We start from the raw sequence: 288,358 nt of genomic DNA, 5'->3' as shown, positions 1-288,358 counted from the left end.
GGGAGAGTCTCCCAGGGCCCCACTTCTACATGAAGAGGTATAACCAATCAACGGCTGCTGACAGAGGGAGATTGAATTTTCTCCAGGGTTCTCCAGTCCCAAGTGGTCAGTCCTAAACCTATGTGCACATGCTAGCAATACTAAGGAGATTCAGCAGATCGTATTTATATATACAAATGTGTGTGTGTGTGTGTGTATATATATATATATATATGATAATTAGAGAGGAAGAGGTCATGAACTTGAGAGGGAGTAGAGGGGGAAACAGCAAGAGTTGGAGGTGGGAGAGAGAGAGGGGTGGAGTGGTGTAAATATAATATTCACATATGAAGTCTCAAAAAAATGAAAAATTTAAACAAAAAAATGATCCAAGCTCAACCTATTTTGGAGGGTCTTAACTTCAGACTAAGACAATTGTATTATCTCCCTTGGGTAACAGGTACCAAGGAGCTGACAAAGAGGTTTTAATGTGGGAAGCATGCCAGCTTTATGTTTTAGAACTAAAACCAAGACTACATTAGATGGCAGGATACTGGCTGCCGAGCAGCAATTAGAATGTTAGTCTGTTATCTAAGAAAAAACAATGAGAACAGATTTGGGACTCTCTCCATGGGAATGGGGCCAGGTAGAGAAACATGAAAGGTATTTTGGAGACACGAACAAGACTCGGTGATGTGAGCAGTGAGCAACACAGAAGTGGAGATGATTCCAATCCGGTGACTTGGGGGAATATTTACACCACTCTCAAAGATGCAGAAGCCAGTGGGCGGGCTTTAAAGAAAAGACGTGAATCTGAGCCACGTGTGAGCGGCAGTCAAGCTGATAGTTACTAACATGGAATTCATACAGGAAACAAGTGCTGGTGTTAGTGACTAGACATCCTTCCATCTAAAACTTTACATGTCAAACCATGGGAATCAGTGAAGCTACTCAGAAAAGATAGCGAAGAAGATGACTAAACCACCCAAGAAAATCCCCACAGAATGGAGGATTTAGAATATACCTTCAGTGAGAATATGCCAAATCAAGGAGAAAAAAAATAAAAGAAATCAAAAGTACAAAGAAGACACTGCTTGGAGTCTGCCCAAATTCAGGGAGGAGAAAGCATTGAAGTCACCAATAGGAGGCTGTGGGACTGAGTCATTTTGTTGATGTGCTAGAAGCAGATAACACTACACAGAAGTTCGTGAATGCCCCAAGTCCAAAGTAGAGAAAGAAGGCATATAAACAGGAAGAAGCATTCCAGTCAAAAAGGCTAGAGATCACTCAATATTATGATCATTATAACCATTTATTATTTACTAATTTAATAACCACCTTTCTTACTTCCTTGTATATTCTAGGCACTTGGCTAAAGCATTCCTGCAGGGACCGGTGACGTAAATGTCTTGCTTTTGAGGTAGTCATCACTGGGATGCAGGCAATCAGGGAGTACATAATGGTTCCAGTGTGGCAAAGGGGAAGAAGATTTTGTTCTACCGGGTAGAGAAGTGGCAGAAACTTCTGACAAGGCACCGTTCATCTGGGATTTAAAAGATTAGAAGATGCTTGCCGGGAGGAAGCAGGTAGGAATCATTTCACACAGACTAAAAAGGACATAGTAAAATGAAGCTGCCAGGAAGGATGTATTCAGGGCCAATTGGCATCTGTGGGTCATGGAGCATGTAGTGAGTATCAACTAGTAGGGCAAAAAGACAGAGATGAGAACATCAATGGCTTCAGACACCACGTTTAGGCTGAGAACTTGGCCTTGGTCTCATAGGCTAGAGGAGAGGCTAGCAAGGAAAACATGGGGCTTTAAATGTATTTTTGATTTCAACCGTCCTATTTGTTGATTTCTTCACCCACTTGGTTTATGTCACTGTTATTTTTCTAGGTTAAGATGAGCATTGAGTTCTTTTATTTTTCATTATCTTTCTTTAATAATTAAATACGGCCTTTCTAGTGATATTGTATTTGTATGAGTTGTTATATTTTTTTCCATTGGCGTCTAGGTAATAAATGATCTCTTTTTAGTTTCCTCTGAAATCAGTCAAATGGAAATTTAAAAAAAATAGAAGGCATAAACAAGTCCAAAATTTTATTCTTTGAGAAAGAATAATAAAATGTATACACCCTTTGCAGGCCTAATTAATGTAAAACAGAGCATAAAATATACTAGATTAAAAATGGAAAAGGAGTCATATCGTATTTACATGCTTGAATTAGATAATAGAAGAATGTGAAACCTGAGAAGAAATGAATGAATTCCACTTAAGGAAACATTCACTAAAATCTATTTAAGAAGAAATAAGGAAATGAATACCCCAACTTGATCAATTATTAGAGAAATTGATACTCATTCGTGGGCTACTATCGGGAAAATCACCAGTCTTCGAAGCTGAGTTTTAGAAAACTCAACAGTAGCAATTCCAATGCAATCTAATCATCCTAGACAATAAGAGGAAATAGAAGCCTTCTGAGTAATTTTAGTAACAAACTCAACAAGAACTGCAAAGGAGAATTACATGTGCCAATGTCACTTATGGATGCGGGTGCTACTGCTGTTTCAATGGAAACATCCTCCATAGACTCAGGTCTTTGAACACTGGGTCCCTAGCTGCTGTCACTGCTTGGGAAGTTTGTAGGGGTTTTAGCAGCTTCGCTAGAGGAAGTGGGTCACCTCCTGGCCACCCTCTCCTTCCTGAGTGTGGGTGCAATGTGACCAAGCCTGCCTCCTGGTCCTGCCACCCCGTTTCCCTACCTGCTGCATGGCCTCCCTACCATGATGGATTGTATCCTCTGGAACCATAGGCCAAAATTAACCCTTTCCCTCACCCACTGCTCTTGTCGTGGTGTTTTATCAAAGCAATGAGAAAGTAATGAGGGTAGGTACAAAATTAAATATTGGCAAATAAAACATGACAATGATCTAAAGAATAGTTTATTAGGGGCAATCTGCTTTTAACTAAATGATATGTATTATTGCACGTCTGCATACATGTGTGTATGCACAGGGAGGCCAGAGGACAACTTAGTGATGTTGGTTCTCTCCTTCTCCTTGTAAGTGGGCTCCAGGGTTTGAACTCAAGTCCCCAGGCTTGTTTAGCAAGGGCCTTTATGCACTGAGCCATCTCACCAGCCTGCTTAAGCAGATTTGATGCTAGGTGCTGCTCAATAAAGAAAAATGTATCCAAATAGTCATTGTGCCATAAATACTATTATATCAACATGCACCAAGTAGATCAATAAATGGGATATGAATATGCATGTGTGTATATACATATTTTAGATGTATTATATCTATAGATTGCATATTGATACATGATTGTCTATAACATTATATTAATGTGAATAATATATCTATATAAATCGAGGGGACAATGGGTCTAAGGCTGGGAAGGATTTACTAATGAAAAATTATCTAGAATGACAACAAAATGCATGTGTATTTAACTATATATAAATCAGAATAAACTTTAATATAAAAATACAAATTCAATGTTTTCTCTTAAAGAAAAGAATACAAGAAAAATGTCAGAGAAAAAGGCATAGTAAAAATAAATTTTTAATGATTTATTTATTTTTATGTTATGTGCATTGGTGTTTTGCCTGCATGGATGTCTGTGTGATGGTGTCAGCTCCCCTGGAACCGGAGTTATAGACAGTGCTGAGCTGCCATGTGGGTGCTGGGAATTGAACCTGGGTCCTCTGGAAGAGCTGCAGCCAGTGCTTTTAACCACTGAGCCATTTCTCTAGCCCTGCCATCTCTCCAGTCCCAGGATAAACTTTTGTAAGAACTCTCAGACTTAACCAAATCTTTATAAAAACCCAGAGCGCACTTATCCAAAAAAGTGGGTAAGGTTGTATAAGAACCAGGACATTCCAACATTTCTACTCTCCCAACTCTGCGGCAGACACAAAAATAAACATTCCTCATTCACTCTGAAAACCAGCAATCTTGCAGCCAGGAGGACAACTGTTTGGAAATCACTAAGAATAGAAATAAAGAGTACCAAGGGAATTAAGACAGTATACCAGAAAATAGTCATTTAGCCCAAAGTGGGACAGTGACAGAGGAGTACAGGAGCAGAAAAGACATCCGCTATATACAGAGCAGAGAGCATAATGGGGGCCATAAATCACACCTCATTAGTTATACTAAATGCAAACACATGAAACATTAACAGTAAATTATTAAACTCTGAACAAAAGGAGGAGATTGACAGGATAGATTTTTTAAAATAGTCTTCTCATATGTGGCCTATAAGAAATATATTTTAAATTCAGAAGACAAGTAGGTTGAAAAATCAAGGACAAAGAAGCCGTGTTATACAAACAGAGTTCGAGTGGATTACAAACTCTGAGTATCAGAAAAAGTGGACTTTAAAGATAAAAATTATTACTGGGCCTTAGAAGGAAATCAAGATAAATACACATATACTGTAGACAAATTTTTGAGTGGTCTTATTAAATAAAAAATCACGGAGCCAGAAATAGGGGTGAAAATCTGACAGAGATCAGAGGAGTCAGAACAGCCACCAGCTAACCTTACCTCACCACACCACAGCTTCCGAAGTGCTACTTTCTTATTTCTTCTTAAATAGATTGTAGTGGATGTTTCCTTAAGTAGAATTCACTCATTTCCTCTCAGGTTTTACATTCTTCTATTATCTAACTCAAGCATGTAAATATATTACTCTTTTTCCATTTTTAATCTTGTATATTTTATGCTCTCTTTAACATTAATTAGGCTTGCAAAGGGTGTATACATTTTATTATTCTTTCTCAAAGAATAAAATATTGGATTTGTTTATGTCTTCTATTTTTTAAATTTCCATTGGACTGATTTCAGAGGAAATTAAAAAGATATTTTATTACCTAGATGCCAATGAAAAAAAATAACAACTCATACAAATACAATATCACTAGAAAGGTCATATTTAATTATTAAAGAAAGATAATGAAAAATAAAAGAACTCAATGTTCATCTTAAGCTAGAAAAATTGCCTTGCTGTTCTGCCCTCTCATTAGCTCTTAGCCCAGTTACCTCACTTCCTTGTCACTGCCTGTCTGTACAGACCTCCAGGTCTCTATGGTCAATACTGGGATTAAAAACATGTGTCACCACGCTTGGCTCTGTTTCCTAATATGGCCTTGAACACACAGAAACCCTGCCTACCAAATGATCGGATTAAGGGTGCGTGCTACAACTGCCTGACTTTTGTGTTTACTTAAAATGGTTTGCTATTTCCTCTAATCTCCAGGCAAACTTTATTTATTAACATACAAATAAAATATCACATTTCAGCACAAATAAAATATCACCGCAATATACTTTACAACCAAATCCCCAAATAGATGAAGTAAAATACATAATGACCACTTATAATATAACTTGGGAGTCTCTGCCCTACTTTGAGCCACGGATAACAAAACTAGGAAATAAAACCAGCTAGACATACCTAACAGATAACCACAGAACATTTTGCCCAATACACCCAGAATACACTTTCTTCTCAAGTATACATGGAGCATTCCTCAGGGTCGACAATAGGTAAGACCATAAGACAAGCCTCAATTAACTTCACTTAAAAGGTTGACACCATGTAAATTATGTTCTCTATCTACAATGGAAGGAAATTAAAAACTATCGGGGGGAGGGGAAATATGGGAAATTCACAAACTGTAGAAATTTTAAAATCATTCATATTCTTAATTAGCCATTTAGATCAAAGAAGTCACAAAAGGAAAATGTAAATTTTAAAACTTACAGAATATAGCAAAAATAATAGACAAAATGTGTATGTACTATAAGAAGATGTTAAAACAATAACCTTAACCTCTACTTTGGGAAATAGGAAAACAAAATGTAAACACAACAAAAAATTAGACAAAAAATGGGGTGGACATATTAGATATAGACAATAGGAAAACAATGAAAAAAATCAATAAAATTACAAGTGGTGTTTTAAAAAAAGAATCAAAATTTGTTAACCTTTAGTTAGTTAGACTGATCAATGGGAAAAAATCCTTTTCAGTAATGAACATTACAAGTTAAAAATGGATATCTGGGCTTACAGGGAAAAAGCACTTGCTGCCAAGCACGGTGATCTGAGATTGCACCCTGGAACCCACATTATAGAAGGAGAGAACCTCCCACAAGTTGTCCTCTGATCTCTATGGACAAGTCCTGGTATGGGCACACACATTTTCACACACACACACACACACACACACACACACACACACACACACACAGCCACACACTGCACACAGACAGACAGACACATGTAAACACACACACACAGGAACATACACACAATAAAATATAAAATGTAATTTTTAAAAATACGGGGCATTACTAGTGACCTTAGTTAGGTAATAAGGAGGGTTGTAATATCAATCAATATCAAGAAAAATTGTGGATCAACAAACAAAATAACTAAATGAAAGCACATCTTTAAATGAAAGGACATATTTCTAGAATGATGCATACTGTGAACGAACTGATTCGGGGGGTGCAAAAGTTAATTTTGACTACCAACTTGATTGGATAAAGAAACACCAAGAACACATTTTTGAGTGTGTCTGTGAGAGAACTTCAGAGAGGTTCAGTTGAAGAGAAGAGACTCTTTTTGAATGTGGGATGTACCATCTCACGACCTGGAATCGTGGACGGAATAGAAGTGGGGAACTGTAGAAGGCCCCCACACTCCCCTTTCCTTGCTTCATGATGCACTTAGATCTGAGCAAGGCACCTCCTCCTGCCACATCTTCCCGCCAGGATGGAATTGATCTCTCGAACTGTGAGCCAGAATTCAGCCTTCACTTAACTACTTTGCTTCTTAGGAGGTGTTTGGTCACAGAAATGGGAATATCAATATGGGAAGAAACAGAATCTGAATGGAAAGTTAGAAGATTAAATGAGTCATCAAAAAGCCTCGCTCACAGAAAAACCCAAGTTTAAATGGCTTTGCTAGTGAATTCTATAAAACTTTTAAGGAAGGACTGGCACTCATCCTTCATAACATCTTCCCCCAAATAGAAGGCAGAACACTTACCAAACCATTCTGAAGCCTGCATTACCTGATGTAGTGTGTTATCAGAGATATGCCATGGTTTTATATAAATGATAGTCATAGGGTCCCCTATAGGTCTCACAGAACCAACATCTTATACCATTTAACACTATGGTTTAAGCTTTCAGGGATTTCCAACTCAACGAGAGTTCAGGGAACAAGAGCATTCAGTATAAACGCAACTCTCAGGAACCTGGAAACCAAACCTGGTTTTTTAAGAATAGCTCAATACTTATTATGAAAGAAATAATTGGCCACTGGTACAAATTGCATATAGTATAAGAAAGAGGATAAATCTCCCAAATGCTGAGAATGGTCTCTGTATGTAGAAACTACCAGTCAGTCCATCTGAGCTCTGACTATATGTGGTTCACGCTAACAGTCAGCTTCCACCTTCCTTCTTGTAAGAGTGCTCCTGGGAGAAACTGAAACTCATCCTTGATGCTAATTAGACCATAGCAGAGAAGTTGACTAATGAAAATCACCTGATTGCTTCAAACATGACCTTTAGTGGTAAGGAAGGGCTTTGAACCTACAAGTTCCAATTTCAAAATGAGATAAAGTATCACAAGGAAACTGCAGCCCAATATCCCTGATGACTATAGATATATAAAAAAAAAATCCCAGCAAAATACCAGCAAACTGAGTCAGGTACCTCAGAAAAAGGATGAAATGACCTGACCAAGTTGTATTTGTCCTAAGAATATAAGGTTACTTTAGCATATAAAAATCAGCATGGTGATATTTCATATTAACAGAATAAGAAGGAAAAGCCCTTCTCTGGAGATGTAGAAAAAAAAAACTTGAAAAACTTCCAACACCATCTTGTGATTGAAAATGCAGAGCAACTTGATAAAGGAAGGAGACTTTCTAAGGAACAGCATCTACCAGGAACCCACCTACAATCTTTCTGTGGGATCAGCAGCAAGATAAACATGCTGTCCAGACACAGAACAGAGAGTCCAGAAACAAATCATAGGTCACCTGTTTTCCAACAAGGGCACCAAGATGACAGGATATGGAAAGAACTGTCTTTTTAACACATGATATTGGGAAAGTTGGATATTCACATGCAGATGAATGAAGTAATAGCCCTGTCTCACTTCATACACATGAGAATTAAATCACAAAGGCCTATATTTAAAAGCTAAAATTATAAATGACATAAAAGAAAATACAGGTATTCAGATCCTGGATTAAAAATAGCTTTTTAAAAATATCTATGACATCATAAATACAAGCAATCAAAGAAAGATAGATATATTAGACTTTACCAAAATTATAAACCTTGGTTCCTATTATATAGAGAACATATAATAGAGAACGAGAAAATATTTTCAGTAATATATTGTATCTAATAGTATCTATAATATATAAAGAACTAATTTATAGTCCACTAATAAAGGCAATCCAATTTAAAAATGGGTTATGGATTGGGCTGTGGCTCTGTTGGTAGAGCACATGCTTACTTCAATCCAAGCACTAAGATAAAATGTCAACATGGGAAAAGACTTGAGCGGCTCCTTCTCCATTAAAGACACACAAATCGCCAATAATTATACTTAGTGCCATTAGGCAAGAAAATAAAATGCAAATCAAAACCACAATGAGATACTGTTTCACATCCAATAGGAAAGGCAGCTCTCATTTTCATAAAAAGGAAATTATAATAACAAAGACCGTAAGTGGAAACTGGAACCTTCCTACCCTGTTGGAGGAATGTGAAATGGTGTAACTACCCTGGAAAACAGTTCCTCTACAGCTAAGCAGAGGGTCATTATGCAATCTCTTGGTGTATGACCAAGGGAATTAAAAGCCTCATCTAAAATGCTCAGAGCGGCCCTATTCCACCCAGGCCAAAGATGGAAACAGTCAAACATCCATCGAGTAAGACGTGAAGATGCAAAATCAATGCGATATCATTAGTCCAGAAATAAAGATGGAGTTTCAGTTCACGTTCCAACGGGTGAACTTTGAGAACATGCTAAATGAATCAAGCAGAAAAGGCCGTATATTGCAGGATTTGTTTCTATGAGATAGCAAGACTAGGTAAGTCCACAGAGACAGAGAGCATATTTGTGGTTTCCAGGGAAGACAGAAGTTTGTTCAGCTGATTAATATATTCCAGAATTAAACAGTGGTGAAGGCTGCAAAGCCTGGTGTGACTTGTGTACTCAAAACGGTACCTTCTACTGTGTATAATATGCTAACACACCTGAAATAAAAAAAGAACCTTAGGTTATGCATCTTGGAAGAGATATAACAGAGATAACAATATACCTATGAAAATGTAATTCAAACAGTATTTAAATTATTAATTTCTCCACTGTGCAGGGAAATTAGAAATTGACAAATAGACCAAATCACAATCAATAGAGCAAATTATACCGAAATACGATTCATAGAAGGGCATATGCAAATGGATCAAAATATGTTCACTTCACTGACAGTCATAGAAATCCAAATTAAAATAACAATGAGGGATCTTTTTGCACTCACCAGACTGGCAAACATCAAAAAGAACTATCATATCTGCTGTGAGCAGAGACTCTCAGAAAGAAATGGGGCCTCACACACTGCTGCTGGGAAAGGGCTGGGGCAACAGCATTCTGGTAGTAAACAAGCAATGCCTATAAATATCCAAAGTACACAGAAACTGTAATCTAGCAATCCTATTTCTGTGAATCTATCCCAGGGAAGTTAGATAGCAGCTTCTAATGATAGAGTGGGAAACACACATGCATATTGTTGCTGAGTTTGTTATTGGTGTTTATAGTGCCACCAACCTGAATATACTGTTGTATATTTACATACATTACATGTATGTGTGCATACAAACAAGGATGCATTAGGAAACTACCAGAAGATCTGAAGAGAATGTCATGGCTTTTATTGGACCAGAACAGAAATGCATACACACACACACACACACACACACACACACACACACACACAGTATTCTTTTAATAACATAAGAGTAATGTATGTGTTTATTTATATATTAACATACTACAGATCTACATGGAAGTCTGTCTATGATTATGCTTTCAATATACCCATAAGAACAGAAAGGGAATGATTTTGGCACTTTGGCGTTAGACACTGTTGGGAACTCTATAGCTGATGAGGAAAATGTTCTAACAATTTCCTCTGTTTTGAAACATTCCCTTCAGGAAAGAGGCAGAAGGCTCATGAGACCCAGGAAGTAAACAAACCTCACATGTCTGAGAAAGATGAAACTTACAAGCTGCACACCCCCAAGGTTATACAAGCAATAATCAACTGCCGGGGGTGGGGGAGGACAGACAAGCTGAACAGTCAAGCTGCCCAGAAGAGACTGTTCAGTGGCCAGTAAGTCATGCAAACAGTTCAGGGGTACAACTTTCCTGAGTTGTCATCTGTACTGGGGTAAGCTTTTCAACAAAGCAGCTGTTTTTGAGTCATCCCTGCTCATGTGGGTAACTCCTTATCCATTATCCTATAAGTAACCCCAGTAAATGCCTTGGGTCACCAAGTTGGACTCTAGTGTAATCATTACTTTTGTTTGTCATTGGTTCCCTGTCTGGGCTGAGTAGGTGTGTGTGTGTGTGTGTGTGTGTGTGTGTGTGTGTGTGTGTGTGTGTGTGATGTTTCTCTCAGAAAAGTCTCACACCAGGGAAAGTCATGATGAGAACTAGGCTAACTCTATGCTGGAGTTGTCTCCATGAAGTCCTTCTACAGGGCTTTCTTCTCTGTCTGAGAGCTAAGTCGATTATTTTCCTGTAAGAATGGGTGACAGGTCCATCAGTGTTCTGTTCTGTTGCCACCGCTCATTCCTCCATCTTGGACTCTTCCTACAAGGTTGTGTGCAGAACAAAAGCATCTATGCAATTTCCCCACCTGTTCCCTGCCATCATGGTGCATGCTCTTGCATCTAACTGATGCTGCTCACAAACTGGAGTGTGGAACCCAAAAGAAACATGGCCAACAAGTAGCTCATCATATCTTTTCTTAGAGTTTATCCCTGGTCTTTGTGGATAATAAAGAGGTCCAACCTATGTCTTCCTTGCCTTCTGCCTAGTTTTTGCAGGCCTGAATTACCTGCAAACACAGCTTCTAATACATGCAAAACTCTGTTCTAGGCACCTGGAGTTGGGGGTGAGGAGACTGGTGAAGAAATGTGGAAAACGCCAAATGTCAAACAGGGCATCTGCTCCAGATGAGTTCATAGCAAGAAGGGGTGGGAGATCAGTTAAGAGAGGCAGTTAAAACAACGGGATGGGGCCTTTCCAGGCAGTAGGTGCTTAAGACCTACTGCTTAGCGTAAATGCCTCTACTCCCCTCAACCCAGCTATCCCAACTACCTTTGTCAAGATGTCTTACAGAAAAGAAGAGGGGCTCCTAGCTGAGGAAAGAGAAAATTCCAAAGAGATGGAGTGGGACTAGGTACCAAAAACTCGAAATGCTCCAGGCAGGGCCCAGGGGAACTCACTTCTGCTTGTGAAGCCACGAGCAAGTGGGCACAAGAAGCAATTGCTCCAGATGGCCGCAGGGTCGTGAGTGTGGATGTCAGGGAAGGAAACCGGGAGGAAGGCTACGAGATCAAAAACCCTGTTTTTGATCATTTTTATTACAACTTCGTCAGGTTTTCTTACCTGGCTGGATCTCGTGAAGCATTTGGAGAGTGTTAGTGCAATAACCCACAGAGAGATGGTGGGAGATGCTGACATCTGACACAGCCCGGATCTCCGATCTCTTCAAAGCAGAGCAGAACCCAGAACGGGAGGAGGCATCCCAGGGTGGGAGACTGTGAGGGAGGCTGCAGAGGCAAGTGCTGTGAAGCTCCTGCCTTTAGGCCCTTGGGACTTCTGAGACTTCCCTCCCTCTGTGCTTTCAACCTATAAAAGCTGCCTCTTTGATCTAAAAGAGAAAAATGGATTCAGCCTCCAGGTTAATGCTATTTGCTGAGTGTTTCAGAGAGGCTGCACGATGCAAGGACGGACATCACAGGCACACAAGATGCAGCTGTAGGGATAAAGGCACCCCTCCCCCCCTTAACCTGTGCGGAACGCTGTGTGCTTCTCTATACAGCCAGGGAAATAGCCCCTGCACCACATTCTGAAGGGGCCCATCTCATCAGGCGCCTGTTGTCACACTGTGCTCCGCAGAACCACCGTGGCCTGTGAGAGTACGTAGTGAATCAGTCCGTGCATCCGGGTCCCGCTGGTGTGACTGGTGCAGGTACTTTAAATGAACTCTTGGCTTGTCCATGCACCAGCTCAGCAACAGGTCATCTGAACAGTTCTGCTGACGTGCCCAAAGGTGAGATCTCTATTGCTGATAGAGGGTGACCTGAGTCCCGTGGGCACATTCCTCAGATTCCGTGGACTCTGTTCTGTGAGTGTCGATGGATGGCACAGGACAAGGATGAATGTAGACACCCTAAATCCCTTGGCAAACCTCTGCATCCACCATGTCTCTTAACAACCCAGTGGCCGACACAAAGCATGTCAAAGAGGAATGGCGTGGCAAGGTGACGGTGCCATAATGCAGGGCGATGGGAAATGACAAAGAAGCAGGCCATTCTTGCAACCCACCACAGCCTCTACACACTATAAGCTATGCAAATAAATGTAAGGTAACACTACTATCCAAAGGCAATTTAATCAATGCATACTTGTCGAATTGATTTACACGGGCATTGGCCTGTCTCCGACCTGATTGCTTTCACAAGTGGTTTTCCAATCACCCCGTGGTTTTTCCACAGCAAAAATAAAAGTCCATTTCAAAACGACCCATAAATTTTTCTTGGACAGCTGACGCGGTCTGCCTTCCCTCCATCTGAGATTCTAATGTGTGTGTGTGTGTGTGTGTGTGTGTGTGTGTGTGTGTGTGTGTGTGCATATGTGGATATGTGTGTGTGGGGATGTGGATGTATGTGTGGATGTGTGTGTGATGTGATGTGTGTGTGTGTGTGGATGTGTGTGTGTGTGTGTAGATGTGTGTGTGTGTGTGGATATGGATGTGTGTGTGTGGATGTGTGGATGTGTGTGTGTGGATATGTGGATGTGTGTGTGTAGATGTGTGGATGTGTGGATGTGTGTGTGTGATGTGAGTGTGTGTGTGTGTGTGTGTGTGGATGTGGATGTGTGGATGTATGTGTAGATGTGTGTGTGTGGTGATGTGAGTGTGGATGTGGATGTGTGTGTGTGGGTGTGTGTGTGTGTGTGTGTGTGTGTGTATGTGGGGGTGTCTGTGGTGATTTTCTGTTTCCATTTAGCTCAAGTCATCAGCGATAACTTTCACTCGGCAATTCCATCAGGGCTCTTTCTAAATGTGCTGACATTTCAATTAAATGTCAGTGGCATCATTCTGTTTACCAGCTGGAAGATTTGTAATGGGGAATATTGGTAGTGCCAGAGACTAGAGATTTCCATTTGGTAAAGTGCCAGCCAATGTCTTTTGTCCCCTACATTCCCGTGGGTTGTCTACACGTGGGTTTTGACAGCTTGACTGGTACTTCAAGACATCGCTGGTACTCTAGGTTAGGGATATTCAAACTGCTTCCTGAATCCCAGGAGGATGCCTCTAGAGTTAGGTTATTTTTTAATGTTTTTTTTAAAATGTAGAACTAGGAATATATTTTTCCACTTTCTTAACTTAATTAAATAGCCCTATCTTGTCAAGTAAGCATTCCCAAAATTATCATTTGCAAATATATATATTCACATGCATATGTACATGTACTTATGTATATACGTAATACATACATATATACACATATACCTACATACCTACATACACACACACATAGGCTTTAATCAGGAATAGAAAAAGAAAGCACCTTCTCCAGTCACAGACTAAAGAGTTGCACTGGCCATCTCTCCCACTTGATAGCTTGCTGTGTGACTCTGAGCCACTTACCTGGGTCTCTGGGCTTCTAGCTCCTCACCTAGGAATAGAGAATCAGAGTTCTGAGGCTTAGATGGATTCTCATGTTCAGAGCACTCGGATCAGTGATGAAATATTACTGTCAATATTAACACAGTGCAGCGAAATGAAGTGCAAATATATCAGATACTGATACTGGTACATGAAAATAACTCGACAATCCACGATTCCTGACTTAGCCACTTTATTAATATTCTCAGGGTTGCACAGGGTGATCGTGATATTTCAAAACATGTGAAGAGTAATCGATCACATCATGCAATTAGTGTGTCCCTCTCCTTTGCATGTCTCTATGTTGGAGCCTTTGAGCTCCTCTCCTCCAGTTCATCATCAACTATGAAGGAAGTCGCTGTGAACTGCAGCCCCCCTGCTGCAGAGGACCACGTGAGTTGGTCTTACCTAATGCGGTTTTGGTGAGGATTATCCAGTCTTCCTCCATCCCCTCCCACACACTTCCCAACTTCATCTCATTTATTAAAATTTAATTATTGTCGCTGATTGAATTTTTCTATTCATTAAAATTGATTTTTTAAAGTTTCACAAGAAGCAACTACCATCAAGCTGTTAAATATGCACTGGTTTCCAGGTATGATTTCACTTGAGAAAACATGTTCTGTTGCTTAAAACCTATGAAAGGTTGTTCTTAGCCATTCCACACAATTCTGAATTAGGGGCTTAGGAGGCAACTCAAATATATAGACTAAATCCCATCCGATATGGCCCTGGAGGACAAATATGGAGATGAAGTTATTCCACAGTGATCTGCAGTAGTGCAAACAGCTAATACATTTGGTGACAATAGTCTACTTTGTAAATAGTAACTGCCTTGTCCATTGACCAGGCCTTGAAATGGCCCCCTGAATGGTTGGTAATTGTCAGAAGTCCCTGCTCCTCACCCCAGGCTTCTGGGGCTGAGTGTAACATTGATACAGTCTAGTATCAACAGAAGCCACACATTTAGGAGGGCTCTAGAGGAAGCCCACAGCAGCCCTGCCTCTCCACCTGCCACTGTGTGTGGATGGACCGCTGCAAACTGAGCTGAGGTAGGTTCAGGACTGTTCTGATAGATCAGCAAGCCTAAACAGAGCATCACTCCATCTCCTCTTCAGCTGGGATGCCACAGAAAGCTGCTCTTACGCTCTGTGCTTGTAAGAGAGCCTCATATCTGTTGCTCTGGTATCCATGGAGTACCAGAGAGGCAAAACAGAGGAATGCATCCATCAGCTTAACATGGTACCCCACGACAGGCAGAATCTTCCCACTTTACAGATAGGAATACTGAAGTCCCAGGGATCCAGACAAACTTTTATCAACTGGCCTCTGACCTCAAATTCACTGTGAATTTATCCTACCATTATTTTTTGGGAATGTTTTAAAGGGGGAGCAGGCAAGTGCTACACACTTTATTTTGTAAATTAGTGCAACACTTGCTTTTGCTTAAGAGCTCTAGGGGAAACAGACTCTATTACTTCTTCATCTATTCCCATCACGGGGCACCAATGGTCCTACAACAGGGCCCCTACTTCTGTTTTACTGACTTTATACTAATTTGTAGGATGAAAGTGCTTATTCTTAACATTTTTGTTTTGGGTGATCATGTAAGTTGTTTGCACAATTCACTATAAGGTTTATTGCTGTAGTAAACATCTTTGCATTTAATGCCAAGGTATCTTTGTTGATATATATGAATATAATTTACATTTTATATATTGCTGATATATATATATATATGTACATATATATTATTTTTACAAAGGGGGTATTCCATTCTGAAAATGTAAGAGGAATATCAACACTAGACTTGCACATATTCAGGTGCTTTGTTTGAGTTGAGAAGTTCAGGGAAGGTCAGAATTAAATTACAGAAGAATGACCGTCAAAAGATAAATTAAGATGTTTTCATTTTTCCTGAGAAATGGGGCGTTGCTCTTTTCCTGAGAAGTGGGGTAATGTTGATAAGAAGTGATATCTGCAAGCTAGGTGTGGGGCTATAAATGTGAGGTCAAGGAGCAGCTCTGAATGGGGCAGACACAGAGGAACAGAGTGGCCAAGATCTAGCTCTCTGGTTATTGCTCTCTCTGGGTCTCTGTTCTTGTCTGTGACATGACTTGAAAACTTCAGGTGTGGAGAAAAAGTCCCATCAGCAGACCTGGAGAGACGCAGGTACAAATTCCAGTCCAGCCACTTATCTATCTGTTGTAGCATAGGTTTATCCTCTGGGTATAGTGTATTTAATCCACTGCCATAGCTGTGGCCATTAATCAGCAAAACAGTGCAGATGTAGCTGAGTCTATGGCAATGGTAACAAAGCTACCGATATTACCTAGAGGAAGGGGTAGGATAAGGTCCCCAAAACCCACCTTCCCACCCTCTGCCAAGCTGCCAGTGACTGATGGGGAGATGTTAGAAGATACAAGGTGTTCACTGAAAGGGAGACTCCACGGTAGGCCCTCTATGAGGGCATCACCTATAATGGAGTGGAACTTTGTGGTGATGCAGCCACCTTGGGGTCACCCACTTCCCGTAAGTAACCTTCACACATGGTTCTGTAAGCATGCCTGTGTGCCCAAGAAATTCATTGGCTCACCAAGCGGGATTTTTATGGAATTTTATTTGGTCTGTCTTTGGTACCCTATCTGGAGTTTACAGATGTGATTGCCATCTGTAAAATGGGGGAGAATTCGAATGCTATGTTAATGGCGATGGCTATACTTACTGACCAAGGAATCACACAAGTGCACAGCTTGAATAAGTAGTAGCTATTTCATCCTCGTCAATTTTGCCTAGAGATAACTTGAACTTTCTTTTTTTTTTTTTTTTTTTGATATATATTTTTTATTTTACAATACCATTCAGTTCTACATATCAGCCATGGGTTCCCCTATTCTCCCCCCTCCCACGCCCTCCCCTTATCCCCAGACCACCCTCCATTCCCACCTCCTCCAGGACAAGTCCTCCCCCGAGGACTGTGATCAACTTGGTAGACTCAGTCCAGGAGGTCCAGTCCTTCCTCCCAGACTAAGCAAGTGTCCTGCATAAGTTCCTGGTTTCAAACAGTCAACTCATGCAATGAGCACAGGACTTGGTCCCACTGCCTAGATGCCTCCCAAACTGATCAAGCCAATCAACTGTCTCACCTATTCAGAGGGCCTGATCCAGCTGGGAGCCCCTCAGCCTTTGGTTCATAGTTCATGTGTTTCCATTCATTTGGCTATTTTTTTCAATAATTGAGTAAAACTGAAATTTATTATTTGCCACAGTCGTCCTAGGGACCTCCATGCTATATATATATATAGCCTCTGTGGTTCTATGGATAACTTGAACTTTCTTCCAGCCCTTATATACTCCGCTTCTGTTGTGTGATGAGGAAAGTTTGGAAGAATGGAGGCCTAGAAATTAAATCGCTGTTTAATGGATTAATGATTCAATCTACTTTTTAAAAATCTTCTCTTGGCAAGAACTCAGAAGGAAATCGTAGTTATTAAAGATCCAAACATTTCACTGGGGGAAAAATGATCTTGTCTAGAAAGGTTCCCTTTAAAGTGCATTTATAGTTCCCTTTACTCTATGCCATCCAGGCCTTGCAGGTTAGTTTCTCCCAGTTCCCAGGGGAAGAATGGAATGACATGAGGAATACACCTTGAAATTCTTAGATGATAAAAAAAGGATTAAGAATCAATAGTCTTTCTGCTTCAACTCTTTCAAATTTCCTTTCATCCTCACAGAGTGCAGGTACTGGGGAGTGAGTGGCACATTTGGTGATCTGATGTGTTTTGCCAGGTGTTAGAGGAAAGTGTCTGTGGGTATCATCGCTGGCTGCAAAGTGGCCCTCCATTTATGCTGGGCGGAGGTTGTAGTGCCGAGCCTCAGGGAGGAATATATCAGACTTGTCCTGTGGAATGTGGCAAAAAATCCAGCTCGTTGGTTGCACCAGCCCCACCCCAAGATTCCCGTTGCCCATTCCACTAATGGCTACCATACTGGCCAGTGGCAGGGTTGGAGGTTCCATCACCACAGAGTGCTCTACTGAATACCTTGGCATAAAGTCTCATTTGCTGAGATGCCAGCCGGTGGTGGCGCATGCCTTTAATCCCAGCACTTGGGAGGCAGAGCCAGGCGGATCTTTGTGAGTTCGAGGCCAGCCTGGTCTGCAGAGCGAGATAAAGGAAAGGTGTAAAGCTACACAGAGAAACCCTGTCTCGAAAAAAACAAAAACAAACAAAAAAAGAATTCAAATCTGAGCACAGAGATGAGAGAGGTTGCCTCATTCTGCCTCCTGGAATGTAGATCGGTGTGAGGGTTCATCTTCCTGGTTGGCTTCCCTGGATTGAGGGATGACTGAGAGATGAGCAAAGTACAGGCCCGCATGTGTCTGTGAGGGCATTTCTTGAGACAACCAGACTACAAGGCTCCGCTCTGCCCAACCATTTCAACTGGTGGATCAAATGTATACAGGGTCATGGTTAATCCTCACTATCAACATGACCAGATTTAGAATTGTGTGGGCAGTATACCTCTAGACAGATATGGGGCTATTTCCAGAGAGCTTCAACTGAGGGAGAGAGGGAGAACTCACCCTGAACTGGGCGGTACTGTCCATGGGCTGGGGTTTCAAACTGGATAAAAAACAAAAAGGAAGCTGGATGACAGCTGAGTACCAAATCTCTCTCTCTCTCTCTCTCTCTCTCTCTCTCTCTCTCTCTCTCTCTCTCTCTCTCTCTCTCTCTCTCTGTGTGTGTGTGTGTCTGTCTCTTTCTTTCTCTATGTCTCTCTCTGTCTTTCTACCTCTCTATCCGTCTCTCTCTCTCTCCACCTCCCTCTGTCCCTCCTTCTCTTCCTCTCTCCCTCCACCCTATCCCCAATCATGGAAGCAATGTGACCAGCTGCCTCACATTCCTGCCACCTCCCCTCGCACTGTGAAACAAAGTAAACTCTTGTTTAAATTGCTTTTGTCAGGTAATTTGTCTCAGCCACAAGACAATTGCGTCTGTGAATAGATTACTGGGAAGGGGTGAGAATGTGGAAAGTGGGGTGTGGACAGAGGAAATAGGTCCCTGAGGGCCTGTCCTTGCATCGATAACCTGTCCTGGTTCCTTGACTATGTCTTGCTTTGCTTCCTAGTTGCCAGGAATTGAATGGCTCCGTTCCAGATGCTTCTATCACCATGAGATGTCCTGCTTTATCCCGGGTCGAGAAATAATGGAGGCAAGAACATATGGAGTCAACATCTGAAACATCTGAAACCAGGAGCCAAGATACATAAACCCTTACTATAAGCAGTCCTTTGGGTGTTTTAGTCACAGCAGCAAATATCTCACTAAAACAAACTACATTCCAACCTCAGCTGTGCCACATGCATTTGGCTCTTGCAAGTCCTTGACAGTTGGCTACCTCATCTGCAGGAATGGGCGGAACCATTCACTCAGTTTGCCCGCTGTGTTTAATATTCACCGACTTCGGGCTGAAATACACATTGCAAACAACAGGCAGGCTGTGACAGATTGGTAGCAGCACCTCTCAGTGCTGATGGAACACTCTGGCTCGTCACAATGCTTCCAGCAAGAAGTGCCCAGATAACATGCACGGAGAGCCTTCCATTGGGCCTGGCATGCAGAACATGCTTCATATGTTAACTGGTTGTCAGAAGCCAGTGGGGATAACAGACTCCTTCCTTAGTACTGCTTTCCAGTTTTCCTTTTCCATTTTGCTAGTCTTTTCTGTATCATTGCAAGCTAAATATGACTTAGAGAACAGCCACTGTAAAGACAAAGGAGCTGTGTGTCTAGACAGGGTCTAGAAAGCACGCCAGTAGATGCAGTCTGAACTCCAGGCTAACACCTGCCTTCCTACCCATTCCAAGGAACAAATAGAATACAGCATCCTTAGGGCTTCCCATCAGGCTCACAAGAAACTTGAGTGTCTGTTGAGAAGGAAGATACTTGAGGAAAAAGCTCCAGTCTTTATCGTGGCCCTCTAGTATCTTAGCCATGTGAGCATCTCTATTTGGAGAATGTTGGCAAGGACATGGGTGGAGGTCACAATACCCAGGAAAGACAGGAGAGTCACTGAAGTCTGAGTGCCCATCACCCAAGCCTCCCTCAGGAGTCAACACAGCCCAGAGGATCTTCCTTCTGATGCTGGGGCATGTCTGGCTCAGCTCTTCTCCAATGTGCATGTGCCCAGGTGAGGACACCTCAGCCTCTTGGCCCTCTGATTTCAAAGCAGGACTCCAGAATGCTTCGACTTGATCAGAAGTTCTGATGTCATGTCAGATATGATATCACATTCTAAGTTCTCATGTCAACCCGGCCGTCAGCCTAGCTGTGTGCTGTTGATGGAGACAACCGGCCTATCAGGTTCATGTATCAGTAAAATGACCATGGCTCCTCTCTTTTGTGTGTACTGTTTAATGAGAATGAAAATGCATATGCAAGCCAGATGTAGTAGCACATGCCTTTAGTCCCAGCATGGAGGAGGCAGAGGCGGGTGGGTCTCCATGAGTTCAAGGGTAGTCTGGTTTATATAGCAAGTTCTGGGCCAGTCAGAGCTACATATCAAGACCCTTTTTTACTTGTTGTTTTGTTTGGGTTTTGGGTCTGTTTGTTTGTTTTTTTAAGTGAAGGTTAACAGAGAGTGTTTGCATACATTAAGGCAAATGTGAAGGTACTGACAATATTCTGGAGAACAGCAGGTATCTGGACTGAGGACCCATGCAGAGAATCTTTGGTTTTCAGGACCACGGACAGAAAAATCAAGGCACTGATAGTTCCTCCATTGCTAACATCTTTCCTCACTCTTCTAATAGTGATGGGAAGCCAGTTATTGTTCTTAATGTCACATGAAGGGCAGAGAATCGTGCCAGAGAAACCACTTCAGGATAAAGCCCACAGTGTCGCTAACAGTGTGGCTAGAATGGAGGAACCTGAGCCATGGAATATAAGAGTGACAATAGGCAAGAACTCTACCACTGAGTCACCGATGTTTGCCCAACTACCTCGGCTCCTCCAGCCTCACAAACCAGTAAATTCCCTTGCTGTTCAAGCCAAGATGAACAGGATTTCTGTTGTCTGCATTAATGGGTACATGCCCCTTGGGTAGTGTGGATGCACCATGCCCAATTCATCTTGGGAAGCCCAGAGACAGCCACGTCTCTTCACCCCAGGGTCAGATTCTTTGTTTCCGTCAATTATTCCTCATATGAAATGGTGGGAGTATTTGGACATTTGAAGACTCTTCTGACTGTGGTCACACTTGTTTTAAGTAACTTGGTATCAACAAACTGTCACAGGTTCGGATTTCCACCAGGTGGGCGTTTGGGGAGGCCAGTTGAACAACAGGAAGCTGACACTGGAGTCCTCTGGCCCCTGCTCCCTTCCTTTTGCCTCTGTTCCAGGGACCCTGGGACTGAGGGTGGTCACATAGGGATGTCTCTTCCCTTAGAAGCAGCCTGGCTGCCTCTCTTCCCAGCTTCTGGATAAATAACTCATGTTCTCGTCACTGCGCGTCACAGATAGAGGGTTTTCAGTGGGGTTCAATGTAATTGCTACCATCTATCACTTTAATAGCTGAATGAAGGTGAGATGTAATTAGAAAGGGTGTCAGTGGAATATGGAGTTTGTTTTACAATTATCTATACAGCCTGGGGGACCATCAGCACAGAACATTGCCTTTTAAAAGCCTAAGAAACATGTGGCACAAATTGCATCATGGAATGATTTAAAGGGCCCCCGATCAGATTCCATCACGTTCTTTCAGTTCCTTTGAATATGGGTATAGGCTTTTGTGCCTCGGGCACTCAGTGGGCTCTGGACAAAGTTTTATAAATCCTTTGTTTTTTAGAAATCAAATCCTAAACTTGACCTGATGGGCTTCTTGGGAGGTGGAATCAAGAAGATCACAAGTTCAAGACTTGTCTAAGCTACAAAGTGAGTTCAAGGCTAGTCTGATTACTTTGTAAGGCCTGGTGTCAACATAAAAAGTAAAAAGGGAATTGTGGACATGGCTCAGTGGTAGAGTCTTGCTTAGTGTGGGTAATGACTTAGACTCAGTCTCCAGCACTGGAAGTTGAAATGGAATCCATATCTTGTTGGCATACTTTAGCACCAAAGACTGTTTCTTATGTGACCACTCTTGAGCCGCCCAGATGCCACTGCCTTGACAAGCAGTTAATGACTTCCGAAGAAACAGTAATCTTCAGGGTCGACAGTGAGGGCAGCCTTTAGTCTGCATGCTATCCTTCTTCTCCAGTAAAGAATCACCCATCCATTATTTTTTATTGCAACAAAATAAACACAATGTGAGACTTACCATTTTAAATATACAACTCAATGGTATTAAGTACATTCACAAAGTCATGTAACAGATACCACTGTCCACTCCCAGAACATTTCTTCATTTGCGACAGCAATGTGTATTAAATAATAGTCACCCCCTCCCCCGAGTGTCTTCTAAATCCACTCTACTTTCTGTTCCCTTATGTAACTACATAGGAGTGTTCACACAACTCTACTCAAATTGGGTTTCATAGCACTTACCACCTGGTTTCTTATTTATTTCATATAGCATGTCATCAGCATTTAACCATGAAACAAACTAAGTCAGAATTACCTTCCATTTCCAACGCTGAATAATATTCCACTATATTGTACATTCATTCATTAACTGAAATTTGTAGAATCTGTAGAAAGAAGTAGAATAGAAACTACTTCTATCTTTGGGCTACAGTTGCTATGATTATTAAATGAATACACAAATATCATGTGGTTGCCCACTTTTAACTCTTTGGTTATATATCCAGAGGTGGAATTATTAGATCATGTGGTAACTCCATGTTTAACCTTTACAGAATCCTAAACTATTTACTACAGAGGTTGTGCTAATAATAATTTCTATACTTCCTTCATCAACTTCGCTCTCGTTCTTGCTCTCTGTGTGTGTGCGCACATGTATGTGATATTGGGGACTGCAGTGAGGATACCCCTAGTATAGTGTCTCCATCTTCTCCAAAACATTTAAATCAACACCGTGGAAAAATGCCGTCCCCTAACAGCTCCATCCCGACCACCGCTCCCACTACCATTTTAGGTTAAATGTACTTTATCATGCTACAGGAAGAAATCAGCAGCTGACAGAGGGCTGATGGCTGACCCTTATTTAGAAGATACTGTCAGTGGGAAGAACATTGCTCCCAGATAACGATCACTTGCTGCTAAATAAATGCCAGGGCTTGTCTCCTGACGGATGCTATGCAAAAAAAATATCAATTACTCACCATGGCCTTGCTGGTTTACTGTGGTGTTCACCCCATCAAGGGGCCAGGACCCTTTGGAGAACAGAGCCCGGGAAGGCTGAAGAGTATCCTCACCCTAATGCCTGATGTCTGGGCAAAAGTGAGAGAAACAGGAGGCTCTGTATCCAACTTGCTGTGTGACTGGGGTGGGTGTGGCTTTCCTGGTTTGACAGTGCCTCAGTTTCTCCACCCTGTACTACAATGGCTGTTAGCTGCAATCCAGACTGCTTGTAAAAGCCTGGAAAGTACCCTAGATCAGTGGTCCTCAACCTTCCTAATTCTCCAACCCTTTAATACAGTTCCCACCAACCATAAAATTATTTTTGTTGCTACTTCATAACTAATTTTGCTACTGTTATAAATTGTAATGTAAATAGCTGGTATGCAGGATAGCTGATGTGGGACCCCTCTGAAAGGGTCGCTTGATCTCCAAAGGGGTTGAGAGGCCCACAGGTTGAAAACCTCTGCTCTAGACCAACACTGGGATTTCCAATGGTGCTTTCAACACTGCTGTACTACTCATTCCATCCTTTAGGCTGGCAGCGCTGGAAAGGAAAGGTGGAAAGACAGCGTATATCGTCTATCACAGGCATGGCACAGGACTTGGAGGATAGAGCTCCCCAGTGTGAGGTCCCTGGCAATAAGGAAGCCCACACTTGAACTCCGAGCCCCATTTTCTTTTGTTTGCAGAGGACTGCTGCATGTGGAGGCAGATGGTCCTAGATTCAAATGCCAGTTCAACCACGGATGAGTGTGATGAGACACACAATCCCGGTGAGGGTCAATTTCGTGATTTAAAAAGGGGCCACAACTCTGTGTGCCTGAACTGTTGCATATCCTCCTACCTTTGGCCCTGCTCCTCTGGCACGTCTTCAGAGTGACTCTTGAGGATATAGGTCAAACCATGCTGCTCCTACATCCCATTCCCAGCAGCTTCTTCAGGAAAGGAGAAGCCAAGGCCTGTAATGGCCAAGAAGACCCACAGGACCAAGGCTCTGTTCCTTCACCAAACTCATCCTCATCTACTTCCCTCAGCCTCCCTGCCTTGCTCTGAAGTCAGGGTCCTAGTATGCACCATTAGACTTCTGGGAAGACTGCCCACAAAACTGATCCTTCATTCATATCCTCCAAGTGTTTATTCAAACGTTTGCATCTTTATCAAGCCAACCTTTGCAGTCCTATTAAAAACTGCAAGACTGGGGCTGGGGAGATAACTCATTGGGGTAGTGTTTGCCACACAAGCACGTGGACCTGGGTTCCAGCTCCAGGTTCTGTATAAAAGCTGGGTGCAGTAGTGTGCACTTTTAATCCCAGCACAGGGGGAACAGGCAAGCAGAATACTTGCTGGCTAGTGTGGCCTAACAGGCAACCCTCTGGTCCCAGTGAAAGATTCTGTCTCAATTAAAACATTAAAGCAACAAGCTTTAATCCCTGCACTCAAGAGGCAGAGGCAGGTGGATCTCTGTGAGTTTGAGGCCAACCTGGTCTACAGAGAGAGTTCCAGGCCTGCCAGAGCTACCTAGTGAGATGTTGTCTCAACAAACAAATAAACAAAAAAATCAATAACTAAACAACAACAATAACAAACCATGGTGGAAGGTAACTGAAGAATGATACTTCAGGTTCATCTCTGGCTTCCACATACATGAGTATGCATGCGCGCGCACACACACACAAACCCTGCACATAAACCCCATCACCCTTTCACAGAGGTCACCTAAGACCATTGGAAAACACGATATCTACAGCGTGATTCATACAACAGTAGCAAAGTTGTGTTATGAAGTACACCGAAAACAGTTTTATGGTCAGGGGTCACCACAACACGAGGGGCTGTATTAAAGGGTCACAGCATTAGGAAAGTTGAGAACCAGTGCCCCATACCCTCCTTTTCTCCCCCTGAGCATCTGTCCATCAAGCTATATACTCACTGTTCACAACTTAGAATGCTGGGTTTCGCTGTATTTGCTCTCTTCACAAGAACGTTAGAGCCCACGAAACTGGGGAATGGTGTCAGTCTTACTGAATTCTGTATTCCCAGAACGTAGAATGTTGCTTGGTACATCACTGGTGCACAAACCGGGGGCCTGCCTTCAAAATACGATAATGTGTCTTTCAGAAAAGTTAGAAAGTAAGAGAGCAAAAAAAAAAAAAACCAAAGTCACCTGTAACACTCTTATGCAAAGTTTGGCATGGTCAGAATTGTGAAATGCATTTTTTGGACTATATACGTAATATTATATATAGGTACATTTGCATACATATACGTTTATTTAATATTCACCGATTTACCAGCTTTGGTGCTGCTTACCCATTTCTGTAAAGTCCAGTTTCCATCTCTAAGCACTGTCTTATCAAGGTTTTATCAGATATCTTTGTGTCAGGTTTATAGTGACCTCAATAGCTAACAGGACATACATCTGACTTCAAAATTTTACATTTCAAGAATTGCTTTATGATATGAAGGAGTGCATTTTTTTCTTCCTATTTATTTAGTCTGCCTGAGACTCAGTAAAGCTTTCTGGACCTATAAACTTACTTTATTGAAATTTGGAGAATATATAACCATTTTTTTTTTTACAACTTTGTTTTCTGCTTCATTCTTTTTTTCTGTTACATTCACACATTTCATGCTATGTGTGCCTTGTTCTATGTTACTCTCCAGACTTCTGAGATCCCATGGGACATTTAACCTTTTCCTCCCCTTTGCTTTACCATGAATAAATTCTATTATTCTGATGTAAGTTTACTAGCACATTTTGATATCTCCAATTTCTATTCATCCCAATCAATACGTTTTAAAATGTAAATTGTTACTTTTTTTTCATTCTGTATATTACACTTGATTCTTTCAAAATGGTAATCTATTCTCTGAGAGCCCATATTTTTTCATTCATTGTCTGTGTGTTTTCCTTCCACTGTTTTCACAGTTTCTAATAACTGTTTTAAGTACTTTAAAAAAAAAACTATTCCAACAACAGGGTCAGTTTGTATTACTGGTGCTTTCTACTGACATATTGTATATGACAACCCCTGTTTTGTGGTCCTATACCTTTCAACTGTTTAACAGATCAGTGACATGCAGTAGAAACTCTGACTTGTTTCCTTGTTTTCAAGTGCATTGGATTAATATTGCATCAGGTAATTAACTTGACTAAATTTAAATCCTAAGCTATATTTCTTTAAATGGATTTTAGCTCCATTCTTTTACATGTCCAATTAGGATACTTGAAGTCCTCTCCATGTACAAACTTGAATCAATTCAGAATTGGAAATGTGTGTGTGTGTGTGTGTGTGTGTGTGTGTGTGTGTGTGTGTGTAAACATAGTTAAAGTATATTATGTGACTATATGAACCTGCTACACCAAATCCCTTGTGCAGTAAAAACCAAATATAATTGGTGGAGAACTTATGACAGTATTTTGAATGTTTGTATTTTGTCACTTCCTCTGTGACAGCATCTTTCTCCTCAATTTCCATGGGCTTTTGAGAATTGAAACACATTCCTGACCCTGAAGACTTATAAGAATCTGTGGTTTTGTCTCTCTCATAGTGTATCCTAGAGAAATGCAAGCAGGTGAATGTGGTGGTATTGTGTTCCCCAAAATATTGTGTACTCTAATAAATTTATCTGGGGTCAGAGAACAGACAGCCACTAGATACAAAGGCTAGAAAATGGTGGCACTCACACCTTTAATCCTAGCATTCCAGAGATAGAAATCCCTCTGGATCTCTGTGAGTTCAAGGCCACATTGGAAATAGCCAAGCATGGTGACATCCTTTAATCCCAGAAAGCCAGCCTTTAATCCCAGGGAGTGGTGGTAGAAAGCAAAATGATATATAAGGCGTGAGGACCAGAAACTAGAAGCATTTTGGCTGGTTAAGCATTCAGGCTTTTAAGCAGTAATTCAGCTGAGACCCATTCCGGATGAGGACTCAGAGGCCTCCAGTCTGAGGAAACAGAACCAGCTGAGGAACTGGTGAGGTGAGATAGCTGTGGCTTGTTCTGTCTGTCTGATCTACCAGCATGGACCCCAATAACTCGCCTCAGGTTTGATTTTATTAATAAGAACTCTTAAAATTCCTGCTACAGGTGAATACCTGTGAATATCTTATCAGCACAGATAACTTTTCTCCAGTTTCTTCTTGCTTTTACTCTTTTTGGTACCTTCAAACAGTGTGTGTGTGTGTGTGTGTGTGTGTGTGTGTGTGTGTGTGTGTGTGTGTATATGTGTTTTCTCAAGTTTATTCTATATATATTATAATTCTATATATAGAAGTTAGTTTAAAGCAAGCTACCCTGACATTATTAGAGGCAAACACCAGTTACAATTTTTCTTTTGTCCATTTGATATCCTCTGTCCTTTTGCTATCTACCTTTATCATTCATGTTTTCCATCTATCTTTATCATTCCTGTTTTCCTGATCATTTATATACTGAACTCATTGAGTTCATTTCTATATCAGTTCTGATCATGACACATCAGAACTGGCTTGTAAAATAACTTGTATTTCCTACTTGAAACAGAACATAGAACCTAGCCTATGAGAATATCTGTAAGGGTACCACATTCAAACACAGAGTTAAAGGTCTCTGCAAGTTCTATCTACACATACACTGCTGTGTTAGCCTCTGCATTTGGAACATGTAGTGCCCACACTGCTGGGTCCATATCATCTAACCATCTTTGCCCAGCACTGATGGGCTAAGGTTTCTTTTCCATTACAGCATTCTAACTACTGTTTTAGTCCAAACAATAGTTTGTTCACCATAGTACATAGGGAATCAAGATCATTGAAGATTACTGATTGGGAAGTCAGGAGGTCTGAGATTCTAACCTGGATTCTTCTACCTTCTAACCTATAGTAAGACTCAGCTTCTCCTTTTTACCCCCTCTTCTAGTGTTAAGGATAATGTCAAGATTGCCTCACACTCCAGGCAGCTGCAATATTGTTGAACTACGTCTCCAGTTTCTGCTCAAGCCTTAAAATAGCCTCAATAACTGAGCATCAAGCTGTAGGTAGGATGTGGAAATGCCAAACACATTGTGTGGCACACAAGAAAACCTCAACAAAAGTTGAAGCTAAATTTTTTCTTGACCAGACAGCAAAATCAATGGGGGCATCTAACGATAAGGGGAGACTTGAACACGGGGGGGGGGGGGAACGGACCTCAATGCCTTTCAAGATAGTAAATAAGATGAGAGGGAACAGGGGGCTTGGGACTGGATTCCTTAGGCACTAGAGTGTATTTTCCCTCTGAGGTAAGAATAACCAGCTACTTCTTAATCAAAATTTACTGCTAAATTTCCAATGGTATATTGCACAAAAATACTATAGAAATTGAAAAGAAATGAAGGTGATTTTCTTAATAAAAAATTGCTAGCAAGATGTGTAGTAGGATGTGCCTTGGATTCTGTTCCCGAGCTGTCTTGGCTATCTTCCCCACAGTGCCAAAAATTCTCACACAGACAAATATACCCACAAAGACCGTAGCTTACAAGAGGATCTCAGCAAACTAATGTTTGGATCTGAATCTTTCTTTGCAAATGTCTTCCAATGAGTTACACCCACAAGGCCACCAGGCTTCTCAGCACCTAGACTGAGTGGCCCTGACAGGGGAGGCAGGGGCTGGTCCCTACAGCTTGCTGGCTAACCAACCTAGCCAAATGGGCAGGTTCCAGGCCAAGAGAAAGAGCATCTCAAAATCAAGGTGGGCAGGCATCTAAGGAACAATATAAGAAGTTGACTTCTTGCCTCCACATGTTCATAAATACATGTGCACCTCCATAAATGAATACTCTCCCCCTACACACACACACACAGATAGCAATAATGAAATAAAGTCCTACATAGAGGACAGAGAGTCTAGACATACCTTTGGGGTCCCTCTGAATTGTCCTCAACTAATCAGTCTTTGCCTTCTACCTTATGCCTTTTCAAATGGATTCATTTTTTTTTTCTTGAATACTTTTTGGAAATAAGAATCTATTTTGGAAAAAAGAATCTTTCTCATACAATATACCCTGATTACAGCCCCCCCTCCTGGTTCCTTCCCACCTTCCCTCCCATCCAGATCTACTCCCTTTCTGTCTCTCACTAGAAAAGAACAGATCTCTAAGAGATAACAACCAAGCATGACAAAATAAAATATAGTAAGGTAAAACAAAACTGAAGTTGAACAAGGCAAATCACCGGAAGGAAGAGTCCCAAGAGAAGGCACAAGAATCAGAAACCTGCCCACTGTGTGAACTCAGGAGCCGCATAAAAATACTAAACTCGAAACTATGATATAGATGAAGAGGACCTGGTGCAGACTTGTGTAGACCCCGTGCTTGCTAATTCAGTCTCCGTGGGTTCATGTGAGTGTGTTCTATTGGTGTCCTCCATCCCCTCTGACTCACACACTCCTTCCACCTCCTCTTCTATTGAGTTCCCTGAGCTCTGAGGGGAGAGATTTGATGGAGACATCCCATTTACAGCTGTGTGCTCCAAGATGTTTCTCTCTATATAATGTCTGGCTGTGAGAGGAAGCTTCTCTGATGATGGCTAAGTAAGGCACTGATCTACGAGTATAGCAGAATATCATTTGGAGTCATTTTATCACTGATTTTTTTTAGACCAGTATTTGATTTTACACTAGGTCTCTGTGCTACCTAATCTCTAGTTCTTGGTCACCCAAGTAGTGTCATGTATGGGTACCACCTCATGGAATGGGCCTTAGGTTAAATCAGACATCGATTGGTTACTCCTACAAGCTTTGTGCCACCATTACCCTGGCATAATTTTCAGGCAGGACAGCACTGTAGGTCAAAGGGATTGTGGTTGGATTGGTATTTACATTTCTCTTTTGATAGCCTGCAGAGTACCTTCCCATACTGAAGACACTAGAACATAGGGATGAAGGTTCTATGTAGGCACCAGCTCGACCTCTCCACGATCAACAAGTTGTATGGGTGTTGTCTTCAACAAAAAGGGCCTTGCTGTCAGTTTGTGGAAAGCACCTATTGTCTTGGCAACAGTCTGAGTTGTTTGGGGATTTCCATGGGACCACTTTGGCCAACAACCCAATTGGGTGGAACCCAGTCCCAGTAACGGAAGCTTCATTTGGTGACAAGAGATGGCTGGTTGGGACTTTGTCTCTCTCATTATTTGGAGACTGCGTTACTATCGCCTTCATATATTTTAGGAAGTTTTCACCGCACTGGGAGGATCAGGTAGAGATGTGGGAAGAGAGATAGGGTTGAGGGAGGGAATGCAGGAAGAGACAGCAGGAATGGGGTGTGGGGGGCACTCGAGAGGTGGTATGGATTCATTCTTATTAATAAATGCCTCCGCCACCTGAGGCTGAGTTGGAAAGTGTCTCATTGCTCTTGAACACCCTTGAGAAATGCTTCAAGTACACTTCACACACTAGAGGGGAAGTCATTTCTAGAAGAAGATAGGTTTCATGGATAACAGATCTAAGCTAGGAAATGGCTTTTATTTTGTAGAAAATGAAGGCTCCAGCATTACATGATTTTGAGAACCAAAGGAGATGCATTTACATGGTCTTCAAACTCTTGCTGCATCACTGGGTAAATACGCTTCCCAGGGTTCTCTGCAGCTTCCTTGGCTACTTTTCTGGTTCTACTTTCCTCACACGAGTTGCCTCTTTGATTCTCTGCCTCCACCTACATTTCCTCCTCTTGTCCAGTGAATTCTGAGTGTTCCTGCTTGCTTGATTCCTCATCTCCAGTCTTCCATGATGACCTCACTCTCCTTGCGTCTTGCTCTGACACTTGTACACCTGTGACTTCTGCCTCTTCCTCTCTCACTGTCACCTCTCTCTGAAGCACCCTGAATAGTCCCAGTTGGGTGCGTGTTCTTTTCTTGACAGGATACTTGTCTCAGAACCACTCACTTTTCCTCTTTGCTGCCCTTGATTCTTCAATTCTGGGATCTGCTGCTGCTGACTCAAGCAATCTCACACCATCTCTGAGCTACTTCCCTCTCCCTCTCCGCTCCCCCCACACACACAGATATTCAGTAAGAAGGAAACTGTCTGATTTGTCTTCAGAAAAATTTGTCTTCTGTTGTCCATTGGTCCTACACTGATTAAAACTTTTAGTGTTTTTTATTTGGAAAAAAAAAATCACTGAGACCTCTATTTGCAAGTCTGCCTCCTCACAGCCTCATTCAACTCCAAAATGTCCTGGCCCTGAGTCTATATTTGTTGATATTTTACTGGCTAGAGCCTGCTTCTACCATTGCTGCCCTTTCTCTGGACAAACAAGCAGACCCAAGGAGCTCTAGAACCATCAGATGGCTAGAACAACCTGCCCTCACCCCTCTTTACCTCATACTGCACTCCTCTGACCATGCCTGGGCAGGTGGGGTGAGATTATAGCCTTCATCTACACTGGCCCAGGTATGACAGGAGGTGACAAGAAAGTCCCACCCAGTTGGAATAAAAAAAAAAAAACCTAAGATTTTAGATCCAGATTTATTACTAGAATGCTTTTTTTAGTTAAGGAAAATTTCAAACACAAATGGGAAAAAATTATGTATATTAAACCTCAAATAACCCATGACCCAGCTTCAACAACTGTTTGATTCATGCCCAATTTTGTTTTCTCAATACCCCCACGCAATTCCCCTTTCCTACCTTGAGATATTTGGAAGCAAATTTAGAATGAAGATATCAGGATTTAATTGAGCTGAAGCACCCTGGCCACAGCCTGCTTTGAGTCCCAGCTTTAGCTCCCCTGTGTACCTTCTCAGCACATCCCCACCTGGTGGCTCTTGGATGCAGGGCTCTGTAAGAGACCCTGGGACTCAGCCTGTGCCTGATCAAGGCTCATGACCCTCTTCTCCATTGCCATCTCATCACTAGTGATACCAACTTGTTCTCTGTCCACTTTCCCGACTGAGACTGCCCCCCCCACCCCTACCCCCGCATTCTAGCTTGAAGCTGCCCTCTGCTGGAGGCACACAGGACAGTTGGCAAAGTACTGCCTATCATGTCCCCAAGGGCAGTTTCACCATCAAACTTTTCTCTGTACATATAAGGGTTATCCTTGAGCTTATGAGGGGCCTTGAGGAGAGGATTGCAAAGCTCAGCTCTTAAAGACTTAAAGTGGACTACAATCCAGATATCCAGGAGCCTATTTGAGGGACTTGGCAGCATAGTCTCGGGTAGAAAGAAGGGTGAGAGTCACAAGTGTCACAGCAAGGAGACATGATGTGCATGGACTGTTGGGAGAGCATGGTGTCAGACCAGAAACCGCAGGGAGTGGTTCACTTATGTAGGGCCTCAATGTAGCCTTTATAGTAATCAGAAACATTTTCAGGGCTCTGGGCTCAAGATACAAATTTGCATATTACTTTACATAAGTCAGCATATGGAGTTCACTCACCCTTAACACCAAGAAAGGGAAATTAAATTCAATTAGATTAATTAGTGCAACTGATTGCAAATTGTTTTCAGACCTAATATTAAGGGTGCTGTATGCAGGAAATACTGAAGAGATGTTTTAATTGGGAGAATGGGGGCGGGGGCAGGAGGGAGGCAGCTTGAGCAGCTGAACCTAGTTTGCTATAGAGGAGTAGGGGCGGGGCAGGGGGCGGGACTAGGAAGGGTAGGCGGGGCTTACATACATCTCTGGGATGTTTCTGTCGTTGTCCAGATCCCTTCCTTCAGCCACCCCCTCCCCCTGCAGCTGACTTAACCTGGAAGGTAACAAAGCCCGGTTGAGTGCTACTCATCTTTTCTAGTGTTCAATATTCAATTCAGTTCTCTTGTTCTGTTTAAGTGAGCCGGAGCTTTTAGTGCTCAGAGCCTCGCTCAGCACACTGCTCTCTCTTATCATGCCTCCTCTTCTTTCCCTCTCCCTTCCCTTCTCTGTTTCCATTTTATCCTCCACCTTATTTCTTGGAGGACATGGCCTGGGGGCCAGGGCTCAAGGAAAGAGGGTCTTCTGGGAAGAGGCTGGAGCACTCCCCTTCCCCAGCCCCGCAGAGCTGTAGATCATCAGCCCCTGCGCATAGAACTGGCTCTGTCTGGGCAGATCCTGCCTGGGCAGTAACTGGGCACACACTGCAGCCTGGAGCTTAGAGCCAGGGCCAGCAGCCTCCTTTCTTGGGTATCTGTCTTGGTAGAGAGTGGGTCTTATGCTGGGGACTCATTATGGGGCCTCCCCTCCCTGATTCAAAAGGTCCAGCTCACAAGGCCGGGTCCTGAACATTTTACAATGTCTCCTGTCCCCACTCCTGGGTTCTGAAATCTTGCTTGGTGTCCTCCTGACCATGGGGTGAACTGTGTGGCTGCCAGGCTCTGAACCCCAACCCCTCGATCCTGGCCTTCTTTCTTTCCCCAGTAGTATCCCAGAGAAAGGTTCATCCACTGCCTCTGTTTTTCTTTTCAGGCCTCTCCTCTGTGATGCCACAGCACAAGGGCTAGGGTACTTGACAGGAAGGTAAGGCCTGGCCAGTCTTCTTACCTCTCTTCCTTCTCATACACTCTCTGGACAAGACTCCACAACCAGTTCTCTCAGGAGGCGGTACAATGGGTGGCACAGGAATCTCCGAGGGCTCAGCAGTAGGTTGGAGACTTTAACCTTTCTCAGGTCAGTAGTATCCACGTACCCTCGCAGAAAACCTTGCAGGCGCAGAAAACCGCACAGGCACGCACGCAAGCTCGCAGGCAAGCTTGCACGCACGCGCCCGCACTTCACGCACGCACGCACTCATGCACGCAGTCTGACGTGCGCTAGATCCTGTATGGCGTGAGACAATTCAAAGGTGGACACAGAGTCTAGCAAGGGCAGGTAAGGAGCAGAAAACAAACAAACCCAATCCAAACCAAACCAAAAACCAACTAGAAGGAAATATTCAGAAGGAGGAGAAGAGGAAGATCTCCCAAGAGAAGCACGGTCGGGCTGAGGCTGTCTGGAGGAAGGGGGACTGAGGGTGGGTCTGGATGGGTAATCCAAAAAGCCATCGAGAAGCCCACCCAACCTGACCATGCCAGAGTAAGACGAAAATAGGCATAGGTGTGAAGGGGAGGAAGAGTGTCACAGCAAGAGGTTGGCAGGCCCATACTAAAATGACCACAGTGGTAGATGACGTCTACTCAGGGGCATGTGTGAGCAAAAAGCAAAATAAAGGAAACAGGAAGAAGCAGTGGCCTGGGGGCGTGAGGGGGGGGGAGTAGAGGAAGAGCAGAGATATAAGAGGAGACATCAAAAGCTCCTTGTTTTCATTTTTTATTTTTTATAAAATTCCTCTCCTTTTCTGCTTCTTCCAACTGATGTAAAGATGGAAGTTGAAAGATCCTGCCTCATCGAATCGGCGAAGTTTGCGGGCCTGAGGTCTCTATGTATGTTTCCCTGTGGGTCCTGGAGCAGCAGAGCACACACCCCTTCCCAGATATCCAGGCGGAGGAGGTGGTTCTCCCGGGGCAGTGGTCTGCTTTGCATGATGATAAGCAAGCTCCTGACAGTGCTAAATGGGCGTCGACTTCCAATAAACCCCATGCTGGTGGGTGCAGCGTGAGAGGTAATAATCGTTCTTCCTGGCTTGCTCAAGCCGCAGTCAGGATTATAGAGACACATGAATCAGAGATGGCAGCCTGTAACAAAAGCTTTACCTCCAGCTGTTTTGTTCATTTTCTAAACAACAACAGAACATTCCCTCCTCCCCCCACCCCACCCCTCCCTCTCATTTTTTTTTCCTTTGTGTTTAAGATTCATTATCAGCCAAATGCATTGGTCTGAGCCTCTAGGCTTATACAACAAGCAAAGGGAGGGAGAGAGGAAGGGAGGGAGGGAGGAAGGGAGGGAGAGAGGAAAGGGAGGAAGGAAAGGAAGAATGGAGACCAGAAATGCCAAAATCACAGGAAATCTGAGCCCGTGTCCCCTGGCCACTTGCATTTGCCAATCTTGAATGAGCACGTGGAATGGAACCCCAGGTTCCTGTTTGCCTAGCTAGACACCAGACACTATCCACCTTGCAGGCTCGCTGGGATCTTGATCCTCATTTGGGCTGAACTTGCTTTAGGAACCCTGGCTTTCTGTGCTGAGGTCAGCGCCAGGTCACCCTTTCAGCAGATAACAGGGCTACTGCCGTGCATCAGATACTTGATCTCCACATCTTTCCACCTGACCATTGAAAATGAGTAGTAGATCAGTGGCCTCGAGTATACTTGTGTTACACAACTACCACCCCTTCCCTGTGTTAGTCATCTTTCTATTACTATAGCAATTCCTTGAGATAAGTAAACTTAAAAAGAATAAAAGGATATTTTGGATGATAGCTTTGGAGGCTTCCAGCCCACCCACCAGTGAGTGGCCTCATGACTTTGAGCCAGTGGAGGCATATTCCATCATGATGATGGCAGTCTGGGGTGGAGAAAGCCTGATCACTTCACTTTCACTAGATAAATGAGTAAAGGAAGAGGGAAGACAGAGGCACCAATACCACCTTCCAGGGCACAGGACCAATGACCTAACTTCCTCCCATTAAGCCCCGCCTCTTAAAGGTGCTACTGCCTCCCAGGTTGGCAACCAAGTGTTTAACGTGTGGGTCTTTGAAAGATATTTACAATGCAACAGTAGCAGGCTTGCTCTATAACATTTTCATTCCCCAAAATGGAAATGTTTTTAGCTATTTATTAAGCAGTTCATTTTCATTTTCCCCCTCTCCCAGGCCTTGGCAACCAGTAATCTTGTTTCCAGTTCTATAGATTTACCAATTCTAAACATTTCATATAAATAGAATTGCATAAAAGGAGACTCATGGGACCAGCCTCTTTCACTTAGCGTATTTTCAAGGTTAATCCACATTACAGTCTGTATTGGCTCTTCATTTCCTTTTTATATCTAGCTAATATTTCACTGTCTATAAAACCACATATTTTTTTTTTATTCATCCATCTGTTTATAGCTGTTTGGAGTGTTTCCACTTAAGGCTGTGAATCGTGTGTGTGTGTGTGTGTGTGTGTGTGTGTGTGTGTGTGTGTGTGTGTGTGTATTTATGCAGCTCTTATCGATTCTTTTGGCTTTATACACAGGAGTTGAAACTGGTGGGTCAAATGATACCTTTCATCTTTGAGAATACCCCTCCTGAATTATTTTCAACAGAAGCTAAACCACACTGCACGCCTACCAGCATGATATGAGGGCTTGAGTTTCTCCACACCTTTATTATCACTTCCTGAGTTTGGGGTTTTGTTCATTTTAAAATGTTTTTTATTATAGCAGTCCCAGTCAGTAGCATCCCCTGGTTGTCTTTTGGAAATTTTTTTTGTTTATTTGTTTGTTATTTTGGTTTTGTTTGCTTTCGAAATAACAGCTCCAGTAAGTTGGGATAGCTTCTAGCTTGCTATGTAGCCAAGGGTGACCTTGAACATTTGAGTCTTCTGCCTCTACCTCTTAAATACTAGGCTTACAGACACTCACCACCAGACCTAGTTTATACAGCACCAGGAATTAAACCCATGTATGTGTGCATGTAGGCAAGCATTCTGCCTACTCAGCTACATCCCAAGCCCTCCTGGTCCTTTTGAGTGGCAGTCTTCTGATAAGAAATGATCATCAAAGCATTGAGTGTGTTTGTTAATGCTCTCTGAAAAGTGTTGATTAATTTTCAATTTTGTTTATTTTTTTTGTGTATAGATGTTTCGCGTGCATGTGTATCTGTGCACTATGTATATGCCTGCTGCCTATGCGTATCAGACCCCATGGAACTAGAGTAATTGATAGGTGTGAACTGTGGTGCTAGAAACCAAACCTGGGTCCCATGGAAGAGCAGCCAGTGCTCTTAACCACTGAGCCATTTCTATAACCTCTAACATTTTTCTTTCTTTCTTTCTTTCTTTTTTTTTTTTTTTTTTTCTTTCTTTCTTTCTTTCTTTCTTTCTTTCTTTCTTTCTTTCTTTTTTTCTTTTGAGTTTTCGAGACAGGATTTCTCTGTGTAGTTTTGGTGCCTGTCCTAGATCTCACTCTGTAGACCAGGCTGGCCTCGAACTCACAGAGATCCGCCTGTCTCTGCCTCCCGAGTGCTGGGATGAAAGGCGTGTGCCACCACTGCCTGGCACTAACTTATTTTTAAATTGGAGTGTTTGTCATTTTTGTTGGTGAGTCTTAGAAGCTCTTTATATATTCTGGATTCTAAACTGTTATCAGATACATGATTTACAAATACTTTTCATCTTTGTACCTTTACTTTTTTTGTTTATATCATTTTATGGATAAAATCTTTAATTTTGAGAAAATCCAATTTGTCTAGTGTTTTCTTTGGCCATCCAGGCATTTGGTGTTATATTTAAAAAAAAAAAAAAATCATTGACAAAGCCAAGACCATGAATGTTTATTCCTGCTTCCTTCTAAGAGTTGCCAGCTTTGGCTTTTTTTTTTTTTTTTTTAACCTCATTGAACCATTTGAAGCTTATTTTGTGTGTGTGTGTGTGTGTGTGTGTGTGTGTGTGTGTGTGTGTGTGTCTGTGTGAGATAGAGAACTTGGCTCCTGCTACAATGCCTGCCTCAGCCTGGGGTCTAGCCCTGGACCTACTGCCTGCTATTAGTCGTCTCCAAGGCCAGTGTTCCTTGACCTGCATAATCTATTTGTCTGTGACCTTGGTCTGTACTCTATTAGCCTCCAGGTTTCTGGTCTGGATGACTACTTCTTCCCCTATGGTGAAATTTACTTGACAGGCTTTCTTTTATGCCAACCAGCTAAATTTGTTCTTACAGCTCTCCCTTTATTCCCATCATAGGTCTAACCCGAGTCCCTTCCCTCCGGGGCTGGAGGTTTGCTGCTACTGTACCCAGCCACTCTTGTCATATCTTGTGACAAATCAGGTTCCATCAACAGAGTGCAATTGCTAAGGGTGTGGGCTCTAAAACCGGGAGCCAAATCTCAGCTCTGCCGCTTACTACGTGGGTGACAGCAGTGGATTCTTTCTCCTTTGTGTATCTCAGTTTCCTCCTCTATAAAATGGAAGTCATTATTTATATTCACCTTGTGGGGTTGCTGTGGCAATTAAGTGAGTTCATATACAAAAAAGGGGGGGCGGGGGCTTGGAAGAGTGGCTAGCACATGGTAATATTCTCTAAGTATTCGCTTGTAGTAACCATGTCCTAAGAATACCAGTAGTCTTTGGAAAGATTATAGCCAGGAGGACAGTTTAGCATAGCTCATTATTCTCCTACATCAAGAACAGGGAGGGAGGCTGCCTCCCTGACCAAGGAGAGCAATAAACTTGTTCCTGCCAATGGCCCCAAGCAAGCAGCTTGGCAGAAGAGGGGCGGGGAGGAAGGTGCACCGGCCTGAAGCAGTCTCGCCGATTGCAAAATTCTGTGGGTGCCTCCCAGGTTACATAAATCTACGGCAAATTCAGTGGCGTGCTATCTGTGATCTAATAAAAGAGGCAGGCAGCAGGAGCCCTCCTGCTCTGCTGAACGGTCCTGAGCTCACCTCCAGTCCGCCCCCACCCCCTAGCCCCGCACACCTAATTTGCCTGATGTTGCAATGCTGAGGGAATCTTGTTATCGCTTGATGTAATTACCTGCAGGCTTGTATCCTGGGTCTAGAGTCGCGTGTAAAGAAACCCAGGGGGAAGAACCCCCCCTCCCCCACCGCTGCCACCCCAGTGGCTCTGTCCTGTTCTGAGTTGCAGATGACTCACTCCCAGGAGGGAGGTTAGCCACCCGGATTTATTGTCTGTCTGAATAGGCTCTGTGCAGTGCGACCAAAATAAAGGGTGGAAAAAATAGAGCTGTCTCAGCAAAATCTGCTGAATCAGAATTAACAAGAAAATCTTGTAACTAATGATTAGAAATTAAAATGTACTCAGGAGCTTCGGTGTTTAACTGAATCTCAGGGCTGCAGGGCGATACCGTGCAGAATAATGGGACTTGGAACCGCTCATATTCCAGTTGCTGCGGGAATGAAGGCTGGATAGACTCTTTACAACTTGACAAGGTGGGAGGCTGGTCTCCCCGCAACAACCTGGGGGTGCCACTCCTGGGAGGGCCTGCTGCTGCTCTCATCCTCACTCTCCATTCGTTGAGGAAGGTGTATTGCCTGCCTATGGATCTGCACAGCTTGCATTCTGCCCCTCATTGGAGTCTCAAGACAGCCCATAGAGGGCAGGTGAAATATCTGATTTTTTTCCCAGAGGTGGACAGAGAGGCAGAGAGGGTCATTTAGCACATGACTGGGCTTGGTCTAAATTTGGGTTTCTAGATTCTAGGAGTGTGCCTACAGAGGACATCCTTATCAATGAATACGTAATCTCCTGCAGTTTAACTTTTCTATGAACCTATATTTTCATTTGCGGTGTGGTTAAGGAGCTGTGTGCTGTAGTGTGCTGGCAAATACTGAAGCTGCAGATGTAGAAGGATGGTTGTTTTATATATTTTAAGTGTTAAAAATAGTTTTCATTAGAACGAAAGTCAAGTATTTTCTTGCTTGCCTAACTCTAAAAGCACTTAACAAGTTTTACAAAATAATTCGGATCCGGAGCTGCACAGAGCTCTGGGTATTTTTAGTCTCTGAGCAAATGTATCAGAAAGCCATGGGGAATGATAAAGAGGGGCATGGAAGGAAATAAGCTTGCAGCCTAGTAATGGCCATTGTGCCTTCCAGTCACCTCTGCTGGCCACCAGCCCTCAATGTCAGGCTTTACCCGGAGGGAGGAGTCTACAGGTCTCTGAGCTCCATGCTGAGGTGGGAGACACAGTGTGATTTGATTTGAATTCCATTTGCAGATACATTTCTTCAAGGACACTGCTCCTCCCAGAGGAGCAGCGTTAAGCTCAGAACTTGGGTGGGTGGTAGATGAGGAATCAGGACACGAGCCTCAGCAAAGGCAGCAAGAGGTTCATAAAACTCACCTGAGATTGAGAGGCCCGAGTGAAGACAGAGAAAAGTTAGGGTAAGAAACCATAGCGTAGGAATGATGGAGAATGCAAGGTCTGGGGCTCGGGCTCTGTCTAGTAAGGGCAGTGGGTGGTAGAAGTCCCAAAGGGCAGGCAGATGATACTGTGGACATATAGCTTAGTATAGCAGAGTCCCAGGGTCAGACATTAGGCATGGGAGGCCTAACAGGTCATCAGAACTACTTAAAGAAATTTCTCAAAATACATCTTCTCAGGCCCCAGCTACAAGATTCTGATGGTGAAGTCTGAAGAGATTCTTGGCTTTCCTGTACCTCACTAACTGAACAAGGCCTCACAAGTGGAGTGGTCATGAAACACAGACACACAATGAAGGCTTACCACACAGGAGCGTCATTGAGACATGTGCACCTGAAAATAAAAATGAACACTCTGTGAAGGAAAATTAAAAAGATGGGCACACCTCCCTCACATTGGGGCCCAACAAACCATGGTGATTTCTTTAAAGCCCCTTTAGGAAGATTGTCATGTACAGATGGAGCCACAAAGGTCCCAATTCTTTCCCCAGGTGTCCTGCAGCCTTCAAGCAGACCCACCAGAGAAGGACCATGCTCGAGCAACTCAGTGAGGACTAGAATTGCAGGTCTTGGTGACTTCACTGTTTCCAACGATACAGCAGGAGTCTGGGGCTCTAAGCTAAGCTGAGAGACTGCAGACTAGGGAGGGCCACCTTGAGGGCACCAGGGTCAAGAGCATGGGTTGATCAAGTGCATTTGTTTCTTCTGTTTCAGAAGAGACCTGCTCGCTGCCACATGGCAGCCTTAGCTGTCTTCTCCAGCCTACTGTCAAGAAAGACAGGCCCAGCATAGGTAAATCTCCAGGATGGAATGATTGACTGTTATCTAGAGAAACTATAGCGTTGATTCTCAACCTTCCTAATGCTGTGACACTCTAATAGTTAGTTCCTTGTGTTGTAGTGACGCCAACCATAAAATTATTTTCATTGCTACTTCACGACTGCAATTTTGCTAGTTGTAAATTGTAATGTAAATATCTGATATGCAAGATATCTGATATGCGACCCCTGTGAAAGGGGTCATGACCTACAGGTTGAGGACCACCAAACTAAAATGAACAAGAACAAATAGCTACCCTTACAAGGATCATCCCAAAGGAAAGGATTAGCTCACCAGACAGCATGCCTGCCCAACCACACCAAATTTCTGTTACTTTTGTGTCTCATTCTGAGATATATACAGATGGTCAGAGGCAGCAAGAAATTTGAGGATGTCTTCCAACTGGAAAGACAGAAAAGCAAACAAGCATATCCTAGGAAAGCTAGAGAACGCCATAAGGGTTCATGAGAAAAGACACTATCCAATAATCAACAAACTGGTTTAGAAAAACTGCCAGAGGTGTAGGCTGTGAGAATTTTCAAACTGACATTCAGAGACCAGAGAGGAGAATGTAAGTAATGTCATGGGAGCCTTTTAATAGAAAGCCCCTGAGTAGGGTCTCTTACAGGAAAGAAGAAAGGAAATGTTGGTTATCTCACACTATGAAGAATATTATGACATTTTGAAGAATTTGGAGGAAAATGTCTCGGATACCAGAGAAAAAAAGAAAAAAGAAAAAAAAAAAACCCGAGGCAATTATTAAGTTCAGGAAAAACAAAAGATTGTACAGAAAAAAAAGTTTGATCATAATTTGCTGTTTGGTTCAGCATGCAAAAGCTGATTATTGATTTTGCTAAAAAATTATTTTATAAACATGTCACAGGGATAAAAGGAGAGAAATGTGGGCAGTGGTGTGAAAAAAGCTAAGTCCGTGTTTACCATGGCAGGAAGCCAATAGAAAATGTCTAAAACAGATATTTTAAAAAATAGCAGCATAATTTTAAAATTATAGATGTAAATGCCGGAGGAAAGACCTAGAAGTTTGAAAGATGGTTGTCTCTGGGGAGAGAGAATGTGGGTGGAATAAAAGATTTCTATATGTAAGTATTACTTCAATGATTGCCTAAATAAAATTAAAAATCTGAACTTCCCAGAGATAAGAATAGCTGATACAGCTTTTTAGTGGGCTAAATATGCATTTTTTTTTCAATCAAACTGGCCCAATCATTATCATCTTAGAACTTCAGCTTTTCCTCTTATGAATGGAAAAGAGATTTTAAAAAGTGTGTTACAAGTTAAGTTTCTTGGTTATATGTACTGTTTTCATGTTTATCTATTTATTAAGTTTATTACATGTATGTTATATGCACATACATGTGTGTATGTGTGTGCGTGTAGAGGTCAGGGGTCAACATTAGGTGTGTTCTTCTACCACTCTCCATTATGTGTTTCGGGGGTAGGGTCTTTCATTGAGCCCTGAGCTCATCAATTGTCTAGACTCACTGGCCAATGAGTTCCAAGGATCTGCTTGTCTCTACCCATCCCCCACTCCCCTCCCAGTCCCAATCAGAACTCTGAGGTAGCAGATGTATACCACTAGACTCACCTTTTACATGGGTGCTGGCGATTTGAACTTGGGTCCTTGACACTTGCACAGCAAACACTTTCCCACTGAGCCTACCCACTCTTGTTTTCCTTGGTTAATTTTCTAAGTTAAATCTGGTTGAAGAAAATGAGCGGGAGCCGAGAGTATAGAGCTGAGTAGATTCCAGCCCTGCCTGCTACTCCCTCATCTTGTGTCCTCCAACAAGTTCCTGGACTGTCCTGAGCATCATTCCCTGGCCCTGTAAATCAGGATACGTCTACTGTCCTCCTAGGGTGGGAACAGGCCAAGCCTGGGGATTTCTTCCCACTGTAGCCTCAATGAACCTGGCTTCTTGCATGTGGGGTAGACATCCATTAGGTACTGATTTCATCTTAGCAAGCAAAGAATGATTCCTAAAAAATGTTTTAAAATGGGATCAGGTAGCAGCTATAATTTGGGCACTAGGCCTTCTCTGAATCTGGGTTGGACTTAATGAAACTCTGAAGAGTCCTAGCCATAATCACTATTTTAGACTTTTCTTTCATCACAGATATATACACAGAAACTTAAGATAATACATGAAGTTGGGCAGTTGAAAGTAGACGGAATCTCGGGGTGGGGGGACAGGGAGAGCCAGGCCTGCTTTCACAGGGATGGCTAACTTCATACTGGAACATCTTCAGTAGGTGCAGGGACTTCTTCTACTCATGTCCCCTACATTGTAGCTTCTTGTCCTGGCATTGGAAGCGCTCCCATGGCTGTGGTTAGAACAAGTGTCTTCTCTCTGTGTTCACCTTGCTCACCTGTCACTGTGGGGCCAAGTTGGTCTGGATGTCCCAAAGCCAGCTGTGGGAAGGATGGTCAGTGATCATCTCTCTGGACTCCTGGCCTGCTATCCATTACTCTGGTGTGGTCAGTTCTACTCAGAGCGGGTGGGGACCCACATAGAGCAGGAGTTTCCTTCTGACCCTGCTCCATCCAGGCAGCTTCCTGATGCTCACCCGCCTTGTTGAGTTTGTATCACCTGTTTCAGGGGCCGTACAGAATCATGAGTATACATTTACAGAGCCTAAGGCTATTTGGCAGCCTCTGAGGATAACTATGAGCTCTTTGTGCTACGTTCAGGAGTCTGTTGGAGATAGAGAAGTGATCCTGGCCTGTCTGATTACATGTGGGAGCAGATTTAAGAGCACCTTCATCTGAACAAGCTGTCTTAATCCACTTAGGGTATCACAAGCACCCCATGTGGCATGCCACGAGAGCCAACACCTGCAAGGTACAGTGTGGACCCCAACTTCCAGGGGGAGACAGACACACAGGTAGGTAATAAAGGGTTAAGACAGGCCATGTGTAGGATGCTTGAGTGCTGCTTCAGGACACAGTGTGCCATGCAGACACAACAGAGGTTCCCAGCTTCCTGTACCTCTCCTGCTGGGAGCCAGCAAGTAGATCCTGGAGCAGAGCTCAGTCTGCTTGGTATCGTGTTCTTCCATGACCTCAAGAGTCCTTAGTTCCTAAAGAGGGTGTCTCAGGGATTTAGTCGGGACTAAAGCAGAGGGCCAGAATAGCCTGGAGAACCACACATGGGCTCCTCCATGTAGAGTAGTGCTCTTTCTTCCTGATTTCCCATCATCCTCGTGGTACAGCCACTCCATTCTCGGCCCAGCTGTCCTCTTCCCTCCTCCGTATTCCCTGTTCCCAAGCAAGCTCTGGTGGAGCTGAGATACTACCAAGTGTCCCCCACACCCACACCCACCCCTGCTTTCAAATGAAACTTGTTTCTCTCCTGTGCTTAACTGTCCTTGAAGGCAAGGACTGGTGGCCAAGTCCTGGCATAATGCTGTCAGATAACGGGGACCTAGTAAATATTTATTGCTGACTGATCTGCATATATATTTGTGGGGTGTGTGTGTGTGTGTGCTAAGCTGCCATGCACTTTGGAGGCCTGGTCACTGAGACAAGGTGCCTGCTGTGCTATTTATCACTTGGGCAACCCCATCAGTTATTTTACTTCTCCGAGAGACTCAAGTTCCTCGTCTGTAAAATTGTGATGCTAATGTTTATCCCCTAGGGATGCTGTTTGCATGAAATGAAATGGTGAACACCGGAGCACACCAGCCTAGTCTGGGCACATCTTAACAACTCTCTAAACCCTGCATCCTCCCTAGCAAGTGGACGGCGAGGGAATAACTCTGAGGGTCAGTGGGGCCAACTAGGTGTCCAAGATGCCAAACGATTCAATTTCAAAAGTCAGCCTGCTAAGGGACCTCAATTGCGTTTGTAGAGTCGTCCTTCCGGTGAGAATGTAGGTATTCATAATTTTAGTCCTCACCGGAGCAGCAGAGCCTCATGGCTGTGGATCTAGAACTGGGCAGAAGGCTTCTTGGGTTCGGATCCCATTTCTACTTCACGTTCCTTGGACTTCGGGTCGCTTGCCCTAGCCTTCCCGGCTCTCTGGTCTCTCCAGGATGGAACTGAGAAGAAGAGCTCTTGCCACACGGCCACTGATTCTTTGTTGTCCTTAAGAGAACACTGGGCACAGAGGCGCTGTGTTTGTGGCTGCAGCGCACTGCCTGCCACATCTTCGTTTGTGTGATGAAAGGATCCAGTCTGGTTTCACAGTGGAACAGATCAATGTGGACACCATGAAGGCACGTGCCCAATCTGTTCTGCCAGAGCTTTGTGATGTGAAAACCATTCTCCCACTTCACTTGGTCTCCCCTCCTCTCCTCTCCAGCCAAATTCACCACCCCAGTTCTCAGAACTATTATGTCTTTTCTACTCGAACACTGACGCAATTCTGGCCTCATGTGTCGTTCGAATCTTAGATGGTCTTTTCATAAAAAAAAAAAAAAAACCTAGAGCCAGATATTGGGGTGAAAGCTGAAAGTCAAGAGATGCAGAACAGGCCTTAGCCACCACCTATGAAATCCTCTGAGTCCTCACCCGAGAGGGTCTCAGCTGAATTGCCTCAGTTCCTGTTTCCTCACACCTTGTATACCTTTCTCCACCCTGATGTCACTTCCTGGGATTAAAGGCCTGTGTGCTTCCTTGTGCTGGGATTAAAGGTGTGTGCCACCACTGCATGGCTCTGTTTCCAGTGTGGCCTTGAACTCACAGAGATCCAGATGGATCCCTGCCTCCCAAGTGATAGGATTAAGGGTGTGTGCCACCACTGTCTGGCCTCTGTGTCTAATCTAGTGGCTGGCACTGTCCTCCGATCCTCAGGCAAGCTTTATTAGGGTACACAATATATCACCCAATATCTGGCTCCAGGTTTTTTTTATTATAAGACCATTCTAAGATTTGAACAACACTCACGAAGTTTCCAAAACTTTGACCAGATCCTGGTTCCACAGACTCTCACTTCAAGCCATGCTACTTCTGCCAAGCCAATGCTCTCACGCTCTAGTCAATAATACTCCCTTGCTTGGGAAACTTCAAGAGCTCCCAGCTTCTTACCAGGCTGAGTTCTGGTATTCAAAGTGGCCTGTCTGACTGTACCTGGTGCCCTTTCTTCCCCATGTCTCACTGCTTCACTTTCTCTGAGCCTGTACTTACACTGTTCCTGCCACGTGGATCGAGACCCACTCTCTGTCTTCGTGACATCACAGATACGCTTTGAGGTCCTCTGGTGACTTCTTTTCTTGCTTTGTGCCTTAGAGCTCTTTGAATCTCTTCTGTATCAGCATTCTGCATGAGCTGCTCTGATTCTTCCCTGGCTCAGGACTGGACTTTCTGTAGAATACCAGTGGGTTCAGGGCTTGTTCTCTGTCTGGTAAGACCTGCCCCCATGCACGTGACCCTTTCTGGAAGCTGGTGGTGGTTTAGGACATTGGGAGCTGCTTAGGACACTCCTCAAGCTGGACACTATATTATGGCAACTTTTAACCTGTTGGAGTGTCTGGTTTGGGTACTGTAATATGACGTTATTACAAAGTTCACTCTGGTGTGGACCGCGTGGCGACCATCGCTGCTTAACAAAGTTCCAGCATTTCAACATTGCATCCCACACTTCTCCAGCACCTTTTTACTTTCATGTTTAATGATTCTCAATATTAATGCCTTTCCCTTTGGGAAATTTTGTGTGGGCTTTGGTAAGAGTTAAAAATATGTACAATGGTAGCCTCTCTAAACAAAATAATTCTTTGGGAAAAAAAATCCCTGCCACTGTGAAACCAGGAAATCCATTATGCCCTCCTAAATACACCAAGAACAGGAAAGTTAGAGATTTACTAGACACACCCGATCCCCAGGATGAAATGCCTGCAATTCAAATCTAAGAGCCTGAGGCCATTAAGGGCAAGAGTTCAGTTACTAAATACAAAGAAATCAAAATGGTACAGAATGATGGGAAAAGAGTAAGACATCAGGACCTTCCCTTTTGTGAGCATTATGAGGGGAACAGGCCCGTATAGTAAGATTAAGAAACTGTAGTATAGTGTCTGCTCCCCAGAAGAAGTCCTTTCCCCAGGCATTTGGATAAGGGTCTCCCTTCCCTGGGGGTTTAAGGAAAGTTCCTGCTTGATAATGCAGTTCTTATCTCAAGGAGAGGAACTTTTGGCCCTTCCATTACATATTACTGGTGCCTATTGTCAAGGTCAATGCAGATTCCTCAAGCCATACCCCAGCTCACATGCCACCTCTCTCCCATTGAATCCTATGTCCAGCTATAGAGTATAAAAGGTGTAGTATTTTTTCAATTAAACCCTACTAGCAGGCATCCCAGATTCACTCTCAGATCATGTCTCCTCCTTCTCTACCCCCAGCTGACTCCACACCTCCTCTTTAGGACCTGAACTCCTCTGCCAAAGCAGGTGTCCGACATCACTCAACTTTGAGATCCACACAACCAGGTTATTAGCACCACCACTCCCAATCTTATAACATTTTAACTAACTTTGCGGTTTTATCTTGGGCTACCCTGACCAGGATCCTGGGCCACAGGCAGTCCTTGGGCTGTGGTTTGAACATACCTGGTGGGGGCCACTCCAGACTGACAGTTATGCAGGTGCAATCCTCTTCAGGCAGGAGAGGAGCAGAGAGAGGCAGAATTAAGGCATGGGAGTTGGATTCACAAGGTAGACCAGAAGTTTCTTTAGGATGGGAATGACTCTGCAGTGCAGACTGGCCTTGAACTCATGACATGGGTTCTGTGTCCATTTTCATCCTCTTCTCCTGTAACACCCATCGATACCATGTACCACCTCATATCACCTCCTCTCAGGGCTCAGCATAGACAAGACAGAGTCCTGATTCATGTGTACAGGCAGGGAAGGGACAAGAAGGATAAAGACTTACCAGACAGAGACCCCGTGCAACAAAAAAAAACCCGAGTGGAGACATGTTTTCCTCACAGGACTTCATTGTTCTTTTCTGTTTTCTGCCTTACTAGGTTAAAACCTTCTTCTTGACCCTATGCCTTGTGAAATCCTACAGGGGATTCTCTGGCCATAGCCTGATATTTAAGAGGCCACTGAGGATGGAGGGATAGAAAGTTCTCAATGTGTATGTATACTCCAAACTCAGGTGATGAAATCCCAACTCCCAGTATGAGGATATTGGGATGGGGCCTTTGGGACGTGACTGGGTCATGAGTGCAGAGCCTTCATGAGTGGAGTTAGTACCCATTATAACAGGGACTCCAGAGAGCTCTTTACTAAGGAAGACTACACATAGCTATTGTCCATAAACCAGAGAATGGACCTCACCTGACTCCACATTTGCTGGTACCTTGGCTGTGGATTCCTCAGCTTCCAGCACTGTGGGAATTAAATGTACGTGGTTGTAACCATTCACTTTTTTGACACGGCATGCCAAGAAGACTAAAGAGATCAGTCCTCAAAACCTGCAGACCCTGCCCTCTGCTCTAGTGAACTGCCATGATGACCTAATGAAGTGCAGGACCTACTGTGTACCTAGCTCTGTGCTGAGAACTTTATATGAATCACTGTATCTAATGCCAAAATGGAATTAGGAGGCAGCTATGACCTTGACCCTTGTGCAGAGGAGATAGCTGAGATCAGAGAAACTGAAGTCATGTGTTCTCAGTCCACATGAGGACTGAGAGGGTGCTGGCCTTTGACCCCTGTGCTTTAGAGATGCACATTGACCTACATGAAAGTGGAGATGCTAGTGTGAGAGTCGAGATGGGAGACATTGGGATGCCACTCAGATGGGAGGAGCTAACAACCAGAGAGACTTCCTGCAAGATGAGGAGGGGAGGAGGGAGTCAGTGGCAGCCTTGAAGGGGACTCCTGGGTAAAAGAAAGTCATTCCAGATGGTTCCACCCCCCAATCCCCACTCTTGAAGTATGATTTTATTTTCAGTAAGTGGCGGCGGCGGTGGCGGCGGCGGCGGCGGCGGCGGTGGTTGGAGGAGGGATCTGGGGTCTGACTGCAATGGAGAAGTCTAGTCTCCAAGCTGGGGGACAGCCCAGGAGCATCTCCTTGGCTGAAGGGCAGGCACTCAGAGGAGAATAAAAGGCCTGGCAGAGCTCAGTGGCCTCCCTGCATCTGTACACCTCAGTGCAATTAATGAGAACAGCTTTTGGAAAGTGCTTCGTCCCTCTGCTGACTGCCATTTAGCCTCGGGCTGTCAGATCACCTGTGGTCACAAAGAAAGCATCCTGCAGGATGGATGAGGGCAGGGACCTACTTCTTCCATCTAGGACAGGTAAAGCATCACTGGCCAAATAGCTTGGTCTTCTGGGAGGTGGTGGTGCCGTGCATACCCATACCCCATGAATTCACCCTGCCCTACCAGTGGCAACCCTTTACCTGGGTGTCTTGACTAGCCCCGGGGTGAGCTTTGCTCTTGCAAGCTGGGATTTCTCAGGAGGGGTACCTATAAGGAGTGCTCAGGGCTTCTCGGTGTTCCTGGACAGTGAGTTATTATAGCTTCTTATCTCCAGCAGCAGGTGCAGGCATCCCGGGATATTCTTCCCTGCAGCGTGAAACCAGGTGATATTTACTGGCCCGAGTGAATGAGCGAAGCGCCCCATGGCGGAATAGAGGGCACTCCTCTCACTCATGGATTTTTCTCTCCTTCTTTCTTTCTTCATTATGTTTGTAATTTTGTTTTATTATTTCCCATTGGAAAGCTGTGAAATGAAAATGATGCAATCTACTGCTGTGAAATAATGTCGTGCTCGAGTCCTTTTCCAATAAGCCCCGAGGTTTGCACTGTGACGGCTTCATTAAATTAGTCGACTCCACGGCAAATGGAAAAGCGCTCAGAGCTTCAGAGTTGGCTAATCCGCGGTGGGCTGCCAGAGACGGTAGCCCATGAGGGAGCTCAGACGATTGGCTCTGCATGGCAGGGGCCAGCGGGCTTCCACCTGCCACGTGGGGGACATCTGCACAGCTGCTGGAACTCCCTTAGTCCTCCCACCCGCAAAGCCTGCATGCCAGACGCTGTCCCAGGTGCTGAAAAGATGGAGCGGTTGGTTGGGGCAGGAACGCTCAGTGGGTGGCACGGGAGAAGCAGGGCATTCTTCTGTGGGTCATTTAAAAGGACACACAGACATAGGGTTAGCTTCTCTCCAGAGGCCAGGGCTCATCTTGTCAGATGCCAGTAGACACGCCTGAGATGCTTGCTGATGAAATACAAGGGCTCCTGCCCAGCCTTCCAACACCATCCCCCTGAGTTTCTGAGAACAAATTCACTCTGGCCGGGCTCCACTGCAGCATTAAAGATGTTCATCCCTGATAGTTCTTTCCAGTTAGCATGCTCAGTATTAAACTCTGTCATTATGAAGCTAAATATGCACAATTCCCCAAATCTATGTGTATTATAACAAGATTTTATTGTTATAAATTTGTCTTCTCTGTCTTCAATTTCTGCCTTGGCTGTCTTTTAGAAACTCAAACGTCTGATAACTAGCCAGGAGGTAATTAGGAAGTGGTACTAAAGAATCACAGACGCATTCTCTCACTCATTCATAGAAATTTATTGAGTGTCTGCAATAAGATAAGGTTCCCCCAGCCAGTGGGGAAGACAGTGTGACAGCTAATTACAGCACTAAGGAATTCTGGTCTGAGCCAACACAGGAAGCCCCTGACCACATACATACATAAATATTGGATAAGACAATTTGAAACCACAGCTGTGCATCCAAGTTCCAAAAATGCATGGGAATTTAGAGCAAGCGTGTGTGGTGAATGAGGTGGGGAGAGGGATCAAACACATTTGTATCACTAGTGCTGGGCTTTATGTGCAGGCAGAGACAGACAGGAGACCTACAGCCTCATGGGTAGCAGGGGCTAAACATGGGCTATCCATGTGGCTGGGTGAACGGCAACGCCCAGGAGACATGACCAAAGCAACTTCTAGAAAAGCAATCTATAAATGATCAAAATCTCAGATTGCACCAAGCAAGAGAGCTGGGCTCCAGATTCCCTTCTCACAGTGTGAAAACCATTCACAGAAAAAAAATCAATTCATAAATTGGCTTGAAATCAAAGCAACCCAATGGGATCCTAGCAGAGGCAAGCTTAAACCTCCCCCGAGGCATGCCTCTATAACCAGAGTATCTAGGATGCCCAGAGGAAAAACTCTCACTGAAGATGAGCTCACAGGGGGAAGTTATAAAGCACAAAGAGAAACAAACTGCCAGGAAAGGAAGTCTCAGATTCAATGCAGCACCAGGCTCCACCATCCATGCAGAGCCCAACCCTAAAACCTCCCATTTTCCAATTCATTCAATACTATTCTGCCCCCAACTCTAAATGAGACACCAGAGTGTCTGAAACCCCTGCTTCTCCTTTTTCTAACTTCATGAGACTGCATAGTGGTCCCTTAATAGGAAGTGGGTCCCAGCAATACCTCTTCCCTGTGGACACCTACTGTGTGGATGCTAAAGTTAACCGTATAAAATGGGACTGTGCTTATATTTATTTGTGTGTGTCTGTGTGTGTGCTCGTGCGCGTGCGCGCGTGTGCACGTGTATAATACATGTGCACATGTATGTGAAGGTTTTTTACACCCATTCATGTGCAGAGGCCAGAGGAGGGCACTGGGTGTACTGCCCTATCACTCTGCCTTATTACCTTGAAAAAAGGTCTCACACTGAACCTAAACTGTGCTGGTAGCCAGAAGGCTCCAGAAAGACTCCTGTCTTTACCACAGACCCACAGTGCTAGGGTTACAGTTGCAGATGACCATTTTTTTTTTTTTTTTTTTTTTTTTTTTTTTTTTTTTTTTTTTTATGTGATTCTGGTGATTTTAACTCAGGTCCTCATGCTTTCAGAACAAACATGCTTATGATGCACTCTTTCCCTACTCCACATTTGCATCTAACTTATGCACATTCTCTTGCATACGTTAAACCAGTTTTTTTTGTTAGTTAAGTCATCTATTATAATGTAAAGGGTATGAAAGTGGTTTTTATACTATGTGGTTTAGGGAATGATGAAAAAAAAAAAAAAAACCCACACACAGCTCATTACAGATGCATTTCTTCCCATGTAGCTTTAGTCCGTGTTTGGTTGGATTCACAGATGCAGAGCTTGTAGCTATGGAGGGCCAGTGGTATAAATACCCAGTCACATATAAGGTATCTTTATATATTTTTGTTTAATATGCATAGCCTGTTAATAAATTCTGAAAGTAGCCCATATTCTTCCATTCACCAGATGTGGCCATGAGGGATGGGACCTCTGCTGCCTCCTCACCTGAAAGTGTAGTCAGGCTGCTCCAGGGAAGGTATTTTCCAAGCACTGTTTGGAGTCTTAATCTTGTGAGACCTCAAGATCCTCAGAGATCCTCCCTGTTCTCATAGGATGACATCATGTGACACATTTTCAGTCATAGCTCCAGATTGCCCGCTAAGTGAGCTACTTCAGGCTACTGGAGTTTGTCATTCAAACCCAGGAATAACATCCATACAGCTGCCTGGCCATATTCACTCTGCTGTGTTATGTGTAGGCCATGGCCATCTCTGAGATGTCAGCCTTGTTTTGAATTTATGGACACTCACCATGGCTGCCCTGCTTACTTTTAAATGGCAACTCTCTGTCTGCAGCAGCCCGAGAACAATGGAGAGCACCTCCGCTACCCCACACACAGGTGGAGTGATTCCTATCTGCATCATCAATGGTTAGCCTCCATTTCCCACTAATGGGGCCTTAAGGTACATACCCTGCATGCAGTTCACAGCAGAGCTGCCTGTATTCCATTAGCAGGTTACTTTCCATACCCTTCAACCTGACTCTTTACTGCCATTTCCAAGTTGTTTTGCTGTTAAGAGGGATGCCAGGAGAAAGCTAAGTGCTCGTTTTTTCTGCCATGAGAAAAAGAAGATGAGCAAGCGGTCCTAGAGCATAAGTAAGTAATTGCCACCAGGGCTTCTCTCCCCAAGGCCTCTGGCTAGCAGAGAGATGCGAGCCCACCAACACTCTGTAATTGTATGGCAGTAGTCATCCATACTTAAACTCACTTTATCATGAACAAGGAATGGTTCCTCAACCTTCTACTTACAAACATGCCTACTGAGTACTTGGTGTGCCTGTCCCAGCACTGTGGTTAAAGAAGAGAAAGAGACACTTTGTTGCCACCAGAGAACCCAAAGACAGTCACAAATATAGGGGTGACAAGTAGGCAAAGGACAACCCCAGGCTCTAGTTTAGTTAGCCTAGTACAGTGACTGCCTCACCTACTTAGGGGTCTGGTCTGGTTTCGGGTAACATTCCTTCTGTCTTTCCTCTTTGCAAAGCTACTTTAAGCCATATGGGCACATAGCTTAAGGAGCCTCAGCACATCTTCTATAAATGGAACAGCTTCAATTCTCTACTCCCTCTTCTTTGGCCCAGAATAGAGCCTAGTCCTAACTAGAGCAGGTGCTACGATTGCATACACAAATTCAACCTCCAGAAGAGACATCTAGTCTGGGCATGCCAACTCTCAAGTTTCCAAGGCTACAGCAGTCTGCAGTAGCAGACTATATAAGGAGCTTGATAACATCCCATCATCAAAGGGTTTTCTTGACGAGGGAGAATGGATACTACCTCCTTAGGCTCCAACAATCACTGGGGTAGGTGGATTTGAGTGGATCTGATCACCTCTTGTCCTTCACTCTCCTGATTGGCCTCCCCTTGAGTAGGGGCTGTACCTGGTGACTGCTTCTGTCAAGTGCAATGGGGAAGAAATGATGGGGGGAGGCTTGAGTGATTTGGTTGCAAAGGGACAGGATTCCCATCTTGCTCGTATCCCACCTCCCCACTCTACTTCCAGTTTGCTGCAGAGTGAGCTGCTATATTGGAGGGAGAGGCAGGGCCAAAACCCACCACTGAGAGCTATGTGAGCCCATGCAACTGACGGCATGATGACTGAGCCTATGGAAACTCCAGCTAACACCTCCACCATAGCCTAATAAGACTCCAGACAGAGAGGGCTGGGCCCAGACAAACTGTGAGACAGTAAATGTGTTACCATAAGCTGTCAAGTTTGGGGGTCATTTGTTACGCAGCAACAGCTAACTGACAGTTACTAGCAGCATGTGTGTGGGGGTGTCTCTTAGAAACGTCAACTTAATATGGCTTGTTTCTTCAGACCTAGTTGATAAGAATGGATAGTGTGGTAGTTTGAATGTAGCTGGCCCCCTAAAGCTCATAGGGAGTGGCACTACTCTGAGGTGTGGCTTTGTTGGAGTAGGTGTGGCCTTGTTGGAGAAAGTGTGTCACTGTGGGCATGGGCTATGAGGTTTCATATATGCTCAAGCCATGCTGAGTGTGCCAGACCACTTTCTGTTGCCCGCATGATCAAGATGTTGCTCCTTCTCCACTCTCAGCTCCTTCTCTAGCATCATGTCTCCCAGTACACCACCATGTCCCACCATGATGATAATGGACTAAACCTCTGAAACTGTAAGCCAGCCCAATTAAGAGTTGCCATGGTCATGGTGTCTCTTTACAGCAATAGAAACCCTGACTATGACAGCTACTCTAACCAATCCCAGAAGACACTAAAACATGGTTTTATTATAGTAGGAAGTTCCTATACTAAGGGCTACAGGCTATGAGTTTCTTCATGGCCAGACATTCTATGACAGTGCTTTAAGCAAGCAGAGGCCTCAGAATTAGCCAAGGAGATTGAACTCCATATGAGATCTACCAAATCAGGATCTCCATAGGAATCTAGAGCCTTCTGGAATCACCACCACTCATCTGGTCCCATCATGGTAATGGAATAGAAAGCGGTAGGCCAAAAGAGTGAAGTGGTGTGTGTGTGTGTGTGTGTGTGTGTGTGTGTGTGTGTGTGTGTTACATGTTTGTGAATGCAGGTTAGCATATGCATGTGTGTACACATATAAGTGGAAATTAAAAGTCAATCTTGGATGTTTCTCCTCAAGTCCTATCCATCATGTTTTTTTTTTCTTTTTTGAGACAGGGTCTCTCACTGGCCAGGAACTTGCCAAGTAGATTAGACTGCCTGGCTGGCTAACAAGAAATTTACCCAATTCTGCCCCTCTAGTTCCAGGATTACAAGTGTGTGCCATACTCATCTTTTTTTTTTTTTTTAACATAGGTTTTGAGGTTGAAACTCATGTTTTCAAGGCAAGCACTTTACAAAATAAGCCCATCTCCCAGCTCTGAAATGTCTTAAAAATGATAGCATTTACTTGTTTTGTGTGTGGTACTATGAGTGTGGACCTGCATGCCCCTCCCCCCCCTGTATGTGTGTGTGTGTGTGTGTGTGTGTGTAAGTCAAAAGATAATTTGTAAGAGTCAGTTCTCTCCTTCCACCACGTGGGCCCAAGAGACCAAACTCAGGTCACCAGGCTTGATGGCAAGTCCCTTTCCTCACTGAGCCATCTTGCCGGCCCCCTAAAGTGTCCTTTTAAGATGAGATAGCTGGTTGGCGGTAACCTAGGGTAAGGGCACAAGGTTCCCATCTTCTTCATCCATTCTGACACAGAGATGCCCCGCCCTGATTCAGTGGGGAGCTCGGCTTAGGTGCTAGCTATAGCTGAAGCAGCAGCTGGTGTTATCAAAGGAAAACTTCCAATGTTAACTTTATTTGCTCTGAAAAACCATCATCTCCATTCTTCATCTCTCCATGCAGTCCTGGCGCAGCGACAAGGAAAGCCTTTCTCTCCGGCCTCCACAAAGTGCCTTGTTTTGTAAGAAAGGGCACAAGAGACGCTTCCCGTCAGCTCTCCATCTCCAGGTCCCATTCGGAAGACCTGGCCAGGATGGACCTTTCCAATATTGCACACGTGTCGGGGTGTTGTTGGGCCCCTGCTGGTTCGCCACCTTTTCCTCCACCTTCCCTGAGGCAGTTGCTCCTGTCCTGGGGGCCTTTGCGCTACCTCCAGTCGAGGGCATCTGGTGCAGATGTGGGCTGTTCACAGCCTGGGCTCCAGTTCACTTTGGTCCAGGGAAGCACCACCCCTGATCCACAGCTGGATCCGCCCGGGGTTCCTCACGAGCTCACAATGTCCCAGTGCTGGCTCATGAGTGAGGACTCGCAAGGGTTGACCACGACCTCTTTGCCGTCCTCGGCGCTATCACCGAACATGTCTGTGTCCAGGCAGAGGTGGGATGCTATGTGCTCAATGCGAGCGCCTGTCTTCGTCCATTGCTGAGGAGATAGAGGGGAGAGAACATGAACTCATTTTTTTTTCTGACCAAGGCCATGGGTTCTATGGATAATATAAGTCACCCAGGCATTATCAGAAGGGATCACACCCCATGTGGTCAGCCAGAGATGTGATTTCATGGTCTCATGAAGGAAGAAATTATTCTGACAGACAGTAGGGTTTTATTTTTTCTATTACATTTAAATTTGTATTTATTTACTTGTATGTGTGTGTGTGTGTGTGTGTGTGTGTGTGCGTGTGTGCGCGTGCGCGCGCGCACCAGAATACAACTTATCAGAGTTGCTTTTCTCTTTGCATGTATCTCCAGGGATTAAACTCAGATGGACAGGCCTGGTACTGTTGCAAGTACCTTTACCCATGAGCCATCTCTCCAGTTCTAGTCTTTTAAAAATGAGTTCTAAAAAAAAAAAAATGTTAAAAGTTAAATCAGTGTTTGCTAGGAAAACTCACCAGGAGGCAATAACTTTCCAGGCGACAGGGTAGGAAATGTGAACTGAGTTGGACACGGGGGCAGACAGAAAAAGAAAAAACAAAACAAAAAGCCATGTTTCCATGTCTTCCTTGAGGAAGAAGTTAGACAAAGAGAAGATGGGGCCCCGTGAAGGTGACAGCAACAGACGTCTTCTAGCTCTGTACCAGGAGCCCACAGAGAGGTGGGTCTCAGGCGGTTTCCCTTGACCCCCTCATACGTGGCAAGGATAGAGGGATGGACACATACGCTGACTAGACACTGAGCGCAGTACTTCGTAGAGACCACTACCGTGCTTGTTCCCCACACTTCCTTTGGGTTCTATCAGCCCCCGTTTGGAGAAGAGGAAGAGGAGATCTCAGATAGATACAGTGATCCACTGTGTGCGGAACTCATACTTGGAACGGGCTCTTGAGCCGCAGTCCCTCATACCCGGGCAGGAAACTGAGCACATTCCAAGTCCACGCTGCTAGAGGGACAGTGTGCATCTAAGATACAACTCGCAAAGCACTGAGGGCAAAGCGTTGAGTTTGAACCTATGGTGCTGGCTCTTGTCTTAGAGTCCAGGTAGGTGACGGAGCAGGGACAGAAACATACAGGGTGGGCGGGCCTGGTAAGATTAATGTCTGCAGGCTTTCAGATATTCACTGCTCAGTGGGACCAACGTAGCCTTTACTGCTGACCCCATTGAGGGAGTCCTATGCCTGACTCTGACTGGAAGTTTTTCGTGCTCATTCACCCTTCCCCTTTCAACATGCCCTATCTCCTCCTGACTGGAGAAGACGTACACCCACGCCAGTCACAGTATGGAGGTGACCACTCCCAACCCTACCCTACCCCAGGGCCTGCGGATCACTCACCTGCCTTTCATCCCCATTCTTGCACAGAACAAGAACCACCGGGGCACCAGGGAACAGGGTGACAACAGATAGGCACAGCTCTTCCTGGATGATCTGCTGGGTGTATGTGAAAGCCCACACCTGAGGAGACCAAGGAGATTTACTCAGAAGTGGGGCAGCCACCATCTATGGGGGGGGGGGGAGGTAACCACCATGCCTATGTGTGATGACCCATATGGCTGGATAAGAGGTTCCATGGATCCCAGGAAGTAATGATCATCAAGAAGGTCTCCTGGTAGAATGCGACTCAAAGGACAAAGGCTAGGAGTCTACACGGCCATGAACTCTCTGTCCCCACACCCCATGTTGGGTCCTGAGCCATGAACACGCAGGTATATGCTGGAAGTTGCAAAATAATTCTGACTCTGGGCAGCTGCCTCAACACCCTAGCTGATCCACATGATCCTCCAGCGTCTGCTTGAAGATAATGTCTCCATGAGAGTTTGTTGCTGACATTTAACACTTCAAACAGCTACCCGACAGGCTTCCCTCTGCCCCAGATGTCTTTAGGATGTCCCCTCTTCTTTGGCAGGATTCCAAGTCAGTGCCTTGAGAACATGAAAAGCTGTGGTAAGAAGCAGATGGAAGGGTAAAGGGGAAGGAAACACTCAAGGGAGGCGATGGAGCCGAGTCAGGCGGGAAAGAAGAGAGTTGTGTAAAGTAACATTACTTAAAAGTGTGCACAGTCTAACACACCAGTATAGCAAAGGGTTTGGCCCTTCCACCCCTGCGGGGGGCGAGGGAGGGGAGTAGAGAGACCAGATCAGCAAGAGATCTGGAGATCTGATGGAATAGGGAACAGGGGCGCTCTGTGCGGTCATTGCAAGACACCAAAGTGGCGGAGTGCTTAACCAGCACTTAACCATTGCTTAAGGCCCTGGTATAACTGCTGCCGAAAGGACAAAGAGGTTTTTCTCTCGGGTTGTGAAAGAGGCAACAACTGCCCTTTTCCTCCATTACGCAGTGAAGACGATTCACGATTAGTCTCCAAGGAGGGTTTCAGAGGGGACTCCACCAAGGGCTGTATCTTCTCTCCATTACATCCCTGTGTGTGAAGTGGCCTTCCATCTTTGGACCAGGCCACTCATGAGCTCCTTCTTGGCCGCAGTCAATGGAGAGCAGACAGCTCGCAGCTGTAGGGACAAGTGTCCCTGAAGTGTTTCATCTGTATTCATACTCTTCCAATTCCCATATTAGGGGTGACATCACTTTCTGGTCTGTCTTCTTCAGGCCCTGACCTCCTCATGAGGGGCCATTCCTAACATCTTATGATGATGAGACAAGAGTATAAATACAGGGCCATGCCTCATGAATGCCATACTAGGCCCTGAGACACATGTAGTGTTGGCTTCTAGTCTGCCTGCTCCCTTCTCTTCCCACCTCTAGCCTGTATATTTGGGCATAGGAATTCCCTAAATGGTCCCCTTTGGGTCTAGACACGTGTATTGGTGACTTAATCCACTTGAGAGGCCAAGGCCAGGTATGAAGTCCACATGATTCTTGAGACTGGTCTGGGGTATTGGGCAGATGACTCTGGTGCCTTAGGCATCTGGAGTGTGATCTAGAATGATAATCTGCATTTGGGACTAAGAATATTTCTCCTTGGGGCAAGGATAAAGGCCCAAAGGCAGTGTCCAAGGGCAGAGCTACAGGGAGCCATTATTTGTGGACCCATAGGACCACTGGCCTGAAATCTATTAGATTTTTACCCTCCCCTGAAAATAAGGCTTAAATCCGTGATGGAAAAATGAGTTAGTCTCTTCTGTTATTTCTCTGTAGCCCACTGGGAAGCACAAATTAACATTTCAAAAATAAATCCTATCATTATCATAAGATCACCACAATATACATGGAGTTACATTGTTTCTGTTAAAAGCATTAAGGGATTAAACACAGGAACTTAAAAACACACCACAGTTTCTAAAAACACACCTTGCCAGTCTTTCCTTTTTAACACCCAGAAGTGGCATCTGAGACTTCACATTCAGAAATGCCTCTTGAGAAGGGGCACACCAGAGCACACCTGGGCTGGGGTCTAAGAAAGTCACTTTTAAGGGTCTGCAAGAGGGACCTGCGAACAGGAAGCCATCATAAAAGTCCTTATACAAGGAGGCTAGAGAACTGGCCCTGTGGTTAAGAGTAGTGCTTGCTGCTCATACACACACACACACACACACACACACACATACACATACACTCCTTACACAAGTATACTTTCTGGGGTATTCCTGACATTTAGTCTCGCAGAGGAGGGCTGATCTCTGGCCCCATATGCAAGAAGAAAGAAGAGAAATGGGAAGCAGAGGTCAGGAGCAGATGGGTAGGAGGAACTAAAAGCAAAGGGTCCATGTCCCATTCTGTGTCCCTCACACTTCCCAGAGGAACAGGCAATGAACGGGTTTATTAAATGAACCCTGAATCAGAAATGTACCCTAAGAAGGCAGTCATTGAGGGGAGGGCTGGGGTTTAGCTGACTGGTAGCGTGTTTGCCTAGCAAGCAAGGGCCTGAGTTCAGTCCCCAGCTCCAGAAAACAAATAAATGAAAAAGTAGCAGCAAGAATACTCAGCCAGATCTGTCCTCCATTAAGGATTGTAGGGCCCTCTATGGATGGCTCCATTCAGAGCCTGGCGGAAGTGCTGTTCATGATGGATGTCCCTCTCCACCCCCAGGGAAGGTAAGCCAAGGACCCATCTAGGGGCTGATGTGAATGGCTTTGGCTCTCTATGGGGATGGGCTGAGGAGAGAGGTTCTCCCGTGGTCCTTGGATTCCTTTGCCAGTCTGTTAGAGCAGGGAAACTGTACTCAGAGGACATGCTCCCTGCCGTGGCTGGAACACAGTGTCTGACTGCAAGAACAGTAGCCTTCTCTCTCAGGCACATGTCCCGGGGCTGTAGCTGGGAAACCTGGGATGCAAAGGGACCACGGTGGTACCTGGCCGGGGACTTTTTGTTTTGAGCTGGATGGAAAATTAGGGAGGAAAGATTTTCTTAAGATGCTACAAGAACATAGAGAAGGAAGGGAGGGTGATGCTGGCCAAGGTGCGGATCTTGAAATGACCCAGGGCCCCATCCTCTGACAGACAGGAAAACATCAGCCTAGAGCAAAGAGACTTTGCTCTATACCTCATTGAAGAAATATCTGGCAAGTATCTGGAGACATTTCTGGATTATTAAGACCATCCCAGATGCATGAACTGGCTTTCTGGAGCCCATTCCATGTGGTGGGGTACCTTGTTCAGCTCTGATGCAGCGGGGAGGGCTAGGCCCTGCCTCAACTTGGTAGGCCAGACTTTGTTGACTACCCAAGGGAGGCCTTACCCCCTCTGAGGAGTGGATGGGTGGTGAGATGGGGGGGGGGTACGAGGGGGATAGAAGAAGGAGATGAAGGGGGAACTGGAGATGGTATGTAAGATGAACAAGAAATTTTTTAAAATAAAATAAAAAGTAGTGAAAAGAAGACTAGGTTCTACAGGCATTTAGTGAGGTGGGCAGGGCCAATGCTAAATATCCTACAAGACACAGGACAGTCCCCACAACAAATTCAGTACAAGATCTCTAAGGGATCAGTCGTGGAGGGCAGCATTGGGTGTTACAAAGGCACAAAAGGCTGGCAGGCCTTGTTGGGCTCACTCTCTTCCTTGGCTGCACAGGCGAAGACTTCACCTCCACCTTAGAGATGGCTCCCAGCCCGCAGGCAGCAGGGTGAGCCGGCAGATTCCTAGATGTACATTTCTCTTGACTGGGATCTTCACTCGGACTCATGCTTGAGGCCTGTTCCTTTGTTCCCATCCTGTCTTCTCCTACATTGCTGAAAACACTTGTATGTGGGATTAAAGCCCCATAACCACTTTGTTTGGTTGTATCACAGAGTTGGGCTCCGGGGTAACTGCCCACTGGCTTAATAACTTTGTAAACTCTTGGCGAATTGCTTCTGCAGCCTCGTGTACAATATGAAGAGACAACTAGTCCCTCTGGTAAGAGGGCCACTATATAGAATATATGGCTAATACGTGCATATTCAGAATAGTGATCTCCACTTAGCAAAGGTTTAGTTACTGTTTCCGATAGTGACACCAGTGACTCAGAGTGAGACAAGAGAGATATGCTCCTTTGGAAACCGTCCCAGAGAACTGGCTGTCACGGTGCTTTTGAGGGGCCATTCCCAGGCTGTGGTGAGGAACTCTGAGGAAGAGGGGCCTGAGGCAATGGGCTGGCAGCTTGTTCCACTGCAGACTTGAGATCTCTACCCTGGAGGTGTCCATGTGCCTGCTGATCTGCAGAGCACTTTCAATCACATCCACCCTTGGGGTTCCCAGCTGCTGCCTTCTGCTCCACAAATTGGGAGCTTCAACCACTGGCTGGGCAGGGGGAGAATACAGTGCAAACTGTCTTATGTTTCCTTCACTTTAATTTGGAATACAAACTAGCATCTGTCTTCTTCCTACCTTTCATGGATATTTTTTTTTTCCAGAGATTTCAGTGAAGCTAAGATGAAAAGTATTAGCCTAGAGACTTCCGGGGTTTCACAGGTTTTTCGAATGCATGATGTATGCCTCTTGCATTACCCCAGGACACGAGTTTGCCAGTATCTTTGAAACATTTGAATTCAGCATTTTTCTTCAAAGGATGACGCCAAGCCAGCAAGCAGAAAGGTGAGGCAGGGTGTGGGATGGATGGGCTGGTATGGATAGAGAACAATGATTAGAACTACCGGGCCGGGCGGTGGTGGTGCACGCCTTTAATCCCAGCACTTGGGAGGCAGAGGCAGGTGGATTTCTGTGAGCTTGAGGCCAGCCTGGTCTACAGAGCGAGATCCAGGATGGGCACCAAAACTACACAGAGAAACCCTGTCTCGAAAAACCAAAAACCAAAAAACAACAACAACAACAAAAAAAAACAAAAAAAAAGAACTACTGGATTAAATAGTTAAATAGCCTTCATGCTGGGCATGTAGCATGGTTAGAGAACCGTAAGACTCTGGGGTTTGATCTCCAGCCCTGCCAACAAAAACAAACCAAACTAAATCAAGGGAGTATTGTTGCAGGCATGAGGACATCCCAGTACCTGGGTTTTACCTGCCTGGCAAATGAATGTCAGCTAGAGACAGAACTTGGACCTCCTTGTCCTATTCTCCGTAATTCAGGGTCCTAGAACACCCACCCAGTGGCTCCAACCTGATCTCAGGGTCTGTCTTGATCCAATGCCTGGGTTTGTCCTCTCAGGGTAGGATGTGTCTCTGGTTATATATATATATATATATATATATATATATATATATATATATATATATATGTGTGTGTGTGTGTGTGTGTGTGTGTGTGTGTGTGTGTGTGTATACACACACATATACATATACACATACCTAGGCTTTCAATATAATACTTGAATATGAAAGCTTAGAGTTCATCATGTAGGACAGAGCCAGAAGTGGGAAGAAACTGGAGCCAGGCAAATGCAGTAAGCCAGAATAACATGTGTCTCTGGGGTATGGTGTGGTGTTTGTGGAACATAGACCCCCAGTCACGCTCTTGCCCAAACTCTCATAAATGTTAGGGAGGATACTGTTCTCTACTGACTCCAGACCTTCTTACGGAGGAATGACTTTTGCTTCTGAATTTGTCACTTGAAATTGTCTATAACAAAGACCCTCTTGCCAGCTTTCTCCTGTCAAGATGGAGCTGGTTAACCGTTTTAATATTTATAACCTTGAAGAGGAAGGTCACACACAGGTGTCTTCTCCCATGACTACACATCTAATAAAGCTCTGGAGCCATGACTTGGCTGTAAAAAGCACCAGAGAGAACTGCTGGATAGGGTTAGTGTGTGTGTGGGGGGGAGGTCACCACTAGTGTGTAACCCCAGTTAACCTCTGGGAGCCGTGGTGGTATCAGCTGTGAAGTAGGGGTAGGGAGTAAAACCTACTTCATCTGGTTCTTGTATCACCCCCTTGCTATGGATGCACAGTGACTGAAGAGGTGGGTGCAGGAAGAGATGCTGAAGGAATCCAAGGGTAGAGATCCACCCTCTTGACAGGCCAAGTCCAGAAAGAAGAAGAAGATAAGAAGGGACAGAACTGTGCTGGGGGGAAAGGAACCCCACTGGTGCCTGAGGTTTGCAGACAGAGATGAAGGATGGTAACGATGGAGATGTGTGAGGGAGGAAGAGGATCCCAGTAAGAAGAGAAAAGATCACAAGTCGGTCCTGCAAAGATACATAACGGGTGCACACATGTGTTCATTTCACGGAGATGCTGTTAGCTGAAATAGCTATGTGGATTTCCTTCTGAGTACCTGAAAGTGAAGCCCGATCCTGCTGCTAGGCTGTGCACCCTTGGAGAAGGGGGCTGTGTCTAATTCTGAATGAGCCCACTTTGTCTCCCCCGCAGGTAATATGGTACTCCAGTTCGAGGAGGTTAACAGTAATCGAGCATCTGAAAGTCACGCAAACCAGCCATTATCGCAAAGCAAAGCAGAGTGACAGCCTACCCCTGCTTCAAGGAGAGAGCACTGTGTACCTACATGGCCTTTCCTCCATGGCCCCAAGTGCCTGCTATTGTGTGCCTTCCCCCTAGCCTCGAAGGCAAGCTGGATGGCATCCTCCATGTAAAGATGACCCTGCTGCCGGGCGTTGGTGGCGCACGCCTTTATCCAGCACTCGGAAGCAGAGCAGGCAGATCTCTGGAGTTCGAGCAGCCTGGCTACCAAGTGAGCTCCAGGAAAGGCGCAAAGCTACACAGAGAAACCCTGTCTCGAAAAACCAAAAAAAAAAAAAAAAAAAAAAAAAAAAGATGACCCTGCTACCTCTCCTAGGACTGGGTATTAAAGGACCCTCTCTGAGGCCCAGAGAGTTGGTGGTGTCTTTCCCTCCTACCTCCTTATGCAACCAAAGTTGGCAAGTCCCAGAAAGGCTCTGCTCAGCTGGAGACAGACCAAGCAAATCTTGTCCCAGGGAAGGGGCCAGACAACATTCTGACTGCTGGAATTCCCATGAGTAACACCCACACTCAGACTCACAGAGAGATGTGTCACCTACGCGCGATGCTTTACAAAGTGCCACTTGAGCCAATTATGTCACCGTCCTCCGGGCTGCCACACCTAAAGTAAAATCGACACCCCCATTTCCTGTCCTTTCTAGTCTAATCGAACTCCCACACCACCTCCTCTACCCTGTTTGGAGCAGAGGCTGCTGCTGGCAAAGTCATTTCAAGCCAGAGGCAGGTCTGAGAGTGTAGATGGTTGTGAACAAGAGAGAAGCCACCGAAGACTGTGCTGAGGTTGGGATGCTGGTTTAGAGAGCACACACCAAGTGGGGATGAGGGATGGGACAGGAGGACCAACTAGATAGAGGCTGTGGCCATAATCTAACACAGAGAGTCTCAATGGGGATATTTTAAAAGAATTACCTAGTTCCCAAAGTCAATGGAGCTGGTCTTGGGGAAATGGAGAGCTAGCAGGAATACGTGAGGGTGGGGTATGAGAAGAGTTTTCCCCCCTGCCCTGGGGAGAACACAGTGGGCTGCAGACACAGGACTATGGGAGGGAGAGGGGGTCAAAACACTAGTGAGAATTGGAACCATGGCACCAGGGCAAAGGGCGACACATGCAGAGAACTGTGCATTGCCAGGCAACCGGGGAGCTAAGGGCCATCCGTAGAGTTTAAACCACAGAGGAGTTTGACTCCCTCAGTCACACAGTGTTTGAGCCACTGTCCAGGTGGGAGTCCTTAACTGTGAACCTTCTGTTCCCAGAGCCCTCTAGTGGGACCTTTTAGAGGTCTCACTAATGAGGACAAAACTCAACTTCCTCAGGAACCCACTTCCTCCGGAAGACAGACAGTAACCGAGGTCCTGCTTCTCTCCAATCCCAACATCTACTTGCCCTCACCCTACCTTGTGACCTCAGTTTCCCTAAGACCCATCCTTATACTCCTGCCAGGTCACAGTATATGCTGTATTTCCTGGCTCGCCCTCCCTTCCCTTCCTGATCTTGTCTGTTTCTACTACCTACCGTCCCCAAACAGAAGCCCGGTTTTCAAGTCCTCTGGGACAGCTTTGCAATGCTCATACAACGCTCGGATGCCACCTCTCTGTTTCTATAGTATCAGTGACAAAGGCTCGGGGACAGAGATTAGATTAGAGTGGCTGCTTACACATTTCCTCCCACAGCCCGGCCTTGCCCTTGTGCATCTTGAGAGTTAACAACGTCCGCTGAGTGAATAAATGATGCATGAAGGCACAGAATTTGTGACTCAATAAACAGGAGATGGTCAAAGCTGGAAATACAGGTAATAGCTCCAAGAGTTTATAGAGGGGGGAAAAAAAGAGGGGACTGAGAACCTCAGTAAACACCCCCAAAGGTCGGGAGAGGAGCGAGGCGAGAACTCGGACAGGAGGAAAAGGCGGCAGAGATCCTGTGAATTCACAAGCCCGAGAGGGGAGTCAGGCAATGGCTGTGCTTGGCCAAGGGCTATGGAGGTTGAGACAGGTGGCGAATTTGCCAGTGACCTGGAAAACAGCAGGTCTAGCTTCAGAAGGGAGAATACTGGCAGAACACGGCACTTGGACAGGGTGTGCTCTGTTGACAAATGGAGTAAGGAACAAGGAAAGCTTCCTTGGAAAGAGCCCCAAACAATCCACAAACACAGGGGAAGCAGGAGGGTGCTCAGGGATAGAGCCATGGGTGGTTTAGCCAAAGCTGATAGGATGGCCTGGAAGACAGCTGAGAGACTCCCCCTTTGGGGCCTCTGGTCTCAATAACTAGCAGCAGGCTTCTCTTCCTCTTTGCACGTCACATGTGCAGAGTTAGCTCGTGTGACTTTCCCTGCCTGGCCCAGCCCCATGTCTACTGCCTGTAGGTAGGAGACAGCTGCCTGTCTCTTTGGGTTTCCTGTGAAATGACCGGACCGTTTCCTAAGGGCAGACGCCATTTGGGAACCATCTTCCAAAGGAATTCCATGTATTTGTTAACCGAGTGGAAAAAAAGCCAGAGGCCAAGCAAGAAGGGTCCTTCTGCTCCTCCATTTTGGACCCCTGGTGTCATGCCAAAGCAGGGACCAAGGCTAACCTGGGCATCTCTACTCTGCATGGCATGGAGAGCTATGACCACAGAGAGTTACTGTACCTGTGACTTTGCTTCTTCTCCTTGGACCTTGGTGCAGGGGCTTAGCCTGAGGTGTGGAGTCTCGTGGTTTTTCTGCCTTTGAGACTCTAGGCACTTGTGCCTCTGCCGGATATTGCCCTTCTGGATGGAGGAGTCTGGGGGGACCCTGTAGGAAGCCACAAGGACAGATGAGAATACAGTGGCTTTTTGTTTTTGTTGCTTGTTTGTTTGTTTTTTTTTGTTTTGACATTAGTGGCTGCTCACTGCTAGACAGATTACGGGTGTGTTTTGAGAGGGCAGAGCCATCTCCCCTAAAGCTGTCACGAAGGTTGGCACTGCTCAGAGGTGGGAAGGATGCTGTTAGTGTGCTGCAGAAGAGACCCTCAGTAGCCACACAGCAGATTGATCTCTAGGATGGAGTCTATGTCACCCATCCTAGGCTCTGAGCATAGCCCAGGGTACCACCCCCATCAATGGAGAGATTCTGCTACCAGCTAAGCCCAGTCTCTTAGGCTACTAAGTTCAATGCAATTCTCTGGCTTTAGGATAAGCAGGACTGATGGGTCAGTCTTCCATAGACTTAAAGACTCTCCTCCCATCAGCCATGGGTCATGTCTCTCCCTGCCCAAGCCAGACAAGGGCCTCTTTTTGCAGCTAGCAGCTATGGTTCCAGCCGATTGGTGTACCTGAGCTCTGGGTAGACATTCTCCAGGTACCACTTGAAGGTCTGGCAGTGCAGATTCTTCCTCAGGTTCAGCCTGTTCTCAATGCTGGGATGATGAGGGTGGAGGGTGGGACGTGGAGACAAAACACAGCCGTCAGAGGCAGTAATCTACAACAGTTCCCCACCACCACCACCAGTGACGTCTTCTGCAGCCACACATCTCTAGAGGATACTGAGGAAATGAACCAAGTAGAGATTTCTCTAGTTCCAGACAGACCCATGAAAGCACCTAGCTTGGTCTCTTGCTGATGTAGAAACGACACCAAGGACTTGCGCTTTTCTTTGAAAAATGGAATTGCGGGTGTTTTCCCATCTCTATTAAAAGCCAAGCAGCAAGAACACTGAGTATGTTGTGAATAATTCACTGCTGGGACTCTGGGGCTACTCTTACAGTCCCTCTGTGGTTGGAATACCCTTTCCCATGGCCCCAGGCTCAGAGCATCCTCTTCTCTGGATGGTGTTGGGGGTCTCATCACATAGTTGTTCATCGGGTAGTCACTGAGCATCTCCACGTGACAGGCATTGCACTCAGTGTGGGACATGACCGCTTCAGAATAGTAGTATAAGATAGTGATTCATGGACCACAGTCGATGTGGCCCTGAAGACAGGGCATAAAGACACCTTGGAGGTACCCTCTTGCTTGATGGGTCCATGGTACTCAAGAAAACAGTGGCTACTGATGCTGGTATGTGGAAGGAAGCATAGCCATGTAGAGAAGCCAAAGGGTGGATGAGGCAGGGGTCCTGCTCTAGGTGGCCTTAAAAGAGAATGGTGGGGGGAGTGAGTCCACAGAGATCCACGTGAAGCACTGCTGAAGGGTGTCGACTCTATCTCAAGGGCACTGGGATGAACTTTGGTGGGCCCTGTGCAGAGTATGACAGGGAGCTGCTTTAGGAAAATCTTACCACTGCTTCTGGAATGGGCCAGTTGGGGCAGAAGCGGGGCCAGAGGACAGGTAGAAGGTGACTGCACGATCCCAGTGCCATTGCACTCCCTTTAGTGAAGTGGGTGGGAACGGACATGGTCGATCCTCTACTTCTGTTCACCTCCACCCCACCTGAGCTCTAGTCAACCCTTGTCCTCTATGGGTAGTCAATAGAGGTGGCCTTGCCTCTTGCCCCGCCCCCTTCCTCCCACCCCTTTTTCTCTCCAAGACTTCCCCCCAAACTGCTTTTCCTCCTCTTCCTCCCAACCTCCCTCCTTCTTGTGCTGGGACTCAAACCCGGGGCTTCATGCACACTAGCCAACTGCTTTACCACTGAGCTTCACCCCCCAGCCTCAAAACTTCCTAAAGCTCATAGCACACTTCCTCGCCAGACCTCTCAGCTCCTCCGGGACAAAGATGGCATGCTTTTAGCATGCCTGAGGCTCTGTGTTCAGAAAGAGCCTGGCTTCTCCGGGTTTGAATGAAGCAGCAGTCTCAGGACATGATGATAACTCAGACAAGTCAAGGAAGGGGAGCCAGGGTGATACCCAGACGTGTGACTTGGCACATATGGTGTAAGGAAAACTATTTGTGGGGTTGGATGGAGAATACGGGATGAGGAACAGATTCAGGAACAAACTTAATGAGTTTAGCTTAGGACTTGTTCCATTGGAGGTGTCTGGGAGACATGCAGGGAAAAGTGGCCATTTGATACTTGGGCCTAAGAAACTACAGCCCAGAGGAAAGGTTACAAGTTAGAAACAGAGTTGTGAATAGATGTGGCAATATCACCCAGAGAATGTCTGGTAAAAAGAAGATGTAGGACAGAACCTCAGAGAAAGACCAGCTAGTCAGGGGTGGGAAGAAGAAACTAAGCATGGAGTTAGGATGGAAGATGTAGGATCCAGGAACAACAGAAGAGAAGACTGGAAATCTACAAGCCAGGGGCATTGCCAGAAGGGAGGGGGTTGGGCTAAGCCTAGTGGGAACAGCCACAGGCCTGGGGGAGGCAGCATAAGTGGGTGGCTACATCATGATGCTCGGTCCTGGGCAGGCAGAAGACAGGCGTAGAGGTGATGAGTGGTGCTGCCTTAAAGTAGGTTCGATGCTGTATTATCTTTCACCTCCTCCCTTGTGAGTCAAGAAGTAGATGCAAACATGGAAGGGAATGATACAGGAGAGGTTGTGATAAACTGAGGCTGTCAAGAGAGGAGTTGCCTGGACACGGGCATGTGCCCCCGCCTGCAATGCTGGACACTCTACAAATTTGAAAGTCAAGAAAAGCAGTCCTCTGGAGAATGAGCTCAGGCAGCAGAAGCTCTGAGGCGCCACAGGTAATTCCACTGTTAGGTTAGTTTGGGAACCGCTCTGTGGAAGCTTCTTCCTCAAATTAGGATCCTCCGCCAGCAGCACAGCATCACGTGGGAGCTTATTAGAAACACAGACCTCAGGAATCAGATTCCATGTTTTAACACGCTCCCTGGGAGATCTGTGTGCTCATTAAAGTTTGAGGGGGCCCTGCACCAGCCAGCCGGCTGGAGATGAATGCAGACTGTGGGAATATGATAAATGTTGATTTATGAATGAATGCAGGCATGAATGGTGCATCCAGAGGAGGGCTGGCTTACTGATACGGGAAGCACACCTGTCCGCAGAGGCAAAAGAGAGCGAGAAGGATGGTACTGTTGTGGCTAGGCTAATGGGTCGATTTGTCTTGGGAAATCAATATTGTCTATTTCATCCATAAAATAGATGTCATCCGTGCAAGAGGAAGGAGGCAGTGGCCTCAGGGGTGGAAGGGAGCGAAGAAGGGTTCATAAAAACAGTGGGTTTGAGCTGGTTAGGAAAGAGCAGGCCAGGAGAGGTCATGTGACTTTGCTGACACCATGGCCATGAAGTAGCATCAGTGGGAACATCTGAAATTCCCTAGGACTGTCCAGCAGCCTGTGCATAAGGGAAGAAGAGATAGATATAAAAACACTGTGTGTGTGTGTGTGTGTGTGTGTGTGTCTGTGTGTGTCTGTGTCTGTGTGTGTGTAGGGGAAGGTTGTACTAGGTGGACAACAGCAGAAGATTGGAGGACCAAACTTTCCGAGGTCTGTCTTGAAGAGTGGAAGGAATCCATGTGAAGAGGGAAGTGGATGAAGAAGTGAGGTCAATGAGACGTGGTCAGTGGACCCAGAGTTGTGACGCGGACAAGATGCGATGCTTCAGGAGAGGTGGAGTGAGCAGACTGGAGGTGGGCCTGGACCGTGATGTCAGAGGTGCAAATCACTTTGCCTGGCTCCCATCTAATGCTCTGGTGCAGGGATGAACTCAACCTGAGAGGTTTAGGCTTCAAAAGGCCATCTGCTCAGTGACCTTGTTGAATGAGTGAGTGGAGCCAGCAGGACGAAATGTCATGGTTGCCCCGCCCCCTCCCCAGGGAACACAAATGATAACTAAGGGGAACTGCAGTTTCTTCCTGACTTCAGCCAGCTTGCGGCTGGGGAGTGCAAGGTCACATGGTTTGAGAATCAGTGTGTTGTAAACCTTCAGGAGTGATCTGTGCTCTCCTCTGCAAAAAACCTCAGTCTCCTTACCGTCAAACAGGGCTAGGTAACTGCCTCTCTCAGAGCTTAGGGAAGATTAAAGAGACTCTGCATGGAGTGTTACCTAGAGTTTAATAAACATTCCTTCTCTCCCGCTCATCCTCGCCCACGAAGCTTGACTATTGCTAAAGAAGATATGTGAGCATACATTCCTCCTCCACGGAAGGAGTAGAGCTTAAGCTTGGAGGAACAAAGATGTAGAGGAAGGAATTCCAACTGGAGGGACCAGTGACCCATGCTACCTTTCTGCAAACAACTCTCCATCTACCATGCAGTTCCCTCTATTGGAGTGGTCATCTAGGCACAGAGTCACAGGAGAGCTGGCAAAAGCCCTGCACCCCCAGAACAGGGTAGAGCATAGAGGGATCTGAAATCAGAGTGGCCACTGCTCTAGGCCTGGAGGAGGCTTCAGAGACAGCTAAAGTGATGGACCATGAGCTGAGGTCCTTCTTGCTTCTCTGCCCTCCTCAGCCAGTGTACACTTACTTCCCAAAGGGTCTCTCCAGGGCGAAAGGCCGGGCTGCATAGTAGTACTGTTTGTATTCATCCATCCACACTTCAGCTGTCCGCTTGGTGTTCCTAGGGAGAGAAAGGAGTCTCAAGAGGGGGCTCGTCTGGGAATTATCCGTGGACACACCCAATTAAAATACACACACGAGGGCAAAGTTGGCAGCAGCCACCAGGACAGAGGTGTTCACATCACTGTTTCTAGAACACGGAACAGAATCAAGGGTGCCCTATCTCCAAAGGCAAAGTCCCAAGATGCAGGACTTTGGTAGTACCAACAACCTTTCCCCAAAAGGTACAGATGGGGGCAGGGAATCACACCATACGCTGAACTTTGGTGACTCTTGGAGAAGCAGAAAAGGGTCAGGAGTAGTGGGTGTATCCATTTGCTGAGGACAAAGGTAAGGTTTGTGAGAACCAGCTAAACTCTGGGTCTGCTTGGTTAGTGAGCTCTTGCTCCGAGGTCCTCCATTTTCCCACAGGGGACATGTTGAGGTCTCAGTACCCCAAGAGTAAGGTCAGTGCACACACAGCCCAAGCAATGATCACATGCAAGGAATTAGCAATCAGACCATCTCTTTTAGCACTTTGCCAGTAGGCTAGGCTTTTCATCAGACATCTGCTTGTGTCCGACCTGAAAGGTAACCACAGAAGAAGGACAGGCAGAGGAAGAGGGAATGATTGTCATCATTCAACAGTCAGGGGGTCCCAGGAAGATCCCTGAAGGATCAGAAAATAACGAGGGCTGGTGGTCTGGGCAGCTGACACACTGAGGAGACCGTGAACTTGGGTCTAACTAAAACTGGCTTGCTCCTCCAGGTTCTTAGGTCTACTTGAGAGCACAGACATTTGATAGAGGAGCACGGCAAACCCTTCTGAGCTGGGATCAGAAAAGGAGACATAAGCACAGGCAACTGCATTTGGGGGCACTGGAAGGAGTTAAGATCACCTGGCTAGCCCCTGCAAGTGGCTTCACTACCTGCAAGCTAGAAGCTGCTTTACAAACACTGTGCCTCTTTTCTCTACCCAGAATGGCCCACCTCTGGCCTGCAAGGAGGCTTACTGGCCAAAGCCCATTCTCAAATAGGATAAACATCTGAAGTTTCAGGGTCCTGCTTCCCAGGCCAGCCTCCATCCAGTGGTCTCTGGCTCCTGCGCAGCCACGCCACCTGGCTACCTTTATAGTCACAAAACCTGAAATGAAAGGTGGCTCAGCCTTGGTTTCCCTGATGCTCCCTAGCCTGCTGCCTTCCCCCCTCCTCATCCCCTCCTTCCCCACCCTGCTTTGCAAGATGCAGAATTTGAACACGGCTCAAACCCATGCCTCCCAAGCCGGGTGTGTCGGGATATGATATACACCTATTCACATGTGCCACAAGTCTTGAACGAACACCATTAGTAAATAAGTCAAAATCAAAGGATGTGAAGCCCCTTCCCCAACATGAATAGACCAAACAGCAGGAAAAAAAAAAAAAAAAAAAAAAGGAAAGAGGATTATGTAGATGAGTGAAGTAACTGGATGTTAAGAGACAAGAGGACCAAAGGAAGGACCGAAAGTTAGAGAAAAATATTTTTAAGACAACCAGGGGCTAGAGAGACCAGCTCAGCAGTTAAGTGGGCACTGCTCCTTCCTGTGGAGGACTCAAATTTGATCGGTTCTTAGCAACCACATTAGGTGGTGTACAACTGCTTGTAACTTCGGCTCTCTTCTGGCCACTAAAGGCAGCTGCATTCACAAGTGCACAGTCGTCGTCATCGTCGTCTCCCCCCCCCCCCCCCCGCATATTATACATATAGTTCTTTTTAAATCCTAAGGAAAAAGACAGGTGTGAATATTTTAACAAGAGAAAACCAACGAGGAGAAAAATTGAGAAGGAGATGTATGAAGGAAAGAGAGAGGGAGAGACAGACAAGGGGTCACTGACTTCTGTATCTATGTGGGGTGTTGATGGAGGTGAGAAGCCCTGCAGCTGGGTTATCAGGAATGCCCCTTCGGATTCTTCTAGTCTCCCAAGAGGTCCTGGAGCAGGCACAATGCTCTCTGTACTCTCTGGCTTCCCATTTCTTGCTTCTTCCCAGGAATCATTCCCCGAGTGACCCAGCTGTTTCCCTTCCCCTCCCCAAATACGGATAGGCAAAGCCCTGCAGAATGGATCTAACCAGGCGCTTTAATTGCTGAGGTTCCAGGGAATGAGGTGGGCATGGGTGGGCTTGGTGGGGCTTCTCAAGTCTTGGCGATACCCTAAGCAAGCCTTGGCTCTAATGCAGAGTCCACGTTGCAGACCTGCAACTCATGTCTCATCCAGGAAACTCAGACCACGCTGCAGAGCTCAGACTCTGTTGCAAACCCTTGGCCTCCATTGCCTTGCTATACTGTCCATACACACTGGGCCAGGGCATGCACTTACTTTATGTATGTGTTGGCGTTTCCATCAGGGAAAACATATGGATGCTTTTTCCTGAAGACGTGCCCCACCCGGCTGCAGGGGATGATCTCCAGGCTGCCTCCACACATCCACACTCGGAAGGAGATTTCTGAAAGACATTCACATTTCTCCTATTACTTGCCAATCTTTCAATACTGGATTTGAAGTATCAGGTCTGGGGCTGGAACTGCTCAACAGACAGCATGGAGATGTGGGGGGGGGGGACCCCAGTGGGATGTTTTGGGAGATAATAAAAGACTTGCTTTGGGGTGTGATACAGGGACAAAGCTTCCAGCGTGGAAAATCAGTCACACTCACCCTCTATGGTCACAGATGGCCAGAACAAAGATGGAGGACAAGACTGGCAAGGCAGCTCAGCCACCAAAAGTACTTGCTACCAAGCCTGAAGACCCGAGTTAAGTCTACAGAACCAACATGACGGAAGGAAAGAATGAATTCCCACACATTGTCTTCTGACCTCTACAGGAACACTGTGGCACACATACAATGCACCCTCCCAGTGAAATAAATGGAGGAGGGGGAGGGAGGGAGGGAGGAGAAAGGGATTCATTTGAGAATAAAAAAAAATACTATTCTAAGTTAGGGACCAGATATCTGTTGGGAGTAGACTCAGGATGAGGTAGAAAACACCACATCAAAGATGCAGCAGAAGGCACCTGGACCGGACCAAGCCTGCCATTCTCCCACTGGGTAAATATGAGCCAACTGAGTCTAGGTCAGGAAGACAGGGTCTGAGCAATAATCAGAGCTACAGAGGATGCTCCCCTGGGCAGGGTTTCACACATACATCTACCTCTTTCTGTTTGCTGCTGAGTGGTGGTGGATGGGAGGGAGTTAGAGAAGGCTGTGGCTGGTGTGATTTTCTGTTGGAGCTACTCAGAGCAGGCTCCAGGCCAGATTTTTGCCCCGACTTCAGCCCCAGGGAATCAGGGAGATGGTAGTAGCAGCAGTAGGAAACAGCAGGGGAATACTTTATCACTGCCATTGTTTGAAACTGCCTGTGTGTGGTTGCCGCTGAAAAGCATCTTAAGACAGTTGTATAGCTACTTTAAAATTCTCTGTACACAATACACCCCTTACTGAGTCTACCCAAACTCCCCCGCCCACCCCACACCCTACTGGGCACATCAGTGGTAGAAGGGGGAGAAAGAGCAATTTCTAATGTGTGGGGCTTCCTGCCTGGCCCATGCCTCTGCCCTGAAGTTCAAGTGTGGGGACAGGCTCTGTAAGGGAAAAAAAAAAAATACCCAAGACTGGCTGGCCCTGTGATGCAGTACTAGTCCAGGGACAGAGAATATGGATGTAGGTATCCCAGGGCCTTTTCATCATGTATGAGCGAGCGTGCCTCCAGCAGTGTGGGTCTCACCTTTCAGCCTCCCCAGGTTACCTCACATGGCCTCTCTGTTCTGCTTTCCTCCTGACTCCTGCAGTGTCTCCAGCCTACCAGCTCTCAGAGCAGGCACCTAGCCTGGGATTCCCCCTCCCCCTTCCCGGCTCTCACATGTTCTCTGCAACCTTTCTTTCCCCCTTCTGCCTCCTCCTAAAGCAAAGGCTCCCGTGTGGCAGGCAGGACTTCCGTTACACCAAGCCTTCCCTGACATTTCAGTACCTGCGGCTCTGCCAGCCTCTCCCAGCCAGGCTGCACCCAGAAAAAAAAAAAAAAAAAAACAGAGAGAAGGCACGGTAAGAACTTGGCTCTGTCTTCTAAGTCTGTGGTGACCTATTAGATGCATCCTTGGGAAAGAGGGCTTCAGCTTGCCGAGGCTTGATCTTGATCTCTTTGTGAGTTAAACCAAGACCATCAAAATCCTCCACAGAACTGCTGCCAGCATCGGATGAAAGAGACTTCTGAGAATGACTGTGAACTGAGTACTATCAGAGGCAGGCTCAGCGGCGTCGATTGTGAGACGCCCTTGGGAAGGCAATCTCTTGAAAACTCAGACACTAATGGCATCGCCCACCTGGGTGTGCATCTTCCCAGGCCACTTCCTGCTTCTTCCTCATTCTGCCAACACTACAGGAGGCCCTGGAGCTTATTAACTTAATACCCGAGATTTTTGTGTCTCCTCAAAGGTCCCAGATAGAGCGAATTGGCATTCGGCCAGGTCACTGTCTGAGCGTGGTGTTTGTGAGCCACTCAGCGAGGTCTGACTCGGAACCCACATCTTGATCAGACACTACAACAGGGATCTCAGAGGTCAGATGTGGAATCCCGTCCATTCCATGTGTGACTGAGTCTTCTCTTTGACGTGCACTCTTATGAACTCTTCTCCAGGTACCCCCAAGAAGGGTCTGCTCCACTTTCTGAAAAGGAAATCCCGACAAAGCCCCAGCACATGAGTTGATGGCCTGCCTGGCTTACTAGATATAAGCTACATACTTTGTGCCAGCTTTTCTCTAAACAGATGCATGCGTTTCGGCTAGTGTCTTCTTTTCCACGTATTCAAATGAGACATATGTCCCACCATATTTGAAAAGCAGATTCTTGCAACCTCAATTCCAGTCTCCCTACCCTATAAGCTACCTTTTCCCCTGCAGTCCCCCTGCCCAGCCTTTCCTTTCAGAGTCGACTAACCCCTGCTGTGGTAGTTGGAATGTGATTGGCTTCCATAAGCTCACAGTAGCACCATTAGGAGGTGTGGCTTTGTTGGAGTGGGTATGGCCTTGTTAGAGGAAGTGTGTGCCTTCAGGATACAGTGCTCAACTTCAGGGATCACTGACACTTCATGAGAGATGCACGAGCCACCTTGCTCCCTCTTCTACCTCTCTCTCATCATCCCGTAGTCCCTGTCTTCCTTCCTCCTCCTCCTCCTCTAAGCCCATCTTCCCCCATTTCAATTTCCCATGTGTGGTGTTAGTGCCAAATCTCAAACTATCACAGCTCTTCAGACCTTAGCCATGGAAGACAATGGTCCCTTCCGGTACTTCTGAGGCCAGGCAGTTTCTTATCCATCTTCATAATGATCCCACTCAGTGCTTATTGATGATCTTATTTTCTAATGTGGCCCTGCTAGGGCAACTGTCAGCAGGACACTAGGAACTGATAGACTTTTCCCAACTCCAAGTTGTTATCTGGAGCCAGCCCTCTTCCTCAGAGCTGAGCACTTGCTACCGGCCAGTCCACCGGCAGATACAGATTCAGACTTCAAGACTACAGGGTCAGACTTCAGACCCAAAACGTAGGACAAGCAGCAAACACATAATCAGCCATCCCATTTCTGCCTCATCAAGTCACACATCCATGTTGCTGGAGGGCTTCTCTCCAGGTTCCCCAAGCCCCGCAGTCCCACAATCCACTTATAAAATAATCACTCAGACGCTTATATTACTTATAAACTGTATGGCCATGGCAGGCTTGCTAACTGTCCTTATATCTTAAATTAACCCATTTTTATAAATCTATACCTTGCCACGTGGCTGGTGGCTTACCGACGTCTTTACATGCTGCTTCTCCTGGCGGTGGCTGCAATGTCTCCCTGCCTCAGCCTTCTGCTTCCCAGAATTCTCCTCTCTCCTTGTCCCGCCTACTTCCTGCCTGGCCACCTACTTCCTGCTTGGTCACTGGCCATCAGTGTTTTATTTATATAGAACGATATCCACAGCACATCCAACCCTACCAAACTTAGCTCTCCTTCAGGCCAGCTGCTCCATCCAGAGGAGTCTTGGCCTGGGATGAGTTAGGTTTCTTAAATCTCAAGTCCAGATGGTTGTAAATGAAATTTTGGGAGGCATGTGACCTGCCATGGGTCCCTGTATTGCGCTTGAGTCAAGAGGCCATCCAAGGGGTACAGTGTGGAGTTTTCAGGTTGGTGTAATAACTTCTAAGTACTACTCCATGGAATCTTTAAAATCCAGGATGCACAAAGAGCCTGACTTTATCTGTACCATGACTTCAGAAGGATAAGCAACCTCTCATGCTCACATAACCAGGCCTGCTTGGTTGACAGGTTTATGAAAGCCTTCAGGAAAGTCTGCTGATCCTGTGCAAGCCCACAGGGGGCTTAGACAAATGTCTGGACCACAGAGGCTGAGGTGTGAAGCCTTGCTCTCCAGGTTTGCATTCGCACATTGCTATCATGTCTTCAATGAGGTTGGAAGGAGCCAGAGTCTTCGTATGAAGAGCCTGCAGGGGTTCATGTTCAGTCAGCCCCTGCATTATCTCCCTGGTGATGGATGTCACACAGACCCAGGTCTACTCTGCATTCCAGGCAGGGAGATGTGTAATTACTCCATCTTCACTGGGGGTACTGTGATGGGATCTTATTCCTTTTAACTTCAGATTAATATTTGAGAGCAAATTGCCCTCATGCCCTGCATTCCTTTCTCTTGTCTTCCAGCTCCTCATCAACCCATCAACTATTTTTACCATAGAACCCTCACCTTTCATTAGAATCAACACCCATCTAATGAGCCTGTAAGTGGTGGGTAGGAATTTAGGGGACACCGAGTAGCCCTTTTCCCAGGAAGCACACCATCCCTGGTCAAAGTTCTGGCTTCATTTTATAGCCTGATTTCTAAGAAAGTCAAGGGCATCAATTCTCACAAGAATAGCTATATCCATTGGTTCTGTTTATTTTTCATTTATTTATTTAGTGTGTGGTGGGTGTGGGTGTGGGGGTCTGCACATGTGTACATATGCCACAAAATATATACGGCCATCAGAGGACAAGTTCTGGTTCTCTTTTTTTCACCATGTGCTTTCTGGGGATTGAATTTGGGTCCTCAGTCTCTGGGACAAGTGCTTTACCCACAGAGCCATCTTGTTGGTTCCTTGGTCCTTGTTATAAATAGAGCATCATATTGTGATGTGTGAGATCACATTAGCTATTCTACCTCTTTTCAAGCTTAAACCTGTTGAGGACAAAGGGAATATGGAAGACAGTGGTGGGCAGAAGAGACATTCACCTGGCTGCTGTCATTCGTTAATCTGCCCTTACTTATGTGACAGGTAATTCAGTAGTTTTAATGTCTCAGCTTTTACTGGACCAAGAAGTGATCTCTGTGCTAAGGCCTGTATGTGTTCCTCCTCAAGTTCATGGGTTGCAGGCTTAATCTCCAAAGCAAATCAGTTGAAAACCTAAGATCTCCGAGGGGTCATGAGGGATGGGCTCTGGTAAATGGATTAATGCTGTTGTCTAGGGAATGAGTTTGTTATCATAGGAAGCTATTTCTATAAAAGGATGAGTTTGCCTTCCATACTCCTGCTGCCCATAGAGTGTTCTCCTGCTTTTATATTTTGCCAGGGGTTGATCAGGCAAGCAAACCTACTCCAGACGCAGACCCCTCAATCTTGGACTTCCCACTCTCCAAGATAGTAAGAAATAAATCTGTTCTTTATAAGCCACCCAGCATGCTATTCTTCGATAGCAGCATAAAATCAAGTAAGCCATTGCCATTGTCTTTCAATGAATGCTCTGATTTGACTAGAGGCCATCTGATAGATAGCTTTGGATCTGTGAGCCAAACTGCATTCTGTCTCACATCTGGGACACTGAGACTGTACCCAGGCCTCTGCTGCTGGACAAGTATTAACTACATACATGTCCATGGTAGTCACCCATGGCCATGTGACTACAAACCCCCTTTAACTTTCCAGACTCTGGTGGCAAATAAGCAACCAGTGTCCCAACTTCACAGAATGTGGGACATTTAGGAGCAGCAACAAAGGGTGGCCTGTGGAGAATCACAGAGGGTGTCACAAATGAAGATGCCACCTTCCTAATTGGAGAAAGGTGGTGTCTCCTCAAATGTGGCGTCTCCTCAAATGTGGGGGTTCCTCCTCATTGAGGCTATTTCCCTAACAAAGCAACAGCATGGGCACTGACGTATCTCAGTAGGGTCAGACAGCCCTCCTTTATTGGACGTTGGTCACCTGCATCCTGAAGGCCAGGCAGCCAACCCTGTGGAGCAGAGACTGGGCTGTCTTCACGAAGCCCCGGGAGAGGCAGATGTGATGGGTTTCTTGTGTCATTTTAACAATTCACTCCAGACTTAGAGGGCTTGGGAGGGGCCTCTACTCAGTGTCTTATGTGGCTGAAGGTGTCAGCAGGATAGTGTCCCTTCATGGAGGCGCTGAAGGAGAATTTGCTATGACGCCCATCCAGATGTTTTCCAGAGTTCCTTAGGGCTACAGGACGTAGGTGTGCCCTTCTCCTTGCTGGCTGATGGCCCAGAATTCCTTTCAGTTATTTCCAGTTGTCTCTTCCATCTTCAAACTAACAGCTTTGTCCTTTGGAGCACGGCATCTGGCTTATGCCATCTCTCTGCTGCCTAGGAAAGCTCTCTGATTTCAGAGATCCTGCGATATTAGATTGGACACATTTGTAAAATCCCCTAACTTCAGGTCATTGATTAGTGACCTCATCGCATTACCTAAACATCTTGTGTCACATCCTAACAGGGTCCAGGTATTTGGGGGGCGGGGGTGGATATCTTTTGGGGGGGCTGCTCACCCTATCTAAGAGATCACTGTTTCTACCTTCAAGCCCTAGACACAGGCTCAGTGAGCTGAAGTAACTTTCTCAAGGGTACTTACTGATAACTATGGGCTTCAAACTTACTCCTGGCTGTTCTCACGGTCTGGGTGCTTCCTGTACCACACACATCCCCTGAGCTTGGAATAGCCTGGCATCCTGGTCTCCATTCTGAGGATGGTGGGTGGTGGCACGTCTCTTTCGGGCTCTACCTCATCTCTCTTTTCAGCACTGCCCTTGGTGCCTGCTGTGCTTTGGAAACCCCCCATGCTAAATTCAGGGATCCTATATTCTCCCCGCATATGTGCCAGAGCTTGTTTTTGGAAATACGAACCCCCAACCCCCACCCCGCTGCACAGACACTTTGTGACTAGCAACAGATTCCTTTTTCCCTCTAGAGACCAAAAGCTAAAAGTGAGATGTCGCTCAGCTCAGAGTAAGTAGATATATTACATGTATCCTGTGTTATGTAAATTGGAGTTTAAGTATCCAATTTTAATGCAAATCAACCTCTGAGGGGAAAAAAAAAATCTAAAAGCCACATTTCCCTAAAGCCTGCTCATATCCTAAACTGTGGATATAATTATCAAAAGTGCTCAGCTCATTTTAGAAACACTTGGTGGAAATGAAGTGCCAGGGTCAGCAGGTGGGGAGGTTAACCAAGACACAGCGTGGCTTTTGCAAGGCCCTGCGGCCCATCCGTCTGCAGCCGCTTCTAAAGTGGAGATGGGGCTGGGTGAGGTTGGATCGGGCTCAGTCACAGTCACCCTGGCCAAAGAGCCCATGGAAGTTCGGAGCTGTGAACCCAAGTCCACATTACGTAGGCAAACATATCTAGAGCACACAGAGAGTCTATTTTCTGGAAAGGATGGACACATCAGCCTGCTGCTATTGTTGACGCAATCAAAGAGACCCCTGAAACATGGCCCTACTGTGTTCAATGTAAACGACTCCAAGCAGTTCCTCACGTATTGTATCGCCTGTCCTACATCCTCATCCCATGTTCAACCAACCGTGGATTCGTATTTTATTGAAAATAGAAAACAACTGTGTCTGTTTTGAGCATACATGTATAGCCGTTTTCCTCACTATCTTCCCCTAAATCACGTTAGTTTCCGACTGTTTACATAGTATTTTACACAGTATTATGTATTATGGGTCATGGAGACGTGATTTAAGAAATACAAGTGCTTGCATATAGGTTCTGTGCAAGTTTTACGCCGTTTTATATAAGGGACTTGAGCACCCGTAGGTTCGAGCGTGGGGGGCACATCTGTGTCTGGATTGCCTTCCCACCCAGAAATCCCTTCCCATTCAGTCTCTCGCTTTTCACACATGCATTTTGTGAGCAGTTTCAACTCTTCTGGGCTTCGAGAACCAGAAATGAGATGAACTTTCTGCTCTTGTCTTAAGGGAGCCAGCACCAGGACAGGAACAGACAAACGGGACAGATACAACATGCTTAGATGGTCAGCGCAATGGTGGTATAAAGAAACTGTGCAGAGGACACGGGTTGGCAGAGTGGGTGGGTGGGGGAAGGGTGGGTAGTAAAGGAGGAGGCAGAGTGTCCCGGTAGTAGAGGAGGTCACCCTGCCCTTGCCATCTGCGGGGGTTGACCGTGGGTGGATAAGGAGGCTCCATCCTTGTAGAGGACCTGAACAGTCTGAAAGATCAGGCGAGTGTACAGAGGTTGGAAGTGGGAGGAGAAGTCTGGTGAGCTTGGAAAGATAGACAAAGCCATGGGAGAGAGGCAGAACTGTGGATGAAGACCTGGGAGGCTTGCCTCTCAGCGAGGGCACTTTGCTGGGAGCCGAAGAGCAGATTTGACGGCAATAAACTTCAATGGAGAACCATTTGTCAAAGGGCTGGTCGGGATGGAGAGAAAAGGCAGGCGTGAGGGATACTGAAGCGGATCTTTAGGACTTGGTAACTTGGTGGTATGTGTGTGGGGAGGTGGGACTCCCCTGACAGAGCCTATAGACAGGATTCCTTTACTCTGACAGGCAGCATCTTTCACCTTCTTTCGTAGCCAAAGCACTGCTCACCCCCTCCATCCAGACAGCCGATCATCAATCACGTGACCGCACCTTAGCATTCTCACCTTCTCATACTTTTAGGCCTGGTTATCCGCCCCTTGCAAATGTTACCCCTGGCCCCACTTTGTGTACACAATCATGTGATGTAGCCATTCTTGGAAAACGGTTCTTTGTTTTCTGGTATATAAAAATTTAAGAGAGAGAGAGAGAGAGAGAGACAGAGAGAGAGACAGAGAGAGAGACAGAGAGAGACAGAGAGAGAGAGAAAGAGAGAAGAAGAAGGAGGAGAAGGAGAGGAAGGGGGAGGGGAGGGGGAGGAGGAAGAGGAGGAGGAGAAGAAGAAGGAAGAAGAAGAAGGAAGAAGAAGGAAGAAGAAGGAAGAAGGAGGAGGAGGAGGAGGAGGAGATAAAATAAAGGGGAAAAAAAATCCCCAAAAGGCTTTCAAAGTGCTGTGAGCCAGCTACAACATACTAGGATGTTGGGTGCAGGGAAACAAAGTGGTTGCCATCCGAGGTGGCTGTCTACAGTGCTTCTCTGTGGTCTCAAAAATCTTGTGATGGATTATAAAACATCTCTCCCACACCTCCCAGGGACCGTTTCCCAACTTCTCTATTCAAATCAGCCCTTGGTGATGCCAAATGCCAACTCAGAAGCCGGCTTGACGAGATTGCATCTTGATTTGAGCAGCTGTGTGTTACGTGCATTAACATCACTCTAAAGGAAGGGTGCTGGGTAAGTGGGACCAGAAGGTGCCATCCTGCCAGTGACAATGCTGCCCGCATCCAAATGAGACTGCTACATCCCAGAGCGATCATCCTTACCTTGTGCATTTCAAGAGGACAGGAAGAACCCCGGCAGACAAACCGGATGGAGCCGAGCTGGAACTTGAAGGGTTTTCTAACAATTACACACACACACACACACACACACACAAATTCTCGACCCGGAATACACCGACCAGAGAAACAGTTTCTGAATCTTTACGAGCGGCATTGGGGCAGAGACCGGAGCCCAGCCATCTATTGGATGGGCTGTAGGGAACAGTTAGCTGCGGATGGGAAGGAGGCCTGGAACTTCTCGCTAAGTGTGACGATGTGAGGGGAGTGCTGTATGCCTGGGGAACTTGCAAATAAATGGTTCTGTGTAGTAAGATACCCGGCTTCACCGCGGGTGCTGTAGGCAAACGTAGCCTTGAATGCCCACACCAGCACATTCACAATCTCTGTTACATCCCACGGGACCATCGAGGACTGACTCCCCCAGGAGAAGAGCCGCCCTTGACTTGTGTGCTGGGGACTGGAGATGCCAGTTTTGTTCACTGTGCTTCCAGTCTGACCCCTACCTTGGCAAGAGACCAGTTTCCTGATCGATTTCCCCTCTATCCTGTCCAGGCTGGGAGAGCAGATGCTGCGGGTGAGGCCAAAGCCATAAATTTCTGAGAAATAATTCTCAGTGACTGAGGAAGAAAGCCGTAAAACACCCTGAGGGCAGGGCACAGGAGACAGCCACGGCAGTGGGTAACGCCAGGATGAGCCCATGGATCACTTTTCTGGCCTGTGTACTGCTCCCCAAGCCCGCACCAGCACACCCCGCTCCCCCGACCCCCCAATGCCCACAGAGGGGAAGCACCCCTCACATGAAGACTCTCCCTCTCACACTTCTGTGATTGGCTTGATCAACCAATAGTCATTGCGGGTTTCCTGCACAACAACAGGCCCTAGGCACCCCAAGGGATGGAGATATTCAAGGGCAAAGCAGACTATATATACCAGACCCATTAGGTCTCACTTCCTGGGTAGAAACTCACATGCCCGTGGATACTACCACTCTTACTCAACTCCAGATATGCGTAACACCTCCGAGAAGGAGAGCTGATCCATCAAAGCTACACTGTCCCACGGAGGGAAAGAGGATAACTTAGTGTTACTAGCTGGGCGAGATGGGACTCCTTATCTGAGATGTTTTTCCTGTAGCTGCAAATATCAGTCACTACTAAAGCCAGGTCAGGGCAGCTGTGTCTAGTAGCCAGCCACTCTGCAACCCCCCTTCTTTTCCCACTAAAAGGTAAGGGTAAATTACCTCATGGTTTTTTGGTGGTGATTAACCCAGAACTATGATGAGAAGGGATTGCTCTCTCAATCCTGTACCACGTTCTTTTTCTCCTCAGTCTTCTTCAACTCCAGATTCCCAAGTTCAGTGCTTCTAATTCCAGCCGGTATCTGGCCCCATGGACTTGGTATTCATTCTTAGTTGTCTTGGATTTCACATCTCTCTTTCTCCCTCCAGAACCTGCTTGGGCATGCGTCCCTGGTCCTTGGTATCTACACTTGCCATGGTGAAATTCTCTTGCTATGGCCACCTTCCTACAATCACCGTCTGGAACCCTGACCAGAGTTTTTCCAAACGCAGACTCCCATTTCCAGATACTGCTCCCCTTCCCCGTGCCAACAGATCCTGGTAACTGTTCAATTAATGTGGCAGCTAAGGACATAAGAGTTTTCAGGCCACACTGAACAATAGAGATGGTGACACACAGGACAGAGACTTACCAAAGTTCTCTCCACCCCAGATATCCATGTCGACGTCATATTTACCCAGGTAGTCAAACCAGGCTTTGTCAATCACGAAGAGCCCTCCAGCTATGATGGGAGTCCTGTGTGTGTGGAAAGAAGGTAACGTGGGGAATCATTCAATGAGAAAGTACCCTCCAACTCTTTGCTTCGGGGAGTCCAGAACTCAAGGCAAATTTCTTCCCTGCTTCAGAAGAGCCAATATATTTTTAGGCTATCTAAAACAAGGATCTGCCTCTGCCTGTAAATTCTCTGACCTTGCAGGCAAGAAACTTCACTTATCAACACCCTTCCAATGAGTTGCCATGTGCTCCTCCCCCAGTTCTGCACAGCGAGGAGCAAAGCTGGCCACTGCGGAGCAGACAGAGAAAGGCTGTGAGCAGCTTTGCCATGTCCTGACCTCTGTCCACTTCCTTGATTTCAGTCTTCACCTTTATGTTGTATTTTGAATTCCTGCCCACCCCACCCCACCCACAAAAATAAAAGTGCTGCTGAAACCCTATTCCCAGTATCTCAGAATGTGACCTTATCTAGAGACAGAGTCTATAGCGAGGTAATCAAGCTAAAACAAGGTAATGAGGGTGGGCCTCTATCCAATATGACTGAGGTTCTTATACAAAGGGAAATTGGCATGCAAATGTGAATATCCCAAGAAGAAGAAGATGTGGAGACTAGAGAGAAATTGGCAATCTGCACGTGGAGCCCAGAGACCTGGCCAGCCATCAGGAGAAAGCAACTCTGCCAATACCTTGCCTGTCTCCAAACCATGGTGCATGTTTCTACCATTTAAACAATTTGGGTACTTGTTGCTGCAGCCATAGCAAACTAATACACCTTCTCCTTTGTTTGGGGGGGGGCATCTCCTTTAACCTAGTATGGCTCTTGATTGCTCAGAGAGATGCTAGAGACGCTGTTCAGAAACAGCAAGCATTCAAGAGGCAGGCAAGAGCAGCAGGAGCCACACAGGCAATTCCGTAAGGATTAGGACACACATCAGTAAAAGCAATGGCTAGAGCTGTGAACACTCAGGGTCTTGGCCCTCACTTTAGCGTGCCCAGAGAGCAAAGGGAGTTTTGTCTCCACAGCAAACCTAGAGAGCAGGTCAGGAGCCCCGAGTTTGCCCTTGCTAAGGTAATTTGCTGCTCCTGGAATGTTTGTCTAATTCTGGAAACATTTCCTCCCTGATAAGCAGTGTCCATAAGAAGGAAACTTAAGAAGTATGTACAGAAGAAGACGACTTTTTTCCGGGATGGATTGGAGAACCCGGGTAGCTTCAGTGCGATCTTTGCCCACGCTTTTTGCTCCATTCCTCTGAAGACTTGCACAGGCTACACTCTCTCCACACCCCAAACCTGCTCCGTGCACCAACGTAGGAGAGCACAGGGCTCAGCCTGGTGGGAGGCAGCTCCTTTCCCTTCCGGCATCATCTGGTTCTACTGTCTCTCTTAGATTCAGTCCAGATTATGAAGGCTGAAGAAGGGAAGATGAGCTAGGAGATGCATGAGACACAGTGATCTCCGAGTCTCCACCCACCGATCTTGACCACAACCATTCCGCTCTTTGGTACCCCTCTGGTCAATTCAATGAAGTGATCACACATCTATAACGATGGAGGTACCAGAGACACGGGCACTCTTGAATAACCTTGGGCATTTGTAAGTGACTGAGTGGAGCAATTCCAGCCTACTGGCCTTGCCTGTAGTCCTTCAAGCACTCCAGATACCTCAGCTGCCCCCCTGAGGCAGAACTGTTTGAGTTTGGAGGTTCCCAAGAGGCCGTGGATGAGCTTGCTAACCAGTCTCAAGTATAAACGTCAAGGCCACATCTCGATGCTGAGACCACAGGCTTCTCTGCAGGATAGAAACTAGACTCTATTCTATGCCAGAACCTCTCCAATGGCCGTGAACTCCAGGAAGACAGCTTGCTAGCATAGGTGACAATGGGAACCGAAAAAGAGAATGTGTGGCATGTCAGAGCCACCTACAGAATGGCCACTTAGCTCTGTTCAAGCCACCAAGTTCACACAGAACAAAGCACAGGTATGTCACCACACAGCAGGGGTCACGCCTTCACACCACCTTGTAGTTACAGGGCTCACAGCCTCCCCATATCCTTTCTGAGCTGAGTCCTGACAACCAAAACCTTGGACCCATGGGCCCTAGGAAGCATTGCTTCCTTTACCAGAGGCCCAAATGTGATGTTCTTGGACCCTTACATGTTAGCTGTCATGAGGCGTGCAGGGCGTTTGCCCACCAACCCCACAGTTCCCCCAGAGTTTTCTTGAGTGCGAGCAGCAGGAAATATTAGATAGAAGGCTTTAGATTGTGGAGATAAACAGACAGAAAATAAAGGATATTCTCGAGAGGGCCTGGAACCTATTCCAAGGAGCCCTGACTGTCTCTGCCTCACGGTATTTATAGAAATGCCAACGTGTGGAGCAAAAGACCTCCCCTCCAGCACAGCCAAGTGCAGACCATCTCAGACACCTGCACTCATGCCCGTGGTCCTAATCATCCTCTCTATGCGGACCTTCTGGATAAAGCCACGAGGAACCTGAAAACGGGCTCCCACAGAGGCCTAAAAGCCATCATGGCCCATGTGAAGGTAAAGAGTATTGGTTCCCATTCCTCAGCACAGGTCTCTCAAAGGTCCCATTCCCTTACCCAGAAATCTCCCATAAGACAGAAGCCTTCTAGAACAAGGGGAAAAGTAGAGATTCCCTGCCCCAAGGTTTTGTTCCCACGTTTCCACTCTTTTTAAACACTGAGTACTGACCTTTCTGAACCACGGGACAGCAGGAAGGGTCGAGCAGACCTGAACCTGCCCACCCTTTACTGCAGCGACCCTTGATACTCACCGGATGGGCTCAGTGGGGTCCAGGCGCAGAGCCTTCTGCTCTGGGGAGAGCTGCTCCCACTGGAAATGCAGGCTCCAATCAAACCCTGAAAGACAGCATTGGCCCAGCTGACTTGGTTCCTCAGAGAACACTCGGAGCTTTGGTATCCTGGTACTCCTTTTCCAGTTCCTGGGGAAACCGGTCCCTGGGAAGACAAGTCTCCCTTGGTCTGCCCAACAGCAGGGCTATCAAAGTTCCCTCTAAATTCTCTTCTCCCACTCTAACCCATGGGGCCTGTCTGAAGTTCCCTGCTAGGTAAATAAATGAAGGCCAAAGGGTAAAAGCCAAGGCACACGGCACAAAGGTGACAGAATGGGCATTACCGGGACGAAAGTCATAGGTCTGAGTCTTGGGAAGAAGTAAGCAAGGGGTTTTGGTGCAAACGGTCAGAATCATCTGGACGTCAGTATTGGGTGGAAGTGAACTAGGGCCTAGGCTGAGAGCAGGGGAGTGTGTGTGTGTGTGTGGGGGGGTCTCTGGGAGAGGGTGATGCCAATATCAAGATGGCAGACCAAGTCAGGCCCCACATAACCTGGGACTCCTAGCTTCCCTACACCCTCATGTCTAGGGGTGAGTCCCAGATGGAAACTAGAGCTCTGGGGCTGGGGTGTCTGGCTCATTTCCCCAGCATTTCCCTTCACTGTCCCGGGAGAACGGGCCAAGCTGAAGTGGATTTGATTGCAAGGTATAGACTCGGACATGTCAGATAACTCACCAGGAGGTCTTCATTTTCCCTACTTTGAGATGGGGTGAAGAAGGAAGAGGAGGAAGAGGAGGAGGGAGGGGAAGAACATGAGGAGAAAGAGAAAGAAAAAGAGGAGAAGCAGGAGGAGGAAGAGGGGAGAAGTATTAGCTCACTCACCCCCTCTGAGCTCTGAGGCAGACTCAATGTAATTGAAGGTGTCCAGGTTAATGATGTCAATCACAGGGCATACTACCCTTGTGTAATCCTGCAAAACAAAGACCCACGTTCAGTTTACAGGGAACGCCTGCTGTCTGGAAGTCAGCGAACTTGGAGACACTCATCAACTAGTGAGTCTGGTCTATAGTCACAAGCAAAGCCATGCATGCCCAAAGGGAACCTGGACACCAAATTCCTTCATCTGAGGCCTGAGGTGCTTAGACAAGTTGATGAATAGCAGTTCCCTGCAGGTAGACACATACCTATATATCTAGTTCTGAATTCCCATCTACTTAGCAGCCCAAAACGCCGCTGGCTACTTCCATACACATACCCTCTCAGCTCTTCTACAGTGGTTTCACCATCTTCTACCAACATACCCCTTCCTTCAAATTCTGATTTCTATTAAGAGATCATCTCATACCCTTTCCCCTTAGCACTAAGTTATGATTTACCCTGTCCATCGGTCAGATCAGATTCTGGTTCTGATTCTTGAAAGGATTGTTCCGATTCTACACTGACTCTTGCTGAGAGAACCATAATGAACTTCTAAGCCCTTCCCCATCTCATTCATACTGTTTCTTGTTGGGGAATAGTAATTTAAGGTGTGTTACTTTTATTTATGTTGCATTTGTTTAACTCTGTGAAGCTGTGATATTTTGTCTAAAACACCTGATGGTCTAATAAAGAACTGAACGGCCAATAGCAAGGCAGGAGAAAGTATAGGCAGGGCTGGCAGGCAGAGAGAATAGATAGAAGGAGAAATCTGGGAGGAGAAAGAGAAGGAGGAGGACCCTAGGGCCAGCTACCCAGCTACATAGCAAGCCACGGAATAAGAAACAAAGAAAGGTATACAGGAATAGAAAAAGAAAAGCCCAGAGGCAAAAGGTATACAGGCTAATCTAAGTTAAGAAAAATCTGGCTAAGCCTGGTCTACAGAGCTAGTCCAGGACAGGCTCCAAAGCAATAGAGAAGCCCTATCTCAAAAAAACCAAAACCAAAACCAAAAAAAAAAAAAAAAAAAAAAGCTGGCTAGCAACAAGTCAAGCTAAGGCCAGGCATTTTATAAGTAATAATACGTTCTCTGTGTGTGATTTATTTGGGAGCTGGGTAGCGGGGCCCCCCAAAAGAGTAAAAAACAACCAACAACAGTTTCCTTTCTTTCTGTTTATGGCTGCCCATGCTCTTTCTGCTGTGTGAATCTGGCCATGCTACTCATTTGTCCAATACTTTAATCACCTCGAACATAAGGTACATTTCTTAATACAGCATCTAAGGCCATTCAAACCTGCTTCCACATATGAGTGAGATGTTGGTTTGGGCAGAACAGACATCACCAGAGGCTAGGGGAGTAGGAGAGGGAAGACATAGAAAAGATTGATAACAGGCACCAAAAATCAATTAAAAGAGGTGTAAGTCCTTCAGTTCTCCAGCGCAGTAGAGAGAGATACAGCTTTTAATAATTTATTATATATTTCAAAATGTTAGGAGAGAAGATTTTGAATATTCTCAACATAAAGAAATGATTGATGTTTGAGGTGACAGAAATGCGAATCACCCTCACTTGATCATTACTTGTTGTATACTTATATGGAAATGTCCAGTGCTCCATGAGTATGCCGAATTACTGTGTCAATTAAAAAAAAAAAGCCATGCATCTTGCTTTCCAATTTCCTCACTTACTTCTTCCTCAGGATAACCTGTCTATTGCCATCAAAGTCATTTGGGCTAGAGAGATGGTTCAGTGGTTAATAGTGCTTCCTACTCTTCCAAGAGGACTTGGGTTCAGTTCCCGGTACCCACATCAGAAGGCTCACAGCCACCTAGAACTCCAGCTCCAGAGGTTCTGATGCCTTTGGCATCTGTGGGCACCTGAACACAGGTGTATGTGCACATACCCACATACAGATGCACACATACACACACTTACAAAAAAAATAATCCCTAAAGGATCATCTCAGGGATATCTTCAAAATGACCAAGCCCAAGTCCTCAGTTCCTGGTAGAGAGGACTACCAAACCTTTCGAGTTTGCCCATTGTAGGCGAGTATACCACAGGGATATCAGCCCCAACAACGGTATCAACAGGCTCTCCCTTCCACCCACCACCCTTGGGCCGGCTCAGGCAGCAAACTTCCGCTTTCTGAAGCCACTTAATTTCCAGGTTCAATCTTTTCCCCAAATGAGGTCGTCTTCTTATTTTTAAGCTCCAGGAGCACCGAGTCCTTGATTCACAGACTTAATTTGGCCCCAAGCCTCCCACATCCAACTCACTCCGACAGGAGCAAGGTACCTCTGAAAACCAATCGGCCAGGTGGAAAGGAACGCTTTATTGCCAAGGCATCCCTTTCCGCTGCAGGGATGTTACGGATGTTTCAGCTGTCAGCACTGCACCTGCCTGGGTGCCACATGCCACCGTCTCTTTGGAGCTACTCTCCAGCCATTGACGGGGTGTGTGTGTGTGTGTGTGTGTGTGTGTGTGTGTGTGTGTGCCTACACACATTCCCTGGAGGATGCTCCTATTACTTTAATTTTAAAATGACAAGTTCAGGTCTCTTCGAAGCTACTCTCCAGCCATTGATGCTGGATGTGTGAGCCTACATCCCCCCCCCCCCCCCCGGAGGATGCTCCTATTACTTTTTTAAAAGTTCAGGCATGTAGTCTGTAAGTTTGACAAAGTCTCCAACCTGTCTTCTCTTGCTGTGTTCAGGGTCCTCTGCAGGGACACGGATTCCTTCTGTGACCCTTGTCCACACTCGAAGACATGCCTAGTCTGTACACAACTGCTAGGGATAATAACCTCTAAGCCCTTGATACATCGTGCTTAGAAGACAGTCATCACTTGCCTGGGAGTCTTGGGCCACACTAGCTAGTCTGTGCTAACACTGTGGAGTATATGGTAAGGGGTCTGTCCCGTGCCCATGGAGTACCAGCTTGACCTCTCCCGCCACATGGTGACCAAGAATACCATAAAATTCAGGATCATCTATGTGATGACCAGTTAAAACCTTGGATACCAAGGCGAAGGTGAGCTTCTCTGGTTGGCAGCACCCCCCTCCCCTCCCTGAGCTGCCATATATTCCTTCTGTGAGAGGTTAAATGCTGGCTATAGAACATTTCTGGGAGAGGACAGCTGGGATGTTCATGACGGAACTTTCCACGGGACCTCGCTCTGCTGCTGTTAACCTGTTTCCTTCCCTGTGATCAGAGATAAGCACAAGTGCGTCCACTCGGCTGGCTTGTGGATTCTTACATGGAGCCCGTGAATGGTCTTGAGGATTCTCAGACGATATTCTTGTTTTGTTTTGTTTTCGTGGAAGCCAACTCCCCTTCCGCACATGCCTTGGCCACCGCCTCCACATGGGCACTGTGCCACAGCTGTGATGGGCTCCACACACATTCTCCTACCCCTCTGAGGGCTCATGTCTTAGGACTTCCATCACACCTCCACTGTATCTGGTCTATGGAGAACAGACAGGCAGTGAGGGTTCTTTGGGGGATGCTATGTGGGGTTACTACCTTGAAAGGGGCTATAGAAGACTTTAGTGAGTCACCAAAACCAGAGCACAAAGCTCTCTACATGAGAGGATTGGTATCTACTTTCTGGGGTGTCCCCAGGCCTAGCCCAGGAGCATGGAAGGCAGCGAGTATTTGATGACATTGACTGAAAGAGAGAGGCTATCACTCCCTACACCCTTGGGTCACTTATGGCTTAGCAGGGTAGCTTTTCAAACTGGAGACTCACTGATGGAGAGGGTCTCAATATAATACCCAGAGTCAACAGAGGCTCCCGTTGTGTGCCCCTAAACGGTATGTCCTAAAAGTTAGGCCCAAGCTTGAGCATAAGCAAGCAGCTGATAAAATCCTGGGCAGATCCTGGACTATTCTCTATTCCCCGTTTCCTCTCCCTACCGTGTGAAAATCCAAGCCTGTTTTCCCTACCCTATCCCTAGCTCAACTCCCCCCCCCCCTCTTACCAGGAGGAAAAAGGCTGAAAACACTGGGCAGTAGCCATCAATCACTGCTGCTGTTATACCCCTTGTTTTCTCACTGATTCGCACAATGAAAGCATATTGTGAAGGGGCCATCACAAACTTCTAGAAGCGCTCTCTCGGGGAGTCACCAGCATTCCCGAGTCCTCCTGTGGTATAGGAATTGTAGGAGGGCAAAGACGAGTAAGGAAACGCCACACTCTAGGGAATATGAATTCCATTCGGGGTCTAGAAACAGCCCCGGGGGCCTCTCCTCTGGCCTAGGGGCAGGTGGGCTACATTATGGTTTCCTCCTTATGACCAAATACTTGACAAGAAACAACTGAAAGGAAAGAAGGGTCTGTTTGGGCTCTGTGTGACAGGGAAGGAGTGTGAGGCTGCTTGCTAATATCTCTGAAGATCAAGAAGCAAAGAGAGGTTAATAGCAAGAGGGGTGGGCTACAGTCCTTAAGACTCACCCTCAGCAACCTACTTCCTCCTGCTAGACCCCCCCCCCCGTAGCTCCATAACCCCCCCCCAAACAGCGCCACCAGGTGGGGATCAGATATTTAATTTCGTAAGCTGGTGGAGGGTGGAGGATCAGTTTACATCCAAATCATTCCTATGAGAGAACCCAGAGGAGGGTTCTTAAGGAGATGCTACCGTGGGGGTAAAGGACACATTGATTGACAGGCTATCTGGATTTCCATTCAGGCTCTGTCATGTAGGAATATGTATGACCTTAGTAAACTGGCATGTTCTGTGGGATTCCGTTTGTAAATCTGCGATGTGAAGGCAGGTTGTTATGATTTGCAAAATGATCCTGCCTTTTTTTGTTTTTTAATAGAGCTCATGTGAGGAAGCTAGAGAGGAAAGCACACGTGAAGGCATTGAAGCATACATCAACTATCGTTTATATGAATTTGCTGGATGTTGAAAGGATTGAGATTTCTTGAAATCTCTTTCCCATCAAAAACACATACAGGGAAGGAGGCAGAAGAAAGAAGCTTGTGTTTAAAAGAGAGAGAAAAAAAAAAAAAAAAACACAACAGAAACCAACTTGGAGTTTCCAGTATCAAGTAATTAGAGGGAAGGGAAGAGAAATTAGGGAGGTGTCACGCGGAAAACTTCAGCTGAAGATGGCCTAGGACAGCTTCTCTCTTATTTTGTTCTATTTTTGAAAACCCCAGTCTCCAATTATAGCTTAAAACTTCCATTTCCACTCTCAAGATCGGATCACATTCTATGTGGAGACAAGGCATATAAAAAGAAACCCAGAATCACAGCTGGAGTGCATGCGCATTCCCTATCCCTGCGGGGGGGGGGGGGGGGCTGTCCCAGGGCCTGCCCCATAGTATTAAGAGGCAGGCCTTTCAGGGTAATCTTAGCAGCCCACAGAGGACTCTCTAGGCTAATCCTGGGGCTCCCCTTGCTAATCTCTTCACTGTGAAAGGTTGAGCTCAGAAGGGGACGGGGACCAAGAAGCTAAGCTCCATCATGGGGCCAAAATGACTCCCAGAGGAGTGTCTGGCTGCAAGAAGCCAAACTCCCATTTGAGAAAGCAAGGAAAACTGTGCCAGTCTATAGGTAAGGCTGGCTGCAGTCAGAGAAATGAGACCATCTCTCAGGGAGTTTTCCCGAGATGGACTCAGAACCTTCGAGATAGAAAGGGATTCGGACTCATTAAGGCTGAACTCCCTTAAAATACCCTCTAAGCCTGTGGTTTTTCCACTAAACACTCCTATAAGATTGGGCACATCCCTATTTTCATCCTGCATGGAGGAGGGGCTCTTGAGGTTCCGCCCCTCACGGTTAATCTATGGGCAGCTAATCAGTACTAGGGAAGGGATTGAAATTCGTCTTCCCTAGCGGCATAGCCACTGATAAGCTGCCTATCGTCCAGTAAACAATCCTCCATGAGTGCTCATGCAAGCAACCTTAATTAAATATAGTGAGCAAAAAAGACAAGGAAATGCCGGGCATGGTGGCGTGAGTCTTTAATTCCAGTGCTCAGGAGGCAGATATCAAGGCCAGCCTGGTCTACACAGGGAGGTCCATAGAAGCCAGGGCCACACAATGAGACCCTGGAGAGAGAGAGAGACAGAGAGACAGAGACATAGAAAAAGAGAGACAGAGACAGAGAGACAGAGAGACAGAGACATAAAGAGAGACAGAGACAGAGAGACAGAGAGAGAACAAGGTAGGAGGAGAATTGTTCGAGGGAAGAAAAATTTTAGTGGGAGAGAGGTAGGGATACAAGACAGTAATGGAGGATGCATCAAACTTAGTATATAAATGTATGAAATTGTCAAAGAATAACAACAGAAATAACTAAAACAAGAAAGTTCTTTAAAGTTAATCATCTTGGGGGATCCCTGTACAAGAAACATCTAATTCTAGCAGTCCTAGTCTTTAGTAAGAACTGAATATACATGAATAAAAACTTGTACACAAATAGTTATACCAGCATTATTATTGGTACCCACATGTGGATGAACATAGAAACAAAACATGGCCCGGACTTAACCATGGGATGATTATTTCACCACCAAAAGAATACTGACATGCTCCAAGTATGCATAGAGCTCAAATACATGTTGGGTAAGATAATTCAGGCTCAAAAAGGCCATCTCATAGATTCTAATTTTATGAAATGTACAGAATGGGAAAGTCCCCGGGGGACCAAGCAAATTAGTGGATGCAGAGGCAGGGAAGAGGAGGAAGCAAGGCGTGGTGGCTAATCAGTGTGAAGTTTTCCTCCGAGGTGGTGAGAATGCTGTGCAATTAGATCCCAGTGAGAGTTGCCCAGTCTGTACACTGCAGCTTGGAATGGTTAAAACGGTCAGTTTTTTGTTACATGTCCTTTACATGGGTGTGCATGCACACACACACACACACACACACACACACACACACACACACAACACCTGCTATTCTGGCTAGGGTTAAATTACCTTAGAGACCACATGAAAGTGCTTATGGGTAAGGTGGGGGTGGGGGGGGGCAGGAAACAGTGGAATACAAAGTTGGGTAAATACAGGATGATGACAACTATACTTAAAAGATGCTCCTTTGACGAGAAAATGATCCTAAGTGGGGAGAAATGAGACTGCAGATGCCTTCCCGCGATAGAATTGTGGTTGATTAGTTTTCATTCTAATGCTCTATGTTTTCCAAGATGTTCGCACCGCAGTAACTGTGGGACATGTTTGTGATGGAAAAGGAGAGATCCAGGCCTCTTCTTTGCCATCTTCTGCTCCTGGGCCACAGGGCTTCCAGAATACCACACTCCTGGCTTTAAGTCTATTTCTCTTTCCTGTGACCTTGGCTGAAGCGGGGAACGTTGCCCTTAGCCTCAACTTCTCTCCCTGCCCATGTCCCACTTTCTTTTACCTTCCTGTGGTTCTGCAACCTTGGCCTTCAAGCCCTGACTTCACTAGCCTTTGGCTAGTGAAGAGAGCAACTCACGTATAAGACATTTCTGGGGATATAACGTTTCCCACTTCGGGGGGGGGGGCACTGCTCAGCACCTGAGAGATATACTAAGCTTCTCTATGTTTCTCATGAAGAACTTTCTGATAGCACAGTGATTTTCAACCTTCCTAATGCTGCGACCCTTTAATACAGTTCCTCAGGTTGTGATGACCCCCAACCATAAAATTATTTTCCTTGCTACTTCATAACTGTAATTGTGCTACTGTTATGAATCATAATGTAGATATCTGTGTTTTCTGGTGGTCTTAGATGACCCCCATGAAAGGCGTGTTTGACCCCCACAGGGGTTGAGACCCACAGGTTGAGAACCAATGTCATAGTACGTCTACCCATGGATACCTGTTCTGTGTGGTTCTTTCCAAACTAGCACAACATGAGTCTATAGGAGCCATGTGAGATCGGCTAAGTACCAACTAATTCCTTTCGCGATGCCTGTTTGAGACTCTTCCCCAAATAGGTGTCAATCAATACCAGCTAATTAGCATAGGGGTAGACAATGAGTCTACTGTTTCTACTAATTCCAAGCATGCCACCACCCCGACATGCCGGGGCATCTAAGGATGGTTTTCAAGCCCTGAGAGCCATCTACAGCAGTTAAGGTGGTGATGGGGAGAGGGCTAGTTTCCAGCTGCATTTGTCATCTATTAAGGGAGACTAAGAACTCAGAAGAGGAAAATGGAGGATAAGGTAGGCAGTGGCTGCTCAGAGCGATCCTGGCTGAGCATGCAGATGGGGAGACTCTGACAAAGTCTTGAGGAGCAAGACAGTTTGTGAAAAGGAAAATAAGGTGCCAGGGACAGGAAGGACCTGATCAGAGGTGACGCACTGGCTGTCACTGGGGAGATGGGTCAGTCAGCAAAGCACCCACTGTGCAAGCATGATTACTTGAGTTGGGATCCCCAGAATCCACGTACAAAGCCAGACAAGGCAGCACTTGCCTGTAACTCCAATATCGGTGCTTGTGGTGTGTGTGTGTGTGTGTGTGTGTGTGTGTGTGTGTGTGTGTGTGGTGGGAGTAACAGAGACAGGAAGATTCCTGGAGCTCATTACATTACAAGTCAGCCCCGACAGCATGATCAGCTTTAGGTCTGGTAAGAGATCGTGGTGGAATATTATTTGAACGATGTAAAGATGTGCTCCATCTGTTTATGCTGCAGAATAGGACTCTAACTGTGTAAAGGTGCGTTGCTTTTGTTTATGCTGCATTTGTTCAATTATGTGAAGATGCGCTGCGTCTGCTTCATCTTGCCTGCCTAAGGCATCCGATTGGTCTAATGAAGAGCTGAATGGCCAGCTAGGCAGAGAAAGGATAGGTGGTGCTGGCAGGCAGAGAGAATAAATAGGACGAGGAATCTAGGCTGGGAAGATGAGAAGGGACGAGAGAAAAAGGAGGAGGAGAGAACAAGGGAGACACCCAAGGCCAGAAGCCAGGCAGCTGCCAGTCAGCTAGACACAAGAAGCATCGGAAGTAAGATACACAGAAGAAAAGAAAAGTAAAAAGCCCTGAAGCAAAAGGTAGATCAAGAGGACCGGTTAATTTATGTTAAAAGAGCTAGCTAGAAATGAGCCCAAGCTAGGCCAAGCATTCATAACTAATGATAAGTCTCTTTTTTTAAGATTTATTTATTTATTATGTACACAGAAGAGGGCAACAGATCTCATTACAGATGGTTGTGAGCCACCATGTGGGTGCTGGGAATTGAACTCAGGACCTCTGGAAGAGCAGTCGGTGCTCTTAACCTCCAGCCACCTCTCCAGCCTGGCTAATAATAAGTCTCTATGTCATGATTTGGGAGCTGGTTGGCAGCCTAAAAGGAAAAACCTGGTACAAGAGATCTTGTTTCAGAAATAAAGGTAGAAAGCCAAAGAGGAAAGACATTAGATGTTGACTCCCTCCCTTGTGCCTCTGAACAAGTACACATCATATACAATACCCTCCCTCCCACACACAGACAGGACAATGACAAGGACAGAATCAGGAACAGCCCATCTGTGTCAGCACAGAATCCTGGGAGCCTAGGGACGCTAGGATGAGAATACAGAGGGGAGGAGGTTTCTGGAAGGGCCTTCAGTGCCAAGGGAAATCCCTCAATTGAATAGCCAGCTCACAAAAGCATTTCCCTTTTCAGATCCTTCTGACTGATTTGTGTGTATGTTTTTTTTTTTTTTTTTTTTTTTTTTTTTTGGCGCGTGCAGGAGTGGTGGGGGGGGATCCTTCTGAACAATGCTAAGGGTCCAGACTCAGAGCAACTCTTCCAAACTCAGAGAAAGTAGTCCCTAATAGGTGCTGACAACTAGCCCCATGTGTGAGAGCTCAGCATCCCACTGAGGGTACTTCCTGCACTGGACAAGTGGCAAAGACTTCTTGGTTCTCTTTTGAGCAGTGTGCCCTTTGAACTCTTCTCTCCTTTCAACACTATTATGCAGGCAGGCGCTGAGTGGTTACCAGCCAGGGCAGGAGGAAGCCATCCCAGCCCAAGCCACAGGCTGTTCTTCTGATTCTGGGGATAGCATCCCTAAAGAATCTCAAACCACACACCACATAACGGTCCAGACACTATTGATCTCATCTGTGAAATGAGTATGCTACAAATGCCTGACCCTACAAACGCCACGCTAGCTGTGCAAGTCAGTCGTTCAGGATGAGCGGCAGGCAGCACCAGTGTGTATCAATGATACTGGGGTCTCCAGTGTGCTGTGTGCTCTGCCGATGAGCACACAGAAATGGGTGAGCTTCTCCGAGAGTACCAAGTAGCAAGGAGAAGAGTAAGATCCTGTTTTGTTTTCTAAAGTGGTGGCTAGGTCACAGAGAAGAGCAGCACACAGAAACTCAGAGTAATTCAAGGTTAAAAAGATCTCAGCATCCAGCCTTCTGGCTTGGCCTGGGGATTTCAGGGAAGGGTGCTAGGTGGGCAAAAGGAAGACAAAAGCTCCAGAAACTGGTTATTTCTGCTGCCTCCTCCCTACAGAAGGTACTCGGGAGGATACTTTTTCCAGAACTTTCTTCTGTCTGACAGATACAGTTCTGGGGAGTTTTCTCTTGCCCGGGACACTGCATGCCACATGCGACCTGCCCACAGTTTCCATTTCAGGCTTGCTGCTGTGGGCAGCAGTGTGATTAAGCAAACAGCCCAGGCCTTGCCCCACCACTGATTGCACACAGTGTGATCTTGTTCGGGCCACGATGCTCTAGTCCTTCATCTATAAAGTGGGGACAACACTCTGTCCCATCCAGATCCCTAAGGGAACTCCAAGCTTGGAGGCCCTGGAAGAAATGGGAGGTCGGAACCCTCCGCTCTCCTTCTGAGCCTGACTCACCTCCTTGACCCTGTGCAGCAGGGGCTGCAGCCAATCCCTGTTCACCTCACAGTGGCTGTCCAGGAATGTCAGAGTGGCGCCCTGGGCGATGTCAGCACCCCGCATCCGGGACCGGACCAGACCTGTACCGGGGACAAAAGGCCAGGTGGGTACCACCGTTGCTCCGGTGACCCAGCAAGACCACGTCAGAGTCATTCAGTATTCCCCCGGACACCAAATACATACACCCACCATGCCCCACTCTCCATCCACGTGCGCGCCAGCCCCGCCCCCATGGCACAGCCTACCTTGCCGCTGGCTGTTGCGCAAGCACTTCACCTTGGGCAGCTTGATGAGCTGCTTGCAGTCCTCAGCTGCAAAGACAAAGGGGTCATGCTGAGTGGGCACCTGGGGCGTGACTGCGCGGGAGCAAATTAGAAGGATCGGGAAGGTAGGACCTACTGGGTATCACCCCCCTGACTGCAGAGCCAGGGTGTTTCTAGGTCCATGAAGGGGCTGAGGATCACCAGGCGAAGTGATCACAACGGGGCCCATTTGGAAGAGGTCAGCCCACAGTGGTACCTGCGGAGCTTTCGCGAAAACGTTCCAAGTGTGGAACCGTGGTCTGGTCACCCCAGGGTCATCTTCATTGCTATGCCCCCATTGGGTTAATTCGGACTCTCTTCACGGCAGTGAGTCTAGTTAAAAATGCCAGGAAGCCGGCAACAGAAAAAAAATAAAAAACGACTTTGGACTTCGCTTTTAGAGCACGGAGGCCCACTTTATGACGAGCTCGGCCACCTTTTTTTTTTTTTTTTTTTCACAGCAGAGCTTATAATGGGAGGGTAGTCTCCAGCCTGACGAACAATGTGCCAGGGTGGGTAAGAGACCCACTGCCCTTTGGTCACTCGCCCCAGTCACACTGGGATTATTCTGTTGCCCTGTCTCGTCCTTAACCTGACTGGTGGCCCTACTCATTGGTTTTCTTTATAGACCTTGGCCTTTCTGCTTAGCTCTGGACTCTACCAAGCAACAGAAGAAACGTTTACAGGTTTCCCCTGGCAAGGTCTTATTCCAAGAGCTCTGAATGTGTTAATGCACTTGGCCTCTATATAAGCCATATATATATATATGATATATATATGTATATATATGATATATATGTATATATATCACATATATATAGTGATATATATATCACTATAGTCATCTCATATAGGTGAGGGAGCTGACTTGAAGCTAATGGCTTTCTTGAGGCACAAGGATAAGGAGTGAGGAAGTCCCAGATCTAGGGATTGAGCCAAGGCTATCCCATTCCTAGGAGACCTTACAGCACTTCCTTATGCTCTTGAGCACCAGGGGACCCCCAGAAGGAGTGAAACCCTACTCCAAGCTCTTCCTCATGAGGCAAGGAGAGCAGACCACTGAGTTCCAGAACTAGTACAGGTCTCAGTACCCGAGGCCTCACACATAACCCACTTTTCCCACAAGGAATCCAGCGTCTCAGTCCTTGTGTGTGCATTTCTAGAGCTTATGCATTTCAGGTATCAATGTGTGAGCGGCCCCTGCGCCCAGTTCCCGACACCTCTGCTGGATGGGATGGAGGTTGCTTTCCTGATACTTATAGTTGTCTGTCCTCTGGTGCCACCTGCCTGGCTCACCACCAGAAAAAGACTGTCCCATCGGAATATGGCTGACTGAGAAGGACTGCATCCAGGACAGTGGCTGTTTGAAGAGGGGGTTGACACTGCTAATATTTGAATTCTAGCAATGATTCTATAACTATTGTAACTTTCAGACTTAAAGAGGTGTCTGGAGACCCCGGCATGTTATACTTGGGAAAGAGGACCAGGGGAGTAAATCTGGGTGTCACCTGGGTTCTTTTATGGAATGACCAATGGAATACGAGGCAGGAAAGGGTGGTAACCAGTGTGTGGAAAGGTTCAAAGGCTCACACTGTCATGGACGTGTGTTGGGGACATTTTATGGGGATCTCAATTTCAAGGCCCTCCAGATGCCCAGGGGGTAAGAGGGAGGGAACATGGCAGCCTCAGATCGGATGAACACATTAATGCAGCATCTGGGGGAGCTTCGGGTTCTAGTGTTGATTCTCTGTGTGTGTGTGGTCTCTTCCCATGTCCAGGAATGTAGGTGAGAAGCTAACGACTCTGGTACCACATGCGTTCCTCCACACATGTGCACTCCCTCAGCAACCACCCCAGACAGGAGTCTAACAAATTTAGCTAATTAGGTCCTCAAAAACTTACAGCAGAGAACCCCAACATTTCCCCCCCCCCTCAAATATAAGGTTTATCTCCTTTTTAAGCTCAGGCATAGACGCTCAGTCTTCCATGTCTAATCCCCAACTTGGCTTACTTTCACCTCTAGGGTGTCAGCGGGCTCCCCTCCACTTGTACACAGTGACTGGGACCGGACGTTTGTGCCTCAGTTGCCACTAATCAACGTGACTTACGGTCATTGCTGAAGTCATCCACTAATATGATTTCCTGGATCAGATGCGTCGGGGTGCGGTTTAACACGCTGGAAGGAAGAGAAATGATGATGATGTCTTCTGGTGGCCAAAACACACGTCTCAACTCCAGTTTTCAGTATCACCGCATAGGAGGGTTGGAGATTCGGGGCCACCAAAAGGTTTCTCCAGTCATCCTATCCATCAGGGGCCACTGAGGAAATCATTCTGCCTTCTCCAACACAGTAAACGATAGGCTGCCCAGTAACCCACCCAGACAGAAACCCAGGTGGTACCAACAATGGTAACCTCCCTCTCCACAAACCCCAGTATAGGAGTTCTAGCTGAACATTTCACTTAAATCACTCTCACCTTGTCTGTCTCTGTCCTGCTTCCCCCCTCCCGCCCCCCATTTTTTAACAGGGGAGTATATGGGGTCTTACTGTGCAGCCCAGACTGGCTTTGAACAGCTGATCTTCCTGCCTTCCCCTCTCAAGTACACGATTACAGGCATGCTCTACCACCCCTCACTTTGTCTAATTGTATTTAGTTTACTGCTGCAGCCTCTACCTGTCCCAGCTCCTCTCAGTCCCAGGCTGATTTCCTTGTGGCTTTCACGTGACCTTTCAGAGACATACATCTAAGAGTGTGGACTTCTGTGTGGCCACAAACTGATAAAATCCAATTGTGCCTCCCCACTCCCCATACCCCAAACCCTCAGCATGACCCACACCCTCCCATCCCTGAGCCGGTCTATGCTGCCCACAGCTGTTCATGCCCAGCGCGACCACCTGAATTTCTTGTGCTCATTCACCATCGAGAGCCTCTTCTAGGAGTTGAAATGGCCCTAAGCTGCCCACAAAGACCAGTTCAAATGTCACTTCCTCTCTAACAGCTTTCCAATCTACTTAGGGAGAATTAATTGTTTCCTCCCTTGGGATTCTTTAGCAGTTTTTAGCTGAAGCTTCTTGCAGCATTTATCATGTTCTGACACTGGCAGCTGGTTTTACACCTCACCAGGCAAGCTCCTGCCCCTGTAACCCTGATGCCATGCAAAAGTCTTGGTGAGAGAGGAAACACTCTGAAGAGAGACCGTGACTCTCCCTCCAGCTAGCAGAATCACGGAATCAGTGTGCTTAACAGACATGTAGAACCCAAGCTTCAAGCAGAACTCCAAATTAAGAATACAAGTGGCTTCAGCTGTACATCTATTAAATGACTGGAAATAGGGACAAAGAACTCTGTCAGGCCAGAATAAGTGTGTGTGTAGCTTCACATGAGCCAGTCCATAAAATCCCTGAGATTCTTTTCTCTTTCAGATATGGAAGATCATTGTGTATGCCTGTATACGTGTGTGTGTGTGTGTGTGTGTGTGTGTGTGTGTATGTGTGTGTGTGTGTGTGTGTGAGTGTGTGTGTGTGTGTGTGTGTGTGTGTGCACGCTTGTATGTATATAACAGTGAAGGTCTGAGTTCAGTGTTGGGTATTGTGGTGGTTTGAATGAAAACTGACTCCCATAGGCTCATAGAGAGTGGCACTATTAGGAGGTGTAGTCTTGCTGGAGGAAGTGTGTCACTGGAGCGTGGGCTTTGAGGTTTCAAATGCGCAAGCTATGCTCAGTATAACACAGACTCTCCCTGCTGCCTGTGGATCAAGATGTAGAACTCTCAGCTACTTCTCCAGCATCATGTCTGCCTGTGTGCCATCATGACAATAAGATACTAAACCTCTGAACTGTAAGTCAGCCCCAATTAAATGTTTTCTTTTATAAGAGTTGCCATGGTCATGGTGTCTCTTCGCAGCAATAGAAAACCCTAACTAATGCATTTACTTTAATTATTCTCACTTTATTTTTGAAGAGAAGGTCCACTGGACATGGAGCGCACCAATTTGCCTAGACTACTGGCCAGCAATCTCCAAGGGTCCTCTTATCTATGCCTCCCAACACTGGGATGATAGGTGTACACACAGCCAGACCTGACTTTTTTCATGTATGCTGGGGATCTGAACTCCAACCCTTATGCTTGTGTAGCAAGTTCTTTTCCAACTGAGATATTTTCCCAGCCCTAGGGAATAGTGTGTGTGTGTGTGTGTGTGTGTGTGTGTGTGTGTTTCACATATACATCAATAACAGAAATATCATTATTGAATATTTCCCCCCAAAATGTTGAAACAGATTTAGTTTCCTCACTGCCAAGTTGAGAAAGTTCTGTTCATTCTAAATCTGTATTCTCTTATAAGACATGGTAAAATGATTTCCCTTAGAGAAATGGTTCTTCACCTTCCCCAGTCATCGCATTTGAAATAAAGTTCCAATAGTTACTCACTGTTTAGCAGTGTTCCTTCAAATAACACTTTTTATTTATTCTTGGAGACTTGATAAAACATACACACACCTCCCTTCTCCCCTTCCAACTCTTGCTGTCTCCTCAAAGGTCCTCCTCCCAACTGCATGTCCTCCCCTGTCTCTTCTTTATTTTTTATCCCCCACTGAGTGAGTCCAACTAGTGTTGTTCATAGTCACATCGGGGTGGAGCCATCCACCACCAAGATGGACACCACACTTGAGGCCACAACCCCGAAGAAGAAAAGTGACTCTCCCTCCCCCGACAGCTATCAGCTTGCCAACAGCTCCTCGGTTAGGGGCTCCCCAGATCATGCTTGAATTTTAACGGGCTTGGTCTTGTGCTGGTGACCACAGCCTCTATGAGCTCGCGGACGCAATGCCCACATCTGCCCAGCATTTCGCAGCACTCTTCATCCAGTGACTCTCACACTCTCTCCATCCCCTCTTCGGTGATGTGATACTCTCTGAGCCTTGGGAGAGGGCCTGGATAAAGGTCTTCTTCCATTTAGGGCTGAGCACTCATGGTCACATGTTCTCATCATTTTGACTCGTGAGTTTCTGTATTAAGGACTGCCCGTTGACAAAAGAAGGTTTTATTGACCAAGGTTGAGTGTAGCTAAGAGCCTGGGTCAGTTCCAGGCCCTACTCTGGACCCACTGTTGTGGGCCTCTTCCCACTTGTTGGTCTTTCAGACAGAATGCCTACCTCATTTTCCTTGGATCTGACTTAAAAACTATCTCTGTGATAGAGAACCTGAGATAGTGAAGGTAACCTGGGACCCAAGTCGCTTTGCCCCAGAACAGGATTGGCCAAGCCATCTCAATGCTAAATTGACAGTATATTAAATAGTCTTTGTCTCATGGGTTTCTATAAATTAAAAGATGACCACAGGCATGGGAAAGAGGGAAATACACTTCTCTTTCCACCTTGGTTTGGCTACACTGCTTTAAAAAAAAAAATCCAGTTTCCTTCACTCATTTCTGTTCCTTAATTTCTTTTGGGATGCAGGGAAACTGCAGGGGTGAGTTTATGAACCCGAGAGCCTAGTGACATCTCTGTAGACGGTAACATGCCAGGCCTGGAGCTTTGCTGGCATCTCTCTATATTGGAAAGATGTTGAGGGCACACATTCTGTGTGCTGGGCACTGAGTGCAGCTCACATGGGAAGTCAGTTCCACCCGCAGAAGCTTGTCATTCAGCGGTACTCAAGCTGTTAGACTTGGGGCAAGCATAGTGGCTGGTCTGTAGAAGGGGAGTCTACAGTAGGGGGCTCTTCAAAGGGCTATGGAGAAAACCTCTATGAGGCATTCAGTGTAATATTTGCCCCTAAGTGATGACAGATAATAGCCATGCTTACTACGCCATGGGTCATTCATGATTTGTTACTTGAACCGACCTCTCGTGCTAGAGACGTCTTATCCGAGGGTCACAGGCTTGGTTGCAGTATTAACTGTGGGTCTCAGAACTCTTCCGAGCATCCCCAGATGTCAGGATTTCTCCAAAGCATTTTTGTTTCACAACACCCACCACAATACACCCAGAGTCCTGCGTATATCGGGGAAGGGGTTTCAGGGTGGGTGCTGGTGAGGGTTACAGGGGCATCCCTCTACTCAGATCCTCCCGAGCCCCTTTTCCAGTGCAGCCCCCCCTTCTATGCAGGATGCAGACTCTATGAGAAAGGAACTTTGCCCGGAGCTACCTTTATTTGTGAAGCCTTAATTCTCACCATGGCAACTAGTGTAAAGAGGAGAGAGGAACCCCAACGCAAAGCCCGAACAGTTGTGACAGTCTGTGGGGAAGTGGGGGACAGGGAAAGAAGGAGGCTGCAGCCTCCACCATAAGGTGGTGGGTAGAGATTGCTCGCTGTGATTGTCCTGGAGAAAACACAGCAAACCCAGGCACCAGCCCTCTAATCAGGGCAGGAGGGGAGAGGGAGGCAGACGGAGGGGGAAAAAAAAACCTGCTTGAAGAATAACCTCTAATGAGGTTTGATTACGCTGGAGCTTCTGCATTCGGTTCCCCCAAATCCCCGCCGGCTCTTTGAAATTCAAGAGTTCTCTTCTGTGAACATCAAAAGGTAAATCGCGTGTAGCTCTGAGCTGGTTGAACTGAGAGATGATTAGCGAATAAAAAATGTCCAGGGTTTAGAACACTGGGGTGGGGGGGTCAGGGGAGGGGGGGAAGAGAGAGAAGGAAATCGTCAGCAGTGAGGGCTAATTAGACCATTTCCTGCTAACACCTGGCCTGCTTCTGCTCCTGTCATCCGAGCAAATGAAGGGATGGTGGGGGTCTCCCTACAAGTGCCTCCAGGCTGGGAGCACCTGAGACGGGCAGGTACTCTGGGTGTCTGAAGTGGCTGGAAAAGGAAAAAGTGAAGTCCGGCCCAGGGACCTTGGCCTGGTTGGCCCCCTCCACCACCCTCCTTTCAACACCCCCCCAGCCCCCAATTCCTACCATCTGAACCTTGGCTGCTGTGACCTCCCGCCCTCTGTCCACCTCACAGGTTCTACAGTCCAGGCATCTCACCAGCCCCCCATCAGCAGAGTAAATCCTCCTCCTGTTTCCCCAGGGCTCAGTTTGCCTCGCCTCACTCCATCCTAGCTGCCCCGACTTCTACTGCCCCACACGTCTTTCTTCACGTGACCGCAGGATGGGTCGACACGCTCATCTCATTGGCATGTGTGGGCCGCACTGTCCAAGGAATCATTTTGGATCTGTCTCCTATGTGCAGCCACACAAGGCAGAATCGATGACTTCTCCCACTCCCCTGATTTCTGTGATCTAATTATGGGGTCCCTGTGGGGCCTCGAGTCACGTTGGCGGGGGGGGGGGGGGGATAGTTTGGGGAATGTAGACTCACGGGCTTGGACTCAGTAAGCCCTGCAACATCTTGCTGTGTAGTCCTGAGCAGGTCGGCTCCCCGCTTCCATTCCTTCTGTAATTACCTTTCCCTTGTAAAAAGCAGGTGATATTAATACTTGACCTACTTCACAGGCTTTTGTGCGTATGAAAAGAGGAAACGTATTTGAAGTTGCTCCGTGAACTCCGCAGTGCTGTATGCAGACAGGTCTTATCAAACGTTCCATAAATACCAGTTGAATGAAGACCTGGGGCCAGCTGACGGCTGAGTGTGGTCGTTCCGGAGTGAGACAGTGTTCTGCGGTTCAAGCACACGTCTGTGCGGCCTCCGCTTCTCAGCAGGAAGGCTTCAGTCAGTACCGGGCCTCCAAATGCCATGGTTTCCTCAGCTTCGCGAGCATCGCTTAGCACCATGCCTGGCACATGCCAGTTGCTCTTGGAATGTGGGCACCTGGTGATAAGACTATTGGAGCTTCTACCAATAACAGAAACAAGGCACGGCTGGCTCTGATTCTCAGTCACAGCGCCCCCCCCCCCCCACCAGCAACACTGTCACAGCCTGGGGACTTGTCAGAAATGCAAATTCTTAGGCCACATTCCAGACGCACTGACTCAGAATCTCTGAGGCTGGAGCCCAAGAAGGCATGTTCTAGCAAGCCCTCCAAGAGAATCTGGCGACTTCTCACGTTGTTGGAGAGCCACCATATCAGAACATTGTTATCTATCGGGACTAGAGGCTCAGCCACATCGATGCTTTTTCCCTCTGTGCCAGCAGCAGATCCCAGTCTTTTGCTTACTGTGATTTATCTTGATGGGCACACTGGAGGGATTAAGAGATATCCCCAAAATTAGTAAAGCATATTCTGAGTGCATCTGTGAACATGTTTCCAGAAAGATTGCCATGTGCACCATCCAGTTGAAGAAGGAAGACTCAACCCCATGTATGCAGTACCACACATTAAGTTGGGGTTCAGACAGCACAAAAACTGAGAGGAAGAAGCCCACCAGTCCAGAGCTTGACTCTCCATGAGTGGGTGCACACCCTGATGGCTGCTCATGAACATCAAATGCCAGAGTCTTCGGTCTTTAAACATGTACTCACTCACACCAGACTGTCTCCAGGGAGCTTCAGTGACTTCAGTCTTAGAATGGGGCTGTGACACTGACCTCCTCTTAATTCTATTATATTCATTCATTCACTCACTCATTCATTCATGTGTATGTGTGCGCAGACCATGGCCCTTATATGGAAGTCAGAGGGTAACTTTCAGGAGTTGGTTCTGTCCTCCCCCATGTGGGACCCAGGAGTTGAACTCCACTTCCAGACTTAGTGGCAAATGCCATTACTGTCTGAGCCATCTTTATGTCCCATGCCTCCCCACCCCCTATTCTGAGGTTTCCATTTGGGGGACTGGCTTTTCTGGTTCTCCAGCTGGCAGACTGTTATGGTTAGACTATGGGGTGCTGATCTTGTAAATTAACTTAGCAAATGTCCTTTTATAACCATTGATGTCATTGGTTCTGTGCTGTGGAGAACCCTGACAGTTAAACCTATTTGTACTTATCCAGTCTTCACTGAACTCATGCTCAGGGATTAGTAGTAATCATAGTTTCTTTTTGGCAGAACGGAAAACTGAGCCAGAGGGGTTCGGCAGTTTTCCCAGGGTCACACAGCTGTTACTGGCAGAACTAGGCAAATGTGGTCCCAGAGTCCAAATTCCTAACCATCTTCACCCAGAAAGTGCTTCTCTAGGTCTAGGAAATTACCAATGACGAAAAAGGATGGAGATATAAAGTCATGGACCATTGCCTTGTGCCTGCACCCCATGGGAGGTAGAGGGTTGACAGCTGTTCCAGGAAGAACAGGACAGACAACACCAGTCTCACACCCTGGAAGGATTTGCCCTGCCACTGGCCACGGTGAATTCTTCAGGTCTTGCTTTCTCTCCCCTTGAGAAAGAGCCAATTCATCGAGGCTGTGATTTTCTCTTCTCTCATCATCTGTCCCATCATGCTCCTGCCCATCTTGAGCCCATCCCTTGTGTTTTTCCAGCTCTCAGCTAAGAAGCAAGACACCCCTGAGATACCAATGGAGTCCTCAGAGAAATCACCCTTTCTCTTGTCCCCTCTGCATGCCTACATTGATTTGCAAACCAGCCAGGCACTTCATTATCTACAGTGACACTGGTAGTGACCCTGTAACATTTTGTAGTGTGTGTGTGTGTGTGTGTGTGTGTGTGTGTGTGTGTGTGTGTGAAAGAACTGTTGTCTTTCTTGTTGGGAAATATGAATGAAACGGCCTGTGGGGTGAGTACAGAAGCCAGGACAGGGTTGGCGGTTGGGGGAAATAGCTAGCCATCAGATACCAAAGACATGCAGGCTGCAGGTGAAATTGCTCTTTCTTCCCCAAGAGTGGGTTCTTTCCTGTAAGGGAAGCATTGGCCCCACACAGTAGATATTCAACCTTTAGTGACAGGTGGACGATAAGACGTGGTATGTCCCCTTGGGGTGAGTCGACTGCTGGTCTTGCTTCCCTCTCCCCAGAATCCCCCACTGCCAAAGCACACAGGTGTGGAAGAATGCAGACAGTGTGACTTGTCTTTTGGAGATGATGAGAGGGAGGTCTGTTGTGTTTCAGACTCTCTCTGGCCCATCCATGTTTAATCTCATTTCCCCCTCTCTGTATCAGATGACCTTCCCACATGCCGCCTGGTAAACTGTGTGTCTCTGGGACATGAAGTGCCATAGATAGAGTTTCTATTACTGTGACAAAACACCATGACCAAAGTCAAACTTGGGAAGGAAAAGCTTTCATATAACTGATGACTCTCGGGACACATTCTCTCACTGAGGGGAAGTCGAGGCAGGCACCTAGAGGCAGGAAGTGATGCAGAGGCCATGGAGGAGGGCTGTTCACTGGCTTGCTTCTCATGGCTTCTTCAGACTGCCTTCTTACAGCACTCAGGACCCCCTGCGCAGGGATGGCATTGCCCACAGTGATCCGGGCCCTCCCATATCAATTATTAATTTTTTTTTAATGCCCCTACAGACTTGCCTACGGGCAATCTGATGGCGGCGTTCTCTCAGTTGAAGTTTCTCCTCTCCAGTGACTCTCGCTTGAGTTAAGTTGACTAAAACAAATAAACATGGGGCTTCTGTGGGCACTTCATTGGCGAGGCTGGGCTCTGTGCTAGAAGTTCAAGCTTGGTTAAAGTTGGTTAAAGCCCCGAAGTTCGGGCTGTACCCCTAAAGCCCCAACACCACACCAGCGGTGCTGAGCCCTCCCTTGTGACTTGCCTTCCTGGTACAGGCAAGTGAGAGGACATGGGCTGGAATCTAGGCTATGTGACCTTGATGGGGGACTTCCAGGTCTCACTTTTCTCTATTGACCTACTTATCACCCCAGCTGAGGGCAGGAGCCCAAGTCTGTCCTTACTGACTGACCTTACTAGTTAGGATAGGGGAGCTACTGTTGGGGATCCAAGGAAGGGAGAGAATGAGGCAGCTGACCTGGATGGGGGGGGGTGGAGTCGGGGAGAGGAAAGGAGTGTCGTTCCAGAGAATGGCAGCCCAAACCTGCCAGAGTCTCCTAAGAACCCAGGGGCACAATTCCCAGTCCAGTCCCTGCTCCATGTTCTAGGGCCAGTTTGCTTGTGGCTGGCACTGAGACTTGAGCGTATGGAAAAGCTAGGCAGGCCACAGGCCATCTTTGTCACAACGGACCTCTCACAGCGGGAACATGACTGAAACTAGTGTCAAGGTGTCCGGGAAGCTCAAGGGAAGCAGGACTGGAACTGAATGGAGGTGTCCAGAGAGCGTCCATCAGTGATTGTCCACAGCTGTTCCCACCCCCCCCCATTGTCTTAGCCTGGGGAAAGCACAGCACAAGATGGGCAGCCCAAGGCACACTCAAATCCTGATCCTAGCCAGAGGCCGGGGATGCTGCGAGCAACCAGACTATCTGAGTTTCCTTCCTCTGTTGTGACCCTGCCAGTCCACGTTCTTCAGAGAGCCTGGCACAGATGGGCAAAGGGCCTGTCATCCATTCCTCTGCGTTGTCTCTGAATGGCTGCAAGTCACCAGCCACTATTAGCATCTGTCTTTCTCTTTAAAAATGGGATGATGGCCTCTCTCACTCATCAGCCTGTGAGGAGTGGCAGAGTGGAGTCACGTGATACATAGACCAGTGCCTGGTACATGCCTGCGGGATGCCCAGTGAGCAGACACAAGCCTGACCCAGGACCAGGCTGCATGACCAGTCGGGAAGATGCCTTACCTGCGGATGGTTCTGAGCAGAGTGGAGCGTGCCTCGTTGTGGAAGGTGATAATGATACTGGTGGGGGGAAGGTCCATGCAGTAGACCAGCAGCGAACATCTGGCAAGCAAAGGCAGATGGTAAGTAAGACCTTTGAGAGCAAAACAGAAGAGCCTAGGGCCACAGGCATCAACTGAGAATGACCAAAACTAAATGTCCGCCACATGGCAGGGAACCTGGGCTTAGAGCCTAAATGGAAACAAGCGTTGTCCTTTCCATATTCCGGAGTTCAACTACAGTATTTCCTAACAGTTGCAAGAACAAAACTTCAAGTCTTGGGCTCTGCCCCAAATCTGGGCCCTCCTAGTCTTCCTACCCAAGCCTCTGGCCAGAGAGCAGATCAAGCCAACAGAAGCCTTATCATATTCACTTCTGGACTGGCTGCTTCAGAGGTGGGTTCTAGCTAACTGCTGGCCCCCTGCCCCTTGCCTCCTCCCAATACTTAAAGAACAGAGCTCTGAAGCCTCAGTATAAGCAACCAAGTCCCATCTTGAGAAAGCATTTGCTTCCATGTGTCCGGGATTATTTTGTATGGCCATTACATCCGGGGTAATTTCAATTTAATACCTTGCCTCGAGTGAAAATTGTAGCCTGCAGCCTGAGAATTGCTATAATAATGGAAATAGACCCTTCAAGTGAGGCCAGTGCCCCTAGGGGATATCATCTGGGTGTATACTTCCTCCTGTTTCTCATGATTTCAAGCGTGGCCCGATTATGGGTGGGGTTATAGGCTATTAAAAAAAGAAGTAAAGAACATACATAGGGAGGAGATCAGATATTTGTTCTCATTTTTTTTCCCATTTCTTCCTGAGACTTTAATTGGAAATCCAGAGGCCCACAGATAGGCTTTGAGGGAACTGAACCCTCTGGAGTCGTTAGCAAATAATTTGTACAAATAGGCATTTTCAATTTTCCTGGAAATATGGTTCACATTTTAAACCAGATTTTCACACAGGTGTGGGCCTGAAACACTCAAGATCTCTAGCCTTGGGCTTAAAGACCTGATGTTCCCTATGGTCGCCTTGGTGGTGATGGTTCTGTGGGGTCAACTGCTTAAATACCATATGCTCACAACACAGGCATGGCGGAAGCCAGGATCAGAACCAAGAGTTAGGAAAGATGGAGAAATGATTGGAAAGGTAAGCCACAGCCTGTAGGCCTTCCTGTCCCCTGTCAGAGACACCAATGGGTTCCACCTCAGAGCTGGTTTCCTCCTCCATACCACTCTGCCTCAGCACACTGCAACTCTGTGGGGGAGTAAATGAAGTCCTGAGTGATGTGTATTGTTGACATGCACGCAGACATGTCAAGGACCCCAGTGCTTCAGACCCATGGCAAATGGCAAAGCCTTTATTAGGTGGGGTTCAGGGAAATGGCAAAACCTTCCCCTGGTCCAAGTACAGATGTTATGAATGATTGTCCTTTAGTTAAAACCATTGTGTGCATAAATCTTCCTCTTCTTGGCTGGCTACGACCTGAAACTGTCCCTCTATAGAGACTCTAAACCTGCTTCCTTGTTCAGTTATATAATAAACTCGCCTCTATGGTTAAGATGTATAACACAAAAGCGTTGGGTGTCCAGTATGTTGCTGGTGGTGCATCTCCATCAGAGCCAAGGCCCACCCGATCCCAGCTTTCTGCATGCAGTCTATCATTTCTTCATCCCCTGGTGTCCCAGTGAGGTCAATCCCCAAGCCAAGCAGGTTGTATGTAGCACAGCTCCTTCCTTCATAGTCTTCTGCCCAGTCCCATCCCACAGGGCTCTGCCAGGCCCTCCTCTGGTTCAAAACCCTCAGGTAGCCCCTGATGTATAAATTCCAGCTTCATAATCACAGTCTTACAAGCTCTTGAGTTCTCTGTTAATGCTCATGCCACATGACTTTTGCTATCACTTGATGGGTTCCTAGTCATCCTTCAAGACTTAGTGTCAATGTCCCCTTTGCTGGGAAAAGCATTCCAAAGCCTCCAACAAGCAAATGATCTGCTGTTTATACTCTTATAGTTTGGACATGTAGAAGATGTCTCTTCTAGCATTTCTCATGAGACTGTAACCCTAACTTTACGGAGCGCATCCAGGGAAGAACCATAGCTCCGTCCATTTGGCATCCCTACAAGGATATGTATGTCTACCAGATTCCTTTTTATAGAGAAGGAAGAAAGTCAGGACATGCATGCCCAGGTCAGCAGAAGACTCAGTCGTTTATGGTTCTTAGACATGTGGCAGCCTTCCAGATAACTTCTGGGGAGTCCTGCCCACAAGCTTTTATGTTCTTATGGAGTCCCCTCCTTCCCCAAATCCTTATATAACCAGTAGGATATGGTAAATGTGACACTGTGTGGCTTCATGAAAGCTCTGTGGTCTCTTCCTTGGCCACAAGGAGGGGAAACAGCTATCATGCTGTGAAGACACTCAGATATCCCTGTAGAGAGAGAGACATCCATGAGGCCCCCTACCCTCTCCGCTACCAGCTAGCCAGCCATATGAATGGAGTACATCAGAAGTGGATCCACTCACTCCAGACAGGCCTTCTACAACAGCAGCTATAACAGACTGCTGACTGAAGCCTAACGAGGGATGCTAAGCCAGCACCGCCCAGCCAAGATGCTCCCAATTCCTGACCCATAGACAGTGAAGATGGTCTATGGGTTTTGTTGTTTTAAGCCACTCAGTTTAATCAGGGATGATTTGTTGAGAATTAAAAACTATTAGAAAAGGGTAAGGAAAATGCTTGGAAACAGCCTCTACTGAGAAGAACCTGGACTTGTCTGTCTTTGGATATAGCCCCAACTCTTGTTAGAAGCAATGGCAAAGGGATAGGGAATGGTGGTATTGGGGTCCTTGCTTGGGAGATTACAGGATCATCGAGGACATGGAGGGTCTTGGAGAGAGGCCCAGGCAGTGGGGTGGGCAGCAATAAACACTCTAGGAAGAATAAGCCTGAGACCAGGGAGTGGGCTGGACAAATTATCTATGGAAAGGGAGGTAAAAATCAGAGATCTTAGGGTAGCCTCCTGCTCTCCTTCAGAAACAAGGACAGAAAGGAGATCCTGAATGCCACCACTGCCAGGACATCTGGCTGCTGTGGCTGCGCTCTGGGGGAAGATGCTTGGAGATCCTCTGTAGTCAGGCCTTAGCTTTCATGATTTGAGCTATTTGGGGGAAGCCGAGGGAGAATGGTGGTCTTTGGATTTGCAACCTGATTAGAGAGCTTTTAGACACAGGCACTACTTTGCTTGCCTCAGAGATGCCAGCTGACCCAGAAGCCTGTGCACAGAGGCAGAGGCTAACTGACTCAAATGTGAAGAAGGCTCCATTGAAAACATGTTGGATCCCATTGGGTAAGGTGATGATGGAGAGAAAACGAAGTAGAGCAGCCCACAGACTCCTGGTCCGGGGCTCTGGACACTACCTGCCAGCATGGGACCTTGAGCAAATCGCCTTACCTCTGCTCTGCTTCCCCGTGAAGCAGGGTTAGTCTAAACTCTCCCACCAAAGACCTAGGCACAGAAGCAAGAGCTGTGGGTGTAGCCTACCTTCAGTCCGTACAAGCCATTTGAACCAAATGCTGTAAGCACTCCTCGTACCCGAGGTCCAGCTATGCCACAGGGCTACTCACTTGTGACTTGGACTTCCTCAGTGTTAGATTCTTCACCCACACAATGGAGATGGCCACCCCCAACCTGCACATCTCCCTCATTGATTATTAGGGCAGGGAGCAAAAGGTGCTAGATAAATAGTCACGTGCTTACTGTTTCTAACATCAGTCCAGACATACAGGTGACTCCTGCTGTGCCTAACTAGAACTTTCTCGTGTTGGAAAGGTGTCTTTGGTGGGCATCTCCATGGGCACTGACAGAGACTAAGGGGCAATGAGAGAGGCAAGAGAAGGGACAGAGCTCAAGGACTGTGGCATCATCAATGCTGGTGAGGTGAACCTGGGTCTGATGCCTAGATTTGAATCTGGATTTGCCAAATGCTGGTTGTGAGCCCTAGAGCATGAGACTTTACCTCCTCTAAGCTTCAATACGGTCACCCGTACAATGCGGACAAAGCTCTCCTCACAGAAGGACAAGCCTCCTACACAGGCTTGCCGGGAAGACTGCGGCTAACGCACACAAAGCATTTGGCAAGTGCCAGGAAAATGGGAGCAGAAAACAGCTGAGCTGGCCTCTCAGGGGGTGTAGTGTGTGTTGACTAGAGATGCGGAGTTCACAGAGCAGAAAAGGAAGGGAGGTTGGAGATGGCAAGCCGAACCAGAAAAGCAGCAAGCAGCAGCTGGAACCCAGGTGGCATTCTCCTGGGCCTGGAAGCTCCTATGGCCACAGCAGTGAGACAAAGGCCTTGCCTGGGGTCATACCAGAAAGCCAAGGAGCTCTGCTGTCATGCCTAGGCCCACAGAGGAGAGAGGGCAAGACGGTGTTTCATGCTCTCAGGCCTGTCTCCCTCCCCAAGCTTTCTTGCCTCTGGTGTAGCCCAAAGGGTCTGGACTCTCCCTTCATCTGTTTGATATTCATAGCAGCCTCCGTGGAAAGTTAAACCGAGGCTCAGTACTCCCTCCCCAAAGGACATACCTGGTTCACGCATGAGATGAGAAAGCCAGGTCTGTGACTCCTTAGCTGGTACTGATTCCTAATATCCCATGTTCTCCCTAGTACAGGGCAGGCAGGAATCACCTGCTGTCTAAGGCCTGGTCCACAGCCTGCTCAGTAAGGCACTAGGGACTTACAACAAGGACTTGAGGCTGAGAAAGAATCCTTAAAGATGCGTTCCAAGAGGAGAGTCAGCCCAGACAGTAAGTGGGCTCTCTGTGGGAGGGACCTAAAAGATGAATCAAACACTGAGGTCTCTGGGGCCATGAGGGAAAATGAAGAAGGCAGCCAATGCTGACGTCTGGCGCCAGCAGATGGACGAGAAAGCATGTTGATAATTTATTAAAGATTCAGGGGGTTTGTTGGAGAGAGGAGCCAGCAAGTAGGAAAGATGGGGTGTGGGGGGGAGCGCTTAGCTCATCTTCTGAACCAGGAGGTGTACGAGGCATTAGCTGTGTGGGGAAATAGACGAGAGAGAGAGAGAGAGAGAGAGAGAGAGAGAGAGAGAGAGAGAGAGAGAGAGAGAGAGAGAGAGAGAGAGAATATGTGTGTGTGCTGTTTGAGGAGCATCCCACCACAGCAGCTCCTGAATAACACATTCCTCCAGGATGATTTTAAACAGTTTTGTACCTTCTTCTTCTTCTTTGAAAGACTCATCGGAGACCCATTACTTTCCCCAAACAAAGGTGAGGCTCAATGTGCCTCCTGGATTCCCAACCTTGGGAAGGTTCAGGGTCACTGGCTGAAGGTACTTCAAGGGAGCAATTCTGAGGCCAACCCTGGGCATAGGAGGAGACTTCCCCCACCCTTCCCGCACCCCACTGTGAAGTGCTGTGCCCTTGTCCCTCCCCCATACCTAAATGAACCTCAGCACATTAGCAACATGCCTGTCAGTTACCACAGTAATGATGTGCACACAGCACCCTCCATTTTTATTCCACATATTTGTAAACTACTGCAGCTGCCTGCAAGGGAGAACATGACGATGATCATGGTCACCCCCGTTCGGTTAATGAGCTAGGAGCTCTTAGTGGTCCCTATGGCCCTGGAACACATGGTCTTCCCCTCACCACATGCTGGGAGAAAACGCTTGGTCATAAATTATAAACCATTCGGGATTTTAGGCTGGAAGATAAAAACCAGAGGGAGTGATAGAGAGGCAGGCCAGCTAACTTAAAAGCAGAGTGAGAGCATCATTATTATGACTATGAGGTTAGCATAGAGGACTGCTCAATGGCTCTCTGAGGCCGGAAGGGGGCTCTGGCACCCTGAAAGGGAGAGACTGAGGGCATTTACTGAGTAGGCACCATGGCCAGAGCTGGGTGGAGGGCATCATGCAAAAATGCAACCCGACACAGTAAGAATCAGACAGCCTGGTATGGGGGACTCTCAGGTTAAACAGTTGATTGGGGTTCAGCAATGATTTCCCTTCTCTGGCCCTTAGTGTCCTGGTTAAGGGTGGCAACAATACCCACCACGCAGCGTATTTAAATGATCACTGGTGGGAACCCTTACCACCTGTCACTATATGGAGTACCTTGGGTGTCTAATGTTCACAAGAGCTTAGGAAGTGCCTATTGTTTTACAGTTTCCACTACTGATATGGTTTGCACATAGAATGCTCCCTCACTCTGGCTCCTGTTTTAAATGCTGGGTTGTCCCACTGTGGAAAGCTGCTATGGAGGGGACTTAGTTGGAGGAAGGAGGTTATTGGGGTATGTGCCTTTAAAGGTTGTAACAGATCTCCGGTCTGTTTTCTGTTTCTTCTTCCTGTCTGCCATGATAAATGTGCTCCCCTGGGCGGGCTCTCCCCACCATGATGGACTGAGGAGTGTAGTGGGTAGCCATTCCAGCTTTGATCTGGGAGTTCCAACCCCCATTGAGGCTTCAGTAACTGTCACGCCTACAAGGCGGGGCCAAGGGAGGACGCTAAAGACCCCGGTGCCAGATGCACCAGCTCTCTTGGTTCCTGGATCCTGGACGCTGGAGGTAGACCGAGCAGAGTTCTCCAGAGAACACCGCCGGATTGCGCCACGCCTTTCCCAGACTCCGTTAAACTATCCATTCACTTGTAAGTGACCCCACAAAATAAACCTCCCTTTTAACTACGTGGAGTGGCCTCAATAATTTCATCGACAGAGGAGGACTCAGGAGGTTGGCAGAGAGAGGCTGAGTTACTCAGTGAAACTAGCGAAGGGGACTAGAGCCAGATGTGTGAGGCTTATCCCATGCTAGAGTACCCTCGTGCCAGACTGCCCCAGGTATGACTCATATGTCTGTTCTGTGCCTCTTCACACCGTGGGCACTTCACACTCAAACTCCACTCAGAAAAAGGAGTTTCTACACGTTCTAGAAACCGGAGGAGCCTAGGAGGGAAGAACAAGCTGTGCTGCTGGGCAGAGACGGGAAGATGAGGGAACTGCTCTCTGGGGGTACCCCAAGAGAGATGCTGCCCACGGGGAGTCTCACAGAGTGGGGACGATGTGTCTGCTGCAAGACTGAGTCAAATACTTCACGGGCATCTGATCCTAAACAGACTCTGGATTGCTTTCTAACCCCCACACTTCCGGTTGCTCTGTAGAAGGCCAGTCCCAGTTTGAGAAAATAATTGATCTCCATAGGTTGCATTTCCCTAACTTCAGAGCCAGCGAGATAAAGGCGTGTGACTCCCAATAGAAGTGGCACTCATTTCTTGGGGGAGAGCTGTGTGTGCCCCACGGAGTCCCCTGAGCAAGCAGGTGGGGTTGGGGTGGGGTAGCGAGCACCTCCCTGTTCCACCTCCATCTGACATTCTTCTTGTCATCTATTCCAAGCCAGAAGAAGCCGCAGAGACACGGTCCCTTCTTCAGCACCAGCATGTGACTTGCCGGGCATGAGGAAGGCCGGTGAAGGGAGCCAGCCAGTCTTGGGCCCAGACACCTTTCCTGGACGTCAGTTTTCTCAGAGCGGAGCGCAGTGAGTTTGCTGCTGGCTTTGGGCATCAGGTCTTGTTTTTCAAGCAGAGAACCTCTAATCCACTCCGAGCTTCACTCTGTGGAAGGACATCTGCTCTCAGGGGGAAAAGGGAGATGAACATAAAATACAAAATGCCAGCTCTGTGGCTGGCCCCCAAGTTCACACCTGACTCTTTAGAAGGGCAAGACGCAGACGGCATAGAAAAGTGTGATGAGTGTAAAATCAGAAATTCCTTTTAATCTCATTTCATGGGCGACACAGATACACTGGAAGGCATGAAATTTTTATTTCATGTCAATTTCACTGGGATTTCACATGCAGATTAGTTTGTTTCATCCGCATAAACATATACTGTTCCTACTTTTTGCCTCAACAGCTATTCTTTCTTAGTGTTAGAGAAATTCCTTCTCTCATAAAAGATACTTCAAATGATACTAGGAGTTACTATGCTGTTACGATGGTACATTTTAATTGCTTAGTGTGTTACTGAATCTCGGTATACTCAGAAAGGAAAAAGTAGGCCAAAGCAGGCAGGTGACCTGCTGAGAGGACTTTGGCTGGGCACTGTGGTTGGCAGCTTTAAAGATGGCCACCAATCCACACCTCTTTGTATAAGCCATTCTCTTGGTGGGCTGAACTAGGTGACTCCCTGCCAAGGAGCGGAAATATCTACGGCAAGGTCACTGGTCCCAAATCTGGCTGTCTCCCTTCATCCATCTTCCTCATGAACGGAGCATTCCAAGTTGCTTAGTGGTGATGAGAAAGAAGAAGAGGAATCAGTGTGTCTCCGAGGCTTCTCCTGGCCTGGAATGGACGCCATAGAGAATGGTAGATGGAGGCGGAGCAGAAGGTGTTCCCCTCCACCCCACCCCACCTGCTTGCACACTTGGGCACACACAACTCTCTCCCAAGAAGTTAGTCCTGCCCTTATTGGGAGTCATGTGATTGCGTTTGCCCTTACCTCTCTGGCTGTGGTATTAGGGAAATGGAGAAAATGGAGACAAATCATTTCTTACCCTTTTGTGACTAAGTTACAAGAGCCTGGTTAACACACTTCGGGAGAACACACTGTTATGTTGTAGAACTCCACACAAGGCTGTGGTTAACCAAATCTCACTAAAAATCATGTGAGGGAACTTGAAGGATGATTTTCCTTGAGCCAACCTCTGTGATGACAATGGTGTCAGCATGGGAGGGTCCCTGAAGTAGGGGACCCACTTAGCCATGCCACGGTGTCTGATCCATAGGAACTATGAAAAGGTAAATGTCATTTTAAGCTATAACCCAGTGGTTCTCAACCTTCCTCATGCTTCCACCCTTTAATAAAGCTCCTCAATGTTGTGATGATCCCAAACATAAAATTACTTTCATTGCTATTTAACTATAATTTTGCTACTGTTATGAATTGTAATGTAAATATCTGATATGCAAACCCTGTGGGGGTTGGTATAAATGTTGTACAAAACAGATTAATACAGGCAACCTTGGCTGCATTAGAAGAAGAGGAGAAGGAGGCAAGAAAAAGGAGGAGGAGGGGGGTGAGAAGGAGGAGGATGAGGATCATCATCATCATCACCACCACCCACCACCATCATCACTATCATCACCATCATCACCACCATCATCACCATCATCATCATAAGGCTCTCCTAGGTAAAACACAAATTTCCTTGGGTACTTGGAGGAAGAGCCATGGAATTACATCGTCTTCTGTCCGTCTTCAATGCTCTGTGGTCCAAGAGTCCCCATGGGACCCTTTGTCCATGCTCTGCTGCTGGCTTCCATCCACAAGATAATACTAAGTAAGTGATGTCCTGAGGATTCTACACGTAGAGAAAAATTAGTATTGGAATGATATTTTTCTTTTTTTCCTCTCTCCCTGTCTCCTTCCCTTTTTCCTCCCCCCTTTCCTTCCTTCTTTGGACATCACTTCACTAGATGTCCTAGGATGGCCCCCAATTCAAGATGCTCCTTCCATAGTTTTACATGCACTGAAATCTGACAGTGTGGGTCACCAGGAAGGACTGTTTTCTCATTTCTTGCTGGGACCACCTACAATGATGGAAGGGAATTTGTTTCACACAATGGATGCCCGAGTACACGGAGGCTAAATTCCCTTACAGAATTGTAAGTTTTTTTTTTTTGTTTTTTTTGTTTTTTTTTAAATGCTGTTCTAAATGTTACCACAGACATTCCTCTTTTTTGGTCCACCAGGCCACTCTGCAGGGTACGTGGTCTCAGGGTAGATCTGGCTAGGCCAACACATGCATCCCTTTGCCTCTAACTACCACTATGTACTTCGCCAGTCCAGCTATATGGGTCTTCATATCGTGTTCTTTAGAGAATATCAGCATCTCCTGGATGTATCAGCCATCTACCGCCAGCAGCCTCCAATCTCTCGAAAAATTTATGCCTTGACACTTCTCGGCCCCTTCCCACAGTCTGATTAATTGCAGGCTGTAGATCAGAACGATGATCCTGGAAATCAGTCCTGAACATCCTGCCTCCCGGCAAGGTAAGAGAGTCCCATGGGGTCTGTCACGACAAACCAGGAAGATAAGTAGGGAGTGGGCAGCCGGGTATGAGACCATATTGCTCCGACTCGCTTAAATGCTCACTCAGTATCTGTTTCTGGTTTAGAGGCAGCACCAATAGCTGGAAGACTTTTCTTTGACATCCCCTCTTCCCCCCCCCCAAAAAAAATAAACTCTGATGGGTTTTTGTAATATCCAGCCAGAAGGGTCCTTGAAGATCATCTGTTTAATTGCCCCCCTTCACTGTGAGCTGCTAGACAGCATTTCTGGGAGATGCCTGCATGCTTGGTGAATAAAGTAGACACGGGCCAAGAGGATTTGGCAGATAATATTTGATGAAGATTAGATTAGCTTACATAAAATATACTTTTGGTGCCTCATGAAGGAATATGGACCTGTTAGAGGTTCTGAAACCTTCAGGGGTTTGCCATTCCCCAAACTTCTCCCTCAAAACCTAGCACTTCTGTGCCCTTGAGCTCACCCTCCCCTTTCATAGTACATATAGGTTCCTATATACTGGAAACTCAAATATAGTTATTGATTTACTAAAGCATATCACATATTACACCAAACAGAATGGAATGTGGTGCCAGTCAGTTTAGAAATCCAGCTGCTTGCTTGCCCCACCCACCCCCCTTTTTTTTTTATTACAAATGAAGAAACTGAGGACCAGAACAATGGATTGACCTACCCAAGGTGACTACTGTGCAGTAGAGATAAGTATTTTTTTGTTTGTTTGTTTTTACTGACTGAACTTACTCAGCTTCCTTAAAGCATCCAGGCTTAGAAACCCTATCAGAACTACAGACAGTCCCCATCATACAGTGTCATCCCATTCAATGTCATCAGCTACCATAGCCTTCAAGGGCTCTTTTGCCACCCTCTCCTCCAAGAATATCCCACCAAGGTTCCCTTCCCATCACTTCTTCATGGTGTGAAACGACAGCTTCACAGCCATCATCCTACTAGTCATGCTCTGACGTCCTTGGTTTGTTCTTGGCCCTTGGCCTCGGTGACATGGCCCTAGCATGGCTGCCTCCTTCACAGCCACATCCTCTTGACTCTCCTCCTCCTCCCCTCATCGGAAGCCCTGCCGTTCGTTCCTCAAACACTTTTTCCTGGGCCGTACTTTTCTGAATCGTCCTTCTCTCTGGGCCATCAATCAGCCCACGCGTTGGCTCATGCCCCAGCTGTAACTCACCAATGAGCATCGTCTACTGGGTATCCCCAGGAATGAGTTCTTCACTCACTCTCAGCCTCTCACATGTATTCCCCAACTCATCATCAAGCATGTGCCCCAACCCAAGACATGGTTTCTAACCCTGATTCTCTCTCCCCCATACCCATCCTAATTAAACCCAGCTCGGCAATTTGTCTTCCTTATCTTTCCATCTGGCTGTTTCTCTATGTTCCCATCCAGGATTTTCTAGATGACTGCAGCAACTTCCTGTCTCCTCCCAATGCACTGGAGCTGCAGCCACTGGAGTGACCAGCCAAAAGCTGCAGCCTCTGCACCTTTCCATGCTACCTAATTGTTCACAAAATACAGCTGAGACACCTGATCATGGCTTACCACCCATCCTTGGTTCTCCCGACTCCAGACTGCCATACCCTCAATATTCCAGCCACACATAGCCACACACTGCTCTTTGTCCATTCTGGATCTCTGCAGGTACCATCCCTCTCCTGTGTATGTGAAATGCATGTTTTCTTCTACGGCAATGGCTCTCAACCTTCCTAACGCTGTGACCCTTTATAATACGGTTCCTCATGTTGTAGTGACGCCCCGATCATAAAACTATTTTGTTGCTATTTCAAAACTATCATTTCGCTACTGTTATGAATTGCAATGTAAATATTTGATATACAAGATATCAGATATGCAACCCCTGTGAGGGTTGAGACCCACAGGTTGAGAATCAATGTTCTATGGGTAGTTTCTTTTTCCCCCTTCTCTCCTTATCTTGCCTTTCTAGGACTCTACATCCCCCCCTCATTGTTGTAATTTACTACAAACCATATATATACACACATCAACATCATCTACCATAAATTCCAGAAAAGGCCACAATCTCAGCATAATGAAAAGACTATTAGATGTAGACGTCGGCATCAGTAAAATCTCCCCCGCTCTCTCTCTTCTGTCTCAGCTCCACCAGTCAGATGTGGACTAATTTACCAACTGGCATCTGAAAGCACAGTTTAATGATCCATCACATTAAATCATGATTTGCCTTTGTCTGCCAAAACTGTAAATACTAACACGGAAGACAGGATGGCTCCTACTCTTGGTCTGGGACCAGCAGACATTCCTCTGTTCTTAATGCTATGGCTATCACTCTATAAAGTAGTTCTCATCTCTAGCCTCAGTCCATCTCCTTGGGCCATCTCTGTAGCATGTGTAGACAGGAGTAAGAGGGGCTCAGAATACCTACTTGCCCTAGAGAGTTCAGATTCCTCTTTTTGAGTTAGACCTCAAAAAATGACCATTGCTCCCCTGGGCACCGGGCTCACTTTGTGAGACGATTTAGGTCACAAAGTTGGCCAGACACTTGACAGTGAGCAGGGGATAGCTCCTTCTTCTCAGCTCTGTGTACAACGCAAGGGACTATCCTATGGTACTAGGACCTAGGTCAATTAGTACCAATACTACTCAGATGGCAGCTCTCTCGCTCTCTCTCTCTCTCTCTCTCCTCTCCTCTCCCTCTCCCTCTCCCTCTCCCTCTCCTCTCCTCTCCGTCTCCCTCCTCTCTCTCTCTCTCTCTCTCTCTCTCTCTCTCTCTCTCTCTCTCTGTGTGCATGCATGCATATGAATGTAGATGTCAGAATTCAAAGGAGAGTATGGGGTGGGGGGAAGGGGAACGGTGCTCTCCAAAGGTTCTGTAAATTCAGAATCTCCTTCCTGGGACTAGCAAGTATTGGGGATAGGCCAAGACTTATTTTTGAGTGTTTCCTGAAAAAGATCTTTGGTGTCTGGGAGCAGGGCGCCTTCATGTCTTATTTTAGCCCTGCTGGAATCACGTGGCACAATAGTAATAATAGATATGCTTACCGAATGCTCGCTCTGTCTCAGGTATTCTTCACAGAGCTCTAAATGTGCAGAGTGATTCTCAAAGTGGGTGCTACATCCATCACTCCTCTCTCGCCACGGAGGAGCCAGTAAGTAGCAGAAGCTCTTCTAAAACCAGACACTCTGGCTTCCCACTCAGTGCCTCTCCCACCTTGTTACCATACCCTTGAGGGATATCAGCTTCACGGATACAAGTCTCATTTAATATTGGCCTTTCTCTTCATTTTGTGTCTCAAAGACTACACGCTCGAATGTCCTAGGAAGTTGGAACACCGTGGCTAAAGAATGATGTGTCCTCTTCCTCTTTCCTGATGCTCTCTTATTTCTCAGACTTCCCAGCTACAGGCTCAATGAACTATGCCCTTCTTTTGCTCAAGAGTAGTAAAAAAAAAAACTTCTGACAAGGGAGCATCTAAAATCAGAACTACACCTTTGGCTCTAGGGAAAGGCCAGACTTGGGGTCTTGAGCTCAGGTGTGGTCCTCTTGAGGGCCAAAATGTCCCATATCTCTTCTCCAGGGACTCTTAATAATGTGTTCCTTGGAAAAGCTCTGGGGTGGGTGGTGGTCAGGTAACAAAAAGCAAAGGCTCCTACACCTTCTAAGTCAACACCTTCTGAATTAACCCTGTCCCCAGATTGTCTCTATTCCCTCCTTTTGTTCTGATTTTTGTCCTCCCAAGTCTGACCTGTGTCCTAGCTCTGCCACACACCATTGCTGATGATTATTGGTGGAAGTATTAAGGCAACTCTACATAGTTAAAAGGGAGGCTTATTTTGAGGAGTTAACTTACAAGTAAAGGGATAGGTTACAGGGTCTGAGAGAGGTGAAATGCAGTCCAGCGGTGTTCACCGCTCAGTCTATCATCCGACATCCAGTCTTACCAAGGAACCAAGAGAGCTGGCACATCCGGATCTCAGTTCTTACCGGCTCGTCTCGGCCCCGCCTCAGGGGCAGGCCATAGGTAGGCATGACAGTTACCAGAAGCCTCACTGGGAGTTAGTACTTCCAGGTCAAAGTTGGAACAGCTACCTACTACAGATGATTCTCTCTGCTTGCATTCACCTGCCTTCCAGCCCACCCCATCTCTTTGCATAGTCCCCTCCTAGGAGACTTCTGTCTCTACTAAACCAGCTTGGTTACCTTCCTTGGTTATGTCCTATTTGACAGCTTCTACACATCTCCCATTTGTCACTTCCCTGTCCTGACACCTCCCTATCCTGGCACCACCCCTTCCACAGGCACTTAATTATATAGGTGCTGCACACCCCTCGGCTCAAACCCCTTTCTCCACCACATATCTTATGAACCGCCCCCCTCCACCAAGCTGTCCATCCTTGCGGGGAGACTCTGCCCTTCCTACAGGCAGGGCCACTTTGCTACATCTTTTCACGTCCCTCAGAGGCAAGTCACTCTACCTGCCAGCGTCAATCTCCTCATCTCTAAAACCAGGATCATAGCAAAGTTGTGAGGCTTACCCGAGAGCACATATATAAGGTGCCTACCACATGTCAGGGGAGCAGTATGATCAATAAGTGCTTGCTGATTATGGTCTTGGATTTATGAGCGAACACGGGACTCCTTTGTGGAGTGAAGGTGGCTTTAAATTTCCCGTGATTTGATTTTCTCGCTCTGTTCTGACGATGCATTTCCCACTCCTGTACTCCCAGACATTGTTTTCAGGAGAGAGTTTGAGAATGGATTTAAGGTACCCTTTGGGTCCCGATTCATAGGGTTGATTTCGATAAGCAAAGAATGAGGGCAAAAGATTTGCTCTGGACTCTGAATACATAAAAAGAGGTCAGCATCTCTGGCCTGTGTCCCCCCCCCACCCCAAGCTTGGGAAGGAGACAGAGAGGGAACGGATGCTTGCAATTTAGGGTGAGGAGTGCTTTTCAGATATGGATGTGAGTGTAGGGGGGATGCTGGACTTCTGCTAAGATCAGCCCCGAGAAGAGACATGTTGTCTGGATTACAGAAAGATGAAGGGGTGCCCTGAGCAGAGAGAGGCAGAGAATAAGGAGGTCCACCCTAACATTGTAACCAGGGAACGAATCCTGGCTGGCCTTCTGCAAGGCTTTGAGGAAACGCACGCACACTGTCTCAGAAGGTAGTGTCAGATGAGTCCGAATTTGGAAAGGTCTAGACTGAGGGGGATGTTATCTTGGGCATGTGCTAGTCAGCTCTAAGCCAGGAGGGGCAGCTGGGGTTGCTGCCGTCACCCACCCAGGTGAGAGGGACGAGCCACAGAGCTGGGCAGGGAGCACAAAGACTCGGGGATCACCAGAAGGTAGACTGAACAAAAACTAGGGCAAGAGAAGAACACGGACTCCAGAGTGTCTGGCTTGAGTCGAGTGGTGAACAGAGGGACCTGCTGTAGGAGGGAGCAGATCTCAGAGCAAAGCGGGGTTGGGTTCTTCTATCTCTGGAGAGGTGGACCTGGGCAGGCTCAGGGAAGTCTGTGAATGATCAATGAAGGAGACTCTCAGGAGGCAGGAGGCAGGAGGAGGGAGCCCAAGAGGAAGGGACAGTAGGGTTATTCTGGCCTTCTGCAGGTTTACTCCTGGGTGAGGCCAGGTCAGAAAGCAAGAACAGCTTGTTTGTGATAGAGCCTCCATCAATACAAGGGGTTCTTCCTGCGGTCTCAGAGACACCGAAGGCAACCACCACTGGCGCTTACAGACCTCAGTCCTCAGTAGCCTAGAGGGACGGGGCTGGCCCCATGCTATAAGTTTCCACCTTCCACATACACTCTCATCTGGCTTCCTAGCCACCTCCAAGCCTCACATGTGGCTCTCCGCGTGCCATCCTGCCGTCTGTCACTACGCTGGGCTTGGGCCTCCTTTCGCGCATCTCCCACCCACAGCTGTCATCTCCTCTCCTGCTCTTTTCCTCTCTTGTCAAACACGTTTTTGTACTTGCTGGCCCCGGGCCCTCCATCGCTTCTTTTTCTTCTTCTGGCCTTGGCGTCTCTCCGCGGCATCTCTAAAAGTACAAACTTGGCCAGATGCACTGTTGCGGATGCCTCGTCACTTCTTTCTTGCCATCCAGTTTTTAAGCACGTTTGACATTTCAGGCAAGAGAGAATACTCCGTGCCGGGAGCTAGGGCTGGGCCCGGGGCTCTCCGAGGACTTCCTGCCCAGCGTGCCCTGCACCGACCTCACCTTGAGCTCTGCTCGGCGCAATGCACAAAGAGCCATAGCACCCCCAACTAAAGAGGTTGGGAGAAGGCTCTGAGCTGGTACCTCTCCACACTTGTGGGCACCCACCATGACCCCTCCACCTCTGAGTCTACCTTGCTTCCATCCAACACTATAAAACAGGGAAAAGAGCATCATTATTCCCCCCTCTATGGGTGATGAAATGGAGTCTGGAGAAGTTTCGGTAACTCACCTAGGGACCAGCTATGATGGAGTTGAAATGCTTTTTCCTGACTCTTAGAGACGGAAAACCTAGCCTCATCTTAGTGCACCAGGTCCCTTGCCTGGGCCTCAGCTTGGTTCTCTGAAATGGTCATCATCCCTTCTCCCAAGACCAAAAAGGACATCGCAAGTGATATAAAAGGCTAAATAAATATAAGACACAAGCAGTCTTATTTGGAGGATGTCCTGTATCTTCCATCCTTTTATTTAGGAATAGTCCAGGGACCCTGGCCCTGGTCCTAGCACCCTGATGATTCCTTCAAGCAATCCATTAGCACTGTTTCTTCCCATCACTAGCGACACATGCCTCATGTGACACAAACCAGTGGTTCTTTCAAGTACTGGGGCAGGAGAAGGGACGGTCAGGTGGCAGGCTCTAGGTGTTAAAAGATGAGAAGTGTGAGGTTCTGGCGCCTTATTCCAGGTGACACATTCAGGCAAGTGACCCAGTGTCCTAAGCTGCCACCTGCAAACCATGCCCTGCCCAGCAGCGAATGGATGCTGTTGTACTAATAGAGCCCATACTTCCAGTAAAAAAGACTGGGTGGGTCCGACCACTGAGAGAAAAACAGGTGTGACTGCCAGATGCCTGTGCCTCGGGCTGGGAGAGGCCTGGTGACCTCCATGCTGACAAATATGTGATGAGTGGGGAAGGCTGACTGGCGGAAACAGACAAGGTGGCAATATAAAAGGACAGTGCTAACGGTTCTGGAGGGTCCTTGAGCCTGGCTAGGAAGGGGAGTTTGTGGAGGGAAAGACTAATCCAGGGTGATGCTGGGAGGAAGATAACTGAAAGCAGGAAGGTGTCATGTTTCTGGAAATAGCTTCCAACCTGATTCCGCTCCTAAGTCAGTTCCTGTATGCAGTCTTACTGGAAGAAGCATGTATAATGCAGCAGATGGAACTGGAACTGACCATAATAACCACCTCCAGCTACTCCACTCATGGTTCATATGCAGAAATGGATGCTGTATCAGTCAGGGTTCTCTAGAGGAACAGAACTGATAGAATGAAAATCTCTCTCTCTCTCTCTCTCTCTCTCTCTCTCTCTCTCTCTCTCTCTCTCTGTGTGTGTGTGTGTGTGTGTCTGCCTCCATCCATCCATCCATCTATCTATCTATCTATTTATCTATCTATCTTATATAATATATTATATATATGCATACATAGTAGATTTATAGGATTATGGGCTGTGGTCCAGCTAGTCCACCAGTGACTCTCTACCAATGGAAGGTCCAAGAATCCAGCAGTTGTTCAGCCCATGAGGTTACATGTCTTAGATTTTTGCTCTTCAGTATATGCTAGAATCCCTAAGAGGTAGGCTATAATGCCAGTGAAGGAATGGACTTGCCAAGAAGAGCTAGAGAAGCAGGCAAAGAGAGAGTTGTATGTCTTTTCTATAGGCCACCAGTAGGTGTGGCCCACATTAAAGGTGAATTTCCCCACATCAAAAGAGCTGGGCTAAAGGTATCTTCCCACTTCAAAAAATTTAATTAAGGAAAAAAAATCCCTCACAGGTGTACCTAGCTACCTAGTTTTGGTCAATTCCAGATATAGTCAAATAGACAACCAATACTAGTCATCGCAGATGCCAAAGGGCTAAAGAAGTTAGGGCCTTATCTTAGGGAGGACCCAGGTATTCTTGTACTCACCCCTAATTTCTTTCCTTATTCTATGTTTCTGTCTCAAAATGTTTGGCAAAAGATAACCCAAAGAGAAGCAGGTCTCTCAGGGGGATGAAGATCCAGGTCTAGAACTTGGTACTTCAGCAAAGGGCATAGGTAGATAGAATAAGGCAGAAACACTTGATTTAGGCATCCAACTAATCAGAGTGCTTATGAAAACCTGCTATGCTGGATAGTTTTATGTCAGCTTGACACATACAAGAAGAGGGAGTCTCAGTTAAGAAAATGCCTCCATAAGATTGGGCTATAGGCAGGCCTGTAGGACATTTTTCTAAATTAGTGATTGATGGGGAGGGCCCAGCCCATGGTGGGTGGTGCCATCCCTGGGCTGGTGGTTCTGGGTTCTATAAGAAAGCAGGCTGAGCAAGCCATGGGGAGCAAGCCACTAAGCTGCACTCCTCTATGGCCTCTGCATTAGTTCCTGCCTCCAGGTTCCTGCCCTGTTTGAGTTCCTGTCCTGACTTCCTTCTGTGATGAACAGCAATATGGAAGTGTAAGCCAAACAAACCCTTTCCTCCTCAGCTTTGGTCATGGTGTTTCATCACAGCAATAGAGACCCTAACTAAGACAGGAGTGGTTCATAAGGTGGACGTGTACCAATGGCTGCGGGAGGGCAGTGAGGGAGTTCCCAGTTGCCCAGGTGGAGGAGCTGCTATTCTGGAGGATCGACATTCCATGGGGCAACCATTGGCATTTCCACAGATACCTCCCTTATTGCCTCATATGCAGTAATCTGTAGTCTAAATTCCTCATGGCAAATCTTTAATCCAAGTCACTTTCCCATTTTTGGCATTAAACATTTATGCTTGCATCTCTTTCTGGACTTCTTCCCTTTGCTCAAATTCTCAGACTGTATTAACTATGGAAAACAGATCCAAGAAGGAGGTGGGGAAACCTGCCCCCCAGAACCAAGGCCACTCATCAGTAACTTCAAAGCCACAAAGGATGCTTTGTCAGTCGCCTGCCTGTTACAGCTTGGCCTAGGTGACAGAACAGCAGATGGCACTCTTTATTTCATTAGATAATTGAAATGTTACTTTTTGTGCCTCCAGGCAAAGCTAAAATACAATTGTCAAACTACCTTAACTGCAAAACCCAGAATCCTTGTGTATCACCTCTTCTCCTAGCTCCAAGTTTTGTCTGTTCCTATCTCTGTCCCTCTGTCTCTCTCCGTCTCTGTCTGTCTCTGTCTCTGTCTGTCTCTGTCTCTGTCTCTGTCTCTGTCTCTCTCTCTCTCTCTCTCTCTCTCTCTCTCTCTCACACACACACACACACACACACACACACACACACACACACACAAACTAGACTTGGCCTAACAGGTTTATGTTAGTCACAGAATGAGAACTGTATATAGGTTTAGAATTTGAAAACCTGATTTTGAGTTTCAGCTAAGCACCAATAAACTGTTTAACCTTGCATAGGCTCCTCAACCTCTGTGAGCTTGATTCTTCTCATCCAGGTGTGAGGTTCATCTCTACCTTTGAAGATAAGCCCAGGTCTCAATAACCCACTCTGGTGCTCATTCTGAAGCACGAAGGTGGCTTTGGGGATGAATGACAGGTCCCACATCCACTCCAGGTCCTTTACTCCAAGACCAGGGTTTAATCCTTATCCTTTCATCCTTCCCATCTCACCTAGGAACAAATGGCCTAGTGTGACAGCCATGAAGCCACTATAAGGGTTCTGTTACTAAGATTCCATGGCAAACTCCTAAGGAGTTTAACTTGGTACTCCTCCTCCCTCAGGGGCATTATTGCTACCTGGTCCCATTTTTGCCCAGTCCATTTTGGTTCCTTTCTTCCATTAGAAGCTCTCATCATATAATTCTGGCATAAAATGTACATAGAACACCCCCAGGATTGCCATGGCAATAGGGTGATGTCTACATGAGAGCCTTCTAGTTGTTTACTGAGTTAACTTCTGTGAAGTCAAGTACTTTGTTAAACGTGACCCTAAGTTTCTCTTCCAAAATGTTTTCTCTACTTCTTCCCTCCATCATCTCAGTCTCCAAACTGGATAGATTCGACAAAACACTGGTTCTCTTGTCTGACAGTTTCCTATGCTCTTACTCCGACATGCCCATCACCTGGTGAACTCATCAAGACCCACATGTTCCTGCCAGCTGGAGCTAAAGCGCCAGCTACTTCTGCAAGCCACAGATTCCCTCTTGAGCACAGGCCCACTCCCCTTCATTCACAGAAGTATTTCTAGCCCCCATTCTGGCCTCTATGCTCCACCACCTGACCAAGGCAGAAAAAGCCAGACTAAACCCTGAAAGAGAGAGAAAAGTAGCAGTGCCAGACTGATTCGAGGAGAGATGTCTCAATGAAATCCATGTTTGAGACCCACGGGGACCCAATTCCTAAGCCAGGACTGGACATGGGGAACATTCTAAATACAAGTGTTGGGTGAATGAATTGAAAGCACAAATCATGAATGAGTAAACAGATGATGTGCATAACACAGGGTCAAAGTTGGCTGGGTTCTCTAGGGGATGAGGTATGAGCAAACAGATCTGCTGAAGTCGTTTGTCTAGATGAATTTCTCATTAGCCAGTGTTCCTGCTTGATCCTCTTTGGAAGACTAATGAGTCCTTCCTTTGGGAAATCTGGAAGTCAGAGCAAGCAGTGGCAGAAGAGATCTGCAGGCTCCGTGTTCAAAGAATCCAGGGACAGGAGTAAAAGGGAATAATACTCTATTCCTGTGGCCCATCCCCCCTCTTACCTGGGGAGAATTATCTCAAGACGCTTGTATTACTTTTCTCATGGCTATAACCAAATATCTAATAAGCAGCAATTTAAGGAAGCCAGGGCTTATTTGGGATCACAGTTTGAGGATGCAGTCCATCATGATGGGAAAGGCATGGCATGGTGATGGGAATGCTCTTGACTGTGACTATTCATTTCCACTCATCTCCACAGAACAGGCAGCATGGAGCAGTGAATGCTGGTGTCCCTTGTGTTTCCTCCTTTAAAAATATTAATTATTAATTTTTGAGTCTAAGTGTCCTGTAGCCCAGGCCAACTTTCTATATAACTGAGGCTAGCCTTGGATTCTCCCTCCTTGTCTCTCTCTCCAAAGTGCTGGGACGACAAGATGAATACTACATTTTTTATTTTGTTTTATTTATTTTTATTTTATTTTAAAGTCTGAGTTCCTAGCTCATGGGATGTCCATCTGCATTCAGGATTGGCATTCCATCTTCAGTTAACCCTCCCTAGAAACACCCTCACAGCCATGCTTAGAAGTGTGTCTCCCAGGGAATTCCAAGTCTAGTCAAGCTGACAATGAAGATGAGCCATCCCAGCACTGTAGACATTGGTGCCAAGTACCCAGGTCTGCTGACTCAGTTTAACTGCACAGCTACCTCCAAGATGCTCTGAAATTCCTCCCGTGGTTCCCTTTCTTCCACGGAGCAACTTGGACTCCAAGCAAAGTGTACACAGAGACACCATCCAGGGGCTCACATCTTGTCTTGAAAAATGGTTCTCACAGGGGGACCAGGAGAGTAGCAGATGTGGAGAGCCTGTTTGCAAAAGCTAAGTGTCTGTGATGGGTCTCCCCTCCCCTCCTCTCAGCCCTGCTGCAGAATCACTAACACAGTGCTGAGCCAGTAGAAATAGCCTTGACTCCGAGGGAATATGAACATTTTTTACGCTTCGCCATTCCAGCCGTAAAGATTCTTATCCTATTACTGCTAAGTGACGAGGAGCACAAAGAGAGAAATGATGATGATCTTTGACAGCCATTCCAACTGAGTAAATACAAGGAGGGAGAAATGTGTTCAGACACTGGGCCACTGCCCCTTCATTTCCCAGGATGAAAAGGAGCAAAGGAAAAATGTCTTCCTGGCGAGACGTATCGAAGTGTGGAATTTTCCCTCCAGGCAAGCGATGGGCGCCCCACTGATTCTTACCATTTGGTGCCGTGCTGGACGGAAGGCTGGGAGAATATGCTGGAAGGGAGCAATCAAACCCAGCCAGGCCAAGGGGGGAGACCTAATGAAGCTTCCCTAGCTCTAACTCTGCGTAGCCCACCCTGACACCTGCTCTCCTGTAATCCAAGCAATCCCATAATAGGCATTGCTAGGCAACGGCAAAACCATACATTCGCTTTATCAAAATATCTCCGTGCCCCCCCCTCCCCGTGCCCTACCCCTGACCTGAGGGGTGTGTCTCCATTTGATGGCTACTTGTTCGCCAGATGTTTTATGTGCTGTTGGATGATGACAGATCCAGCTGGTGTAACAGGGTCGAGGCAGAGTAAGTGCAGAGCAGGGATTGTTTGTTGGGCCAGTCACTGTGTTATGAACAGAAGAACTCGGGGGGAAATATTCTTGGACTCTTAGCTCAGCTAAATGTATCTCTTTCTTACAATGAAATTTTTCTGCATGGCACACCACTACCTCCTACCAATCATGTGATATATATATATATATATATATATATATATATATATATATATATATTATCTCCATGTCTTATTTATCACTGTGACCACAGGACCCAGGCCCTTGACAGAACAACATGCCTGAGGTGGGAAAAGTTGGGATTAGAATGCCCAGTGCTCTGCTCAGTTGAAGTGGGACAAGCCTGTCTGGACAATAAAGACTGCCTGAAGCTGGTCACAGCCATTCACAATTGTGTAATGATGTGCGGACTCAGAATGAGCGGAAGTTATCCAGCCCAACACTGCACAAAGAAGATGGAGGAAGGGGAGGGGCCAGGATGTTTCAGAAGTCTCTCTGTAACCCCCCCTCCCCACTTGCCTCTAGAGACCTGTATTGTCTAAAGCATGTAGCAAGCCCCAGCGTCCATACTGTGACCATCATTCCGAACGGATGTGAGGGGTAGGGTGGGCAGGGGAGGGATGTGAATACGTAAGGGATCCATCGTCCATCACTTTCTGCGCCGTTCTGGCTACGGCATCATCACTGACGCTAGGACAGTGCTAAGGATGTGGTGGGTTCATCAGCCTCCAGAGTGAGGACCGACGCCTTCCCCTCCTCCACCCCCTTCCCCGTCACCTGGCTTCTCCAGCTTCCGAGGCAATTCACCCCAGCAGCGCCCACTTGGCAGCTCTTGCCCTAATGCTCAGCTAATAGTTGTCTGTTCCAGGCGCTGTCCAAACGCATACTATAAATCAGAATCCAATTACTGTGGTAAGAAAATCGCAAGCAAATTTAATAAGCTCCAGACCCCTCCCACGTGCTGTTTCTTCCCTCTTCTCTTTCCAATAATGAGAACTCTTCAAGGGGGAGAAAAGGGCTTTTTCCTTTGACTCTATGACGGTTCTCTCCATCTCTCATACGAAGCTCCCAAGGGTCAATGGGTGATGAGAGGGGGCTTCTTTCAGCCCCCCTTTGTCTCTCTGCATGGAAGGCAGGTGGGAGGAAGTGGTCAACGGTCTTCCTGACCCGTCTCTTATTTATTCAATGAACGGATATTGGATCCCTATCACACAGCGGACACTGTAATAGATGTTCAATGTGTTCTTTACCCTACAGGGCAAGGGACAACAGAACTAGCAGGACCTTTGCTGCGAGGAAGGACGGGGATACGAACTGGCTTAGCAGGAGCAAAGTCCGCATCAATGGGGCTCAGTCCCATGGATGAGCCGGGCAGCGGATGGAGGTCACTGGCCATGGCTTAAGGAGTGACAGCGTAGGAGACACTCAGGAGCAGTAATGCCAGTTGCCAGAAGGATGGCAGGATGAGGATGGTGGATGAAGTCAGAGGAGGGAACAAGAGAGGCCAGCCTCTTCAAGGCCAGAGCTGGGAGCCCTGACACCTGGACAGAGGGAGAGGTATACAATATATGGGCAGTTGGGTGCACTTATCTCCCAGGGCCTCTACTCCCTCCTTAAAACTCAAGCCTTTTGGCAGAACCAGCTCATACATGGACTCCATCTAGACCACAGAAGTGGGCCGCCAGAGCTAGCCAATGCTTCCTACTTTCTAAAAGGGCAGACCTCAGAATCACCTGAAGTCTTGCTAAGCCAGAGAGCTGGGACTTCAAGACTTCTGGGTGAAGTCTAAGAATGCGCATTTCCAACACTGATGATTCCCAGCTGATGCTGTTGTGGTTGGCCCTTTGGTCGGAAGAACCAGGCATTGAAAGCCATGGCAAGTCTTTGCTGTTCAAAGTGTGACCCACAGCCCATAGTCATCGCTGTCACTGGGGGACATAATAGACACACAGAATCTTAGAATTGAAGAGAAGATATGGTGGCTAAGAGCACCTGCTGCTCTGCCAGAGGATCCAGGCTTGATTCTCAGGACCCACACGATGGCTCACTATTACCAATAGTTCAAGTTCTAAGTGATTTATAGCCCTATTTTGGCCTCCTTCAACACATGTGGTATTCACTTTCTCAGACACACAGACACACATAAATAAAAACTATAAAAAAAAAAAAAATAAAAAAAAAAAGAAATGCAGACTATTGGGCCTCAGTCTAGATGTACTGAGTCGGATGCAAAGAATCCTCAGATGACTCGTCTATTTGCCTGTTTAAGTCTGAGAAGCCCTTACCCAGAGCGGCTGCCCTCAAGTCTTGCTGCTCATTAGAGTCACTTGGGAGCTGAGCAAGGACACACTTGAGTTGATTGGAGTCTGGGCATCAACATATTTAAAAGGCTGCCCAAGTGCCTCTCATGAGAAGCCCGGATTGAGAGCTGCTCAGACTGACGCTGAATAGCCAACATGCCGTACCGTGTTGCTCAGCCTCATCTCTCTGGCATCAAGCCTGACCTTGAACCCCACCTCGGTTCTTCCCTATCCCCACTGCCACAACTTCACAGTTTAGTATCTTCATTCTGGTTCCGGGCTGGTGCTTCATCAGTTGGTTTAACCATCTCTGGTTTTCTACCAGAGTGTTTCTCTTCCACATGAGGCTTGGCCATCATTGCATAGTATTTTTTTTTCCCTAATGTTAACTATAAAATAGGTCAATGCTGTCTACATATTTTATTTGATCCTTATAGCAACCAAAGTAGGCGGGATCATTCCTGTTATTTTTATCCCTGCTTTTTAGAAGAGGAAAGCAAGGAGTAGAGAAAGTTAGTGAGTCCATTCATCTAACCAGCGGCACAGCCAGGATGAGAAATGGCTGTCTGATCCCAAAGACCCCTGTCCTGATCCTCTGGTGACCCTCTTACATTGCTTTCAACTTCACTCTGCTTTACACAGGAGGTCTGGCCTGACCTACTGCTGGTGATGATGGACTGGTGATAAATATTTTCATTTCACTTCTGAAGATTTGGATAAAAAGCAAGGCCAGATTTATAGTAGTGATCCTCACTGAAATTTTGTCCTCCAGGAAAGACATATGGGAAAGATATTTTTGGTTATCACAACCTGGTGTGTGTGTGTGTAGTGGGGAGGTACGGGAAAGTTATTGGCATCTAGTAAGCAGGAGTCAGAGAAGCTGCTAGAATCCTGTAATGTTCAGAACATCCCCTCAGGGAGAAATCATACAAGCCAAAAATGTCAGCAGTATTGCTATTGAGAACCTCTGGCCACTGTTAGCTATGCCAGTCATGGCTGAGGCAGGCAGCCCCCCAAGTGAGTCCCAAGGCTCTGTTGGTCTGAGTGGACAAGCTCCTGGGACACATTAGTATCCATCAGGGAGACTGGACTCACAGCAGGATTCGGAAACTTGGCTGGTGACCACAGCCGTAGAATGATGGTCTCCATAATCAGGGGTTGGATGAGGATGATCACGTAGCTAGGACATCACCCAGTGGTTGGGTTTGAAGGAAGAACACAGAGAGGGCTTTGCGGGCACTCTACGGGATTCTCAAGATCACAAGAGTACCACCAGCAGGGGGCAGCACTCTACTAAACTCAGCCTGGGGCTGGATGATCCAACTGGTACCTGCCATAGGGCCAGTCTAGGACTTTGCACTCAGGATTCCAAGACTTGACTTCTGGTTCCAGGCACCCACCCCAATTCTGAGCCCTCCAATCTCCACTCTTCTGGTTTTTTTTCCCGGATAAAGTTCCTCGAATCCAGAATCCTCTAAGTGGCACCCTTCCAACTCCTGCAGGGTAAGGCTGTTGCCCTGAGGCAAACATATGGCTAATATTCTTTCCTCTTTCGTCTGGATTCTGTCTCAATCCTCTCTGCCCTTCTTGCTGCCTCTGTGCAGATCACCATTCTTTAACAGAGCTGGGTGGCGAGCTGGGCTCTTTGGGGGACAAGCTCAGCTCTTCATTGCCTGCTACCACAAGTCTGGCCTTGGTACAAACATTCGTTTCTGCTTTACAGATCAGAGAAAAGAGAGAGCGCAGAACCTAACACGCTCAACTGCTTGGCGAGCTCCTGGCGCATCCTCCTGTGGCCGAGAGCAGCTGTGACTGCACTCCAAGGACTCTCACCCAGTCGCCTTTCCTGCCCAGGACAGTTCCAGTTTCCTTCCTGGGTCATGGGGGCGAGGGCGGGGGCGGGGGCGGGGGGTAGAGGGTGGTGGTGGGCGCCATGGCATCCAGAATCAGGACAAGGAAGAGACTACTTGCCTGAGACCGAATGGGGCTTCTCAGCCTGCTCTCTGCTCATTTTTGCCTGCTCTCCCACACATAGTTTCGGCTCAAGGAAATATAATAACTTGATATTTAAATTTTGCTCAGAGAGGAGTAATAGGAGAAAAGCTAGGGGATTCTAACAGCAATATTAAAAAGAATTTCAACGGGACTCTGACATTAAGACAGTTTAGGCCAATAGGAGGGAGGAGGAGGGGCCTCTGGCTACAGGGACCATGGGTACCACTGCTTAGGTAGACTTTCGCAGCACCTTTTAAGGAGAGTTAAATTTACAGATGGCAGAGTTAGAAGCCAGGCTATCATCCAGTTTGTACTCTTTGCTGTATTCACATGGACACCAAGACTCCAGCTCCACGCGGCAATGGCAGTGACCAACAAGGACTAGTTGAATGTCTCTATGGGATACATGATGCAAAAGACGAGATTTCCAGGTCCTGCAGCCCCCGCTGTGGAAACTGAGTCTGAACAATTTTACATAGTACCTGCTCAAGAATTACCAATAGGCCGGGCGGTGGTGGCGCACGCCTTTAATCCCAGCACTCAGGAGGCAGAGGCAGGTGGATCTCTGTGAGTTCGAGGCCAGCCTGGACTACCAAGTGAGTTCCAGGAAAAGGTGCAAAGCTACACAGAGAAACCCTGTCTCGAAAAACCAAAACCAAAACCAAAACAAAAAAAATAAATACAAATAAAGATAAAATAAAATAAAATATATGCCCTAAATAGGGAAGTGGGGGCACACACCTTAAAAAAAAAAAAAAGAATTACCAATAAAATAAGCCTCAATCATTATAAAAGCCCATTTGCACCCCACAACATGGGGACCCAAATAAAGAAAAGAGGCAAAGCTAAGAGTCTAAAGTCAATACTCTGTACCTTAAGTCAATGCTATACCCTTCCAGGTGAACTGCCTCTGAGTCTTTCCCACCCCAGTGGCCAGACTGCTGTTGGAGTGAGTGCAGAGTCAATGTCATGAACCAATCAAAGTCATCTCTGTGTGATTCTTTGGCATGTCTGGGCCAAAGCATGGAGGCTGGGAGGGGAGAATCGGGTTAGGACCAAATTACTTTCTCCCGCATCAGTGGGAAGCATAGGGACTACCAGGGCTGAAGGAGCCGTCGATGAGACAATAAATACAGCATCCATTTTCACAAAGCCTCTCTCTGCGGAAACAAAGCTTTCTACATCGGGTTAGGCCTGCTCTCTGTCGCGTTCTGGAGCTGTGGCCTATCCAAACCAGTGGCAGCAAGGAGGCTGTGGGAATGGATTCCTGGGCAGGCAGACAGGAAAACCAATGTCAAGTGAAGAGGCCCCTCAGATTCTCTTCTCATACGGCAAAATCTACACAGGCTGCTACAGAAAGGGTTTCTCCTAGTGACAGGAGAGACAGCAATCTGGGTTCCTGAGGATGTACTCATCAAGTCCTTCTGCTTAGAAAGCCAGGCTGGGCTATGAGACTTAACCAGGGGAAGCCAGGCCCAGCCTTTTAGTGCTCCATGAGCATTATAGAATGTAGCAGCTACTACAGTGCTCGCCAAGTAAGGGGCAGGTGCTCCCTCTATGGTTGGCCTTGCACCCTCTTCAACCTCCAAGCAGAAAGCAGGGTCTTTGGGATGGTTTGTGGCAATAATCAGTAAGTATCACAGATATATTACTTCATTATGTCACTTTGGTGTCTGATGGCAGAAACTGATCCACCTGTCCCAGGTCCTGGCACTGGGTGCTAGGTACTGCAGGACCCAAAATCAAGCCTGTGCTGATCTGTCCTGGCCACAGAGAAGGGTAAGGTACCAACACAGAAGGAGGAGGAGGAAGTACCTCTTATGACGTGTGTCTGGGACAGCCCGATTGCTGGAGATCCGCTCGCTCTCCCGCTGGTTGAAAGCGTACAGCTTGTAGGGATCATCACCAACGCGCCACTTTTTGGCATTCAGATACCGCCGCTCATCAAACTGCTCCCACAGGTCATCCCAATCCGCATCAGAAGGCTGTGTGATATGAATGGAAAGTCTGTAAGAAGGCTCCCTGCTCACCACTAGCTCCCATCCATCTGTCAGCAACCAACTAGAGACTAGACTTGTCCTGGCAATGAGGAGCTCAACCATGGTGCCAGGGGGCAGAATCTCAGCAGAAACACCAGCGGTAACAATCACATACAGAACAGTAATAATATTGCTCATCATCAAGCACCACATACCAGGTGCTGTCCTAGGACCATAGCTCCCACGATCTCATATGATCCTCACACATTCGCTCCGATTTTCAACAGTAACAGGTGAGAATTCAGTCACACAGAAGCATTGTGCCCAAGATCCCCATGTAGAAAGTAGCAGGACCTAGGCCTGAATTCTGGTACCCTGACCCAAGAGACCATCTTCCCAGGATGACGTTAGAACATCCTATGCTACGAGGTAGGGCCACAATGACTAGTCTTCTCTCCTTTGCACTTCAAGAGAGGCAGATTCAGAAAGTAGGTCATCAATCAACCACGGTGTGTGACCCACTAGACACCTTGGTCCCTTGGCTTCTCCAACCCAGGAACCCATAGCCACTCTTAGGAAGTATCAGTGGGAGAGTGGATAATAAGCATGTCACTGTTTGTGCATGAGGACATAGGACTTCAGAATATGGAAGGTGACAGTCAACTTAAATAAATTTTGCATACTCAAACTCTCGGGGCAGAGTAGGGAAGAAGGGACTGACCCTGTAAAGGCCACCAGTCTGGCAAGTGGTAGGTCTCGAGGCAGAGCTTAGCCTTCTCGATCCTTTCAAGAGGAGAAGGGCTTCCTATTCGTCAGAGTCCATGATACCTGGTCTATCCTACCAACACCAAATCTACAGCCAATAGTCTTCCTACCCAGCTAGCGGGGCTGAGTATCCTGGCCCGGACCTTGGCAAGCTGGATGCTTGCACTTGGCAGCCATTTCCGAAGAGATGAGACCATGAGAAAGAGTAGTCTCTACCCCCCAAACACCCAAACCTTTCAATTCCATCTAAACCACAAATGTTGCACCTCCAGGAAAAGCTTTCTGATGGCCTCAAATGGGGTGGCTAATGTCCGGGGGCCAGCACTGTTATCAGGAAGAGGTTGCTCATTCCCGTGACCCTAATAGTCGGGAGCAAGTGTCTCATGCTGCACAGATCTTAAGGGAGAAGAGACCAGGTACTCTGTCGCAGAATTCTAGCTGTTCCTGCGCACAGACACCCAAGCCGGAGGTACAGGGTAGCCTTAATGACAGCTGCACAGGCCCCGTGGCAGGTAAGAGGGCTTATACCAGCCTGCATGCTCATCTCAGGCACCGTGAGATCTTATCTGGTAATTGATCTTTCTCGTCCTCTTTGTTATCTCTGTTTGAAACAGCATTTTCCTCTAATAGCATAAAATGAAGCTCTGGAAACCGACGATTTTTATCCAATAATTGATTTTATTAGTGTCTCACAATACTGCTTGCTCCAGAACATGCTGGGGGTGGGGTGGGGACTCCGGTGGGCGTGAGAAACCCACAGCCTGTGCTGAGCCATGTGAAAGCTTCACAGCTGTCACCTCTGGCAGGAACATCACCCCAGGGTAACCCTGACATCCCATCCTCATGGGAAGGGTGGCAGAAACGTCTTCCATTGGCTCACTGCCAACTTAATTCATTACCGTTCTCTAAATAAGTTGTAACCCTCGCAGCGCTCTGAGCTAAAGGGGAGGAAGTGACAGCAGTCCCTGTCCTAGAGAGGTCCTGCTCTGTGTGTTCGTACATACACACACACACACACACACACACACACACACACACACACACACACACACACACACACAAGAGAGAGAGAGAGAAAAAAAGAGAGAGAGAGAGAGAGAGAGAGAGAGAGAGAGAGAGAGAGAGACCTGTACCACACCACAAGGTGAATCCAACCACATAAGCTCAATGACAATGTGCTTTTACAGAGGAGAGAAGGAAACAGAGAATAGTTCTTAGAATAAGGGTCAAAGGAGTTAGACCTTGAAGAATGGGTAGGGAATGTATAGCAAAGGAAGCCAGATAAAAGGTGGTCCATTCATGAGTCTGGTGTAGAATAAGAGAACCAGTAGTGTGCATGTGTGTACAAGAATTTATAAAGCCAGGCTTGGTGGCACAGACCTATATTCTCTGTGACCTATGAAGCTGGCTGCATCTGTGTGAGGCCCTAGATTCAATTCCTTAAAACTGAAAAAAGAAAAAGAAAAGCTTATAGATCATAAAGAATTTGCTTATGACCTTATGAGGCTGACAAGATCTGGGGTGGGTCCCATCTCCAAAATATTTGACCAAATGCCTGGGCATCCTGTGACCCAGTTGCATTGGTATAAAATGAACTATCCAGAGGACCTAAGCATAAAGAAAAACTCTGGAAAAGAGCCGAGTCTTAGAAAGTAGGCCATAAGGAAAATGGCACTGGTCACATATGTGGGATGAAGTAGAAGGAAAAAAAATTCACAAAATGACCAGTTGTGGAATGACCTTGACCGATCCTGATGTCTAAACTGGGGTCTTGCAGCTGGAGAAGCAGGTGGAGGACCAGGCACCCGTGGTAACCAGAGGCTGGAGGCAGGGGCACAACACCCTCTTGGGCCTCATCCCAGGCCATACTCCATTTGCATCAAGCAGAGGCATGGAGCCATGAAGGCAGGAGCCCAGGGGTCTCTTGGCCTGGCTCTCTCCATCCACAGGGAGGCTGAGCATCCCTGGTATCTCTGGCAGACACTGTCTTTGTGGAGAAAGGTGCCATGAAGACTCAGCTGGAATTCTGGCCCCAGAATGCAAGAGCAACAGCCAGCTGGCAGGATGAATCTTATGAAGAGTCAGTAGGAGGCAGCCTTGGAGGGGACTGTTCCTCTCAGGATGTTTAGATGTCACATGTTAGAGCTCATTCACAGCTTGCTGCACCAAGACCCCCTCAAGGCGGACAGCCTGTCCTGGGAGCTGATCTTTCCCATAGGGACATCTGGATGTATTATATGATGGTGAAGGTGTCTTCAAAATGATAACAGTAACATTTTATGTTGTCACATAGATTGTCACAGATTCCTTACACAATCGATTCCCATCTGTGCAGGGAGGGATCTACTTAGAGGAGTCGGTATGTGGCTTGCACAAGCTCATCAGCTTGCAAGGGATGGGACCTCTGACTTAATCCTACTGCAAAAGCTCCTGCCTCTATAGACAGATTCAACAGGAGGATAAGACAGGTGCCAAGGGCCAAAATCATTCAGCAAGGGCCTCAGAGCCTGTGGAAAGCCTTCTGCACTGGGACAGTATCCTCCATAAAGGCTTACTTCCACATTAAATGTGCACTGACATGGATATTCTATGGTATTCCATTCCTTAGAGTGATGCTTGCCACGTACCATTTATACCTTATTTTATATCACCCTTCTCAGTGCACCCTCACCATTCTCAGGATAGACAGCTCCCCTTAGAAAAGTGCAGTGCAGAGCCTGAGCAGGAAGCCATTGCAGGAGAGTCTTTATCCCATCTAGGCACTGCCACAGAGTTCTGAGCGCTTCCCACAGGCTCTGTCTCTGGCTTCTCATGCCTGATGAAAGAAGCAGGGCCACTAGTAAACTGGTGCCACGCATGTGTCTTAATGGTGGCAACTGTGTGCACAGCCGTGGCCTATCTCCCTTGTCCCCTCTGTCCTGGTGTAGTAGGTAATGCCCTGTCCTACTTGTGTTACATGAGAAGCACATCTCAGATTGATCTCTACAAGCTCATCAGACCCTACAGAGTTCATATACAGACCTGTGTGGGCTACTGTACCACCCATCCTCCAGCCCCTAGGCACCTCCACTTTATCCTTGGTCAGTTTTATGTTCTCCGGTGCAGCTGTTACCCAGGCCTTGCCTTCGATACTAGATGTCTGCGTGCCCGAGGAATGACATCAGTGCCCGGTTTTCCGTCATTGTTGCTTTTTTTCAAACGTTTCCTTTAGGTTTTTTTTTTTTTCTGCATGTGGGTCTTTTTGCCGGCATGCCTGGGCGTGTGCCGCATGTGTGCCAGCTGAGGACAGAAGAGGGCATCAGAACCCCTGGAACTGGAGTTACAGATGGGGTTGTGAGCCACCATGTGGGGGCTGGGAATCGAAACGGGGGTCCTCTGCAAGAGCAGCCAGGGCTCTTCCTCACTGAGCCCTCTCGACACTCCCAGTTTGCTGATTCTTGAATGTATTCTTGTATTAGACAGAGCTCCCCTGAAAAATAGAACCACTTTCTCCCTGCCCCTCTCTCTCTCCACCCCTGCCCCCTCTCTCTCCCTCACTGTCTGTCTCTGTCTCTCTCTGTGTGGGGGGGTGGGGGTGGGGAGAAAGAGGCAGGGGAACAACAGCTCATGCACTTATGACTTGTAACCTAAGGCCAATGGCAGTCTTTACCAGCTGAATCCTTTCTTTCTGGGAGAGGGAGAGGCCAGTCTTCATCTCCTACAGCCTCCAGCTGAAGCCCGCCCACACTTTGGAGTAGAATCTGCTTTACTCACAGCCCACCAATTTAAATGTTAGTGTCATTCAAAGCCACCTTTGGAGAAACATCTGCAATAGTGTTTGACCAAGTACCCAGACCCTGTGGCTTTCACAGCACCCTACTGTCGCAGCCTCAGAGGGAAGCACGGTGTGGAGAATGCCGGAAGTCATTTCAAATCCTTACAGATTTGAAACCCAACAGGAAATTATAGCCCCAGTTTTCAAATGAGGAAAATAAGATATGGGGAAGGTAAATGATCTGCCCAAGTTCCTAGAAGGGGTCTGTTCTCCAAGCCTGAACTAACCCTCCACATCTCAATAGACAGTTTCTAAGCCAGCTGTAGGGGACTGGAGCCCCACCTGCTCACACCGAGGCTGATTCCAGGACCACAGCTTCTGGCTCTCCAGGGCTTCCATTCCCCCCAGGCAGTCCTGCTTCCCATCCATGGTGTCCTTGCGGCTCCAGAACCACAGCAGGCCAGATGCTTCCCAGGAACATCTTACCAACACCAATAAAGCCGCCACCACGTCAGTCTGGGATGCATTGCTGGCTTCTTGACAAGGAAAATCTCTCACTCACACTGAGGGGTGAGGCTAGGCAACGTACAGGCTGCTGCAAGGAGAGTTGGGGTGGCTGAATATCCAACAGGGGCAAAGGTGAGGCCGCCTGTCCTGAGGTTAAAGAGCTCTGAGAAGTTAAACCTGGGCTCCTCAAAGAGGGAACACTAAATCCCAATCTGATGTAATTAAGCCTAAGAAGGGGATGAAAGAATACAGAGGGGCGGTGCCCTTGAGTCTCAGGAGACAGAAATGCACATCCTGGTTGGGAGAAAACACCTCTCATTCAGACCCTGGGATTCCAACAAGGTTCTACTAAGGAAGAAAATGGAAAAAAAGGAAGGAAGGAAGAAAGAAAGAAAGAAAGAAGGAAGGAAGGAAGGAAGGAAGGAAGGAAGGAAAGAAAGAAAGACCACACACATACACACACACACACACACACACACACACACACAGAGGGAGGGAGGGAGGGAGGGAGGGAGGGAGAGAGAGAGAGAGAGAGAGAGAGAGACTGAGAGACTGAGACCACTGTTGGCAAAAGCAGCAGAAACTATATCAGCACTCTGAGATCCTCCGAGGATTCCAGATGTGGGAGTCATCCCACAGAGGACAACATCCGCCTGGAGATTCAGTGCAGGCACAACTACAGATAAAATAGGAAATAGAAAGTAGCAAAAAAATGAAAGACAAATGAAACCGATGGCCAGATAGATCTGAAAAACACCAAACAGAACTTTTTGAGCACTGGAAAGTATAACAGATGAGAGCCAGCACCACACAAGACAAAGAGAAATGCTGATAGCATGCAAAGTGCTTTCCCTTGTATAGTAATAAAATAACAATTTATTTCATTGTTGAAGAGGTGGGTCAGTTACATAGTTTCCACTTTATAGACAGGAAAACAGGCTCTAGAGTTGACACAGCTAAGATTCTCAGCCAGCCAGCACCTGTGTATGTCTCTGTCTCTCTGTCTGTCTCTCTGTCTCTCTGTCTCTCTGTCTCTCTGCCTCTCTCTCTCTCTGTGTCTCTCTGTCTCTCTGTCTCTGTGTGTGTGTGTGTGCACGCGCGCGTGCGTGCTGGGATGGGATTGAACCTAGGGCCTTGTGGTCCTCCTCTAATACTTGTATCAACCGGTGTCTCTTCCATATCACTGGATGTGCTATTCAAACATTGGTCTTTTTCCCCCCTGTTAGTGAGTCCCTCACAAAAATATGAAAGGATTTACTCATTCCTATGCTCTCACCCCACCAGCAGGAAGTGACCTCGCTTTTGCAAGGACAGTCAGATGAGGGAAGAGAGACAGCACACTTCCCCAGGTCTTTCACACCACTGATGTGAATCTTAACACAGGCAATGGTCCTGGAAGGAAACCGCTATGGGGAATGCGCTCGTGCCAATGGTTAGGATAAGCTCCTGACAGAAGGAAGAGCTGGAAAATCCTTGCCCCTTACCAAGGGACAGCACATCAATTATAGATTATTAGATCAGATCTTCATTTTCATATTCCCCCCATGTATTATCACCTCGTCTCCTCCCTGGAATTCTGTCTTGGGAGTTATTTAATTGATGTGCAGAAATCTAAATTTAATTTATTACAATCTAACTTGCTTTAGAAGCCAAATTACCCTGCACTGGAGAAGGATCAAGTCAATATCCCACTTGGCTTTCTATTTATCTTCCACAGGGTTTTTGCTCTTCTCCTTAGTATTCATTTGATCTCAGGTGCTGGCCATAAATTTAAATTTTCCTCAAAAATTAGGCAATTGCTCCTTCAATGCTATAGCCTTAATGGTTAATTTTAATTATAGGAGCATCACCCCTTAAAGAGCTGATAGACAGAGTGGACATAAAATAGAGGAGAAAGGGCTATTTCTCAGACCAAATGAGGTAGCGTATGATTCAACAGGGGTGAGTTCCCCTCCTGCACTGCGGGCTCCAGTCACCTTAATCATTTTTTTCCTCACCATCGTGAGACCAGAGACACTTTCTATAAAACACAGGGGCTGTGAGTTTAGACCTCTGAGCTCGTCGTAGGGGGATAAGCTAACTGGGACACTGAGTCTAGATCCCGCCCCAACACTGACTTTTCCTCACTTGATTTGAGTCTCATTTCATTGCTGACAAGCGCAATCTCTCTTTCCACTCCCCTGCCCACGGTTGCCCCCATCTATGGGCTCTCTGCCCACATTTCAACTGCACACCACACGGGAATACAATGTTGGGGGAAGCGTCTAGCTTCCAGGAAGTAGAAAACTCCTAGTAATTAGTATAACTGCCTGAAAAACTCCCAGTGTGAAATAGAATATGATGAACTGAATGGACAGAAGCCCAGTTTTTGTTTCTGGAGTGGGGCGCGGGGGTGGGGGGGTGGGGGTGGGGGACTCACACAATGTGGACCCTCTATGGAGTTTAATTTGCTTACTAATTAGCATGGCAGGGGGTGCCAGCAAAGTCAAAGTCAGTATGATGGCAAAGAGGAGAGGCTCCTGCCACATGCCAGGGCATGTGATTGCAAAGGCTGATGGGTCCACTTCCTGCTCTCCAAGGGCCATACATGCCACCACCGGAAGCTGAACCCAAAGCTCCCTTGTGGAAACAGGCATTGCTAGTCTGGTGTCATCTGACTGGGGAATGCATCCCCACTGCTGATAGACGTCAGATAGAGTTGACTCTGCTCATGGTGTCTAGTATCCATCAGCAACTGGGACTCCTCCTTCCCTGTCTGTCCAGAGACTGACACAGAACGCTGTCGACTGGGACTTGGGAAGCCCCTGAATCAGGAGGGTGGGATCTGTCCATTACAGGAGGTTGATACTGGAGAAAAGAGTTTACCAGGAGAAGGAACCAGTGCGTAGGAGAGACCCAGAAGAAACTGGATGCCGGGGGGGGGGGGGGGGGGGGGGAAGTCGACTGGAGGAGTACCCTCGAGCTGGGTGGGACTGGATGCAGAAACACATTGTTTTCTGGGGTACACCGCTGAGCTCTTTCAGGAATAAAGGTCACCACGTCAGAATGGAGTTCTGATGGTTCTAGGGGGCTGCTGTTGTGATTTCCTTTCAGGAACAGAGGCGTGAGAGAAGAGGATGAAAGATTCTCCCAGGATAGCCTGGCAACACGGCCCGAGTAGCCTTCGGTGGGGGCCGAGTCTCCGAGTCAGAAGCCAAGCCTTCTGAAAATCGCTTCTAGCAGGATAAAAAGAAAACTGAAATTTTGAGTTCCCCGTGAGAAAAGAGCTCTCCCTTCAAAAAATCAGGCTTCTCTCCCCCTCCTTAGCTTGCTGCAAAGATCCAGCGGATATCTTAAGGCATCATCAGAAAGCTCTTCAGCTGCAAGAAATCGCTTGTGGGGCGAAGCAATTTTCAAGGGGCCCCGGTGAACCAGAGAGTCTGGTAGAGGTCACGAATAAGCAGAACTGGGGTCACCGGGAGCAGAAATGGAGTGAGGAGTGGGGGCGGGTCTTGTCGTTACTGCACACCTGCCTGGTTACGTGGCTTTTAAACCTCCCTTTGGGCGAAGTGAAACACGCACACAGGCTGACATCTATGGATAAAAAGGAAAGGGGTCAAGAAAGCCCAAAGTAACAGGAAAGCTGCAGAGTACAAGCTGTGCCCTCTTGTTGATTTTAGTCCATTTTTTTCTGGACAGAAAGGGAGGCCAGAGTGTTAATGCCATGGAAGCAAATGCCAGATGGCAAACGGGGATGCACAGCCCAGGGATAGAGCTTGACTTAAGAGTTCGCACCTTATAATGTAGGCCAAGGCTATCCCAAGAAGGAGAAGCCTCCTTCATCTCTCCATGTAACTACTTCCTCTCTCTATCCCAAGGGCAAAACTCATCTCCCCCCAGCCCTGCTTTGCAGGAACAAATCAGATCCCAGACGTGAGATAAGATAGGAAAAGTCGCTTGGTGAAGCATGAGGCATATGTAACAGTACTGTTGTCCACGTGGCTGTGGTTGCTATCATTTCTCCTGGAGCCCGGATGTTAATGGGGAGAAGAAAAATGCAATTCACATCCAGCCAGTTGATGTTTAGCTTCTTCCTTTCCTGTGCCAGAAATGGGGTGTCTGACAGCATCCATCAGTGACTGGCTGCTTCACCTCACTGTCCACATGTTGGAGAGTGGCCATTAGTAATGTGAGTTCTTCCTGGGGCTCAACTCTTTACCCTAAATTTGGGTTTGAGTATAGTGCCATGCAAATGATAAGACAAGAAACTATTTTAAGAAACTAATATATGAGGTTATCATCAGCTCAGAAGGCTGGAAACTGAGCTTTGTGCTAAGTCTTTTTATATACATACAGTGGATAAAAAAAAAAATGATGGGGCCGTGCTGGATAACTCTAGGAAGAGACAAGTACAAGAGCAAAAGACTGAGTATGCCTGGGACCCTGAGTTTGCTGAAGGTCAAGTGACCAGGACATTGGGTTATATGCTTGCATTCTGGTCCCTTTTATTCCGGTGGACTTGTTAGCCCCATGGGATCATGTTGGGGCTTCCTGGATGGTGCTGCCCATGCACAGTCCTACAGGTGTGTTCACCAAGAAGGTGGTCGACAAAGTTTGCAGTTCCTCAAGTTTCCTTCTAAGTTATTGTCAGGCAAAGTGTGTATGTGTGTGTATGTGTGTGTGTGTGTGTGTGTGTGTGTGTGTGTGTGTGTGTGTGTACATGCACAAGTGCGAGTGTGTTACTGAGAACTGAATCCCAAGTGTCACACATGCTAGGTAAAAGTTGTACTGCAAAGCTACACCCTCGGCCCTCATTTCATTATCTTATTTTACTGTGTGTGCAGGTGTGTGTATTTTTGCCTTTTGGGGGACTAGGTCTCACTAAATTGCTCAAGCTGGTTCTTCACTCACTCTGTAGCCTAGGCTGGCCTTAAATCTTCCATGCCTTCTGCCTCAGTCTTTCAAGTACCTGGGGTTACAGGCCTTCACCAATACACCCAACAACATTCCTCTAGTGGGAGAAATCAAGATGAGAGGTTGTGGGAAGCCAAGCAAAAGGACTAGGTTACAGAGGTGACAAATTCTATACTGGGCAGAATCACCCACAGGATGATGGCAGGAACCAGTAAATCCTTACATAGCATTTTCTGCGTGCTTAGTTCTACTTAAAAATGTCACTTCTTCAAATACTCAGAATAAGCCTGGGCAGGTACCTTTATCTCATTTTAGTGAAGAGGCAGCTGAGTGCTCTGGGGTGAAAATGACTTGGCTGAGGCCACATAGCAAGTAAGTCAGGGTCTAACCACAGGTGTGTAGACTCCATGCCCACCCTTGTCCAGGACCTATGAAGGCCAGCATCGCCCATTAAAAGAGGCTTCCCTGACCAGCACCCGAAGTAGGGTAATATTATAAAAACAAGGCAGAGGGGGCTGGCACTTGCCAGAGGCTCAGTTTGGCACTCATTTCGGTCAAGACTATCTTGGAGACACTTCCCGTCAGCCACAGGATGAAAGGCCCTCCCCCGAAACACAGCTAGCAAGAGAATCTCAGAGTTAACAGTTCCCTAAGCCCTGTCACCCATTCCCCAAAGGTGACATTCACAGAAAGCCTCCGGCTCACAGCTAAGCAGAAATTGTCCCCACTCTCTCTCTGACTCCGAAGCGGAGGATAGATCTCCCGAGATACCGCGTGCGGCGAGGGCTTAGAGCCTGGTGCATTTTTTTTTTCTCTCAACTTCGTAAATAAGGTGACATCCAGATGCCCTCTGGCTCCCTCAAAACTAGGTCAGCCACCGCATATGGAGGTGTGGGCTGCAGCGAAAGACTTTGAAACGACTTTATCTCGCGGGACTGCAGGAGGGCTGCTGTCTCTTTTCATAGAAGGGGCTCTTTTTTTTTTTCTGTCAAAAGTGGACCCACAGTTCCCAGACAGCATGCCTGCTGTGTCTGGAAGGGGTGGGATGCCCGTCTCGGGCAAGGGCGAATTTAGTGCTGTGAGTGATACTGGGAAGTGATAGTGGCAGGAAGCTGAAAAACAGGGAGACGTCCTCATAAGCCTGTCCCAAACACTGAACGTCTCCCCGGCACAGCCGAACCCCTCCCAGGAAACGTCAGGACAGCATTTAGGGCACATTGCTTATATAAACAGCATTCTCGGGGGCATTCCCCTCACCTTGGGAAGCACCAATCGTTTCTCCCCAAATGGCATGCTTGTCACCATCCATCCTGGTGACACTGTCCAAAGCCCCTGTGGCACACAGCCCCTTCTGCAGTTCCATCCCTAGTTGTAGTAGGGATGCCATAGGCTAGAGGGACATTTAAAATGGACTCCCTGACACACTAATTCAGCCCCCCCACACACCACACACCAGCACAGTGGCTGTCTCTCTGTTTCCTGGAATGAGACCCATAACCCAGTACAGTGCAGATTTGCTATTTAGATGCTTTGGGAAGAGAGGAATGACTTCACCAGGGAAGTTCTGGTGTACGCTTCACTTGATAAAAAAAAAAGAACTCACTACAGGATTCCTTTAAGCAATCCGTTTCCTTGGTCCATTAAAATGAGAGACTAGAGACAAAGAAACTTCAGCACCCAAAAGGCTTTCTCCTCAGCTGTGTCCAGGGAAAGGAGATGACCCTCACATCTAAGTCCTCCTCTGTCCTCATCCTGGACTCAGCAGCAGGAAGACAGAGGTCTGTGGCTCACCTCCACTCAAGAGGACAGACATGTTCTTCCTAATAGTTTGTTCTCCCACCTGAGTGACTCCAGTGTCTCAGCTTACATCTCTTCCTCCCAAGGGAAGGAAGTGGAAGCCAACAAAATGAACCCAACCCTCAACTTTCTCGATATTGCTTGGCATGGCTCTGTTCATCCTCCCCAGGACCGGCCTTTCTCTTGCCAAACCTCTCAGAACCTCTGGTCTGCTGGAGTGTGGGCATCCCCGAAGCTGGTCTCCTTCCCTGAGCTACTCAACGCTGGCTACGCTGCCCCACCCCCATCCCAGGCCTGGCAATCCTAGCTCTCTGTCCAAGAGTCTCTCCCAGCACATTAAACATTAAGGCTTTCCGGGCAGAAAAGAAGGTTGCATTTTCTCACTGCCTCTGAAATCAAGGCTGGGGAAGGTGGCAGTGAGTAGAGGTTGGCGGGAGGGCGTGGCATGTACAGAAAGTAGGTCATTAGTGGTAAAGACTACAATTTTCAGTTGGTTGTTAATGCTCTGTTTATGTGGATTTCTTCAAATGTGACATTTTAATGGCATCATAATTGTGTGATTACAGTGCAGTCAACACCTCTCCAGGAGGGAGGGTGACAGGGACTCCAGAGACCTGCTGGGGAAGGCAGCTCCCTACACGGTTGGCTGGGGTATACCCATTCAGGAACTCTCAGGATGCTTGACAAGCTTGAAAAGTGGTTCCCCAAGGGCCCTCTGCTGAACAAGAGCCATTGGCTCCCAGGAAGCTTTCCTATGCCTTAGCTCCAGGACGAAACCAATGGTCCAGGCTGCTGACACCTCGGGGCTCACCAAAAAAATGACAGCGCTGAACATTCCCTCATTCACGCACTTTCTCTATACATGCCTTTGCCTATTTTTAATCTCCTAATATCCTTGGAAGGAAGGGAAAGGCCTGTGGATACTCAAAAGTAAAAGAACAAGTGGAGAAAGGGCTGTGTTAATGAAATGGAACACACGTTAATTGAACACCTACTGGGGGCCCAGCATTGAGCTACAGCTGGGTTCATCCATGAGCAACATTCACTCACCATGAAAAGCCCTTTTTCAATGATTGTTAGCGGATTTTTCTCTGTCCTGCCAGCCAGCTCCCAAATCACCACACGGAGACTTATTAACTACAAAAATTTGGCCGGTAGTTTAGGCTTGTATCTAACTAGTCCTTATAACTTAAACTAGCCCATATCTTTTCTTCTACATTCTTTTCTGTGGCTCGGTCGCCTTTACTTTGTAAAATTCATGCTGCTTGCTCTGTGTCCCCGGCGTCTCCTTGCCACTCTATGCGTCTCCATCCCTCTTCCCAGCATTCTCTCTGCCCCCCCCAATCCCGCCTAGCTATTGGACATTTAGCTTTTTATTAAACCAATCACCATGGCATATCTTCACACAGTGTGAAGGAATATCCGACAACAAATGTCCCTAGCTCCTGGTTCCCAGAATCCCTCTCTTGGTCTCTCTCCCTATCTGGCCTCTCATCCACCTCCTTCGCTGGTTTGTTCCTTGCTTTCTTTCATAACTGTGCCTTCCATAAGTGAAGGATCCCAACAGACCAGATAGTTTTCCTGAGCTCTGAGTATTAAAAGCAAATAGTTCTAGACAGGCCCACCCAAGGCATGTCACCCTGAACGGGTTCCCAGTGTTGATTCTGGTCTACACATCACTACTGGCTTCATCAAAGCTTTTTTTTTTTTTTTTCAATGCTGCACCACAACCTGTGAAGCAGCCCACATCATTTATCTATGCTTTCTCCTGGACACATCCCTCTTCCTCATTTTACACTTCACCCCGATCACCTGAGCAACCCACACCTGACAACTCACCACAGATCATGTTGAGTTTACCTCGAAAATGCAGCTCCATCCTTCCATCTAACCTCCCTGTCTCTGCAACCATCTCAGCCACCAGTGCCACAAAAGGGTCCAACTTCTCTAGCCTTCACTCTGATGTCTTCAGTTCATTTTCCAAAGACATCTTCTCAAAAAATGACATCTAGGCCCATTACACCCATTCTGGCTCACACACTACACTCTCAGCGGCTTCCAGAGCACCCAGAAAGACATCCTCTCTCCCTTCCTTGGGCCCTAAGACTTGGCCTGCTCTAGGTCTGCGAACACCCCAGCTCATTCCCTCTTCGTCTCCAGGTGCATCAGCCTCACTGCTGTTTGTAAAGCAAGACCAGCTCTCCTGTATCAGTCTTCTGCACCTGCTTAGCACTCTCTCTGGGCCATTCTGCCTCTGACCAACTCCTCATTAATCAGACTTCAAATGAAGCATTCTATCCTTTAGAAGGCCTCTGTGGATCTTCAAAGGCTGAATCGAGCCCCTCCTCTGTTATCCTACAAACTTGCCTGCATCCTTCCTAAAGATGGCAATCACAGTTGTCTATGATATTTGCATTTGTTGTTGTTGTTGTTGTTCATGTTACGATTAAAAAAAAAAAAGACCAAAAGCGGCTGGGGAGGGAAGGGTTTATTTCATTTTTCAGGTCACAACCCATCATCAAGAGAAGTGACAGGAGGACCTCAAGGGAGGCGCTTGGAGCAGACTCCATGGAGGGATGCTGCTTACTAGCTTAATCCCAGGCTCCCATTCAGCCCCCATTCTTCCACAGCCCAGTCCCGTCTGCCTAGGGGTGGTGCTGCCCAGTTTCGGGTTTGCCCAACTACATCTATTAGCAGTCAAGAAAATGTCCTGTAGACATGCCCACAGGCCAATCTGATGGGGGCAATTCTTCAGTGGAGGTTCTTTCTTCCCAACTGTGTCAAGCTGACAACCAAGATTCACCATCACAACAGTCTACACTGGGAACTCTGTCTAAGGAGTGTATCATGCCTGCCTCCCTGACAATGCTGTAGCCTTTTTTCTTTTTTTCTTTGAGAGCAGTAATGTATCTGTCTCACTTAACCATTGTTATCATTGGCATCATCCTGGGATACTGAAGGTTCCCCAATACCTGCTGCCTAAGTGACCCCTCCATGGACAGCCTCCCCTTAGAAGCCCTAGGGTTTGGATATCATTCCCATGGCATTCACAAGCAATGAAGCTAGGGAAAGAGAACTGTAAGCGCCCAAGGGGAGTGAGTGAGAAAATGGTAGAACAGAGACCAGGACTACCTGCCGAGAAAGAACTTGCAATGGTCCTGTATCCAGGGAGAGAAGATCAGCAAATAGAGGCTTCAGCAGAGAGAGAGAGAGAGAGAGATTTAAGGAGGGGAGATGTCTTGAGCCGGGTCTCCAGATGGACCAAATCGAGACTAGAGCACATAATGGAGCTATGAGATGCAGGGGTGGGGGGAAGAAGGGGAAAAGGGTGGGAGGGAAGGTAAATATCCCAAAACTTGTCTGCTTTTCTCTCCACCTGAGGTCCCTGACCTCAGACAAATGACAAACTCCTTTCCCCATCTGAGGAAGCCTTAGCCGCCTGTTCCATAACACACTGTGATACTGTTTCATACATCTAGTAGCTTAATAAAAGGCGAGTACTGAGCACTGTGTATTCTAAGCACTCAGTGGAAAAAAAAAAACAGTTGGAACTTCATTTGCTTGCTCAGTAAAGATACACTGTGTGCCCATGGGGCAGAAGGGTGAGTTCAGTCGCAGAAAGCACTCACATGGGGAGACCAACCTGGCAGCCCAGAAATCAATGACTCTCTCCCTCTCTTCCTCCCAACTGCCCCTTAGTGAGGGCTAAGCCAATTCCCCAGACCTGCCAGCCTCTGCCCATCTCAGGCTGAGCACATTAACGAGGGCTGCTGTGCACAGGATCCTGTAATTGGTCCTGACTCGATTGTCAAAAAAAAAAAAAAAAAAAAAAAAAAAAAAAAGCAGCTTTAAGATGCATTGCCCAGACATGCCATCTGGGCCCTATAACATGCCTCTAGAAACCTACTAGGGAAAAGGGGGTGGTGGCTGTGGCCTAGAATCTTAATGAGGTTGGGCAAGCTAAAGAAGGGTGGGGGATGGGGATGTCTGCTTACTTTTCAACCTCTACATCCCTAAGTGCCTTAGCTTCCCAATACAGACAAGATCTCTGCAGAGCTGACCAGGATAGGTATTTGCTGTGAGTCCATCTCTTTAGGCTGTAGCTCATTTTTCACATCGCTGCTAGAATGACTTGGCTTAATGCTGGAATTCATACATTAGCATCTCCACACGGAACTGCCTCAATTATTACTCAAAGTGAGCTGAGAAAATCTGCTCCCTGTACCCCCTTATGTCATAACACTTCATTTAATTGCCTGTTGATTGGGCTCTCTCATCCCTAAATACATATGCCTCCTCAGCAGAAGGATTGTAAGATTCTTCTCTGAAACCCAAGCACTTGGTAGAGAGGCTGAGTATCCCAATGAAAAGCATCCACAGCCTTGGTCAGCTCTGCCTCCAGGCAGCCTCACACTGGCCAAGGAAAGTAGACAGACATGGAACGGCCAGTGCACCAATTCTGCCTCATGGAAAAAAGTGAATAGGTACAGAGACGGCGGGAAAGGGATCAAGAATACATTCATCCTAAATCAGGGTGAATCAGCTAGGACGAAAATGCCATGAGGTTTTAGGGAGGCAGGTAAGGCTCCAGGAAGAAAGAAATGAACAAGAGAATGGAACACATCAGGCATAAAATTCAAAACCAGTATTACACACAAAATGAAAACTTCAGCTACAACAGAAGGATACCTCCCAAATAGGCTTCGTGTCAGAGAATTATTTAGTGTGAATTTAATAAAATAAGAGCTGAAAAATTAGATGATAAAATGAAGCGGCGAAATAAAGAATTTTTTAAAGATGGAGCAGGGCAGAACACCAGTAGATGGCCAATAAATGCAGACGCTCTAAGAAGCAGAGCAGGCACGGCAGGAAATCTAATTACTGCTACCAACCAAAGAGTTCTGGTGCTGGCTTCGCCACCTAGGTACGTGCAGCAGAACCTTGGGCAAGCCGCTCTAACCATAAAGGCTGGAGTGAACAGTGGGGAGGAAACCTCAAGGGGGAGCTGAGGTGATGAGACACTGAGAAAATCATGAACCAGAAGCAGGAGACTAGAAGGAACACGCAAAACAATATTCACTTTTGGTGGAGGCTCCTAAAAATATAGAGAAAACAGAGTCTACCTATTAGTATAAAAGACATGTTCCATAAAAAAAAAAATTGCTTGTGGTGGTATTGTGTTCCCCAAAATATTGTGTACCTTAATAAACTTATCTGGGGTCAGAGAACAGAAAAGCCACTAGTTACGCAGTGATAGCACACGCCTTTAATCCTAGCATTCCAGAGGCAGAAATCCATCTGGGATCTCTGTGAGTTCAAGGCCACATTGGAAACAGCCAGGCATGGTGACTCACGCCTTTAATCCCAGGAAGCAAGCCTTTAATCCTAGGGAGTGATGGTAGAAAGCAGAAAGGTATATAAGGCTTGAGGACCAGAAACTAGAGGCATTTGGCTGGTTAAGCATTTGGCTGGTTAAGCATGTGGCTGATTAAGCATTCAGGCTTTTAAGCAGCAGTTCAGCTGAGAGCTATTGGGATGAGGACACAGAAGCTTCCAGTCTGAGGAAACAGGACCAGCTGAGGAATTGACAAGGTGAGATAGCTGTGGCTTGTTCTGTCTCTCTGCTCTACCAGCATTGACCCCGATAACTGGCCTCGGGTTTGATTTTATTAATAAGTACTTTTAAGATTCCTGCTACAATTGCTACAAAACAATTGATGTGAATGTGGAATATCTCCACATTTCCAGGTTTGGGCACTGAACCTTAACATTCCAGAAAGAAGCCAGCAAGCATGCAGGCAGAACTAACTAGTCCCTAGCAAAAGGGAGACTGTTCGGCTGGCTTCAGTCCCATTCCCACCCCCAGCAGCACTGCTTTTCAGAAAATAATAAGGCAATGCCTACAAAGGGGACCGTGGTTAGGACTCAGAGCATTGGAACTTAAAGGACTGGTGCTTGAGCCTGGGAGGAAGAATGGCATTCCCACCATCTAGGACCTCTAGAGTTATAGCAACTCTATTAGATCAGCTTTCCATAACCGTGGCAGGAGATCTGAGAGAATGAACTTATGGAGGGAAACGTTTTATTAGGTCTCATGGTTTCAGAGACTTAAGTCTATGGTTGTGTGAGTCTTTGGCTTTGGGCCTCTTATGGGGGAGTATGTCAAGGCAGGGAGTAAATAAGAGAACAATATTGAGAGAGAGAGAGAGAGAGAGAGAGAAAGAGAGAGAAGGACCCTGGGCCCCATATTCCCTTCAAGGATGCACTCCCAATAATCTAACTTTCTCCCACTAGGTTCCATCTCTTACAGGTTTCCATGACCCCTCACTAACATCACAGGTTGGGGATCAACCCTTCAACACATGAGCCTTTGGGGGCACATTCAAGATATGATCTATAGCATACCCCTATGGGACTGCTTGAAAGAAAACATCTTTGAGGTGGTGACCTGAAGCTGCCATCCACAAATGTACTGGAATGCCTTCCTATCTAAGCTGAGATAGGTAGCCCATAGATCACAGATTGGATGTGCCTATGGCTATATAACAACATTCAGTCAATGAACAGATGGCTCAAAGTGAAAACCCCAAGAATGGACTGCAAAACAAATAAAACAGAAAATCTATATTTAGCTGCGAAATACACAGTAAATTCCATGCTAAGGGTCATGAAATACTATGAAAAACGTTCACTGCTCTGGCGATCTAAAATTAATGATAATGCAAGCAAGTGGCTTTAAGCCTCTGTGACTCTAAGAGTCTACAAAAAGCTGTTGATACGGAATGAAAATAGATAACCCCATGTTTTCTCAAGGCCTGGCTCTGGCACATGGGCTCCACACGTACCCTTATCTATTTATGCGACTTGGAGTAAGCTACATCATCAATTGAGCTGTAGTTCCTTCAGATGTAAAGTGGGGAGAATAAGGAATCTCACAGGGGGTCTAAGGACTAAGGGCAAATGTATGTAAAAAGCAGACATGTCCACAGTGACTGTCCCCTAAGAGGTGAGAGATGGAGATGAAGATGAGGATGAAAGTGAGCATCCTTTTTACACACACACACACACACACACACACACACACACACACACACACCCCTGAAGAAGAAACACCAACCCTGGGCTGAACAGCTAGCAAGCACCTCTGGGCTCACTGAAGTCGCTGTCCCCTGTCCCAGTGCTTCAAGTTGGAGCAAGAGGAAGCTTCCTCATGGGAAGGCACTGGGCCTCCCGTTTCATAAAGGACACATAACAAGCTCCTGCCCCCACTGGCTGCTTGGCAGTGAGCCTCTCTCCCTAAAGGTCCACGTATGCTCTCTGGCTCTCTGCATGACCACCGGGAGGGACGAGGCTTGGAGGTGTGTAGCACATATGACCCAGAAGCTGAGGTATCAACTCAATCACGGCCCCTAGTGTTCTGACCGTGGGTAAGTCAGTTAACCTCTCCATGTCTGCTCCCTCATCAGAGAAACAAGGAGGGGTAAAAACCAAAGCTGCCTCTGGCACCTCTGAGCTTCCCTCGTGGACAGGGTGCAGAGTCAGATGTGTCCCCACACAAGTCTTGCTGTCAAGATTAATTCAATAAAGAGGGGAGAGGGCAAGGGCAGGAGGAAACGGGAGGCCTGAGCTACAAATTAGCAGATGAGCGCGTGAGAAACGGGGGCAGCCAAAAGGCTAAAGCGCTCGTGCCCGTGACAGAATTCTCCCTCAAGAACTATGCCAGCTTATTCTCGTCCACGGAGAGCCGAGAGTCAGTGGCCTCCACTCTGTGCAGAGCACCCCAAATCCATGCCTGACAGGAGAGCTACAGAGAGGAAACACCTCTACTTTGTGCAAAGCAGCTGGGAAGGGCACATCTTAAAGCTCGTGGGCTGGTGCTTAAGGAGAATCAGGATAGTCATGCATTATAAAGAAGCAAACAGTAGATGATAGGAGATACACAAGTGATTGAGGTTAGCGTCACCAGTGACATCATGTGACTCCCAAAATGCTGTGCTAAGAAGGTTAAGTCCATGTCTTATATTTTTTTCTCTAAATTACATAGCTACATCTGATCAGGAATAAATATCAGAAAAATCCAACTACAGAGAAAATGGTAGCACTCTCGCAATCATCAAGGCCATCGAAGATGAGGAAGGATGGAGGATGGCCTATGGATTGGAAGAGGTGAGGAGATACAATAATAAAGTTCACCATGGGCAACTAGTGCCTCAGGGATCAGCCTACCAGACAGCTTCTAACATGAAACCTCCATGCAGGCTGAGGGGCGGACCTAGGAAGTGGAGGGAGGAGATGGCGAGAATCGGTTTTTGTTCCAGGCACAACTACGGAACAGGACTAATGCCAGGGGCTGCCATCATGGAACCCCACAGACACAGGGCCTAACGCACTAGAATTGTCTTCCTCGACGCTCTGCAGGCTGGAAGCCCACCATCAAAGTGTCTGCAGAGATGGTTCCTCTGAAGGCCTCTCTCCTTGGCTTGCAGAGGGCCTCTCTGGGTGTCCTCCCATGGCCTTTTCTCTGTGTTCCCGCCCCAGACACTTTTCTACCTGGTCCTGATCTCCTTCAAGGATATTGATGTCAGTCCTTATTGGATTGTGCTAGCCTTAATTGCCTCCTTTTTGATTGTTAATCTAACTTGTAACAGCTGGGCCTCCACCCCTCCCCCTTAGTTACCTCCCTACAGACCACAATTCCCAGAGATAGTAATGGGAGAGGGGGGCGGAAGGGAGGATAATCTGGTCCATAATGTCTCATCCTCCAAGATTTCCTAGATGTAGGAAGACTAACTAGCATTCCAGAGAAACGGAGGCTAAATGTAAAATGGGCTATTCTGGATGTGAGGGGGTACACCACAGTGAACATTGTGTTTTGGCTCTACTCAGGTCCCTTCCACTGAACCTATACACCTCTCCCTCTGCGACGGAGAGTGTTGATAGACAGATCTTCACGGCTATTTCTTCTATAGAGACCGGCCATCCTAGAAGTCCCTCTGGGAGTCAACACCAGGAATGAACTGTGCCAATGCCTGGGCAATCTATTCCAGAGCTGCCCCTGTGAATCCTCAGGGTAACTCTGAGGGTAAAACATGTGAGGTCCATTAATGGGTGAGCTCAGGCCCCAGGGGCCATTTTGGCAGCTTCTAGTTTGAACCATGGGTTATCTGACCAACCCCATGCTCAGTCTATTAATGACCCTTCCTTTCCACATATCAGTTCTGTCCAGACATTTCCACAGAAGTTTCTAAGACCCTAACCCCTCTCCTATGATTACCAAGTATATTTTATTTTTTTCCCCTGCTGCTGCTGTGATCAAATGTATTACAAAATCAACTTAGAGAAGGAAGAGTTTATTTGAGTTTATGGTTTGAGGGAACAGCCCACCACGGCGGGAAAGGCAGAGTTGTGAGAGAGAGTGGCTGTGTGAGGTGGCTGGGCACACGGCGTCTGCAGACAAGAAACAGAGAAAGATGAAAGATGGTTCTCCGCTCATGGTCTCCTTTTAAACAAATCTCGAGCCCCATCTAGAGAGATGGTGCCACCTATATTTAGAGGAAGTCTGCTCTCCTCACACAAACCTCAGAAATGCCCTCTTACTCTTGCCCAAAAGTTGCCCTTCTAGGTGATTCTAAATCTAGTCAAGTTGACAGTCAAGGTTAACCATCACAGTAGGTATGACCTGTCTCTGGTCCACTGTGAGCTAAGGTAGCTCCTGTCGCCTAGCATCCACCTGCCATCTCTTGTCACCTAGCTTAACAGTCACACACACACACACACACACACACACACACACACACACAGAGAGAGAGAGAGAGAGAGAGAGAGAGAGAGAGAGAGAGAGAGAGAGAGCCTGTAATATGAACTTCCCCAACTCTTTTGCCGCCTCAAAGCCATTTGAATTTACTGTTAATAATGAATAAACCTCAGTATCCATTTTGAAAATATTTATATTTCCCAATGAGAAAACACAACTTTTTCTTTTTTTACCTATAAAGAACTCTCTGGGTTCTCAGACTGCTGAAGTACGGAACATTGGATCAGAAGCCTCATCAGGGACTGAGCACCAGGTGAGCAGGAAGGGAATAAAGCCTTCCCATTACTCTGCAAGAAGAGGACCCTAGTGGCCCAGTTCATCTCACCCAGGGGTGCGACCACGCTGTGCAGGGCACAGTGGATTGTCTGAGAAAGAGGGCACTTGATGGAATTAAAAGGCAACCAATTTAAAAGCGATTAAGCAAGGAAAGGGGGATTTAATGATCAGCTTTTACCATTGTGAACTAGCTGAACCCACTGGCATGGAGACTAATGGTTTAATATGTTGTTAAACAAGGGTGAGACATCCATGTGAGTAATAAGGGCATCTGTAGTTATAGCGACAAGGGTAAAATTACCCTCACCACAGGCCTTTGGTCTTGGGGGCGGCACCACACTCATTTCCCGATGGAGGCCAAAGCCAAACATTCCGCACTCTCCAGCCCCAGGGGAGGCCATTTCCATGAAAAGAAAGACATGCTGAGAAAGGAAGAAAACTTTGTGGAGCAAGTGTCCAGATCTAATGTCAGATACAAGGAAGAGTCAGCTTTGGAGGTTGAGGAAGAAGGGCAACTACGTATTAATAACCTAAGGTACTTGGCAAATGACATTTGGCATGGGGGAGCTTTGAGGATGAGTAGAGAGAAGTGAGTTTGGAAATTAGTGTAGGCTCTAGAGGGTATAAGAACAGGCTTACAGGCACATTGACATGAAGAAAGTACAGCTAATTCATTCAACACATTTATTCAACTTTCATAGTGGCCTTGGGCTTGTTGTTTTAGGGGACAGACCCCTGTGACTCCTTGTCCAGCCCAGCCCTTCAGGACACACACAGTTCAGTGACTGGTCATATAGGATAAGCACAAGACCCCAGTCCCCCTCAATGGTACTGACCAGAGCTGGTAAAGTGGTAGTCCAGCATCCTCTGGTCCCTTGCCTAATGCTTTATTGGGCACCATCTTATATAACCCTTATATATGAGTCTAATTTGGCAAGGTAAAGAAGATTAAGTACATCCCTGAGGCCAGAAGCTGGTCCAAGGCACTCAGGCTTCAAAGGCAGGCATCCTAAATCACCATCCCACATGCCTCATGGCTCACAGATGGTGACAGAAGCCTGGGGGTAGAGATCCCCTCAGAGAGGCAGTAATGCCTCTATGCAACTCTTCAGCTGAAACTCTACCCGACATGAAATGGCATGGCCTTAAATGAAAATCTAACTCTGACTGAGTGTGGAGTCCAGCAATGCCCCCTGCAGTGCCTCCCTTCTGCCTTTCTGAGATGGTCATGTATTGCCAGTTTATTTCAAGTATGGTTTGCTTTAATTTTCACTTGTTGAGAGGCCTTTCTTCTGGACTGGCCTCTGAACTGGAGAGCCTAGCATCTGACACCTAACTCACCAACTGTGTCACACCATCATGATGGGAGACCTTCCATCAGCCCCTCTCTCACCAGGCCGGTTTCAACATTCAAATCCTCCTGCATCAGCCTCTAGAGTACCAGGATTAGAGGCATGCACTCCCCAAACCCAGCTAACCATTCTTTCAGTGACTGACTACTCACTGAGAAGCAACCTGTGTCCTGCAGGGCCTGGACTATTCCGCAGTAGCTAGGTCGACTCAACAACCGTACAATCCAGTTCTGTATTCAAGGAGCCTAGGGTGGTCAACAGAAGATCATCAGAGTTAGGATGGGCAACAGGAGTCCAGTCTAAAGGCAGATGCTCCGTCTACAGCTGGAGCCTGGAGCCTCCTGAGAATGGAAGCTTGTGACAAAGGACTCTAGTCCAGCTGTACACTCGTTCACTCATGTGACCTCTATTAAAACAGGGACACCTAAGCTGCCAAGGTTACAGAGTCACTGTGGGAATTTAGTGAAGGGGATACATGACAAAAGATCTTGCAACCTAGCAGCTCTCTACAGTATGAGTCTTATTATTGTGACACAATCCCAGAGTAGTGTGGTGTGAATGACCCTGTTTACCCTGTGAGCACATCTCTGCTGTAAGGGACTGAGCCACAGACATTTGAGGAAGATAGATGTTGCTGCCAGAATACACCTAAGCAGATCATTATCTATAACATGGACACAGACTCAGTGCCCAGAATCTTTGGCTTTTACTGTGTTCAGAAGCATGGTATTAAACCTAAAATCAACCTAAGATGAAATTCACTCTTCTGGAGCTATTTCATCAAAAGTTGCATGTATACTTTTCACGTGGTCGGTGATATCCCAAGAGATGTAGAGGTTTAGAAGAAAGCAAGAGACCTCAAGTAGTCCATGATCTCCCCAAGACTATCAGAATGCCTTCTGAAAACCACAGAGCTGGAGCTGGACAATTTCAACCCAGAACCTTGTATGAAGTTCAAAGTGGCCTCTGAAGTCATAGACCTAAGGCGTCTGTCACCCAAGGAAGCTGTTTGATGTTCTAATTCTCAGTTTTCATGCTGAGCCTACGAATGGCCCCTCTGCACCCATCTCCGGTAATGTAGAGATGGCCATGTATTGCTAGATCGGTTTACCCCCAGCCTTGGCCTAATCTACAATCAGCTCCTACACATCACACAGCTAATACAGGTCATTCAGGACAGATGGCTTATAGAGATCATTCAGGACAGATGGCCACCAGCTCACCTCCTTCTTGGTAAGCCAACTTCAGTAGCTCTGGAGAGAATATGGTTGAAAGGGAGAAAGCAATAGGTTTCCAGCAGCGTGCACATTTCTGAAAAGCTAATCACATGCTCATTACTCCTCTCCAGGAATGAAACCCACCTCCCACATGGCCACCCCCCAGCTCTTCCCTGGCTCCTGTTGGCTTATCTCAGCCATGTGGGCCCTTCTGCCAGCCACCGCTGTCAGAAATGTATAGCAGGGCTTTTAATCACCTGCCAATGGACCTGCGAGTGCAGATGCTCACCCTGGAGCCAAAAGAGATTCGCATAAGAGCTGGAAGAGCCAACAGGCACAGATTGGTCATTGTGGAGGTGTGGAAGGGGCATGTGTAGCTATGGTCACAAAAAAGAAAAAAAGAAAAAGTAGGCAGCTTTTTGAAGAGGTCTAGGGTCTTCTCCTTGTCCATCTGCCATTTGGTTTTATAAATAAAGTTTTATGGAAACATAGTCATGCATGTTTGTTTAAATACTATCTGTGACTGCTTTCTTACTACTAGGGCAGAGCTTAGGGGTTACAACTACCCTACAGCCAATCTGACCAACTAAACTAAACTAGTTCCATCTGGTCTTTCAGAGAGAAAGTCTTCTCACCCTGGTAGACGAGAAGGAACACAGGACCACGACACTGAAGTTCTAAGACTCGGAATCCAATGTCTTCCTGGTCCCACCCTGCCTGTATGGCCTTGGGTAAGTTCCCGTGCTCACTGTTTCTCATACAAGAATCATTTCTCATTTATAAAGTGTGGCTATAAATTTACTTTACAGGGTTATCATAACTAATAAAGTGAGACAAGCTGTCTATGCAGTGAAGGCCCTGAAGATAAATGCATCAGGAAATAACTAGGTAGTCTCTCTTCCCTGTGGCTCTGGAACATGTCACTACACTCTAGCCTTCTAGCTTTCATGGGCCGGAACATTGTCAGAGCCGCTGAATGTGTTTGCAAATTTTCTATATGCACATAGTCTATGTGGGTCAGAAAAAGGAGAAGCACCAAAGAGCTGCTCTTTATTGTTTTTCTCATGCAGACAAATCAAAGGCTGCCTTTCTGGTTAATAGTGATGCTGCATGGCCCAACACAACGGCTCCAGAGACCACAGGATCCTTTTAGCAGGGGACGATGGAATTTAGCACCCCGCCTTCCATCTCAATGTCTGGCTTGGAGTTGAGCCTCTTGCAACCCTTTGTCCCACTGTGTACAGGTGCGGATTTGTTCCCAAGTCTCCAAGAACCGAGAACAGTACCTACTTAAGGAGGACAGAGCTTTCCTAGGCAAGTGGAGCCAAAGAAGGATCTTTGGGGGCCCTAAGCAGAGGAAAAAATCATAATGACCCCCCAAGTATGGCTTTTATTTGAAGAAGCAAAGGGGAACAATTGAAATTTCTGAGAGTGGTCCCACACAGTGGGACTCAAGGACACTCTACTGGACAGCATCGGCAGGTGGGTTGGACAGTAGAGAAGAAGCCCCAGGTCAGACATCACACCTGACACACGGCTCCACTCTACCACTGACTGCTTAGTACAGCAAGCCAGTCGCTTCATTAATTTGGACAAATTTCTAAAACATTCTATGCTAAGAATAATGAAAACAGTCCCATGTGGATAGGGTAAATCCTTTGCATAAATCATGCCATGCAATCTTTCCCATAACTCTTAGATACCGATGTCAGTATTATCCCTATCTCAGAAATGACTAACAAAGAGTTTTTACAAACCCTACGAGGCTGGTTGGCCCAGATCCCAATATAGGAGGTCTGACTCAAGAGCCTGTGACCATAGCTCATGCTGCTTGCTCACCACTAACATTCTAGACTATGAAAGAGACAGGTGGAGGCAGACTCGGGGAGACCGAAAGAACCAGAGCTAAGGTGAGCCAGCTGAGGCCACTGCCACTGTGCTTGCCCAGCGTGAGATTAAAAGGGATGGCCAAGAGGATGGCAAGGCAGGGCTGCCTGTGAGGGAGACAGCAAAGAAGACAGGATTTTTAGCCAACTTGTCAGAACAGAGGGATGCAGACGAGACCAGCCCCCGGGTCAGCTTGGGAGCTCAGACTTTGGAGGCAGTAGGAAAGTGGTAGAAAAGTAAAATTGAACCGGTGAATGTGTCAGAGTTCTTCTCAGAAACACAGCCAGTAGGACGTGTGCGTGTGCGTGCGTGTGTGCGTGCGTGCGTGCGTGTGTACACATGCATGTGTGTAAGCGTGCACGCAGAAAGAGATAAACAACTGAGATTAAGGCGAATGAGAGGAGATAAATCCCAAATCTGAACAGGCTACAGGTGAAGACAAGAGCTGATACCCAGGCTTGGGTCTGAAGACTCGTAACAGGAGCAGGGTTTCTGGGCTATAGTCTTGAGGAGAACACCTTGTTCAGGTAACCTATGCCTTTCCTTCCCAGTCCATCAACTGACCAGATGAGGTCTACCCTCCTTACGGAGGGTAATATGCCCTAGTGCAAAGGCTACTGACTTAAAGGTTCATCTTTACTCAAAGTCTACTAATTTAAACATTAAACGTATATTCAAAATATCTTCCCAGCTGACTGGTGTTTGGGCAAACAATTGGCTTCCCACAGCCTAGCAGAGGTGACATGGGACAGTAGGAGTCACAGTGAGCTTGTCCTCAGACACACAGAGAGTGTAGTGCAGGCTGGAGACTCCAGTGGAATGCCAAGCCCTTTCAGGAAGACATTTCCTGCAGCAGGAGGCGGGGCCTCCCCCTTCTGCAAAGGTCAGAGTGTCCATTTGAATTCCCTCTCCCCTCTTATTACTTTGCCAAGTCTCCCAGGCCTTGTAGAAGCCATTTCTTCCCACTATTATTGCTGTTGTTATTATCCTTGCTAATCTTGGCACGAGGCTGCCCTGGCTGGCTTCCAAGAAGGAGAATTGCTTTCCGTCTCCCTTACACCCTCCTGTTGCTTTCTGTTGGACTCTGTCAAGTCTCCTCTCCTCAGACAGATGCTGGCATGTGGCCTGTAATGGCTGAAGTGGTCACCTGGCTTGGCTCGGAGACAAATGAGGCCCAGAGTGGATGAAACTGGGTCATCCTGACACCAAACCAAGACAAATGCTTGAAGAGATCACTGAGCTTCTAGTGTTCATTAACACATCACAATGGGGTCTAGACTGACTTCCTCATCAAACGTGCTGAGTGACCATCGCCACTTTTCTGATCTCTGCCTGTCTATTTTATCCACAACTTTGCTACTCAGGAGGATTCTCCCAGCTCACCATGGCAGGCCATTTCCAGCATCTATATACACAAACGCAGATGTCTCATCTATACTCAGCATGCAAATATGTACCCAAGGATACACAGGTGGACCTGGGACTCAAACCACGAGCCCTTTACTCCAAGCCCAGGGTCCTTTCTTCCCTGTTTTCCCAGTTCTGCCCAGTTTATGAGTCAACCTAGACGAAGAAATACATTTCAGTTTGTGACCGACCCACTGGCACAGCATACACCAGCTACAAATGTAACAGTAGAGTCTAACCATTTTAAGAATGAAACACTCTCTTTCTACTTGCCTTGCCTTCCTGTTATGTCTAAGGATTTTAAAAAACGAAATTCACAGGCCGCAAAGACAGCTCAGTGAGTCCAGGGCTATATATACAAAACTGAGGACCTATGTTCAGGTCCTCAGAACCAATATAAATCCAGATGTGGTATAAGAGTCTGTAATCACAGCAGTCCTGTAGTAAGATGGGAGGAGAAGACAAGGAAATACCCAGAAGCTCACAGCACCAGTAGACAAGAGAGGCTGTCTCAAACAAGGTAGAAGTGGAGAACCACCACGGAATTTGTGCCTTGACCTTGACATACATGCCATGTCATGCCTACACCCACCCTTAGACACATGCAAAAGCTAAAAAATTCATAACTCTTCATTTTAAGAGATACTGAACTGGAGAGATAGCTCTATTGCCTAAGTTTGACCTCAAGAATCCACATAAAATAGTTAAGCACAGTGGTGCACGCATGTCATCTTACTGTGGGGGGGAGTGGAAATGAGCAGATCATGGTGCTTCCTGGACAGCCAGCCTAGCCTGCTAGCCAGGCTCCAGGCTAGTGAGAAACTCTGTGTCAGAAACAAAACAAGGAACGCCACCTGAGGCTGTCCTCTGATCTCCATATGCACACTCACATAGATGCACTCACACATACATGTGCATATGCACATCCATATTCATACACACACACACACACACACACACACACACACACACACACACATAGTTAAATTGAAAAAAAATCAGGAACAGTGGTCCATTTGGCACAAAATCAAGATATGATGAAGAGATGGCACATGCTCTTTCTTAAGCATTGAAGACACACATTAATGCCTGTTCTCACCATTTCCTTACTGATAAATCAAGAGAAGGTGCAGGTCATAGGCAGTCTGAGGCCAAACCATCACCTTGATGGTCTTCTCTGGGTGCCCAAGACCCTAGACAAGAGGCTGTGTGTTCAGGTCAAGCCTGGCCACTGTAAGAAGCAGCCTTGGGAATGTAGACTGCTGGGTTCACAGCAATATACCCATCCCCTCCTATGAGGATTGGTGTAGATTGTCAGCTGTCCATCATTTGTGTTTCTGTTTAACTACAAAAAGAAATTCACATCTATTATGGTGTGCTTGTATGGATTACATGGCTCTGTCAATGATACTTCATAGGCAATAATTGCTGCAGGGGAGAATATAACACACAAAGAGGTGTGTGTGTGTGTGTGTGTGTGTGTGTGTGTGTGTGTGTGTGTGTGTGTGTGTGTACATGCTCACACATGCTGGGGTGAGGAGGCTGTATCAGCGGCATCTCATCATGGAAGGATAATGCTTTTGTCCATTGCTAATGAACACACTCAGAGAGGTCATGGCTCACTTGAGTGTGCTCGCTCTCCTAACCCCACCCTCAGTGGTAGAGGCTCTCTTTAGTGGCCGTCATCCCTCTCCTCTTTATCAGCATAAACTTTCTCTCCTCTTCCCCCAATCCTCAGTGTGGTGTCTCACCTCTTCACTCTCGAGGCTGTGCAAGGAGCCGGGTGTGAAGGGGCTTCCCATCTGTGACAGTCAGTGTCCACTGTCAACTTGGCTGACTCCAGGGCATCAGGGCATACCTGTGAGTTATGTTAGGTAGGTAACCTATGTCTAGGTTAGATAACCCCTGAGAATGTCTGTGAGGGAATTATCTTGATTAGGTCAGTGATGCAGGGTGGGGAACCCATCTTAACTATGGCTAGGACAGTTCCCGGGGCAGGGATGCCGAGGTGTATTAAAATGAAGAAAATGAACTGAGCACTAGCACTCATCATTCTGACTGTGGGTACCATGTCACCGGCTTCCTCAAGCTACTGCTGGCATGACTTTACTGCCATGGTAGACTGTATCCTAGAACTGTGAGCCAGAACAGACCCTTTCTCCCTTCCGTGGCTTTTCTCCTCAATCATAGCAAGAGAAACATAACTAAGACACCACCTATTCCCACTTCTCTAGGACGGTAGTGAGCCTCCAGGACAGCGAAGGCCATAGCTTCTTCTCCATAATGTCTCCCACCATGGCCAGGAACCCAAACAGGAGTCTCCAGGGATTCAGGCCAGCTGTATGTTAACAAGACAAGAGTTCCCGATTCAGGCCCCTGGAGAATGCCACCACCCTCCTGGGCTTCAGGACAACCATTTCCAGTTAGGCCCAGTGAGTGGGCCTTCTCAGCGGAGTGTGGCCGTCACCCTTCCCCATCATGCGCTCCCACACATAATAGTCAGTGTCAGAAATACTGCTCCCTTATTATAAATATGCAAAGCTCGCGAGGCAGCAGGCAGGGGGGATAAAACACCAGGGATTATTTACGAGCCTCTGACTCCCACGCTGGGGCTTTATTTGCTTAATGAATGGCCGGGGCCAGCCATAAGCCTGGGGATTTATTTGTCACCAGGAGCAGAAGACGCTAAGATGTGGAGATGTAAAAATGACAAATTCTCCGACTCAGCCAAGGTGGTATTTCATGGCCACTCTGTCTGGTGGGGTAGAGAAGGACTAAAGGGCGGCTCACAAGCCAAACAGTCACCGTGGAGAGAGTGGCTTCAAGTTGGGTGACCAGCCATGTTACAAACCAGGAAACACGTTCCAGAGGGGAAGCAGAGGATGAGGAGCAAGAGCGACTCTAAGGGTTCTCGGGGCTTATCGGCATCCTCAGCTCACCAAGGCACTTCAAGGTGCTCCCGTTCTAAAGCAGTCCCCCAGTAAACCACCGCCTGTCTAAGCAACAGAGACTAGCCCAGCAGAGAGGGACTGTCACCCTGAGCAGGTCACTTCCTCTCTCCAGATCTGTCTGGACATTGGCAAAAGGAAGGGCTTAAGGAGATTTATTAGGAAGACTGGGCTGGTGAGGTGGCTCAAGTGGATAGAGGCTCTCGTGTGCAGAGTTAAGTTTGATATCTAGATCCTACAAGGAAGCAGGAGAGGATCCTCTGGCTTCCACACGAGCACTGGGCCATACCTGTGCCTGCACGCACGTGTGTGGGGACACACACACACACACACACACACACACACACACACACACACACAAACACACCTATAAACACAGTAAAATAAATAAGTAAAATGTAAAGTTGAAGAATATAAGAGCCAAAGTGAGGAGCAGTCTGCCTACACGCAAAGACCCTGCCAATCCCACCTCCATATTTAATGTCACAGGGATGACTGCATCACTTTGGAAGGCAATGCCACCTGTACCACCTCCACCACCATCATCTTTGCATGTACCATCTTGGCCACAAGCATCTAAGCCCCTGGCCCTGCAGAGTCCATGTGACATGAAGATGTAACAGATTCACCATCCTCTCTCAGGGCAGACTTCCCCATGCAGACTGCGAATCATCTCCTTGCGTCCTCCTCTACTTGGTCCATTCAGTAGCAGAGTCCTTAGCTTTTAGCTGGGTTGTCATACCCAGCTAGTGGCTGTTTCCCCTTGTTTCCCACCTTGGAGCCCAGTGGAACCAATATCTAATGGAAGATAAGCAAAAATTATGCATAGAAACTGATTCCCCTGAAGACACTCTCGCCTCCTGAGCAAGAACATGGATATGATGCTATCAGCTATTCTTAACCATGTAGACAACCATGTAGGCTAGCCCATATGGGCAACAATCCCCTGACGGTACACATGACCTCACATTGCATAGTGTATTCACAATGGGTCATCTCAGAACTATTTAGAGACAAAAGTGTCAGCTTCTACCTTGGCTGAATCATAATAACGTTTTATATTCCTATTAGAGCAACTTTGCCTACTATCCTGATATACATGCCTCTGTCCTTCATAGATTATGAATAATCCTTTGCTCTCTGCAGTCAGTTATGCACCATCTCTAAGCTAGCACTCGGCACATCATATAAAATCATCGGTGAGTTACATTTTTTGCTTTCAAAACTGTGAGTAGCTAAAAAAATAGGGCTCAAGTCTTCATTCTGATATCCCTAGTACCTAAGAAAGTGCTTGGCATGTGGTAAATGTTCACAAAATCATAGTGAACAAATCAACTCCCTATCAGATTATCTCAAGATACCTAAAGAGTTCTCATTATGGCAGAGTTGGATCAAGAACTCTAGTACTTAACTGACTTTATCCTGAGAACAAAGTCAACAAGATTTGCAGGGCCTGGTGCCATCCCTAATTACTAGGGTAAGAAATGCAGGTTGACGTGGAAATATCTGATCTCTCATAATCTGAAATCGGGCACCAAGCTGGGTACCAATATGGACTGAAAGTAAAAATCCGAGAATGTGTATCAGAAGCCATCATAGGTATGTTAAGCAAAAGGGACTGAATGGAGGCACTTAGAGGCTTACGCAGTTCTTTAAAAGGCCCATAGAACCAAAGTATAGAAAGTCACTGCCAGTATTCAGAAAATAAAAAAATGTATAGAATTCTAGGAGACTGTCATCAGTGGTCTCTGCTACCTATATCATAGCAGTGATGACACGTCTGTCATCTTTTCAAGACACCCAGAAGCACCGGCGTGATTGTATGTCTGCCACCTGCTAAAACCCATGAGCTCTCTCATCAAACTGCTAGAGCAACCACCGATGGCTTCCTCTTCTACCTTCCAAATCTGGGTAACTTGCCTCCTTTCAATGTATTCTGTACAGCAAGGGAATGTGAAAAAAAAACGTCTACAGGCTTCCAGCACCTGATATACTGGAGGCAGCCAAGGACAGAGATGTCATGTACACTGACAGTCAGCACCCACTGGCCTGGAGTCCCTCAGCTCTCCTGTCTCTTGAAATACCTGCTTATGTGTGTCTCATATTCACTGGTAGCTGAAGAACTTAGACATCCCCATTCTTGGACTGTAAAATCATACATATTCAAGAATCATGAGAAAGTGCAGATGTACACACCTGTATACACACACACACACCTTGCTCTCACTGCACAACATTTTATTATGACTTTTTATGACACACGGTGTAATGGTTTGCACTGCTCTACTCTCTGATTCTAATGGGAGAATGGGATTCCTGTAATAGAGATCACTCCGTGCGTGCTCAGGGAATTGAATGCCACGACCTTTAAATGACCATTCTTCCTTTCTCAAAACTGTCATCATCCCAATTTCTGTTCTGTCACACTGAGATCATTTATGAGGTGAGTCTCTGGACAGTCTTGGAAATCTCATCAGGGCACCCTGAGGGACACAGGTGGAGGAGCAGATCTCAGACTGGACATTTGGTTAAAAAGAAAGCACGTGACTCGGACATATTTTGTGCTCAGGTTACGGAGCCCTGCTTTCCAGTCCCTATGATCTGTGATCCTAATATCCCAGAATAGGAAATGAAATCCCATGTTCAACAACAACAACAACAACAACAAAATACCTTTGATCCAGGAAAAAATCTTTGTCTTGCTCTGAAAACTCTGCTGAGACTTTGTCTCCTCTACAAAAGCCACTAGCTTGTCCACCACTCCTTCCCACCCCTAACCTATGAAGTTGACAAAACCGAGTCTCCAGTCTGTAGCAGCTTGTTGGCATATGTTCATAACATCGGGATCAATTCAAACAAGATCATAGGGAACAAAAGGCCAGTGGTCACCCTTAGTATGCTGGAGGAAAGTGTGGCTCAGGACAAAGAATACTTATCATGCCTCCCAGCTTCTAGGAGAGGGGCTTATCCTGTCCTCCACGCACTCTCAAAGGACCGTTTTATGATACCAGTGTACGGGGATCAAATGTCCCCTTGCTGCTAAATATGTCCTCTTGCTCTAAACCATTGCTAGATTTGCTGAGTTGAGCCTCGGCCCGCCTTCTGTTCCTATGGAGCACCTTGTAGATGCCATGATATCCACAGGGAACAGGCATGGAGGAATCTGTGATCCGGAAAGCCAAGAAACCATGCTGAAGTAATGAAAGGAATACCCAGGGGCAGGTTCCCATGGGTATGAACAGAGTCCTAGAAGCTCTCTGAGACAGAGCATCATCAAGGGGCTCAGGGACAAAGTCCTAAACTGTAAAAGATTGACAGTTCTCACCAAGGCCTGTGCCCTTGAGTAGACTAGGGAACAGCCACTGACATCTGCAGACCCCTTGCTGGGAACGACAGAGATGGTGGTGAGTAAGAGGGGCAAGGGTGGATGCAAGGACCAAACTGTGGGACTCTCGAATGTCACAGGCCGAAACAAATTTCATTTCATTTACAGGAGGCAAGAAACAGATGCAATAGGCATTTTAGGACGACTGGACTCTACCTTTGCTGCCTCTACTTTTCTATTATCTTCAGGGGTCAAGCATATTAAGAGGCATCCAGGACTAGGAAATGACTACAGCAACCCAGAGATCCGTGGGAACAAGTGTACAATCTGATTCTGCATTCTTTCTTCCAGGGATGATCTTCCTCCCTTCTTGGCTCAGGAAGCTTCTCTCTGTATAATTGCAGCATTGCTGAGTAATCGGGGCTATTCCCCACCTGGTCAGCATAAAGAGCAGAAGCTGTGTTTTGCCTCATGTGCAAAAAAGCTCTGCCTCAGGCTGTACTTCGGTCTGTGCTAAAGCAACAGCTGGACTCCACAGAGGAATCTGTAAAGCTGCATCCCATCCTAAACTCAAGAGGCCACTAGATCTGTCCACCCTCAAAACAGCCTTGGGCTGGGAGGGACCTGGAACTACATCCAGCTCAAGTTCAGTGTCATGCTGAGATCACTGATCATCCCAAAGTCAGGAAATAGATGAGGTGTCCCCGGCAATCACCACAGCTTGTATTAATAGAAGAACCACATCTCTGTGTCACTCTGCTGGCTTAAATTGATATTTCTCCAGGTTCTCAGACCCAAGACACTGAAAAACAACTGAGACATGAAGTTGGGATATCTGATTTGCTAGGCTTTCCCTTCCTGCCTCCCTAGACAAGAATAGGCTTCTTCTTGTGTGCCCCATTCTTACAACACCCAAAGCATCAGAAGCAGGGGCCAGATTCAGTCTTTCCCCCAGAGTACATAGCCCTGATACTTCTGCTAACAGAAAGTCCACAACCAAAGTTAGAGAACCATGAAATCTCAACAGAAGTCTCCAAAACTCTCTCAACACTTTGTTCCAAAGCTAGTCATGTGATAAGCAGTCTACTCTGTTGCCTGCCTTTGTCTAACCATGAGTCCAGCCAAACTGATAACGAGTTTCACCTCCATTGTATTCTGAAGCAACTCCTGTGTCCACAGTCACCTCCTCATCCTCAGACTTTCGGTCTTCCTCCTTCGCATCTTTAGGGCAGTTTGTGACCTACACTCTGAGGCCTGCCCTCAGCACTAGGTTCCTACAGCCTGGCTACCTCTGCGCTTAGCCATTGTAGTTTTCCATGACTGAATCCTTGTTCACACCTCCCCCGGATCTCTCCAAATGCTACCAGGGCTCTACTTTCTCTCCAGAATCCCCTCCCATGGTTCACCCACCCACTCAAACTTTCTACCTCATGCTCTCATTATGGAAATGCTCAACAGAAACTGACCTCATTCCCTTACTGGCAAACAGCTCCCATTTGTCAAGAGCTTGAGAGTTCAAAACTGGTATTCACACCTACTTTATACACATTATTCCACTTAAGTCATACCAGAATCCTGTGATGTAGGCCAGGCAAGGAGTGCTAATCTTAACTCACCTCTGAGGAAACCAGACCTCAGAGGAGTTATCTCAGATCAAAAGGTAGAGAGTTACAGCCAGAGCTAAACTCACTTTTCATCCTTTCTTTCTCCTCAAAGATCCAAACAGCCATCAAAAACCACCCTGTCTCCCTTCCTTTCTTCCCAATCCTCAGTGTACTACTCCTGACCTTCTGCTATTGCTATTCTGTGTCTAGCTGCCTGGGTTACCATGGTGGCAACTTGCTTCACCTTACTGATTTTATTCCTTAGTCATCTAAAAAGCACTGGATCCCTACCACCACGTAATTCCTTAGGGTGTTCGTTTCGTGGCTTTCCCAGAAGAAAGTATCAGTGCCTCATACTTCAAAATAAAACACCATCCAATACCAGAGCCCTTCACCGGATGCCCTCCTCACCCTGCCAGTGTTACCTGTCTGTCTCTCCCGAATTACTTGCAGCTATTCTCTGTACCAGCTTGAGATCTTTTGCCAGCCTGATTCTTTACTTCTCCATTTCATTAATCTCTGCTCTAGTCTTTCTTTCCTTCTACCATTTTAGGCTTCATTAGCTTTTCTTCTACTTTTAAAGATGAGAATTTAAATGATCAGTATTAGAATTTTTTTTTCTTTTTAAATCAAGCCATAAATAGGCTTGAGTTTCTATTGAAGCAATGCTTTAGCTGCATCTCATAAATTCTGGCACACCATCCTGTTTTTACTTTCACTGTCTTGAAGCATTTCTAAATCTCTTTGTGATGTCGCTTTTACTCAATAGTTGTTTAGGAGTGTTGCCTAATTTCTACCTATTTGTGACTTTCCTAGATGTCTTTCTTATTACCAAATCATAATTCAGCTTTCATGTGGGTGGAGGACCTATTTTATATGATTTCAATCCTTTTATGATGGTTTTGTTATGGCCCAACATGCAGCCTCTTCTAAGTATGTTCTTCTATGTATGTTCCTTATATATAGTTGGAAGAAATCCTGTATTCTGCTCTTGTTGGATGGACTACTCTACAGATGTCTATTGGACCTAGTTTATAGTGATGTTAGAATCTCTCACTTCCTCTTTGATCTCCTGTCGTGTTCCATTCATTAGTAAAAGTGGAGTGGTGTCTTCATTATCATTGAATTTTCTATTTTTCCTTCAACCTGTTCGGATTTTGCTTTGTGTATTCTGAAGTTCACTGCTAGGTGCATGGAAGTTCATATAGAATATGTCTTCCAAATAGGCTGACCCGTTTATCATTATCGAATAGCTGTGTCCCTAATGGAAGCTTTGTCGTAAAAGTCTATCTCATTTACTTTTAGTACATTTCTATTTTGGGTTACTATATGCCTGTGAAACCTTTAACCACCTCCAATCTTTTGAAGCTGAAATACTTTTGAATCTAAAAATGTGTCTTCTGTAGATATCATACAATTGAGATCCCTCCCTCCTTCCTTCCTCCCTTCCTTCCTTTCTTCCTCCCTCCCTCCCTTCCTCCCTTCCTTGTGGTACATTGGATTGAACCTAGTCTCTCTAGATATTTTAAAATCCATTTTTTTTTACAATCTTTGTTTTTGTTTGGGGTGCATAATCTATGCATAATATCATTAATATCAGTAGGCTTTATTACACTTTATTACTCCTCATATCTTATGTTGTTGTTCCTCAATTTCTCCATTCCTTTCTTCGTGTTAAATAGCTGTTTTCTAGTGTGCCAGGCTTATCCCCTGTTGTTACTTTTTTGAGTTACATTCTTGGTAGTTTGCATATAGACTACAAGTAACATTAATTTATAACAATCTAATTTGGATAATACCGATTTAATTTTAATAGTATATAAAAACCTTGCTTGAACATAGCTCTGTTGCCTTCCATCTGTTTTACATAAAAAACTGCTATAAAACTACATTTTATGCATTGTAAGCTTATAATTATTGCTCCAGGTAGTCGCCTCAAAGACAGAAAGGAAAAGAAAAGTCATAAAGAAAAATGCATTTATATTATCCTTTACATTTCCTTATGCCATTGGCCTTTCCTGGCGGCCCTCACTCCTCCATGTGTATTTAAATGACTGCCTGATACTCCTTTATCCCAACTTGAGAAATTCTGAGTATTTCTTACAGGGAAGGTTTTCTTAAAACCCTTCTCTCTATTTTGTTGACTTGAGCGTATTTCAACTTCTCCTTCATTTTTGAAGGGCAGTTTTTAGTAAATATACAATCTTCAGTTGACAGCCTCTTTCTTTCAGTATTTTGAATATGTCATACACTGCTTTCTGGCTTCCAAGGCTGCTGATGGGAAGCCAGCTGCTGGCCTAATGGAAAAATCCCTATGACAGATCGCTTCTCTTGTTGCTGTTTTCAAAATTATCTCTTTGTCTTTGACAGTTTGACTATGATGTGTTGGGGGTTGACATCTCTGAGTTTATCCTATTTGGCATCTGTATAGTTTCTTGGATGTATAGATCATTTTCATAAACGGAGTGAATGTCAGGATATTATTTCCTCATTTTATTTTCTGGCTCTTTCCACCTCCTTTCCTCCTGGCTCTCTGATTACATTAGTCTGCTGTATGGTATTGTGCAGGTGTGTTCACTTTTAGCTATTGTTATTTTTATTCGATTCTCAGAAGCCACAATTTCAGCTGGACTACTTACTGTCAACTCCATTGTTTCTCCCTTCTACTTTTGAGACCCTCTAGTGAACTTGCTGCAAGCTGTTATCCTCTTCAGCACCCACATGTCTCCTTGGCTTCCAAAAACAACTTCTAACCATCTATTGGTATTTTCTAATGAACAAAATGATGATCTCACAGGCTTTACATTTTTTTTAGGTGTGTTTCCTCTGGTGAATGTATCTGTAGCAGCTGATTTAAGGGATGCCTCATCAGTTCAAAGCCTAAGCTTCCTCACAGAGCTACCATCTCCATCTCCTCTCCCCATGAACAGGTCATATTTTCTTACATTACTCAATTGCTCATTTTTTTTTTTTTTGGCCAGAATTGGCTATTGGGCATTGTAAACATTTTATTATATTTTATTAATTTTGTGTATGTGTGAGGGCATTTGTGCCATGGCATGGGTGGTAGTTTGAATGAAAATGATCCCATAAGCTCATACAGAACGGGAGGTGTTGGAAGAAGTGTGCCACTGTGGGTGGGCTTTGAGACTCAGAAGCTCAAGCCAGGCCTAGTGTGTCTCTGTCTCTTCCTCCTGCCTGTGGATCTGGATGTAGCACTCTCAGCTCCTTTTCCAGCACCACGTCAGCTTGCATGCCACCATGCTTCCCCTCATGATGATAATGGACTGAACCTCTGAAACTGTAAGCCAGACCCAACTAAGTATTTTCCTTTGTAAGAGTTGTGGTAGTGTGTGTGTGTGTGGGGGGGGGGGGGCGCGGCGGCGGCGGCGGCGGCGGCGGTGGCACACGCCTTTAATCCCAGCACTCGGGAGGCAGAGCCAGGCGGATCTCTGTGAGTTCGAGGCCGGTCTGGTCTACAGAGGGAGTTCCAGGAAAGGTACCAAAGCTACACAGAGAAACCCTGTCTCAGAGAGAGAGAGAGAGAGAGAGAGAGAGAGAGAGAGAGTTAGTTGTCATGGTTCTGACATTTCTTCACAGCAATAAAACTTGAGCTAAGACAGCATATTATGAGGGTCAAAGGGCAATATGGAGTAAGTCGTCTCTTTCCACACCACATGCGTCCTGAAGATCAAACTCAGGTCATCTGGTTTGACAGCAAGTGCCCTTGACAGCTAGGCCATCTTCTAAGCCTGAATATTTTAAATGACATTGTGTGTCAACCTGGAATACTTTTCCAAAGGATGGTATTGTTCTCTCTGTTCCTCCCTGAGCTGCCCTCTTCTCTGTATGTGTGTGTATGTGCGTGCACACATGCATGTATAGTGACTTACTTGTCCAGGACCAATTGTGTCCAGCTTGTATTTGCCAAAGTCACACAAATATGGTTAAACAGTCACTTCCTGAGATGCCTCCAACCAGTAAGTTTTGCACCTTTGCTGAGAGGGTCTGCGTAGGGGTCGGGCGTGTGGTTTGCAATTCTGTGGTCATTGTCTCCTTCTCCTCCTCTTCTCTTTTTCTTTTTGGAGACAGAGTCCTACCACGTAGCCCTAGCTGGCTTGGAATTTCTATATAGTCCAGGCTGGCCTTGAACTCACAGAGATCTGCCTGCCTCTGTTCTCCAGAGTGCTAGGGTTAAAGGTGTGCGCCGCCATGCCCTCCTCTCTGCATTATTCTTCACTTCTGTTTGTGTTGGGAGCTCAACGTCAACCCAACGTCAGTGATAATGGTTGGGGCCCTCTCAAATTTGCCTGCGTGTGCACACAGTCATGAACGTGTGCATGACTTTCTAGAGTCTCAGAAATATGCTGGAGCTCCCCAAAGCTCTCATGGGCACCCCATTCTTCCAGCCTTCCTTTAACATACCTTTGCTTTCTTATCCACCCCAGCTAATACCAGTATCACTAGTCCTTACAGCGGTTACGTTAACCACTTGTCAATGGTTTTTTTTTTTTTGTTTTTTGTTTTTTTTTTTGTTGTTGTTGTTTTTTTTTTTTTTTTTTTTTTTTTTTTTTTTAACAAACGTCATAGTAATGGTGCTGCCCGCATCCATTGAGCCCTGAGTCTGGCCAAAAGCAGGCAAATCCTAAGAGTGGTCCACTTCTAGGAAGTTGCTGGACAGGTCCCAGAATGGTGACTCTCTGGAGAGGGAGCTTCAGCCTATTCTGCCTCCTCTAGTGGCTGCTTTCTGTTGATCTCCACTGTGGTTCCCAGGGTGGTGGATGGATTCAATAGCTGAGGAGCTATTGAATTCAATATTCAATAGCCCCCAACTGGATCAGGCCCTCTGGATAAGTGAGACAGTCTATTAGCTTAAACTGTTTGGGAGGCCCCCAGGAAATGGGACTGGGACCTGTCCTTAGTGCATGAGCTGGCTTTTTGGAGCCTGGGGCCTATGCTGGGACACTTTGCTCAGCCTGGGTAAAGGGAGGAGGGGACTGGACCTGCCTAGACAGAATCTACCAGGCTGAGCTGAATCTCCAGAGGAGTGCTAGCCCTGGAGGAGATGGGAATGGAGGGTGGGTTGGAGGGAGCAGGGCAGGAGAGGAAGGACAGGGGAATCCATGGCTGATATGTAAAATTAAATTAAATTATAAAATTTAAAATAATAATAATAAAGAATACTACAGGGGAGGCAAATGGATGGAACTAGAAAGTATCATCCTGAGTGAGGTAATCCAGACTCAGAGGGACAACGTGGTATGTTCTCACTCAATAAGTGGATACTAGATGTAAAGCAAAGGATAACCAGGCTACAACCCACAGCTCCAGAGAAGCTAGCTAATAAGAAGGACCCTAGAGGGATGCATGGGATTGCCTTGGGAAGGGAAATATAGGAAACCTCCATGAATAAACTGGGGATGGGGTGGAGCAATGGAGGGTGGGGCATGGGGAATGAGAACATGAGGGAATGGGATGGTTGAGCTGGAGCAGGGATGGAATGGGAGAGCAGTGAGAGAGATACCATGATGGAGGGAGATGTCATGGGCATAGGGAGAAGCCGGGTGCTGGGGAGATTCCCAGGAATCCACAAGGATGACCCAGCTTACACTACTAGCAGTAGTGGAGAGGGTGCCTGAACTGGCTTACTCCAGTAATCACATCAGTAAGTACCCTAACTGTCATCATAGAGCCTTCATCCAGTAACTGATGGAAGCAGATGCAGAGATCCATAGCCAAGCACCAGGCTGAGCTCCAGGAGTCCAGAGAGAAAAGAGGGATTCTATGAGCAGTGGGCATCAAGATCATGATGGGGAAACCTTTAGAGACAACCAAACCAAACTAGTGGGAACTCACGAACTTTAGACCAACAGCTATGGAGTCCTCATGGGACTGGACTAGGCCCTCTGCATAAGTGAGACACTTGTGTAGCATGATCTGCTTAAGGAGCCCCCTGGCAGTAGAACCAGGATCCATCCTTGGTGCATGAGCTGGCTTTTTGGAGCCCACTACCTATGGTGGGACACCTTGCACAGTCTTGATGCGGGGGTGGGGGGGAGGCTTAGACCTGCCTCAGCTGAATATACCAGGCTCCTCTGACTCCCCATGGGAGCCTTGCCTTGTTGGAGGAGGGAATGGGGGAGTGGGTTAGGGGGTAAGCCGGGTGGGGGGGGAGGAGGGAGGAGAGGGGGAATCTATGATTAGTATATAAAATGAATTTAAAAATTCCTTAATGAAAAAAATACTGCAAGGGAAAGTGTTGGGGGGGAGGGGGAGGGTCCGGCAATGGGACAAGTTAAAATCCCACAGTTTACTGTCATAAATTTTTCAAGACAAATCCAGCCATTTCTCTTCTCTTCACTCAATGGGTTGGTTAAAGTCTTCGGTTAATTCCTGGCATTCTAGAAAAGTTTATTGTGAGTTTCTGCCAGTGTGCTGACTGCGTTTATGGAGGAGTGGGGTTTTTTTGAAGGTCCTTTCTCCGCTGTTTTGTAGTATTTGAGCCACTGGCTTTTGTATCCATCTCATTCTTTCTGATCACCAGGAGTCCTTCCACGCAGCTGCCTTGCGGAGACTGCTCACCTCTCACTATGGTGGCTAGTGACAACAATGGTCACAAGCCACAATTCCTTTAGCCATGTTCACTCGACTGGGACCCTTTTTATTTCAAGTAAGAACCACAAAGATAGATGACTCCGTCCCCATTTTGAAGAGGAGGCAATGCAATGACCTGCCCAAATTTGCCATGTGAATAGAGACTCCCTGTGAGATGTGAACTGGGCCGTCTGCTTACCAGTTTCACAATGACTCCTACAATTATCATATAACCTCATGTTTTCCCTCCAGGGGCAACCCTGTCTACCCTGTGCTCACTTAGAGTACAATATGCTCTTCTTCATACTTCCCCTTAATCCATTGGTTCTCAACCTCCCTAATTCTGTGACCCTGAAATACAGCTCCTGATGTTGTGGTGACCCCCAGCCATAACATTATTTTTATTGCTATCATAACTGTACTATTGCTACTGTCATAAATCATAATGTAAATATCTATAGTCTTAGGCAACCCTTGGGAAAGGGCCGTTCAACTCCCAAAGGAGCAGAGAGCCACGGGTTTCAAACTGCTGCCTTCATCCCTAGTAGAAGCTCAGGTCTATGTGCTTAATCCTGCCATTATGAAGGGAAGAGCCTACCTTAGAAGAACTTAGTTCTCGGGTCTGTTTCAGGCCTGAGCCACAGAAGAACATCCTGCAGATAGGAAATGAGTGGGGTGGGGGGACAAGTGTGCTAATCCAACAGTGATTAATATAGCATCTAATGAATGCCACACACTGGGCTTGGCATTGGTGAGTCAGTGATGAGTAAGCATCGCAGTGCCTGTGCTAAATGAAATTTCAGCAGCAGAAAGTAATGAGTGGTCAAGACTGTTAGAGGCAAAAAGTACCTCAAGGATCTGAACCTGCCTGTCAATCTGGCCATGCATGTCGGGCACTTAGACTCTTATCATTAGCAGATCATCTTGCTCCTTGTTCTGCTTAGGCTGTGAGATCAGCAACATCTGGCCTTGTTTAGGTGTTTGAACCAAAGATAAAAAGGCAACAGAGTAAGGGTCCACCATCAGGAGGGCATCAATAGTGGAAAGCTACAAAAGGCAGAGATCTGAATTCAATACTCTCAGGATCGTGTGGGAGACGTTTTCTTTATTTACCTTATAAAGCCTTTCCATGAGACATTTACTTTATGAAAATATTGCTTCCGTTGAGAAATGAATCATTTCTTCCCTTTCTGAGAGCTGCTAAGAGTCTTGAAAACACGTTTCTCTTTTATTTGGCTACCAGGAGGCTTATGTTCAAGTGAGATCTTAACTATAGCAATTATGTCAATAGTGTTTGGGTTTTTTTTTTTTTTTTCTGGATCATGACTATCAGCATTTGTATTTTCCCTGCCCCAACTCCTTATTTCTAGTACTGCCTGGTCATCAATTCATGATGAGTGTACTCAATAAAAGCTAATTTCTTGAGATGCATAACCGAAAAATCAGAGAGAAATGTTTAAGGTGCTTTTGTTTGTAGATATGTTTGGAGTGGTTTTTGCAGGGCCACTGAAAGAGAATTGAAGAGTTGAGATTCCTACCCACCCTCCATTAAAGAATTGGTCTCAAAAGTTATCAATTTGCATGAGTAAAGGCAGACATTGCTGTACATAAAGACAACCCTACACAGTCTTGAAGAGATAGTAGGTCTCATCGGGAAGGCAGGATGTTCTGAGGATGATCCCTAAGGCTGAGAAGAGACCAGCTTCCAGGAGGTATCCTGAGAAGGGGACTCTCTCTTCACACTGCCTTAGGAGTGCACAGAAATCTCAGATGGGGCTAATCTTTCCAGCTTGAGTGCTTGGTTCTCACCATGGAACCAGAAAGTGTATGGGCTCACAGACCACATGGGCTAGGATATGACAGTGTGGACCTCAAACTAAAGAACCCTTCCCTCAGCTCTGGACCTGATATGAATCTGGAAGTTTTTTCCAGTCCTCAGGGTGAGGTAAGGGAAGGATTCTCAAAACAAGAGCTGAATTTTCTGCCAACTCAGCAGGTGGAAGCGTGGCATCCTTTAAATTCGATTTAGAGAAATAAAGAAATGTGACATTTTTTTGCACCCTACTGTTATGGCCTGAAATTCATATCCACCACATGGGATATAAATAAATGCATAAATAAACAGAACCAAGGCCAGAGTGCTTGAGATGCATTCTCAATTTGCTGTGCATTCACCATCAGGGTCCTGCAACCTTGACTGTACAAGGGCTCACAGAAGTAGCTTAACACACACTTCTGGGGGCAGGAGTATGTGGAAAGGTTGGAGAGGTAAAAAGGCTAGCATCCCAGACCTTACAAAGCTTCCAATTAAATGTAGCATGGGGCAGCAATAAAACATTCATTAGAAACAGATCAGCCATACAGGCATCAGTTTATCTTTATTAATCACACACACACACACACACACACACACACACACACACACACACACACACACACACACACACACACTACAAGGCCAAAAGATAAAAGTGAAGAGTGAGACAGCACCCAGTGGACTGGAAGCATACGGGTTAGTGAGACGAGATGAGAGAAGGGGTAATAATATGCCAAGCGAGGGACATGGACTACAAAAATGATTTGCATCAGGTGCTAGAGAAGGAGGAAAGGCCATTTCTGCACGAATAAAGAGGATTTAAAAAAAGGATGAGGTGGCTGGGCTGGGCTGGGCTTTGAAAGACAGAGAGGATTTAAACAGAATGAGGCACTCTGAAGGACCCTGGAGGCCAGAGCAGGTGAGGGTGTGGGCTCCCACCAGCTGGTGTTTAGAGCTGCAAGTGTAGAGTAAATGTTTCATCATGGTGAGTGATGCATCATGACTCCCATGTTGCATTGCGATGAAGGAATAAAGGGAAGCATTGGTCACAGACAAAGTGACCGCCCTCAGATGTTCAGATTGTGAAATTACATCCCCTCAGGCAGTGAAGGGGTCACGGTAAGAAGGATGCTCTTGGGTGCTGATTCAATCCTTGAATGAGGAATGATTCATTAGAGATGGATGGAGTAGATACTGGAGAAACGCACTGCTATGACCTGGCCATGTGAACTGGCCAGAAAGAAAATGAAACAAATGAAAGAGAGTTCATCATCGCTGCAAGAAAAGAAATAGTGTGGAACTGGGGAATCATGAAGATGATAGGTCTCAGGAGGTGAATATGAGGACTCAGGTCTAGGTGAATGGGGCATAGAGGGGTTAGGAGGAAAATGACTAGGTCAGGTTGACAGCATGCCTAGCCTGTGACCCCAGTGGATCACACTGATGAATGTGGAGCAGGTGCCTCCAGAACAGACATGTATTATTCAAGGGTGCACTCACTTTTACACATTATAACTCAACATTTCAAAACTGCAAAATTAGTGGAAGCCACAGTCATCTAGCCAAAAGGATTCTTCACCTTACATAAGCATTAATAATAGGGCACTTGAAGTAGTCAGCTCCCCTGGTGAATATAAAATAGTCTTTAATATTTCTTTAAAAGGTGACTTACACCTCTCTTTTCAAAAACTCATCTCTTGTGTTAAGTAAAGCATATCTCCACATGAATATGGAATGAACTGGGAGCCTTGAGCCGGGTAAAATCCATCAAGGGAGATAGCAGAAAGGAAAGGAAGAATCTTTACCACAACCCCCAAAGAGGGCTGAACTACTGAAGAAAACGATGGAGGCCTCAACAACATGGGTATCCACAGCCTCCTCGTTGAGATGGGTGGATTCCCACAGTCTCCCCACTCCCCTTCTCTCTGAAGGATGGAATCAAGGGAGCTGTGTCTACAGCATGCTCCTGCCCTGTTGATACTATCACCTGCCCTCTGTCTGCTGAGATGAAGAGCCTTGGGTCACTCTTCTCTTCCTTGCCGTCTCACATGATGATGTGAACAAACCATCCGAAATCTCATGGCTTTCCTTTTCAAAGAGCTCAGCCATCAGCCTCCTTCCCACTGCTGCTGTGACTGCTGCCACCTTATGCTAAGCCACCATCATCTTGGGCCTGTGTTATTTGAATATGAATACTGTCCGCATGGGTCTCTCAGGTCCTACCATTGTCTTCCTAAAGACGGTATTTAATAAGAGCAATTAGAATGGCCCTTTTAAAAAGGTGTGTGGGGGGCGGGGGGAGTGGTACTCATGTGTATGTGTATGCATGTGTGTATGCACATGTGGAGGCCAAAGGAAGATTTGGGTGACTTCCTCCATTACTCCCCACCTTCTGTTGATGTGGGAGTATCTCAATGCTTTTCAGCTATGCTGGTGGCCAGTGGCCCTCAGAGATCCTTTTGACTATGTCCTAGCTTGCCCTCAAGCTTGACACACATGGCCATATTCATTTTTTTTTTAAATGTGGGGTGCTGGAGATCTGAACTCAGATCTTCCTGCTTGCACAGGAATTGCTCTTACCTGTTGAAGTATCTTTCCCCCACCCAGCATTGTCTTTTGAAAATAAGTCAGACCATGTCCACGCTTTTCTCCAGACCCATCAGTGGCTCCCCACTGAATTCAAGCTAAAGCCCTTTTTATGGTTTAGAAGGGCTCTACTTACTATGGCCTCTACCTCCTCTGTCATTCATTTCTTATTTCTCTGAAGCCTCGCCCTGGCCCACTCCAACCCAGTTATACCACACTGTTCTTCAGGTCTTCCAATACAAAACTATGGTGGTTTGAAAGAAAATGGCCACCAAGGGAGTGGCACTTTTGGGAGGCATGGCTTTTTCAGAGTAGGTGTGGCTTTGTTGGAGGAAGTGTATCACTGTAGGCGTGGACTTTGAAGTTCCCTATGCTTAGGATACTGCCCAGTGTGTCAGTTGACTTCCTGTTGCCTGCAAGACGTAGGGCTTTTGGCTGTTCTTCCAGCACCACATTTGCCTGCATGCCACTATGCTCCCCGCCATGATGATAATGGACTGAATCTCTGAAACTATAAGCGAGCCACACCAATTAAACCTTTTCCTTGTAAGAGGTGCTGTGGCCACTGTGTCTCTTCACAGCAATAAAAACACTAAGACAAATGCCTACCTCAAAGCCATTGCCTTAGTTCTTTTCTCCACCTAGACACTTTCCCAGATATTACAAGCTCAAGTCCTTCATCGACTTTGCTCAAATCTCACTTTCTCTCTCTTATACAACATACTACTGCAACCCACCATCTGTCTTGTAGTATTTCTACTCTCCCAGCTAGCCTTCATTTGTCTTTTTTACATAGCATTTACTTCATTCTGACTTGCTTTATTGATTATGCTTATTATTTATTAGCCATTTCCCCCTGCTAAAAGGAAAGCTAGAAGCGTTCTTTGTTTTATTTTATACCTGGTCTATAATAGCTGTTCAATAAATAATCTAGGAATGAGCAAATGAACGATAAGGCTTGTACACGAACAGGAGGGGAAGACCCACCACTCAACAATTCTGGCCAAAAACATGGCAGCTGGAGACATGGCTCAGCAGTTAAGGGTAATGGCTGCTCTTCCAGAGGACCTGGGTTCAATTACCAGCACTCCCATGGCAGCTCACTACTGTGTGGAACTCCGGTCCCAGGGAATTCAATGTTCTATTCTGGCCTTCACAACACCAGACACACATGTAGCACACAGACATACATGCAGACAAAAATCCCATATGCATAAAATAAAAAATAAACATGGTAGCTGAAGATACAGGCAAAGGATCCAGTCCTATAGAAGCCATAGTCTAGCTGTGGGGCTCAGATAGCTCTGGGACCCTCCACAAAGAGGAAGAGATATATTAATTAACATTGTAGTAATCTTCCATAAATTACGTAATTCATCCACCTAATGCATATTAAAGGCATACTATATACTTGGCCCTATGTTATAAAGATACGTGAGACACCATGCCATAATTCATAGATTAACCAGTAGACAAAGACTAACAAGTGTGAGATCAGTGTACCACTCATTTAGTCTGTTGATTAAAACACCACTAGCAGAGTGATGTCATCAGTGGTGGGCTAGCAGGGAAAGCATCCTTTAAGGTCTCCAGAGAGACCTCCCAGTACTTTGGAAGCCTGTCCCCAGAGAGACCTACCCCCCATGTTGCTGTCACATACTCACATGCTGTGCTCTACAACATGCCAAAAGACCAGCAGCTTTATTTTATTGTAAGACCCTTTTATCACACAAAGATCAACTTTCCCCCATGTGGTTGTTTCTTCACACTGCCATGAGTAAGTCTTTTAGTGCCGGAAGTTATTGTGACAAGGCGGACTTTTTGTCCTGACCCCAAACAATTCCCAGAAATACTTGGAAGGCCTCAACAGTAAAATGATACACCATTTATTTCATCCAGCCATTGCATTGTGCTTGCAAACTCAACACACTGTGCTTTTACAATAAAGCGCACTGGATAGAGCTTTCTTTTCTCTGGGAACCCAAGGTTCCCATTCAAAACAAGCAATGTTTTTCTTCTTGCTTTCTCGATTATTATCATTCACTGACAACACTACCCTCTTCATAGGGACATTGATTTATTAAATGTCCTTTTGTGCTGAGGATGTAATTCAGAGCAAGATAAACAGATGTGCTTTCTCTTCACTCTAAGAACTCGTACTTCAATGCTTCATATTTTAACAATGCACCAACCAGAAATGATTCTTCTAGAAATTGCACACTGTCTATACTGCATCCTGAGTGCATTTGGGTCGTCTGAAGTGTGTGGCACCAGAATTGTAAGGCACTGGCATTCAACCCAGATAAGCCCTCAAGAAGGCACTCTATCTGGCAACCTTCCAGTGGGAGGTGCAGATACAGGCTCCAGGAGTCATGTGCATGGTGAGAAGGCACCCAAGACCAAGCTGGTCAGTAAGGGAAAGGTCAAGTGCAAGTTTTATGCCTCGGTGGGACCAAAGAGGTATCTGAACAGCATGAACAATATGATGCATTCAGGACGATGAGGAAACTGGACCAGACACTGGAACATCAGAACCTCAAGCCTGGGGAGGCATTTCAACACTCTAGCATTGAGGGGCAGCTGAGGTCAAACAGCATCCGAGAAACTCAAACACATCCAAGTGAGGACATGCTGGTCATTAACCTTCATACCCTGAGCTGTCCAGGGATACTCACAGCCCATAACCAAGGAACATGATCTTTTTCTTTTTCAGTTTCTTGGATAAGAGATAAAAGATTGATGGGCAGAACTTCCATAATCCCCACCCCATTTTGATAAGAGGCTTAAAACCCGCCACTTCCCCGTGTTCCCTGTAGTGATCAGTTATTTCAAAGTAAAATGTCACATTTTACAAAAGGAACTAGGTGAGACCTTCGGGGGTCATCTTGGCCTGGCCTGAGCTTGCTATTCTTCTTAACCTGTATCGCTGACTCCGCACCACTGTCTTGCTCTCCTCACTGGAACGTTTACCTCTGTGGAACAGAGCAGAGAAGAACAGTAGCACTAATAATAGTATTAAATTCTGTCTGAGCAGATTAGAGGAGGAGGAGAATCACTGGGGCAAGTTGGTCCTAATGGAATATCTCATTTGATTCTCCAGTGAGATGGGTGCTGTTACTGTCCTCATATAACATAGGAAAAAATAAAAGACTAAAACTTTCAAATGTATCTGGATAGCAGAGATGGGGATCAACTCCAGGCAGGCTGACCCAGCCCTACATAGACATCCAGGGATAAAATGACACACAGGGCATTGTTTGGGACTTTGCTACTTTATAGTTAATGAATGAGTCGTAGAAAGTTATGACAAGTACCTGGCTTTTGAACAACACTTTTTAAACTGTTTTCCAGTTTGTTTGATAGTTTCATACATTTATGTAGTGAAGTTTCATCATACACACACACAACACACACACACACACACACACACACACACACACACATTTTCCTTCTTCTCCCCACCTCTCCCAAGGGCACTCTTTCTTTCCTCTGTGAGTCCCCCTCCTACTTTCATGTTTTCTTTCTCTGTGTGGCCCATAGAGTTGAGTTAATTACTTGCCTGATCATGGCAGTGACAAGGGGCCACTTCTCTGTGGCTGCAGACTGAAAAAAGCAATACCTCTTGATCAACGATCACCAGTAGTTCCTCTGAAATGTAGATCGGCCCAATCGTGTGCAGATAACCCCAGCTGTGGTAAGGACTGTGAACGCCATATTATGCCCAGAAAATACTTTGTCATTGTGCATCCCCTACTCTTGGCTCTTACATTCTGTCCACTCATCCTCAACATTCCCTGAGCATTAAAGAGGGTTGAACAACACTTTGACCATTAGTCTACAGTCCAAATTTGATCCATTGTGAGTTATTTGAATATCCAGTAACATCTCTAATAGAAACAAATCTTGTTCCCCATCCTCCTATATCCTCCACTAGTCTTTGATTCTCAGCTCACTCATCAATGCCATGGATTTCAAGTTCATGAAGTAGGTTTTTAGAATTTCTAAGATATTCTCCTATGTGGTGATTTATTTGGTTTTTGTTTGTTTGTTTGTTTTTTACTTTTTTTTTTTAAGTGTTTCCACAGGGGAACCAAGGAATGGGTCAAAATCTCCCAGACAAAGCTCTGAGAGGTTGAGTCTCTTCACCCTGGTTTAGGTGCCATGAATCAGCCTTGCTAATACACCCTATCCAGGCTCCCTACATCTTTGTGAGGAGCTCAACCCACAGCCTCGATCACCTTCCCAGCAGAATCCAGAACGCAAGCCGCCCAGTGCCAGCCCTTAGCTAGCAAGTGAATACTCCTCTAGGGGAAAACAGCAGGACCTCACCCTACAAGGAGCTCAAAGAGGGAGGCAGAGGACCTCACTTTGTGGTCAACTGCCCCACCTAGATCCCAATAAGGAAAGGCTTAGTGGGTGATAAGGACTACCATAAGATCCACCAATTTTGATTCCCTTGGAGAAACCAGTTAGACTGCTGAGAACCTGGAAAAGTCCTGATTCATACCAAACCTTAACCTTTCTCATGATACTGCTTCCTAGTCCTAGCAAAATAGGAAAATGGAGTCTCCTGGTGCCCAGGATTCCTCTAGGAAGCCAATCCCTGGAAACACTTAAAAAAAAAAAAAAAATCTTCAGAATCAGGTCTACACATGGACTCTGTCCTCTAAGATCTGAAGTGTACTACAGGTGACATGTTTTACATTCTACATGTAGACACAGAGGGAGGGAAAGCCCCAAGGGCTTCTGTAGTCTCCCCTCCCCAGTATCTGAACTAGCCTGAGTTAATAGGCTTGAAGGAGTTGATTTTAGAAGCAGTAGACCAGCACACCCAAGTTTGGTTGTACATCAGACCCCTCAGGAGAGCCCCTTTTCAAACTGCAGATTCTTGGGCCATACCCAAGACTCACTGAGCCATAAACTTTGCAAATGGGTCCTACATTCTGCATGCCAATGGGCCATACACTCTGCATGCCAACCATCTCTGCAGATGAGCCTCATTCCCTAAGGGATTTCAGAAATGATAGAGTTGCCTTTTCTATCATGGTCAGAAATGGGATGATGCATAACAGCCAGAGCTGTGCTGTGGGCATCACAGCTTACCCAGGCATCTCCCTCTTTAGGCTCTCTCTCTCAGTGCCTGTACCCAATCCATTCTGGGCAGCATTGGTCGCCAGCCAAGCACCAGCCCTTTGGGGCTGCAGCTTATGGTCCATAATAGGTGGATTTAAAACATCTTAATCCAAAGCTGCCGAGCATGTAAGATGCCTCCAAACTCCCAAGAGTCAGTTCCCAGCCCTCTGGGAGAAAGAGCCCATACAAGGTCCATGAAATCATCTGCCCTCAGCCTGGAATGGGAGGCAGGGGATAACCCCAACCCACAAGGAGTACTCCCTATGGGGCCCACATTAGATGAATGAGTAGAAGGATTGATTCCCATTTTTTGTGTATTTTCTTTTATAATAGACATCACAGGCATGGTGATCTGTTGGCTCTATGGCTAGGAAACATAGAAATGGCCAGATGAGTGTTTAACCCTGTGAAGGGTCTGGTACAAGAGATGGTAAAAAGAAAATGGGACTCTTTGTTATCTGACAGCACTGATTGGATTTAAGACCTAACTTGGGGCTGGGGAGAGGGCTGTGTGGTTAAAGTGCTTGCTTGTGCGTGTGCAATGACTGGAGTTTGCATCTCCTGCACCCATGCAAATGGCAGGTGGTCACCTGTAATTGCAGCCTCAGAAAGCAAAGAGTATCCCCAGACAAGCTGGCTAGCAAGACCACCCATATCAGCAAGTTCTTATTTTGATGCTGAGACCCTACCTCAAGGAAAAAAGTGGAAGAGTAGCTGGGTATGGTGATTGACATCATTCTCAGGCCTCTACATGCACACTCATACACATTCTTGTTACCTGGGCAGCCAAAAGTCAGGGAGACCATTCTTTGGGTGCTGAATAAATGGGAAGATTCCTAGGTGGTAATACAAAGAATGCCAGAGACACCAAACCTCTCCACCCCCAGGCCTGCCTCATCTACCTTCCCATCCTTTGGTGGATTCTATCATTGTTCTTCCAGGGTACGCTATCCAGACAACAGGGACTCATCCGCTATCCAGACTACAAGGTCTGCTAAGAGTGCTACATGAACTCTCCTCCTATCTCTTTATCTCAGATCAGGCCAATTCTCTGATATAGACTGTGGAGAAGCCCTTTACATCCTTGAGGTCATTTGCCTGGACTCAGGGCTGCTGCCGGCTGCAGGTCATTTCAAGGATCCTGCACTATCAAATGCACTCCCCACAAGTCTGCCCTCCTTCCCTTCCCTCACCCATGCAGCCAGCCTATAGTCATGAAAGAACGGGAATAGTGTGCAGGACACAAGAGCCCTCTGTGTCCTTGCAAAATCCCTTGTATTCCCATAAGAAGCATTTTATCTAGCTGGTTCTCTACGGTTACACACTTACCTCTTTGCAAGGCTGTTTTCGCAGCCCTTCCCTGCTCTGCTCCGGGTGTGGTGGTCCATCTCTCCATATCACTGTCCTCCATCTTGGGCATCCCTTCTCAGTGCCAGGGTCTGTGTCTTTAGCTTATTCTCACATACAAATTTGGGGGCAATTACTGCTCAAGTGTACCCAGGAAGGTGTCCCCCTCCCCCGAGGCTCCTTAGCAATTCCTAGTGTCCAATCAAGTGCTTCTGAAGCAGTTCAAAAGTGATAACAGAACAAGCTTAGTAGCTGGGCTCCTAGGTACCAGCCAGGTGCATGGTGGAACCACACCAGAAGCTCGCTCTCTGGCCCTGCTTCACAGAATTAATCGGGGTATACTGAAAGGAGGTAGAGACTCAGTCTGGGAAGAATGAGAGAGAGCCCCAGGGAAGATCTGAATGGACAGAGCAAATAGCACGTTTCCTGGAGCAGCAGGCAAAATAGCCAGACCTGAAAGAAAGGCCCATGCTCCAAGTCTGCAGGTCCATAAAATCCGTTTCCCCTTCGTTCGGGATTCTGTGCAGATCCTCCTGGATTCCCTTCTGATTTCACATTAAACTTTACTACGACACACAGCTTGTAAATGGCACCAGAACCATTTACGACAGCCTTTATATGCTTTGGTTTAAATAATAAACATTTTTATTTTGCTCTTCTGCAAAATGAAACTCCTGGGGCGGGGGTTGGGAGGGGGGAAGGTTTAGAAGAGAGTAGGACCAGGAGTCTGGGGAGACAGGGCAGAGGGAGCAGAAAGCAGTGGACAGTGATGTGGACATGCGGATTCTCCCTCCAACCACATCAGAGAGACTTGTCTCGCCATCTCTGGGCCACATGCTGACTACCGTCCATCCTGTTACGGTCAATAAAGCCATGGTTCTAGTGGACAAGGGGCTACATTGATGGTCAAGGGCCTATGTTGATGGACAAGGGGCTACGTGGATGGGCAAGAGGTTATGTTGATGGGCAAGGGGTCATGTTGATGGTCAAGGGGTCATGTTGATGGGCAATGGGTTATGTTGATGGGTGCAGTTTGTGGAACCCCCATAGAAGGCAGACTCAATTGAGTTCACAGTTTCACAGTGAATATTTCCCAGAGAGAATAAAGATGGCAAGTTATTCTGGAGAGGAAGAGACCAAGGGGTAAAATTTAGGGGTCATGAGGCTCATTCAGGCGACAGAAGTGAGGAGGAACCCTGTAAGGTCCCAGTGGGCTAGAGATTGCCTCCGATGCCCTGGTCCTCAGGGGTTTGGTAGCCACAGTCCTTCTCATTTGGAAAGCTCTAGTTGCAAGGACTGCATCAGGGCTCCTTAAAAGAAAATCATTCAGGCTCCCAGGCCTCTCACTAAACCTGAAGTGTCAGCAACCAGCCAGCTTGTTACTTTCCTTAACTAATGCCTTTCTATTTCCTGCAGAGTAAACAACCTGATTCCATTAGATGCTGTAAAATATTTACCAAGCAGCCAAGGGGGCCCGCCTCCTTCCCAGCATGCACGAGGGAAGAGAAACCAAGGTCGGTCCTCTGCACAGAGATCAACAGCCCTCACCAGCGGCTTTCAATCAGTGACTCTTCAACCAGAGACAGGCAGACTGGGGAGAGGAAGAGGGAGGAGTGAGTGGCACGAGACGGATCCAGTGGCACCCAGACAAGACTGCCTTGAAAAGCTTGAGGACCAAATACACCATGGGATCTTGTGTGGACTCCTGGAACGATAAAGGAAAGTCCATAGGAAACCGTTAAGATCCAAATGATGTCTGAATGGAACAGGGATGCACCCGTGGCAGTTTCCACCCAAGTCCATTATAAAGTATGATGAGACCTTGGAAAAGCTGGGTGAGGGTACACGCAGAACTCTCAGTGTTTTCTTAGCTCCCTTTCTGCGAATATAAAATTATTGTAACTAAACATTTATGTTTAAAACCACGGATATGCAGCCTTCTTGCGGGGAGGTAAGAATCTGCCATCATAGTTGGTCGGGTCTGGGGGAATCTCATTATCTACAGGACTCTTCTCCGCATCAAGCTCATTCCAAGCCACAGGCTGAGCATAACTAAACAGGATATGAACAAAGGAGGTAGAGCAGTGGGAACAGCATTGCAATAAAAATATCAGGTGCGCAGGGGGGGGGGGCGGCATAGATGCTGCACCACCTTACAGAAACCACCCTGGTGAGACGTTTTCTGGGTGCAGGCAGCGGCGGAATAAGTAATTTAGAAGTCCCTCCACCTGCTCCAACTTTGCCCACTCCAGTATCTGGATGCTCACTCACTCCCTTCCCTGGCTCTCCTCTCACCCAAGACAGCAGCATAGTACTCAGAGGGGAACAGACACAGCGAAAAGAGTACTGGTACTGAGGGAAGACATCATAGTGAAGTTTATGTGCCAACTGGGCTGGGCTATGGAGCCTGTGTGTTTGGTCCACCTGTCTGAATGTTGCCGTGAAGATAGTTTTACATGTTATTGACATTTATCATCAGTAGACCTGGAGTCAAGATTGCCCTCCAGGATGCAGTGGGCTTTAAAACATCAGTTAAAAGGCCTTGGAACAAAGAGGTTTCTCAGTGAAAGAAGACAGCCTCATGAGAGCAACACAGAGAATAGAACTCTGTGTGGGTTGCCAGCCTGGCTCCTGGCCTGTGGGATTCACACTCAAGACAACAACATGAGTCTTATCTGAACTACCAGACTGTTCCATAAAGTTCAGGCTTCCCACCTCCCGCAACTGCATGAGCTCATGTCTTAAAATAAGTCCCTCCCTCTCCCTCTCTCTGCCACTCCTCCTCCCTCTCCATCTCCCTCCCCTCTCCTCTCCTCCTCCCCATCCCCATCCCTCTTCCTCTCCCTTCCTTTCCCCTTCTCCCTCTCCATCTCCCCCACCCCTCTCATACCCTAGCCCAGAGTCTCTGAAGAACCCTAATCAAATCATGGGATCGGGAAATCCAAAAAGTCCCAGGCAGAGGTCCAAAACCCCTTCTCCATTTACTGGTTTGTTGACATTGCCTCTGTGGGTTCAGAGACCATGACATCTTCCCCCAGCAAAGCACCTCTTCATCACCCAGTCACTGGAATAAAGGCTTCATATTGATTGTTTTAAGAGGATGTCTTTCCCTGTGCTCAACAATGACAGCCAAGTGACAAAGATTTCAGAAACAGCTTAGTGGACATTCCCTTCACTATCTCTCATTTTCAACTCAAAAATAACAACACATCACTCAGCTCCCCACCTCCCGTCCCCAGACACATGTGCCCTGGGATGACAGGATATCCTTGGTGATGAGAATGGATGTGCCACCTGCCAAGGGGAGATGCTCCGTCTGTGTTGACAGATCCAGCTCCTCAGTGGAGAGGTCTAGTGCCTCTCTCAGGTTTCCTGACTCACAGTGCCTCTGTCATCAAGGGGAAGAGTATTACCCAAGTGGCTCTTCTGAGCCCATGGAATTTACGGTGACGGGGAGCCAGAGACTTCCTGAGTCACACAGTCTTAGTGCCAGATTCCACCCTTCGGTCATTCATCTCTCTGTTTTCTGTGAGCCTCGCTTCCCCACTCTACAAAGCAGAGAGGCTCACCTAACGGAAACATCAGCAACCATTCACAGGAGTGGAGAACATCCCAGGGGCCGCATCCTACAAGTCACCAGAGGATATCTTGGAGGTCCACCCACACTTTGAATACCTTTTTAAGGAAGGTGAGCAGAGCACAGCAGCTTGTGCCCTAGGGAAGCCTAGCCTCCTGGTAAACCTGCAGCAGCATCCTCCCTCCACTCAGCCAGGAGCGCCCCCACGCTTCCGCCGCACCAGCTCTGCCACGCCAGCTCCTGCCCACAGTCTACAGCTGACCCAGAATGGACCTGCTCAGGCAGGTGGAAGAGAAACACCAGGCTTGCACCAGCCTCGATTGCATTAGATGGCCAGGAAGCAGATGCATTAGAAGTCCAGAGCCCCTTTAGAAGCTTCTGTCTTAATTTGCCTTCCAATTGCAGTCGCTCGAATTTAGCAAATAAAAATACAGGACACTCAATTAAATTTGAATTTCAGATCAACTGCAAAACATTTCCTATAGTATTTGGGACATGGAATTTAAAACAAAAAAAAATCACCCATGGTTTCTCTGAAATTCAAATATAACAAGGAACTGTATCTTTTATGGCATTCTTGCTGGCTGAGGAAGAAGAAACACTTTGAAGGTAACTTTATTAGGACCCTGCTTCTTGTTAGTCTCTGGGCAGCTGGTTTCGGGTGCCTCCTAAGATGGAGCTATTTATTCTGCCCAGACAGGAAGGGTTCACCAGCACCAGACTGTGCTGGCTAGTTTTCTTTTGTTCAGTTTGACACAAGCTAGAGTCACCTGGGAAGAGTAATTGAGAAAGGCCTACCACAAAACTGGCCCGTAAGCAAGCCTGTTGTGGGAACATTTTCTAAATTAGTGATGGATGTGGGAGGATCCGGAGCATTGCGGATGGTGCCACCCATGGGCAGGTGCTCGCCCTGGAGTGAGCAAGCCAGTAAGCAGCATTCCTCCATGGCCTCTGCTTCAGTTCCTGCCTCCAGGTCCTGGATGGTGGACTACAAACTGAACCCTTTACTCCCCAAGTTGCTTTTGGTCATGGTGTTTTGATCACAGCAATCGAAACCATAGCTAAGACACAGACACCTACCCACACACAGCTTGTATTCTCCACAAGTCCCTACTTCATCCCAATCATAGGACCCTCTCCTTATATAGACATGGCTGGCTGTTCTTTGGCTCCACTGAGCATCTCCTTGAAGCCTGGGGATCTGCCCATTAATATAAGAGCAGTGATAGTTTATTTTCATTGTCAACCTGATTCAATCACAATGCCCCGGGAAACACACCTCTAAGTATTATCTATGTGGGTGTTTCCAGAGACGTGTAGCACCATCCCATGGGCTGGGGACCCAGCCCGAATAGAAAGGAGAAAAAAAAAAAAAAAAACCAGAAAGCCAGCTCAGCACAACATCCATCTCTCTCAACTTCCTGCGGTTCCAATGGGACCAGCTGCCACCATACCTAGAGTGGCTTTTGCTACCATGCTTTTCCTGCCTCGATGGGCCACATCCCTTCTTCCACTGTGACCCTAAACAAGCCCTTCCCTCTTTGAGTTGGCATTGGTGACTATTCTGTCCCAGCATGAGACTAGCAACTAATATTGGTTCTTGGCCTGTCCTCTGCTGGGTCGATTGCTGACACCTAGCATCACTGTGAGGGACTGTGACTCCCGGGAAATTTGGCCACTTCCTGTCAAGTAGCACCATCCTCTCTGGGGAACTGAGGCTGAAGACAACCCTAACTTCTGAGGCCCATGCTTGCTGCAGATGTAAACTCACCCGCTAGTACTTGAGTCTGGAGGAACTCTCCACCCAGACTAGTGGGACCCTACTTGAACCTGTCTGCCCCACATGCCCTGATCTGCCTTCCTGGTCTCCTCATTGCCACATGACAGCTGAGGGCTGATGTGAGGCAAACCCCATTTCCCAAGCAAGACTTGTTGTTCAAATTAAGGTTCATGGAAGCACAAATGGAGACCGACCATGCCACAGGGTGAGTTCTATCGTTGCCTTGATCTGTTTCATGTGTGGCCTGCATCCAAGGCTGTCTTAACACTAAGAAACGGTCTCCTTCTTCCATCACTAAACTTCCCTAGAGGTATTGTTGCCTCCCAGGAGCACAAGTCCAAAAGCACCTATGCTTCAGATTGGACTGGCTTGTTTTGCTCTCTCAGCTGGGGCCCACACTTGCTTGCAAGGGAGATCACCACCACCACCACCACTCCCAATGGCATTAATATTTTACTGAAGTTAAATCTTTTCTTTTCATGCCATTTTTTAGGTCATGGCATTCAAGAATGAGCAAATCTGGTCAAAGTTGCTAAGTCCTGCTCTTGATGTCTCTTAGCATGGTGTTACCCGTCTCTAAGCTCCTCCCACAGTCTGGGAAGAACCATGCCCCACACAAAGTCCGGAAGAGCGAACATCCATCCACCCAGTTCATTCATTCATCTACCCACTGCACTGACTTCCAGCTACGACCCGGTGTGACGGGCACTGCTTTAGGGTCTGTGGCTATAAGGAGAAGTCAATGAACCTGCCCTCAGGGAGGTCACTTGTCTAGGGAGAGAGAGAAACAAGTGTCCACGTCAAGAAAATGTGGTGATTATTTTAATCACCTGAATAAACTGCCTGCTTGAAAGCCAGAATGATTGTTTATTTTTTATAGTAGTTTTGTATTATGTTTGTTTTTATTCTGACCATCCTGTCTATGTGACCAATAAAATAATCTTGGCTTGGCTGGCTCTTTCTTGTCATTCTAGTCTTGTATTAAATGTCCCTTCCTCTGAGAAGCTTTCCCCAGATGCCCCAGTGGCCCTAGTCACTCCCCACCCTGCCACCCTCCATTGTTATTATGGCATTTAGCAGTGTCTGGCCTTTCTGGCTTTGTTCCTCTGTCCTCTGCTGAGAGATGATTGCCTGAGTCCTTCAGTGCCACGCCTCCTGCACAGGGACTACTTCATCCAGGTCGGTCACGCAAGCGAATGAACATAAAGAACACCACAGCTGTGGTTCCCACCCTCCGGGGGCCCTTGAATGTCATACCAGGGCACTGGGAGCTATGTTCAATACTGTTCCCCAGCCTAACAGACTTCATTTGTTTGATGACCCTTGATAAAGCCCCATAGGAGCAACGAAATGTCACACGGCTTTACCTTGGCCCGGAATGATACCAACTCAGTATTAATGGATTCTATGCCAATCAGAAACTCTAATTAGTAAACAGACCTAAGTTATTAGAAGTAGAAACATGACGGCACTGTGACATCAGAGCCATTTACTTAGAGGAGAGCAACATGGAAGGCCAGAGGCCAGTGTGAGCCACAGACTCATGGTAAAGCACAGCCTGGAAACATCCCTCTGTCTCCTGAATACCCAGCAGAAGTTCAAGTACTGCCCCCTCCCCAGGCCACACCAAGTAACTCACAGTAGATTTTAGCTCACTGGACTGTCTGAGCAAAAGACAATGAGACTCAATCATGAAAAAAAAAATTTTTAAAGGAAAAGGAGTCATTCCCACAAAAGCCAAAATTATTATTCATGGCACAGATACCATGTGTCTTCAAGCTTGCTGTTATCACACGGATCAGGCTTCTAACACTGGCAATCTTCAGAAGGGCTAATGAAAATGTGCAAATTGTAAACTCATCGGTGAGGTGCCAGTGTACTGCTTCTCAATTATTCTAAGACTCTAAAAGACGCAAATGACATGAGCACTTATCCCTTTGGAAGCTCTGACCTTTGGACAGCCTGAATTAAAGGTGACATATAAAACTCAGCCCTGCCATTTCACTTGATCAAGTGACTGGCCTTGGCCATGCAAAACCTCAGGGTCAAAACAGAACCATCCCGGCCAGCAGAGCTAGCAGCTGCCAAGGCCAAAGGTGCCATCATGCTGTTATTTGATCTCTGAGCCCTGGCATGTCCCTGCAACCAGATGTCCAAGCCTCTGATCTACACGGGGCACTGAGACTAATGACATGAGGGCTTTGAGCAGGCTCAGTGTAAAGCGGAAAGGCTCCCCACCAGCCAGGTCTAGGCATGGAGCCCTAGAGTGAGCACCTGAAAGGGACAGAATGGTAGATCCTTACTTTTTCTGCATTCTAGGGAAGCAGGGCAAACCCCTAGTCATACAATTGTTTGTTTTAGTTCTCTGATAGAAAGTGCCTCGGTTGAGAGAAGCAGTAGCTGCTGCCCAGCCTGATGCTATGACCTCTATTTCCATTGGCCAAGTGTGAGAAGAGACCTGGATGGTGCTGAGAGCCATGGCTCTCCTTGCTTGTAGACTTTCAATCTAACCAGTGTGTGGCTTGGTTTAGAAATTAGGTGAGCTGCTGAAAATTCAATTAAAGTTGTGAACTTCAGGTCAAATTAAAAGCCATGGGGAAAGTAGACATTCTATAACAGAGATACAGTCTGGCCCCAGATCACATTCAGATCCCAGGCCCTCATACCAAAATTCTGATTTTCCACAGACCTGAGAGTAGGGTGGCGGGCCTATGCTCCAGTGAGCCTATGACACTTAAATCGAATTTTTCAAAATCTTTTTTAAAACAGGTGGTGAATGCAAACCGCCATCTAAGTGTCGAATTTTATACCCATAGATTAGTGCAGCTGTCGCCCTTCATCATAGTTCTCTCTGGAGATTCCTAGCTGCTCAAAGAACAGAAAACAATTGACTGTAGAAAATGTAGTCCTAAAGAGGGCCTCTGTCTGTCTCTGTCTCTGTCTCTCTCTGTATCTGCCTCTCTGTCTCTCTGTCTCTCTGTCTCTCCTCTCTCTCTCTCTCTCTCTCTCTCTCTCTCTCTCTCTCTCTCTCTCTCACACACACACACACACACACACACACACACACATACCCTTCAAGGCTTAGGGAACATAATGGAAGAAGGTGAAGAAAAACTTTAAAAGCCAGAGAGTGGAGAGAACTGCTGCAAAATAATGTCTTCCAAAGTTCATGACTACACATGAAGTCACAACAGCCATGACCTGTCTACACAAGATCAAACCAGCCAACTCATAGATTCTAAACCTAGCTAAGGAGCCTATTGGCAGTTGATGAATTCCACCATAGGGAGAATCCATTTTCTTCAGGGATGTGGTCCATGGCAGGTTACCCAAGCTCTATTGGATGGCCCTACATCCATGTGCATATGGGCAAGCACTAATTGTACTCAACAGATTACGTCTTCGCTAGACTTTCTATTATTGTAATAAAACATTGTGATCAAAAGCAACTTGGAGAAGAAAGGGTTTATTTCATCTTATAATTCTCATGTCATAACCCCATCACTTTGGGAAGTCATGGCAGAACCTCAATGCAGGAACCTGGAGCAAGAGCTCATGGAGGAACTCTTGCTTACCGGCTTGCTCTCATGGCTTAGTTAGTCTGCTTTCTTACAGCACCTAGGACCACCAGCCTAGGGATGGCACCACACACAGTGGACTGGACCCTCCCACATCGATCATCAATCAAGAAAATGCCCCCACAGGCTTGCCCCCAGGCCAATCAAGTGGAGCCAATTTCTCAACTGAGGTTCTCTCTTCCCAGATGACTCTAGCTTGGTTGCTGGCATGAAATGAGCTAGCACGGGTTCTTTGAAGAAGTAAAAAAAAAAAGAAGAAGAGAACATAAAATTGGGAGGGGAATTTGAGGGAGAGGGTTCCAGGAGGAGTTAAAGAGAGTGAGTGAAGGGTGAATATGATCTAAATACATTGGACACATCATGTAAAAATCACCGAAGCACTTGAAGCAACACAGTCATTGGTAGTGTTTCTTCACGGATGTAGCCAACAGCTGGCAGTGGTTCTAATAAGTTTCAAGGTAGCCACAAGGTGAACAAAAACCTTTCGAAAACACACCTACAATGGGCTGAAAGTGTGGCTCATTGGTAGAGAGCCTGCCTAGAAGGACCCGGACTCCATGGCCAGCACTGCAGATACAATGAAATCAAGTTCCCTATGATTCCAATATGGCTAGTGAGGCCTGACCCTGCTCCGCATTTGTTAAAACAAACAACCTGTGACAGTCACAGGGTGGCTGCGAGGGTAAAGCCGGGAGGGGGGGGCAGCTTTGCTGCCAACATCTTGGGTCTGGCTGAGGGAACAACCAACGGCCCTTCCCATAGTCCCAAGGGAAAAGGATCACTTCACTGTGTGCTGCCTAGGCCTTGTCCTCACATGGCAACTGCACAAGACCGGAGAGCATTGGACACAAGCCTGCATGGGGAGATGCACAGGGGCTCTACTGGGATGCCTCTCACACCTGGCACCTAACTGACTTGTAAGCAGTGTGGGAGCCCGTTTTCAGGTTCCTCGTGGCTTTACCCAGCAGGTCCTCATAGAGAAGGATTAAGACCACGGCCTGAGTGCAGGTGTCTGAGATGGTCTGCACTTGTCTGTGCTGGGGGAGGAGGTCTTTTGCTCCACCCCTTGGCGTCTCTATAAATACCCTGGGGCAGAGACAGTCGGGGCTCTTTGGAATAGGTTTCAGGCCCTCTCGAGGCTGTCCTTTATTTTCTGTTTATCTCCACAATCTAAATCCTTCTATCTAATATTTCCTGCTGCTCGCACTCAAGAAAACTCTGGGGGAACTGTGGGGTTGGTGGGTAAACGCCCCGGCAAAGCAGTAAACTGGTTGGGTTCTGTTTTGCCCCTCCCCCCAACTTAGGGACATATCTCTATCTCCTTCATGTTCACATTCATGTTCCAAATGCTGACCATGACCCAGGACGCTCGCTGCCTTTTAATTTAGGAAGAGGCTTAGTCAGTGGGAGACACTGACAGGAGACCTGAGCATTGTGCAGAGCAAAGTTGGGATTATTTAGTCCATGACTCTTTCTGGCAGTTCTGGCTCCTGCTAGGCTCTCAGCTCAACTCTGACTCCATATCACCATTCCTTACCCTGTCTACTACCTGCTATGGCTGGCTTCTCAGGGGTTCCCTTCTCCTACCCATAGTCTTTTAAGAAGCACCTTTGCCACATCTCTTATAGTTCTACCTTCTCCATGTGCAACTCTTGCTTGGGCCCCTTCTGATATGACCACTGACCACTCACTAGCCATAGGCTCCTCAGCAAGCTGCCTTGGGCTTCTCATCCCTAGAAGAGGCTCACCTCCAGGGGGCTGTGAACATTGGGTGTGGCAATTATTCTGGAAGCGGTCGAGCAGGGTGATGAGCCCTTAGTGAGCATTCTGTTACTACAGAGGCTCAGGGTGGCCATGGGTATTGAGGACAGGGAACCCTATGGCTTGTTCTTAACCAGAGTCAAGACATCTTCAGGTGACGTAATAGATCCAGGGGTCTCTGACCCTTAGTGTGCTCAGCAGGGAGCCAGCCATTCTCCACAAAAAAAAAGTGGGAGAGCTGACCCAGAGGAAGGAGGGTGGTTTGTGGGTTCCCTCTGCATCTGCTTCCTTCCCCGACTTGACAATAAAACCTCCACATCTGACACGTGCCCTGTTTTTATATCTAATTTCTCATTGGCTCTGCACAGCATTGTGAAGGAGGCCTCGTTACAAAGATTAATTTTTCTTCTTCTGGAGAGATGATGTCTCTGAGATATTAAGAGATTTGTCCAAAGTCATACATTGCTAAGTACCATACTGAGGCGCCCTTCTCAAGTTCGCTATGCAATGGCTCAAATTATTTCCCAACAAAAGACCTGAGATGAAAGATACAACTGATCTAACAAAAAAAAAAAAAAAAACCCACATTCGGAGACTAAGAAAATAAGTCCTTCCACTGAGAACTAGAAACGGCATTGAAAAGACACAGTCACGTGTCTCCTGGTAACCAGATAGATGCAGCTCCGTTGTATCATTTAATGAAAATAATTTCAGTTAAAAATTCAGAGATAGGGGACTGAAGATATGGCTCAGTGAGTAAAGTGCCTGCCAAACAAATATGAGGACCTGAGTTCAGGGTCCCCAGCACCCACATTAAAGCAGGCTATGGCAGCGTGGCCCCTAATGTCAGTGCTGGGGATTCAGAGAAGATGGATCCTCGGGCTTGCTGGCCAGCCTGTCTAACCCCATCAGTGAACTCCAGGTTCAGTGAGAGACTCTGACATTGATCACTGGCCTCTAAACTCACACGCATACTCATGTCCACATACACCTCTCCTACTGTGTGCACTTACACAAACATGCACCAACATACATACATACATACACACACACACACACACACACACACACACCACACCACCACCACCAACAACAACAACAACAACAAAACACTATCCAATTGGATTAGAAATAGAAATCATAGCATGTTTCTACTTTCAACAGCAAGTCCAATGTTTTATGCATCAATCCTTAAATGTTAATTGCCCTAAATAAATGCTATCTGAAATTCAATTTAATGTAATTAACTGATAATGCCTACTATAATCTAAATGTTTGTATCCCTTCAAAATTAGTACGTAGAAATCCTATCCCCAAGGTGATATTAGGAGGCAGGGGACTTCTGTAGGTTATTAGGCCACAGGGACAGAACCCTCCTGAATGAATTAGTACCCTTATAATAGATACCCTATATTAGAGCCTCGCCCCACCATGAAGGGACACAGCAAGAAGATGCCATGTATAATACATGGGCTCTTTCTAGGTACCAATGGCCTTGATCTTGGATTTCCCAGCCTTTAGAACAGTGATAGATATCTCTACTGTTTCTAAGTCATATGGTTTATGATATTGTGTTATTGGTAAGACAACCAAGGAAATGCCACATTGTATTTCCCCTACCCTTGCGATGGGAGTTCCTGGTTCGTTTGAAACGCTTAATATTGACACCATCCCAAGCCCCTCCCTTCCCAGTCCGTTAAATGCTTCATGGTCATTAATTCCTACTGTGCCCCCAGACGAAGACAGATGTCATTAGCTGTACTTCACAGGTGAGGAGACCAGAAGCAGAAAGGTTAAACAGTTTGTCGAAGGGTGAAGAGGAGACCAGAGTTGTGACCAGGCCTGGCACCAAGGCCATCCTAGCCCAGGGGATTTTCTCTAATTTATTACATAGAATCTTTCGGACTGCAGAGCTTTTCTAGATTTTTCTCTGCCTGCAGGAAAGAAGACAGCCCAGTGTTTACTTTGCCAACAATCCACTTACCCCCCAGCCATGCACAGAGGCCTGCCACCCACAGTTAACTCAAAGAGGACCAGCATGGCACAGGTCTCACTCCTGTTAGAGAGGAAGCCCTTCCATCAAGAGAAGAAACTGATAGACACTCCTGAGCCGACAGAGAAAAGCAAATCCATTCTGATTCAATCGAATCAGCCTTCACAGAGTACAGGGGACCTGTTCATAAAACATGTGCTAACCATTAACTACAGTCCTGCTATTAAATGCTGTTAACGGCAGCTCCTCAGAACTATGCTCCACCAACCTAGCTGCACCTTTAATGGGCTGGCTGCTGTCAACATGACACCCGGGGGCCCAGCCTCAGCACAGCTGGGGTGATGTGTTTAAGCTAAACAGCCCTCCTGATTAGTTCCGGTGCTTGGGGCCCAGCAGGTCACCTCTCTCCAAGGGAAGCCTGTTTCAGCCCTGGAGACTGCCAATTCTGCAGAACCACCTGGCTCTGGATTATGGTCCTGCATCTCTCTATCCCTCCCCGCAGTCCCTCCATCTCTTGGCCTGGGTTGTGGCAGGGGGATCCACCTTGTTGCCACGGGACTGCTGGGGTCCACTTGGAGTATGCCAGACTTTCTTCTGGGAGGCTTTTCTTTCTGAGCTTCCTACATCTTTCCGATTTTTTTTTTTTAATGGCTTGTGATTCCCACTCCCACCCCCAGGCACCATTCATTCAAGCCAGTCCCGATCGCTCATCCACACTCAAGTAGTTAGTGTTTGCCCTGAGCCAGACCTTTATCCTGAGCTCAACTCACTACCAAATGCCCCATCTGGATGGCCCATAGACCACTTAAGCTCTACACATCTGTAACCTTAGTGCTAAAGCTCATGCCAAAGATGCCCTTTCTCACCCAACCCCAATTTTTCATAGCAAGTTTTCCATCTCCTCAAACCAGAAATGCAGACTCTTCCTTGCTATCCCTTTCTCAACTCTCACATTCCTTGATGGGCTTACTGACCCTACTTATAAGTATCTCTGGCATTCATTCTCTTTCTCTATTGGGTTAAATGAATTCCTTCCTCCAATATGCATGCTCTAAAATGTCACTTCGGTGGTTTTCCTAACACTGGACAATGACCATGGCTTTCCTCTTTTGGGAACCAACTCTTCCCTCTGCACATGGGTCTTTCTCACTTGGGCCTCAGACTCTCGGCCTGTGCTCATCTCCAGCTACTCCACGCCAGCAAACTCAGAATGCTGTGCACCACATTACTGTGCAAGCTTCTTTAAGGAAATGGGCAGGTGTGCCAATGTTGGCTCTGCCAGGCAGAACGCTCTTTCATCCTAGTCTTTACTTTTGAAGCCCAATCTTCTGCCCCTTTAAGAATAAAGTCACTGTGTACAGTGTGTTTGGCTCCTTTATGGGAATCATCCCTATACCTTACAGCCTTGTCATCTGCCCCTAGGGACCCACTGTCACCACCCACACTACACAGTCCCCAACGATGCCAGGCTTTCATTTAGTCACAAACTGACATTTATTACAATCCCCCAAACAAAGCGGGTTTTCAATGAGTTCTTGAAAATGATTTGAATTTTGCCTGATGGTCCTAGGAGATTATTTTGCCTGGATACAAAAAGATTGCAGAAGACAATTCTGTAGGAGGCTACTACATTTAAAATGAGAATTTCACTCTCTTCTTCTCCCTGGCGGCAAAGAGTCCGACCCTTGATAAAGGGCAAGAGAGCAGGGATGGCAAGAGTCACCTCTGGCAAGCGCTACATGTATCCAGAAGTCTCATCTAGACTTGTGGATAGCGGCCCTCCTCCCAGGCCGACGGATGCGAATGCTTGGTGAGAATGGCCACTGAAATCGACTGGATATAAATCTGCTTTAGGTTCCTACTGTGTGTGAGGAAAAAACACCAAGCAGCAAAGAATGCCTCTGCCCACACGGCTTTTACTGGCTCCCTGGGGAAATCCAGTCACAGGCACAAAAACAATGAAGGCCGTGAGATAAGCTAATATATTTCTGGAACATTGGATCTAGAAGCAACTTCCAGGGTCAACTGTTCTGATGTTTTCCGGAAGTCCTTCAGATAGTATTCTTTAGGAAGCAGGGAGGATGCTGGAGCATTGTACTTATCCTCAGTACTTATCCTCAGTCCTATCCCAAACTCTGGCCTCCCTAAGCCAGTGGTACCCCCACCTCATTCTGATACATTACCAGAAATAGAATTGAGCTTAAGGGATTCTACTGGGAGAGTCATGAGAAGATCACTGTCTATTTTAATTCCTTCCCTTACTCAGATGACTTACAGAAAACCCACCAATAGATGTGTTCCTGGGAAAAACCTGTGCACGAAGGGCCTAGATTTCTGTTGGTCTGGAACTGGATCTGCCTGGGTGTGACCACACCCAGAGGTCATCAGCCAGGAAGGCCAGCCCACCAGAGCAACCAGAAATCTGTAACCCAGCCTCACAGTCCACCATACCTCTAGGAAACCGCTCTGATGTAAACAAAAGCAACAGAGGAAGGAAGGCAAGGGACCCCGGGGAAGGAGGGATGAAGTGTATTTTTCAAAAGTGCATGGCGAGGTCCTCTCCTGGGAGAGACTTTTCCTTCATCTCTATCGATCTCCAGAATAAACTGGGTTGAGAAGGGAGAGAGCAGAGAGAAAGCGGCAGTGTGCTCAGGGAGATTTGTCTCTTCCACAGGCAGCAGAGAGGCTCACACTTTCCGGGCTGGCTGAGCCTCTCCCGAGAAGAAGATGGGAGGGGGGTGAGGAAAGGCCAGAAGCAAACCTCCACCAGACCATTCTTTCCGAATGAGCCTAGAGTCACCCCCATCCCCATCCCCCAGCACTTCAGTTCTAGACCATCTATGTGTCTGTCATGCCTGCCTATTATCATTCCCTCATTCAATATTCTAATCAAGCCTGGGGTGGTAACTTGGTAGGTAACAGTGCTCCCCACCCAAGCATGAGGATCCAAGATCAGATCCCCAGCACCCATGTAAAAAGTCAGGCATGGCCATGCACCCCTGTATCTCTAGCACCCGGGAGTTGGGGGGGAGGCGCAGGAAGGATGGACAGCCAAGCCTTGCCAAAAAAATAATTTTAAAAGGCCAGTTTCGTGTCCATCAAGAGACCCATGTCAAGGGAATAATGTGACGATCAATGAGGAAGATGTCTGGTATTTTTCTCTAGCCTCTGTGCACACGGACCCATACGTACATGTGCACACACCACACACAAAGATAGCAAAGAAATAGCATTCTAATGACATGATAGAATGCCTTATGTCCTCGGAGCCTTGAAAGCAGAGGCGCCTGGTTCCTATAGACCCTCAGCTTCCTCTCTCCCCCTTTCAGCTAAGATGATAGTGGTGTAAAATACTGACATGAGCCAATCTAAACCCATGTCCCCCATATCACAGCTATGGGGACGCTGGAGTCAGTGTGGGCTCCATTTTCTGCATCAAGGAAACAGGAAGAATGTTTTTCAGACGAACTGCTAAACACTAAGTCAAGTTCAATGCAATAGGTAAACCACACAGTTCCAACTGGGCAAGAAGGTGCACCTTTAATCCCAGCACTTGGGAGGCAGAGGCAAGCAGATCTCTATGAGTCCAGGACCAGCCAAGGCTGCACAGTGAGACTGTCTAAAAAAACACCACACAGTTCCAAGGGTGAAGACCAGGAGGGAGCCAGAAGGGGAGCTGGGGTGAGCAAGAAACATGGTATACCTGCCAGCCCAGCTGACTTGATGGCAGTCCCTCGGGACCCCAGATTTATGGGCTCCACTCACCATGCCATGCTGAAAAAAAAAATTATGTATGAATTGAAGTGTCATGGTAGGAATCACATTCAAATTGTTCCAGGGAGCTTCATGCCTTTAAGACGACTATGACAAATCCTTCCACAGATTTCCCCGGGGTGCCCACTAAATCATGGGTGTGTAACTGCAGCCTCCTTGGGGGGCCAAAGGAAAATGAAAAGCCAGACAGAAGGCAGGAGGCAGCCTTGAGTTTAGGTTCGAGCTTTAACACTTCCAAGCCTTGTAACAGACCGGCAACCTGTGAGATGCCCATCAGACAACGAGGAAGACGACTGGCCGTCAAGTCAGGCCTCAAATCCCTGTTTCAACCTTTCTTTGCCTGTGGAACCTAAGGCAAGAGGTTCAACTGCGCTGAATCCAACTCGCCTTAGCCCTCTCACAATGTAGGAAAGATGAGATAGTAGTTATGGACACCTGCCCAGAGCAAAATGCATACCACACCATGGGGCCCTTCCCCGTGACCCGGCTTTTTTGTTATATGAAGTTTGCAGCCTGAACAGGTCCACTGCCCAGTGCTTCATGTCGGCTCTTTAGCTGAGCTGGCTTGAGGGCCCACGGGGAGCCAGAGCGCCACTGTGGAGAGAGATGGAGGAGGGAATCTCCGCACCGCCCCAGCTATAAAGAGCTCAGGAGCCTGACAGGAGCCAGAGGCGCCAGGCTGGGCTCTGACAGCATCGATTCCTCACCAGCACCACCTGGGGAGCCCCTGTGGCTGGGAGGGGGTGCCAAGATAGCATCCAGGCACCTTTAAGGGTCTCAGAATGCTTGTGGAAGCGAAACCAGGGGCTTATTTATGTTACTCGGGCTGAGCAAGCAGGGAGGGAGCCAGCAAGGGAAGCCTTTAATGAGGGCTCTTCCTGTCAGAAATGCTGACAGGAGTCGGACATGAAGTGTGCCTCAACCAAAAACATCATCATCCCCAGGACCCCAGTGGAAACATAAAACCAGCTGCAAATATTGGCTTCTGTGAAGAGCTGGGGGGCAGGGCAGCCCGAGGGCCCGGCTGCGAGGACGCAGGGCTAGGATGGCCAGGCTGGTCCCTTCAGGGTCTAGTTGCCCACTCAGGGCCATGTCGCTCCAGCCGGGCCACCCTCCAGGAGCATAGGGGAAGATCTCATGGGAATGAAAAGCTACCCTGCCTATGGAAGCCATTTTCCCAGATGGGGTGAGGCCTACTCACTCACGGTACTGCCCAGAGGTATGGACGCCAGCACTGCCCATTGTGTCCTCTCAGCAAACTTGGTGGCAGAGACCGGCAAGAACCTCCCAGTCAGCCCACGAGCTCTCTCCTCCGCCTGACGTGGGTAACCTTGTCACCCTTTAGTGACCATGTCATCTTGCTGTCACCTCCTCTCTCTCACCGAGTCCCTCCAGCTAAGATGTCTTTATGTATCACACGGGAGAGAACAGAGGGGCAGGAAACTTCCTTTGGACTAATGATTCTGCGCTGAGGGAAGGAATCAAGGTGGGGAATTCCTGTCTTCCCATTTCACAGTGGGTCGGGGGTGGGGGTGGGGTCACGTGCCCTGGGGTCAAGGAAGTGGTGAGGGGCCCCTGAGACCCTGGAAGGGCCCTAAAAAGCTAGAGATACCACGGTAAGTATGAAAATGTAACTGAAGTGTAAAGGTCATGGGGACAGGCTTGCGGCGCGGCACCCACACTATGTACAGACAGTAGCTCAAGTCTAGAAGTTTCCTTCTCGGAGCAAATTTAGGATAGATAGATCCCACCCCCAGGAAAGCAGGCCACACTCGGGCAACTGTGTCTGTTGGGAAACTGAATAGGATTCCCTGGCTCTGCTCTTGCTGTCTCTGTCAAAAAGACTGCTTTCCATGCCTCAGTATACCCAGCTTCAAAGACAGGGGAGCCTGCTTCTATGGCAAAGAATGATGCAGGTATCTGAGCCTACTCATTTAATAACGTGACCCTTTGCATAGACATGGCACTCTGTCTTCCCAACCATCCACTCACTTAGTATGCCATGACACCTCAGGATGTGGACTCCAGCACCCAGAGTTTCACAGACAAGGACTCAGGCTCAGAGATCCTTGCCTAATGTGACCTCATAGCTGAGGCAACTCAAAGCCTGCCAATGCAGTATCAATATCCTGCAGTCAGAGGCCAAGGGAGAAGCAGGCAGAAAGCTTGGCCATCACCCCACAACTCTGGAATCTCTTCCTTTCCACGGGTGTCCATTCTCCTTTTCTGACCTCACAAGAAAGGGTTAGGAGCCCCACAACTTGCAGACAGACCTGCATCTTGCCTCCACGCCATTCCCAATTCCAGGAGGGGTGCAAGTCCACTCCTGAAATTGGAAGCACTGGTCAGGACTCTGGTGCCATTCCAGAAGGTGCCATGTACTGCGTTCTTCTGAGAGAGGACAAAAGATGATATTGCAGAAGAGTACCTAATGGCCAACTTATTCTGATGGGTAACCAAAGGAGAATGACAATGCCATTCCACCTCCTCAGACCCAGCCCTCAAAGTACCCTGAGATAGCCCTCCTGAACACAGCAACAGAGTGCAGTAACAAGGCCCATGAGTATTACAATGGATGCTGGATTATTCATAATAAAGTTGAAATGGCCCAAAGAAATGCCTCATCAAAGTGATGAGTAAAAGTAGATACTTGCTGAGCGGTGGTGGCACACACCTTTAATCCCAGCACTCGGGAGGCAGAGCCAAGTGGATCTCTGTGAGTTTGAGGCCAGCCTGGTCTACAGAGTGAGATCCAGGAAAGGTGAAAATCTACACAGAGAAACCCTGTCTTGAAGAAGAAAAAAAAAAAGTCGATACTCATACAATGGAATATTATTTGCCAGAGAAAATGGGTGAAGTGCTAATACCATAGGTGAGCCAGAACAATGATATGCCCAATGAGAGAAGCCAATCAAAAGGCCACATAAGAAAGAATTTTACTTAGGATAAAAATCCAGAAGAGGTAAATTTATGGGAACCGAAGTAGATTGGTGATTGGCTGGATCTGGTAGAGGGCCTGGGGAGTGAGTGCTAATAGAGTTAGTTTCTTTCTTCTGAAGGGATCAAGATGGCCTATAATTACATCATGGTGATGGTTTACATGACCCTGTGAAGATACTATTACACTGACCTGGACATTTTATCCAGGTGGATCTTAGGCAGATACCTCAATAAAGCCATTTAGGAAACACAAAGACAATGCAATAATTATTTTCCTTATCTTCCTTCCTGGAGAGTGGCAGAAAGAGAAGGTCAATGTCTCAGAAATAGCATTAAAATCTCTCACTGCTCTTTACCGGGCGGCATGAGGAAGGTGACAGGAGCCGTGTTTATTAGGTGTATCTGTCTTCAGCCTGTTAGACAACCCAAAGCTGCTCTCTGATTTCCATCCTTGTCATTTACTGCATCCTGTTCCAGACCGAGCACTTCGCTTGTAGTTCCTCGTGTATTCTTCATAACAGCCTCTTGAAGCAAATGCTTTTTACAGTACCCCTTTTTACAAATGAGAAAATAGAGATTCTCAGTGTCCCTGGCCAGGGGACAGCAGATGAAGAGCACTGGGCTGGGATCTGGCTACACAGCCTGTCTCCAGAGGCTTCCTTCAACCCCTGCCTCTGGAAGGACTCATCCAAGGCTAATTAGAGCCATGAGCAACCCCCGCCCGACACATCATAGCCCCAGCTCCCCTAGACCCTGACACACAGCAGGAAACTCTAACCTGCAACTGGAAGATGTCTTTCTCTTCTGGAGAGGCCCTGGCCGGCGACGAGATGGATTTCCTTTTAAATGACTGTCCGCTGCTGTGTGTGATCACTCTTTGGTTTTATCTAATCCCGCTCAGTCCACGTTACCGCCATCATTTGTCTCCCCCTTCCCAACGGGGTGATAGACTCTCTGGCTCTGTAAGAAGCTGGCACAGGGACAGGGACGAGAGAAATGCACCAGGCTGGCCCCAACCCAGGGAAAGAGAACAGCTTAATCCACCCACAGCCATGCCATGGTCCTTCCACTCCCCTCTGAAGTCCCACAAGGCTTCCTCCCGTGACCTCTGTGATGGAAGAGGTGAGCTGGAAGCCATCACCTGAGTGAAGTACAGAAGAAGAACTACAACATACCATGGCGGGATATACACTCACACCCCTGGTCACGACCCTCTTTGCTGCCTTTCATAGGGAATGTCCCACCATTACCCAGTCCCCAAGACCTGTCATAAAGTCAGTGAGAGCCCAAGACCCATTAGGCTTCCTGAAAAGAGCCCATCAACAAACTTATGAGATTGGTTTGGATGTTATAAAGGGGGTCACTTAGCTTGGGTTCTAGCCTTCCTCTGTGAGGAACCTGGAAATGCAGCACCCTCTAGGCCCTGCCCGGACGGAGGAGCTGTCTTCAGACAACAAAGAGATGCTCGTGACCCTGGAGACTCTCTTCCTCCACCTGCCTATTTTACCTCAAACTCCAGCACACTTGCAGTTAGGCGCCACAAACCCTGTGACTCATCCATTTTCTACCAGCCTGAAAAATGCTCCGCAGCAATTTATCAGCGTGCAGGGGAAGAGGCAGCTGACAGCCGCGAGCCAGTGCAGCTGAAACAAACGAGGGCAGCGCTGTGAGCCATACTCCCAATTTTAATTTGAAATTCTACATCCTGAGGTCTGAGGTCCCGCGCATCCCCCCCCCCCACCCCCGCCCCAGGTTCATGCAAATATTGGTGTGCAAGCAAATGCCCAAATCATTCAGTCAGCGGATGATCCGAGAGCCTTTGCCTAATTGCAAAAATGCAAATTTGGAAGTTTGCGAAGTTAGGTGTTGAAGGGATGCAGAGGCTGGCCCCATTCAGGCAGGAGCACTCTGCTTGTAGGAATGGTTGGGGCCATGCATCTTTATAAGCACAGCGCTGGCACGGCCTGCCTTGACCTTGGGGAAAAAAAATCAAAGTAGAAGCAGGGTCAGCCCGAGATGTACCCACCATCAGTCTGCGTTCTCCCTGGACATGGCCTTTTCCACCTAGTTCTTGAACGAAGTCCAGAGGACACCAGAGGATACAGAGGATAAAGGAGGATGGCGGCCTGGGGGAGAGGAACTCGGATCTGAACCCAAGGGTGGGGACAGAAGCTTCCATCAGAATCTGGTGAGCTGGGTCCCCCTTCACAGAAGCCTGTCTCCTAGGGTTGGTGGGGGGGACACACAGCAGACCCCGTGTGCTTTGTGGCTCTAGCTGGCATCTGTCAACCAGTTATCTGGCTCAACTGCTCTCGTGCATCCAGCCCCCAAACTTTCTAAGTGGCGCCCCATTTGGTCCTCCTTGCCAGAACCTCCCTCCTTCCTTCCCACTCCACCCTCCTCTAAAATCTGACAGCTCTCTGTCCCTTCAGATCCTACAGTGAGTTTCTGGGCTTTGTAGGGCAAGATTGATGACAGAATTTATAGGGCAAAATGCAAAAGGGAAATGCGGGCTGCCTCAAAATCGCTCAGCAGCATTTCAGAACGGGAGAGCGGAGTGTGAACCCAGGAGCAGAGCCTGGCTGGGACACTGCCCTACCTAGGGTCAGAGGTACTTACAGACATCACAGGTTGGGGTGGGGGTGGGGCATGGGCCAGGAGACATCAAGGCTGCAGTGGAAGAAAGATAAAGAGGGAAGGGGGCAGGGAAGGAGAAGAGAGGCGAGATCAAGATGTGAGGATGAGCACAGAAAAGAAGAGAGACCCAGGGCAGAGAGGAGCACATCAGGGTGGGAAGGGGAAGGACCAATTGTGATCCCTGTAGTGGACCCAGAGTGGGTACACCCTCCTCCTCCCTCCTAGACACTTGGCTCTACCACGGTCATTTGTGTAGCCCTATCACCCTCCGTACATACATTATGCATATACACACATCATAATACATATACATGCACACATGTACACATACATCTATCATACATACACACAAACATACATATACATGTATGCCAATGTATATGTACAATGTATATGTACATTAGCACTCTGCCTCTCCAGTGAACTTCCATCCTCTCTCTATTTCTGTAATGATGCCGTGCAGGAGGCTTTGGCGGGTTGGGTGAGGGAGATCCCCATGCACACTGGGAGGGCAGTGTCACGATGCCTTCCTCCTTTCCTCTCACTCTCTTGGTTGCTTCCCTTTCCCTCCGTTCTCACCTCCCCCGGTCCTGGCCACCCCTCTCCATCCTCCTCCTGCCCTTCTTCAGTCACAAGCCGCACTCTCATCGACTTGGAAATTTCAGCCTTCTCTGGACCCTGTCCCACCGGTCTCACAGACTTATAGACTGGGCTCCTTGGAAAACATTTGGTCTTCAGACGATGATGTGCATGGCTCCTCAACGAGATCCCTGAACACGGTCCCTTTCCTCCTTTCCCCCCCCCCCCCCCCCGCCCGCCCGGTCCCCTTAGATGGGGGGACATCGAGGGAGGCAGCGCACCATGTAGAGATGTGCCTCACCGCGGTTGCAGCCAGCAGACTCCAAGCCGAGTAACTCTTCCTGTTGTGACCACACCGGGGCCTCTCTGCTCTGTGTTGGGCTCATTAATTGCCTATCTGTGTTTCCTTCCTATACTCTGTTCTCCATGCATCATGCATTAGCTTTTGCTCTTGAACAGCTGAGCCCTGAACATAGAAGACGACACAGGCAAGGAAAACATCCAAGTTCCATAACATATTAGGAGCCAGAAGGGGACAAGCAAAGCACACCCATCTCCTCTTTGCGGGAGTGATGGCCAGGAAGAGGGCTGGAGGGCTTCTGAGCTGGAATGAGATGGCTCGCATGCTCACCAGCTGCGTGACGGTATGTGAAAGACACATCCTACTCTATGCAAAATAGAAATATCAACAGGGCTCCCTCCATGGGAGGAGCCACCAGCTCATGCTTGGCCTTCGAGGCCTAGACAGGACTGTGCCATGGGTTTGAGCTGATTAGCATTTTAAAGGCTCATGGGCGCTCTGTGGGCAAAAGGAGAGAGACAGACCAGACACGCACCAGAGTAGCTTTGATAAGGCTCTCTATGGCCATACAGGCTCCATGCTTCATTCCTGGAAGGTTCTTCTACTCCACTGGCATTCTATTGAGGTGCAGGTTCTCTGGACATGGATGGGTTTCACATTGGCACCAGCTGCCTGAGACAGGGTTCTGGAAGAGGTCAAGGTGGATGAGGGATGACTCTGGTGTGAAAGCAAAAATGTTGGCAATCTGGTCCAACCCTTGGGGACCCACCCTGCATCCTCATGCAAATCCTCTTTTAAGGAAATACCCCTTCTTTCTCCTTCCTCTTTCTCCTTCCTCCCTTTCCTGCCATGAGGTGTACACACCTCCGTTTTCCCTCCCTCTCCCTCTCTCCCTCTTTCCCTCTCTTTCTCTGTCTTTCTATTATAATAAACTCTCCATAGGATGCTGTGCCTGGCTTTCCATATGAGTGGCTTCCCATCATGCCATGCCACTGCCCTCCCAGTATGCATGGGGATCTCCCTCACCCAACCCGCCAAGGCCTCCTGCAAGGCATCATTACAGAAATAGAGAGAGGATGGAAGCTCACTGGAGAGGCAGAGTGCTAGAGGAGTTTTTTGTTGTTGAGTTGTGTCTATGTGTGTGTATGCACAGGGGTGGACATGTATGATGTATGTGGCTGGGGGACAGAGGAGACAGCAGCAAGGGCCAAGGCACACTTGTGGAGGTCAGATGACCACCTTGAGTGTCGGGTTGTGCCTTCCGCCATGTTTGAGGCAGGGTCTCCTCGTTAGTTGCTGCATCCTACAACCAGTTGGTCCTCACCATAGTGAGAAGAGGAATGGCACCCGGGCTTGGGGGGGGTGCAGGCCTGTAATTCCACTACTTGGAAGACTGAGGGAGAAAGATTGCAACTTCCAGCCTAGCCAGCCTCCGCAATTTATTAGATGCTTCTCAAGATAAAAAGGACTAGGAGATCTGAGTGGTGGTGGTGGCGGCGGCGGCGGCAGCGGTGGCAGCGGCAGCGCACGCCTTTAATCCCAGCACTTGGGAGGCAGAGGCAGGGGGATCTCTGTCAATTGAGCCCGTCGGGCTTCCAGGAATTCCTCTGTCTCCACCTCCCATCTTGTCATAGAAATGTTGGACATCAGACTCATGCTACCATATCAAGCTTCAGGGATCTCAGGTCCTCACGTCTGCATACAAAGAACTTTACCCACTGAGCCATCTGCCCAGGCCATGAAAGAGATTGTAAAGTAATACTACTATGCAGGGTCAGCCCAGGATCCAATGCTCAACTGTGTGACCTTGGAAAAGCCATGTTCTCTATACTTTTGCTTCCTTACCTCTGAAGGTAGCTTGGGCACACATCAGGGACCCCCCTTGACTGTCCCCTACGCATCTCCCACATCCACATGCAAATGTGCCTCACACAGCTTTGAGCCTCCAGCAACCTGGAAGCCTCCTAAAAGGTTTGTTGAGTGAGCTGGAAACAATCAGAAATGATCTCTGGGTCCCTGAGACTTGAGGTCTGAGAACTATCTCTTGACTGATGCTGAATGCATGTCACAGCTGGATATCAAGCACTTCCCAGAAGCAGAGAGGAGTCAGGAGAGCATCTGGCTGGCCAGGGCCCAGCCCTGGGAGTGACAGCGTGTTTACAAGAGCTATTAGGAGCTGCTGCTAGTCTGCTTTCAGGATGATTTACTCCGTCAGGACTGGCAGGGAGCTTCTTTTCCTTTTGCTATTGAATTGATTATTGAATCACAAATATTCCATTTGAATAACATGACTTCACTTCAAGGCTGGCAGAATTCCAGAGCCCCACAGTAAAAAGACCCACTTTAGGGCTATGGATGTAACTCTGGTACTGTGCTTATCTGGAGTGTATGAGGTACTGGGTTCATTCCATCCCTAGCATTGGAAGGTTAGGAGTGGGGGTCCTTTTTCCATTCTGGGTTCCACATCTCTGACAAGTTCTAAATACATAAGCATGAGTTAGAGAGAAAATATCTATAAAGCGCTATTTCAATAGCCTCAAGGACCTGGAGACACAGCAACTCATCACCTTGCAAAGTTTGGACACCATAGCATGATAACACCAATTCTACAGGTCATCAGCATTGAGAACTGAACTACCAAATTTCAAGAAGGAGGAGGAGGAGGAGAAGTCCCTCCCAGAATGTCTCATGATGGTTTAAGAAAGTGTTGTTGTTTTTTGGTTTTTTGTTTTGTTTTGTTTTTCCAGAGCTGAGGACCGAACCCAGGGCCTTGCGCTTGCTAGGCAAACACTCTACCACTGAGCTAAATCCCCAACCCCGGTTTAAGCAAGTTTTATTTGATTTAGTGTTGGACCACATCCACAGCTATCCTTGGCCACAGGCAGCCCACGGGCTGCAGGTTGAATACACCTTAAAGCTGTACAATGTAGCATTCCCCAGGCCTAACCTGATACCTGACACTTATTTCATTAAATACTTCTCAACTACAAGGCCCCGGCAATCCACTGACTGTCCAGAGCTGCCTTAACTATAGTAGATCCAGGTTACCCACAGCCCTGCAAGCCATGTACACAAAGGACAGCTGGAGGAGCCAAGAAGACAGTTGGTAGCAGGGGGCAGGATGGAACACTACACACACCTTAGAGAGCTGTCCTGCTCAGTGATTCTCCTCTTATTGACCACCCATTAGAGTCAGGTGTCTCCTGAAAGTGTGAGAAAACAACCACTCTACCTTTAGAGGGCCTGATAACTAAGGATATGGGATAAGCTGACAGCAGGCAGGCTCACTGAGAGGAGGCATCAAATGAGTCCTGTGCACAGTTACCATATGAAAGAAAAGGTGAAGTTCTTCTGAACACAGGGGAGAGGGGAAGTTGGAATCAGGCAATTGAACTGGTCTCCTATTAAAAAATGCATTTATTGATGTACTTATGTGTATGTGCACAAGAATGCATGCACGGAAGTCAGAGGACAGCCTGCAGGAGGTAGCTGGTTCTTCTCTCATGAGGATCCCAGAGATCCAAGCTAGGTCACCAACCTTAGCGGCAACTGCCTTTACTTTCTGAGCAAATTTAGAGGGGAAATAGTGATGTTAACAGGTAAAATTCTGTGACAACATCTACCTTATAGAGTCAACTGCAGTCCCCTCTCCTCTGTCACTGCTGACCCTTCCCATATGGAAGAGGGTCTGCAGAAGACTGGCTTGACCCCAGAGTTTTCTGTAGAAGAGCCACGTTCAGGCTGTAAGGAGGCTCAGGGCAAGCCTCAACCTACCCATGTTTCTCACACACCCTCAGTCTGCAGTCATCAGCCAACACTGACATCCTGACTTGAGATGGTGTGTCCTCAACTTCTGTAATGCCATCCTTGCAGCCAGCCCTTGAGGTCCATATCACAGTAGCCACATTTTCTGTGTCAGTAAAATAGAACTCGGAAGTTCTGGGATTGACCCAGAAAACACAAGGTTAAGTAACAGGCAAAGATGCTTAGCCATACTCCAGCCATAGCCCCACACCTTAGAAACAGCTCTCTTCCATGGATACTGCCCCCCCACTCCTTCTTTCTCTCAGCCCACTATTACAGGAGACCTGTTCCTACTAGAAGTAAATAGAAGCCAAGAGAAGCAGGGGACAAGCCCTATCAAATGACTTCTATAGGAGGAGGTCACCAACATTCAATGATGAGAACTATTGAATCACTGTTGCCAATGGAAAGGGAATTAGAGGTGGGGGTGTAATAGATCACATGTCCATATACACACAGGCACATAGGCAATTAAAAAAAAACTGGAAAGGACAAATAATGGAGTAATACTGTTTTACTAATTTAGACAGGGAAGGAACTACAGGACTTATCATCCAAATAGGAACACGTCTAAGAATGAAAAGAAGCCCTGCTCTGGGGCAACAAGATGAACCAGGAGGTAAGGTTCCTACAGCTAGTGGGTCACAACACCACACACATACACATACATCACACACACACACACACACACACACACACACACACACACACACACACACACACACCAGCATTAAACACACTAAGCTTTCAAGTATTCTAGGTGCGTGCTCAATTTCCCAGAATGCTACACTATTCCCTTGTGCCAATAGCCGGAACTGAAGGCCTCTTAGGGGAAGATTAATGGTTAGTCTTGCCATCTACACCTTCTTGGGGGGAAAAAATCCCATAATAATTACAGCTTCTGTTCATTAGATATTGCAGGCAATGTGGGATGGTTACAAATATCATGTGATGACATTGATGACAATGTAAGAAGTGGTATTATTTCACCTGTTCTACAAATGAGTAAAACAGTGAAATAGGTCCAAAGGTTTGTCCGGGTAAGATGTTCAAGGTCATGAAACTATGTAAACCAGGGTGATCTGCTTTGGAAGGGCTTTCTCTTAATTACTAGATAGCCATCTCCCACGTGCTTTTTTTTTTTTTTTTTAACTGCTATTCTCCCATTTTGACCAATCCCAGCTTGGTTCCTGCCATCCTGGGCAGTTTCTTTGTGTCTGTTTCATCCTCAGTTTCCCTCACTAGTCTCTGCCTTCCTTTTTCCTTTCCGTTATCACAGCAAATACTTTCCCCATCTCCACTGCTGCTACTAACCGCCAAGGTGGAAGGGTTCCTTTATCAAATGAAAACCCAAGTTGGAAATTCAAATGTAAAATAATAAACAGTTAAATCATCCGATAACGACATCGAAAATGCCCAGAAGTCCCTTTTCGGCATCTCCAGAAATCTCGATTTGTCTCCTTATTTATCTCTAATTAAACAGCTTTTCCCCCAGAGCACCAGGGAAATACACACATTTCTTACTCCATCATGTTACCTTTGGGTTTCACTCCATAATTAGCAGGGTAGCGGCATCCTTTTTCCTGTTCTCCACTATGCACGTGCAGCTTCTCAGTTAAAGGCAAGGTTAATGGACAATTGTGCACCACGGAGGCACCTGATCAGGATTCATCACCTAGTGTGCAGGGGAAACCGGGTCCCAAGTGACAAATGGAGCTGTGGGGGATGAGGGTCAACAAGAGGGTGGAGCCACAGAAGAAGACAAGTGGAAGCCGGAGGGCGGTGGGAGGGGGTGCGAACTCGAACTCTGGAGGGAAATGAAGCGGCAGGCAGGGTGATCTTGAGAAAGGACTGCCTTCCGTAGAGACAGTGCTGAGTCTAAAAGCTGGAAAAAAGCCCGGGACCAATTACGTTCATTAGTCAATAGGAGCAACAGTTGAGGAGTATCAGGCTTAAGCTGTGGCAGGAAAGTTCAGGCTCATTAGAAAGAAAAAAACGCGAACGGTAATGATCTTCGTGAATGACTCTCAGAGTTCCAGAAAGGTTTGGGAAATGGTAATTAGGTTTGATAATGGTAGACAATCCTCTACTCACCTAGTCATGCCCAGCCTCATCTCAGTCAGCCTCCCCCTTATTAAAGGAACACAGATTGATAAGAAAACCCCATTGTTTTTAAAGGTTACCAGGAAACTGCTCAGAGTTAAAGCCATCTCGGCGGCCTTCGAAAAAAGGATTGGGGTCTGAGTTTCTCATGACAGCAGTCCTTGGCACACAGTCTCTGCCCACCCACTGGACCTCATCGATCAGTCTCAAGAGCCCTGAGCACTGAGCCTGCCGATAGGAACTTTCAGGGGGACAGTCCTATAGGAGTACTACAACAGGGTACTCCCGGGTCCAGGAGGCTCAATTGCTCACTCGTGGTACAGCAAGAACCGGACATCCTGGTGAAAGCCTGGGTTGGAGAGCAAAGTCAGAGACATCAGAGACTTCGGTGATGGAGGCAAGGGACAGGATACAGGCCAGGGGCAGCCAGGCACTGGATGGCAGGACTGCAAACTCAGGACCATTGAAGAGCTCGATGCCTGGCCTTCATATCAGGGCACTGCTGCTCCAAGGCCTGGAGAGAGGGAGACAGGCTTGGGGTGCAAGGTTGGGATCCGAGTGAGAGGAGCAATGCAGACACCAGCCTAAGTCTTAATTCTGGGAAACAAACAAACAAACAAACATGAGAATGCATGCTATCATGTTTGGCTTAGCTGGCTACTCCTTTAGAGGAGTAGCTTGTTTGAGCTGAGGGCTTTGATCAGCTCTGATTTTGTGCCGTGCACTGTTCTCATTAATATGTGCCCTTACGTCTCTTTGTGTGTGGTTGCCCTGACACTTGCAGGGCTCATGCCTGCCTAGGGCATCTTGGACAAGACAGACAGGATGAGATTCTCATTCTATTAGAAACCCAATGCATCAAGGGGAAATGACTTCTGGGTGAGGCTCCAGCGAAGTGCATCCTCCAGGTTCCTTAAGACACAAAGCTCTTCAGTGCCACACAGCTCGCCTTGCTGTGCGTATTCCAATCACCATTACTACCTCCGGTAGACCTCCAGGTACCAGATCCTCCTCCTATATATACCCAGAGAAAAGCAGAGTGGGATGCTGCTCCTTCCTCCAGAGACCCTGGGTTTTACTAGGATCCTGAGACCTAGTACCTGGCCAAGATGGCCAAGAGCACACGTTAATGAGAGCAATGCATGGCACAAAGTTGGAACTGATCAAAAAGATATTTGTTTGATAATAGGGTACAGAAAAGCTGATGATACAGTGAAAGAATTAATTGAAGGGAGTTAAGCAGGCTGGTACTCAGTACCTTAAAGTGTCATGGAAAACAAAATGTAACACATTAGCCTGAGCAATCAGGATTGTTGAATAAAATGCTGGACACCTTGCCAAAAATTTCAGATACATACATAATTAATAAAAGTATAGCATAAGTGCAGCCCAAGCCACATAGGGAATATATTTACACTGGTTCATTGTTTTGAATGCGAACTTAACTGGGAAGTCTTGGTTGATTCTTTACCTCCAGCATCACAGCCAGAGAACCAAGTGGCATCCACTCCACTGAGCATGGAGCACCCCTCTGTAAGAGTCCAGCAAAAGTCAGCGGCAAGTGAACAATAGGTAGCCAGCCATTGTTCATTTAATAAAATTCAATTGGGCTTTTATTTGTATTTTTTTTTAAAAAAATGGAAAAATATCATTTGGCATAAAAGAAGATAAAAGAGAGAAATGATTTAATCCAGGAATGATTGTAATAAACAAGCTATTCCGGGTGACTCAGAGGATGTGGCTTCAAGACTCGTAGGTCACTTAGTTTTTTAACATTAAACAGTTCAGTTGAAGACAAAACTAGGTCATTCCTGTGTGCTCTCCAACCAGGTTAGGGTCCTATCCACTTAGAAGCAGTGGCTCTCAACTTTCCTCATTCTACGGCTCTTTAATACAGTTCCTCGAATTGTGGTGACCCCCAGCCATAAAATTGTTTTGTTGCTACTTCATAACTGTAATTATGCTACTGTTATGAATTGTAATGTAAATATCTGATATGCAGGATATCTGATATGCGACCCCTGAGGGTGGCAATGCACAAGTTGAGAACCAATGACTTAGAGAGATATGAAAAGGTGGAATCAAATGCAGGTTCGCTTTTTATAGCTCATAAACTACAGACTCTTGCTAATCAAGTAGATAGAGAATGGATGCAGCTATGCCCTAAATGAGGAAGTCACGGGGTTAAACACAACACCGGGCTAAGGAAAAGATACCAGCACATCCCTAAACTCACACACATTTGCTGGATCTCTTAGGACATAAGAGGCTCCTCCCAACATCCCGACACAGAGAAGGATGCCCTTCATCAGCATCAAAACTATATCTGACTCTAAATGTTTGGGGCCAATCTAAAAACACCTTCTGCAAATAAAATCCAACCGATCCCAGTGAAGAAACCTTTGTCTTAGATATGGCAAGGCTCAGTTAATCCCAGGAGTACCCATAAGGCATGGGGAAGGTCATACCAGTAGTTGGGAACAGTCAAACACAAGGTCTCACAACAAGGATTAAGACGAACGTCAAGTCTGTAACTGCAGCTACAACTTCTTGGGTGGAAGCATCGTGTTTTCCAAAGGAGATGAATGTAATTCAGTCTACACTTAAAAATAGTTTGGAAATCCATGTAGAAAAGCTTCCCTTTCCTTTCTAACTTGTAAATCAAGTGTCGTAGGATGGTAAAGACTGGGTTAACTCCCAAAAATATACTGGTACAAGTGTTTGGGGTTGGATCTGTCTGAAACAGTCTAATTTATCTCAGCAAAAACACATTTTTACATTTACAGCAAAAAAAATAGTTAAACATTCAAAAGTGCACATGCTTATTTTGTTGGGAAAATTATACACATTTGTTTGATTAGCTTTGGTAAATAAAATAACCAAGTCATCACTCAAAACTCAGACGTGGCTGCAAAATTGATTCAAGGAAATGTCAAAATAAATCACAGCTTAAAAATGCATGCTATGTAACTTCTAAAAATGAAAGCCACATCTATCTCTGTCAGAGCTGGGAAGCCTGCGCATTAAAATTATATCAAAAATGAATGCATTTTTGAAGGGAAAGTATTGATTTAATCGACTCTTCCTGACTAGTGATTCACATCATGATTTGAATCAATTTGATTTTAATCGAGCCCACCCTATCCAAAAGTCACTTATACATGCCTTTGGTGTGCAAGATGTTATTCTCGGTGGTCTATCTGTCTTCCCAGCTATGGGATGCTCAAACTGATATAAAAATGTTGTATAAACCCTGTGTCGTGTTAACAGGGCAAGGAGCAAAGACTCCTATAAGCTTAGACCAATGACAGACAATTCTGGTAAAACTACCTAAGCACTGGCTATCATTAACCAGCAGTCTCAAGGATGCTGGGACCTAGGACCAGACAAGGTCCTGTGCGGGTAGGAGACTGCAGACAGTCCCAAGAATGGGAAAGAGGAACGCTTGCTGTCTGATGAGGAATGTACCACAAGAAGGGCATGGGACTGGAGACAGCATGCAGGGGGTCATTGAAGCCTCATGGGATTTAGAGAGACGTTTTCAAGCACTGCCTGTTACAGGAGCTCAAACACAACGCTCCAAGCTCTTGAAGTATGGCCCAAAAGAGGTGAAGAACAAGACTAGCCTCAATCATCAGAGGTTCTGACAAATCAAAGAATCACACTCACGGATGGTGCTAAAGGCCAGAGACCAGGACAAAGTGGAAGCCTGAAGAAAACCAACTTCCAGGATTAGAGGGTTAGGGCAGTCTTAGCAGAGGGCTGATCTACGGCTTAAGCCTAACTTGGGTGTTGGGGAAATATAATAGGAGAAGGGCTTATCATGTGAATGAACTGTGACCTTCCTGCCTCAGCTTCCTAGAGGGTATGGTCTACTTCATGAAGGCTTAGTGTGTGACAAATACTTTGGCATACAAAAAACATGAAGGGAGGGGAAAAAGAGGAGAAAAGATGATGGTGATGGTGGTGGTGGTGGTGGTAATGATGGTGATGGTGGTGGTGGTGGTGGCGGAGGTGGTGGTGGTGGTGGTGGTGGTGGCGGCGGCGGCGGCGGCGGCGGCGGCAGCAGCGGCAGCAGCAGCGGCGGCGATTGGTGACAGTGATGATGTTAATGATTATGGTACTGGCTGTTCAGTTTGCCCAGTTTGTAAGCACTTTCTAGGATCAGGATATCCAGTGGTAAACCTAGAAAAGGCTGGTAAACTGAGATGATTGCCTATTCCATCCCATCCATTTGTAGGCTGACCATGGCATGGGGCAAGGTGGAATCTGTAGGCAGGCTTACATGCTTTAAACCATGAGATTAGTGGCCAGAAGATGCAGACAGCCAGGCACCACATCTCCCTGGAGGTAAAACTGAGTACTCTTCTATGGGCTCCATGGCCTGGCTTTTCTCTTCGAGGCACCTGATGATGGGGATGTAGTCAATCGATGATCCTTAACAAGCTGCCCAATCTAATCATTTCCTGCTGTCAGATCCAGTTAAAGAAAACAGACAGGGAGTCAGAAGATGGTAGATAGTTTGGTCTGCTGAGCCTAGGGTCATTGGGGCTCAGCTGACCTCATCTTTCCCCTGCTTCTCATCTCTGCCCAGCAATGACCGCAAGCCTGCCACAAGATGGGCATCCCAGATACATGCCTAGCATCTGAATCAACGGGGGTCAGCTCTGCCACCTCCCTGGAAAAGTGAGGTCCCTGGTCAGGAGCCACTCTTCAAGAGCATGGCTTATGGGCTAGCACTGGTCCCCAGGCCAGGTTATGCCTATCCCTCATGTATCATATGAGAAAAGGGCAGACCCATGACCCTGGTGCCTACACCACATGCCGCTGGAGAAGCTTAAGTTAGTAAAATTTTGGACAAAATCTTGGTGCAAGCATGAGGGATCAGGGATTGGCAACATTGGGGGGAAGAGACTTAGGATGCCTGACTTCTTGAGGTCACTCACAAGTGTCAGAAGAGAGAAGAAAGAAGCCTGGATTCAGAGGCAGAATCTGGCCTTTTAGCTCAGCTCAGCCACTCCCTCCAGAATTTCAGCCTGGGGTAGTTTATATTGAATGAGCACTGGGCCCAACCCCATGAGAGGCACCCTCTCACACTTGGGGCTCATTTGATCCACAACAGGAAGCCAGGAAATATGCATTGCTACCCTCCATCTTCCTGAAGAGGCAACAGTCCCCAAGTGGAACTGAGGCTGCGAGAAGTGGTGAGCCCATTGAGATAAGGTTTGTTAAGATCAGTGTGTTGGCTGTGAACCCCAAATAGGAAACCATGAAACCACAGAAATGGGAATCAGAGCATGGATTGGGAGTGTGCCCTGACTGGAAGCAGTATCAGAAACAGGAAGACTCCGGTTTGAGAAGAGCCCTCCATGGGCTAGCCATCCAGGTGATGTAGATACACAGTTCAAATCAACAACTGTTGGCTTGCCAGAACCAAAAGCATACAGAGGCTGCCTAAATATGCATACACACACACACACACACACACACACACACACACACACACAGGCATGCACTCACGCACAGATGCACATGCAGGCATGCACATGCAGGCAGGCATGCATGCGCACCTAACACCATGTAACTGTCAGACTAATTTGCCTAGCTAAGGAAGTTAGACGGTGGTGACACACGCCTTTAATCCCAGCACTCGAGAGGCAGAGGCAGGCGGATCTCTGTGAGTTCGAGGCCAGCCTGGTCTACAGAGCGAGATCTAGGACAGGCACCAAAACTGCACAGAGAAACCCTGTCTTGAAAAACAAAACAAAAAGAATCTGTAGGAATCTGACTCGAGGTCCTCACTTCCTCCCGCTCTTGTGTCCTGGGCGTCTGCAAAAGCCACCCCGTGACCTCCTAAGCCTTTTGGTTAGGAGGGACATCAGACACCCGAGGGCTTAGCAAGAGAGCGAAGTGGGCTCCAACGCAAGGAATGCGGTGCTCAAGCATAACCCCCAGGGACTCCAAACTCACCCGAGAACAGCGGGAGGAGAGTTCAACTACTCCAAGTCAAGAGGAAAAAGGAGCCTCAGCTGCAGCAAGACACAGGAGCGCGGCAGAAGAAGCCACGCTGGTTTAAAGCAGTGACGCCACCTTCTGTCATACCCCAACACGGACACATCTACCCCAAACCACAGGATCCAGAAATGCCAGTTCCACACCAGACTCAGCTGCCTCTGTCACACTGTCCCTTCCTGCCCATCCCTTCCACTGGAGGGAGCTCATCAGAACACTCCATTGCCTTTCTCTGCATGGCTGTGGCTGTGACCCCCTCATTGACTCCTCTGTGATTCCTTGTTTCTCTGACTGAGGCGCTCATTTCCAACCCACATGCGGCACTTGCTCTCTGCGAAGGCCACTTGGCCGGTGACGATGTCTTCAGTGCAGGACCTTTACACAGAGACCATACTCTGCCCCTAGCCACACCTTGATTTTTTTTTTCAGACTCAAATATGAAGTCTTCAGCATGCTGCTGCCTTCTAAGAATCATAGCCTTTAAATCATGAAAATCAGCACAAGGTCACAGCCAGGGACCACCCTCCTACGCGGGGCCCTGCAGTGTCCTCACAGCCCGGCTGTATATCATCATGCCATCTAGCTCCCCAACACCCTGACCTTTTCCCTTCCCATCTCCCTAGGCCTTTCCACAGATGAAGAATGTGACCTTGAGGAAGTCTCCATCCCTCTGAAGCTCAGATTTTGCTGCTATAATGGTAAGAGTTATGTGAACGACGTTACGGGTGGAAGAAATCACCACACTTGCGTGTACTTGTTACGTGTTAACTAAGAAGACACACAAAGAGAAAAAGGCACTGTGAATTTACTAGTGCCTTCAACTGAACCTGTTTTATTTAACATCACGTGAAAGGTGTTAAAACAGTAGTTCTCACCTTATCGGTGGCTTCCTATCAGCAGTTTCAGTTACCCTAGCTGGGAAGGCCTGTTGTGGTCTGAACATAAAGTGTACCCCTCTAGGCTCATGCATTCAAACATCCCCCTATGGCCAGCCAGCCAGCCAGCGCTGTAAACCTTTTGGAATTGAAGCCTCGCTGGAGGAAGTAGGTCCCTGGGGAAAGATCTTGAGATTTTTGGAGCCCACTTTCTGTCCTAGACTGTGGAGACGACGTAGCAGATGCCTAAGGCTTCCGACTCCGTGCCTTTCCCTGTCATGATGGACTGTATGTTTTCTTCAACTCTCAACCAACAGAAACTCTTCTTCCTTCAACACGATTCTTGCCAGGCATGTGATCACAGCAATAACCACTCCAAGGTCTTAAAATATTAAATGGAGGATTTCAGAGATAAACAATTTATATGTTTTTAGAGTGTGTGTTATTCTGCTGAACACACACCCAGGATGTGATTCATTCGTTTGTCCAAAGTGTCCATGTCATATATCTGTCTGCTCTATTAGTCACTCAGGAGCCATCGTGGTATCCAATTTGCTGGCCTAGTATTGCCCTGATTATATGTTTGAGAGATTTTTTTTTTCAGTTAATAATGGACTTGAAAATACAAAAGCATCAAAACAGACAACTCAAATACACCAAAAAAGAAGGCTGGTTGGGGGTTTCTTTTAAGTGAAAATATAAAAGTGGTTGACATAAAAGAAAGGAAAAAAAATCAGGGCCGGCGGCGGCGGCGGCGGCGGCGGCGGCGGCGGCGGCGGCGCACGCCTTTAATCCCAGCACTCGGGAGTCAGAGCCAGGTGGATCTCTGTGAGTTTGAGGCCAGCCTGGCTACCAAGTGAGTTCCAGGAAAGGCACAAAGCTACACAGAAACCCTGTCTCGAAAAACAAAAAAAAAAAAAAAAAAAAAAAAAAAAGGAAAAAAAATCATACTGAGCTTGCTAAGATCAGTGGCAAGTTCTTAATCTGTTACCTTACATAATATATAAATTAAACTTGATGTAAGTGCATGTATATAGAATATAGATAGGGCTTGGTACTCACCGAGATTCCAGGCCTCCACTTGAGGTTTTAGACCACATCTCATGTGGATAAAGAAGTCCAGTGGGGACTGAGGATGCAGCTCAGTGGTAGAGAGCTTGCCTCGCTATACAGGCCCTAGGTTGGATCCCCAGTGCCCTAAGAAGAGGATGATTAGTGCACACATGAGTGAGGTTTATTGTTTACTTCTTTCCAAGCAATGATTGGTATGTGTGGACTTTCAGATCCAAGCTAGCAATTCCGGGGGTCTACAGCCTACAGACAGGACAACCTCCAAAGGCCTTTCAATGTCCTTCTTTCAACCAAGATTTACAGAGCATGTGCTATGAAAGGTAGCTACGGAGACAAATAAGATCCAAGAGAATAAAATAATGACTACTTTGGTAACCGGTAGAAACTGTCATAAAAAAGAATGAGGCAGTACGTGGGCTCCTTTAAGAAGAATGGCCAAGGGAGGTTTGTCCGGTGAGTGACATCTGGTCACATGAGCTGGAAAATGACAAGGCACCAGTTATGGGAAAAGAGTTGAGGGGACACTTTCTAGGCAGAAACAACTTCCCCAAAGCTCTGAGGCAAGGCCAGCATGGTCTGTTTAAAGACCTTTATGGCTGAGGACATAAAGAGGGTAAACTGCAGTAGCTAGAACAGTTCTGTTGGGTTTTCTGAAGTTTGAGAACCGTACGCAGCATCCAAATGGATAAAAGGATGAAAATCAGAGACAACTATGCAAGAGATAAGCAGTTAGGAATCATCAGTGTGGATGTGTTCCACACCGAGGAGGCGGAAATCTTAAAAAGAGAAGAGGAGGGACCTCTAACCAAATCCTTACATGCATCACCACTGAGCTGGGGTCCAGGACAAAGCAGGCAAGGGATTAGGAGCCACAGAGAAGCAGGTCCTGGTGGGATCATAAAACCCAGAAGAGAAAGGAGTTAACAAAGCGGGGAGGGGCTACTTCTGAAGGTGGAGAAGATTAGGTGAGCAGGACATGTAGCCACTGATCTGACCACACGGATAATTGCCATAGATTTCACGAGTGTCCCCCAAATCATTTATTTATCTGTTTCATAGCGGTGAATCACTCTGGGCCCATTGTGACCTGAAACTCACTACATAGCCCAGGCAAGCCTTGTGTTTTCGAGCAATCCCCCTACCTCACTCTACCAAGTGCTGGTATTACAGGCATGCGCCTCCTCTTGGCCCCCACTCCCCACTGTTGAAGTATATACTGAAACCTAACTCTTGGTGTCATGGCATTAGGAGCCCTCTGGAAGGGGATGAGCATCTTTATAAGAGGAACCCCAGAGAGGCTTTACCCCCTTCTACCACCTGAGGTTACAGTGAACCTAGAAGCAGGCCCTCACCAAACACTGTATGTACTCCTGCCTTGACCTTAAATTCCCCGGGTGTCAGCCCCACAAGAAATGCATTTCTGCTATGTATTATGTACAAACACTTGGCCGATGGCATTCTATTATGGAAGTCTGAAAAGACTAAGAGGGATTCAAAGAGAGGCCCGGGTGTAGCTATTGGTGTGGAGACCACTAGGATGAGACGAAGGACCAGAGCTAAAGAATTGGATGTCAAGAGGAACACTGAAAAGTAACATAAGAGGGAAGAAAGGTAGATTATTACTCAGCAAGGACTCTTTCCTCAAGTTCCACAGATGGGCTTTATTTCCCACCTATGAATGTGGGGCTTGACCCAGTAACTCGACATGGCTTAATGGGAGTACAGATGTGCCCAGAACAGGGGTTTAAAATTAACTGACTGGGTTTGTGCCTTCCTTATCACGGCTTTCGCTATGAGAATAGACGTCGGGCAGCCTCTGGATGAAGGATGATAAACAACATTCACAACCTATAACTGGGGTCCCACTCAGATATGGGGGACCCTAGACTACACGTAAACCCCCAACAAAAACAAACAAAAAACATCCCACAAATGTTTGTTGTGTACTACCGTGGTTATTTGTTATGAAGCATTACTGTGAGTATAGTGACCAAGACAAGGGTACATATGCTACTAGGTAGAGTTATCTAAGGATAAGTGATAGTAGAGTACATTCTTACACTAATGAGAATGATGCACTAGAATAAGAGAGGGTTCTGATGTCCAGGGGAGAGTAAATAGATTTGGGAGGGCAATGCCCATGAACAAAGAAGATGAAAATTCCGGGGAGAAGTGAGAGATTGGCTCTAGGTCCTTTCTCCATCATAATCAGCAGAAGGGAAGAAAGCTGGACGTGGATATCAAGAATGTAAAGGTTTGGCGGAGGAAAGATGAGTAACTCAGCTTGGATAGGCTCAAATTTCTCAATGAACAAGAACAATAAAGTTCCTCAATGGAGACTGTCGGTAGTAGTGGTGAGGGGGTGTCTCATTGCCTGCTGTTTGCCTTTCCCTAAATGTCTTTCTAATTTTCTCCACTGATCTAAATTCTACGCTCTCCTTCTCCCAGAAAGCCTCTCCTAACTACTCTACTTTACCCGGATGCCTCCTTTTCCCTTACAGCATCTGCCACTTCCTCCTGGTCCAGAGTTAATTAGCGCTCTTGGCTGCCCCTTCTGCTGGACTTGAGCTTGAGAGACATGGGAGTCATTGGCTTGTCATTCACTTCTTTAGACTCCCCCGCCCCAGCCCTGCCCCCATGCATGCAACAATGACACAGTGATGATCTCACAGAGGACGCTTCACTGTCATTTATTAACCAACTCAAAAAGAAAAGGTGTTAATCTGTCACTGTTTCCTCTTACAGAATAGCTACTTTGGACCAAAACAATTCAAGCAAGCCCAGCCTTTAGACGTTAGCCACCAAAACTACTGCTTCTGGGAACAGACATATTTGGGGGTTAGCTTATTTTTTCCCTCACTTCTTGTGCCAACATCCCTGAAGCCTAGTCCATTTGCTTTTCTTGACTGCTTCAAAAATTCTTTCATCAATTCTGCCTTGGACATCCTGACATCTTCCCTGGAGAAGGGGGAGGGCTGCTCCTCGGATTTTTTTCAACACCATTGCTCAAAGGGTTTTCTGTTTTATTTTTAATGGAACCAAAAGCACCCTATCTGACAGTGATGCTACACAGCCTGTATTTCATGCAAGGGGTGCCAGAAATAACAAGCAACTGGGTCCTCACTCCATCCCCATGCTGCAGATCTCATTTATGGCTGAGAGAGCAAAGGAAACTGTTGTCAAGGGCCCTGCTAGCCTGAGGCAGGGTAGCTGAGTGAACTTTACAGATTCAATTAATAGTTTCAGAAGGTCCTGTGTCACCGTCTTTAACACTCAACAAAGTTCTGAGTGGAGGAAGCAGGACTGGTCCAGAGAATGCCACTGTTTGGCAACCAGGGCACAGCAGGTAGACATATTGGATGAGGCTAATCTCTTCCTCATACCCTCGAGGGCTATGGTACACTGTCCCAATTTCTTATCATTTCCAGACACTAGAATTATCAAACCTGTTCCTCCTCCTCTGAGTGTCCCATGAGAGGCCTGATAGTTCAGGGAAAGGCTGAATGAGGGTCCTCATGTAATTTCCTGGAAGCACCATACTCACCCAATATAGTAACACACACACACACACACACACACACACACACACACACACACACACACACACACACTGGGTCTTTTCCCCACTGACATCTAAGCTCCCTGAATACCAGCAGAATGCTACGTATATGTAGATGCCCAATAAAAGGTCCTCGTTTCAAACAGTGTAGGTAGAGAGAGCATTAAACACATCAGTGAAGAACCCTGCTCTTGCCAAGCAATGGAGCCTCAGTCATCTTTCAGGAATGGTTTCCTCACCCATGAAGATCTCAACCTCCGAGTGGTACAAGGATGGAATGAAAGCAAGGATGCTTTACAAACTGCCAAGTGTTTTTAAAGGGTTAAAAAGTAGGTGCTCATTCAGAGCCAAGTTTTAAAGGCTATGGTACCACTCCCAAAAGTCCTATTCATATTTCAAACAGACCCTCTAAGTTTTCCCCTTCCCTCTTCCATAAAGGAAACGTCTTCCACCTTCAGCAGTAGGGATGTTTCAGGCCTGGAGGAAGGAAGTCATGTATGTGGACTATGCCAGGTTCTCAGGGCCCTTAATTACAGGAGACAGACAAGGGCTTGGCAAACCATGGCCTGGAGCCCAAATCCTCTCCACCACCTGTTTTTATGCAACAGATGAGCAGAGGGGGTAGTTTTTTAACATTTTAATTGGTTAGAAAAAATAAAAAGATGAATATTTTGACACATACAATTATATGAAATTCAAATCAAGGTGTCCATAAATAAAGCTTTATTGGAACATGGCCATGCTCACTCCTTCACACACTGACTGTGGCTGCTCTGGTGCCGTATCAGCAGAGCTAAGCAGCTGCAACAGAGACCATATGGCCTAGGAAGGAAAAAAAAAACGTTTACTAATTGGTTCTTTAGTAAAAAACAAGAACTGTCAACCTCTGATACAGATCATCTCTTCACTTGACCAAGACCACTTCTATTTGCTTTTCACTCTTTCTAAGAGAGTCCCTTCATCTGCATGGCCTGCTCTGCTGGGATAGACCAAGGAGGCAGTTAGTAAACAATAGAAATGTACTTGTCATAATTCTGGACTTCACAGGCCCCCTAGTTAACAGACAGCCCTCCTATATCTATAACCTCACAATGAAAGGGTGAGGGGACTCTCTGGGCCTTCATAAGGAAGGGTATGAACCCACTTCTGAGGGATCCACCCTCAGGACCTAATCACTGAGAAGACCTCACCTTCAAATACTATATTACACTGGGAGCCAGGATTCCGATTTATGAATTTGGCAGTGGGGGATACCGACATTCAATATATAGTGGAGAGACATAGGCAAAATGAATCAAGTGCAAAAGGCAATTGGAAATGTGCCAGGACTCAGTCACCACAGAGAGCATGGTCAGGCAGACAACCAGAAAGTACCTGTGATTATCCATAGTTATGATAATGGAGAGGGATAAGGATGCTTCCTCACAACTAAATTAAAAAAAAAAAAAATGCCCCTAGCACTAAATATTCATCTCAAACCAGAGAAACACTATGGCTGCCCAAGTTGTCACAGAACAGGAGCAGCCTGACATTATGTATATTCAAAGGAGGGAAGCACCTTGCTATGAACATGAAGGCACAACGTAAAAGCAGCGATTAGGTGACCATTTACAAAGACCGTCATAAGTGGCTAAAATAGCAGGCTCCTGGACGCCATGTTTGTACAACCTCAACAGTTCATTAGACCAAGAAGATTCTCTGTCTCGGGCTGTATCTAATGAGGTTCTTCATCTAAGATCCTGCAAAGTCAGGGAGAAAGCGAGAGGAGAAGGAGGGTCCTCTGCTCGTGGCTGGCAGGATTCTATTTCTGCCCAGCATGGGGCCTGAGGAGCAGAGGGAGGGTCTATGCTAGGAAAGAGAAACAAAGCAGATACATGGTGAAAAGGAGAGGATCAAGATGGAAAAAGTTCCTTCTGGGCTACTGCCTGGCTCCCAACTCTTCATGAGGCTTGAGTTCCATGACAGCACTCAAGGATTACTATAATACAGTATCGCATTGGTGCAGTGATAGTTAGCTAGCTTGAGATGAACTTCCCTGCTTATAGTTCAGAGCCATCCAGGTAGTAGTATTTTGGAGGAAGGGGCTCAAATCTTGACAGCTTGGCATTGGCCTTAGGGTCCTCCAACCCTGGGAGTCTAGGATTCTGTTAGCCTACCTCATGGGAGGTCCCAGCCCCTCTAGAAATGGTGTCCTGGGATTCTGAGGCTGTACCTCCCAAGCAGAGACCGTAGACACAGCATATCCTGTGCATATATCCTGATTGCATCTTTCTCTCCTTTTTAGGAAAAGGATAACAGGAATCTATCGCGCCCCGCTGTACTGAAGTGTAATGAATAGCGCTGTTAACAAATGACAAGCGCTACGTTCCTTATTATTATCTATCATGTACACATCACTTTGTTTCTGAAGCTTCTAGCAGGTGTGGAATGCAAATGGACCGAGAAACGCTTTCACAAACTTGCTGCCTCCTCGAAAGAAAAACATCCTTGAGTTTGGGATCACTGCTAGGCTCTTCCAAGTCCTGCTCGCTAACCTGAATCGGATTTGAGAGGGCTCGTTCAAGCACGTGACTCACCAGAAAGGAACTGCATCTAGGTCAGTTGTGTGTTTTAAGTACAGTAAGATCTACTCTGGCTGCAGATTTAACCTGGCCCCACTGAGAGACCACAGCTGTTTGTGAGATCAAAACCATAGAAATTGAATGTGAGCAATATGTGGCCAGATGTTCTCCATCATTCTCTTTGCTGCAGCAAATGGATGGCCTTGGGTCACCCTTGATTCAGTCTATTCAATATGTCAGACATTCCAGTCACCAGGTGTCTCTCAGCTTCTTCTCTGTTTTCTTATTTGTAAAAGAAGAATGAAAGTACATCACTAAATAAATTGTTCTAAGGGACATGAAGCTGATCTTGAGATTGGAAGACATGAGCTGTCTCCGATCCAAAATGAATGCCCCTACAGAGACTCACTAGAAAGGGCAATCAGGTTGGGGCAAGAGATAGTGTAGGAGGAATTGAGATCTGGCTGCATCATTGCTTCAGTGATACAGGGAGCCATCCAGATCATCTTTCCTAGCAGTGACTCCTCTATCCAATAAGCACATAGGTCAGATGCCAGATCAGGGCCACAGTGTGGGGGTAGCCAGATCAAAATCAAAAAGAGGTTGCATCTATACCAAAAAAAAACCACCAGTAAAATGTCATACAGGCAGGAGAATTAATGAACTCATAGTACTCTAGCTGTATCACAAAGAGTACAAATGATGCATCAGATCAAAGAGGTACCAGAGGTAGAGTCAAGTCACAGTAGTACAATAGGAGTAGGCAAAGTCAGAAAGATGGCAAAGACCCAGACCAGAGTGTACAATACAGTGAGAGGAGGAGACCTTGGTAGAGAGTCACTGTAGGGTCATAGTGTCCCAGGCAGCTCTTGGAGTCTATTCATTTCAGCCTTGTTCCAACCATGCACATAAATGTATCCCAGCTCCAAAGGGCTGCAAGCTGAGTATCTGAGTCCCCATGGTCTCTGTACTGTGCTACTCGTTACCACTCTGGTGCTTGGTGAAAGGAAATCATCCCAAAAAAGGGTGTGTGACCTGGCCTCCATTCTCACTCATACAAAAAATGATCTCTGCTTTGACCTCTCACTTTCTGCTTCCCCCTAGCATGTTCCTGGGCCCTAAAATGTCACTTGCCTGTTCATCAGGGCAAGTGATGATGATATCAGGTCAATGGAAAATGTAAAGTTCTTGGCCTCCATGGAGAGAGTGCAGAGTAGATTTAAAAAAAAAAAAAAAAAAAAAAAAAGCCTGGTCTCCAAAGCAAAGGTACAAAGCTACACAGAGCAACCCTGTCTCGGGGAAAAAAAAAAAAAAGGAAAATTGTGTTTCTAAAACCAGTTAATTTATATACTAATCTTTCCCAAGCTAAAGAACAGTTATTGAGATCTTTCACTACACAAGTTCCTTTCCCTAGATTCAGTGTTCGTAGACTTCCTAATGCTGTGATCCTTTAATATAGTTCCTCATGTTATGGTGACTCTCTAACCATAAATTTATTTTGTTGTTACTTCATAGCTGTAATTTTGCTGCTGTTAAAAATCATAACATAAGGGCTGGAGAGATGGCTCAGAGGTTAAGAGCACCAATTGTTCTTCCAGAGGTCCTGAGTTCAATTCCCAGCACCCACATGGTGGCTCACAACTGTCTATAATGAGATCTGGCACCCTCTACTGTGTACATAATAAATAAATAAATCTTTTTAAAAAATCATAATATAAATATCTGTTCTCCAATGGCCATGGGCAATCTCCGTGAAAGGGCCATTTGACTCTCAAAGGGGTCAAGAGCAATCCACAGGATGAGAACCACTGCCCTAGGGAAAGGTTCCCAAAGCAGCAGATAGACTTGTAACTGAGGATGAGACCCTCTACCTGCCTATGCCTAGACTTCACATCTATTAGGGAAATAGCTTCTGTATTCATCTTCCCTCACTGCTTCAACCCATGATCACAGATGTATTAGCCTGGAGATCCAGAGGCTAGAAGTATACCATGAGCCCCATTAAGCGAGGCCAAAGACCACCTGCTTTCTGAGGCTGTAATGAAGGATCTCACTCCTCCCTTTCCCACTTTCGAGAAGGTTGCCCCTTCCTTCAACTTCTGGCTTCTTTCCCATCCCCATCTCCAAGACCAGCAACAATGAACCGAGTCTTTCTCACATCAAATCTCCAAACTCCTCTGTTGCCTCTTCTTTCTGCCTTAGAACTCTTGGGATCACAACAGACTCACCAAGGTGACCCAGGATACTCCCCTTATTTTAAGATCAGCAGCTCAGCAACTCAATTCCATCAAGAAGCTCAAGATTCCTCTAGCAAATGACCTCATTCACAGTGTCTGGAACCAAGAATGTGACCCTGTGGTGGTGGACAGCATCCTTCCTGCCTAACCCATAGCAATAGCATCTCTCTCAGAAAAGCAGAGACAGTTCCTTTGGCTTGTTAAGCATCCATCCTTGGCCAATGCTCTTGCCACTTTGGTTTCCTCCTCTAAAATTGAGAACTTTTGTCTACAAAGATCTTTCAGCCCTATAATTTTATGACCTTAAGATTAGTAAGCATTAAAAGATTAACTTTGGTCTTGTTCATTACAGTCTTGCCCATGCTGACACATTTGATCCCCATATCAGTCCTGAAGGCTACACAGGAAATATGTTCCTATTTATATATATCCACTTTACAGAAGTGTAACTTGACAGTCTGATAAATGACTTGTACAAGATCCCACCGTTAAAATGTAAGTCCTATTCTCCACTGAAGTCTCCTGATAAAACATGCCCTGCACAAACCCCTTTCCTGAATACCATGGAAATGTCAACACAGGGAAAACACATCTACCAACATATCACCACAACTACATTCAGCCAGATCACAGTTTGATCTAGGTGGAGGCCCAGCACCCTGAGTCACCACACTGGATCCATGTCCAAACAGCAGCCTGGCTGTATATCATTGAAAATATCCTCCAAAAACTGTATTCCATCCTCATTGCTGAGATACCACCAGCATACTTCTGACTGTAAACCCAGAAGAAATAGCCATGGGAAAGGATATCAGAGAGGCTCATGGCCTCTGTATGGTGCCTGCTGGTCTTCAGCTCTGGTCTTCTGCTTGGCTAAGATTGGGCAAGGAATTACAGGTATGGAAGTGTCTTCCTAGCTCTGAGGTCAAATTAAGTACAAGAGGAAAGATGATCGTGAAGAGCTTTTCAACAGAAAAAAAGTAGATTCCCTAAGCCACACACCTGTAATTCCAGCACAGGGGATGCTGAGGCAGGAGGATGACAAGTTCAAGGTCAGCAGCATAGGGAGACATCTCAAAAATAGGAAAGAAGGAAGTAGGAGGACCCGTGGGCGGGCAGGCTAGTTATGTGGAAGCCTGGCAGTACGTGAGAACATCTGCTGACTTCCAGCCACTGGCATCCATTGCCACATCTCAGTATCGTCTTAGGAGGAAACCCTCTCGCCACTCACAAGCTATGTGCTAGCTCTGTCCCCTACCCTGCACTCCCAGAGTAGAGAACTGAACTCCCTTCATGATATTTACTGAACTTAGTATGCTTATTTGCCTGGGATATGCCTAGAGAAGCCAAATAAGTTCCTGCTGCCATGAAGCTATCAACCAAATGAGAAAAAGAAAAGGAACAGGATACTTTTTGAGAATATGATAGACTACGGAAGAATAAAAATTAGCTTTTATTGCAAATGCAGCAAAGCTATTATCTAGACCCTTTAGTTTCATTACCTAATCCTTTTGTTTTAGGGTGGTTGAGTCAGGCTTCCTGTGTTCACAGCCTGACCAGGTGACCTGTACACTCCTAATGCTGAATATCTCTAACATCATCTTGTCCATAGAGCAATGACTGGGACAAGACTTTTTTATTATTTTTTATTTTTTTATTTTGTTTTTTTTTCAAGACAGTGTTTCTCTGTGTAGTTTTGGTGCCTGTCCTGGATCTCACTCTGTAGACCAGGCTGGCCTCAAACTCACAGAGATCTGCCTGGCTCTGACTCCCAAGTACTAGGATTAAAGGCATGTGCCACCACTGCACAGTAGGCCAAGACTTTCTATATAGGGGAAACGGCAGATAGCAAAGAATCCAGAACTGGTGCTCAAAACTTTAGTTTGTAGTTTGAATTCAACATGAACTAGCCAAGTATCTACCTGATCTGCAGGGTTTCCTGGCTGGTGAAATGAGGGAACCTCACCACTGTTCCCCGTGATGTTTTCCACATCTCTGCGGGCATACATGCAGGCAGAACATTGTATACATAGAAAATAAAAAACACTGTATGTCCTAGGCTCCATAAGATCAGAACCTCTCAGAATAATGTATCTGGGAACTGAGTAATCCCGAGCTGGTATCAATCACATTGTATGCCTCTATTTAAAAACCTGCAAAACAAGCAGCTAATGCTTGATCCGGATCCATCCAGTATCCCCGGGGGATATGTGAGCTGCACACTCAGCGAATGCAGTGCCATTGTGCAGACAAACACTCCACTGCCTAATAAAAGTTAGTGATTCGAGAGGATGCTGATTTTACCTGGAAAAACTTGCCATGCACTCGAAGGAGCTCTGCCTCTGTCCTCCCGGCTATTAGGGGCAAGGAAGGCTTTGGGAAAATGACCCTTGGTTGGAACAGAGAGCACTTTCAAACCTTCCTATAGATGGACAGAAGGGGTGTGCATCACGAAACAAATATATTGTCAATACGTGAGAATTTTATTGATAGTATATCACATGATTTTTTTTTTTAAGATTTTATATTTTCTATGTATATAGTGTTCTACCTGCATGTATGCCTGCAGGCCAGAAGAGAGCACCAGATCTCATTATTGATGGTTGTGAGCCACCATGTGGGTGCTGGGAATTGAACTCAGGACCTCTGGAAGAACAGCCAGTCATCTTAACCTCTGAGCCATCTCTCCAGCCTATCACGTGGTTTTTCAAACAGGAATATGATAAAGATTCTCTTCAATCCTTCTTCATCCTCAGTTCACATCATCTCTCCCAAAGGCGATCTACTGTCCTACTGTGGTCTATCTTCCTAAATTGCTTATGTCTGTGGACACAGATGTAAATACTTATTCTCATTCTGCAACCCCACACACCCTTAACCTCCTCTCATATAAAAGTTGGTACAGAATTGCTCGGTTTGTCTAGAGAGAAAAAAAATCTATGACAACTCGGGTTTTGGTTTATTAAATGTAGAGTAAGCAGAAGAATCAATAGCAAGTGGTAGATAGCGAGAAGCAGCAGACAGCAAAATGTCATCAAATTAGGAGCTTACAAACATCTAGCAGAACCCATCTGGGAAGCTCTGTTGGGGTAGTCAGCAGGAAGTCCCACCTGAGAGGGTCATCTCTGTCCTTAGCTGCTTGCTGTTTTCCCCTTACAGAGCCAGGGGAAGACAGCCTGGCTCGGGACGGCGCACCTTGGAGAAACAAGCTTGGGTCTGAAATAAGAGGTCACCCCACTTCCACAGCCCCTACCCTACTTTCAGAGTCAGCTTCTCAGTGAATTCAAAAAAAAAGCACACGACAATGCACCAACATTATATACATTAAAAAAAAACTTACATACTGTACAGTATTGTGGTTTTATTCTATTCATTAATCAGCCTGCTTGATAAAATTATCTATAAATAATATTTCTACATGTTTTAATTTGGTAAGGGGATTGAATATATCTTGTAGCACATTTATGGTCATACATATTTTATTTCAGGGAGTTTCTGGTTATCTTTTATCTACTTTTCTTTTTTTAAAGATTTTTATTATTATTTCATTACTGTCACAGTTTTTTTTTTCTTTTTCCCTTTTTGAAATCATTATCTATTGTCTTAGTTAGGGTCACTATTGCTGTGTTGAACACCATGACCAAAAGCAACTTGGGGAGGAAGAGGTTTATTTACTTACACTTTTACATCACTGTTAACTATAGAGGAAGTCAGGACAGGAACTCAAACAGGGCAGGATCCTGGAGGCAGGAGCTGATGCAGAGGTCATGGAGGGGAGTTGCTTACTGGCTTGTTCCTCGTGGCTTGCTTGCTCAGTCTCTTTCTTACAGAACCCAGGACCACTAGCTCATGGATGACCCCACCCACAATGGGCTGGGTCCTCCCCCATCCATCCACTAATTAAGAAAATGCCCTACAGCCTGCCTATAGCCAGGTCTTATGGAGGCACGTCTCAGTTGAGGTTCGTTCTTGCAGATGACTCTAGCTTATGTCAAGTTGATGTAAAACTAGCCAGCACACCTATTAAGGTGATCAGTCCTTTGCCAACTGTCTTTAAGTTTATTTATATACATCCCTTTTGCTACTCAGATTTTCTCCATTTTTTCCATCTAATTTTTTTCCCCTTTGAGACTGAAGGTTTGAGTTTTGTTGAGGAGAGTCTTCTCTGTTTTCTTCTAGAACTTCTCTGGTTTGGTTTCTCCATCTCAAGTTTTTATTTTCATTTTGGACTCTCTTCTGGTGTATACACTGTATAGATTTGAATATTTTCTTTCAATGAGTTGTGATGTTAGCTTTGTCAAATACCAAAAGATTGTGTACACTTGGACCCTTTCTGGATTAACTATTCTGCTCCCTGTAACTGTGTATCTACACAGATTCAATAATGAGGTCCATAATGAATTCTAATATCAATCACAGGGCCAATCCATCTAAGCTCTTTGGGTTTTTTTTTTTAATTTCCTAGATGCTCTTACAAATACATAGTTATATTTATGTTCTTGAGAACCTTCCATTTTCATTAAATTTATAAGTTAAGCTTAAAGATGAAGATATTACTTTATTATGCACAAACATCAGACATATTTTCTCTAAGCCCCTTTCTAAGTCTTTCATGACGTTTGAAAGTGATTTCAATTGAAAGATTGTGGTCTCACTGGATAGCTCTGACTGACCTAGAACTCACCACATAGACCAGAGTAGCCTTGAAGTCTTAGAGATCTACCTGCCTTTGCCTCCCATTGCTGGGATTAAAGGTGTGTGCCACCATGCCTGGCTTCTGTGGTGGATTATAAATTCTGATATACATCCTATGTGCTTTTCGCTAGACTGATTATTAGCTGGTTTCGCTGTTATTAATTATTGTAACTGTGAGTGATTTCTCCTGCTGCATATTTTGTTTGATGTCTCTACATGTGAAAGGTGGTGAATTCTTAATTTTTTTACCTACTGCTTCTTCCAGGGACTCACTTGAAACATATTTAGTATTTTATATTTTTATGTTTCCTAACCAAGAAGCCACAATATCTGCACATAACAGCAGCAGCAGCCCACCCCATCCACCCTCTACCCTTTTCTAATTTTTTTCTCTTGCCTAACTGCAATGGTAATTAACACTGGTTAGAAATGAATAATAGTATTAATAATGTAGGTCCTTGTACTTTATGGAGAATTTCTTTAGTGTGTTCGTTCCTATTAAGCATGATATAGACTTTTGGTGTGGATAGATGTATTTTTAGCACATTAAACCAAAGAGTATCTTAACCAAAAAACATCTTGCTTTCTTGATTGTATTTTTAATTAAAAACATGATCATCGAACCCAATGTGGTTACACATGCCTGTGAGCTCAGCACTTGGTTAGTAGAGACAAGGGCAGGGTGGAGGCTAGCCTGAGCTACATGGTGAGACCTTGTCTGGGGTACAGCTAAGGAGCAGAGTACTTGCCTGGCATGGACTAAGCCTTGGGTTTGACCATGAGTACTGTGAGATCGTTGGCTTTCCTCAAAGGTATCTTTGGCATCCTGGAAGACATCACAGCTTGGCTAGTCCTTAACGTTCATTAAGGTAGACCCATATCTGCTTCCAGAAACCACGCCCCCTTCTCTCACCATATCCTGTAAACTCACTGCTTAGAATTTGTGTTTGTGTGTGGGATCATTCTTCCGTTTTTCTATTGTGCTTACCCTGTCAGGCATTAGTGACCATTAATGCTTTCATTCTTCCAAGCTTCACATGCTGGGAGCAGGGCAGGGTGGGTATATACATGTAATTCCAATGCTCAGAAAACCAAGAGAAGAACAGTTCAAAGTCAACCTTGGCTACATCAGACCAAACATCAAACATCAAGACCAAGCAAATGCTCCCCAAAAAAAGAAAGAGCAAAAAGTAATGGAAGTGTCGATTCCTTTAAAGTGTGTGATATAATTTTCCCATATAAAGTGATCTGAATTGCTGCTTTTTATGTTACTTGGAGTGACATGCTTGCATTTGAAATTTTTATTTTAAGTTTCTGCCCCACGGAGTCTCTTCTGGTGTCGCTTGCATACATCTAATTTTCTTAGAAAATAATCCAGTTCACCGAGGTTTTCAAATGTAACTGCTTAGTGCTCAGCAAAGCAGTGTCATGACTCTTGAAGGTTCCTGTTTATATCCTTGTTCCCACTCATCATTTCTATTTATACATCTGCACGCACACACCCACCGTTATTGATTATGTTAACTAGTAGCTTATCTATTGTCTTTCCTCTCAGACAGCTTTGAAATGTATTTCAAGTGCTGTTTTCTGCCTCATTAATTTCCACTTTTCTCTGTGTCTATCTCCTCTTCCTGTGCTAAGCTTGGCTCTACTCTGTTAGAACGCCTGGACACAGATGACTAATCCACGTCTTATCATTCCTTCATGTAAATACTTAGAACCACTGCTTTTCCTCAGAGACATGCTTTACTTACATCATACCAATGCAGATATTTATTGCTTTTAATAATCATCATTTTGCAGAAAATCTATTTCCATTTTTATTTTCCTCTACGCTCCATGCATTGAATATTTATTTCATGTTGCCTGGGTTTTGCTTTTAGGCCAGTAGTCTTTCCTGATTTAGCATTAATTTCTAATTTAATTGCAGTGTAATCTGAGACTATTGCCTGTATTTCGCCTCCCTTTGGGGATTTATTGAGGTTATCTCTGTTGCCTAATAGATGGTCAATATTTGCGGATGCTTCATGGGACTTGGAAAGATATATTTTCTTCATTTAGTCTACAGGATTTGTTATTTACCCATCAGATCTCCTTTATTACTTATGTTAATTAGGCCTTCAATATTGATTTTTATCTTGTGTCCAGTTATCTGGAGACTGAGACATGTGAGTGAAAGTGGTCTAGTTCTAATATGTTTTCATCTGTTTCTTTTCACATCTCCCTAAGCTTCTGTTATTATCAGTCATCCTATTTTTTTTTTCACTATGGCATGTACCATTTGATGTTATCACTACGACATGCACCCTTTAGTACTATAGAGACCCTTTATCTTCTTGGATGCATTTTCAGCTGAATTCCACTTTGTCTCATGCTCACTCATTACTACTTGTTAGGTCTACATTTATTTTTTTTTTTAATTAACCTTGTTAAGCATTTGCTTGGTGTGTTTTTTACTCATTCTTTAATTTTCAGCCTTCATGTATGACTTTCCTTCAGGGATATGTCAATACACAGCATAGAATTGGGTTTTGATTTGTGATCCAATCTGAAAAGTCTTTTTAAAAAAAGAGAGCTAAACTCATTTATATTTAGCAATAAGGCAAGCAGGCTTAGTCCTGGCTCTCATTTTATATCATGTCTTCAGGGATTTTTTAGGCATTCCTTTTCTTTCTGTGATTGTTTCTCCTGTATGATTTTTGCAAGGAACATTTTTGGCTTCAGATACATAGCTACAGATTATTCAGGAAACCTAAAACTATGTCTTTAGACATGGCTTATCAATTCTATAGTTCAGGCAAAATACAAATTGATGGGTTTTATCTTCTTCCTCCTTTCTTTCCACAAAGGACAGAACAAGTCAGAGAGACAGTTATAAAGGTGCACATAGATGCTACTCAAGGGGTAGCTCTGTGCCGGGAAGAAGACGGTGAGCCATGGCACAAGCCTCCAGACACCACAGACTCTGGCTGTACTGCAGTTTCTACTCTACCACCTGATTTTAGTCAATAGGAGTATCTTCCTAAATGGTCGCCATTTATCAGTAAGCATCATTACGTTTACATTACTTCATCTCTCAGCTCTCAATTATGTCCTCTGACTCGCTGCTATTATAGACGAAGGCATTCCGAGAACTTCCTCTTCCCTCCACTCCCCCTCGAGATGGTGGTGTCATTTATCCACCGTCAGAATATTGACGTCCTCCTTCCTCTGTTGTTCTCGTCCTCCTCTTTTCTGTTTCACTCTTGCTTTGAGTTGAAAAACACTCGGTGCTCACTCTCCATCTTCAATCACGGGCTGACGTCCCTCCACTACTAGTGTGCTCAGGAAAGGCTCAGGAGGACAATCGTCCCTGAGTTACTGCAGGCCTCAAATTGTCTTTATACTTAAAAGATAGCTAGGATAGATATAAATCATCGGTTCACACGCTCTCTCTCTCTCTCTGATTATCTTATAGATGCCGTTCACTGTCCTCTGGACACTGACTATTGCAGCAGAGGAAGCCGGGGCCAATATGATATTTTCTCCTTGTACGAGACTTCATCTCTTTACCCTGGCTCCCAGTGGATTCTCTCTTGCTGTACACTGGTCTCATCCAGCATCCTTTCATTAATTCTGAAGTAAGTTCATTGCCAGAAGAGTATGAACTCTTACACTCCCTCCACACAAATTCCCCAGATGGTGATATTTAACTATATTTTTTTCCATTTTTGCAGAGACAAAGATATATACGAATTGACAGAGAGGTACAGATAGAGTTTGTTTTTGTTTTACATGATTCCCCTTATCACTAAATTTGTTCAGTGCATGCCTCTGCAAAACAAGAACTCTTCTCTCATATAACCACCAAAGAAGACACGGCCCACAGACCCCCATGGGAATTTCCCCAACTGTCCCTTGTGGTGATATTTTATTTGTGCTGAAATGTGGTGATATTTTATTTGTATGGTAATAAATAAAGTTTTCCTGGAGATCAGAGGACATAGTCAGCCATAAACAAAAGTCAGGCAGTGGTAGCACACGCCCTTAATCTCATCACATGGCAAGCAGAGTCTCTGGGTGTTCAAGGACACACTAGGGAACAACCAAGCGTGGTGACACACGCCTTTAATTCCAGTACCAACCATAAAGACCTAGAGGCCTGGCCGGGCGCACGCCTTTATTCCCAGCACTTGGGAGGCAGAGTCAAGCGGATCTCTGTGAGTTCAAGGCCAGCCTGGTCTACAAAGCAAGTTCCAGGAAAGTCGAAAAAGTACACAGAGAAACCCTGTCTCGAAAAACCAAAAAAAAAAAAAAAAAAAAAAAAAAAAAAAAAGAGGCATGTACAGATAGGAGACAGGCAGTGGTGACACACGCCTTTAACTCCAGTACCAGCCATAGAGACCTGGAGGTCTGTACAGACAGGCAGTGACAAGGAAGTAAGGTGGCTGGGCTAAGAGCCAATGAGAAGGCAGAACAGCAAGGCAATAAAGGCGCAGGTTAGAGGAAAGAAGCTCCCTCTCTTGGAAAGCTACGGCGGGCGTGGTGAGCTAAGGTTAGCTGGTGGCTCTCACTATTTCTCTGATCTCAACGGCTTTGGCTTTCACCCCTGTATTTGGCTCTGTGTTTCTTATTTAATAAGACTGCTGAGAAATTCATCTACAGTCCCTGTGATGTCTCTTCGCCCCACTTGGTCCAGTGCCCCACGTTTTTTGAATTTGAACATAGTTTGTGTGTGAAGCTATTTTAATGCCGTGTTAATATTAAATGCTTTCCTTATGAAAACTCCACCCACAAGACTTAGCATTCATTAGCAACTCCTGCCTGACCCCAACGATCGCTATGATGGGCTGGTGGTGAGCATCCATCTCCAATATTTTAGTCTACATTTATTGGCTAGAATTCTACTTCAAATTGGTATCCCCTTCTCTCTCATGTGCTGTGGATATTGCTCTGTATAAATAAAACACTGACTGGCCAGTAGCCAGACAGGAAGGATAGGTGGGACTAACAGAGAGGAGAATTGAAGGAACAGGAAGGCAGAGAGGGAGACACTGCCAACTGCCGCCATGACAAGCAGCATGTGAAGATGCCAGTAAGCCACGAGCCACGTGGCAAGGTATAGATTTATAGAAATGGGTTCATTTAAGATGTAAGAACAGTTAACAGGGAGCCTGAGCCATTAGGCCAAACAGTTTAAAAAATATAAGCGTCTGTGTGTTTATTTTGTACATGGGTTGTGGGACTGCGGGGGCTTGGAGGGACCTGGAGAGAAGCTCTCCAGCTACACTCATGTGTTTTCTTATTTATTCACCTGGATGTTCATTCACTGATTCACTCCTAACAGTATGGGCTCTCAGGTGTCTCTTCTAGTCAGCAGGGCCATAATCTATATCCTTATCTAACTCAATGCTCATATCAATCCAATTTATCTGATGGGGAATTCTTCAAGCTCTTGGACACAACTCTTGCTTTTCTTAAGCACTTTCTGACATTTTGGTATAACATTATATTTCAGGTTCCTTCCACACTGTCTCTTCTGCATGCCCTATCTTCTACATCCTACGTGTAGGATGCCCAACATCCCCCTTTTCAGCCATTTTTCTGTGACTCTTGGTAACTTGTAGCATAGGACAATGTTTAGAAAACAAGAAGATTCAGTGTGCTTTCATTGCTCCTGGAGTTCCACTCCCCTGGGCCTTCTCAGCAGAAAGAACTAGGAACATTGCATGTACATGCATGCACACCAAGATTTCTGATTCCAATATAACATCCCAGATTATTCCTAGTCTTTTTCTTATGTGTACAAATCTCTTCTCATACATACATGAAAAACATGGCCCAGGTATCCTTATCCAATGCCCTGCCTGTCACCTCTACCTGGCTTCTACAAGGAGGGGAGAGGGCATCATAAAGGAATTGTCCCCTACAGGTGATCTCTGCAAGCTTCTGGTTGTTCTGGGTAACTTTCCCTGGCACCCAAAAATATGCCCTTTTGACATTTAGATTTAAATCTCCTTATTCCCAGGAAAGCTTTTCTAATTAACATCCTAAATCCTTGTTCTAGTCTATCATTTTTTTGTTTGCCCTCAGGGACCTACATCATGTTTATACTAGATTCTCACTGCCCACCTTTTATACCTATCATCGTCTCTCCAGTCACTGTTGACGTGTCCCTAGTTTCCACTGAGTTTATCCACCTTTCTCAGTTGCATCATCCATGTTCCACAGTGTCTGTTTTCCCTCGAGAGCCTTGCAACTGAATCTTGGCTGCTGAGACACCACTGCCTTTTTCCTCTTCTCTCATTCTTGAGTCCTGCCAGCTCGCATCTCACTGCTTCCTGTCATCCCTTCTGGAATTTGTGCTTATATTCTGTGGTCTTTTCTCTCTCTCTCTCTCTCTCTCTCTCTCTCTCTCTCTCTCTCTCTCTCTCTCTCTCTCTCTCTCACACACACACACACACACACACACACACACACACACTCACTCTCTCACACACACATTCTCTCTCACACTCTCTCTCTCTCTCTCTCTCTCTCTCTCACACACACACACACACACACACACACACACACACACACACACACACACACACGAGAAAATGATTTCTTCATTGAGTTCTCTAAATTTGTTGTGAGATACTTGCTTACAATTTTTGCCTGTTCCCTGAGAACATTTCCTTAGCATCCTTCCTGATTCGGGGCTAACTTTCATGGCTCTTATTGACATTTCCTCTTTAATACTATTGTGTCTGTCTATTCTACCAATGGTTCAATTTCTTTTTTTTTTTTCTTTATATTATTTGCTGTTACATGAGGGAGGTTTCTTGGATGACTTCTTTGCAGAAAGTTCCTATAATGGGAAGAAGGATGAGGGGAGATCTCCAGTATTTTTTTTTCTTAAATAAAGCCTTCTTTATAGGGAAAGCTGATGCCTGGAAGTGAATGTGTAGGGCACTTCTAGGGTAGTACAAGGCTCTATATCATGTACCAGCATTGTTTACATGGAACACACATATGTAAAAGTTCACCAAGCTCACAAACAATTAGGTGCTTCACTGTGTATGGTTTGTCTCAACAAACATGTTTAGGGCTGGGCCCAACACTCGGGAGGAAGAGGCCAGCCTGGTCTCCAAAGTGAGTTCCAGGAAAGGCACAATGCTACACAGAGAAACCCTGTCTCAAAAAAAACAAAACAAAACAAAACAAAACAAAACAAAACCATGTTTAGGAAGAGGGCGGAATGGGAAGGAAGAGGGGAGGGGGACTCTCTTTCTGTTCTCACTGACCTCGCTACCTGCAAATGGGTCTCTTCTATAGGATTCTTTCCAATCTCGAGGCTCCTCTGCTTCTGTGAAACAATGTCCCAGAAGATGTCTTTGCTCACTTCTGTCCATGCTAGCTCCTGCTCTCGGCTGGCAGGTGAATAACATGCCTGTCGGTCTTTAGGATGTCACTGTTGCTGCCCACACCTCCATGGCATACATTCTGCTCCAAGTTGCTCCCAATTCCTGCCCCTGGGTTCGCTGGCTACTCTCCTATCTAAACTTCCTCCTGTCTCCCTCACAGCCTGTCTCAAACCTAGCTAGCCCTTACCTTTATTTCAGATTCCAAAAATTATATTTGATCCTCTAATGCCACTGAAAATGACCCTCCGGGGCTCCACTATTTTCCTGTTATTTTTGAAACAGAATCCAAGAGAAAGCAAAAGGATTATTTTGTACCACTAGGCACCTCATCCCTGAGGTCCTGCGGACCTGTTCCATGGGCTCACCACATCTTAAAAATGGTCCCTTTGAGACTCAGTCTTCCTACTGCAGAACTGGCTGGGGGCGGGGGTGGAGAATGCTGGGCGTTTTGCCAGCTCCTGCCAAAACCATCAAAGCAAAGGGTGGGAGACAAAGACAAGAGACCATGGAACCCTCTGCTGTCAGGAAGTGTTTCCCAACACTGCAACTTCCGGCACTGTTGGTGGTGCTGCTCATGTTAGACACGCACAAGCACACATGCATGTGCATGCACGCGCGCGCACGTGCACAAACACACACACACACACACACAAGCACACATGCACATCAGCGCTCCCTTTGCTGCCCCCCCTCCTCCCGCCTCTGCCCAAGGCTGGAGACCTGATCTCATGTAGACCACCAGGCAGGGACAGCTGCTTCCTCAGGAATATACTCTTATCCCAGAGTCTTACTGCCTTCCCAGCAACACACCCTCGACACACAAAGACAGAGCAGATTCTCCGAAATTCCAATTTGCTAGCTGCCCTGTCTCGTTTCTCGAGCTGGCTGCTAAAGTAGCAGTAGGAGCATGCACTACTTGGCACCATCTGCCTGGCTGTGAGCAAACACAGGCTCCTTCAGCCAGGCAGTGTGATTCAGGAAGCACCCAGGCAGGCTCCTGCCTCTGACCCACTGTGAATGCTCAGGTTCCCGGCCACAGATGGGGGCAACGGTACGGTTCCAGGGTCCCAGGATTCCGCCCTCACTACACCAGTCACGAACATCGAGTTTACTAATAGAAGTGACAGATGGGAACCAAAAGCTTTCAGAAGCAATCCACTTGCCAAGGACCAAAGGACATAATGAATGAAGTGTGAACCATCAGGGACTAAGTTTAGGGGTCTGGACACCTTGCAAACTCAACTAACTACACGAGCAGACACTCCAAGATCTAACCCAAGTTTCCATCCAGCTGAAAACATCTCTGTCGTAAAAGCAAACATGAAGATCTGTTCTGTCTTCCCTATGCTACCTCTTCAGGGAAGACCCAAGACTTTAGCAGAACATCTGAAAGGCAACGCTAGTAGAGATCTTGAGAGCTTCTTTTAAAAAAAGTGAGGGGGGAATCCTTTGATAAAAACAATCCTTTGAAACAGAATGCCCTCTCTTGCGAGTCTCTGTGGAAGGAAGTCAGTGTCCTTGGAGAATGAAAACTACACAAGCATATAACATTTGCATGCTCAGTGGTGATCGTCATGGCTGGAGGGTCCAGGAGGCCCCCAGCATCTCTACTGGCAGCTCTCCGCTCCCTACTGAGCTCTGCCTTTCACAGAAGCAAAGGCAGCACAACTTACATTTACCAAGGGCTTGGACTAGGGCGTAAGACGCTAGATTCTGCCGCTAGCCAGCCAAGCACCCTTGAGAAAGGAACGCCCCTCTCCCTGGTTGCAGTAACAACCACTTGTATAGCAAGTAGGTAGGATACAGTCAAAAGCCCCCATCCCCAAGAAGGAAGGGTGCCCGTTCTGTGATACCCCTCTGAGGCTAGCTGTTATCTCATTCCTGTTTCTACTCTGCTAACATACTAAGAAAAGGCCAAGTGCTTTATTGGTCAGCCACGGTCTCACCCAGGCCTACAACACAGCTGTTGTTATGGCCAAATACTCTCTAGTACTGCAAGACCCACAGCAATGGGGGAATGGCGGAGAGGATTGAATATGGCAAGCTCTTCCTGCAAAACCCAACCAGCATATGAAAGAGTGTAGGAAGCGGCTGCCTATATAGCATCTCTCCAAATGGCCCACCTTTTGCTTCTCCACAAGAAACAGATAACAAAAAGCCGCCACCCATGGAGTCAGAAAATACATCATTCCTTGTTCTCAGATGAATTCAGGCTGCTAATAGCACCGATACTTTTAGAAATCCAGAGATGCGGAGTTCTCTAGCTTGAAAGGAGCCTGTGGGGATGTGAAGCCATGCCCCTTCCTCCTTCCTTGAAAGTGCAAACTGGTTGGGCTTGAGCTGCGTATAATTAAGAGGCAGGGAGAACGAAACACACAGAAATGCACAGGCACAGGAACGCTCTCTCGCGCAAGAGCCGGCCCCTCCATCCCGCGGCAGAGAGGACAGATTGTAATGGACGCGATGTGGTACAATCATTAAACATCTCTCCAGCTTATTTGCGTGGCAGTGTCTCAATAATGTGTTATGAGGTGTGTTTGTAATTGCTACTGCTGATAGTGGTCCTTGAAAGGGAAATGGAGTGTGTCTAAATGCAGACAAAGCTACTTAGCGCACCAGGACAAGATGAGATGTTCCTCACAAGGTCCAAATGGGATACTCAGGGCTTCTTCCACCCATGGCTTGGGAGAGAGAAAAAAGAATAATCTATCTCAATTTTCTCAGCTCCAGAAACAATATTTATAAAATAGAAGGTGATTTCAGAGCTCATTTATTTTCCTGGTTCACAGTCTCCACTCTCCACTGACATCATTTTCTAACCAATTTTACTTCCAACAATCGCAGGAACAGCCTCAATTCTATTTGAAATCGTTAAAAGCAAACCCATTCTTTTCCTTGTCTTTAGGTCCCATCTTTCAAAGTAACACTAGTTTAATTTCTGCACTGCCCTTTTCCAGAAGCGATATTCCAGGGAGCTAAACAGCCACAATGGTTCCTTCCATTTCCTTCTCTTAACCCTCTTCCCCATATTTCTATAAATGCAGACACATACAGATTCCTCCCCAGCCTCTGTGACCAGGCACTCTATCCAATTCAGGAGTAACCAAGCCCCAATGTGTCCTACCAATTGACAGCAAGTCACTGCAAGAAAATGGCCTGCCAACCATAGGCATCCTGGAAATGAAAACTACCCTTGGATTTTAAAAGCCACTGAAAGAAGATCTCTCATTCTTCTCTAGCAGGCAAAAAACAAAGCACCACGGGAAATAGCAAACACAGAAATCCAACAGAGAAGGTGTGCTTGATGGGGTTTGGGGATGGTAGATAACAGGTTCCCCTCCCTCCTGATTGCCTTCCCCTGACTTCCCAGCAGAATGCCCATGGGGGCGGGGAGGAAAAAACCCAAGGCTGAAGCACCACATGTTAGTTCTTATGGGAGTCTTGCTAACCCGGGGGTAATTACCACATTTTCTCCATACTTCTCAGAAAACCATCTGTTCTAAAATTTGGGAGAATTTGTGTCCAACTGATTGGCTCCCCACCACCCCCTCCCTGCAAGTAGAAGAAATTGGCTATGCAAACTTCTTATTAACTCTCCTGTATTAGTTTCACATAAAAAAAAAAAAAAAAAAAAAAAAAAAAAAAAAAAAAAAAAAAAGCCAGATTTACGAAGGCATGACTCAGAAGGTAAGAAATAAGAACTTGAATGGCCTGGGTGGGGGGAGGGGTCAAGCTTTTTTTCTTTTTTCTTTCTTTCTTTCTTTTTTTTTTTTGGTCTTCTTTCACTCATGTATATCATTTCCAGGACAGAGTCGGACAAACTGTCCCCACCCCCGTGAAATTCCAGCAGAGGCAGTGGTTTAAAGGACTGGGAATCTCAGAGTCTCAAACACAGGCTTCAGGTTGTCTGTTCCCACTGCGAAATGCCTGGGACCATCTAGGAGGGGAACAGACGATGCTGCCATTTTGACGAATCCAGCACGGCAGAACACAAGCCTATGCAGATATGCAGATCAAGGGCACAGCTCTATGGATTCTGCACCAGCAAGCCCCCCAAAAACACCAGGACAGGGGCCTCCCAGAATGACTCCCCTTTTGTCCCAGGGCAAGAGACACCACTTACGGTTTACATTTTTATCCCCCTAATGCCGTGTGCAGGGATGGACATCTAGTAGCTGTTTGCTGAACATGTGTGAAATTCAATTTCATCATTACTAACAGCAAGGAAGGCAAAAAAAAAAAAAAAGCAAGGGCAGAAAGGACTAACTGCTTATTCTCCGGGCTGCTTTGAAAGGGGACGCCTTTCCTAGAAGCCCCATGTGGCTTTTACTCCTGACTTCAAACTGCAGCCCATCAAACCAAAAATAAACTATAACAAACTACTTCAAACTGCACAGGAGCTCGGCCTTGAACCAATCCCTGTGGGATTTCTGGCTTCATCACAGTGACAGCATAAAGTGCATCGTAAGGACCTTTGAAATGAAGGGAGCGGATACGAGTAAATAGATGCTTGCTTGAAACTCTTTTTTTTCTCCCCAGACAAGTGTCCTTATCCGATGTTTGCCATTTTTTTCCCCTGTGCATGATGAATCTCAATTTGATCTTCTCCAGTTACTGGATCTGTTTTGTTTCTTGCTTATAAGTATAACCTCATCAACCTTTTTTGTCTTTGTGTGTGTGCATGCTTACGTGTGTGTGTGTGTGTGTGTGTGTGTGTGTGTGTGTGTGTGTGTGTGTGTGTGTGTAGGGGTCAGAAGACAACGTCACGTGTCAGTCCCTGTAGTTTGAGTCACACCTTGTTTGAGACAGTGTGCCTCGCTCTTCACCACTGTACATGCATGTTAGCCAGCCTGGGAGCTTCCCAGAGACCTATTTCTGCCTCCCACCTCACCGTAGGAATGCTGGGGTTACAGATGTGTGCTCCTGCACCTGCCCTACGTGGATTCTGGGGATCCAAACTCCGGATGGCACATGCTCTACCCACTGAGCCATCTGTCCAGCCTCATTTTCACCATTTGAATTTGGATTTTTAAATAAGTCATGAGATGCACCATGACCCTCAAGGAAGTCCCGTAGAGAGGAGTGACGTGTATGACGGGCACCTTCTCCCCTGTAGCTCTGTGTGTGCCTTTTCCCCCCAACTTCATATTCCTCCTTCCTTCCCAGAGAGCCCTCTGCCGCTTGGGTTCTGATACCCATCTCAATCACCAGGCCATAAAAGATGGTCTTACCTTATCCTCTGCTCCTGCTTAGGAATTGAAAGTCCTCCGAAATGCTCTTCCCAGAAAGCAACAAGCCAGCTTCGAGATACAAGAGAGCGATCACAGCGGTGGCTTTCTTAACCACAGTGTGAGCAGAACCACGCTGTCCAACAGCACTGTCACATAGGCCTTGGACCTCCTCATCCACTCCTAAGATGCTCCTTGGGCATTTACTCACACATGACCTTGAGTGAGTTCTTCAGCTTCTTCGTTATCATAGATCACAGTCTCAGTGGGAAAGACGAACACTCGTGACCTAGAGTGTACTCTAACCCTTCTCATTGAGAAGACACACCTGACAACCTCTAGGCCGACTAAGTACCCAGTATGCCTTTGACACCCTGTGGCTGGCTGGCCTTCAGTTTCCTTTTATGAAAAAAAAGGTATGCTGGGTGGTGGTGGCCCACGACTTTAGTCTCAGCACTTGGGAGGCAGAGGCAGGTGGATCTCCGGGTTCGAGGCCAGCCTCGTCTACATAGTGAGTTCCAGGGCAATCTGTTTCTAAAAACCAAAAAGGAAAAGATCTGGTATCTTCACTGGCCCACGCTAAGCTGTCAATCCCCGATTTCATGTCAGACCACCTCCTCCTTGCCATCCCCAAATCCTTGGCTGTGATTCTCAGATGTCACCAGACCCTTCACCTCAGCACACTGTTTCACCAATACTTGCTTCTGTAACTGTTACTTGGTGGTTCGGGAAACCTAGAAGTCACCTACATGACCACAGGAAAAAATGTAATCTTAGTTTAAATAAGCCAGCCCTACCCAGTGATATTAAAATATACAGCTTGAAATTAAAAAAAGTCTGTACAAACACTTCCCAGTGAACAACAACACAAAAATCTTTTGAAAACTAAACCCAACAAATTCCTATCTTAGCATGTGGCAGTATTTAAAATAACTACAAAGATTCTATCTCCACTTCTTATCACATTTTAATCACTTTATCAAGAAACCTAAACATTAAAAAAGAATATTTGAGCTGGGGTGGGGGTGCACACCTTTAATTCCAGCTCTTGGGAGGCAGAGGCAGGTGGATCTCTGAGTTCCAGGACAGCCAGGGCAACACAAAGAAACTCTGTCTCAAAAAAAAAAAAAAAATAGGTAGAGAAGGAAGGGGGGAGTAGAGAAGGAGAAAGAAGAAGACGATATGAATACTTGCCTGGAAGTTTCTGAAAATTCTCTGTTGCAATTTCAGAAATCAACGAGGCAAGTCTGGCAGGGGTAGCTTCCAGGTGTCCATAAGGACAACCAGAATTGTCTCTGTTTGCTCCACGTTCCTGCAGGCTGCTCTGTGGAGCCCAGCAGCTGCTAAGAAGGTATGCAAGGATAGTCTGAGACTCCACGAAACCAGGTTCTGTAGGGCTGGATGGAGAAGAATGCTGTGGATGGGAAGAAAGCCAGAGAAAAGCCGCAGACAACAGAGCATGAGATATGCCTGAACCCAGGGAATAGCCTCACCCAGGATGGCAGACTCCCAGGAGGAAGGCAGCTTGAGCCAACATGAACATTAGAGGGGCTACCCTGTCTCAGAGCCAGAGGAAGGGCTGGAAAGCTAATGGGCAAGCTAACTTCTCTCTAGCTCGGAGTTAGGAAAAATAAGTTCTTTTTTCCAGGTGGCCAAGGAAACTGGCAACCTGTCCCTAAGGTCCAGGAGGTAGGACCACAATGCCATCTCTACTCTCTGGGGATCTCTGGGGATCTCACGTCAAGGCAGCCAACAGCTGGCCTTGAGCTTCAGTATACACACAAAGGGAAAATTCTCAGAGAGGCCACCAGAGGCCAGAGAGATGAACGCTCCAAACACTCCAAAGGGGAAGCCACTGATGAAACAGAGCTGCTAGAGGAACACGGAGGACAACTCAAATAAAAAATAATAACAGCACTTAATGATATTCAATTACAGCACGAGAAAGCCTTTCTGGGACTCAAAATCATAATTTTCGAACTCAAAAGCACAGCAGATGAGTTGCTGAAAGGGATGGTTGCTGTAGAGACCTAAATTAGTGGCTTCAAAGATCAAGCCGGAAAAAAAAAATAAATAACATCACAAGAGCAAAAACAAAGACACAAAAATCAGGGGCAAAAGGAAACTTGGAGAACAGACTCTAGAGACCTGGCTCGTGGGTAACGGTAGTCTCACAAAGAGGAAGAGGGATGGAAAAGGAATCGATGAGAATTAAACAAAGAAAAGCAGATGTTTTCTCTGGACTAGAGAAAAGCTGGAGCCTGTCAATGGTACTGGGATCCATACAGGAAAAGAAGCGTACCCAGCTTCTAAAGATGAGAGGAAATTTTCACACACACACACACACACACACACACACACACACACACACACACACACACACACCCTACAGAGCAAACAGAAAGTAAGCACAGTAATGAGAGGTGGAGCTTCCCTGCCATCTGCAAGGCTTGGATCCAGGAGACAATGAAAAAATACCCACCAACTGCCAGATACCCAAGCCAGATGTCATCCACCTGCCCAATTCGTAGAAGAGTTACAGAAACACAAGAAGGGTTCGGAGACGATAGGACCCACTTAACACCAGCTAGGGAGACTACTGAACCCCCCACCCCGCAATAAAAGACTTTCAACAGAACTCTCAAGGTGGGCGAGATGAAACTACTCAACAGTAGTATGGGGTGCCCTTCCAATCTGAGCAGTTGAGTCTAAACGGGTAGTAAGAGGAAGTAGGAAATATGAATGACTAATGGGAACCATTATGGGACAAAGGAGGCATTCTGGATAGAAAGACTTGACATTTAGTTCTAGAAATGTTAAATGGTCTCAACAATGGAGTGAGCTAAAGCTTTCAAAAAGAAGGCACAGAGCCTAGCCTTTTCCAAGTATCCTTAGGATGGTAAACTCCTTAAAGAACCTTCTAAAAGGGTAAAAACAACTATGGTTAGAATTATGAACAGTACTGTAAAACAAAGACTTACTAGAGAATAATGTGTGCAAGACAAATAATATTTAAATACTCGAAGAACACGGTAGATTGACCAGCAAAATGAGTATCACCCAGGTTGACACTTGGCAAGAATTAAAGACAAGTTGCAATGTGCAACAGTGCATGCTAACAAGTAGATCCCAGCAGTTTAGATAGAAGAAACTCCTGTTTACACAGGAACCCTGATCAACACAGAGAGTCTTCTCCGCTGGTTGTTTATACCTGGTGATCCTTCTGTCACTCGACCCTGCCATTCCTAGAATAAGGCCATTTGCATTGATCTGGCGGAAAGACAAGAATACACTCTTTACATGAGACGGTGTCTCGGGGCATGGCCTTGAACTCATCTTTCCCATCCCATTCCACTGGGCCAAGAAGTTAGTTACATCGTTATAAACTAATGCAATGAAGAATGAGAAGTACATCTTGTGTGCCCAAGGAGAAGCTAGGATTTGTTGAGCAATAAATATCTGAGGACATATTCAACCTCTCTGGTAGATACTTGGACATAAAATTGCAACCAGGTCCCCTTGATGCCCTTTAGACAGGCAAAATGAAAAAGTTAATATTTATACCAAAGAAATGCTAAGGAAAAAGTTCTCTCATAATTCTCCAAGGGGCACATAGATTGTTTAGTGTTTTATAAATCAATCTTTAAAGCCTATTAATATAAAAAGCACAAACTTCTTTTAACTCAGCATTTCCACTTCATAAAATGCATCCCAGAGAAGCAAAGTCCCCAGGATGTAAAAACATGTGTGCAGAGATGTGTATTGTAGTTCTGTCTGTAGTGACCAGAGATGAGAGCCAATGTAGATGTCCATGACATGGAAATGGTTGGATAACATAAGTCACTTAGATAGAGCAGAATATTATACAGTCACTAGAAATAAGGGACCAGCTGAAAGAGGATGTCTAGCATAAACAGTTAAGCAAAGAGAAAGATACAAAGAAGCATATGTGCTGGGCGGTAGTGGTGCACGCCTTTAATCCCAGCACTCTGAGGCAGAGCCAGGCGGATCTCTGTGAGTTCAAGGCCAGCCTGGTCTCCAAAGTGAGTTCCAGGAAAGGCGCAAAGCTATACAGAGAAACCCTGTCTCGAAAAAAAAAAAAAAGGAAGCATATGCAATAGGATGATCTCACATTATCATAACTATGACCAAAGCAGATCTGCAATATATGTGTGTGAATATTATATATATGTATACACACACATATATACATGTATATATATAGACAAACACACACATACATATACTGCTTACTCAACACAGAGATAAAGTAAAGGCATGGAAGTTGATGTGTCTGGGTTGTTACTTTGGAAAAGTGAGAGAAAGGTTAATGGATGAAATCAAGGAGCAGGTAGGTAAATATAGCTGCAATGAGAAAAACAGAATGGACAGTACCCCATGTATGGGAACCCCATGTATGGAACTCACCCATACTCTTGTTCTAAGAACTTCATTAATATATACTGTGTTTAAAAAATTAGGGGCCTTCTACAGATATAATTTTGAATCCCACTCTTGAACTTGGTGCTTCATGATGAGTGCCCTTCCATTTCTCCACATTGGGCTGGAGAGAGATGCAGAGAATCAGCCACATATCCCATTAAGAGCAGTGGACCCATCTGCCTTTGAGCTAGCTTGTATACGTAAGAAACAAATGTTCTAGTACCCAAAGACACCAGCTAAAATATTTCCAAATGTATTCAGGTCCCCTGAGCCCCAATGCTCAGCATATCCCGCAGAAAACAAGACAGCTCTGAGTGACTTCCAGCCATGGCTTCTGCCAAGGCTTCCCCAGGAAAGACTCAAGATGGTCAATATGACTTCTCCAGTGGGCATCTAAGAGCAGCTGAAATAAATAGTCCAGAAAAGTCAGAATCAACTTTGCTGAGACTGTGGAACATTCACGGTGGCTCTCCTTTAGGCCAAAGGTTAAGAGCAAGGCACTGCCAAGTTCAACTTTCACAGAGGCATCTCTTTAGTCACAGTTGGCATACTCTGAGCTATTAAAACCCATAAACCCAAACATCTTACTAAACAAAGTTCCCAGTGAGGAATGTATAATATTTCCAACTGGGGAAATCTGTTTATTTCCCAACATACTCTCCTTTCAGAACAAAAATAAGCAATGGCTTCATTTTCACACCCCTCCATGGTTTGGCTCATGCTCAGTTTCCAACTGAGCTCTGGATATGTTTGCCGAGTCTTACCACCTCTAGAGGTCCTGCCTTGCCCCTGCCTATGCCCACACTACCTCCTTCTGACTCCTGAAGAACTGACTTTCTATCCTACAGCAAGATGCCATAGATGAGGTTCTGTCCTAATGGTGTTGATTGTGTCCCGTCAGCTGCATCAAGCATGGTGTGGGTGGGTGTGGTAAGACTGTGGGGACCGTGCATCTGTGTTTCTTCTCACCCTACAGTTTCCTCCCACCCTGCTCAGCTCCCTAACCTCAGCAGATGACAATGTTCTGAATCCTCCTGGCTTCCTGGGAGGTGGTATTCCTGAGCCTAGAGCAAAGAAGCCAAGAAATAGCCCATCTTCTATCTTCTGCCACATCCTATATTTACAGAAAGAATAAAGAACCCAGAAGGTAAAGAAAATCGTGGTGGGTTTGAGAACTAAAGAATGCCAGCCGGTGCCGGGTTTTTCAAGCTTTCTTTGCAGACACATCACCTAGGGATCTTATTATGAGGCAGAGTTTGAGTCAGTAGGTCTAGAGTGGTCAGCAATTCTGTATTCCCAACAAACTCACAGGTGACCCACACCCCTGAACCCATGAACTGGATGTTGAGAAGTAAAGGTCTAACTTAGAGGTTAGCAAAAACAGACAGTTAAAAAAAATGCACACACACGTATACACAGACACACAACACACAACACACACACACACACCAGCTTTATGGGCTGTATACTCTCTGTTACAACTTTTTGTCTTTGCTGTTATACTACAACTCTGGCTTTGACCACATCTGTACCTAGAACTCTGCCTCCCTCCTGGATATGGGGTGCCTTGCTGTGAGGCTGGGAAAATAGACTTGTGTCCTAGGGAAGACAACAATGGCATGATGGAGGACTAGGAGATAGCTAGAAATATTTCCTCTCTTGAAAGTGAAAGTGAAATGCAAGGCCAGGGGAATGCAGTGAATCCTCTCTCGGGGCTTCGTGGGGATAAAAATCGGTGACAGTCGCTTTTGGAATTTACTCAGAGTTGTTCTGCAAGGTTGACTTTCTCTCCTGATCACACCACTTCTCTGTTAGCTCGGAAAACTCTGGTTGAAGTGTAATCTCATCCTTGGAGCTGCCTCACTAAAATAGGAGCCTGTTACTCCACAGGCCCTCGCATTAGGAGAGGAAGGATTTAGGGCAGCCTTTTTAAATCATCTTAGCGACTTTGGAAGAAGCGTTTCCTGGGATCCGCTTGTCCCCAGTGTCTGCTATCTCAGAAGCATAGCACTAGTGCGAGGATTTGGAGAGAGGAAAAGACAAGTTCAGGAGAGGAAACAGGCTGAGTGAGCAGCCCATATGTCAGTTTTCATCTCATCAGCCTGGAGGGAGGCCTGATATGGGCCCTGTGCTCTCTGGGGGTCAGCCTTAAAACCAATCTAGTCCGAGCTTCCCACTGTTTTTGTCTCTTCTGTCTCTCAAGACACTTACTGCATTTTTGAAGTTGGAAGAGATACCAGAGAAACAAAACAATGTCATGATGGAAATGATGGGAAATTCAAATTTTATTGTCAATAAAGCTTTCTTGGGACAGAGTCAAGTTTCCTTTACAACTCTGTCTGTGGGTTGCTCTGGGTCACTGCTGTGTGTGAAAGCCTGCACAGTGTGGGAAGTAGCGGCACAAAGGGAGAACCCTCTGAAAAAACTCATCTTTCTCATTCACCAGTTGCCCCACGGTACCACATCCTGGACCCTGGCGTCATCCGATCTGTCTTGGTGTGCCCATTAATAAGCTCTGTTACCTTGGGCAAGTTACTGGGCTTTTAGTAACCTCGAGTCCTGTATTCATAAGATAAAGAGAGCTACCACATCATCTGGCTTAGATGGTATTTTGTCTGGAAAGTAGCCGCCAAGCAACTGATATGAATGAATGCCCTGGGGTCTCCAGCTGCCTCTCAGCCTGCCCACCTCATAGTACCATTGTAAAGAACGAATAACTTAACACAGATAAAGCCCCTAGCACTTCTGGAAAGCAGGCATGCACCCTCTCGAGTCCCTGGAGATACTATCTTCCTACATGGACTCCTGGTGGATAATAGAGGCCCCCAATGAGTCTCCCTTTACATACTTCATGCAGGACACCTGAAAGTCACTTGGACCATTTATTGAGGGCATAGTTGGAGGCTTCATTAACTTCTCCTAGATCTCCAATATCTCTCTCCACATATCCTAGAGTGTCCCCACGGGCTCCTCCAGACCACTCTGCCTACAATACGAAGAACCACTTAGGGCAGGAGGAACTGGTATCTCACGGGTCTGGGAGCACACAGTCTACCTGCTTATAGGAAGATGTCCTATTTGGTGGGGATGGGAAGGGGAATATAGAAAAACCCAGATGCCCTCCATATCTTTCTTGAGTCCAAAATAACAAGCGCCACAAAAAAATAAATAAAAAGCAGCCAGATCATTTCATTGGCAATTAACCCCAGCAGGATTTCAGAATGAAAAAAAAAAAAGTCTCTAATTCCTCTCTTCTGGTGGTTTGAAAGAAAATGGCCCCCAAAGGGAGTAGCACTATTAGGGGATGCGGCCTTGTTGGAGGAAGCGTGTCACTGTGGGGGCAGGCTTTGAGGTCTCATACATGCTCAAGCCATGCCCAGTGTCTCAGACCACTTCCTGTTGCCTGAGCAAGATGGAGAACTCCCAGCTGTCTCTTCCAGCACCATGTCTGCCTGCACACCACTATGTCCCACCATGATGAGAATGGACTGAACTTCTGAATGGTAAGCCACCTCATTAAATGTTTTCCTTTTCAAGAGTTGCCGTGGTTATGGTCTCTCTTCACAGCATTAGAAGCCCTAACTAAGACATCCCTCTCCACAAACTCTCTGCACCCATGGCAAGCCCCACATCTAGCCTCAAAGTGGCACTGACTTCTCTCCTAAGATGACCTGCTTGAATCATCAAGGGCCCTGACATATGAAACTACATGCCAGCACTCAGACCCCCTTTGAACTTGAAAGGCAACACACACACACACACACAAGAGAGAACACAAAAACAAAGAAGACAAGAGATTTAATGGAGGCTCAACAAACCAAATATGCTTCATGTGATGGGGAACTGGGGAGTCAGGGCACAGATAGGAGAAAGGAAATCACACACTATAAAAAGAAGTAAGTATGAAAAGAAGAAGAAAAATCTCATAAACACAGCTCATTTATGGTTAATAGCAGGTATTTGTTTTGAGTGCTAATAATCTAATTAGCAGTCAAACCACTGCGTCTTCTATTGTCAGCTGATCTATAATTACTGCTCCATGCTGAGTATTTTCCCGGCACACGATAGCTTTCAACTTCTCAGCACAAACAACCAAATAATTGGTGTTATTATGCTAGATATAGGACGATTCCTCTCTGAGGGGCGATGCTGGGAGGTTTTTTAAGCCATCGACTGCAGCCTTTGTATCTTGAGCATCTGTTGACTAATTCCTTGCCCTTCCCTCTGTAATCAATCTTGAGATGCTTTTGAAGCACCTGAGCATGCTCAAGAATGTGAGACTTTGGAGACTTGCTTTTTGAAAGGCTAAGCCCAGGAGCAGAAACACTCGCCGTGGAGAGGTACAAAAGCCCAACATATTTCTCTCTGAAAATTGTTGTAAAGTTTTCGCCTCGAATATTGCCCTGAAATAACTCATCCTAGAGGAGACAGCTTCTGATACAAACTATCTTGCTCAAAACTTTATGATCTAATCAGGACATGGAGAATTCTGGGATATGGGGCAAGTGCCGGCTTGAGGCTGGCTGCCGCTGAGTCTAACTTCTCAGTTTCAAGAGAGCAGAACTGGTGTGAATAGAGGAGAGAGGGAAGTCTGGGCTCAGTGTGGTTCAGCAGGAAAAAGGTGAAGGAGAAAGAGGAGAGTAGCTCTAAAGATGGAGGAGTCTGGTTCGGTATTCCTGTTCTCTGCTTGCTTGCAGGAGCCCTATCTTTGAGTAGGTCACTAATAGATACCCACAGGACTAAGTAGGTAGGTCTTGAACTCACAGCAATCCCCTTGCCTCAGCCTTCCAAGGGCTAAGAGTACCGGCGTGTACTACCATGGATGACTCTGGGTGCTCCTCTGGAAAACAAAAGTAATGATGCCCACTATCTCAGACAACAGACAGGCAACCCAGAGAGCATCCAGCGGTAGCCAGGTCATCAGCATTACTTCCCTGCCTTTTTTCTCAAAAGAAAAAGAGAGAGCACCGTCTTCTATATGGCACATTGCGCTGAATAATTGCACTTCCTGCAATTAAGCCCTGACACTTTATCTACAAACATAGGTGCATGTCACCTACTATACTATTGTAGTTGGTTGTTCTTACTCTTTTCTCTTTGTGGGGCCCACCACCCAGCTCCCAAATGAATACATGAAGGCTTATTATTTCTTACAAATGCCCAGCCTAAGCTTGGCTTGTTTCTAGCCAGCTTTACTTAACGTAAATGATCCTGTTTACCTTTTGCCTCTAGGATTTCTATCTTTCTCTACTCTATATACCTTTCTTTACTTCTTACTCCATGGCTTGCTCTGTAGCTGGGTGGCTGGCCTCAGAGTCCTTTCCTTCTTTTCTCATTCTTCCTCGATCTCTCTTCCCAGATTTCTCCCCCCTATTTATTCTCTCTGCCTGTCAGCCCCACATATCCTTTTTTTCCTGTCTAGCTATTGGCCATTCATCTCTTTATTAGATCAATCGGGTGTTTTAGACAGGCAAAGTACACAATGTCACAGAGTTAAATAATGTAACATAGAAGAATACAACACATCTTTGCATCAATAAACAAATATTCCACAGCATAAACAAATGTAACACATCTTCAACTAATATTCCACAATATACTATAGGACAACTACACCAGCCAAAGCCCTACTCACAGTGCTCAGTAGCCTAGATGCCCTCCACCACCCCTCTTCTCCCCTAGGAACCCTGTATTCCTCTGATCCAGCAGCAAATAGGTGAACACTCAGTACACACTTGAACTGACTGGGAACCTCTCCCACGCCAGTTGTTAAATATCTGTCTGTCTACAAAAGGGAGCAGAAGTTAGGAAACTGCAAAGTCAAGTCAACACCTTTCTCCAAAGACTGCCTTATTCAGAGATCAGAAAACAGTGGCTGTAAAAAGAATAGAGACTGCTGCTAGGTTCTGCCCCCGAAATGAGATGTTAAGACCTGAAGTCGCACGCCAGCCACACTCAGTTCAGATGTTTTGCCTTTTGAACCTTCTGCAGAAGCAGAACAAACAAAAGGGAAGGAATATGTATCCAGTCAATTTTCATAAGGTAGATAGATGGGCCTGTGAAACTACTGCTCAGATCAGAAACTTGAATGTCCCCCAGATACCCCCAAAATGCTCCAACCCCCTTCTAGCTTCTAACCTCAACCATGGGTCAACCATGACACTGATGTTCAACAGGAGAGACTGACTAGCTTTGGTGTTCTTAAACAAGTAGAATCCCAGTGGTTTGCAGGCCAAATATGATCTGTCATCAGGCTTAGCATGTCCTGCACACAAAATGGATTTTTTTTTACATTCATAAATATCTGAAAATTTTACCAACAGAAGAAAATATATCACCAGATATGAAAAATACATGAAAATCTAACTGTGGTTTCTGCAAATAATGCTTTTATTAGAATATAGCCACACCCACTCATTTACATATCAGACTTCATACCACAACTGCAGAGTTGTTGAACAACTGTACATAACCTGGAAAAAAAAAGTATGCCTAGTACAGTTTGAGTATATGGCAGGCTGTGCATGCACATTTATGTTGGGCTTATTAGACCATGTTTGAGATTGCAGGATCCTAGGTACACACACACACACACACACACACACACACACACACACACACACACGTTCAACTCTAGTAGACCATGACAAGTTTGTCAAAAACATATGTTCAGCTTTAAGAGGAAACCCAACAGAAACCATAATCTCAGTTTGAAGCAAGGCAGGGAGAATTGCAGAGAACTGAGCAAACATCTACCAAGCCAGTGGGGCTTCTGAGTATTGGGCGAAAGTTTAAGGCTTATCTATTCACACTCCGGGTACATCTTTTAAAAATACAGCACCCTTATTCACCTCTGAGGAGAAATGCACGAAGGTAAGAAAGTCATGTTTCAGTTCTGGATCTTGAAGTAGAGCACCCACTGACCTTGTCAATCAGGACCAAAGTTAATGGACCACCCAGAGCCTTTTGATAGTTTACCTCAAGTCTAGACAGAATGCCCAAGAAGACACTAAGTAGCTTGCCTTTGTGCTTTGCTGATCTAGGAATATGCATTACTCATACTTCCAAGTCAGCCTAGAGTGGGTAAGGAACCAGCAGTCCATCTGCTAGGCAAAACGAAGCAGTCATCAGTTCACCTTCCAGACTAATCTTTATGCTCTATTTTTTTTAATAAATAGACACAAGCTGGAGTTCCCTGCAGCAGAGAAGGAAGAAGCTAAGAGGATGCTAGATGGCCTCTCACACCACTTCCCTGGAGTCATCTATCTGTACCAGCCCTGCCTTGCAAACAGGTTGCATTCAGTTCTTTCAAATTACATTGTTTTTCCTCTTAGAAGGGAATTACTTATGATTGTTTAAGGACCATGTTCACCTAGAAAGGGGTCAAAGCAAGGGTAGACAGTCTGTCTTGATTCTACAAGCCTGCTGGCTTCCGAGTTGAGGCAACGTTATGGATGGCAGCAGAGACTCGTTCCCTGTGGGCAGACTGTGCGGGCATGGAGGTAAAGTGGCTGGGGAGCATAGGGTCCCCAAATGAGGTCAACGCAACTATCTAAGGATAAGACTAGAGGGTACCATGCAGGACAGCCTCTCTCCACTTCTCACGTGAAGTCTACAACATAAGCTCTGGCATCCTCCCACATCACAGGGGCAGGGTGGCCTCCAGGTCTTACACAACCCCTCACCCCCAGGGACAAACTTTGTATTTCCTTTAGTTCCTGTGTCAGGGCCCTTCTGTAGGCAGATAAAGAATATACATGTAATTCACACTCAGAGACAGTATATATTTCATTTTTCCCTGAGAAAAGAACCTAACGAGACGTTGAGTGTGTCCATAAAAAAAATAGCACGTGCTCTGTAGTCCAAGAAATCGAACAAGTCTGGATAGACAAGCTTGCCCAAGTCCCCTCCCTGCTTAACCTCAGATTTCTCATACCTCAGAAAATGAGAACAGGAGTAACATCCATCTCACAGGGGTGCAGTAAGGATCAAATGAAGCATCGGTCCAGATGAATGCTTTGTAAACTGTAAGATATCACAGGAAGGGCGGGGGTGGGCAGAGAAGCCACCTCTTAGCTGCCTTTTCTTGATTCAGCCTTTAATTAGTCAGGTCTCTCAGCCCGTTTCTCTTCTGAAGTCAACCACCTGCCCACCATAAGGACATTAGTCAATTCAGCACCCAGCTGGCAGTCATCAATTGGCCATCTATTAATAGCCAATTATCTGAGAGGCTTAATTAATCCTTGCATCACATGCTCTGCTCTTCCCGAGATCCTGGGGAAAACAATGGACCTCCAATACAGGCGCCCGTGAATATTTCAATGGCCATCAAGGAATTTGGCAGCCATTATTGCCTGCATGTCCCAGCTGCAAGTGATGGGCACATAAATATTGATTGGGCCAGGCTTTCTATGGCTGGGGAGTGGAGAGAGATCAGGAATGGGTAGAACGTCATCAGAGGAATGAGAGAGATACTACATACATCTTCAGCCTTGACAGCCAAAGGGGAATTTTTTTTTTAATTTCCATATCTCCTCTGAAGGCAGAGACGATAGGTGGAGGGAGGTGGTCAAGATGGGATCCCCCATCTCTGCTGTAGACGTTTCCCATGCTCACCTGTCCTTGAATAAGATACAAAATGGGCGTGAAGAGCAGGATCCTCAGCCAGCAGGGCCCTGGAGACAGCTGCTCTTTTCCACAGGCCTTCAAGCCCACTGGCAGGAACACGCACGCATGCTCTGTTTGCCTGTGTTTCCTTGAAAGAGCTCTGAAGTGCTTACGGTTTGCAAGACAGGAGACAGGGGGAGAATTTAATTATTATTTTTTTTAAGTGGCAGATCGTGTCTCCAGGAAATGGCACGCAGAAAAGGCTTTGAACTTGAAATCAGCATTGTCCGAGACCGGGGATCAGACTTCTCTTATTGCCAGAGATAAGAGCTCCTGCTGATAGAAGGCTAAACAGCTCAGAGTGGCCCAAAGCTGAACTCCCTTCTTTCAGAAAGAACCGCCTCTGTGTCCAGAGCAGTCCTGTGGCTCCAAGAATCAGAGTGGCCTGCTGTCCCCGACCTTGGGACCTGTATGGAAGTAGAGGACTCTTGCAGATCACATCCTCACTGTGTTTTCAGACTTCTCGGTGGGGCATCTCACCCACTTCCCTGGGCCCTCCACCTTAGAAAACAACTAGTAGTATTTCGGGGGAGAGGGGTGCAGAGGAAAAGTAAAAGAACGTGATGAAACCCACGTGGCACCGCCTGGCAGCAACATTTCTCACACCACAGTCCTCACCATCTCCTCTCTGTCCCCAGCAGCTTCCTTAATGCTCATTAGGTCCTGTGATAGCAGCGGCTGCTGCCAGATGCAAAACTTGCTGCCCAAGAAGGTCATTTCAGGCCACTCATTCTGAAATACCAGAGCCAGCAAATTTCAGGAGCTTCTACACAACTCCCCAGGGCAATCGCATGTGCATACATCTATGTGAGTGAGCGAATGTGAGAGAGTGTATACATGTGCACATGGGGGAATGGTAAGAGAGAGAGAATGCACACTTTCTTTATTATCCCAAAGGGTTCTTTCTTAATCAGTTCAACATCTGAAGACTCGGAGACTGATTGAGCTTTTGGTCAGTCTAGCATTTCTGGCAAAATAATTAAAAGATAAGTAACAGGAGCTAGGGAATAAAATGCTTACCTCACAAGCACAGGGACCTGAGTTTGGATCCACAGAACCCGTGTGAAAAGCCAGGCTCTGCAGCAGGCCCTTGTAATCTCAACACTGGGAGAGGGAAACAGAAGACTCCTGCAGCTTGCTGGCTGCTAGTCTAGCTGAACCCCGTTTCCAAAAGAAAGATGGAGAGCAATTAAGAAAGACACCCTGATGTCCACCTCTGGCCTTCACACACATGCACACACACACACACACACACACACACACACACACACACACACACACACACACACACAATTATGCATAGCCATATGTCTCCCTTCAGAATTACTCACTAACCTGAATTGGCTCTCACTGCAGGCCGGATGCTAAGGCATCAACTCTGCTATGGTGTGCTGTTCCCAGTTCACAGCAGAGGCGAGCGAGCCAGGAGGAGAAAAAGCTGAGTTAGGCCTGGCACTACCAAAGGCAGAAAGACACCCTTGGCTGCCACGTGTATAAGTAAAGCCATACCTAATTTTGACACAATGGAGGCGCTAAGGTGGGCTGGAATTTATCACCTGGTTCTCATGAGTGCCTGGGGCTGCAGAAGGGGTAAACTCACCACTTAGTTCAAGCTAGCGCAGGCACTGGGCAGAGCCAGCTGCCAGCTGCAGAGGGCACAGGACACATCAAACTCACGTCCCCAAACAGATGGCCAGACTATCATTCTGGGTCTCTGGAGTGGGTGTGCAGAAGCCATGGCAGGGTTCATGGTCTCCCCGCTAAGAGCAGAGCTGAGGAACTGTCCCCGATTTCTAATTCAGATTATTTTCCAAAAACACATCAGGGACTTTGCGACACTCTGGGTGAGTGACAAGCGTGTAAACGTTAGAAATCAAACAAAGGCACACAAAGCATGTCTCTACCAAACCGGTTCCTGGGAGCCCGGTGAAGGGTCCAATTTCCTGGAAATTTGGGGTGGCGGGGTGTAGCAAAGAAAGCAGGGTGGGTAGAAATCCTGAGCTTTGGGCATCGGCAGACAGCAGGCTTATTCTGTCCCTGCTTGGTTTACAAATGACCTCTGAGGAACCCAAGTGAGCAACTGAGTGTTCTGGAGAGACAAGCAGCCCTAAAGAAAGGCACCTTCTGGACAGACAGACAGACAGACACTCATTTGACTGCTTTACTCTTGTGATTTCCCTGTCTTGAGCAGGTGTTAAGTCTGTGCTTCCAGGCAAGGGAGGGTGGAATTGAACTGCTGGTCTTTGTTTTGAAAAATGCCAGGCCCTGTTGAGAAGCCAAGGTTACAGAGTGCCATGGCCCCCAGGCTAACTCAGACATGTCCCTAGTGCACAACCCTTGGGTCCTGAGATGGGGCTTCCTGCCTGGAGCTGGGGTAAAGAGAACCAGGGAAGCAAAGGGGAGTCAGAACATGGACCGACACTTGGTTCTGAGGACCAGATAAAGGGGCTTTGCAAAGCTCTCTGGGTCACGGATCGACCAAAAACCGAACCCGGGTAAATTTCTCACAGAGGTGATGGAAATGTTAATAGCACAGGGCTTAAACTTTTTTAAGTACATGAAAGACATTTTTAAAGATTGAAAAAGCCCATTCTAGAAAGGAAAGGCAAGCTATTTCCTAAGATCCCAACCGCCCACTTTGGATTTTTGCAACCCTGCTGCAGGAGCAGGTAATGCTCTGGGCTACCAATAAATAGCACCCCGATACCCTGGCTCCAAGAACAGCCTCAGAAGGGAAGCTGGTCCAGCACCTTGCACGGGCATCTGCACGGCAAATGAGAGGCTAGGAGTGCATCTGATAATAGACTGACTCTGGTGATGCCAGGGCCCAAATCTCCTGGACAGAATCCAATGTGCACAAGCCAAGTGCCACCAGATTCATAGTGGCCTTCTGTGAAGTTTGTAACTTTTTTTTTTTAATTGGAGAAATTAACTGCTTGATGGGAAATAGAACAACGGGGTTGTATAGTTAAGGTGCTCGTGGTAGGCAAATATGACAGAAAGACGAGGTATTTTCTAATAGCATCTGCTGCATTTCTAGTACCTTCTGAGACATTTGCATAGGCTGGAGGCACTTTACTCCAAGCTTTTACATTTCTAATACCTCCCTCAAAAATTACCCTCCGGCCTTTTTACTAAGCCTTTGGACTAAATTTAGTTTCTTGGAAATAAGAGACAAGAAATTCTGCTCCTTTATTTTATTTTATTTTTTTTAAATCTGTCAGTTATTATACGATTTTCCAAATGGCAAACAAATGCCAGGAGAGAGAAGAAATGAACACGCCTTCTTCGGGTCTTTTTAAGTGATATGGTATTTATCATTAATACACAGTGTGAATAAAACATCAAACTTGTCACGTGGTTTTCACTAGAAATTAGAGATTTGATGAATAATTTGGGGGTAGAGAGCCAGCATTTAATCAGCACAGAAAAAAGTCAAGTTCAAAGAAATCTTTACTTTAGCTGTTCATAGAGCCAGTCTTTCTTATGTGTGCATGTGTGTGCATGTGCATGAGTGTGTACATGAGTGTGTGCATGAGTGTGTGCATGAGTGTATACATAAGGATAGAGCCCTACCTAGGTCAACCTCAGGTGTCATTGCTCAGAAATTGTGTGTGTGTGTGTGTGTGTGTGTGTGTGTGTGTGTGTGTGTGTGATGTATGTTTGAGAGTTTGCACGTGTATGTTTGTGCACGTGGAGGTCAAAGGTAGACACCAGGTATCTTCCACAGTCGCTCTCCACCTTAGCTTTTGAGACAGGCTCCATGGCTGAAGCCTGAGCTCAGCAGCTTGGCTCGTCTACCTGGACAGTGAGTGCCAAGTATCTGCCTATCTCTGCCTCCTAAGATCTGGTTTTACAGATGTGCACTCCACAGCTGGCTTGTTTTTTTTAGGTAAATGTAGATGAGGCAAACTCAGGTCCTCAAGCTTGTGCAGCGAGCACTTCATCAGAGCCGTCTCTCCAACCCCAACCTTGTTCTTTGAGACAAGGTCTTTCCACCAGCCTAGGACTCACTGACTCGGTGGGAACCCTGCCTCTGCCTCAGTAGAGCTGGGATTACAAGAGCATACTACCCTGACTGCCTTTGGATGTGGGTGCTGGGCATAGAACTCTGGTCCTCATGCTTGAGCAGCAAGTAAGCAAGCACTTCACTGAGTTATGAGTCCAGCTCCTAGAACATCCTTTCATGAAACTAAGAAAAAGATCCAATTACTGAAACAGGACTGCAGCAGTTTGTCCTTGTCCACGTCGCTCAGACTGTGACGCACTGAGCAGAGGGTTATATCAGGCCTGTGATGACATCATCATTAGGAGACCAGGGACATTTCGTAGCACAATGAGATAAGGAGAACAAGGATCTGATTGCCTATAACCAGATAGAGTCTAATAGTTGGGCAGTCTCCAGCCCAGGAACTCTCTCCCCTAGCTACACCATTCTCAACTTCTCCGAAGAAGCAGCGGAAGGATGTCCACTGTTCTCGCTTTAGAAATAAACTGACTCTCACCACCATGCTGGTATTGGAGCTTTTAAAAAATATATCCCAACGTGAAGGTCTCAGAAGCAAGGTCTCTCCATACGCATTTCCTCCTGTTTCCTGGTCCCAGTTCTCTGCCAAGGGCAAGGCCAAGAACCTGGAATCTCTCATCCCTAGGGCAAGCCACATAATACTAGGACTTCTCTTTACCCAAAGCAAGCCATAAAACCTCAAAAGATTAATCTAATGCACTCTGTGTGTTAGAGATGGCAATAAAGGAATTCTCTGACCTACCTTGTCTGACAGTAGATCTAAAGCCCTTCATTCTACAAAGGGTGCTGCCCACACCCAGGAGGAAAGAATGCTGTTCAGATAGTTTAAAGGATCTAAACAGGCCTTGCTGCTTCCCTGCCCCAGTCTCCTGCTTTGGAATGTACCCTTTTTTCCAGTGGTATGTCCTCTACAGCTGTCTATTCCCACCAGATCTACAATGTGAGGTCTTTGACAGTACACGCTGGGTCTTTGGGATTTTCAATCTGAAGGCTTCCATGGCATGTAAAACTACAATCAATTTTCCCTTATTAGCTTGTCTTTTGCTTTAGAGGTGTGGACCACAGCTTTATGATAAGGAGGAAAGACATCATTCCACCCCTACACTGGAGAGAAGCCTCAGCAAGAGGCAAGTTTCCCCTAGGCTTCTGCATATCCAGGAACAGGGTCCCCCCATGATTGTATCCTTGTTTCCTACAAATGCCTCGTGGACTGTACTCATTCAGAACCCGAGCTTTCCCCCATGGTAGACAAATGTACCAACTGTATTCTTACTGTCAAGAACACAACCTCAGTCTAACGGGTAAGACTTGATGGGGAAAGCGCTTGCCTTGAAACCATGAAGACCTAAGTTCATATCCCTGAAGCCCACGTAAAAGCAGGCCACAACAGACAACCCATGTCTGAAATCCCAGGGTTCCTACATCAAGAAGAGAAGCAGAGACGTAAGAGAGCCCCGACCCTCTCGCCCCAGCTAGCCTGGCCTATGCAGCAGAAACACAGCAAAGGAACCCCCATCTCAAACAATGTGGAAGGCGAGGACCCAAACATGCTTGCACGCGCGCGCGCACACACACACACACACACACACACACACACACACACACACACACACACACGGAAACTCTCCACAGGCAGAGAAGCTCCAGAAAGTAGATGAGCTCACACTGTACCCACCTCCAACCTTGCTGAATCACCCACAAGTGGAGACTTAGGCTGTCCATCTAATTTAAACACGAGGTGAGCAGTCCCCAGAACATTCCTCATCCTGTTCTTGTCCTGATGCTATCCTTGAAAAAGCCTCTGTATCTCTGCCCAAATATCATCATTTAATCTCTCCTGTAAAACAAAGTATTAGCTCCCTTGTTGGCTTCTGGGAAGATTAAATGAGCTAATATGGGAAACGAAGTCTGTGAGCTGGAAAAGCACTACATTATGGGTTTCTACCTCCTGCGTGCAAAGGTTCACACTGACTTAGTTGTGATCACACTCGTAGAGGAGACGACTCATTTGGCCATGTTCACACAAAGCAACAAAACAACAGACTTGGCATTCTTCATCTATTTCTCAAGTGCTGCTTTACAGTCACATGACACATTCGCAGAAGGGCTAATTCTAGGACCTTCTCCCAAATCAACAGAATCATAATCTCCATAATAAACTCAAGAATCTCTATGCCAGTCAAGTTCTCCAGACAATTCTAACATGCAGTCAAGTTGGGGGAGAATACTGTGTTCCTCTAGACACATCACACAAAGTTTCCGTTCACACCAATCATGGGACATAAAGCTGCCTGGTCTCATCTTTCCTGAGATACACACTGCGAAAGGATAGTTTTATGTCAGCTTGATACAAACTAAAGTCATCTGAGGGGAGGGAACCTCAGTTAAGAAAATGCCTCCCAGCACTCGGGAGGCAGAGGCAGGCGGATCTCTGTGAGTTCGACGCCAGCCTGGTCTACAGAGTGAGATCCAGGACAGGCTCCAAAACTACACAGAGAAACCCTGTTTCGGGAAAAAGAGAGGGGGGGGAGAAAAGGAAGAAAGGAAGGAAGGAAGGGAGGGAGGGAGGGAGGGAGGGAGGGAGGGAGGAGGGAGGAGAGAGAGAGAGAGAGAGAGAGAAAGAAAGAAAGAAAGAAAGAAAGAAAGAAAGAAAGAAAGAAAGAAAGAAAGAAAGAAAGAAAGAAAGAGGGAAAATGCCTCCATATGATTGGGCTGTGGACAGGCTTGTAGGGCATTTTCTTAATTAGTGATCAATGGGGGAGGGCTCAGCCCATTGTGGCTGGTGCCATCCCTGGGCTGCTGGTCCTAGGTTCTATAAGAAAGCAGGCTGAGCAAGCCATGGGGAGCAAGCTAGTAAGCAGCACCCCTCCATGACCTCTGTATCAGCTCCTGCCTCCAGGTTCTGGCGCTGAGTTCCTGTTTCAACTTCCTTTGATGCTGACAGTGACAAGAAAGTGTAAGCCAAATAAACTCTTTTGGTCATGGTGTTTCATCACTGCAATAGTGACCGTAATTAAGACTAAGACACACACACACACAGATCCAGAAAAATGCTCATCCATAAATATATATAAAAATATACACAAGACATTTATGGAGACACACATAAAAGTGAAAATGGGTTGTAGAAGAACACTAACCCAAAAGGGGGGAGAGAGTACACCTAATAATAAAATGTGGTCAAATCTCAAGAGCTAAAGAATAAATGAGACTTTTAGAAGGATATACAAAAATGAGGAGTGGGTCAAATGTTCAGGCAAAGAACAGGCTTCTTCCTCATATGAGACCACTCATCGCTTACACATCGCTTGATGATTCTACATCACCAAGGAACTCCCAGAGCTTTTACACACACACACACACACACACACACACACACACACACACACACACACAACCAAAGGCAGCACCCAAAACTAGCACAGTGCCTGTTAGGTACATAGCTCCTCCTGTCACTAAATGTGTGTTGAGCACAGACCATGATTAAAAGGTGAGAAAGGTGTAGCAACACAGAGCACCTCCAAAAGAAAAAGAGCTCTTGTCCCAGATCCCTGGGGCAAAACTAGGAATAAGTCAGCTTAAGGTAATGAGATTCAGTCCAAAACAGAGAAAGTTCATGTCCCTGCAGGCATCATTAACTGCATCACACAGAGCAGAACTGCCTAGGGAAAAAAGAAGAAAAAAATCCCTGCAGATCTGTGGTCAGGGTCTGCATCAGTGAGAAAATAGATCCTGTACTACAAAGACTGGCTGATGGACATGCCAATCCACGGTATCACTTCCCTATGTAACCCCCTCCCTAGACCCTAATGTCCGTGGCCCTCCCTAATTAGACCCTTACAAGCTGCCCCCTGCCACCTCAGTCCCCTGATCTCCAATGCCCTCTGCCGACTGGCCAATGGTGCATCCTTCTCAACTGTTCTCGACTGTTGTGTCCTCCTCCAGGAAGCCCGGGTTCTCATGACACCCGGGGCAGTGAAACCATTTGGCTGTCAGTCCTGCACGTCCCGGACCACGGACGAATAAAACCTAGGAGCAAACCCTGGACCTCGGCATTTCGTGGCAGCTCACACATAGCCGGGGTATATGGGTGCTAACTAAATGCTTGTTTTGATCAGCTAACATTGGCGAGATTGCAAAACACAAGTAACAGTGGACTTGGTTAAGAGGAGAGTCTATAGGATCCAAGTGGGCAAATCCTGAATGTGGAGGTTTGAGTTCAAATCCAGAATGATCTAAGTAAGGTGAGTTATTTAAAGACTCTTAACCTGTTTCCCCATCTATGAAGTAAGAACACTATTCAACAAGAAAGCGCCCACTGTGCACTCAGCACACAGTAGGCCCTCCCTGCTATACTCGGTGATGAGATCCCCTCCTATTCAACACACTGGTACTCATCAGTCTTCCTCTTTCAGACCACAAGCTCCTCCAAGGCCCTCTCCCACTCCTACAGACTGCCCTGAACTCATAAAGGTTGTTTAGCTGCCAGCAAATCCCCCAGAGGCCTCGCTCTCTTTCCCCTGTTCAAGGCTGTGGAAAAGGACAAGGGCTCTGAATCTCAAGCGTGAACCTGTAGGGGGAACCTCCCACTCCTTTGGGCTGCACCCCTGGTCAAGAGTTAGAAAAGCCACTTGGATTCCCATTTCCCCAACTCCCTGCCGGTAGGAAGCTTTCTGTTCTTGGGGGCTCCTTTGTGGTGTTCTGAACGCATTCAACTTCCACCACAGCTAACGGGCTGGAGAACAGGTTACAGAGCCAGGTGCCACCAGGCCAGGCCGGGTGGGCAGGGAAGGCACCGGCTGGGAAAGCTCCAGGGAGCTCGCTAGTGTGGCTCACGTGCGCTGCGCACCCGGATCATCAACCTCCTCCCCTGGGGCCTGGCAGCAGCGGAGGGAAGGAGGTCCAAACATGCAGACTTCTCACGGGTGCCAGCATCGCCAACCCAGCCAACCTCCAGTGACCCTCCAGCGGCCCCCACTGACTGCCAGTCCCAGGGTGGCTGGCCCGCAGCGCCCCCTCGGCCACCGGACTGCTACTTAAGTTGGGAGCCCCGCTCTGTCCACGAGCGCGCGCCCACCACCCACACCCACTGGCACTTACACACGCCAGGGATTCGGAGACGCCCGGAGCTTCTTAAATTCCTCAAGCACCTCCCCATGGCCGCATCCCGCGCCTGTTACCTGCTCGCGGCACCCAGACCCCGCTGCCTTGGAACCCTGAAACCCCGCGCGCGTAAACCGCGCGCCCTCCCACCGGCCAGTGCCCCGCGCCCTGCGCGCCACCAAACGGCATACCTTGGGGGTCTGCACTTCGGGTCCCAGCGGCACCTCCAACTTCCTCTTGGTGACCCAGAAGAACAGCAGCACGGTGATCCAGAGCACCCCGAAGATGGGCAGCGCCAGGCGGCGAGTCAGGCGCCGCATGGTCCCCTCTGCCTGCTCCTCTCGGCGGCGACGCGTCCCTGGGGCACCCCCCGGCGGTCAGGGGCGGCGGGGCACGAGTCGCCGAGCGCCTCGCTCTAAGAGAAACGCTGCTCCCGGGATCCCGATGTTGGGTGGTGGGATCCTGCCCCGCCCGCTTCGGAGAGAAGCCGGGGCGAGGGGCGAGGGGCGCGGGAGACTCGAGACGCGACCGGGAAGGGGCGAGGGGCAGCTCAGTCGGGCGCCCGCTCCAGCCGGAGAGCCGCGGTGACCGCCGAGATGCTGCTGCTCGCCGCGGCTGCCTTTGCCCGCGGCTGCCGCGAGGGAAACTGACTGGAGCAGCCGGGAAGGTGGAATCTGAGGCTGTGCCCGGCACCCCCGGAGGAGCACGAGGAGGAGGGAGCGCGGAGGGAGGGCGGGCCCGACAGACAGACTGACTCCCAGGGAGAAGAGAGCGGGGCGGGAGCGAACCCGGCTCTGAGAGGGGGCGCTACCGCCTCCCGCCGACCGAGGAGCACCGTGCTCGTTCAGGGACCTTGGTTGCAGCTCTCGGACCATCCCGGGCTGGGGCCGTGAGGGGCGGGACAGGGCGGGCACAGGTGACAGGAATGCTAGCTACGCCCGCTGCAAGCTGAGACTTAAGGACCGGACCAGGACCAACCCGCGCCAGGTGAAGCACTGCCTGGGAGGAGTTCCCGTTCGCCGCGGGGCGCTGCACGTGGAGCTCGCATCAGGGTCCTGTAGCCCCGGAGCCAACACGGGGAGAGTGGGGCTGACCCAGATGCTGCCTCAAGTCCAGGCTCGCTTGCTTGGCCATTCAGGGCCAAGGTCGAGTTCAGCCATCTCCCCAGGGCATGTCTTTGCCTGTGAGCAGGTGCCTGGCAACTTTCTCTGCTTAATGGAAAACTGAGCCGGGTCTAAATTTAACTTGAAAGATGTCCTTTTAAAAATTAAGGCAAAAATTATCTCCCTGAGGAGTTTTCTCTCCTTGTAAAGTACCGGGGCTTGCTGGAGAGGGGACCTAAAGTTAGGGCAACTACAGGAAGCTGTGAGAAAGTGATGGTGGGAATTGGAGCACTAGGTACACGCAAGTCTCTTTCAAAATCCCTTCCCCAACTGCTTTTAAGGAATATGCCCTCCAGTTACAGACAAAAGTCACTAGGATTTAGAGACAGGGGACATTCTGAATCCAGTTCCCACACAGGCCTGAGGTAGGCTGGCATTCCAACCATATCTCTAGAATAGGGAATGGTTCCTAACCAAGCCTACCTACATCAACCGTGCAAATCACAGCTGCATCCTATACCTTCCCTATTAGATTCCGCGTCTTAAAATGGATGTGAACACTGAATGCCAGGCATCTATCTGTCTTCCCTGAGAGTTCAGAGAGAAAAGGTAAAAATCTTGCGCAGTCTGGGGAGCCGTGGCCACTGGAGCCACACCGTTTGAGTTAGAGGGATCCTGGCTCCAAGTTTCTTCAGGTGAGAATGACGCAGCAAGTAATGCGGCTGCATCTTCCCTACATCTTCATTCACGGAGCTAGAGCTCGGCATCAGGGCAGCGTCCACACCTGACTACAGGTAGGAAAGGTGTCAATCAAGTCTCCAGGTTTCCTCCAGGGCTATGGAGCCCTCAAGACACATGCTCAGAAACAGCGGAGCCCACACAAAGCCTCCGGTGTTTGGTACCGGTACCGGACCTTGTGTTTCAGCCATAAGGCAGCCCTGCCCAACAGCCCTGGAGAGTCCTGGAGGTAAGAGGCTGGAGGTTAAGAAACTGGGGGGTTGGAAACAGCTGTGGAAATCCAACAGCCAGAAAAAAAAAAGCTTGCCAGCCCGTTTCCAGATGCAGCTGAGTTTGCTGAGCACCACACAGACCCCCGCTGACTGCTGATGTCCCACACTTGTCTCTTTGTTGGACTCCTAACCTCCTACTCTCCAGTTAATGCTTCAGGCAGCCAAAGGCCTGGGTAAATAACTGCCGTAGGAGGGCTGGGACGCGGCAGCTTTCTGAGCCCCCCGATCTATTCCAGGAGCCTCACCCTAGGTCCCTGATCCTGGACCTCCAAAGTGTTCTGTGTCGGTTCTGCAGGGGACCCACCCCCACCCCTCAAGCAAACTGTGGAGCTGCTCAGTGCTCTAGGCAGGCGCAGCAGCAGCAGCAGCAGAGTCCATTGCTCAGCGCTTTGTGATGCTGCTGCTTCTGAGTAACAGATGGCAGACAGTTACACAACACCACCGCCAAGCTCCTGAGATGGTGCAGCCCCACACTGCCTGCTGCCGAGGTGCTTCATTCAGACTGGCTGGCATATGGGGAAACCAAGGCCCTGGGGTGAGACGTCTCCGGAGGAAGGCCTGTATAATGCTGGGGAGACTGGAGATTCTCTTCTAAAGCAAGCACTTGCTCTTACATCGTTATTTCGTCTTCCTCTCACATAGGGAGGAGTGCCTGGGCCTTGACAGATTTCTAAAGAATCCAATTTTGCTAAGTGCCATTACCTGACCCAACCAAAGGGCATATTGGCATTTGAATTGGAGTAGATTACAGGTGAGTCTTTAATCTCCGTGCAGATCCCAGCACTGTAGATCTCTCCTGAGATCCAATATATGTAGAGGTCCCCAAGCTTGGACAGATATTTAAAACTGTTTCGTCACCAGGCTTGGGGGCTTGGCAATGGTTCAGTCTGTAAAGTGCAAGTACAAGGTTCTGAGTCCCATTGCCAGAACTCACTTAGAAAGGAAGGAAGGAAGAGAGAAGGAAAGGAAGGAAGGAAGGAAGGAAGGAAGGAAGGAAGGAAGGAAGGAAGGAAGGAAGGAAGGGAAAAAAAGGAAGCTGTACTTCATAAACCCAGAGCTGAGGAGGCAGAGACAGGACGGTCCCTAAAGGTTCACTAGCCAGCTACCCTAGTCTGCTTGGTGAGTTCCAGGCCAGCTGGAGACCCTGCCTTAAAAACACAAGATGAAAGATGCCTGAGAAAAACATCCAAGGTTATCCTCTGGTTCCCACATGCCTGTGCTTATCCACTCACACACTAATACAAAACAGCCTAAATAACACAGTGCTCAATTGATCCCACAGGGGGCATTAACTCTATCACTGGTGACCAACCCAAACTACAGCTTTCTCATCATGATCAATAGAGGGAGAAAAAGCTCCGAGCAAAAGATTTTGGCAGGAAATGAAAAAAGAAAACAACAACAACAAAAAAAAATCTGCTCTGAATTAGGACTCTCATTTAGCAGCCTAAATAGAGCTGCCTCCTGGTCACGATTCTTGAGCCAGTTCATATTTCTCCAGGTTCCAATTCTGCCCCTGTATAACGGGGCATTCTTGCAAAGAACCCCTCAGCTGACACATTTCCGAGTCTAACCCTGCCTATTCCCCTGGATTTGGACGCTGCGCCGCTCCTGTCGTTGGTAAGTTCAGGAGAAGCTGTTCCCTCCTCACAGGCGAAGACATTAGAGAGCAAATTGGGTAGTGGAGCAGATGTGAGTCATTCATGTTAGTATAAAAACTACAGAATAAAACCCATTATGGTCCCAGAAAGCTGTGTAAAGCAGCATATGGAGCAAATGTAAGCTGGAAACAGGAGGAAGCTGTGAAGTCCGATGCATATGCTCTCCGGCGGCGGTGGTGTGTGCTGTGGGTTTTCACACTTCGGCTTTCGGTTTCTTTTAGCTGTCTGCCTGGGCCTGTCACTCTCCATCAGCTCCCTGCACAGGCGGCAGCACCCTTTGTTCCTTCTGGATCGAGTCCCTCCTCGCTGCCCACCCGGGAGCGTGCATGTGTGTGTGTGTTCTTGCACGGGTGGCTGCATGCGTATCTTGCCATCTGAACACTCACCAGACCTGTCACCGCCCCTGCGTGTGATGCCCCTAACAGCCAGCCTCACAGATTTTTGACCTACTGGGGCTAGGTGGTATTCTGTGGAAAAGTTTATCTTTTCTAGGCCAGGGGGAAAGGTGAACAGGGGCAAGGCAGATGGTGGCTGGCTCAGTAAGATGAGAGGCTGGCATGCTGTTCCAGCCCTGGCCGGGTTCCCCAGAAAAAAAAAAAAAAAAAAGTGATAGGGAGAATTCAAAGATGCCTGTCTTTATTCCACAGCCCTACAGTCTTTGAGCCAGCCCCTGCAGTGGGCCCTGCTCAAGTGTTAGCTGTAAATAATGCATCAACCCCCTCTGCTTCTGCGTTCTTGTTTTTTTCTCTCTACTGTAGATCCTGTCAAAAAAAAATCACACGTCCCGGGTCTCCTACCAAGGCTTTTTCTGCACTGAGCGATGGAATCATCTGGGCTGAGTGCAAAGGAGAAGGAGCTATTACCAAGCCCATGCCCGCCCATTCGGCCACGTTGGTACCTTTTCGTCAGAGGAGTAAAGCCGGATGCCTTTCCCCCTCATCTTTGATGAGGACATGGGTGGCTCTATCTATGTACAGGTTAAGGCACCTGGCGGTCACCTCTCTGAACCTTTATCTATTAAACATTTTACTTTATGCTCCCACCACCTCAGCCCTTCCCTCCGCCTTTTTATTTTCTTATGCACTACTCTATAATTTGTTTCCTTCAAAGGGATTTAGATTTTTGCATTTCAAAAGCCTGCTTTTCCATTATTTTGAAATACCCCCCAAACTTTCTTTGTTCCTTATCCAAATGCCAAGCGTAAAATTTACTACGGCTACAATGATAGGTCTTATCTGACTGTAGAAACTGGTTTGATAATCAGGGATGGTGGCCCCTCCCCCACGTTTTGCATAGAAAATGCAATGTTCTTGCTAGTGTGAAGGAGTGACTCAGCTTAATGAAAAGAGAAAAAAAAAACAGAAGGAAAATCTTTAACTCAAATTAGCTAGTGAAGAGCCTAGTCTGCAGAATCGGGAAACACAATGGCGGTTGTCATGCCCTGGATCCCACCTGCTTTATATATGATAGTCACATATAATCCATCTTTATTGGTAGGCTTCAGCTTGAAGGTATGAGCCTACAGTCAAAGTGAACAGGAAAGCTAAGTCTATAGGCCTCTCGAATCTGCCAGGAACTTCAAAGAGGTGCCAAGCACGCCCTAAGAGTGGATAGCCACTCGGACAACCACCCGAGGCCGAGGGCACCTTTCCTGTAGCGTTACTAGCTGAAAAGAGTGGCCCCAGTGCCTCAGTTTGCTTGGGTTTCTTGTACTCATATTTCTGGCACAATTGTCAACAATGTCCCCTGTCATGCTCAAGACATTTGTGGTATAGATAATAAATTTGATGAATAAGAAAGATTGCTTAAAACATGGGTCCTTGCTCTTCAAATATATATATATATATATATATATAATATATATATATATATATATATATCCAAATAGTATGTTTGTATGTATGTGTGTGTATATACTGTATTATATATATATATACTGAATTTGAGATGCCCTAAATAATAGTTGTAACATGAATCTTAAAAGGTCTTATTAAAAAAAAAAAAAAAAAAAAAAAAAAAAAAAAAACGGAGCCAGATATTGGGGTGAAAGCTGAAAGAGCAGAGAAACAGAACAAGCCAACCACGTTCTTACCTCTACGAAATCCTTAGCCTCAAGAGCATGAGTTCCTGTTTCCTTACACCTTATATACCTTTTTCTGCCCCGACATCATTTCCTGAGATTAAAGATGTGTGTGCTTCCCAGTACTGGGATTAAAGGTGTGTGCCACCAATGCCTGGCTCTGTTTCCAGTGTGGCCTTGAACTCACAGAGATCCAGATGGATCTCTGCCTCCCAAGTGATAGGATTAAGAGTGTGTGCCACCACTGTCTGGCCTCTATGTCTAATCTAGTGGCTGGCTCTGTCCTCTGATCCCCAGATAAGTTTATTAGGGTACACAATATATCACCACAAATAGTCACATAGGACTATTATTGACAATATGGACAAATTAAGGGGGCTGTGCATAAGGTAATCACACAATGATGTCAGGGCATTTTCTGATCCCACACATACTACTAAAGATGTTTCACCCACACAGCAGCTCACAGATCCTGGGAAGCACCTGGGTTCCTTCAGAGGACAAGGAGTTCCCAAACCCATACTCTACTCATCCTCACAACCAGCTCTCCCTCTGGTCCACATGCCTACATATGCCACGAGAGCCGTACGAATGGATGAAATGAGAGGAAGCCGAGGAGTAGTGGTGTGAGCATGATGAAAACAGAAGCAGGAACATTGGGGTGTAGGGCACAGTGATCACAGCAGCAGGGAATGTGGGGGGTGCATGGAAGTCCAGCAGTGACTACCTATACCTGGTCACCACCAACACAAATCAACTGTAGCGATAGATAGCTTGCCAGATTCTCAACAGACACAGATGTCTAGATGGTGATGTGAAGTCATGATGTCTCCCGGAGGATCTTAACAGTTGGTAGCTTACTCAATAACCCGTCCCCTCTACCAAAAAAAAAAAAAAAAAAAAATGGAGTAAATGAAACAGGTATGTAATCTGGATCTAGCCTGCTGCTTGCCAGTTTATACGTGGCCACAAGCAGATGTTCTTGGATACTGCCTCCTACCTTGGAGATTTAGCTAGGAAAAGGAGGGAGATGGATCAGAATCATAGGGTCCAATGAGAACCTTGGAGATCATTTATCTCAGCACTCTTCGGTTTGTGCTTGAAGAAATTGTAGCCCAGAAAAATCTGTCTCATCAGCCAGCAGCAGCAAGACCGTGTGGTCATGGTCAAGCTTGGACTGTCCCATACCTACCCTCCTGTAGTTCTCAAGCCTCCTCACTATATACCGTGCTCCAAAGGGACAGTCTTCCCTAGGTTTGACAGGCCAAGAGGAAGAGGGAGCTGAGACACTTCTGGGAATGGAGATGGGGAAGCCACTGAACTCAGAAGGTTCCAGATAATCCACAAAATAGTCACACTACTATCAGCTCAGACTCCGAGCAGTTTGCTCTGAGGAATATCAATAAATAGCCTTCCCCCTCTCTCTCAAAAAATATAAACTGGCAATGTGAAGAAAAGCTTGAGCATTAAAGACCTGGTCCCTCCTCATGTCTCTGCTGGGTGACAGTAGGTCTCCTGGATGGAGGTACCTTGGTCCAACTGAAAATTAGCCACATCCCAACAGGAAAATCATTTTTAGAGCCATGCTCTGCACCTGTCTTCCATTTCACTTGCTAAGTGCAGTACAAATATTAATTAAACATAGATTATTTGAAAAGTGCTTTAAGCATTTGAACTTAACTGCGCTTCATGGGAAAATGATATAAATATCATCCCCCTGTTGTAGTTTTCTCTATGCAAGACAATTTATTTCACCCATCCTCTGGCTGTCTCACCTTTTGTGTCCTCATTTTCATGAGACAAGTGAAAAATAATATTTCTCTTGTGCACAAAAGAGCCAAATCCCCTTCTCCGGCTTGATCCGACAAAGGCCAGTTTGAACGTTAATGGAAAAGAAGCCTGATGTACAGTCCGAGCACAAATCCTCAGGGAAAAATAATGCATCTCTTTGGGGAAAAGAAATCGTTTATACTTATGAGGTAGGAGATTTTCAATTTATAAAGGTTTCCTATTTCTTTTGATTGCCAGGATAACTGCATTCCAGAAAGGTTAGCCTTCTCTTGTATTAAGACAGAACTGCCTCTCAGATCTGGGATACAGATTCAAAAAAACCGATGAGTGACAAGCATCTCTCTCCATGTGCTGGACCACCAGCCTGGGGGATTTTGAAGCAGTGTAGATCACAGGGCTAAAATCCATTACCCAGAAAGATGGGAAGGTTCCTCTCACTGATTCCTTCCCCCGTCTCTGCTCCTAGGCCTGAATTCCAAATTGATTTCCTTAATAACTATTAAAGATCTTTTTAATTAAACCAGGCATCCTCTTCCTTGGCAAACTTTTCTTGATGACATCTCTGGTTAATTAAAGGTTTAAGCTGCAAAGACGTATTACATAAGAGCAGGCGAAGCTGCTTTATGGCGTGCCAGTGAAGGATCCTGCTGACTCCTGCAGCAGAGACCCAGCTCAGCCTGAGAGCTGTTCCAGACCTGCAAGGCCCCAGAACCTGTTAATGACAAAGGGGATTGGGTGGGGTGAGTCAGGGTTTCTCTTCCTTGTGTTTCTGTGTCTCCCTTTCAGCTTGCCTGGTAAGTGTTCCTCAAGTGTTTCTCATTAAAAACATCATTCATTTTGATCCCAACTCACTGGTGCTGACAAAACATTTTTACCTTTTCATCCAAAAATTCCTGAGGTAGTTGATACATTTGCAATAAGAGACGAAAGAATAAAGGCCTTTTCACCCATCAATAAAGTGCAACCACCTCTACAAGAGAACATGCCAGTTATTCACTAAAAAAATAAAATAACAATATTGTGTGTGTTCATTTATAAATTGCCCTGGTTGATTCACTTTCTCTCTCCTAGGCCCCTATTTTGAAATGGCATAAATGATATAAAGTGTAAAGAATATCACGAAAAAGCAAAGCTTTTCTTCATACAAGATTAAAAAGCTTTTAAGGTAGGAATTTCACCTATGATCTTGTCTTTCTGCCACTGAGATTTTTTTTTAAGATTTATTTATTTATTTATTATGTATACAGTGTTCTGTCTGCATATACACCTGCAGGCCAGAAGAGGGCACCAGATTTCATTATGGATGATCGTGAGCCACCATGGGGTTGCTGGGAATTGAACTCAAGACCTCTGGAAGAACAGCCAGTGTTCTTAACCGCTGAGCCATCTCTCTAGCCCACCACTGAGATTTGAAACAAAAGAATTCAAACCTAGACGTCCATTGGAATTAGGGAATTCTGCTGTTAGAAAGTCACCCATTTCTACCTCACCCACCTCCACCTCACCTGCCTGAACCCCACCTGACTGCACCCCACCTGCCTGCACCTCACCTGCCTGCACCCCACCTGCCTGCACCTCGCCTGTCTGCACCTCACCTGCCTGCACCTCACCTGCCTGCACCTCACCTGCCTGCATCTCACCTGCCTCCACCTCATTGCCTGCTGAAAGCTTACAGGTAGATTCTCTAGGGACACAAGTTTGGTAACCACTGGTTTACTAGCTGCCTTCAAGTCAACTCAATGCCACCTGTAGGCCTGCCTAAAATGGCAAGGATGGCCCACTGTTTCTGTGTTTGGGTCTGACAGACAACTCAGACAAGACAGGCAAAGAGAACTAAAGCTTCACAAGTATTGTTAAGGAAAGCGAGCTCCAGTTCAATAAAACACCAAGGAAGAAAAGAAAAAGACTGCACAGAGACTACAAGGAAAGGGAGCTCCAATTCTATGAAACACCAAGGAAGAAAAGAAAAAGACCACACAGAGACTATAAGCTCTACATCAATGATTCGTTAACCATTTAAAAAAAAAATAAAACAATGGTGGTGCACGCCTTTAATCCCAGTACTTGGGAGGCAAAGGCAGGCAGATCTATGAGTTCAAGGTCATCCTGATCTACAGAGTAAATTCCAGGACAGCCAGGGCTACACAGAGAAACCTTGTACCAAAAAGACCAAAATACCAAAGGAAGGAAGGAAGGAAGGAAGGAAGGAAGGAAGGAAGGGAGGGAGGGAGGGAGGGAGGGAGGGAGGGAGGGAGGGAGGGAGGAGAGAGAGAGAGAGAGAGAGAGAGAGAGAGAGAGAGAGAGAGAGAGAAGAGAAGGAGGGAGGGAGGGAGGGAAGAAGGGAGGGAGGGAGGAAGGCAGGCAAGTTCAGAATCACCTGGAGAACTTGTATTACTGGCCATTTGATTATAAAATTAATTTGAACATGTATGGAAAATGTATTCATAGTACTCTCAACATGCATGTGATATACTATTAACTCAGATTTTTTTAAAAAAAAGTTAGCTCTTATCAGCTACACTTAGTGCTACTCAAACATGTCTGTGCAATTACTGGGCCATTAAAGGTAAATGACAGACATCTTCATGCACAGTACCTGTGTTAGCTTTCTATTACGATTACAAACACCTGAAGCAAGTGACTTATAATGACAATGAGCTGATGTAAGTTTAGCAAGTTTCAGTC

The 288,358-nt window shown here is 46.5% G+C and overlaps 1 protein-coding gene across 1 annotated transcript; it reads right to left on the bottom strand.

Moving 5' to 3' along the window:
* Positions 1 to 55,629: 55,629 nt before the first annotated feature.
* Positions 55,630 to 278,726, bottom strand: Galnt14 (polypeptide N-acetylgalactosaminyltransferase 14). Its single transcript, XM_028873698.2, has 15 exons — positions 278,220 to 278,726; positions 140,150 to 140,319; positions 111,494 to 111,592; positions 102,016 to 102,083; positions 99,851 to 99,916; positions 99,564 to 99,685; positions 88,741 to 88,828; positions 87,840 to 87,924; positions 84,962 to 85,065; positions 73,865 to 73,991; positions 71,436 to 71,528; positions 67,395 to 67,478; positions 66,730 to 66,874; positions 57,572 to 57,691; positions 55,630 to 56,223 (listed from the first exon to the last, which is right to left on the bottom strand). Exons 1-15 carry the CDS (start codon positions 278,346 to 278,348, stop codon positions 56,065 to 56,067), a joined length of 1,659 nt encoding a protein of 552 aa, XP_028729531.1. The 5' UTR covers positions 278,349 to 278,726; the 3' UTR covers positions 55,630 to 56,064.
* Positions 278,727 to 288,358: the final 9,632 nt, after the last annotated feature.

Source organism: Peromyscus leucopus, chromosome 22, assembly GCF_004664715.2.
Source record: "Peromyscus leucopus breed LL Stock chromosome 22, UCI_PerLeu_2.1, whole genome shotgun sequence".
In the NCBI taxonomy this organism is placed as follows: Eukaryota; Metazoa; Chordata; class Mammalia; order Rodentia; family Cricetidae; genus Peromyscus; species Peromyscus leucopus.
Note: the sequence above shows the minus strand (reverse complement) of the source record. Positions and strands in the feature narration are given on the sequence as shown.

Bases quoted from the DNA above. Each gene is read 5' to 3' on its own strand.
- Galnt14 (XM_028873698.2), bottom strand. From the start codon at position 278,348: ATGCGGCGCCTGACTCGCCGCCTGGCGCTGCCCATCTTCGGGGTGCTC. The intron at 111,593-140,149 runs GTACTTCCTCCT...TTTGCTTGCCAG, and splicing joins CCAGACACACGTCATAAGAG to ATGTTCGCTGCTGGTCTACT. The intron at 99,686-99,850 runs GTAGGCTGTGCC...TCCCCGGTACAG, and splicing joins GCGCAACAGCCAGCGGCAAG to GTCTGGTCCGGTCCCGGATG.